The 233,367-nt window shown below is 41.3% G+C and overlaps 4 protein-coding genes across 7 annotated transcripts; 2 read left to right on the top strand and 2 right to left on the bottom strand.

The window, feature by feature from the left end:
- Positions 1-6,525: 6,525 nt before the first annotated feature.
- SARAF (store-operated calcium entry associated regulatory factor) lies at positions 6,526-46,916 on the bottom strand. 2 transcript variants are annotated; one of them, XR_016311693.1, is made up of 8 exons: positions 46,687-46,916; positions 40,206-40,384; positions 37,560-37,971; positions 33,962-34,088; positions 32,016-32,128; positions 26,936-27,056; positions 26,471-26,546; positions 6,526-12,617 (listed from the first exon to the last, which is right to left on the bottom strand). XR_016311693.1 is itself a non-coding variant. In XM_089669974.1 (6 exons), the coding sequence occupies exons 1-6, from the start codon at positions 46,784-46,786 to the stop codon at positions 12,592-12,594; spliced, it is 957 nt and encodes a 318-aa protein (XP_089526100.1). In that variant the 5' UTR covers positions 46,787-46,914; the 3' UTR covers positions 6,526-12,591. The 2 variants fall into 2 exon arrangements, 1 of the variants encoding a protein (XP_089526100.1); XM_089669974.1 differs by lacking the exons at positions 26,471-26,546; positions 26,936-27,056 and having other exon boundaries at positions 46,687-46,914.
- Positions 46,917-46,995: 79 nt separating this feature from the next.
- Positions 46,996-68,341, top strand: LEPROTL1 (leptin receptor overlapping transcript like 1). Its single transcript, XM_089669973.1, has 4 exons — positions 46,996-47,161; positions 60,715-60,790; positions 61,209-61,395; positions 65,827-68,341. Exons 1-4 carry the CDS (start codon positions 47,146-47,148, stop codon positions 65,941-65,943), a joined length of 396 nt encoding a protein of 131 aa, XP_089526099.1. The 5' UTR covers positions 46,996-47,145; the 3' UTR covers positions 65,944-68,341.
- Positions 68,342-81,723: 13,382 nt separating this feature from the next.
- CHRNB3 (cholinergic receptor nicotinic beta 3 subunit) lies at positions 81,724-153,529 on the bottom strand. Of its 3 annotated transcripts, XM_089669970.1 has the most exons (7): positions 153,294-153,529; positions 126,601-126,681; positions 105,439-105,590; positions 96,452-96,496; positions 89,197-89,306; positions 85,070-85,952; positions 81,724-82,649 (listed from the first exon to the last, which is right to left on the bottom strand). In XM_089669970.1, the coding sequence occupies exons 1-7, from the start codon at positions 153,355-153,357 to the stop codon at positions 82,512-82,514; spliced, it is 1,473 nt and encodes a 490-aa protein (XP_089526096.1). In that variant the 5' UTR covers positions 153,358-153,529; the 3' UTR covers positions 81,724-82,511. The 3 variants fall into 3 exon arrangements, with proteins under 3 accessions (XP_089526096.1, XP_089526097.1, XP_089526098.1); XM_089669971.1 differs by lacking the exon at positions 126,601-126,681; XM_089669972.1 differs by lacking the exons at positions 105,439-105,590; positions 126,601-126,681.
- A 46,415-nt stretch (positions 153,530-199,944) lies between these two features.
- Positions 199,945-232,529, top strand: CHRNA6 (cholinergic receptor nicotinic alpha 6 subunit). Its single transcript, XM_089669969.1, has 6 exons — positions 199,945-200,216; positions 213,627-213,766; positions 225,422-225,466; positions 226,894-227,003; positions 227,084-228,062; positions 228,944-232,529. The coding sequence occupies exons 1-6, from the start codon at positions 200,141-200,143 to the stop codon at positions 229,070-229,072; spliced, it is 1,479 nt and encodes a 492-aa protein (XP_089526095.1). The 5' UTR covers positions 199,945-200,140; the 3' UTR covers positions 229,073-232,529.
- Positions 232,530-233,367: the final 838 nt, after the last annotated feature.

Genomic DNA, 233,367 nt, shown 5'->3' with positions numbered 1-233,367 from the left:
ATTAATTCCAGTTTATGTACAAACAACCCCCAGCATTGGTGCCAGTTTATACATTAACCCTCAGCATTGGTGCCAGTTTACACATTAATAACACCCAGCATTGGTTTCAATTTTAGCATTAATATCCCCCAGCATTGGTGCCAGTTTATACATTAACCCTCAGCATTGGTGCCAGTTTACACATTAATAACCCCCAGCATTGGTTTCAATTAGCATTAATAACCCCCAGCATTTGTTTCAATTAGCATTAATAACCCCCAGCATTGGTGTCTGGTTAAATGATAATAAGCCCCAGCAGTGGTGCCAGTTCACACATTAATAAGCCCTAGCATTGGTGCCAGTTTATGTACAAATAACCCCCAGCATTGGTGCCAATTTATGTACAAACAACCCCCAGCATTGGTGCCAGTTTATACATTAACCCCCAGTAGTGGTGCCAGTTCACACATTAATAAGCCCTAGCATTGGTGCCAGTTTATGTACAAATAACCCCCAGCATTGGTGCCAGTTTAAACATTAATAACCCCCAGCATTGGTTCTAATTTCAGCATTAATAACCCCCAGCTTTGGTGCCAGGTTAAATAATAAGCCCCAGCAGTAGGTCCAGTTTACACATTAATAAGCCCCAGCATTGGTGCCAGTGTATACATTAATAACCCCCCCCCCCCGTTGGTTCCAATGTCAGCATTATTAACCCCCAGCATTGGTGCCAGGTTCCATAATAATAACCCCTGTGGTGTCAGTTTATATACTATTCCCCAGCATCAGTGGCAGTTTATGCAATAATAACCCCCAGCAGTGGTGCCACGTCCGCGATAATAATCCCCAGCATCAGTGCCAGTTTACACTATAAATACCCTCAGCATTGCTTCCAGTTTATGTAAAAATAATCCCAGCTGTGTTTCAAGTTTACATAATATCCCCCTGCACTGGTGCCAGTTTGTGCAATAATAACCCCCAGCAGTGGTGCTAGGTCTGCGCTAATAATCCCCAGCATCAGTGCCAGTTTACACTATAAACACCCCCAGCATTGCTTCCAGTTTATGTAAAAATAATCCCAGCTGTGTTGCAAGTTTACATAATAATCCCCCTGCACGGGTGACATTTTATGCAATAACAACCCCCAGCGGTGGTGCCAGGTCTGCGATAATAACCCCTAACACTGGTGCTAGTCAATTACCCCAGCAGAGGTTCTGATTTACATAATAACCCCCAGAAGTGGTGCCAGTTCTGCAATAACAACCCCCATCCTTGGTACCAGTTTTTGTGATAACCCCCACCATCATTGCCAGTTTACACTATTATAACCCCCAGCATTGATTCCAGTTTATGGAAAAATAATCACAGCAGCAGTGCCAGGTTAATTATAATAACCCCCAACATTTGTTCAAGTTTATGTAAAAATAACCCCAACAGTGGTGCCGGTTTGTGTAATAACCCCACTCTTGGTGCCAGCTTCTATGGTACATTAGTACCAGTTTACACTATAATTACCTCCAGCACTGGTGCCAGTTCTGTGATAATAATCCCCAGCACCAATGCCAGTTTACACTATACGTATCCCTAGCATTGGTTCCAATTTATGTAAAAATAAATTTAGCAGTGGTGCCAGTTTACATGATAATCCCCAGCATTGTTGTTCAATTGTACACTATAACTACCCCAGCATTGGTTCCAGTTTATGTAAAAATAATCCCAGCAGTGGTGCAAGTTTACATAATAATAACCCCCAGTATTGGTGCCAGTTTACAGATTAATAACCCCCAGCAATGGTACCAGTTTATGTAAAAATAACCTTAGCAGTGGTGTTAGTTTCTGTGATAACCCCCAGCATCGCTGCCAGTTTACACTATAATTACACCCAGCATTGGTTCGAGTTTACATAAAAATAATCACAGCAGTTGTGCCAGTTTACATAATAACCCCCTGCATCAGTGCCAGTTTACACTATAAATTACCTCCAGGCCTGGTGCCAGTCTACATAAAAATAACCCCAGCAGTGGTGCTGCTTTACGTAATGACCCCCAGCATTGGTGCCAATTTACACATTAATAACTCCCAGCATCGGTGTCAGTTTACGTAATAATAACCCTCAGCATTGGTTCCAGGCTATGTAAAAATAACACCCAGCAGTGGTTATGATTTATGGAATAATAACCCCCAGTATTTGTACCATTTTACAAATTAATAACCCCCAGCATTGGTGCTAATTTCAGCATTCATACCCGATTAATTAATGACAAAATAATAGATGAGACAATGTCAAGTAAATGGATACCAATTAGGTCAAACCTCAAAATTGTGTGCACCCTTGAAGCAGTGCCCAAAATTATCAACCAGTGACACTGTAAATGGATTTAGAGCCCATCCATTTTAGAGCTACCCATAAATTAAGGACGTAAAATTATTTCTCTCACGCCAGCGTATGCAGCAAGACCCAATGGGGAAGATTTACTAAACCTGATGCAGCTGTGCATGGTAGACAATCAGCTTCTAACTTCAGTTTGTTCAATTAAGCTTTGACAATAAAACCTGGAAGCGGATTGGTTACTATGCACAGCTGCAGCAGATTCTGTGTACACCAGTTTAAAGTGGTAGTAAACCGCAGGAGAAAAAAGAAAAAGTCCCCTGCAAGATAATGTCATAATGTGCTAATATGCATCACATATAAGCACACTATGTAAAACGTATCTTAAAATGAAGCCCTCCAGCGGCGTGCTATCACCACTTACAGGGCTTCCATCTTCACCTGGTCTTCCTTCCTGGTTTGTGAGCTCCAACTGTCTTCCCAGGCCAGGCCACGATGAAGTCACTCCCACGCATGCACACCAGAGTGCCAGGTATGCCATTCCTTCAATGCGCATGTGCCAGCTTTATAAAAAAAAAAAAAATCTCCTAAACAGTGCATGTTTGGGAGATATTCATTTTATCTACAGGTAAGCTTTATTATATGCTTACCTGTAGTTAAAAAAAATGAATTTACTACTACTTTAAGTAAATCTCCTCCAATACGCGATTCACAATCTGTTTACATGGGAACTTTACTCTGTTTCCGTTTGTATGTGTGAGCCTGGGATGACAGGGGTGCTTTTAATTGTTTTTCCTATTTCTAGTTGTTTTTTTTGCAGTGCGATTTCCATTATATTCTATGTATGTGAAATCATGACAAAACTGCAGAAAATGTAATGCAAGAACTACTTTAGAAATCATGCTGCAGCAAATCGCACGTTAAGACACTGATATTGACATTCATCAGATGCAATTTCAATTCGCAAATCGCCCCAGTGTGACTGGGCACTTCATATGCAATTCTCTTATGTTCTATTAGCACTTGTTCTCTCTACAACTCACTTTTCACACTAATCCATCAGCTGTAGACGAGAAAATGTAAAGGGTTCCCTAAGACTTTAAAATGTTTTCAAAGTTTTATCCAAGATAAAATGGCTGTAAAGGCTGCCTTATACTAGGTTGACATCTACAGTATCTCACAGAAGTGAGTACACCCCTCACATTTTTGTAAATATTTTATTCTATCTTTTCATGTAACAACACTGAAGAAATGACACTTTGCTGCAATGTAAAGTAGTGAGTGTACAGCTTGTATAACCGTATAAATTTGCTGTCCCCTCAAAATAACTCAACACACAGCCATTAATGTCTAAACCGCTGGCAGCAAAAGTGAGTACACCGTTAAGTGAAAATGTCCAAGTTGGGCCCAATTAGCCATTTTCCCTCCCTGATGTCATGTGACTTGTTAGTGTTACAAAGTCTCAGGTGTGAATGGGGAGAAGGTGTCTTAAATTTGGTGTTATCGCTCTCTCTTATACTGGTCACTGGAAGTTCAACATGGCACCTCATGGCAGAGAATTCTCTGTGGATCTGAAAAAAAGAATTGTTGCTCTACATAACGATGGCCTAGGCTATAAGAAGATTGCCAAGACCCTGAAACTGAACTGCAGCACGGTGGCCAAGACCATGCAGCAGTTTAACAGGACAGGTTCCACTCAGAACAGGCCTTGCCATGGTCAACTAAAAAAGTTGAGTGCATGTGCTCAGCGTCATATCCAGAGGTTGTCTTTGGGAAATAGACGTATGAGTACTGCCAGCATTGCTGCAGAGGTTGAAGGGGTGGGGGGTCAGCCTGTCAGTGCTCAGACCATACGCCGCACACTGCATCAAATTGGTCTGCATGGCTGTCATCCTAGAAGGAAGCCTCTTCTAAAGATGATACACGAGAAAGCCCGCAAACAGTTTGCTGAAGACAAGCAGACTAAGGACATGAATTACTGGAACCATGTCCTGTGGTCTGATGAGACCAAGATAAACTTATTTGGTTCAGATGGTGTCAAGTGTGTGTGGCGGCAACCAGGTGAGGAATACAAAGACAAGTGTGTCTTGCCTACAATCAAGTATGGTGGTGGGAGTGTCATGGTCTGGGGCTGCATGAGTGCTGCCGGCACTGGGGAGCTACAGTTCATTGAGGGATCAATGAATGCCAACATGTACTGTGACATACTGAAGCACAGCATGATCTCCTCCCTTAGGAGATTCGGCAGCAGGGCAGTATTCCAACATGATAACGACCCCAAACACACCTCCAAGATGACCACTGCCTTGCTAAAGAAGCTGAGGGTAAAGGTGATGGACTGGCCAAGCATGTTTCCACACCTAAACCCTATTGAGCATCTGTGGGGCATCCTCAAATGGAAGGTGGAGGAGCGCAAGGTCTCTAACATCCACCAGCTCCGTGATGTTGTCATGGAGGAGTGGAAGAGGACTCCAGTGGCAACCTGTGAAGCTCTGGTGAACTCCATGCCCAAGAGGGTTAAGGCAGTGCTGGAAAATAATGGTGGCCACACAAAATATTGACACTTTGGGCCCAATTTGGACATTTTCATTTAGAGGTGTACTCACTTTTGTTGCCAGTGGTTTAGACATTAATGGCTGTGTGTTGAGTTATTTTGAGGGGACAGCAAATTTACACTGTTATACAAGCTGTACACTCACTACTTTACATTGTAGCAAAGTGTCATTTCTTCAGTGTTGTCACATGAAAAGATAGAATAAAATATTTACAAAAATGTGAGGGGTGGACTCACTTCTGTGAGATACTTTATGTGAGTGTGGGACTGCATGTAAATCATATGCATTACTGCACCTGTGGCAAAAATGCATTGCTGTTTAGCATATATTTCAGGGTGTTATTCATTTTTAACAACATGCCCATGCTTTGGAAACTGTGGTGCAGTTTCCCGTATGTGGAAATGAGCTATAAACATGCAGTTTCTGTGCAGCTGCAGTTTGAGAAAAGGTTTAGGAACCTGTTCCCAGTGTTTCCCATATGTACAGCAGTCTATTTGAATGAATGAGTTGCTGTGCCCATGTAAACGCAGCCACAGGGATACTGCATCTATGTGAATCTAGCCTTAGGGGATTGTCTATAGTTATCTGGCCTAATGTTCATTCTACCTGAAGGTGGTGCTATACACTCACTGGCCACTTTATTAGGTACACCTGTTCACTTGCTTGGTAATACAAACTGTTAATCAGCCAATCACATGGCAGCAACTCAGTGCATTTAGGCATGTAGACGTGGCTAAGACGACTTGCTGAAGTAAAAACCGAGCCTCAGAATGGGGAAGAAAGGGGATTTAAGTGGCTTTGAACGTGGAATAGTTGTTGGTGCCCGACAGGCAGGTCTGAGTATTTCAAAAACTGCTGATCTACTGGGATTTTCACACACTACTACCTCTAGGGTTTACAGAGAATGGTCCGAAAAAGAGAAGATATCTAGTGAGTGGCAGTTGTGTGGATGAAAATGCCTTGTTGATGTCAGAGGAGAATAGGCAGACGGTTCGAGATGATATAAAGGCAACAGTAACTCAAATAACCACTCGTAACAACCAAGATATGCAGAATACCAACTTTGAAAGCACAACACATCGAACATTGAAGCAGATGGGCTATAGCAGCCACAACACTGGATGCCACTCCTGTCAGCTAAGAACAGGAAATGGAGGCTACAATTCGCACAGGCTCACCAAAATTGGGCAATAGAAGAGTGGAAAAAACATTGTCTGGTATGATGAGTCTCGATTTCGTTTGAGATGGTTGTGCATGAAAATCCCAGATCAGCAGTTTTTGAAATACCCAGATCAGCCCATCTGGCACCAACAACCATGTTACGCTCAATGTCACTTAAATCTCCTTTCTGCCCCATTCTGATGCTCAGTTTCAACCAGTATGTGGTCTTCACTAAGTCTACATGCCAAAATGGATTGAGTTCCTGCCATGTGATTAGCCGATTTTTTATTTGTATTAACAAGCTATTGAACAGATGTACCTAATAAAGTGGCCAGTGAGTGTATAACCAATGGTAATATACGGTTACTGTGTATCTCAACGGATGTTACTAAAACAGCTTTGTGAATTAAACCCAAATGATTAGACAATTCTTTGTGGCAGGCACATTTCAATATGTCCAGTCAGCATAACACAACAGAGATCACACAGACTAGAGGCAAATCATTGCTCATCACTAACCTTTATTTCTTTAATGCCAATTTTTATGAGATGGTACAAACATGGAAGAAGCAATGCTCACTAAGGGTAGGGATATACAAGCGATATTTACAGTTGCATAATCTATTGCATAAAAATGTTCCACAATTGATTGCTTTACTTGTGGCAGACTCACTGTAAATACTCAAGTGACCAACAGCTTCGTAACTGAATGACTTATGGTCATGCAAGGCCACAATTCTGTTGTGTCACACATACTGTAAGCAGTTAAACGGTTCCAGAAAATGAATGGGATGTGCGGTTACTTTCATATATGTGATCTCCAAGCATTTGTCTTTTGATTTTCCAATTTGAAATGCTTGTTTCACCTCTGCAGAATCCCCCAAAGTGATTTAATCTAAAGATGTTTTCATTCTCCAAGTTCAAAAATTGCCAGTGTAGCCCTAGCCTAAGTCCTCTTGTATTTCACAGCATAAACAAATATTACAAAATGCTAAATAAAGACATTGTCAGCTTCTATGCTTTTGTCTAGATTAACAATAGTAAACTGTTCCTAATTGCCTACAAACCTCACTATTCCTGCAATGTTACAAAAGCTGGTGGGATAAAAGCTTTCAAAGCCCAAACTGCAGCGAAACTTTATTCCTTTTTTTTTGGATAGTAGGAAAGGGTTAGCATGTTTGTCAGATTTCAATAACATCTGTGACCCCATTGGGGTTTTGTAGCTTCACTTTGTGCCCATAGGTCAGCAGAAAAAGAGATAAGGGTAACTGCCACAGAAATGTATACATGGCACCTGAAAATCTGACGTTTCCTACCTTTCCAAACTCTATAAAAAAAATAATAATATAATGTTTTTCTTGCAGCCTCTATCCCCATTAAATCGGCTTTCCATGACTTTCTGTCCTACTAAAACCAGAAAATACCAACAAACCAGAACCATATCAACAATCAACAGAGGATCTAACCCATCCAAACTTTCTCCAAAACTACTGTAAACATTTTGGCTGGACATGGGCTTTAAAGCTGCATGAAAGCAACACAAATGGCCCACCACTGAAAGGTTTTCTACCCTCAAGTGGTTTTAAAAGTACCACAAAACAACATCTTAGGTATGGATAGACACCAGTATCTTGATGCACCCATACATCCTATAATTGGTAGGTACATTAGCATGGCCTCCTCCCAGCTACAGCTATGTATTTCTGTATTAGTCAAGGCCAGCTTGGCCAGCAACCTCTAATGCTGGCCATTATTATTATTATTATACAGGATTTATAGAGTGCCAACAGTTTGCGCAGCGCTTTAAAAAATGAAGGTAGACATTACAGTTACAATACAATTTGCTACAAGAGGAAACAGAGGGACCTGCTAGTTAGAGCTTACAATCTAGGAGGAAGGGTTGAGTGATACAAAAAGTAATAGTTGATGGAGGAAATAAATGGCGGTTTACTAGGTAGAAGCAGGATAGGCTTCTTTAAAGAGAAAGGTTTTCAGAGATTGTCTAAAGGTGGATAGATTAGGAGACAGCCGGACAGATTGGAGTAGGGAGTTCCATGGGATGGGAGAAGCTCGGGAGAAGTCCTGGAGGTGAGCATGGGAGGAGGTGACATGGAAACTAGAGAGCAGAAGGTCTTGGTGGTTTGGTTGATATTTTGAGACCAGGTTGGTGATGTAGCTGGGGCAGAGTTGTGGATGGTTTTGTAAGTTGTTAGTATTTTGAATTTTAGACGGGTAGCAGACACTGAATAGTTGGTAAAGTGGATGAACCTGGCAGCAGTATTCACGATGGACTGGAGGGGGGATAGCCTATGTAAAGGTAAGCCAATGAGGAGGGAGTTGCAGTAGTCAAGGCGAGAGATGACTAGGGAGTGAATTAGGAGCTTTGTGGTATCATTGGTTAAACAGGGGTGTATTCTGGAGATGTTGTGGAGGTTGAGGCGGCATGATTTGGACACTGATTGGATGTGGACCTGAAAGGATAGTTCAGAATCCAGGGTTACACCTAGCACCCTGGCATGCAGGGATGGGTTGATAGTGGTGCTATTGATCCTGATGGAGATATCAGGGGAAGAGGCACGTGGGGGAGGAAATATTATGAGCTCAGTTTTGGATAGATTGAGTTTTAGGAAGTGGTGTGACATCCAGTCTGATATGTTTGTTAGTAAATCGGTGATACGTGTGGAAACTGATGGGGTGAGCTGAGGAGTAGTGTAGGGTGAGGGAGATATCTGTAAAATGGAGATCTCGTCATGAATTGTATCAATCTTATATTTGAAGTGGTTAGCGATCTCGTGGGCAGCGAGTGAGTTAGCGGGTGGAGGTAAAGAAGGACGAAGTAGAGAGTTAAAGGGGTAGAAAAGAGTTGACGGGTATTGCGAGAGGGTATTAATGAAAGTGATAAAATAGGGCTGTTTGGCAGTGTGGAGACAAGAATTTTATTTTTGAAGGGCAGGTTTATATTGGTTGAAGTTTTGCTGGGTCTTAGTCTTACGCCATAAACACTCAAGAACATAGCTATGTTTTTGAGGCATCTGGTATTGTCTGTTTGCCAGGGCTGTAGCGGTCGGGGGCCTAATTCTGTGTGTAGTGAGGGGGGCCAATGTGTCCAGGGTGGATGACAGTGAACTATTGTAGACAGAAGTGGCCAAGTTGGAGCAGGACAGGGCTGAGATTTTGTCATAGAGACAATCTGTTGCCGAAAAAGAAGGGTTAAGGGTTAAGATAATGAAGGTTTCTATGAGTAACTGTTTGGTAGTTGGAAGACAAGGAGGTGGAAGCCAAGGAGAAAGTGAAGCTAATAAGGGAGTGATCAGAAAGAGGAAAGTTGATGAGGTTGCAAGGAGTGCACAGCTAGGAGAATACAAGGTCAAGGAAGTTATCATTCGAGTGAGTAGAAGCATGTGTCCATTGTTTTAGGTCAAAAGAAGTGGTTAGGCTCAGAAGTTTAGAGGGAGCAGGAGTGTTATGATTAACAGGGATGTTGAAGTCACCAAGAATGATAGTGGGAATTTCAGAAGAGTGAAAGTAAGACAGTCAGGCAGAGAAGTCATGAAGGAAGCTTGATACCGGTCCAGGAGGATGATAGATCACAGCAATTCTTAAAGAAACTGGAGAGAACAGACAAATACGGAGAACTTCAAATGAGGAGAGGGACAGAGAGGGAGGTGAATGGAGGACCTGAAAAGTGCTTTGAGGGGATAGGAGGATTCCTACTTCACCTCCTTTCCATCCACTAGGCCTGGGAGAGTGAGTCCAGAGGAGATCACCATAGGAGATGGCAGAAGGAGAGGGAAAGTCAGATTCATGAAGCCAGGTTTCTGTAATTACAAGCAAGTTAAAGGAGTTTGTGATAAAAAGGTCATGGACAGAGGTGAGTTTGTTACAGAGTGGACATTCCAGAGGGCACAGGAAAAGGGGAGGCTGCTACATCTATGTATTTCTGTATTAGTCAAGGCCAGCTTCCTCTAATGCTGGCCATACATGGCACCACTCAGCTTGACCAGCTTCAAACTGAAAATGGAAGGAGACGGGTAGAAAATTCTTGGCAGAACAATGATTGCAACCAATCAGATGTTTGAATATTCTGACAGTTACAGAAGCCAGCAGGGAAAATTTCTCCAACAATGTTTAGCAAGGATACCCACGGGGCTGAACAAAAGATGTCTTAAAGTGTACGGCTAGCCTTAGGGTCACTGTACAAATTAAAATATGACCATACAATCTATGTACTATCATCTTGAATTTACCACAACTATGAAAAATAGAGGCATTCCTAAACTATTTAGTGAATCCAATTGCGCAGGCAATGGTACTACATAGTGCTTGGTAGATTTAAAAAGATTGTACCATCAGCAAAAAGCGGGATGCAGATGAGCCAGGAATACCTGTAGGAAAATAGTTTCCTTCAAGAGATCTGGAAATGATAAGAACGCATACACAGCCATGAATATTGTCATCTTTTATTATCACATGCAATGCAATTACATTACGGTCCGGTTCACACTGATGCAGTGTAGGATTCACAGTGAATTGTGCGTTTCCCACACCGCGTCAAAATCACAATCCGTTCATGAGAACCGCTGCAGGTATCAATGTTAAGCTAATGTCACCCCCAAAATGGTTCTCAAAATGCAGTGAGATTGGCTGAATCGGATCGCATGAGTGTGAACACCCATGTAATCTGATTCCAGTGCAGAAAGAAAAAGGTGCGTTGTGCGATTTGAGCCATACAAAATGAATGGCTCAAGAAGCACTGCAAAAGAATCGCATTTGATTTGAACAGGAATGTGGTGTGCTTCCTGTCCAAATCATGGTTTCCTGCACCACATCAGTGTGAACCAAGTCTAAAGTAGCATTTTTAGTTCAACAACACGTTTTTTTTTAAAAAAAAAGCAATGCCAAAAACCTGAATAAAAAAATAATAACCCTTGAGGGTCACTGAAAGAATATATCTTCTTGCTCCTTGCACTAGTTACTTAAAAATGATACACACCAAAATAAACTAAAAAAACAAAACCCTTTGTGTTTTCAGTAAAATATTAGTACTTGTTGCCATCATGTACTGTACAATGAAGTATGAGCAACTACATGTGCAAAAAAAAAGTGTGAGCAACTAACAGTGTTATTCCTGAAAAATAAAGTAACAAAAATGCATGGATCAGACACAAAAATAATATATTTCTGTACAAAATTATTAAAAAAACCATTACGTAAAAGAACATGTTTGTGTATGAGACAGCTACTGATGTCTGTGTGCATGATTACCAGTGGCTGTTAAAGCCAAGTCCAAGCAAAAAAAAAAAAAAAAAATTTGCTTTGTTTTGGATAGCACGGAAAAGGATTAGATCTTTTTCAAAGCTTTTACTGCCGTCAGTATTTACATGTCTCCAGTAGAGTAAGTCAAGAGTAAATCTCTCCAAATGAGGCACAAACATCAAACATCTATTTTCAATTAGAGTTTCCCCATAGGATGATCTTTCCTCACCTCTTGTCCCATTGACACCCTGTATCAACAAAGAGGACCGAACAGCACTAAAACTTGTCAAAGGTTTAAACATTTCCCCTTTATCCAAAACAATACAAAAAAATCATAGGGAATCCAGATGTATTAAGAAATATATTCAAATTAGAATTGTCCTGAACAACTTTTTTTACCCCCTTTGTGTTACCACAAATATCATACAGGTAGCAGCAAAAAGTGCAGGGAAAATTCAGAATTTAAACTTTAACTGAAAGTTTGGAAACCGGTAAAACAGCACTACCTTCTCCACAATCCACAGCTCCAACCTGATGCTCAGACTGTGAGGCTTTTGATGGCTCTGAAATGCGTAATCCACACGAGGAAATGTTAGCACCCCAGGATTATTTTAACAAATTACAAATAAAATGTATTACAGCTGTAAAAAAAAAAAAAAAAAAGCCAACACGAGCCATAATGGCCGAAAAGCGTTGGCTATTCTTTTTTTTTTTAACAACTGTACACATGTAATTCAAAAAAGGAAGACCACTATTTGAATTTATCCCTTGTGCGGACTTTCCCTCCTATGGATTATCAATTGAAAGTTTGTGAACTCTGGTCTTAGGTACAGGAAGTAATGAAAATCTAAAATTTTCTGAGTTGCTACATTAATAGGAGGTGCGGGGAAATCAAATCTTCCCATGGTGACACCCGAGACAGGAAATGAAGGGAAATCTCCCTGACCACATGCACACAGTGATAATAAAAACCTGGCAGGTGTCTTAGGCACTCCTGTTCTGCTCACAACTAAAAGCTTTGCCTTTACACACACTTTAAGCAACAGCTTTCTGACAGTTAATCCAAAAATTCCAGTACTTTCTAGCTATAACTATTACAGTCTCTGCATGTAGAAGGATTTCACAGTACAAAATCACATTAAGAAAAGTTAAAGTAGAAATGAGAAACTTAAATTATCCAACCAGATCAATACACCTAAAATCTATATAAGTATTTTAACTGTCCACACATTTCTTTTAGATATATTTATTCTCCACTGGGGAGTGGGACATAAAAAGATTCCTTCCATTGACTTTCTCCATACACATCTTTCATCTTCTTTTTGTTCCCCCGAAGCCTGAAAAAGAAAAAAAAAAGAAAAGAAAAAAATTAGAACAGTTCAGGGAAGGGAATTTATAGTAGTATTTTGTGTATTTTGTTATATTCCAGAAATAAAAATAATATTTTTTAACAACTTCAAATCTGGAAACTTTTACTCCCTTCCTGTCCAGGCCAATTTTCAGCTCTCAGTGCCATCACACTTTAAATGACAATTGCGCGGTCATGCAACACTGTACCCATATGAATTTTTTAGCATTTTTTTGAGACAGATAAAGCTTTATTTTGGTGGTATTTATTCACCACTGGCATTTTTATTTTTTTTGCTATGTAAATGAAAAAGTCCAAAAATTTGGACTTTCTTATAAAATTTTGCAAATAAATAATAATATTTCATCATAAATCTTGGCCAAAATTTATTCCATTATCTTTTTAGTAAAAAAAAAAAAAAAAAAAAAAGAACCCAAAATTATAATTTTTAACAATTTGTTTACATTTTTATATTATTATTATTATTATTTTTTTTACACAGATTGCTTTTACACCCATAAAGGCTGTAAAAGCAATCATTTCTCCTTCTCTCTGGCTGCATTCTTGCAGCCATTAGGAACTACTGCGTGAGCTGTGATTGGTCACGGCTTGTCACATGGTACAAGGGTATTGTGAATGGCCTTGTACCATGTGATCTCTGTGATCATTCACAGATTTCACACGTACTAAGCAAGAATGTCAGAAGTGACATCCTTGCTTACTACTCTGCATTTGATCACTGATTGGCCAAACATGATCGGGACCTCACACAGAGGTCCCATACAACGATCGGGTTTCCACTGTGTCCGGAGGAGCTCCCGGGGAGCGCGCACAAGCAGGGGGCGGGAAGGCCGTTTATAAACGGCCACCCGACCCTGCACTGCTACCGTCTGGCCATTTATATACAACGGCTGGACAGGAGGTGGTTAAAGTAAAAAAATATATATTTTAGTTAAATGTTTCCTGTTTACAAAACAGGGAAAATGGGCTTCCACAGAAAAAAAACAAAAAACAAAAAAAAAAACACACAGCAAATGATTCCAACTGTACTTTTAAGAGATTTGCAAACCAGGTTCTATTGTATTAACAAGCTGAAGAAAAGCAAAGCAACACGGATAGCTCATCTCCTCCAGGAAAGTATACTCACAGATTCATGCTCCCTCAGCACCATCCCACAGGAGAAGTCCATTGGTAAGCTTTGGTGCCATATCCTACCCAGGTGTGTGATGTCACGGTATTCCATATGACTGTGTTTGAGCCTGGCGATTGGCTGCGTATTCTACAGAGCTGTTACCAGTACACTCTCCCACACTTGGAAGCCCTGTTTAGTTAGTGCAACAAACCATTAGCTCCTGTCAGAGCAGGTAGGCAGTGAAGAACTGCAGTATACTGATGAATATACCTTACTGGGGTGGACTGTCAGCAGGCAATGCCACTTTACTCTGAATAGGTAAAACGGAAGTGTCTCCTTAAAGCTGAACTTCAGGCACAAGAAATTATTTAAATGTATTCCCCAATAACTACACAGGATATAAATCCTTTACAAATTCAGATATTACCTTGATAAAATGACATTATCACTTGCTGTACATAACCTGTGCAGAAAGTAGAGCTGTGGGAGGGCCTACGAGGCTCCACCCTTTACAGGTTGCCTGCAAAAAACTAAAGATGGGGGCGGAGACAAGACCAGTTACCCTGCATAAGGAGAGAGAGCAGCAGTGACCAGTCTAGAGAACAGGAAGTTCCTGCACAGAAATAAAATTTCACACTGAATCACTGCACAGATCTGGAAGAAATCAACGAAGCACACCAAGTTTCAAGTAAGAATACAGATGACGAATGTATTTAGACAAAAATTGTTAGCTTTAAAATGGACTCTTTTTTTAAAAATATAAAAAAAAAAAAAACTGTAAACAAGGAAGTGTCTGTAAAAAAAAGAAGAAAACCGCAAACAGCTAAAAAGCAGTTGCATCGCCTCTGGTCTGGCTGTTGGTTATTTCACAGGGCTCTGAGGAAGAGGGAAACCCCCTCGAAACGCGTAAGTAATTGGATCCAGGCAGCATCATGGAGGAGCATGTGCACTGGATCAGGCTTCAACGTTTTTGGTTGTTCTTTGATGAGCTTATGACACTCAGTCGTTTGAGTATACACCTATTTTGTTTTTATTAATAGAGAGTTTATAAACGGTAAAGCATTAGGCTGGTGCACCCTCTTATTTACATTTTTAGTGCTATGTCATCGGGGCATCCCCAGTCCTGAGAGGGCAGCAAAGTGTGGAAACCGTACTGATTTGGAGAAGCGGATGAATGAGAAACTTGAAGTCTGATCATCCTGTGTGCAGGAGTTGGTTAATTTGGGCAGTTATGCCACACTTCCGAATGTGTAGAATACCTGCTCTCCTGCTGTGAACTGCCTAGTACGTCACAGCCTAGCACCTCACTGTCTAGTACCTCACTGCCTAGTATGTCACAGCCTAGTACGTCATTGCCTAGTACTCCCACTGCCTAGTACTCCCACTGCCTAGTACTCCCACTGCCTAGTACTCCCACTGCCTAGTACTCCCACTGCCTAGTACGTCATTGCCTAGTACTCCCACTGCTTAGTACGTCATTGCCTAGTACTCCCACTGCTTAGTACGACATTGCCTAGTACTCCCACTGCTTAGTACGACATTGCCTAGTACTCCCACTGCTTAGTACGACATTGCCTAGTACTCCCACTGCTTAGTACGACATTGCCTAGTACGTCACTGCCTAGTACGTCACTGCCTAGTACTCCCACTGCTTAGTACGTCACTGCCTAGTAGTCCCACTGCTTAGTACGTCACTGCCTAGTAGTCCCACTGCTTAGTACGTCACTGCCTAGTACTCCCACTGCTTAGTACGTCATTGACTAGTACTCCCACTGCTTAGTACGTCATTGCCTAGTACTCCCACTGCTTAGTACTCCCACTGCTTAGTACGTCATTGCCTAGTACTCCCACTGCTTAGTATGTCATTGCCTAGTACTCCCACTGCTTAGTACGTCATTGCCTAGTACTCCCACTGCTTAGTACGACATTGCCTAGTACTCCCACTGCTTAGTACGACATTGCCTAGTACTCCCACTGCTTAGTACGTCACAGCCTAGTACCTCACTGCCTAGTACGTCACTGCCTAGTACGTCACTGCCTAGTACTCCCACTGCTTAGTACGTCACAGCCTAGTACCTCACTGCCTAGTACGTCACTGCCTAGTACGTCACTGCCTAGTACGTCACTGCCTAGTACTCCCACTGCTTAGTACTCCCACTGCTTAGTACTCCCACTGCTTAGTACGTCATTGCCTAGTACTCCCACTGCTTAGTACGTCATTGCCTAGTACTCCCACTGCTTAGTACGTCATTGCCTAGTACTCCCACTGCTTAGTACGTCATTGCCTAGTACTCCCACTGCTTAGTACGTCATAGCCTAGTACTCCCACTGCTTAGTACGTCATTGCCTAGTACTCCCACTGCTTAGTACGTCATTGCCTAGTACTCCCACTGCTTAGTACGTCATTGCCTAGTACTCCCACTGCTTAGTACGACATTGCCTAGTACTCCCACTGCTTAGTACGTCACAGCCTAGTACCTCACTGCCTAGTATGTCACTGCCTAGTACGTCACTGCCTAGTACTCCCACTGCTTAGTACGTCACTGCCTAGTACTCCCACTGCTTAGTACGTCACTGCCTAGTACTCCCACTGCTTAGTACGTCACTGCCTAGTACTCCCACTGCTTAGTACGTCACTGCCTAGTACTCCCACTGCTTAGTTCGTCATTGCCTAGTACTCCCACTGCTTAGTACGACATTGCCTAGTACTCCCACTGCTTAGTACGTCACTGCCTAGTACTCCCACTGCTTAGTACGTCACTGCCTAGTACTCCCACTGCTTAGTACGTCATTGCCTAGTACTCCCACTGCTTAGTACGTCATTGCCTAGTACTCCCACTGCTTAGTACGTCATTGCCTAGTACTCCCACTGCTTAGTACGTCATTGCCTAGTACTCCCACTGCTTAGTACGTCATTGCCTAGTACTCCCACTGCTTAGTAGGTCATTGCCTAGTACTCCCACTGCTTAGTACGACATTGCCTAGTACTCCCACTGCTTAGTACGTCACAGCCTAGTACCTCACTGCCTAGTACGTCACTGCCTAGTACGTCACTGCCTAGTACTCCCACTGCTTAGTACGTCACTGCCTAGTACTCCCACTGCTTAGTACGTCACTGCCTAGTACTCCCACTGCTTAGTACGTCACTGCCTAGTACTCCCACTGCTTAGTACGTCACTGCCTAGTACTCCCACTGCTTAGTACGTCACTGCCTAGTACTCCCACTGCTTAGTTCGTCATTGCCTAGTACTCCCACTGCTTAGTACGACATTGCCTAGTACTCCCACTGCTTAGTACGTCACTGCCTAGTACTCCCACTGCTTAGTACGTCACTGCCTAGTACTCCCACTGCTTAGTACGTCACTGCCTAGTACTCCCACTGCTTAGTACGTCATTGCCTAGTACTCCCACTGCTTAGTACGTCATTGCCTAGTACTCCCACTGCTTAGTACGTCATTGCCTAGTACTCCCACTGCTTAGTACGTCATTGCCTAGTACTCCCACTGCTTAGTACGTCATTGCCTAGTACTCCCACTGCTTAGTACGTCATTGCCTAGTACTCCCACTGCTTAGTACGTCATTGCCTAGTACTCCCACTGCTTAGTAGGTCATTGCCTAGTACTCCCACTGCTTAGTACGTCATTGCCTAGTACTCCCACTGCTTAGTACGTCACAGCCTAGTACCTCACTGCCTAGTACGTCACTGCCTAGTACGTCACTGCCTAGTACGTCACTGCCTAGTACTCCCACTGCTTAGTACGTCACTGCCTAGTACTCCCACTGCTTAGTACGTCACTGCCTAGTACTCCCACTGCTTAGTACGTCACTGCCTAGTACTCCCACTGCTTAGTACGTCACTGCCTAGTACTCCCACTGCTTAGTACGTCACTGCCTAGTACTCCCACTGCTTAGTACGTCACTGCCTAGTACTCCCACTGCTTAGTACGTCATTGCCTAGTACTCCCACTGCTTAGTTCGTCACTGCCTAGTACTCCCACTGCTTAGTACGTCACTGCCTAGTACTCCCACTGCTTAGTACGTCACTGCCTAGTACTCCCACTGCTTAGTACGTCACTGCCTAGTACTCCCACTGCTTAGTACGTCACTGCCTAGTACTCCCACTGCTTAGTACGTCACTGCCTAGTACTCCCACTGCTTAGTACGTCATTGCCTAGTACTCCCACTGCTTAGTTCGTCATTGCCTAGTACTCCCACTGCTTAGTACGTCACTGCCTAGTACTCCCACTGCTTAGTACGTCACTGCCTAGTACTCCCACTGCTTAGTACGTCACTGCCTAGTACTCCCACTGCTTAGTTCGTCATTGCCTAGTACTCCCACTGCTTAGTACGTCATTGCCTAGTACTCCCACTGCTTAGTACGTCATTGCCTAGTACTCCCACTGCTTAGTACGTCATTGCCTAGTACTCCCACTGCTTAGTACGTCATTGCCTAGTACTCCCACTGCTTAGTACGTCATTGCCTAGTACTCCCACTGCTTAGTACGTCATTGCCTAGTACTCCCACTGCTTAGTACGTCATTGCCTAGTACGTCATTGCCTAGTACATCATTACAAGATGTATGAGCTGGAGGGAAGAATCACAGTGGGTGCAGGGGGAGCAGGCATTCTACCACCCCAAAGGCTTGAATAGCTGCAACAACTGAGGAGCAACATTGGGTTTGTACTTTAACACAGGGACCGCTGGAAAGGACAGTATAAAGAGCCTTTTCTTTTACAGAGAATTTTTTTTTGCATTCACCCTTTAGATGCAAAGTAACTCTAATATTCTGTATTGGTTTCCAAAAGCACAGAAAACTGAGTAAATTAGTATATATCAGCTGGCACATCAACACCTGATATACAGATATAAAGAGACACTATTTGTGACTTTAAATGATATGTTTTACTTGTAGATGCCCTTTAAACAGCACTGGGCTTAAACACATGGATCTTGTGCCTCTTTGGTCTTCATAAACATGTTCATGCTAGAATGCCAGCTCTGTCCGGTTTTTAAAAGAGGCAATATGTAACAGGAGCATGGCAGCAGGCACTTGACATGAAAATGCCTCCCCCCCAAAGTGCTTCTGCATTGCATGGATCTGTAAATGAAACATTGTTTTCCAAGCAAACTGATTGTTAAAACAGCAAAGCCAGTTGTGGGTTCTGGTTGGTGGCCAGCTGAAAGGTGCAGTGACCTGTGATGACATACAATGTATAGCAGCTTCTCTGGAAATGCTCATGCAGCTGAAACACTCACCGACTGACCATTATCTTCACTTTAGAGAAACATCACTGAGCTGTGGAAACCACTATAGAAGGTACACAAAACCTCTACCTGGACACAATAATACGAAAGCTGGTTGCAAACCTGTTGACAGGCTGGAAAAACAAAACAAAACAAAAAAAAAAAAAACACTGGACCATGGAACGAGTTCAAGATTAAAAGCACCGGTATAAGAATTCCCTAAAGCAGGCATGTCCAAAGTCCGGCCCGCGGGCCATTTACGGCCCGGGGGTCAGTTTAATACGGCCCTCCAACAGCCCTCCCTGCTCTGTGTAATGTGGCCCTCCCATGGCCCTCCCTTCTATGGCAGACAGTCTTCTGCTTGAGAGCAGAGGGCAGTGCGCATGCCTGACTGCGGCGCGTTCTTCCTGGTCTGTGTAAATGCGGCTGTCGCATGGCCCTCCCTTCTGTGGCAGACAGTCTTCTGCTTGAGAGCAGTGCGCATGCGTGACTGCGCCGCGCTGGAAGCGACAGAGGGCGGTGACGTCAGGGCCGGGCTTCCAGCGTGAAGTGTGTTTCTCTTCCCCTCCTGGCTGCCGAGCAGAGACTTCAGCTCCAGCTACCTTTTTCACCCTTCACATTAGTGCAGGTAATTTTTTTTTTAATTTATTTTCAATACATTGTGAAAACTCAGCTGTCAGTTTATCTTAATGTTATGAAATGAAAAGTATGTTGTTTGCAATTAACTTGGCATAAAATAATTTATTTGCATTTAATTGTAATGGTTCAAAGAATGTTCGTAAAAATGTTCGGCCCTCCACCATGTTCACTTCATCCAATCTGGCCCTCTTTGAAAAAAGTTTGGACACCCCTGCCCTAAAGGAATGTCCAGAATGAACTTCCTGGTGGTACAGCCATTGCATCAGAGGGATGCCCTTACTACCTTTACACTGATGGAAGAGCTTGCTTTACCACCACAAAAATGTCTTCCAAACTGATATGGGCAGCAAGCATTTGTTTTACAGTATTGTGTGATAAACTAATCAGTATAGTTAGACATAACACAAAAAAGCAATTTGTAGAGGACGGCATTCAATACTCAACTGATATTAAAATGTATTGGGCAACAGCTGCCATGACATCTATATCACAGCTTGGGAACCATCAGGGGAATGCCCTAAACACCAGCAACTATCTCCCCCCCCCCCCCCACTTTAGTTTTTTTTTTATTTTATGATCCGCATTTAATTGCACCACTATGTTGCTCCTACTTAACCACTTCAAGTCCGAACACTTTCACCCCCCTTTCGGTCCAGGCCAATTTTCAGCTTTCAGAGCTATCACACTTTGAATGACAATTGCGCGGTCATGCAACACTGCACCCATATGAATTTTTTAGCTTTTTTTTAAAGACAGATAAAATTTTATTTTGGTGGTATTTACTCACCACTGGGATTTTCTCAGACTCCGCTCTCTTTTGGCTCTCTTCCTATCTATCACAACGCTCCTTCAGTGTTACCTAGAACGCTGCCACCTCCCCCTCACTCCCCCTCTCTGTTGGGGTCCCCCAAGGTTCTGTCCTCGGGCCCCTTCTCTTCTCCATCTACACCTCCTCCCTTGGTCAACTGATACACTCCCAAGGCTTCAACTATCATCTCTATGCTGATGACACTCAAATCTATCTCTCTACCCCTTGCCTCACCTCTTCAGTCTCCACCCGAATCACTAGCCTTCTGAACGACATATCAGACTGGATGTCACTCCACTTCCTCAAATTAAACCTTGCCAAAACCGAGCTCCTAGTTTTCCCTCCAGCCTGTGCAACTTCATCACGACCAACAACGCCACCATCAGCCCCACCCCGCAAGCCAGAGTACTAGGTGTCATTCTAGACTCCAATCTGTCTTTCCAGACGCAATCGCTGACAAATTCATGCAGACTCCACCTCCGCAACATCTCCAAGATACGACCGTTCCTCCAGAAACTACAAAGCAACTTATTCACTCCCTTATCATATCACAAATTGACAACTGTAACTCCCTCCTCGCCGGCTTACCCCAACACAGGCTATCCCTGCTTCAGTCTATCCTGAATTCTGTGGCCAAACTCATCCACCTTACCAACCGCTCCATATCCGCCACCCCCCTCTGCAATCCCTCCACTGGCTTCTGATTGCCCAACGCATAAAATTCAAAATACTAACACTGACATACAAAACTGTTCATAACACTGCCCCAAACTACATCACTGACCCGATATCCATCTACCACCCAAAACGCACTCTCCGCTCCTCACAAGACCTCCTACTCTCTAGTTCCCTGGTCTCCTCCTCCCATGCCCGTCTCCAGGTTTTCTCCAGGGCTTCCCCCATCCTCTGGAACTCACTACCCCAATCCATCAGACTGTCACCTACCCTCTTCACCTTTAGGCGCACCCTGAAAACCCATCTCTTCAGAGAAGCCAACCCCGCCCTCACCTAAATGCTGATCTCTTCTGCTCTTCCCACCACAGCTATCTCCTCCTGTACCACTCTCCCCTCCCTCCTAGATTGTAAGCTCCAAGGAGCAGGGCCCTCGAACCCCTCGTGTATTGTACTGTCTCGTGTACTGTCTCCCATTATAATGTACAGCGCTGAGCAAACTATTGGCGCTATATAAATACTGTATAATAATAATAATAATTTTTATTTGTTTGCTATATAAATGAAAAAGTCCAAAAATTTTGAAAAAGTAAATAATCTTTTTCCATAAATCTTGGCCAAAATGTATTCAGCTATCTTTTTAGTAAAAAAAAAAAAACCCAAATTAGTTTATAACCAAAAATTATAATTTTTCAAAAAAGGTTTTTACATTTTTATTTTAGATTATTATTTATGTTTGTTTTTTTTTTAACATACCGTCACCCTAGCAATACAGTGTCACCATGAAGATTTTTTTTTATTTTATTTTTACACAGATTGCTTTTACATCCATAAAGGCTGTAAAAGAAATAATTTCTCCTTCTCTCTGGCTGCATTCCTGCAGCCATTGAGAAATACTGTGAGAGCTGTGATTGGTCACAGCTTGTCACATGGTAAAAGGTTGTTGTGAATAGCCTTGTACCATGTGACCTCTGTGATCATTTACAGATTTCACAAGTAGTAAGCAATGATGTCAGGAAGTGACATCTTGTTTACTACTGTTCATGTGATCATTGATTGGCTAATCAGTGTTCACATGAAATCAGGACCTCACACAGAGGTCCCAGGGAGCGCGCACAGGCAGTGAATGTGGAGGCCATTTATAAAGGGCCACCAGCTCCTGCACTGCTCCCGTCCAGCCATTTATGCACATGAGCTGGACGGGAAGTGGTTTAAATCCCCCATTATGATCACTGTCCCAGCCCTTGCAATCTGTGCAAGGAGCTGAGTCTCCACCTCCTCATTAACACTGGAAGACCTATAACAAACTCCAATGATTACCTTTGTAGTACACACCCCAATGTGCAGTTCCACCTATAAGGCGTCAGCCTCATCACACTCTCCATCAACTAAGTTCTTTCACACTCGCTCTGAGATCACTTCTCACATAGAGACAGACACCACCACCTTTCCTTTTTACCCTATCTCTCTGAAAGAGAACATAGCTATGAATATTAATGGCCCAGTCATGTGAAGAATGAAGCCAAGATTAAGCAATACCAATCAAATCACAGTTCTCTTCATGCACCAAAGCTTCAAAACTCGCCTATTTTGCTTGGCAGACTTCTGGCATTGGTGAAGAAACACTTTAAATTCATTGACACCTTGTGCACACGTATTTTGCATGTTTTGCAGACACAGACCCCTATAAAAAGTTGCAGTACTTCGTTACCTTCACTCACAGAACCGGGTATTGCAGTCTAGGGGGAGGGAGAGAGCACAGCACACACTCCTTCCTTTGCTTTCCCTTTTCTCAACTACTGAGCAGTCAGACAGCTCTCAGTGTGACAGTGACAAAGCCAGCCCTGAGATTCGAGCCTGATCAGCAAGATGACTCGCCCCCACCTTATTTCCACTCGCCAATGCGAGCAGGAGAGTGGAAATTTTGAGGCCTGGTATTAGTGTATGCCTATCAGATATATAGCTTGTGCTTGTTGTAGGCATATTTTGCTATGATTTGTGTATCCTGAAGTTGTATGTGCAGACTTTTTCCTGTTTATTAAAGCAAATATTTATACACTACAGAGGTCTAAGTTTCCTTGGCTTTTACTGCAAGGTAACTTTAAAGGCGCAAGCAAAACAAACCCACTCCCACAATTCTCAGGTAGGCAAGGATGACCATTCACAGAGCACTGCACATGCGCAGTAGAGAGGCAGCTGTGGTTCCTCAGAAAGCCATAGCCGGCTCCCATATCTAAGATGGTGGTGCTGAGGACCCGCAGCGATAATAACTGGTGGTGAGAAGACAGCACTGGTAAGTACTTGATTTTTAAGAGTTAGCAGCTACAGTATTTGTATCCTAAGCATTTGTATCTTGTCAGTATCCAAGAGTTCTGAACAAACTATAGTATTGCAATGCAGATATCAACCAGTTCCTCTACATGACATTTCTTGCTTCCACATCCTGGCATGCTATGGTCTACAATATACAACTCCTCCTGGTCGTGACAATCACGGTTCCAAACCCTTCCAACAAGTTCCTACTGGGCCAATATCATGACAGACAGGCTTACATTGGGATGCATTGCATTGGGATCATGCATGAGGTCGGAAGGGGTGGGGCAGGAGACTGACACTAATGGGAAGTGTAAAGCATTACTGACTATAGCAGCTTGTGATTTTAGGCTCACAAAGTATAGAAGAGAGTAGTTAAAGGTAAGCGCAAGCAACAGTTGGTACCATTACAGCGCTTGAGTCTATTTAGTTCTGTTAGACATGTACACATTCAGGATAAATATAAAAACAAACCCCAGCACACAGGACCACCCCTTAAAAAACAATAATAAACCAAGGTTGTGAATTGCTGCTACACACAGGTCAAACAACAAAAAACAGAAAAAAAACAATAATCAGCGCAGATCACCACCTCAATAAAATTATAAAGTAATTGTGACAAAAAAAATATTAAATCAATATGTGAATATTCCAAAACAATTAAATAATTAATGTGCTGCCCTTAATAAAGTGTCCAAAAATATGTAAAGTCCAAATGAAAAAATATAAAATCTTTTCTCCCCAGTGCCAGAAATAATACTTCCACCATCCACCAGTGAAAAAACCAACATCTACCGAACTCACCAGATGTTGGTGAGTGTTGCGCCTTTTAGGATTATTATGGGCTCCTAGACCCCCTTTAAGACCTCCAGGATTCCTTTACAACACAAAGTAGAAGACATTCCTCCACTCGCTCCTGCCTTTTCCTCTCTCCAGCTTCACAGCAGTGCAGGGAAAAGAAATACCAATAGTGTAATACTGCTAATAAACTTTGTTATACCAAAAACCGTTTACCAGACCACTCACATTTCTCATGATCATAAACAGTGTTTATTGCTTTTAGAGCTGCCACAGAATCACAGGTTCCACATTGTTTAAAGCCGAGACCTCACAGCCTGATCCAACAGCAGGATGACAGGATACACCATTCAACAATGAACCAAGATGGCCGCTTGGAACGCACCGCTCAGCGTGCGTTCCACTCACTGGAAATGTACGGACAGCCAACCAGAAGTGCGTCGACGCGTTTCACCCCACCCACAGGGCATTCTCAAGACGCACACTTCCTGTCATAGGCCGCTTAAATAACAATGAGAAGTCCCTCCCCTTCATCCCCATGGAAATTAACCTCATTAGGCAAAATACATACCTGTCATCCTTTGTTACCACCCAGTGAGTTCCCTTCACATAAGATACATGTAAATTACTCAACTCTCCATAGAAATGATGGTAAATACCCTCAGCTCACCATAAAAACCGGTATATACCCCAAAAAAGGGGGCTTACAATCCATTTTCCCCTTAATCATGTCAATAATCATGAACTAACTACCAATAATTACACATAATAAAATAATTATTTAATAAAAATTAGTTAAAACCTTTATAACATATAAGTATATCTCTCATGTATATCCATAAAGAAAAACAAACAGAAAAAACAATTAAATAAAAATAAAAATATGTTATTACAAAAATATGTATATAACCATATATATAATATAAGTGGGTATACATACTCCCTCAACAAATAAAAAAATATAAAATAAATATTATAAATAAAAAAATATAAATAAAAAATGTGTAAATGTATACACCCACATCCAAAAATCTGCACTCACAGTAGTTTCATAGTACGTGTGGGAAATGAATGGCTAAAAATGCAGTAGGCAACTGAGTCACCATTAATGCATAATGTTGGGTGCAGCCAAACATCATTTAGGTATGAACTAAACGCTTGGCTCAGTATGATGATCCCAATTTCTACACCCTGTGCTGGGAGGTGCTTGGATGGGCTTCAGTAGTCTGAACAAGCCTTAGAGATTAATATTATATAGGATTTATATAGAACCAACACTTTGTGCAGTGCTTTACAAAATAATACAAGACAAGAGGGTAAAGGGGGCCCTGCTTGTGAGAGCTTACAACCTAAAAATAGGGTTTCCTTTCACATCATAATTTCTTGTTTGAGACAAACTCATACATTGACCTTTTTTATGTTGTCTGTGTCTGACTCTCCAGCTTATAGGACAACTGCCCCTTTGGTAAAGGTGTTCAATTACACTGGTACAAATACCTCCCTCCACACTGAGCGAAGCCCACCAGCTCAAATACTTTCCATCCTCCAAAAACCATTGATATCCATTGTACAGCCCTACCTGGCACCACACAGTCTTTCCAATGGAAATATTACTGCTGGGTCTTCCTCCTTCCTATAGGTGACGTCCAGTAGTCCAGAAGAGTATGGCTTATGCACAAGAATGAATAAGATCTTGGCACACATGTACACAAAGAATCAGCATTAGCCCTTACTGTACAGTGAAGCTGGCTAGATTGAGGAGGAAGGTAAATATATATGCTGGTGGGCAGCCTTCAAGGGAGTCAGGGGAACTGATTAAGGGCTCATTCACACAAGTGGGCATGGGGTTCCAAAAAACTAAGCATTTGAGCCACAGTTTACTACCCCGACTGCCTGCCTGAACCCTGACATGCAGCTGTATCAAAAAATAAAATGGACATATCTCATTTGGCAGGCATTACCACTGCCAAACGCAAACCATGCAAGTCTGTGCTGCAACCAAATGCAATGCCCACGAGTATGGCATGGTATAGCAGCATTTACAGAGTTAAATCAGGTGGTGAACAGGTGACTCAATGCCCACTCAGACTGTCAAATGCCCTCTGAAGGGTGATCCAGATCATACTTCAGCTGGCATTGCACATGTAAACGAGCCGTTAAAGTGGAAATAAACTCATATCTAACTAAAATAAAACTACTGGTGTTTCCTAATTTACTACAGCGGAATAAACATACCCACGCTTCCACGTTTTTCTCACATATGTGTATGTTTCAGATATTGGAAAATTCATCTGTGAATGTCTATGCAGCTCTGAAAGAAAGGGTAGGCAAAGACATGATGTCACTTGCTGTGCCAGAAGTGAACACACACACACACACTGTTCACAACAGACATGAACAGGAGCATGCTGTTCACACCAGACATGAAGAGGAGCATGCTGTTCACACCAGACATGAACAGGAGCATGCTGTTCACAACAGACATGAACAGGAGCATGCTGTTCACACCAGACATGAACAGGAGCATGCTGTTCACACCAGACATGAACAGGAGCATGCTGTTCACAACAGACATGAACAGGAGCATGCTGTTCACAACAGACATGAACAGGAGCATGCTGTTCACAACAGACATGAACAGGAGCATGCACATCAACTTTTTCTCAGCAATTTTTCAGTTGATGTTCAGGAAATACAAACCTCAGCTCTCCAGTCCTGATCCCAGCCACTACAACATCAATTCACTCTTGTTTACTATCCCCTGCACACGGATCTCCCAGCCAATGACACAATTCGGTCTGATGCAGATACCTTTCTCAAGCTGTAGAGTCAGACAGAGACTAAATAAGTCAAGTAAGCAGCAACATTTAAAATAAATTCATAAGAAATCCTAGAGGATAGTAATGATGTCTGAATATTCAAAATTAGTGTGTGAGCTCAGCAAATTCTGGTTCTCTTTGGTAGTGTAAAACCCTGTTTCACAATCATGAGTAGCCAGTAGATGCGCTAAATAGAGATCCAGAGTTGCAACTCCCATTTACAGTACAATCTATATTAGTTGCATCAAACTAATTGAGTATATTAATTGGTTATTTCACCTCGACAGGGAAAAATGTAATAGGTGAATTAACACCAGACAGCTTGACTACCACCTCCCCAGTCCCCGCTGTCAGGGCCGTCTTTAATATTGATTGGACCCTGGGCAAACATTTTCTTGGGGCCCCCCTCGGGCCCCCTGTTCACTGATTAGTTGCTAGAGGTTACTGCACATAATTACCGCTCACTAAGCAGTGGAGCAATTCCAGATAATGAGTAAACAAAGCAAAGCAGCATACTAATCAAGCTATTATTCCACATGTATTGCATATTTTAACCAGAAAGCAGGCAAGTAATGGAGGAGCAGATAGAGAGTGCAGCAATGCTTAATGCAGTTTAGTTTGCTGAATGATTACTCCAGAATAAAGTAACATGCTGCTGCTCTTGTTGTGTATAAGTCCGCTCACCACCTCCAAGTATTCGGGCCCAGCACTCACAGCACACGGCTCTTCACTACAGGGTACAACAGTCATGATGAAACTGTTACAGATCGAGTTGTCTGGTCTTACCACCTATTGAGCGCTCCATGATTTCCCCAGGTGCCTGCTAGCACACCACTGCACACTGCTGCTGTCACTGGATACCAGGGTTGTCAATTCCCCCACTACTTTTTTATACTGACAAAACCTGGAAAATTTACTGATAATCGATATTTAAAACAGTATAAAACAGTGTAAACATGGACAATACGCAGAACAAGCAATTTGCCTGATTTACACTTAAAAAGTGAACACAGTGTGGCAAAATAACAGAACCCCCAGGGATACAGTTGAAAAGTAAGTTCTGCTAAGCATGCCTCAGAGAGTAGTGAACTTGACCAGATTGATTACAAGAGTGGCTTAAAAGAGGACAATTAAACAGAACCACCCCTTGACCACCTACCTCTAAATGTACATAGCAGCCGCTTCATTGACTACATATTGCAGTGACGTCGAAGCTTACCTCATGGTGTGGCAATTTTACTCAACATGTCAAGATCCACAGGCAGCATCGCCTATCAAACTTTCCCACTGAACTCAGTCACTGCAGCCACAAGCCAAATACAGTTTATCCTCCTGAATGCCTGCAAAGTGCCTCTGCAAAGCAATCCACCATGGAGCACTTTACAGAGGGGCAGAAGGGACTGCAGCACATATGAAAGCGGCCTTTATGGTGAAACAGACACTTAAACGACAAAAGGTCTTGATCTGACTCTCATATACCCCATTTATTTTGTGGACATACAGTATAGTTTGTTTTGAGATTGCATCCCAGTATAGTCAACTGATGAGATTTTGGGGGCTTCAACTAAATTGCAGGCCCTGACACACCAAAGGGTTGTGCATATTATTTAGTGCTAGACATACTACAGGAGATGATCAGAGACTGCAGAAGTACTACAGGAGATGATCAGAGACTGCAGATGTACTACAGGAGAATGCAGATGTACTACAGGAGATGATCAAAGACTGCAGACGTACTACAGAAGATGATCAGAGACTGCAGACGTACTACAGGAGATGATCAGAGACTGCAGACGTACTACAGGAGATGATCAGAGACTGCAGACGTACTACAGAAGATGATCAGAGACTGCAGACGTACTACAGGAGATGATCAGAGACTGCAGACGTACTACAGGAGATGACCAGAGACTGCAGACGTACTACAGGAGATGACCAGAGACTGCAGACGTACTACAGGAGATGACCAGAGACTGCAGACGTACTACAGGAGATGACCAGAGACTGCAGACGTACTACAGGAGATGACCAGAGACTGCAGACGTACTACAGGAGATGATCAGAGACTGCAGACGTACTACAGGAGATGATCAGAGACTGCAGACGTACTACAGGAGATGATCAGAGACTGCAGACGTACTACAGGAGATGACCAGAGACTGCAGACGTACTACAGGAGATGACCAGAGACTGCAGACGTACTACAGGAGATGATCAGAGACTGCAGACGTACTACAGGAGATGATCAGAGACTGCAGATGTACTACAGGAGAATGCAGATGTACTACAGGAGATGATCAAAGACTGCAGATGTACTACAGAAGATGATCAGAGACTGCAGACGTACTACAGGAGATGATCAGAGACTGCAGACGTACTACAGGAGATGATCAGAGACTGCAGACGTACTACAGGAGATGACCAGAGACTGCAGACGTACTACAGGAGATGACCAGAGACTGCAGACGTACTACAGGAGATGACCAGAGACTGTAGACGTACTACAGGAGATGACCAGAGACTGCAGACGTACTACAGGAGATGACCAGAGACTGCAGACGTACTACAGGAGATGATCAGAGACTGCAGACGTACTACAGGAGATGATCAGAGACTGCAGATGTACTACAGGAGAATGCAGATGTACTACAGGAGATGATCAAAGACTGCAGATGTACTACAGAAGATGATCAGAGACTGCAGACGTACTACAGGAGATGATCAGAGACTGCAGACGTACTACAGGAGATGATCAGAGACTGCAGACGTACTACAGGAGATGATCAGAGACTGCAGACGTACTACAGGAGATGACCAGAGACTGCAGACGTACTACAGGAGATGACCAGAGACTGCAGACGTACTACAGGAGATGACCAGAGACTGCAGACGTACTACAGGAGATGACCAGAGACTGCAGACGTACTACAGGAGATGACCAGAGACTGCAGACTTACTACAGGAGATGATCAGAGACTGCAGACGTACTACAGGAGATGATCAGAGACTGCAGACGTACTACAGGAGATGATCAGAGACTGCAGACGTACTACAGGAGATGATCAGAGACTGCAGACGTACTACAGGAGATGATCAGAGACTGCAGACGTACTACAGGAGATGATCAGAGACTGCAGACGTACTACAGGAGATGACCAGAGACTGCAGACGTACTACAGGAGATGACCAGAGACTGTAGACGTACTACAGGAGATGACCAGAGACTGCAGACGTACTACAGGAGATGATCAGAGACTGCAGACGTACTACAGGAGATGATCAGAGACTGCAGAGACTATAGGAGAATGCAGATGTACTACAGGAGATGATCAAAGACTGCAGACGTACTACAGGAGATGATCAGACTGCAGATGTACTACAGGAGATGATCAGAGACTGCAGATGTACTACAGGAGATGATCAGAGACTGCAGATGTACTACAGGAGATGATCAGAGACTGCAGATGTACTACAGGAGATGACCAGAGACTGCAGACGTATTACAATGATCGAATATATACTAGATCAGCAATCTTAAGGAACTTTCATCTCCATATAGTAAAACTGTCCCTTTTTATGTAAACTATTTGGGCATATACAATTGGCTCTGCAAAAACTCTCAGGAGCAACTAAATAGCCATTTTTCAAATTCTACCTTTCATCAATGCACAGCTTTACAGTTAGTAAAAACAGATCAGGATTTGGGATAACAGTCCACAAGCAGTCTATAGGGAGAAGGACCTACCAACACAGCTGGGCTCACCACCCATTCTCAGAGGAGGTCCGGGGGCAGGGCTCTCAGCATTTCCACTCTAATCTCAGCTCTGAGACTCCAAGCATTCAGGCTGCATGGGGTTGGGTCAGAATGTCAGCGGAGCTCGCGGCCTCACCCCCTCTCTGCTGGCTGGGGAATACAGTGCCACTGCTGCCTCCCGTGTACCCGTTGCTCTCTGTAGTATTGTCATGGGACCCCAATTTGCAGGCTCAAGGGGCAGTTGCTTTTGGGCTCCACAACAATGACTGGGCCCAGGGCAGCTGCCCCTTTTGCTCTGCGTTAAAGATGGCCCTGCCCGCTGTACTCTGTACTTACCTCCAGGGATGCTTACTGTAAAGGTAAACTAATACCTTAAAGCGGAAATCCGTAAAAAATTTTTGGCCTGTGCCGGCACTGCATGGGTCAAATGCTTGTTTGTTCTAGGCAAGAGGACACCGAAGATATACTCACCTGACCCACCAATCCTCCCCGCACAAGGCAGGTTCTTTTGGCTCCTGTTAACCCCTCCGCGGTCCAGTGGTCTTGTAAATTGACTGTTCCTAATGTGAGCTCCACAGACAGGAATAATCCACCGCAGACTGCGGGGGAGTGCAGTTTTCCGAAGAACTGGTGGGTCAGGTGAGTATGAGCTTAGTCTTCACCAAAAAAAAAAAAAAATGAGCAGCCGATCCATGCATTGAAATTCCCATATTTGCTCCCTTTTAGTCTTTACATACACCATTGAAATAATTTTGGTAAATTTGTTTGATAAGTGTAAAAAGAAAAGTACCTGTTACTCCTTTCAGCAATCCAGTGCTGTCCTGTGTCTTCTGCACTCTGAAGTATCCTCCCAAACAGAATTATCAAACCTGCACAAGCTACCTGTGAACTACAGAACACCTAACCTTTATCTAATGAAGAAAAGGTGAGGAAGAGGTGTTTTGTAGTCCTGACACACTTCCTGTCATAGGTTGTCAACTCTACTCCTTCATAGATACAGGACAGTGAGTGTTGTCACTCTAGGACAGGATCACCAAGGTGAAAATAAAGGGGAAAAGCCCCCCAAAATTATGCAGCCACCAGATCAAAGGATTGGTAAACTGCAATATACTACACTTTTTTTTATTTTTCAGTTAGATACATCAAAACCGGAAAGTTGTTTAAGTGGCTTATAAATGTTCATGGCATATTGGAATACTAATCCTACCTGATGCTGTTCTCACACCAGAGCTGGGTGCAGAACTGTATGAGGATCCAGAGAAAGAGGGTCCACTCCATGTGTTGTGATAAGATGGATGAGCTGCATAGTGAGGCTGTGACCTGAAAAGAAGAAAGAATACTACTAGAAATTGCCAATATGCCAAAGAAAACAGCTGAATTGATATCACCATGCACCTTTATTGATTTAAAAGTTACACTAAACTATCCAAAAACCCCACATGTACAATCTCTTAATTACCTACTTGCAGGCCAAGTAAATACCAAGTATGCTCTATACAACTTCAGGTTTGTCTTACAATGCTCACCCTTCTTGGCATGGTGTAGCCATACTGCAGATCTGTTTGGGATTTGCTGACACTTTCCTGATTCAATGATTAGTGTAGTACTCAGGTTAATTTACTAAAGGAGATGAGCATCTTTACTCAGTAAAGTGCAGCTGTGTTCACTTTGAATATCCAATAATGCGCAAAAGAAATAAAAAGAAAAATTTGCTTTTCACGTGACTGCAAGATTGAAGTGAAGCTTTATTCTATATAACAAGTACCACCTTTAAGTCCTTTTCACACTGGGTGGACTATGTTCTGATCATCAGGGGAGCAGCACACAGATCCCCTGCTGATCAGAACAGAGCAGGCAGATGACAGGTTCATGTCTGCTCAGTTTATGCAGCGTAGACACATACAGAGCATGCTTTGCTCTACAGGTAGTCGGGTGTATATGGACTCCACTGTCTGTTTACACCTGACTGCCCTCTGATCCGATCTGCCTAAAACAGAAGAGGATGGATCCCCTTCAGTTCTTAAGAGGACTGGATCATATGTGGAGGTTGGTGGGTGTAAATGGACACAAGTGCATTTACACCTGCCTGTACGTTGGGGTGAATGCACCGTCTGGATAAGGTCCGCCTGAAAAACTGACAGGTGGACCAGATCGAAACCGTCTCTTGAAAAGAGCCTTAGTAAATCAATCAGTATTATGATCAGATTATTATTATTATTATCATCATCAGAGTATTATGTTACACTAAGCATGTACAAAAAAAATTTAAAAAGTCCTTATTTGATTTCTAAATCCTTTTATTATCATGATAAAGGAAACAAGTTTTGGGCTAAAATGTGCTTGTTGTACCTACAGTGTGTAGTTGTTATTAAGCAAACACAGGTAAGGCCTACTATGTAGATCCAGAATAAAAACGGTTGTAATTTATAATAGAAAAAAAACAAACAAACACACACGTTATACTTACCTGCTCTGTGCAATGGTTTTGCTCGGAGCAGCCCCGATACGCTTATTTTTCGGTCCCCTACTGGCGATCCTGGCTCCTCCCCCCTGCCGAGTGCTCCTAATAGCAATCCCCTTGCTATGGGAGCACTCAAGCAGGCTCGCTCCCAAGCTACGCTCCTGTGAATGGACATTGTCCATTCACACACAGAGCGTGTCTCGTTCCCACCTCCCCACTCTGTCCTCATTGGCTCACTGGCTGTGATTGACAGCAGGAGGAGCCAATGGCTCCCACTGCGGTGTGAGCCAACGAGGAGATAGAGAGACTTGGGAGAGCCACAGCTCGCATGTACATCACTGGATCAAAATGGGGCTGAGGTCAGTATAAGGGGGGTTGAGGGGGGAGCTGCACCCAGAACGTTTTTTTACCCGAATGCATAAAATGCAATTCATGGGGGTCAACAGGAAGAATCCCCCCTACATTGGCGATCAGTAGGAAGAATGCAACCTGTACAGTGGTGGCCAAAATGCCACCCTTGCATGGTGTCATGCTGCTGGCCTTGCCTTGGGGTAGTGGTTCTTGAATTAACAGGCATCATTAGATAGGTCAATCAGTCACAGCCCCAGCAACCTCTAAGGAACTCTGGTTGAGAATGACTTCTCTAGTTAATTATACTGTATATGACAACTATCTTCTAATAAACCACTTACCTCCGACTGCCAAACAGATATCCCAGTATACCACCAGTTCCCATACCAGTCCAAAAACCAGGTCCTTGATTTGCCTGTCTCCCATAGGAAGCAGTATTGCCAAAATCATAAAATCCTGTACTCCCTCCTGGAAAGAGAAAAAAAAAAAAGAAAGATTTATTAGAAATTACATTCAACTACATAAATATTCTCAAAACAATCTTTCTTTTATTGAAAAAAACAAAAAATATTAAGGTAAAGCTATTGTGGCAACCATCAACTTTTAAAAGGACACTAGTCAATGGACAATTACAATATTCTAAAGCTCAGTTCAGTATAGCAATACCAACTTAACACTCCAGAGATTGCTTGATTTTTTTTTTTAATCATTTGTAGTCTTTCAAGGTTAAACTGTAGCATCTTCCCATTTCCTGCTTGATCTGTTTTGTCAGTGTGTCTCGGTGCGGTGCGATTTGAATAGACTGAAATCACACAAAAAGTAGTGCATGCACTTATCAAAAACAAGCTGAACCAAATTGCAAGCAAACGCACTGCATTTGCAATCTGCGTTTGGGGTATCGTTAGGAATACACTAACACCTGCAGCAGATCACACAACCTGTGCGTTTTGAATGTGGTATGGGAAACCTGCACGGAACACGGTTTTCCTCTGACTTGACAAATGAACAAAGCACCTCCTTCTACAGTGTGTACTTGGCTCAATTCAAAGTACTGAGTGTGATTTCTGTCCACATTCACGTTCCTCTGCTATCTGCACGAGTCATTTCTGACAGGCTGTGCCAGCTCCAAATGAAAGAGGGGGATGTGGGCTCTAGCACACAGTCTGTGATTGACAGCCTCAGCTGTGCATGTTTACCTATGATATTGTGTACAGGGCGTTTGTCCTTTTCCTCCACTTGGGTCTCAGACTGCACTCAACTCCCAGCTCTATGCTGTGCAGTGCATGACATCAGATCCCCACCTCTAGCCTCTGCAAGTTCAGAAAGGCTGTGGAAATTTTGGACATGAAAAGGGATGTAGAAAAGAGATGGCTGCAGATAAACAGGTCCAGTTTATGTAGAAGGATTTGTTTCATCTCACCTATTTCACTGGGGGTATATATAGATATATATATATATCTATATATATATATATATATATCTACAGTTGTGACCAAAATTATTCAACCCCCAATGCTGTAAAGGGGTTTAGGGACTATAGTGTACATTTGGAATTGTATTCAGAATCAAATCCTACAAGGACGTTGTAACTACCCAAATGCAACTAAAATGACATCAATTGTTTATGTAATACAGTAGTAAATGGTTCTTATGTGGTTTCTTCATTGCCACAATTATTCAACCCCTTAAAGACTACCACTCTGAAGAACAGAGGTTCATACAGGTGCTTTCCATCAGGTATTGAAAACACCTGTGGATGTCACCGAGCAGCAATCAAGCATAATAAGCACCAATTAGGCAGCTTTAAAATGACTGTGATACTCAGCTCCTTCTAGACATTTACTGGTGTGGTTACAAACATGGTGAAGGCAAGAGAATGGTCCAGGAAGACAAGAGAAGAGGTGATTTCTCTTCACAGGAAGGGCAATGGCTATAAGAAGATTGCAAAGATGTTAAACATACCAAGAGACACCTTAGGAAGCATCATTCGCAAATTCAAGGCAAAGGGCACTGTTGAAACGCTACCTGGTCGTGGCAGAAAGAAGATGCTGACTTCGACTGCTGTGCGCTACCTGAAGCGTAGAGTGGAGAGAAGTCCCCGTGTGACTGCTGAGGAACTGAGAAAAGATTTGTCAGATGTGGGTACAGAAGTTTCAGCCCAGACAATAAGACGCACACTGCGTAATGAAGGCCTCCGTGCCAGAACTCCCAGGCGTACCCCCTTGCTGTCTCCAAAGAATAAGAAGAGTCGACTGCAGTATGCCAAAAGCCATGTGGACAAACCACAAAAGTTGTGGGATAGTGTTCTGTGGACTGATGAAACAAAATTAGAACTGTTTGGGCCCATGGATCAACGCTATGTTTGGAGGAGGAAGAACAAGGCCTATGATGAAAAGAACACCTTGCCTACTGTGAAGCATGGTGGAGGGTCAATCATGCTTTGGGGCTGTTTTGCTTCTGCAGGTACAGGGAAGCTTCAGCGTGTGCAAGGTACCATGAATTCTCTTCAGTACCAGGAGATATTGGATGGAAACGTGATGCAGTCCGTCACACACCTGAGGCTTGGGAGACGTTGGACCTTTCAACAGGACAATGATCCCAAGCATACCTCCAAGTCCACTAGAGCATGGTTGCAGAGGAAAGGCTGGAACATTTTGGAGTGGCCATCGCAGTCACCAGACTTAAATCCGATTGAGAACCTCTGGTGGGACTTAAAGAAAGCAGTTGCAGTGCGCAAGCCTAAGAATGTGACTGAACTGGAGGCCTTTGCCCATGAAGAATGGGCGAAGATACCCGTAGATCGCTGCAAGACACTTGTGTCAAGCTATGCTTCACGTTTAAAAGCTGTTATAACTGTAAAAGGATGCTGTACTAAGTACTAAGATTGAATGTCACTTGGGGGTTGAATAAAACTGATAATGCTGTGAGCACAGAAAAGACATTTGTGGTTATTTCATTATAACTGTTATGTTATATTTGTCTGACCTACAAGTGCCTCTTTAATGTAAATGTAAGCAAGATGACTGAATGATCAAAAGCAATGTCAAACTGGCCAAAACACTCAATTTCAGTGGGGGTTGAATAATTTTGGTCACAACTGTATATATACACACACACACAATGTAAAACCTTTATCCCAAAAGGAAAAACACTCCCCTCCCTCCAGACTGACTGTCCAGAGCAACCCCCTGTGCTCGTTCATCCACAGTGAGGGCACTCTAATATAGGAGGTATTATACTGCCCAGATCACCAGGTGAAAACAGAGGGAAAAAAGCCACAAAAAAAAAAAAAAAAGAAAACCAATACAGCAGCGACATCTAAAGACTGGTAAGCTGCAATATATGACATTTTTGGAGGTTTAATACTGCTTTAAGAATATATACATAAGAGATTTTGTTCTCCCTGACCCACAGTTCTTCCTTTTTTTATCGTTTTCCTTTTTAGGTTTTGTAAAGTCCTATGTATATTGTGTATTCTGATTTTTCAGTTATACAAAATAAAAACCACATAATGTGGAGTGATATCTTATGAAATATTCCTCTGTGCTTTACATTTTAATTGCATCACATAATAATGGTATGAAATAGAGTATACAATGCAAAAATGGTGTTGATCTGAATAATCAATGAAAGTGACATCATCACAGCCCAGCCACTTAAGTGGCTGAAGAGACGAAACTCAGAAGGATAACCGGGCGAAGATGGAAGCAACCGGAAAAAGCTAAAGCAGTGGCAGTGCAGTGCATGAGCGCTCCATTTGACAGGCAAGTCTGTCATAATGTGTTACTATGCAGTGCATACTAGCACATTAGGGTATAAACCTGCAAGGGCATCTTTTTAAAATTTACCACTTTAATTCTTGATAAAACCATACTGAACCAAACGAGTACTGTAAATCTACCTTAAGAGTAATGTATAAATGAAATATTTTGCACTTACCTGTATAGTCTGACTTAAAACCAGGCGGTGGAGGAGGTGCACTAGCATGGCTGTAGTGCTGGTTATCATGTCCATCATAATTAGGTGGATATTGCTGTTCCTGCATTGAAGGTCCACTCAAGAATAACTTGTATATTCCATAGGCCAGACCCAGTAGTACCAAAAATACAACTACTGCGCTCCCATCGTAGGGTGACTGTCCATTCCAGCTTTTTGAGTACCCTGAGCCAAAGCCACCAAAACTGTTGCCATGCTGAGATTTCTTTCGTCCTTCTTCTGTAAGTTCCAGTGTGTATTCCAAACCACATGAGCCGCGCAGGACATGTGGATCATCAGGATAATCAAAGCCCTCACAGCTCACTTCAACTTTTCCAAATCGATAAGAGTTGTCCATGTCCACCTTACACTCCCACTAGAAGTTTAAGAAGTCTCAGTTAGCAAATGCAAAGCTACGAATGTGCTCTTTGATCAAATTACATTTGTATAATGCATTAACATGTGTTATGTTGCATGGTAATGTGTGTTGCAATAGGGCAGATCCAGAAATGATAAGGCTGCCAACACACCCTGAAGTGTCAAAAATTGGACTGCACCATATTTGGCAATGCAATATCATGTTGTGGTGCACTACAACACATATCTGTGGGTTTGCTATTCAAAATGAGTGACATCAATACACCTGTAATGTGTGTTGGTTTGCACTGCAGTATTACCGCAATGTGGAAGTATATGTGGTCCCTAAAAGTTATCTTCAGATTACTGAAAGAATCTGGACATGAACCAGATATACACAGATACACATGCTGGTAGGTTAATTGGATCCTGTCCAAACTGGCCCTACTATGTGTATGTATGTATGAATGTAAGTTAGGGACTTTAGATTGCATGGCCCTTGAGGTTTGGGGCTGATGTGAATGTACAATATATATGTAAAGTGCTGTGTAAAATTGACGGTGCTATATAAGTACCTATAAAAATTAAATAAATACACAGAAAGTAGCAAGGAATTGGGATGAGCTTGGGCATCCTCTGAACTCATCTTTAGCCATATTCCGAAATCTTGCTCTTTTTTTTTTACACCAATGAGCTGCAGGTTGGATCATTTCTTCTTCAAAGTCCACTCTTTTGCTTACATGAGCTGCAGGGTAGGAATGACCCGGGCTGCAAATTACTGGACTACAAAAAAAAAAAAGAGCACAGGTTCGGAGTTCAACTAGGGAGGAGTTAGTCAGCTAGAGATGAGGACGCCTTCATGTTGAGATTGTGATTTACCCTTGCTTTCTGCTTGAGGATTCCTTGGGATTGGGACATGACAAAGTGGTTGGAAATCTCAGACATAAAATCTGAACAAAGCCTGTATTTTTATAGTGTTTACTTGCCTCTCTCCAAAGTCCTGAGTGTCAGTTCTCTCTGCTGTCTAGTTCCTCTGCTATCAGCATGAGTCACTTCTGCAAAGTTCTTCTGGCATCAAGAGCTAAAAAGGTGTCAGGGGAGGGAGCTTCAGTTGATTGACAGCCTCAGCTCTTTTCCTGTGTTTTGTGTGAAGACGGGAGTTTCTCTTCCCTCCAATCATCTCTCAGAGCTCTTCTACAGTGTGTAACTGCGGCTCACCTGCTTTGTGAGTCTTGGAAAAATCCTTTTCATCTCTGAATTTTACAAGGATATGCAGGACAAATGGCTGCACATAAGCAGGTACAAATTACGTAGGAGGATTTGTTTCATCTCTGTGTATCACCTGAGGCCAGTCACTTCTCTGGTCATAGGCAAGGGCTTACAGCCACTTAAAGGGAAAATCTTTCCTGGACAGCAGTAAAAATCTAACAAGGGCTCTAATTCTTTCTCCCGCTATTCAAAACTACAAGAAAAAAAAAATGTTTGGCTTTACATACACTTTAATGCAGCAGATGTCACCATTATTACTATACAGTATTAAGTGCAATGAATAGCACAGCTGCTGTCCTGTTCCCCCTTACCTGCTCTGTATAACGGTTTTGCACAGAGCAGACCTGAACCTCCTCTTCTTGGTTCCCCCGCTGGTGCTCCTGGCTCTTCCTCTTTTTGATGGTACCCCATAGGAAGCCACGGTACCCCACAGACAGCGTGGCTCAACCTCACTCTCTGCTCCCTCGTCACAGGATTGAACGGCAGTAGCAGGAGCCAATGGCTCCCACTGCTTTAGCAGAGCCTGTGGGAGCATGTAGAGTCGTTACAGACAGGCATAGCACCGAATCAAGTGAGGACCCAGGTAAGTATAAAGGGGAGAGGGATATACGGTTACCTAAACATTTTTTTACCTTAATGCAGGGAATGCAAGTAAAAAATGTTTAGGTTTTAGAACCACTTTAACGCACTATGGGCTGTCCCTGTAAGTCCATTAGAAAGATATTTTGTGCAACAGATTTCCATTCTGGGACTAGACTTATTTGCTGGAATAAGAAAAGCATTAGAAAAACACGTTAGGCACTGAAAGATCTCTTGGTGGTACTGAGGGATGTTGCAGCCATAGTATTAGCTGTTATATGGTACAGTGGGACATCATATAGGAGCAAGTGTCATAGTTCCACTATACTATAAAGCAGTACGGTGCACCAAAGTAACGAAGCACAAAGTATGGCTGATCTTTAGGTTAAATAGAACACACCTTACCTGAACGTCCAAGCCATCCCATCCTCTGTTGTGGCACTGCACTACCTGTGGGGTCATAGCACTACAGCCAGCACTGCCCCCAACACACTTCAATTGTGGAATAGGGGATGAACGTCGTGCATTAGTGTATCTCTCTGCATGCAGTGTGATAGCCTGAATATCCTTTAGCAAAACTCTATCTGCAAGAAAAAAAATAAAACAAAACGTTTTTTAAGATTTTGTTGCTTTACAAAATACATCAAATACATGCCGATGGTGAAATAAGCTGATCTAGACCTGTAGCTGCTACCTAGCAACAATATTAAACAATCCATTCAATCTAGAACCAGTTCGGCTCCAGAATACTTTTTTTTATTTTTCACATACATGTAAAAATCCAATTTTTTGGCAATAAAATTACCGAAACCCCCAAAACATTATATATTTTCTGAAAGTAGAGGCCCTGTAAAATAAAAAGGTGATAGTTGCAAATTTTTATGTCACATGATATCTGCACAACTGTTTATTAAACACAAAGGTTCAGGAAAAAATATAGAATACCCAGTTTTCATTCAAATATAAAAGATGAAGTTGAATTGAGTAAATAAATACCAAACATTCAATGTCTTAAAATTGCACGGGCCTGTGATATCACCAAAAACTACGGTGCCCAAAAATCACTATAGGTGAGGCTTTAAAAGCATTTACAGGGCATCAGTGTAGAGTTAACTAGGAGCTCTTGTGCTAGAATCAATGTTCTGACACTGACATTCGCAGCAATATGTCACATGTGTGGTGACTGCAGTTTACATATGCGTGCACACCCTGGACTTGCATTTGCGCTGGTGTGTGGGCCAACAGGGGTTATAGCAATGTTTTTGTTTTAATATATTCTGGTATAATTTTAATTTTAAAACTCTTTTCTTGTAGTTTTTATTTATTTTTACTTGATTGCTATCACAAGGGGTAGTAAACCTCTATATGATAGCATTGGGCAGGTGAAAGGTACTCTTTATGGAGACATTAGGGCAGTCTAATAGACCCCAATGTCTCCCCTGCCCTTCACACCATCTAATTGACCAGTAACAGGCTAAACAAAAACCACACAAGCTGATGGCTGCAGCCATCAGCCTGTGATTAAAGACTCGTTCACACCATACGTGCACAAAACTGATGGAAACAGACGAGCAGATTTCGCTTTGCAGATACGTCAGCTTACATCAGTTTTCATGCACGCTTCAATTGCGTTTTATACATGCTGCAGATTCCTGCACAGAAAAAAAATATCTGCACACAATACTAGTGTTGTGGTGTAAACAGGGCACATGGAGAACAATTGATTTTGTTGTGTGCTTGCAGAACGCGTGCAGAAAACAGACGTCTCTGCACCATGGTGCGAATGACCCCTAAAGGTTCACTATCTGGACGTACGTAGTATGTCCAAAGAGCTGAACTGGGTACTAAATCTGGCAGGATCTTAAACTATATAGTTGATGGCAGATCAAAGGGCTTGTTTACAGTATTTGCTGCTGAGATAAGCGGAGCTTCCACTTTTGGGTGGAACACCACTTTAACAGTTTCCTGCAGTTTCTGGCTGAGTTGGGTTCCGCCTCAACCTTAGCTCAGCACTAGAAATTCTAGATGAACCCTCTGCATACTGCTATACACCCTTTCTAGCAAACTGCAATAAAAAAAACATGGATTTTTAGTTCACACATATTGCAATACATGTTTAAGCTGGCCAACTACATCAAAGTAATCCCTTATGGCCAGTCCTACTCTACACTCCAAATGATACTGTGGACACAATGCCAACATGAAGCAAACAGACACAAAGAGGGGGAGAGCTACTAGGTTTAGGTCTGGCCACTGACCTGTAATGCAATAGAAACAAGATATACCTGTGCTCAAATCCCAATACATTGTACATGTATACAGTTTATCAGGTGCACATTTGCTGAGTGCAGGACACTGGAGCATTGATTTTGACTACAGAAAACTGCTTTTGCAGCTTTCTTTGGATTTTGGTGTTTCCAGGTTGGGCTCCATACTTTAGAGATTTCAAAGTGCCTTGGAAGGGAGTAAATCTCCAACCCAGTGTATGGGTTTTGTGGACAATCAGCAGGGTGTGTGCCCAGGTGCATACAACCCTTAAGCTGTAACTTATGCAGGCCATAGATGGGTCGAAAATCGGCCGATTTTTCGGCCGAAAATAAAATCGGCCGATTTTCGGATCGTTAGTGGGCTATTTGTTCGGCCGTTTTTCGGTATTTTGGCCGTTTTTTTTTTCCGGTAAAGTTGGAAAAAAATCGGCCAATTTTACCGATCGGCCAATTTTCGCGGCAATAATGGGCAAATCGGCCGATTTTTTACCGATAAAAAATCTGCGCATGAGCAGTGACCTGCAAGAGGAAGACAAAAAGAAGAAAAAGAAGAAGAGGATGAGGATGATGAAAAGGAAGAAGAAGATGATGATGATGATGAAGAGGAAGAAGAAGTAGTAGAAGAAGAAGTAGAAGAAGAGGATGATGATGATGAAGAGGAAGAAGAAGTAGAAGAAGAAGAAGAGGATGATGATGAAGAGGAAGAAGAAGTAGAAGAAGAAGAGGATGATGATGAAGAAGAGGAAGAAGAAGTAGAAGAAGAAGAAGAAGAAGAAGAGGATGATGATGATGAAGAGGAAGAAGAAGAAGAAGAAGAAGAAGAAGACGACGAAGAGGATGATGATGATGATGAAGAGGAAGAAGAAGTAGAAGAAGAAGAAGATGATGAAGAGGAAGAAGTAGAAGAAGAAGAGGATGATGATGATGAAGAGGAAGAAGACGTAGAAGAAGAAGAAGAGGATGATGATGATGAAGAGGAAGAAGTAGAAGAAGAAGAAGTAGAAGAAGAGGATGATGATGATGAAGAGGAAGAAGAAGAGGATGATGATGATGAAGAGGAAGAAGAAGAGGATGATGAAGAAGAAGAAGAAGAAGAAGAGGATGATGATGATGAAGAGGAAGAAGTAGAAGAAGAAGAAGAGGATGAAGAGGAAGAAGAGGAGGAAGTAGAAGAAGAAGAAGAAGAGGATGATGATGAAGAGGAAGAAGAAGTAGAAGAAGAGGATGATGATGAATAGGAAGAAGAAGTAGAAGAAGAAGAAGAAGAGGATGATGATGATGATGATGATGAATAGGAAGAAGAAGTAGAAGAAGAAGAAGAGGAGGATGATGATGAAGAGGAAGAAGAAGTAGAAGAAGAAGAAGTAGTAGAAGAAGAGGATGATGATGAGGAGGAGGAAGAAGAAGAAGTAGAAGAAGAAGAAGAGGATGATGATGATGATGAAGAGGAAGAAGAAGTAGTAGAAGAAGAGGATGATGATGAAGAAGAGGAAGAAGAAGAGGATGATGATGAAGAGGAAGAAGAAGTAGAAGAAGAAGAAGAGGATGATGAAGAGGAAGAAGAGGATGAAGATGATGAAGAGGAAGAAGAAGAAGAGGATGATGATGATGATGATGATGATGAAGAGAAAGAAGAAGAAGAAGAGGATGATGAAGAGGAAGAAGAAGTAGAAGAAGAGGATGATGATGAAGAGGAAGAAGAAAAAGAGGATGATGATGATGAAGAGGAAGAAGAAGTAGTAGAAGAAGAAGAGGATGAAGATGATGAAGAGGAAGAAGAAGAAGAGGATGATGATGAAGAGGAAGAAGAAGTAGAAGAAGAAGAGGATGATGATGATGAAGAAGAGGAAGAAGAAGTAGAAGAAGAAGAAGAAGAAGAAGAAGAGGATGATGATGATGATGATGAAGTAGAAGAAGAAGAAGAGGATGATGATGAAGAAGTAGAAGAAGAAGAGGATAATGATGAAGAAGAAGAGGATGATGATGATGATGATGATGATGATGAAGAAAAAGAAGAAGAGGATGATGATGATGAAGAAGAAGAGGATGATGATGAAGCAGGAGAAGAAGAAGAAGAAGGATGAAAAATTAGAGGAATTCCAGTCCTGCAAAAAGTGTCCCTGCAGAGAGCTCCGCTATTTCTGACAGTTCCTTGACAGTTAGAGAGGTTGCAACATTGTATCTATTTGTTTCCAAATAAAAACATCTGTATCCTAAATGGATACAAATAGATACATTGTTGCAACCTCTGTAAATGTCAAAGAACTGTCAAAGAAATAGCGGAGCTCTCTGCAGGGACAAATTTGCCGGCTGTAGACAGGATGAAAATCGGCCGATTTTTTTTACCATTGATGGTAACGTCGGCCTCTTGAACGACCGATTTTTCGTTTTTTAAAAGAAAAATCTGCCGTTTTTCTCCCCGTCTATGGCCTGCATTACATTAAAAAAAAAGAAGATTTTACTTAACTGTTCTTTTTTTTAATCATCACATAGGGGACAAAAAGTTCCCTATGTGATGATTTTTGATGTCAGGTTCTTTTTTAGACATCCAAGGTCTAAAACAGAGGTCTCCAAACTTTTCAAACAAAGGGCCAGTATACTGTCCTTCAGAATTTAGGAGGGCCGGATTAGGGCCAGTGAGGATAGAAAATATCCTGGCCCCAGCATCAGTGAGAGTAAACATGGCCTCAGGGTTGTTGGTCAGTAGGAGGAGTAGTGCCCCACTATTGGTACTAGTGGGAAGAATAGTACCCCATTATTGATTTCATGGGAAGAAGTACTGCCCCATTGTTGGTCTCAGTGGGAGGAATAGTGCCCCAAGGGCCAGATAAAGGGTAGCAAAGGGCTACATCCGGCCCTCGGGCTGCAGTTTTGAGACCCCTGGTCTAAAAGACCCTGCATGTCTCCCCTGTGCTCCACTGAATATAATGCAGTGCACATCACACTGCATTACATTCTTTCCCGGCCTCGATGGCAGAGAATCTGTCAACGGGGACCGGGAAGTGATGTCCACTATCCTCTCTACCACCATCTCGACATTCTGCTAGCAGCCACTGAACCAGACCCAGGCCCACGGCTGGGCAAGTGGAGCCCGAGACATACAGCAGGCAGGGGGGCGGCGGCTGGCACTGTGGGCTGTGTGGAAGCAATAGGGCGGCAGCGCTGCTGCCCAAATGCTTCCACCTGACAGATGAGCCCTGCTCCTTGCCCGCAGCAGGGCTAAAGTCAAAAAAAAAAAAATATTACCTGCCTGGAGCCTGGAACTGCATGCCCCAGGCGTCGTGCGATATGAATTGCACATACTTTCAACAAAAAATGTGGTAAAAAAATATGTGCATTTATTATTTTTTGTGTTAGGAGTCTGGAGTTCTGATGCCATCCAGATCTGTCAGAGTATCTACTTCCTTGTATGGGAAAGCCGATACTTACTGATAGGAAGAATCAATAAACCACCACAGCGCTGTGGTAGTTCATTGAGAACTAAAAAGCCGACCCCTTATTTTTTTTTTAAATTGTGACAGCTAGCGGAAGGAGAAGATCGGGGGGTGCGGGGGTGGTCCGTTCATAACATGTAACACCCGGAATAGAACATGTCAAAAATGGTGAACTTATCCTTCAGAGTCCATTCACACTTGTGCGACTTAGGAGTCCAAAGTCGCATGACCAGCCGCACTCCATTTTTCCCAATGAGTACCATTCAAATCTGTGCAACTTCAAAGTAGTTCCTACACTACCTTGGTACAACTTTTTGATGCAAATGTAAAGTCGGATCAAATTCACACCACAAATCGTGCAAATTTAGAGATGCGCTAATATGAATGGAGCCTTAAGGAGATTCCCCTTTTCTCTTTGATCTGTCTACCATTATCATTGAAAGTAAAATTACAAATTTTGGGTTGTCACCAGAACAGGAGTAGATATTAAATCCACCAATGAGATTCCCTCACTTTAAAGGAATTTTTTCTCACTTCCTGTTTGGCTATTGGACAGAAAGTGAAGGGAAATCTCCCCAACAAGGTACAGATGGCAAAAATAAACCTTACAGAGGTCATAACCCTTTCTTACTCTATCCACGCCACAGCTGGTTTTACCGGCCATCTTCTCTCCCCGGCATCTTCAGTGTGGGTACCTGGCTGTGACAGCTTGCAGCTTCACAGCTGGGTGCCCACTGCGCATGCACAAGTAGTGCTGCGCTTTGTGAATGGCCCCGTAATCTTCTGGGACCTGTCACATGTCCCAGAAGACTACGGGAAAGGAGGGGGGTTGAAACTTCTGCTTCTGATCGCCTTTGGAGATCACAACAGAAGTAGGAGTGGCTACCTGTCAAATTTGGGTACGCCTCCCCAAAGGTGCCAATCCTTAATGGGGAGCGGGGGACAAAGGCTTAAAACAGAACTTCCCCTTTTGGGTGGAGTTCCACTTTAAGAGCCCTGCTCTTTATCTAGCTATATCTTGTGTCAGGTAGGTGTAACAGGTTCTCTTTACAGGTAATAATACAGAATCTAAGCAATCAAAGTATATGAGGTACACAGATGAGTGTATTACATGAACAGACTAATGTAATGGCACAGCAATGATCCCTCCACAGATCCCATAGTAATGAGCCCCATTCATCTCACCTTGTTGGCTCCAGCCCTGGACCCCGGACATCTGCAGCACGGCCAGGAGACCTAGGAAGGATCCTACAAACATACGTGACATCTTCATCCTCCTCCTCATACACGCTGACAGTCCGTGTTATTATTGATGTCGTATTACACAAAGTTTCATCACTCGTTTTCTTGACTTCCGCTTCCTTGTACATGTAATACAGCGATTGGCAGAGCGGAGAGCGGAGGGCGGAGACTCGTGACATCGTCTTTCAGGACACGTTGCTAATAAAGTTAGGTGAGGACCGGAAGCTTCGGTTCAAGGGGCTGATCTGCAGGCTTTCTGGCGGAAGTTGTGTGTGTCTTGTCAACAGAGGCGCCGATAATAGCTTGTGGAAGTGAGCGGGTGTAGGGGAGACCTATGTGTGATAGCTGAGCGACTACACACGGTGCACTGCAAGACTCCGCGACACCCATCCACTCTGCTCAATGGCTGGAATCAAAGGTAACACACTGCTTACACACAATCTCTCTCCCTCTCACTTTACTGCATTCACCTTATTAGATTAATGAACATTGATTTACTAAACCTGGAGCACTCAGAATCTGGTGCAGCTGTGCATGGCAGCCAATCAACTTCCAACTTCAGCTTGTTCAGTTAAGCTTCGACAATAAAACCTGGAAGCTGATTGGTTTCTATGCAGAGCTGCATGCAGATTTTGTGCCATGGCGTTTTAGTAAACCTGTGCATTCCCCCATTCAGGACAATGCAACATGTTCTTGTTATTTCATTTATACACCGTTCAACAATACCTTTATGACCACTGACAAATCAAGTGAATGATTATCCCATTACAATGGCATCTGAAAATTGGTGGGATGTATTAGACCAGGGATCTCCAAGTAATGGGGAAGACCCTACTGTCTTACAGATTTTAGGGAGACAGACTGTGGCCAGTGAGGGTAAATGATGCCCTGTGGTTTGTCATTGGGAGGAATAGTGCCCTGTTGTTGGTGTCAGTGGGGGGAGCAGCGCCCCGTCAGTGGGGGGAGCAGCGCCCCGTCGTAGGTGTCACTGGGGGGCCGAGCGCCCTGTCGTCAGTGGCAGGAAAAGGGCTTCAAGGGACAGATAAAGGCAAGCAAAGGTCAGCAGATCTCTGTATTGGACAACAATAAAACATGTTGTCCCTAAAGTTGATGTGTTGAAAGCAGAAAAAAATGGTCATCTCAGGTTCTTGTGTATGGGGCTGCATAGCGGCAGACCGGTCAGGGTGCCCATGCTGACCACAGCTGTCCACAGCCAAAAGCACCTACAATGTGCACATGAACATTTGACTATGGAGCAAAGGAAGAAGGTGGCCTGGTCTGAAAGATCATGTTGGCAGAGGTAAAAGGGTTTGATAAACACAATGAGTTTGAGGTGTTGACTTGGCCTCCAAATTCTCCAGATCTCAATCCAATCGAGCATCTGTGGGATGTGCTGGAAAAACAAGTCATGAAGCCCCACCTTGCAACTTCCAGGACTGTTTTGGCTGTAAATAAAGAGGACCTACTCGGTATTAGTTGGACGGCTTATCGGTGCATGCCACTGCTGTACTAGTATACAGGCTGCCCTGGGCTAACTGTTGCTGTTATGGAAAGTTTCTTTGTGACAATTTACTGCTTTGGCTTCATTAGATGCTTAGAGCACAGTGTGAGAGCAAACGTGTGCTTTCCCCATTCAGGACAAAACAGCAATTTGTGAATCCTATCACGGGAGACCGTATGGTTACAATATAGTTTAGGCCAGGAGGGGTTAGGCGGCCCTACTAGTCGAAGCTTACAATCTAAAAGGAATGTCTCTGTGTGCGGATGCATTGATGGAGAAAAAAGATTGGTTTATTAGGTGGAGGTGGGATGAGTTTTCTTGAGGAGATGAGTTTTTAGGGGTCACGTAAAGCCAGACGGCTCTGTTTTTGTTGGGGAAGGTCAGTCTGTGCTGAGGGGTCTGCACTGGGGAAAAGGGATCTGTGCTGGGGGGGGGTAGGTCATTGCTGTGCGGGTCAGTCTTTGTTGAAGGTGCTTAAGGGGCTGGGTCGGTCTGTGGTGGTGGTCGTTTGGGGTGTGTGGTCTGTGCTAAGGGCAAAATGGGTCAGTCTGTACTGGGTGGGGGGTGTGCTGAGGGGTCTATGCTGGGGTGAGGGGTTGGTCTGCACTAAGGTGTCAATCTGTGCTGGGGGAAGGCACATGGGGAGGTTGCTGAGGGGGGTCTGTGCTAGAGGGGGTTGGTGCTGGGAAGGGGGGGTTTGTTTGAGGGTGGTTGGTCTGTGCTGAGGGGGATCAGTTTGTGCCATAGATGGGGGAGTCTGTACTGAAGGGTCCTTGATGGGGGGGAGGGGGTCTGTCTATACTGTGGGGTTTGTGCTGTAGAGGGATTGAACTGTCCTGAGGGACTGTGTTGGGGGAAATCTGTTGGGAGGGGGGATTTAGGAATGTTGGATTAGATCTGTACTGTGGGGGGTGTGTTCTTGGAATAAGGGGAAGAGGGTGATTTGGACTGGTAAGAGGCAGTAACTTTAGTTGTACCCTGTAAAGTGACCTGTGCATTATACACTCCTGACCTCTGCACTATAATCAAAGCTGGAGTAGCTGTGCATGGCAACCGCTGCTATCTTTCACTCTCAACACTTAACCACTTGAGCTCCAGAGGATTTACCCCCCTTAATGACCAGGCCTCTTTTTGCTACTTGGCGCTGCACTAATTCAACTGATAATTGCGTGGTCATGCAATGCTGCACCCAAACGAAATTTATGTCCTTTTTTTCACACAAAAAACACAAAAAAAAACAATATTTTGGACTTTTTGCTATAAAACATGTCCAGTAAAAAAAAAATGTAAAAATCAAATTTAGTCATAATTTTCTGCCAAAATGCATTCTGCAACATGTCTTTGCTAAAAAAAAAAAAAACCCAATACGTGTAAATTAATTGGTTTACGTGAAAGTTATAGTGTTTACAAATTGCGGGAAAGATACTGGGATTTTTAGTTTTTTTTTTTTATACTAATAATGGCGGCGATCAGCGAATTATGGCGGCAATCAGGGACTTATGGCAGCGACCAGCGACTTATGGCGGGACTGCGGCGGACATTCTGACATTGGGGGGTACTGACTTGGGGTCACTGACATCCCCAAAAACACTAATACAGTGATCAGTGCAAAAAAAAACCACTGACGCTGTACTAATGGCAATGGGGAGGAAGGGGTTAACTTTATTTTGCATGGAAGGGTTATAGGAGTGAGGGGAGTGTTTTACTAGGGGGCGGGGGGCTGTACTGGGTGGGACAAGGCTGATCGAGAAAGAGAAACTGTTCTTTCTCGATCAGCTCATCCTCGAGGGAAGTGACAGACAGCACAGCTACTGCAGCTGTGCTGTCTGTCAGTGTTTACCGCCGATCGCCGGGACATAGCCGCTAAGGACCGGCTGTGACCCGGCGACTCACATCTGCGGCAGTGATCGGCGGGACAGATGGGCGGCGGCGCGCCTCGCACACGCCCCCTATTTGTTTACAAAACATACGTTTTAAAACGTGATTTTGCCTGCGAGTGCCGCCCTGCCGCCGTATATGTACAGTGGCTGGGCGGCAAGTGGTTAACTGACTGAATTAGCAGAATAAGCAGAAGATAGAAACTGGTTGCCATGCACAGCTGCTCGACTTTTGATAAATTCCCATCACTTGTTTCATACTCCTGACTATTGTACTCTAAGAAATTCTTCTTTAACCCCTTCATGCCTACAGGTAAAACAAATTTAACGTCTAAGCACAATTTTGCAGTAAAACCGTACATATCATGACAACTTTGTATATCCAGGTGGATTATACCTAGTTTTTTTCAGGATAAAATAAATGGTAATGGATATCTCCTGATTTTTTTTTTTAATTATTATTATCAAAGGAAAACTGGCCCAAAATAGAGAAAAAAAATATTTTTTTTAATTTAGCTGTGTGTGTTTCTTGTTACTACCATAACCTACCACCAAAGAACAACCCAAAATAAATTTTCCAGCTCTTGACGTTCGCAGCGATACCGTATATGTGTATGTTATTTTTTGTACAGTACAACCCAGAAACAATAGTCCACATTTTTGTTTTTTGTTTTTTTTTTTTCCTAAAACACATTGACACTGATACCAATTTAAAAAAAAAAATGAATCCTGACCTTGACCCAAACACTAACCCTGGCACTGAACTAGATCAAACCTTGTTCTAGGTATTTTTTCTTTTATTTTTTAATATTTTCTTTTTTTCTTCTTTTTTTTTTTTTTTTTAACAGGTCCCCCCCCCCCCCTTCTATGCAAGGAGAGCGATGCAATGTATCTCTCTCCTCCATTCATAGACAGAAAAAAAAAAAGGGGTAGACTGTACAGTGATTGATCACTGTGATAGCCAATCAAAGGCTTTCATAGCGATTATGTGACTTGGAATTGGCAGTCCCGGGTCCCAATCATTAGAACGGGACCTGGGGCTCTCAGTGACACCCCGGGCTTTGTGCTGGGAGCGTGTTGTGTGGTGCGCTCCCAGCACAGACAGATACGCAAATATGCTACCCCATGAAAAAAAGCCCAGTTCTGTGATGTCATACCTCCTCGCTTGTTGCACAGTCAGTAAAGGGTGTTTTGTGGCATGTGTGCACTAACTATAGGGCGAGTAGTTTTTTTTGTTTTGTTTTTTTTCACTTGTAGCACTTGGGTTTTATTTACCTATGCCCCTTTAAGCCCATCCTACTGTTAATGCTTAATTTCTTAATACTTTTTTGGGAGGGGTATTGTTTGTATCCATACATGGGCACACAAGTACGAATCTCAAATCCCCTCATCCACCTCTTAATTTTACTTAATATAACCAATAGATATCCACTAAGGCTTTGTCGACCTTTAAACCCCATGCTGGAGGAGTGAATTTTGGGAACAGCAGGCTCCCAGTCCTTTCTCTCTGGCCAGAATTTAACAGTAGTAGGAATGCTATGCATGCAGGCATTGTATAAGTCAGGGGTCTCCATACTTACTGAACAAAGTGCCAGTTTACTGGCCTTCAGACTTTAGGGGGGCCAGACTGTGGACATTGGGAGATAAAATGATTCTGGTGTTAGTGGGCATAAACAATGCATCTTTGGTATTAGGGGGAGGAATAGCACCCCATCGTTGGTGTCACTGTGCGAAATAGTGCCCTATCATTGGTGTCAGTAGGAGAAAAAGTGCCCTGCTGTTGGTATCAGTAAGAAGAATAGTGCCCCGTTGCTGTCAGTGAGCGAAACAGTGTTCCATGGTTGGTGTCATTGGGAGAAATAGTGCCCCATGGTTGGTGTCAGTGGGAGGAATAGTGTCCCATGGTTGGTGTTAGTGGGAGGAATAGTGTCTTGTATTAGGGGAAGGAAATGTGCCCCAAGGGCTGGTTGAGGCAAGCAAGGGGCCGCAGTTTGGAGACCATTGGTATAAGTCAGAGAGAATCATACAAGATACCCTTTCTATCATTCTGTAATTAAAGTGTACAATGTATAATAATTAAAGTCGATTAGGGGATTCAAGTTCCGACCAGACAAATAATTAAGACATTGGGTTAAATCATGATGGGAGGTGCATATTGCTGCTGTGGAAGCAAAATAAATGTAATACTGAATTTTTGTCTTTGATCAGGGTGTATTTCAAGAGTTAGAAACATGCTTGGGGGCTTAGTGCAGTCAGATGACTGGCTGCTGACTACTTTCCAGAGGTAGTCTTCGTTTCTCCAGTCAGTGACTGCCTGCCTGCATTTGGGACAATCTTTAGTTTTGGATGTATTCAACTAAATTCATATATCTGATAGACAAATTCTTTTGCTGTGGTTACTGCATGCCCCATCATTTACATTTCAAACAACATTAAGAGATGGAAACTACACAGGATAATTGCAGTGAGTATTTGTTTTGGTAGCTTTCTGCTTTCCCTTTGTATTTATGATTGTATATAACAGGACACCCAGCACTTTCCATAGTTTTTTATGTTGAATGCATAGCAGTTATAAATAGTGTTCTTTCCCACTTTTTTTGCGTTGCAAATGTTTTTATTTTGAGTTTCGCATATGACAATATGTTTGATGTTAAGTCTTCTTGTGTTACAAAAAGAAAAACATATATGTATAAAATATCTCTCTCTGTCTATTATATACAGTATCTCACAGAAGTGAGTAGACCCCTCACATTTTTGTAAATATTTTATTCTATCTTTTCATGTGACAACACTGAAGAAATGACACTTTGCTACAATGTAAAGTAGTGAGTGTACAGCTTGTATAACAGTGTAAATTTGCTGTCCCCTCAAAATAACTCAACACACAGCCATTAATGTCTAAACCACTGGCAACAAACGTGAGTACACCCCTAAGTGAAAATGTCCAAATTGGGCCCAAAGTGTCAATATTTTGTGTGGCCACCATTATTTTCCAGCACTGCTTTAACCCTCTTGGGCATGGAATTCACCAGAGCTTCACAGGTTGCCACTGGAGTCCTCTTCCACTCCTCTGTGACGACATCATGGAGCTGGTGGATGTTGGAGACCTTTCGCTCCTCCATCTTCCGTTTGATCAATCTGGAGACATGCTTGGCCAGTCCATCACCTTTACCCTCAGCTTCTTTAGCAAGGCAGTGGTCATCTTGAAGGTGTGTTTGGGGTCGTTATCATGTTGGAATACTGCCCTGTGGCCCAGTCTCCGAGGGGATGGGATCATGCTCTGCTTCAGTATGTCACAGTACATGTTGGCATTCATGGTTCCCTCAATGAACTATAGCTCCCCAGTGCCGACAGCAATCATGTAGCCCCAGACCATGACACTCCCACCACCATGCTTGACTGTAGGCAAGACACACTTGTCTTTGTACTCCTTGTAGCAATCGTGCATCCAGAGGTGAATATGAACCTCCATTTTGTTAAGTTTTCCATGTTGTACCATTTCTCTCTCCCAAAGCAGGCTGCCTCCTCCAATCATTCTCCCACCTCCCTCGCTGTGGAGTGACATGTGGGCTGAGTGATGACAGAGGTCACAGGCAGCCAAAGCACAGCAGGAAAGCTCCAGAGCTATAGAACCCCCAATGGAGCTGGGGCCTAGCTGTCTGTTAGTTGGGCAATCTTGGATATCGTAAAAGCGTAAACCAAGCCCTTCACTGAGTTAAAAGACATTCCAGAGAAGTAATAAACTAGACACCACATTCAACATCCATTTTCCCCTATGATTTCATATCTTGGAATATGAGAAACTTACATAAAAACCAGGCATATCGTCAGATTGTTTAAGTTAATACAAACCATTTGGTATATTACATTCCCTAGCTGCAATATATAAAAAAGCAGAAAATTATATCTCCTGAACCATTCACGCAAATATTTCATATCTAACCGTTCCGCAGATGCGTCTGCATATTAATCTACCCATGGGTGGAATGTTACATGTACCGAGACTAAGTTATGAATCATAATAGCAGCTACGAGAGTTTCTAGTCATAACTTAGGGCTCCACTTACACCTCCCTCCCCAAAAGGAGACAATTGGTTACTGCTCCAGAGAGGCACCTGGTGGAGATACTAGAAAAGCTAAGCTGAGTTAAGGGTGAGAGAAAGAAGAGTCTCTTGTCTTAACATCGAAACTGACAGAGACAAGAAATCCCTTTGATTTATGAAACTTGAAGCTGCTTACACCAAGGCTGACTGGAAAGTACTTTAACTCTCTAAATTCCTTTCTGTTATCTCTTTGCTGTGCTATTGTTCTTTGTATATTTATATATATATATATATTGGCTACATCTTTTCCTGTAAATATTTTTATTGCATCCTTTTGACCTTTTAGTAATCTTACTTTCTGAAAGTGTTGAACTGTTTCTAAAGCTTGTTAATGCAAATTACGAATTCCTGCCGCTGAAGAGCGCTACTGTGTGTTTAACCCTCTGTATAGCCTGCTTGCGGTGACAGTGGTATACAGACGATTATCCAACCATCATAGTGTTATGGCTAATATTGCAGAGTTTCCTCTTTCTCTGTACAAAAAGGAGGTGGTGGCAGTGTGAAGGGTTAATTGCGCATTTAACCTGACCCAGTAACAATCGCGTTCAGGCTGCAGGTACACAGATTGTAGTCCATTAGCTGGAAAATCTTTGTGCAGGGTGCAGCTCGGCATGGCATTGTTGCGCACGTGACATCATGGTTTTAGATTGGCTAGTCCTTCGGTCACGGGTTTGGTGAGAAGGGCTGGAATCTGACGTTGCGATCGTCACACTCCTCACCTGGTTGCCGCCACACACGCGTGATACCATCTGAACCAAATCAGTTTATCTTGGTCTCATCAGACCACAGGACATGGTTCCAGTAATCCATGTCCTTAGTCTGCTTGTCTTCAGCAAACTGTTTGGGGGCTTTCTTGTGCATCATCATTAGAAGAGGCTTCCTTCTGGGACGACACCCATGCAGACCAATCTGATGCAGTGTGCGACGTATGGTCTGAGCACTGACAGGCTGACCCCCCACCCGTTCAACCTCTGCAGCAATGCTGGCAGCACTCGTATGTCTATTTTCCAAAGACAACCTCTGGATATGACGCTGTGCACTCAAATCCTTTGGTCAACCATGGCGCAGCCTGTTCTGAGTGGAACCCGTCCTGTTACACCGTTGTATGGTCTTGCCACTGTGCTGCAGATCAGTTTCAGGGTCTTGGCAATCTTCTTATTGCCTAGGCCAGCAATGGGCAAACTACGGCCCGCGGGCCGTATACTCATACACATCATTCATCTATTCTTGGTCCGGCCCCCGGGTCCAATATATGAACCCATTGCAGCCCTCAAGTCAAAAAGTTTGCCCACCCCTGGCCTAGGCCATCTTTATGTAGAGCAACAATTCTTTTTTTCAGATCCTCAGAGTTCTTTGCCATGAGGTGCCATGTTGAACTTCCAGTGACCAGTATGAGAGAGTGAGAGCAATAACACCAAATGTAACACACCTTCTCCCCATTCACACCTGAGACCTTGTAACACTAAGAAGTCACATGACATCGGGGAGGGAAAATGGCTAATTGGGCCCAATTTGGACATTTTCACTTAGGGGTGTACTCACTTTAGTTGCCAGCAGTTTAGACATTAATGGCTGTGTGTTGAGTTATTTTGAGGGGACAGCAAATTTACACTGTTATACAAGCTGTACACTCACTACTTTACATTGTAGAAAAGTGTCATTTCTTCAGTGTTGTCACATGAAAAGATAGAATAAAATATTTACAAAAATGTGAGGGGTGTACTCACTTCTGTGAGCTACTGTATATCAGATCTCAATGGGGAAAAATATCATGCTGGATATCTACACTGCTCAAAAAAATTAAAGGAACATTTTTTAATCAGAGTATACAGGGTGGATTTGATTTAAATCACTAGTGAAAAGGCTCGATATAAATCATAATTTTTAAAGAGCAACTGTCACCTCTGTCCTGCAGCGGCTCCTCCTTTGACATGCAGTTGACTTACCGGCTGGTGATGTGGCAGTAACACAACAAGGTGAGGGATGTGGCCGCAGAAGGTGAGCAGGCGCTTCCACGATGGATCTAAAATGACAGGTGCTCTTTAAATGTACCGAATCCTACTCATTTTTGCTGGTAGCGCGGCGATTGGAGGTGCGCCGTGTCCCCCGAACACAGCAGATCACCGATCAACAACAAGAGCCGAAGATGTCGGCTCAGTCATGTGATCAGCTGTGTCCAATCACAGCTGATCGCATGTAAATAGGGAAATGCATTTATCAGCATTTCTCTCCTCACAAGCTGTCACGCTGACAGCTCGTGAGGAGTGGAGAGCCGGTAATTAGCATCCCTCAGAAGGGACATGTACACTGATCATCAGAGCACTGATAATCAGTGTAGCCCCAGCAGTGCCACCTGTCAGTGTCCATCAATGCCACCTGCCAGTGCAACATCAATGCCACCTGCCAGTGCCTACCATATACAGCCTCATGCTACATAACTAAGCTCCATTTCATGCTAAATAAACTACATTATTAACTAGTTGCCGACTGCAGATAGCCGAATGATGGCTTCACTGCGGCCGGCCAGTTCTGGGTGGACGTCATATGACTCTCTCCGGCGCGCACCCGGCGATCTCCGTGATCGCTGTGTCCTACGGACACAGCTGATCACGTGATGTGGTAAAAGGCCAATCACAGCGGCCTTTTACCACGTGATCAGCGGTGTCCAATGACACGCTGATCAGAGGGAAATGCAAGTGCCGGTTCTCGGCTGCACTTTCCTCACGCTGTCAGATCGTGAGGAAAGTACTGCCGAGAACCGGCAGTTGTCACAGCGGGGATCGGCACCGATCATCAGAACACTGATGATCAGTGCCCTGATGATCGGTGCCCAGCAGTGCCACCCGCAAGTTCCGCCCACCTGTGCCCAGCAGTGCGCCCACTAGCTCCGCCCACCTGTGCCCAGCAGATCACCCTCCTGTGCCCAGCAGATCACCCACCTGTGCCACTCTGCAGTGCCACCTACCTGTGCCCAGAAGTGCCACCCACCTGTGCCCACCCACCTGTGCCCACCCACCTGTGCCCGCCCACCTGTGCAGCCCACCAGTGCTGCCAGTCAGTGCCACCAGTCAGTGCCCAGGGGTTGTGCCAGTCAGTGCCCATTAGTGATGCCAGTCAGTGCCGTCTATCAGTACCCATCATCAGTGCCGCCTATCAGTGCTGCATATTAATGCCGCCTATCCGTGACACCTCATTAGTGCTGTCTATCAGTGCCGCCTATCCGTGCCACCTCATTAGTACTGCCTATCAGTTCCCTTTTAGTGCTGCCTATCAGTGCTTATCAGTGCCGCCTATCAGTGCCCATCAGTGCTGCCTCATCAACGCACATCAGTGAAGGAGAAAAAAATACCTGTTTGAAAAATTTTATAATAGAAACAAAGAAAAATTTTTTTTTTCAAATTTTTTGCACTTTTTTTATTTATAGCGCAAAAAGTAAAGCGCCCAGTGGCCATTAAATACCACCAAAAGAAAGCTCTATTTGTGAGAAAAAATGATCAAAATTTCATATGGGTACAATGTTGCATGACCGCGCAATTGTCAATCAAAGTGCGGCAGCGCTGAAAGCTGAAAATTGGCCTGGTAAGGAAGGGGGTATAAGTGGCTGGTAGGCAAGTGGTTAATGTATCTTAAATAGAAAACTATCTTTAGATAGATTTTTACTCCAAAAGCATTTTATGAAAATACATTTGATAAAAATCTGATTTTAAATTAAAAAAAAATCCAGGTTTTTTTTTTTTTTTTTTTTTTTAAATCAGTTTTTATGCACCCTGAGAGTATAGCATCAAGTCAATTAAACTCCTGGGATATAGATCTAGTCCGTTAAGTATCATAAGGGGTTGTTAATCAGTTTCAGCTGCTTTGGTGTTAATGAAATTAACAGGTTACACTAGATGGACAACAATGAGATGACCCCCAGAACAGGAATGGTTTTACAGGTTGAGGCCACTGACATTTTTTTCCCTACTCCTCTTTTCTGACTGTTTTTCACTAGTTTTGCATTTGGCTAGGGTCAGTGTCACTACTGGAAGCAGGAAGTGATACTTGGACCCTACAGAGGTCACACAGGTAGTCCAACTCCTCCAGGATGGCACATGAATACATGCCATTGCCAGAAGGTTTGCTATGTCTCCCAGCAGTCTGAAGAGCATGGAGGAGATTCCAGGATACAGACAGTTACTCTAGGAGAGCTGGACAGGGCCGTAGAAGGTCCGGTCCTTAACCGATCAGCAGGACCGGTATCTGCTCCATTGTACAAGGAGGAACAGGATGAGCACTGCCAGAGCCCTACAAAATAACCTGCAGCAGGCCACTGGTGTGAATGTCTCTGACCAAACAACCAGAAACAGACTTGAGGGCCCGATTTTCCTCTAGTGGGCCCTGTGCTCATTGCCCGGCACCATAGAGCTCGATTGGTATTTGCCATTGAACACCAGAATTGGCAGGTCCGCCACTGGTGCCCTGTGCTTTTCACAGATGAGAGCAGGATCACCCTGTGCACATGTGACAGATATGAAAGGGTCTGGAAAAGCTGTGGAGAATGTTATGCTGCCTGTAACATCGTTCAGCATGACCGTTTTGGTGGTGGGTCAGTGATGGTCTGGGGAGGCATATCCATGGAGGGACGCACAGACCTCTACAGGCTAGACAATGGCACCCTTACTGAAACCTTGAACCCATTATCAGACCCTACACTGGTGCAGTTCCTCTTGGTGCACGACAATGCCCAGCCTCATGTGCTGAGAGCATGCAGGCAGTTCCTGGAGGATGAAGGAATTGATACCATTGAATGGCCCCCATGCTCGCCTGACCTATATCCAATAGAACACCTCTGGGATATCATGTTTCGGTCCATCCATGCTGCCAGGTTGCACCTCAGACTGTCCAGGAGCTCAATTATGCCCTGGTCCAGATCTGGGAGGAAATACCCCAGGACACCATCCATTGTTATGAGCATGCCCCGATGTCAGGCATGCATACAGGCACGTGGGGGCCATACAAACTACTGAGTACTATTTTGAGTTGATGCAATGAAATTTCAGCAAAATGGACTAGCCTGTTGCATCATTTTTTCACTTTGATTTTCTGGGTGTCTGGATGGGGCATCCTTACGTTCCTAACACATTACCCAGTCCATATCAGTATAGATATCCAGCATGATATTTTTCATCATTGAAGTCTGATGTGTTTTCAAAATGTTCCTTTAATTGTTTTGAGCTGTGTACTCTCCTTTGAGCCCCGGATGCCGTCTCGGAGACCGCCTCGTCTTTGCACCCTTGATGCCGTCTCGGAAACCGTCTCGTCTTTGCGCCCCAGATGCCGTCTCAGAGACCATCTTGTCTTTGCGCCCTTAATGCCTTTTTGTCTTTGCACCCTGGATGTGACTCCTTTTTTGCCCCCTGCAGAAAAACTCGACTTGTTCCAGGGCATAAAGAGACTAAGTTGATAACATCAATGAAACAATACAGTTTTGGATACAGTCTCGAATTTGCGCCGTGGGTACTTTCTTGGATGCCGTCTCGTCTTTGCACCCCAGATGCTGTCTTGGAGACCGTCTCGTGTTCACATCCGTGATACTGTCATGTGTTTGCGCCCTGGTTGCCATTTTGTTTTTACACTCTCTTGTTTTTTGACTTTACACTCTTGATGCCGTCTTGTCTTTTTTGCCCTGGATGCCATCACATTTTAGGGTCTGGATACCCCCCCCCCCCATCTTTACTCCCAAAATACGGTCTCGCCTTTGTACTCTGGGGACCATCTCGTATGTGTTCACAGAGGAACAGCTTATTGAGTCCTACAGAAAATCGTCAGCATAAAGACACCCTTGATATGCCTTATGTTCACCCTGAATACTGCCTCTTATTTGCGCCTTGGTCACTGTTTAGTTCTTGTGCCCTGGAAACTATCTCACTTGTGCGCCCTTGATATCTCCTTGTCTTTACATTTTAGATACGGTCCCATCCTTGTGCCCGTAATATCTTCTCGTCTTTGCGCCCTTGGTATGAAGGGCTAAAGATAATACAATATTAAGGGTTCAAAGATAAGATTGTATTAAGGATGCAAAGACAGAACCAGATCATCTCATCTGCACATCCTGGATATGATCCCGTGTGCCCATCCTTGTTACAATCTCGTCTTTGTGCCCTATTTACCATCTCCTCTGTGGGTATTCACATGTATGAGATTCACTTGTTTGTGTCATTTTGTGTGCAGCCTTCACATCCAAGCCAAAGATATATATATTATAGGGTGGTTCTGGTACCAGCATTTGTTTTGAGAAAAGAAGTCCTCGCTACAAAATTTTGGATTTATTGTCAGGTTAAATTATCTTTATTAAGTTTAAAACATTATTGTATGGTTGTGTTTAACTATCAAATGCCTTACACAATGCTGCCTCTGATTTAATCTTTCATAAATACGACAATTATTTATATGAATTTGGTTAACGTTTTTGACTCAAAATACTTGTTTGTCCTTTTCTGCTTTGTTCTAGCCCTGATCAGTCTCTCTTTTGGAGGAGCAATCGGTCTGATGTTTTTGATGCTCGGCTGTGCATTGCCACAATATAGGTAGGTTTATCATTCTCGTTAATTCTCTGTTGCAATAATCCATATCAACTAATCAGGTTTTGTCTCTCAGTTGTTAAAGGATAATGGCAGTTTAAGAAAAAATGCACTTTATCATGTTTGCCCCTTTGCCCTAAACTAACTTTATTCACCTTCAGCTCCACAGATACATGCTTGCTCAATCCAGCCAAGGGATTTTTCAGATTGACAATTTTTATTTATTGGATATGCATATTTTTCTTTTCTTCCCAGTATGAGGAGCTTTGATACAATGTTATCTATCAAATACTTATTTTAGAAAATATCTCTATAGAATTCTTATGGGAAAATGAGATGAATCTTTTCATCATAAAAGAAACAGAATGAACTGATGTAAATTGAAATTATTTTCCAGACTAATTTGTTTTTCTCTCCTATCTAGTGCATATTGGCCATTATTTGTGTTGTTTTTCTACATATTGGCCCCTATTCCATACTGCATTGCAAAGAGAGCAGTAGATGATACAGATGCTGCCAGTAATGCCTGCAAGGAGCTGGCCATATTTCTCACAACAGGAATAGTCGTTTCTGCATTTGGACTGCCTATTGTATTTGCTCGCGCAACAGTGGTGAGTTAAAATCTTAGCAGAATATGGATGTTTTAGAAACTTTATCACATTTTTGTCAGTTTGTGTCCTCATTTCCCATCACTTCTGGTCCAACTGTCAGAGAGAACAGATAAACGTTTTCTCACAGGCGACATAGCATTCGAAACCTAAAGCAGTCCTATCACTAAAATATCAAGGGCTGCTTACTTTCTCAGTGCCCCTCCATTTTTCATAAAAGGCTACATTAAAATGAAAAAAAAAAAAACTTTGGGGGTTCGGTAGTTTATCTACTTGGTATACGCCAGCCTTTACCAGCTGTACCTAGACAAGTGCTATGTCCTCATTCTACTGGTGAGATCCTGGGGAATGTTGAGTAACACAGATCTCGCCAGTACATGCTAATGCATTATGCTGGAGCATGTTTTCAGTAGACCTGGGCTACTTGGCATTCTGAATGAACCTTGCTGGCAGGGAAAGGTATAAAAATGCTGGTTGAAGCTGGACTTAGAAGAATATAGCAAATAAAGTTAGTCCTGTTTAGACACTGAAAAGCCCTAGCACAGCAGTGTTCCAAGGGAGAGACTGTTGAAATGTTTCCAAATCTGACATTTTCACTCAGCTCAAAATTTATCCCAAAGTATAGCAAAGATTGCGTCAAAGTCAAACCTCTCACACATCAGCACTGATATGAGTAGCCTTTTCACAACTACCCCACTGTCTCACAAAACCTTTCTTTAAATTTAAAGGCAGTTCACTCATCACAGCTTCTCTTCAAATCACACACTGCTAAAGCAGGTCATTAGATTAATAGCAACCCTTTCTTTCATTGTCGAAACAGCACTCCATCACTTACAACATAGAAGTACAGCAAGGAAAGGAGTGCAGAGCTTATGTTATTATAGAGAAGTATGGACGACCTACAGAATGTGCAGATGGGGTGGGATAGAACATGGGGTAGAGAAAGAGAATAGAATATGTGAGAAGATAGGTTTAAACACCTAGAATACCCTGGTGGTGTTTAGTAGAGAGATAAAGTTGTACATCTGGCTGTTTCTAGTGTAGGCTGTGTTTATCGACATAGCCACCTTTTTATTCTGTAGAATAGATTGGGTGTTTTTTTACGTTTTAGTAGTGTACATAGTTACATACAGTTAGGTCCATATATACAGTGGGGCAAAAAAGTATTTAGTCAGCCACCAATTGTGCAAGTTCTCCCACTTAAAAAGATGAGAGAGGCCTGTATTTGGCATCATAGGTAGACCTCAACTATGAGAGAGAAAATGAGAAAATAAATCCACACAATCACATTGGCTGATTTGGAAAGAATTTATTTGCAAATTATGGTGGAAAATAAGTATTTGGTCAATATCAAAAGTTCATCTCAATACGTAACAAAGGCTACCATCGGTAACACTACGCCACCAGGGACTCAGATCCTGAAGTGCCAGACGTGTCCCCCTGCTTAAGCCAGTACATGTCCGGGCCCATCTGAAGTTTGCTAGAGAGCATTTGGATGATCCAGAAGAGGATTGGGAGAATGTCATATGGTCAGATGAAACCAAAATAGAACTGTTTGGTAGAAACACAACTCGTCATGTTTGGAGGAGAGAGAATGCTGAGTTGCATCCAAAGAACACCATACCTACTGTGAAGCATGGGGGTGGCAACATCATGCTTTGGGGCTGTTTCTCCGCAAAGGGACCAGGGCGACTGATCCATGTACAGGACAGAATGAATGGGGCCATGTATCGTGAGATTTTGAGTGCAAACCTCCTTCCATCAGCAAGGGCATTGAAGATGAAACATGGCTGGGTCTTCCAACATGACAATGATCCCAAACATACCGCCCGGGCAACGAAGGAGTGGCTTTGTAAGAAGCATTTCAAGGTCCTGGAGTGGCCTAGCCAGTCTCCAGATCTCAACCCCATAGAAAACCTTTGGAGGGAGTTGAAAGTCCGTGTTGCCCAGCGACAGCCCCAAAACATCACTGCTCTAGAGGAGATCTGCATCCTTGTGAAGACTTACCTTGTGAAGACTAACAGGAAACGTTTGACCTCTGTCATTGCCAACAAAGGAAACGTTTGACCTCTGTCATTGCCAACAAAGGATATATAACAAAGTATTGAGGTGAACTTTTGATATTGACCAAATTTTTTCACCATAATTTGCAAATAAATTCTTTCCAAATCAGCCAATGTGATTGTCTGGATTTTTTTTCTCATTTTCTCTCTCATAGTTGAGGTCTACCTATGATACCAATTACAGGCCTCTCTCATCTTTTTAAGTGGGAGAACTTGCACAATTGGTGGCTGACTAAATACTTTTTTGCCCCACTGTATTTGGACACAGACACAATTTTGTTTTTTTTTCAGGTATTTATCAAAACATATTCATGCTATAGTTATATAATGGATATGGGCTGAAAGTGCACACTCTCAGGTTTAATTTGAGGGTATGTACATCCAAATTGGAGGAAGGGTTTAGGAATTACAACTCTTAAGGGTAGCCACCCCCCCCCCCCTTTTTCAAGGGACCAAAAGTAATTGGACAATTGAATCAAAGCTGTTTCATGGCCAGGTAGGAGCTATTATTTCATTATTTCTTCATCAGTTAAACAGATAAAAGGTCTGGAGTTGATTCTAAGTGTGGTATTTGCATTTGGAATCTATTGCTGTGAATCTACATCAAGAGTTCAAAGGCGCTGTCCATGCAAGTGAAACAGGCCATTGTAAGGCTTTAAAACAAAACAAAACAAATCCATCAGAGAGATAGCAGCAACATTAGGAGTGGCCAAATCAACAGCTTGGTACATTCTAAGGAAAGAAGACCGCACTGGTGAGCTCAGCAACATAAAAAGGCATGGACGTCCATGGAACACAACAGTGGAGGATGATCGCAGGATCCTCTCCTATGGTAAAGAAAAACCCCTTCACAACACTCAGACAAATGAAGGACACTCTCCAGGAGGTGGGCGTATCATTGTCAAAGTCTACAATCGAGAGAAAATACAGCGGGTTCACCACAAGGTGCAAACCATTCATAAGCCTGAAGAATAGAAAAGCTAGATTAGACTTTGCCAAAAAATTTTTTTAAAAAAGCCAGACAAGTTCTGGAAAAGCATTCTTTGGACAGATGAAACTAAGATTAATCTGTACCTGACTGACGGGAAGGAGAGTGTGGACAAGGCTTGGAACAGCTCATGATCCAAGGCACACAACATCATCTGTAAAACATGGTGGAGGCAGTGTGATGGCATGGGCATGCATGGCTTCCAGTGGCACTGGGTCATTGGTGTTTATTGATGATGTGACAGAAGCAGCCGGATGAATTCTGCAGTGTTTAGAGATATACTGTCAGCCTTGATTCAGCCAAATGCAGCAAAGTTGATTGTACGGTGCTTCACAGTACAGATGGACAATGATCCAAAACACACTGCAAAAGCAACCCAGGAGCTTCTGAAGGAAAAGTGGAATATTCTGCAATGGCCAAGTCAATCACCTGCTCTTAACCCAATTGAGCATGCGTTTCACTTGCTGAAGGCAAAACTAAAGGCAGTTAGAGCCTGGCAAAGCATCAAAAAGGAGGAAGCCCAGTCTTTGGTAATGTCCATGGGTTCCAGACTTCAGGCAGTCATTGCCAGTAAAGGATCCTCAAAAAGTATTACAAATGAACATTTTAGTTATTATATTTATTTGTCCAATTACATTTTGAGCCCCTGAAAATGGAGGGACTGTGTATAAAAATGGTTGCAGTTCCTAAAATTTGTACTTGATATTTATGTTCAACCTCTTGAATTAAAGCTGAAAGTCTGCACTTCAAATTCATTTGGATTGTTTCTTGTTCAATTCATTCTGGTGGCATACAGAGCTAAAAGTTTGAAAATTGTGCCTGTATCCATATATATATGGACCTAACTGTAGTTATAGTCTGGCTGAAAAAAAGACAAAAGTCCATGCAGTTCAACCATTTAAAAAAAAAAGTGTAGCTTGAGGACTTTCAGTTAAACAAAAAAACTGCTGCTTGTGGCAATGAAAAGTGCCTACGTGTATCTGCAGCAGACTCCAAAACTCTGACGCTATATTGCCACTAGCTTCTGCCCTTAGGTCTATGCTGGCTCATTATTATGGTGGGCATTCTCACTGGCCAGTAGTAAGGTGGAGGATGCAGGAAGAGGTGAGCATGCTTTGGCAGTATGAGGGAGTATTGGGGCTTTGCTTGTCTAGATGAGCTGGCATTCTGCCTTAACTGTAGCCTTTTGGAGGCTGCTGCAGGCATATAAGTACTTTTGCAGGCGTAAACTAAGATTCTTGTTTAACAGCATGTTCAAAGATTATTTTCAAGGTGCAAAAAAGCAGAAAGTTTTGAAGTGCCATATGTGATTTGTATCCACCTTGATATTTCTAGGTGTGCAAGTGTTGAAGCTAATGCAGAATCCATTTCTTTCCTTCACAGATTCATTGGGGAGCATGTGCACTGGTTCTCACAGGAAACGCAGTCATCTTTTCCACCATATTAGGCTTTTTCTTAGTGTTTGGAAACAATGATGACTTCAGCTGGCAACAGTGGTGAGGCGTAGTTAAATGTCTCTCTGCAATGAGCCTGACTCCCATGAACACCCATTCAGCCAGTAGAAGGACAGTGTGCAGTAACTGTAGCTCCACCCTGGCACTAGCGTGTGGAGTCCTGTCACATTGTTTAATCATGCTTTTTGCCATGGACATGCTGTATGGCTTACCAGAAAAGCGCTTTAATGAAGAAGAATCTTTCTTCCATGATGTTATTTTTGCCTGACTCAATCATCAGACCTTTTTATTTGTCATCGAGGTAGTCCATTTCATGATAAGATATAAACATACCTGTAGTTTTCATTGCTGCTTTTCTTTTTTGATGGTAGAAAACTTTGTCCATTCCCTACATGAGGTTAAGGCCTCACTTTACCAAATGAGTCTAAGTGAAAATCTGCCATGTATAATGCACTTTTTTTCAGGTGTTAAAACATACATTTTTATCTTATGTTAAACTGACAATGTTTTATACATTTTGGCAACCATCTATATAATTGAAATGGCTGATGTAGCTGTGTTTTTTATTTATTATTTTGTTAATTAGCAATGGAGTTTTGTAAAAATAATTTTTGTCTGTAGTTTATGAAAAATTTTGATTCGGCTTCACACCAGACAGTGAGAGGTCAGACACTAGTGCTGCAGTACCTGTGGCTTCCTGAGACGTAAAAATACACTAAGAAAATCATACCTGTACTACAGTTTGGAAAAATCCTTTTATATTGTATCAAAATTGATAAAATGTAAGTTGGTGTGAGGAAATATGTGCATTAGCTTGGTCCAATAACTTTATAGTGTATCTAAACTCTAAAACCAAAATGTAATGTATTGTAGCATTCCAGTCTTTAGGTGAGGAGCCTGCAGTAGGTTTTTTTTTTTCCCCTTTTACTAATCCTGAGAATTACACCCTTCCTATATCTGGTTGGTCACGTTCACTCTTTCCACTGTATCCATGGAAGGAGCCATGGTTGGCCAATGGGCTAAACATCAAACATGGTGACATCAGCGTGTCTGGCTCTGCCCCAACATGGTTTGTCAAATGTGATGTCACATTTGTTGAAATGCATTGGGTCGGAGCCAGACACACTAACGTCACCACGCATGTCACATACTGCTGATTAGGACCTGGACTATTTGATCGAATAGCGCTATCCTTATCTAACAAATGTGAGTGTTTTTTAATTGTTTTAATTAAGTGGACTTAAAATATAAGGTTATTTTTGCTTCCAGTTCATCATGCAGGAACTGAAGATGCCACTTAATTTCTGTCAAGATCAAAAGGTGTTTTCTGTACTTGCTGAAAATGTTCTTGGCTTAAACAAATAAAAATAATACAGCCACTGCATCTAAGGACTGGTTAACTGCAATACGTTACATTTTTGTTGTTTGTTTTTATTATTTGTTTTAAGAATGTATGAGTCCCTGGTTCTTTAATGACCAAACTGCTTTTTTTTTTTTTTCCCTGTTAGCACAGCTTAGAACATACTACTAAGATATTGATTGGGTTTTATGAGAGAGAGAAAGTAATTCAGTAAGACAGATCAATATGAGACCTTTCTTGGTGCTCAAGGCCTCACTCACACTGGGTGTTTAGCCCCAGTGCATGTCGAAGACACAGGTTCACCATCCAGGTACCTTGCTGACAACCTGTCAAACTCAGAGACTGACAACTGCTGTGGCTGGATGGTGCACCTAGCAGTACTTGCATTTAGTGCATTATGTGCCCATGGACAAATGCTTGGAACACAGGCCTAAATGCTGGAGCCTCATGCTCTGGATTAAACACTCAGTATGCATTGGGCATAAAGGTTCTCTGTCACTGTCCAAAAAAAAGAAAAGTTTTATGTTTGGCCATTCCAATGCCCGTTGGTAGAATCTTTTTCCTCCTCTAGAGCTAGGGCCGCTGAAGAATCTTCAGCATCCAGCCTATTTCTGGGTGTTTCCGATCCCTGGTCCCCCTGCTGTGCTCTGTGGTTCTGTCCACCAGTCCCTACATTGCTACTCTGTACTGTAGCAATGCAGGGGACCAGCAGACTGAACTGTAGCATGTGGCGGGGGGAAACACACGCATCCCATACTACCAGAAGTGTCAGACACGGAAGATTCTGCCAAAAGCCATTGCTCTTGAGGAGAGCAAAGATTCCATGATCAGGTGGTGAGATAGGCCAGGGTGATTTTTTTTTTTTTTTTTATTGTTTTTATTTACTTTTTTTTTGGATAGCAACATTGTGTGTGTGTGTGTGTGTGTGTCTTTTTTGTTTTAAGAGCTGTCCATTTAAATGGCATCTGAAATTAAAATGTTGTTAAAATTAATTATATCTGGTAAAATACTAAATGTCTAGATGCTATTTGCCTTCTGTGGAACATGTATATTGAAACTGTTATTAAATTTTTATGTTACAATAGCCCCAGAGACTGAATAAATTCCTGTTCACACTGGACAATTTTCCTGCAGTAAAATGCATGTATTGAAGTAGAAATCCCAAACAGCGCCATGTGACTCATTTTTTTATCTAGGACTGCAGCTTGTAGTGTTTTTGAAAAAAAGTCACATTTTGTGCATTTGTACTTGCATTAAGCAGGCTTATTATGATTAATGGGAAATGCACAAAACCACATGTATCATGCAGTTTCCTATATTTTTAATTTGTCAACACCATTAAAAACACCTGTGTTGATTTATTTATTTTTCCCCTCATGTGCATGGTGAATCAAGATGGAACAAGCATGTAAATGATAAAAAATGCACCTGAACACATGCAGTAATGTATAGAAACTTACAGTCAGGTCCATAAATATTGGGACATCGACACAATTCTAACATTTTTGGCTCTATACACCACCACAATGGATTTGAAATGAAACAAACAAGATGTGCTTTAACTGCAGACTGTCAGCTTTAATTTGAGGATATTTACATCCAAATCAGGTGAACGGTGTAGGAATTACAACAGTTTGCATATGTGCCTCCCACTTGTTAAAGGACCAAAAGTAATGGGACAGAATAATAATCATAAATCAAACGTTCACTTTTTAATACTTGGTTGCAAATCCTTTGCAGTCAATTACAGCCTGAAGTCTGAAACGCATAGACATCACCAGACGCTGGGTTTCATCCCTGCTGATGCTCTGCCAGGCCTCTACTGCAACTGTCTTCAGTTCCTGCTTGTTCTTGGGGCATTTTCCCTTCAGTTTTGTCTTCAGCAAGTGAAATGCATGCTCAATCGGATTCAGGTCAGGTGATTGACTTGGCCATTGCATAACATTCCACTTCTTTCCCTTAAAAAACTCTTTGGTTGCTTTTGCAGTATGCTTTGGGTCATTGTCCATCTGCACTGTGAAGTGGCGTCCAATGAGTTCTGAAGCATTTGGCTGAATATGAGCAGATAATATTGCCTGAAACACTTCAGAATTCATCCTGCTGCTTTTGTCAGCAGTCACATCATCAATAAATACAAAAGAACCAGTTCCATTGGCAGCCATACATGCCCACGCCATGACACTACCACCACCATGCTTCACTGATGAGGTGGTATGCTTAGGATCATGAGCAGTTCCTTTCCTTCTCCATACTCTTCTCTTCCCATCACACTGGTACAAGTTGATCTTGGTCTCATCTGCCCATAGGATGTTGTTCCAGAACGGTGAAGGCTTTTTTAGATGTCGTTTGGCAAACTCTAATCTGGCCTTCCTGTTTTTGAGGCTCACCAATGGTTTACATCTTGTGGTGAACCCTCTATATTCACTCTGGTGAAGTCTTCTCTTGATTGTTGACTTTGACACACATACACCTACCTCCTGGAGAGTGTTCTTGATCTGGCCAACTGTTGTGAAGGGTGTTTTCTTCACCAGGGAAAGAATTCTTCGGTCATCCACCACAGTTGTTTTCCGTGGTCTTCCGGGTCTTTTGGTGTTGCTGAGCTCACCGGTGCGTTCCTTCTTTTTAAGAATGTTCCAAACAGTTGTTTTGGCCACGCCTAATATTTTTGCAATCTCTCTGATGGGTTTGTTTTGTTTTTTTAGCCTAATGATGGCTTGCTTCACTGATAGTGATAGCTCTTTGGATCTCATCTTGAGGGTTGACAGCAACAGATTCCAAATGCAAATAGCACACTTGAAATGAACTCTGGACCTTTTATCTGCTCATTGTAATTGGGATAATAAGGGAATAACACACACCTGGCCATGGAACAGCTGAGAAGCCAATTGTCCCATTACTTTTGGTCCCTCACCGTTCACCTGATTTGGATGTAAATACCCTCAAATTAAAGCTGACAGTCTGCAGTTAAAGCACATCTTGTTCTTTTCATTTCAAATCCATTGTGGTGGTGTATAGAGCCAACAATGTTAGAATTGTGTCGATGTCCCAATATTTATGGACCTGACTGTATATGGCTTACTCATGTGACGGGACCTTACTGCAGTGTAATGTGTTGTGATATTCCCCTCAAACAACCAATCTAGTGCAGAGGTTTTAATAAACAGACCTTCTCCTTCACTTTCCTTTCACACTTTAGTTAGTCTGGTCTTTTGGGGTTAGAAGCACCTTCACAAAAGGTCAACATCAAATTAAAGTGATCTACTGTTTATTGTTCAGTCCTGCACTGGAAAAAGAAGTTTCAATCTGACTGCTATTAGTAACATAGGCACGATAATAAAAATAAAGCTCATCTTGAACTACTGAATACACAGGCAAGTTTTAACTGACAGTTTGTTGCTTTTACAACTTGATAATGTACTTGAAACATTGCTTTACCTTCCATGGGACACGTAGATACAAAAACTAGAAATGGTAAATAGCTAATGTATACAGTATGTATTTGTGAAATTTCAGCTTGGAGTTCTCTTTGCAGTTTTTGTAATTTGAAAAAACATTTGCTGCATGATTTTGGAGAACTTTTAACCCTTAAAACTGCATCTGCTTAGTTTATCTGTCATTCCAGTTAACAATCCATGCTTACCTCAATTTTAGCAATGCTGTCATGGATACTGCATAAAATATATGCTATGTATTATATATACATCTATAACATAGATGCAGACATCATATTTTTTTTGTATGTTCGTTTGTAATTAGAAAACTATGGGTCTTTTACAGTGGAACCATTGGCCTCCATAAACTGGAATGATGAAGTACTGTGATAATACACTGCTTAGATTCTTCCATACTCAGGGCAAGCAATCTCCACATGTGTGTGCAAACACTGCAGCATCATATGTGTCTGTTTTTTTTTTTGTTTTGTTTTTGTTTTTTTTCTTACTCCACCATCTCCTCCTGCAATGTTAAAATGTTATCAGTAGCAGAAGGGGTATTGTTTGTTTGAATCTATAGAAGGTGCATAGTGCTAGCTCAAAGTACAGAAACAGGGTGATGGTGTGGTCTTGCATTATAATTTAATGTATTGCAGAACATCCACTTTAACTAAATGCAATAAAATGACCCTCCTCTCCAAGATATTAGACTCCTATATGATATGTATACACACTATATTTATAGGACTATTACACATGTATATGTATTGCATTTTTTGACTTTGGTTAGCAGTATGTACACATATAAATTTGTTTTAATTTCTGTGTGTGTTTTAAATGTCACCCACTTTTTAACTAACTTGAAATTGATGCTTGAACATTGCTGAAATGCCTCATGCATTGTAATATTACGCTGCTGCTTTTTACCCCCCCTCACCAATCTATATTAGCTGTGTATTGTATGTTATTCCAGACCTGCACTGCATTTTTTTTAAATCCGTGTTGGCATCCTAGTAATATTGTCCATTGAGAAAGCTGGACAATTCTGTTACAGGGTAAACAAATTTATTTTTTTTTGTTAAAGCCGTAGAGCACATTCGCTGGTGCTCTACACCAGTAAATCTCTCTGCTAAATGGTGCACATTTAGGAGTTATTTGCAGTACCTACAGGTAACCAATATAGGCTTACCTGTAGGTGAAAGTAAAAAATAAAAAAATCAGACTTTACTACTTTAAGAAAAGAGAACATTAAAGAGATCCCTTTTTACTTCTGTCTAAATTTTTATTTTTTTATTTTTTGTCCATTCCTATAAAGGTGTGTTTTTTTTTGTTTTTTGTTTTTTTGTTCCCTGGAGCTTCACTGTACTCACACTGTACTATATATATAATCAGTTATTTTCTCCTTGAATTCCTACACTGCTATTGCAACATGTACAGTAGCAGAAGCCTCCCTGGCATGTCCCCCACTAGACTCCCTCTCTCTCCCCCTTTTATATAGTTCATATGTTTTTCTATTCAGATCACTAGATAAAGGTCAAGGGAACCTGTAATGGGAGAAATGCGAAAGTTGTCATTTCTGGAATTTCCTATTTAAAGTGCTGGTTGTCTTACTGTCATACCCGCTCTTTCCTATTATGCATACTACTTTTATGTCAGTGGCTCAGATTGAAGGAAGATGGTCAGCATAACATTCAGGAATCTAGCTTTTTTTTTTTTTTTTTTTTAGTCCAGTAATGACCACCCTCATTTCTTATTCGTTTTTTTACCTAATTCTTCTGTCATCAGTATAAAGAAGCTCTGGGTGTAGGGACAAGCAGAGGGGAATTGCATTAAAGATATATAATTTACTACCTGAGAGTACTGAATAATCTTGTAATATTTTCCTAAAAAGTAAAAGATATGATTTTTGTGCTTCTTCTGTCAGTTATATGCATGTAGACTTGCAGATTCTCTTTCTAGAGACTGCCTGTATATAATAGAATTGGGCAGCATACTTGCTTAAAATATATCTAAAATCAAACCTTGTTTTTTATTTTAGACAGCGTAAATGGGATTCTGTTTTTTTCCCCTTCTGTGTCTCATTAAGGAGATTTTCATGCACATTCTGTCCTGGAGACTCAGTGGAAAGTGAGAGGACATTTTTCTGAGAGGGAAATCCCCTCTTAGACAGAGGAACCAGTTTTCCCATTGGAAGAATCCCCTCTTTTCCTGTTCTGGTGCCAACTCAAAATTTTGTATTTACCCTTTTACCCTGGTGAAATTGGTGATCAGGACAATCGGAGGGGAGTGGCTCTCCCTAATGTAGACTCAGACAGCAATACGAACCTGACAGTGGCTCAAACCCCTTACCACTCTATCCAAATCTAAAAAACATTTTGTCTTTATTTATACTTTTTAACAAGCGCTGTTAAAACCCAAATCAAGACTTGCATTTGTAATAAATCTGAGCAAACTGGTAAGTTTGCATAAAGGAAAAGAACAGTTAAGCATTATTGTGCAGCATTTCTGTGACAGAAGCCATGTATTTGTTCTAGGTATGTAAAAAGTCAGAAGTTCTAGCTCTAAAGCATGTTTTTCATATTTGTGAATAGTATTCCTGGCAATGCTGAAACCCTAGCTGTTGGGAAACATACATTTTTATTTGCTCTCACAAACCTCTGCAACAGAGATGGCAGACTACATTTAGATATTTACACAACATCATAAAAGATTTTTCAACCTTGCATGGACTGCAGAAGAGAAGCAGCAGCCTCACTGGCATGGTACCCATTTTGCTGCTGCTTCTCATCTGGTGCAATATGTATGCCAACACTGTTTTTTTTTTTTTTGGTGTGCTGCCATAGACTGTCTACTTGGTCATCCTTAGTGGTGCTGCTGCTTCTCTTCCTCAATGTCTAGATTTTGAGTGGAGTCCTGGTTGCTGCATAAATAGTAATGAACATGCTCTTTATCTTGCAAGCCTCCATCTTAATTGCAACAATACAATTATCCATTTCTTATAGGGTGGTTTAAGTAGTTAGCAGGGGAGGACTGACCATTTGGAAACTCTGGCACTGCCCGAGGGCCTGGGGTCAGTAGGGGGCCCCATGAGATGCCCCTGGTAACTTTTTCATAGGCTTTTTTGAGTTTGGGCAAGGACACAGGGGCCCCATGAGTTGTCAGTCCGCCCCTGGTAGTTAGTGAAGATGTAATTTCTATTTTCACAGATGTGCAAAAATATAATAACTGTCTAAAGTATGTATATTTTAGTGATAACATGGAGACTTCTAGTGGAATATATTTTCACAGCATACTTGTATCCAAAGTTGTTCAGCCTTTCATGCTGAAACGCATATTCTTCAAGACATTCTCAGGGCTATGCTAAATGACTTGGCATTCATGAAATGTAGCTGCAGTTGATTTGTTTAACACTAAGCAATAGAGCCAAGGATTAGAAGCACATTAGTGTTTTACAGGTTGGCAGGACAAAGGAACACATTAAATGTAGTTTAAAAGTAATTTTCTTTTAGCAAAGTCAGGATATATTAGTTATAATTAGTCACATTTAAAGAGAAGTATAGGAATAAAAAAAAACACATGAATACTCACCTAGGTGGATGCAGCATTGGTCTGATGCTGCATCTGTGCCTCGCCATCTCTAAGACCGAGAACTGAGTGATCAAAGACCGCTGGTTGCTCGGTTTTCAGTCTTCTGTGAGCAGAGAGTGGTTGACGGTCAGTCACTAGCTTTCTGCTCTGCCCTTTTTTAAACCCTTAGTGGAGAGCGTGGGAGCAGCTGGCTCAGGCTCTAAAGGGCTCGCTGAGAGCCTGAGCCAGCTGCTGGTCAGGAATCTGGATGGATTCCGACTTTATAGTTGGGATCTCTCCAGAGCCTGGACTGGCTGGTTGACGTCAGTTGACAGCAGGATTTTGCCTGCTGGCAGCTGCATATGGGTCACAGGAGTGCTTAACAAAGTACACTCCTTTTGACCCACAGGAGAAGTAGGACTTAAAGAGCTTTGACCCTACTTCTCCTTTTAAACTAAATCTGCTTTAAAATGTTGAAAACATTTAATCACTACTGTGAACTCTGTTTCGATGGGTGCTGGCAACATACCATTGGTAACACAGCCACCATAATCTAATCACTATGGTGTCCTGAAAAGTGTGAAGGCAGATGTTGAATATCTAAAGTAGATGGAGTCTTTCGTACCTCTTGTGAACCAACTGATCTCTCTATCCAAAATGAACGCCTTGCTGCCCTCAAAAGAATGTCTATTCTCTTTAAAAGTAGAAAGTCCTGACTTGCAGAAGACTTGCAGAATTTGCTCTCTTATTTTGGACCCTGTATTTGCAGAGTGGTTACTTTGACACCTCGGTGTAAAGGTCCTTGTTCCCCAACTACACTGTGATGCATAAAGACACTAGGGGTCTCTTCACACAACCATGATTCTGTCTGTAGAAGCTATCCTCTGTACTTGAAATAGGTGTTAAGGCAAGGGTATAACAAAAACATACATAGTCTGACTTGAGTCCCATTTGTGTCTGCCTTGAGTTGGCTATAAGGGTATAAATGCCAGGGTATGTTCCCAACCACTCATATGAACCAATGATACCAATTGGATTAGTTCAATCCAATCAACGTTTGAAAAAAAAATCCAACTGGATGGCAACTAATCAGTACTAATTTTAAAACTGGCATTCTTGTTTTATTCAAAACAGTCAGTATGTTAGTTGGAACTTAAACATGTTTTATTTGTATTTTTTATTTTGTTTGACTACTATCTGTTTTTTATAAATGTTCTCTTGTGTAGATGTTTGTTGCAGAAAATGTTAGTGATTTCATAACATTTCTGTTGTGATGGAAGATTAGGTGGTGTAAATTCCCTATGATTGTTTGTGAAGATAATGGTAAGATTATTGACCCAAGTGAGGATAGGTTTTGTTGAAATTATATCTGGAAGTTGGCCATAGCAACCCTGTGTATTTCCTGTAATCTGATTACTGCAAAGTTTTCCTGTAATGTGCACTGAGATATTCTCTACAAAGAGAACCTTTGAGGAAAAATAAAGATTTTAATTATCATTTGCTGCTGTTGTGCTTTATTTCACTCATGATTGATGACTATAACCTTTTGTAATATCATCCATTATTATCTTGCCAGGAATTGGCTTGTAATGGACCCTACAGAATAAGGGTACTTTGTGGTAAATTTCAAATTTGTATGTTCTGCTCCACACACCAGTTATTGAAGTGATTCAGACCTGATATACTAAAAAAAAAAGCGGTATGTTTTTGGAATTGCATGCATGCCAATATATGTCATGGATGGAGAGAAAACAACAAGCAATACATATGGTAATGTGATGTTAAAGTGGTTGTAAAGGCTCAAGGTTTTTTTTTTGTTTTTTTTTCATTCTATGCATGAAGGTGAAAAACCTGCTGTGTGCGGCAGTCCCCCAAGCCCCCCCCCCCCCAATACTTACCTGAGCCCCATCTTGATCAAGCGATGTTTATGAGAGCTTTTGCTCTCTGGGGAGTCTCCCTCCTCATTGTCTGAGACAATGGGAGCCATTGGCTGCTGCTGCTGTCAATCACAGCCATTGAGCTGCAGCTCTGTGTGTGAATGGACATGCAGAGCATTGGCTTGAGAGTGAGACTGCTTGGGTGTCACCATAGCAAGCTGCTTGCTCTGGGGGCACTCGGCAGGAGGGAGGAGCCAGGAGCATCTGCGGGGGACCTGAAAAGAGGAGGATATGAACTGCTGTGTGTAAAACCACTGCACAGAGCAGGTAAGTATGATGTTTGTTGTATTTGTTTTATTAATATTATATTGCCTTTTAATATCACTTTACAGTAATTTACGGCGTGCTCTTACATTTAAAGTAAATATTGTATTAGAAAATCACATGACAAAATAAATACAAATAAAGCAGTGCATCTATCTGTGTCTGAGTGCTATAGGGAGCGCTGCTGCTGGTTCACCATCCAGGGCATAGAAACACCTAGTGGAACAATCGGGACTTAAATTATCAAACAGCGTGCACTGTTCTATCGTTGTGAGTTGTATACTTTTTCACCATTAAAGTGATTTTTATCTGCTACGCTTAGATGCGCCATTCCCCTGTGTTCTTGTGCCTACAGCGTTCTTTCTAGCTCCTCTAGAACCGGCTGCTCTAAAGTGTTGATTGGATTGAACCCCTCAATTTAGAGACTTTCTATATTTTGACATATATTAACCTCCCTAGCGGTCTGATTATGTCCATATTTCTGTGCTCAAAGCAGTACACTTTTTTGCATGGAAATTTAGGTTTTTTATTGTAGGCCTGTAATTTTTAGGAATAACTCACTGAAATCTGTCCGAACAAGAGTCTAGTAAACATCCCGGGTATGTTAAAATTTGAAACACTAAATCATAAATGATAGTTTAATAAATCATAAAAAATAATAAATATTTTTCAATAATATAATCAAACCAAAACCACTGAAATTTGAAATATAGCGCCAAGTCTCGCACATCACTGAGCAAAGTCGCAAAATCGGTTTCAGTGTCTGATGAATTTCCCCACAAATCATTATCACTCAATTCTGCAAGTGGTTCTAATTTACTATCGCTGTTCTCTAGCTGGTCTAAAACCGCTTTTGACCTAAAGGGATGGTTTTTGGACGCCATGGACTTTTCTCAGTTTCCAGGCAGAAAGAACGGTAAAAATGCAGGCAGAGTGCAGGACAAAGCACTCGGGATAAAATGTATGTGAAATGGTTTGATACAGTAATGTTTTACTATGTGATTTTAGTGAATGTCTCTTTTCAACTTTCCCACCAATTCTGTCCCCGTACGTCCTGACGTTGCAGGGAGCGGAACCCGGAAGACAGATGCCGGCATCGGCCGGAGGTCGTTGCCGGGGACACTGCAGGAGGGACATCGCGGGAGCGAAGGACAAGGTGAGTAAAGAAGAGATCCCGGAGCAACGCTGCATGGTATTCCTGAGTGTAGCTCGGGGTTACCGCTTGTGGTGCTGAAACTTTACCCTGAGCTACACTCGGGAATACCTCCAGGGAGGATAATATACGGTAATATGCTATGAATCAGATCCCCATATTTGAGTGCCAAACACTCCATCCTCTGGTTACTACCCCCCCCCCCCCCCGCAAGGCTTTATGACCAAAATCATCCAAAGATGCAACAACATTAATTTTGTAAAGTGTGAACTGATGACCAGGTGATACCCTTGAAAACCTGGAAAACAGATGCCTGATTATTATCCCCGCTTCAGTCGATCCTGAACACGGCTGCCAGACTCATTCACCTTTCCAACCGCTCCGTCTCCGCCACCCCCCTCTGCCAATCCCTGCACTGACTTCCGCTTGTGCAACGAATTATATTCAAAATCCTAACACTGACGTACAAAGCTGTCCACCATACTGCCCCGAACTACATCACTGACCTAATATCCAAGTACCGCCCAGCACGCATACTCCGCTCCTCTCAAGACCTCCTTCTCTCTAGTTCCCTGGTCTCCTCCTCTCATGCCCGCCTCCAGGACTTCTCCAGGGTGTCACCCATCCTCTGGAACTCCCTGCCCCAACCCATCAGATTATCACCTACTCTCCTCTCCTTTAGGCGCACCCTGAAAACCCATCTCTTCAGGGAAGCCTACCCCACCCCCTGCTAACTTGCCGACCTCCTCCACTCTTCCTACCACTCCATCCCCCACAGCTATCTCCTCCTGTGCCACCATCCCCTCCCTCCTAGATTGTAAGCTCGAAAGAGCAGGACCTTTGAACCCCTCATGTTTTGCATTGTATTGGTATTGTTCTGTCACATGTTCTGTCCCCCTTTGTAATGTACAGTGCTGAGCGAACTATTGGCGCTTTATAAATACTGTATAATAATTATGAAAATCCTAAAAAGGAATAACTGCTTTGGTGAAGTGGGCCATGACTAGAAAGGTGACAACTGATGCTTGACTGCATAAGCCTGAACAATAGTTTAATTGTATATCAGCGAAGGCGATTGCCTGATGTGACCATGGGAAAAGAATCTGTTTTATGACATGAGTTTGCAGCAGAAAGTTAATTCTTTTGATTGTACCAGATGAGGATAGCAAAAGGGGAGGATAATATCTTCATTAGGATGAAAGGCTGGCACCACCTTTTAGCAAGGTAGAAAGTCTCAGACAAAAAAAAAAACATAGCAACGGGATATCCTGAATATTTTCAGAAGGTGATTTCTATAAAATAGAAAGCACTAAGTTCAGGTGCCACAGAAACATGGGAGGTCTAACCAGAGGAGCTGTATAAAATATGCAATACTGCATATACTACTGCTGCCGCCTTGCATATTATAGCATTAGAACTTGCTAACAGCTGTTTTCCATAATAAAGTTTTTCTAGCACAGATACTGTACTTCTATATTTTTATTTTCATGGAGGAGTCACATGCATAACCCTCTAGATGAACATTGTAACTGGAGTACGAGCTAACAGTTGAAAGAAGACAATTTTGAAGCAGGACCGTTGATAGTACTCAAAGCTAGTTTTTGGTCTACTCCCTGTTGAAGAAAAAACAAAATTCTCATGGCTGAGGGCTCATGTACATTGCAGCTCCTAAGCTGACGTTCAGGAGTTGCTCAGTAGTAGATTTTACCGGCGTTTCAAACACCAAACGCTTGTAAACGCAGTTAACCACGTTTATAAGCTTTTGCGTTTAGAAGAATTTTTTAACTGTTCCATGTCCAGATGTTGTCCAGAGCCTTTTTTCATCATCAGAAATGTATGAAAAGCGTTTTCCATGTATTCAAATAGACCTAGTACACTAGAGCAGTCACAGTGGGCAGCACAGTGGCTAAATGGTTAGCACATCCGCTTGGCAGTAATAGGGTCGTTGGTTCGAATCCCAACCATGGCATCACCTGCCTGGAGTTTGCATGTTCTCCCTGTGCCTGTGTGGGTTTACTCCGGTTTCCTCCTACACTCCAAAGACATGCTGGTAGGTTAATTGGCTCCTGTCTAAATTGTCCCTAGTATGTGTATTGTACGCCCCTTGAGGCGCTGTGTAAATGGACGGTGCTATAGAAGTACCTGAAATAAATAATACATTTCCAGGTTTCACGTGAAGGAAAAAATTGTAGAATGTCCTGCATTATGCTCATGATGGGATCCATAGTGAATACAACCAGAAAAGACAGGTCATCTCAACACATACTTCTGCTTCTGTTCTCTCTATCACTATCAAAATGTCTGAAATAGTTAATTTTTTACTATTTTTCAGTGCATTCTTGGCATTTGGGAGGGTCTCCTGAGGTTATCTTTTAAAAATGCTTCTAAACGTGCATAAATGAAGTATGCAAACACGGCTAAACTGACATTTTTTAACCTATGTTTTCCAGCAGTCAGTTTCCATCGTTCAGAAGAGTTTTCCAAACGCCCCGTGTACATGAGCCCTGAGGAGTGAGGATGAACCCATAGGGATTCACAGCATGAGCTGTAGGCTTTTCATGTCATGTATGATGATAAATATTTTGGAAAGTAGACATTACAGCTTCAAAGTAGTACTAAACCCTCGGCTTTTTCCTTTGTTAAATCACTGCTGCAAAGCAGGGTACTATACCCCAAATAGATGTAGATGTCCCAGTGTGGCCAAATACTTTCACTCCCCTGTCCCTGCCATTCGCTCCTGCTGCAGAGCACCAGTTCCCTGAACATCAAAGTAGGGAAGAGTGCACACTGATTACACAGTGAGGACAGGAGAGGCATGAGCACTGGAGGAAATAGGAGTGGCGAGGAGTGGCTTGCAGCTCTAGGCAATATGAGGGAAGGGATGCATGCCAGGAGCACACACACAAGGATGGTACCATGGGAAACTTGAAGAATGAGACAATGAAGCAGTGGACAACAGCACAAGGGTTGAGGGGACTACATCAATCAAGTTGAAGAAAGAAGATGAGGCATCACATAAAGCAAATCTCACCAGCATTAGAGTAAAAAGGAAAAAGCAAGTTTTAGTGGCACTTCAAACATGGAGTGGTTTACCGAGGCTGACAGTAAATAACTTTCAATATGCAAATGTTAATGTGGTTAAATGGTAAAAGAGGATGGAATACCGGGCCCTGGGACAGTAGGTCTAACCAAAAAGAAAGTTGCCAAAGAGAGTTTGAACCCAGAAGAACCACATACCAAGGACAACCAGGCCAATCCAGACCCACAAGGATGAACAAGAATCCCTTTGGCTTCTGACTCAAAATCTATAGATGAGGGGTGGAAAGACATAGATAAGATTGTACTTCTCCCACAGTGCCACCAGAACATCTGTCCCCACATCCACCCATGGATCCTTCATCCTGCACACAAATCTTTGCAGTTGAGACAAGATGCTAGGAGATCCACACCCAGTGCTCCCCATCTGCACAAAATCTGAAGGAATACCTCCAGGTGTAAGACCACTCACCTGGATTAAGAATGTGTCTACTTCGGTAGTCTGCTTGCCAGTTGTCTACCCCCAGAATGTAGACGGTGGGCAACATAGGATGTGGCAGACCTCCACTGTTATCTGTTATCCATAAATTATGTATTTAATTTTATGCAACCTGAAAAAGGTCCTTTCCTTAACAAATACTATACATATGAAAATGAGACCAGCAGATGCATGTGTACAGAGATGCATCACTCCAATCCAATCACAGTGCCAAGAATATGCCTGTCTGCTGCTTTATTCATAATTATTGACAATATTGTGCTGGATTGTGCATGCATTTCATCAGTGCAAAACAGCTGGAAAAGCAGAGTTTTATGAAAGACCGTTTCCTGTGGAAATAGGGAAGAGTTCTGTACAGATTAGGGGACAAAACAACATAACATTAGAGCGGTATTAAACCCAAAAGCAAACGTTTATTATATTGCAGCTTACCGTTTCTTAGAAGTGATGGCTGCATTAGTTTTCTTTTTTTAGGCTTTCTTTCTTCTAGTTTCATCTGGTGATCCAGCCAGCAAGTTTGTTGTGTAAACATAATGTATCAGTTTTCATGGATAAGAAAGACCATCTAACACTGGCAAGGGTGATTAATATGATCAGCTTTTATTTATTCATGTAAAACATTTATCGCAAAAGGAACAAAACTGTGACTGATTATAAAGTGTGAGCTGCAGTTTGGCTTTCATTTGTTAGTGTAAATAAATCTGCTAATACATTTAACACTACCATCCCCCCAAGACTGATAATGCTGCTTTCTGCTGTGCCTCCTGTGCTCATTCATTCAGAGTCGTGTCTCACTTAGGTGCCTTTTCACGTGGGTGATCCGATTAGGTTCACCTTTCAGTTTTTCAGGCGGACCTGATTGGATGGTCCATGGATTCCTATAGGCCAGCGGGTTTAAACTGACTTGTGTCCGTTTACAGCCGCCTACCTCCAGGTTCGAACAGGCTCTCTAAAAAAGTGGAGGAGGACTGTGTCCTCTTCCATTTGGGCAGACCAGATAGGAGGCACCCAGGTGTAAACAGACAGTGGTGTCCATTTACTCCCAGCCACCCATAAAGCACAGCAGAGTTTGTCCATGTCCACTCCGCATAGACTGAGTTGAAATGGACCTGTCAAGGGTGGAACAATAAATTGTTTATTTCTAGACTTTGGGTCCACCTAAAGTTTCATTTGTGGTGGCAAAATGTTCCATAACCAAAGTGTTGCACTGAGACACTTATTTAATAACCGGTCTACAATAAATAATATAGGACTGACTGCAACAGAACATATACCCAAATGTATATGAATACAAAATGACGGTGTTATTGGTGATCTGATTGAGAATGATTGAAGAATAATTCTCTCCAATATTGTGTGCTGGATAATTAGACATTGGTGCTGTTTAACCACATCCTTAGTGCAGGGGTGAAGATAAGAACTGAGCCAGTAATGGAGACGGAAAGGAAGAGCCAGAGGAAGATACGATCGAGAACCTGAGCTACGAATTTCCAATCTTGTACAACCTAGAGTTAAAAAATGTAATATTAGTGATAGTTTCCTATAGGTGTGTCTCACATATTTTGTTTTTTTGTGTGGATTTTTCTGTTTAACATTTTTTACCCATTTCTGCTAATAGCTTGTCCTGTATTTCATCTACACATAAGGAGATCAAACCACTAAACCAGAGTGTTAGCACCATAAATACCAATGATATGTTACAGCTTTTAGAGGACAACTTTCGCAATCATATTACTTTTCTTTTCCTCATATGTGTAGCATACATACAGTATATAATCAATATATAAGCCTTGTTATATTTTTTCAAATGTTTTTAATTTTGATCATTTCATAGCTTGGTCTCAGCATGCCCTAGTGTAGAAAAAGTGGTAGGTTAAGAAGGTTAAAAAGAAACATTTTGGAAGATAAGAGGAAATGTCTGAATAAATGCTTCATATGTATAAGACTTAAAGTATATCTAAGTACAAAACTAATTTTGTACTTTAAGATGAATCGGGGGAAGCATTAAAGTAGATCTATAGTTGCACTGAAAACAATATGGGCTGCAGCACGTAGTTGTAAGTTTATCTACACTTACCATTTTCCATTAACTCCCTGCAAAGTCCCACAAATACCTGTTGATCCTGCCAGTGAAGTATATCTCATTCAGCTTTCTGTGATGGGGACAACATTGCTGCACTGCTACTGAACTCAAAGTAGCATTGTCCCTTATGTAATCTGTGGCTGCTTGCACTACAGTGGGATGAGAAATGTTGTGGTGTCATGGATATCAGTAATGTTAATGCTGATTCACAAGTCTGTAGCTTGTCAAGCAGCAGCTGACCGCACCTATCCTGCAGGATTGGCAGAATTGGCTTTGCTACTGAAACCCTCCCATTGCAAGCTGGTATGGAACCTGCTAGCAAATCAGATTTTTTCAAGAGCCCTTTCCATAGCCTCCTCCCTACTTGCATGGCATAGCCTTTTTTTGGAAGTGTTCAATTACTCTCTGTGCTTTCCGCCTCCCCTTCATGCATAAGGTTAGAGTGAAGGGGAATACTTTTACCTCCCTAGCAGTCTGATTATGTCAGTATTTCTGTGCTGAAAGCGGTACATTTTTTTGCATGGATTTTATTGTAGCACTGTAATTCTTAGAAATAACTCACTGAAATCTGTTCGAACAAGAATCTAGTAAACATCCCGGGTATGATAAAATTTGAAACACGAAATCATAAATTATAATATAATAAATAATCATAAAAAATAATATAATAATAAATTTAATTCAATAATGTAATCAAACCAAAACCACTGAAATTTGAAATATAGCGCCAAGTCTCGCACATCACTGAGCAAAGTCGCAAAATCGGTTTCAGTGTCTGATGAATTTCCCCACAAATCATTATCACTCAATTCTGCAAGTGGTTCTAATTTACTATCGCTGTTCTCTAGCTGGTCTAAAACCGCTTTTGACCTAAAGGGACACTTTTTGGACGCCATGGACTTTTCTCAGTTTCCAGGCAGAAAGAACAGTAAAAATGCAGGCAGGGCACAGGGCAAAGCACTCGGGACAAAATGTATGTGAAATGGTTTGATACAGTAATGTTATACTGTGTGATTTTAGTGTATTGAGTGAATATCACTTTTAAAATGTTTTACTTTCCCGCCGATTCCATCCCCCGTACGTCTCGACGCTTGCAGGGAATGGAACCCGGAAGAAGGATGCTGGCATCGGCCAGAGGAGATGGCCGGGGATGCTGCAGGGGGGACATCGTGGGAGCGCAGGACAAGGTACTTGCAAGAGGGAATACCTAAGCAGCGCTGTAGGGTAATCCCGAGTGTAGCTCGGGGTTACCGCTTCTGGTACTGAAAGTTAACCACGAGCTACACTCGGGAATACCACCAGGGGGGTTAAAGTGTCACTTGAGTGGCAACTCTGAGTCTTCTGGGGCTGCTGCCATTATATTCAAGATGGTGGTACTGTACACAGCAGCAGTCCCAGAGCTTTTGTATGTCTAAACAAAGTAGGTTTTTACAGGTAAAGAATATGCCTAAAATACATTCAATGCAAATATAACCTAATGGGAAATGTGTTTTTAAATGAACAGTCTGGCAGCAGGGACTCCTTAAAAGAGGCTAAGAATATTCCTGGTAACCAATCCATCACAAGACCAAAAACCATTTGATTTTCCTATATCGCTCAGAAGACCATGAACTGTATTCCCACTCACATACAGGTTCACTTCTTGTGTGGATAGAGGCAACACTGCACAGAACATCTTGACAGCCCATGCACAACCAACGGGAGCTGCTCTTTATTACCTAATGTACTGGTAATAACCACCTCATGTTGTTAACTGTTGCTCAGCTATACCACTAAAATCAAACACCAGCACCATGTGGTTCTATGTATAGCTCAAAGGAAGCAAAGTATAATCATACTTACTTGTCTAATGAAGTGTTCTTTTTTGACATGTGTCGAAATATATTTTATAGAGTCTGATGCCTTTTCCAGAAAAGCAATTAGAACCCTTTCTCCATCATTAGCTTGTATATGTTTTCTTTTTCCAGATGGCTTTGATTTTGTTGGCTGTCCAGTATTTTCAGAGTCTAGGAAGGAAAATCGATCAACATGTCCCTTCATACACAACAACTTTGGAAGTTTCTGTAAGAAAAGGCCCTTCACCCAGGGAGCCATTGGATGATATGTTGCTGAGGAACGGTGGTGGACATTAATGACAAATACAGTCACTATTATTGACAATGTAACAAATATCATAATGAATAAAAGATATTCTCCAATCAAGGGAATTACCTTTGAAGAGGAGGGAATGATTTCTTCGATGACAAGAAGGAACACTGTAAGAGAGACTAGTACAGAAGTTGACAATGACAATTTCTCCCCTTCATCAGAAGGCAGATAGAAAACAAGAACGGTTAAGAAGGATAGTCCCAGACAAGGGACTATAAGAAAAAGAGTGTAAAATAGGGGAAGTCGTCTCAAAACAAAAGAATATGTAATGAATGGATATGAATACAGCCCATCTTTCCTCATTCCTTTCAGACCTGTGGCATTTAAAATGTCCCATTCTCCATTATCAAAGAAGTCCTTCCTATCTACATTTGCATCAAGAAGAATGAGGTCAACCATATTGCCATCATAAGTCCATGATCCAAATTTCATTGAACAGTTTTGGCGATCAAAAGGAAAAAATGTGACATCCATAGTGCAGGAACTTTTATAACTGGCTGGAGGAGTCCATATCACTGTTCCATCATGTTTTATTATTGCTTTTGTCATCAAAGAGCCTTCAAAACGTCCATCTGCACTGTAAGAAAGATTTAAAAACATCAGCCGATTCTAAACGACTTTATATGTGACCATGTTTAGATTCATTTTAAAGATAGTAAACGAACAGACTCCAGTTGTATGCTATATTTTGGGCGCCTTAATCAAGTGAAATGTTTTGTTAATTTTCTAAATGGGTAGACTTTAAAATAGATTCTGCAGAGAACTAACTTGAGAATGATGTAGCTCTGCAACAATAACACATATTACTATTTTCTGAATTCAGGAAGGTGAAAAAGGGCTAAATTTACTACTCTGTGATACCTACCTACAAATGTTTAGTAAGTGACTGGAAAATCGCTTTTTCAAGTGACATGCATATCTAACTGACTGTACATGTTCGGTGATATTCCCACATCTTTTACATACTTTTTAAGGCTTAAAGCGATTGTAAAGGTATTTTTTTAAATAACAAACATATCATACTTACCTGGTCTGTGCAATGATTTTGCACAGAGCAGCTCTAATCCTCCTCTTCTGGGGTCCTCTGCCAGAGCTCCTGGCTCCTTTGAGAGCCCCCATAGAAAGCCGCTTACAATGGGGGCACTTGTGCGGGCTCCATCTTGGCACACGCAGTTTAGGTAGATCCTGCTGCCCTCTGTCTCCTCACAAGCTATGATTGACAGCATTAGTAGCCAATGAGCTAATCACAGAAGGTTTTTTTTCTCGTAAAGTAGAACTATAGCTAAAACATTTTTTTTTATTTTGGATAGAGCCCCTGTCAGATTTTTTTCTCGCCATCCTAGAGATTTCCCTTCACTTCTTGAGAGAAAATCTCTGCAAATGAAGGGAATTCTTTGGGGACCGCCAGATCTCCAGAAACAATGTCCCCATTGGAAGATTTCCCCTCTCTTACTTTTCTGAGGACAACCCAAAATTTGGGATTTTTTTTTACTTTTGCTTTCAATAATAATTGTAAACAGGACAAATAGAGAGAGTAAATCTCCCTAACAGGCACGCAGACAGCAACAAATACTTGACAGGTGTTCTAATCCATCTCAACTCAACAAAAAAAGTTTTGCCTTTAGTTATATTAGGTAAAAAAACCTTCTGCCTTTACAACCACTTTAATTCACAAAGCTTTAACACAAGGATAAGGATTTTTTTTTAGCGTTGTGATTGTATTTTTAAATCTCTTTGGACTGTCACTTTTTCCAATATACTGTAATACAGTAAGTATACTCACTTACTAGTGTGTCAGCTTTATATATAATGAGCGTAATTTCAATTTATTTCAATTTAACAGCTTTCACAATAGAAAAAGTCCTCATGGATCAGAGCATTTTTTTACTTTTGCAGTATGGGTCTATTCAGCAATTACTTTGTAATTTCATAAGATAAAAAAGTAACACATATATTGTTTTTTTGGTACAAACAAGGAATTCTCTTGACAATATTGACTTGCAAAATAAGTATATTTTCTATGCAATCTATAGACAAAAGATTTAACAAAGCAAAAAAATGCTCTTTTACCTGGTTTGTATTTGTTTTAAAACAACTCAGAGCATACAGTATTTATAAGGTCATAAATGTGATATTCATCAAACTTTTATTGCAGGCAAATCAGTCACTGTAATTTGAAACACACACCAGGAAGATTAGCCTGCAAGTAAATGTTTAGGGAATGTCACATTCACTGCTTTAGAAATATAACCTGTAGTGTTTCTATAGATAAAAGTATACATTTTATCAGTTGTTCAGTTAATAATAACACTATGATTACCTTTCTATTTGTGAATTATTTACTTATGAATCTTTTATTTCCAACTTTGCAGAAAAAAATAGAATAAAAGAGAAGTATGGATTTCCTTTTTATAGCTTCATTCTATTCCCTGTGAGCTGCTAATGCATATAAATATTTTCAGCCCTCTGAGAAGTGCACCCTTTCTGTTAAAAGCAAGGTAAATACTTGTGGGAGGGGCTACAGTCTTCTCTGGATTCATATACCGATTCATCTGAATCCACCTCCTTTCCTTCTCCTGTGTTTGACTGATGTTGGCTCTGGCCTCTCCCCTCTGACATGTAAAGTTCCCAAATAACAACTGCTATGCAGCATAGAATCCAGCTACACAGTGTGCAGATAGAGAGTGTCTGTAAGAGAATTGACCTAAGCTGTGTGTTGTATGAGAGGAGGAAGCAGGTGGAGGAGGAAGAGGGAGAGAGGAGCTGTGTTGACTATACTGAGGTTGTGAGCAGTTCAGCGATGTTAAGAGCCCAACAGGCATAGCTTCCAAAAAGGATGGGGGGCATAGCCCTCCCCAACACCTCCCCCTAGATCCAACCATGTCTACAACACTTTTGTTTTTTCCACTGTGCACAGGAATAGCACAGTGCCTGAATTCTTCTGCTGTTCAGGTGTCTGCCTGTTCAGTAGGTGTGGCCACATCTCCCAGTGGAGACGGGACAGAAAGAGGGGGAGGACTGCTGAAGTTGTAACCGCCCTTTCTAAACTTTCAAACAACAAACGGAGCATTATTGAGACCTACATGACAGATGAATTGCCCCTGTTGAAAAAACAAAAGGACAGAGGAAGGGAATAACAGCTGATTCCTGATTATGGTAATATTTGTGAATTATTTAGCCTATCACATACTTCTCCTTTAAGGTACAAAATGAATAATAAAGAAAATTGCATGCAGTTCCGGTTAATTAGTCTAGGTTAAAGAAACAAATCCTAACCCTACTGATTACTAGCCTAGTCAGTCCGGTGCCACTGTTTGCATACATGCAAGCTTGATATACCATTGTGTCCAAGCTGATTGAAGCATTTAACTCCCTTTTCCCTCTCCCAAAAGAAAAAATACTCTTTGTTGTAACTGCTGATAAAGTATGAGCTGGAGCTTGGCTTAAATGTTTTAGTGTATCTAAATCTGCTAGTACATTTAGCTTTCCCCTCCCCAAAACTGACAATGCTGATGTCTTCTGTGCCCCCTATGCTCATGCATCCAGAGTGGAGGCACTTAAATTCAGGAGGTGTGTTACTGGGCAGATCAGCAGCTGAAAACAAAGAAAAAAAGCCTAAAAAACAAATGCAGCCACCACATTGGTAAGCTGGTAAGCTGCAATATAATATATTTTGGTTTTGGGCTTAATACTGCTCGAAAAATCAGTCCAGGTTCTCTATGAACAGTGCCTTAGACATTAGACAAAGAGATCACACACCACATACAAGTTAGAATAATCGTTTTTGTATTGCACTTGGTAAGAGAACAAAACATTCTTACTTTTCAAACAAGACAATGTCAGGAAGCCACAATGACTCAGAAGGCACTCTAATGTATGTAATACCACCATAATCCTTAGGATTCCATCTTAACTTTAGGTCCACCCATTCCTAAGGAAGGAAATTACAGAAATGAAATAAATATTAATGAGTTCACCATTGTGTGTGTGTGTAGAAAGCATTAACTTACTTATTTTCACTTAGCTGCTCATTATCAATTCCAAAACAGATCCCACACAGAAAAAAAAAAAGAATGCACTGTTTGAAAACAGAATGATATGTATGATATTGGTTTAACAAACTGTGGGATTTCATAGGACAGCTAGATGTGTAACCATCTTCTAACCATTGAGAGTGATCTTATATAGCATGTCTGGGTCACCAAAGCATGCATATACATTGCCTATGGTCCAGGAGGTATGAGTGAAGCTAGACATTTTTGTGAGTTCACAATATTGCTTGATATGTTTTGTTGTAATTAGCTTATACAGTACATTATCTGAGAGGTGCAAGATGCATTATGCTTATTTCTCAAGGAAATTAAGGGAAAAGAAATCGAGGAATTTTATAGAAAAAATGTAAGATGAAAAAGGAGAAATGGTACATTCAACCACTGATATCGCTAATGTTTTTCAAAAATATTATAGTAGTTTATATAGAGCAAATTCTAGGAACCAGAAAGAAACAGAGGGAGAAAAAAATGAAATGAAAAAAGGCAGCTATATCTACAGGAAGACAGGCCTACAAAGATTAGAAGAAAAAAGATTAATAGCCTTAGAAAAACTGATCTCAAATGAGGAAATTAGTATAGCTTTGAAGAGTACAGCTACAGAAAGGAACCCCGGACCAGATGGATATACAGTGGGTTATTATAAAAAATTTAAAGAACAACTTGTCCCTAAAATGTGTATATATATATGAATGCGCTAGGAGAACGAATGGAATTGAGGGAGGAATCATTACAGGCACTTACCTAAAGAGGGGAAAAACGGGTCTCAATGTGCTAGCTTCAGAACTATTTAACTATTAAATATAGATACAAAATTATATGCAAAAGTATTAGCAACGAGGATGAAAAAGCTGATACCAGACTGGATACACTTAGACCAAGTGGGATTCATTCTCAACAGAGAAGGAAGGGATAATGGATTAAGAACATTGCTGCAAAACATTAAGAGCATTTCCTGCAAAAAAGAACATTTCCTGCAAAAAAGAAGGAAAAATAATTTTTTGATTGTGATCTTATCAATTGATGCTGAAAAAGCTTTCGATAGGGTAGATTGGGGTTTTATGAGAGATACAGTAGAGGCATTAGGGATTGAGCCTAAAATGTTATGTTCGATAAAAAAGTTATATAGTAGCCCATCAGCAGCGGTGAAGGTCAATGGGTCCTTGTCACAGTTTTTTAGAATGTATAATGGAACAAGGCAGGGATGTCCACTTTCTCCCCTGCTGTTTGTAATATCTTTAGAATTGTTATTAGCGATATTACGAAATAGTGTAGATATAAAGGGAATTTGGATGGGTGACATGGAACACAAAGTTGTGGCATATGCAGATGATATGCTGTTTTATATCACAAATCCCAGATTAACATTACCCAACCTAATGAGAAGATTAAAACACTATGGAAAATTATCAAATATGAAAATTAATCTCTCTAAGTCAGAGATATTAAATATTAATATACCAAAGACAGAGAAACAGAACCTACAAACAGATTTCCCTTTCACATGGAGGGAAAAATAATTAAAGTACCTGGGAATTAAGTTAACCCTGTCTATAAAGAATTTATATCAGGTAAATTATATTCCACTAATAAATGAGATAAAGGAACAATTGAGTAGAATGTCTAAAGCAGGGGTGGCTAACCTGTGGCTCTCCAGCTGTTGTGGAACTACATTTCCCATGAGGCATTGCAAAGATGGGAAGTTACTGACTTGCAGAGGCATGATGGAACTTGTAGTCCTGCAGCAGCTGGAGAGCCGCAGGTTGGCCACCCCTGGTCTAATGGATTGCTGTCCTGGATAGGTCGTATAAATATGGTAAAGATGGTAATAATACAGAAAATACTATATATGTTCCACATGCTCCCAATATATTTCCCAGGGTCTTTTTTTAAAAAATGATACTTAGGTATATATGGGCTAATAAAAAAACAAGAGTTAAATATGAAGTTTTGGGTAACAATAAAAGGAAAGGGGGGTTAAATTTGCCCGACTTTAAGAGATATTATTTTTCCGTGTTAGCGTCACGAATAGCAGATTGGGCAAATAATTCACTGAGGAAAAGTTGGGTAAAAATGGAAAGTACACTGAGTAAGTCACAACTAGATAGGATTATTTGGATTCCACACAAGTTTCGTACACTAGATGAAAATACAAGCCCTTTGACATGATATGTATTGAGGGTATGGGATATATTGTATAAGCAAATGGGTTGGAAGTATAACTCATTGTTAATACCGCTGGTGGGAACAGAGTTTTTCCCCCCGGGGAGTGATGTATCTCAAGGAAATGGATAAAAGACAGAAATGCATGGTTGAAAGATATTGTAGACAAGGGAAAATTATGTTCTTATCAAGAATTAAAAGGTAAAGAAGATTTAATTTTCACATTAGATGACTGGCGTTATTATTAATTAGGACATTTTGTTGCTACGCTCCCGCAGCCTCTAAGGACAGTGGAAGACATTTATCCATTGGAATGAATGTTAAGTTTAAATACAATCCAAAAACATGTCACCTCTGGAATTTATAAGATTCTTATGGAAATAGCAGGGTCCAATTTCCCTTTTTCTTGGAAAAATGGGAAAAGGAGCTAGGAACAAAATTGAATGAGCAACAAAAAAAGTTTTTGAAATATATGGGGTGGTAAATATGAATATAGTAGAGATTATTTATAAATGTTTAGTTAAATGGTATATTACACCTAGTGTGGCACATAATCAACAACCAGAAGTTTCACCTTTGTGTTGGACAGGGTGTGGAACTAAGGGAACAATGGCACATATATGGTGGTATTGCCCTAAAATACAGAAGTTTTGGCAAGAAATAATTCAATACATACAGAAGATATTGGGGGTTAGCATACCGAAGGACCCATGTTTATTTCATAAATTAGAGATTTCAGTGAAACAATATAAGTATATGATGTTATTTAATTTAATAAATGTGGCTAAAGGACATATCCCTAAGTATTGGCAAGCACAAGAATTGCCAAAAATAAAAGATTGGATAAATATAATTGAGTATATTTAGAGTATGGAGGAATTATACCACATAGACGAGGATACATTTTTTTTAAAAATATGGGGTGGATGGGATGATTTTAAAGCGTCAAAGAGTTTTCTAGAAGCGGTAGGAGTCTAAACAGTTGGGAGAGTTTAATTGAAAAGAAGTAAGATCCTGTAAGAGGGTAAAAAGAGAGGTAGATAGAGAGAAGGAACTACAGAGTAACGAGTATTAGAGGAACCAGAAGTAAAAGAAGATAGTAAGAAAAAGTAGGGGAGAACTATAGGGGGAGGGGGTAAAGGGAATAGGTAATGGGTGTAAAAATTTGTGTTGTTTTGTTTTTGTAATGCTTATTACAAATTTTGTAATGAAAAAAAAACTTAATAAAAGATATATATAAAAAAGGCATTGTGCTGAGATTCTCCTCTTACATATGGGAATGGAGTGGCTGGGAGGGGGGGGCCTTAGCTGTGAAAGAAACTTTGTTTTCTGAATTATATCATACAGCAAGTAAGGCACGAAGGTTACTTAAAATGTTACACAACCCATGAACATTAAAACTAAATGCTTGCTTGCTGGATTGCTGTGCCATTTCTTCCTGAAATCCTTACTGACCAGGATGATCACCCTCCCTGCCCAAATATAATTTACCCAGCTGCCTAGGCCCCCCTGCAGGCCTGGGCCCTGTACAGGAGGACTGAGGGTACCCCCTTATCCACGGCCCTGCCATAGACCACCTTACATCAGAGTTCCCCTTTACACCAGAGTCCACAGCATTACCCCTTACATCATTGTCCGCAGAATTCCCCTTTACATCACAGTCCATCTTTACATCACGGTCTGCAATGTTCCCCTTTATATCAGGGTCCTCTCTCTTGCACTGTAAGAGGAAATCCTGCAGAATTAGGCAGAACTGTGTGGACTCCTGTATAAGGAGGGGAGGCTCTGGTGACCAGAAACCCCCTTTAATTAGAATCCCTCTTTACATCACAGTCTACAGCATTCCCCTTTACATTAGGGTCCACAGTGTTCCACTTTACATCAGGATCTGCAGAGTTCCCCCTTGCACCCCCTTGCACTGTAAGGGGAGACCCTGCAGACTGTGATATAAATGGGAATGTAATGGTTGTGTACAATATGCAATACACTAACTGTTAAGTGATGCAATCCATTGATCAGACACCCAGACCTCTCCATTACCCAATCCACAATTTCAACCTGGAAACTCTAATAAAACTGTTACCCTCCAAGCAATCCAGAGAATGATATCCGGTCATAAACAGCTCAGCTGATGGGAATAGCCAATCCACATTTTCGCTAGAATGGTTAACAGCCAAGACCCTAAAACGTCAGCATATTTCATAACTCTTGAAAGAATGACAGCACAACCAGAATATAGACATTTTGAACTCAAACACCCCTATGCTAGGAAGTACCAGAGTGGATTAGGCCTCCACACCCCTCTTATGAGAAATAGATACCCAAGACCTGTCATACTGTATATCCATTTTGAAGCTAATTTCATGCTGGACAATAATATGCATGGTAACAGACTGTAAATGGTAGATATTCAAAAATATGATTACTTATAAGTAACTGTATTTGGGATTTGGTCATAAATGTTGTGACCTCCCAGCACCCACCCCTTAACCATTTCAATACCGGGCAATTTTACCCCTTCCTGCCCAGGCCATTTTTCACATTTCAGCGCTCTCACACTTTGAATGACAATTGCGCGGTCATACAACATTGTACCCAAACTAAAATTTTATAATTTTCTTCACACAACTAGAGCTTTCTTTTGGTGGTATTTAATCACCGCCGGGGTTTTTATTTTTTGCTAAATTAACAAAAAAAAAATTTTGAAAAAAAAACACGTTTTTCTTTGTTTCTGTTATAAAAGTTTGTAAATAAATAATTGTTCTTCATAAATTTAGGCCAAGATGTATTCTGCTAACTGTCTTTGGTGAAAATAACCCAAATTAGGATTTATTTTTTAGTTTGTAGGAAAGTTATAGAGTTCACAAACTATGGTATAGATCTGAATATTGATCAATCCTGAAGTACTGACAGCCAATATAATTTCTTGAGGTCCAAGAATGTCAGAACAGTACAGATATCCCCCAAATGACCCCTTTTTGCAAAGTAGACAGTCCGACGTATTTCATAAGAGGCATGGCGCGTTTTTTGAAGTTGTATTTTTTATGTCATAATTTTTTGGAAAATTAAAAAATTATTTTCACTATTTTTTTTTACATACTGTCACCAGTGCAGTACAGCGTCATCATATAACTGGCATGGTGGTGAACAGGGACACTGACTGGTGACAGTATGAAAATATATATATATATATATATTTTTTTATTATTTTTAATTTTTTATTACATTTTGTTTTATTTTTTTTAAGATTTTTTTTTTCATATTTTGCTATGACCAAAGTAGTACAATGTTACCATAGTAACATTGTACTACTTTGGAGAAGTGATCAGTATTTTTTTTATTTTTTTTTTACACAATTTTCTTATAGCAAAGAATTACTTAACTATAAGCAAGCATTTACCAGAATGAAATCGATTCATTCAGGTTTTTTTTTTTTTTTTTTTTGTGCTTAGCTGTGATTTGGCCACAGCTAATCACATGACATGTGCATGTGACCTGCTGTGACCATTCACAGCTAGGCACTAGTATACAATGGATGGCATGAATGAAGCCATCCATTGTATACAACTGTCATGTGACCTGCTGTGATTGGTCACAGCAGGTCACATGGTACCAGCAACAGGGCCGGTACTCAGGTCTGTCATCGGCCGTGTCCGAGGTACACGGCCGGTGACAGACCGTGCCGCTGCGCGGCTCTGCAACTGCAGGAGCATGCCAAATGGCGTGCACCCGGAAAGGTGAAGCATTTTTGCCGCCGCCAAACGGCTATAGGCCGGGCAGCTAATGGTTAAACTGGATGATTGGTCAGATGGTCTCTGTCAAAATCCCTTTGATTCCACAGGAAAAGGGAATGTCAGGACCTTTTGACTAGCTCTCGTGTACCAATAACGAAGGAACATCTGTCAAGTTATGAGAGCTGATAACACCTTGCTTGCTGACTGAATTCTACTAAAACCAGGACTTTGCAAGTATTTTCTTTTTCAACTCCTTTTTAATTCTCTGTTGCTTTGTCTCTTTATTTCCTTGTAACATCTTTTTTTCTGTAAATATTATATTTGGACACAGGCACAATTTTCATACTTTTACTCTGTATGCCACCAGAATAAATTTAAACAAAACAATCCAAATGAATTTGAAGTGCAGACTTTCAGCTTTAATTCAAGGGGTTGAACATAAATATCAAGTACAAATTTTAGGAACTGTGACCATTTTCATACACAGTCCCTCCATTTTCAGGGGCTCAAATGTAATTGGACAAATGAATATAATCATAAATAAAATGTTAATTTTTAATATTTTGTTGAGAATCCTTTACTGGCAATGACTGCTTGAAGTCTGGAACCCATAGACATTACCAAAGACTGGGATTCCTCCTTTCTGATGCTGTGCCAGGCTCTAACTGCAGCTGTCTTCATTTGCTCTTTGTTTGTGGGTCTTTCTGCTTTTAGTTTTGCCTTCAGCAAGTGAAATGCATACTCAATTGGGTTCAGATCTACAACTCAATTTATAACATTTGTATTATGTATTTTTTCTGGATTCTTGGTTGATACTCTGTCTCTATCATTTAAAATACACCTATGAAAGTGGGCAAACTTACAAAATCTGCAGGGGATTAAATAATTATCTTCCCCATTGTGTGTATATATATATATATATATATATATATATATATATATATATAATTTCGTAGGTGAATATAGATCATTAATCAAGTGCTATTTTTTTTCCCCAAAATAACAGACAGCTAAGATTTTAAATAATTCCTATGTAGATCTTATAATACCAGTCCAAATCTGCCAACTGTAGCGGAACAGTAGTATATACAGTATGTGCTTTAAAGGTCAAGAAGCATAAATTATATTACCTGTCTCAGCCAAACATTTGTGGTCATCAACTGTTTCTTTTCATCCTGTCAGGAATATAAAAGGAAACGAGATATATATTTTCAGAAAGAGAAAATAATAGGAGAATACAGAAGTAATTGTAGAACTGACATTTTCCTTGAGTCAGTTATTTTAAATAATTTCCAACCAGGTTTTATTTGTCAAAACTATGGTCTTAAATAGATCATAAATCTTGTATACAGTCTGTAATATGGACTCTTCTTGTGGATTATAGGGGGTTCTTCTTTCCAGATTTCCAATGCAAAATCAAAGGAAAAAAAATACATCTGATTGGTTGCTTTTGGTAACACATCACACTTAAGAAACATTACACAAGGAGTGTGTGTGTGTTAAAAACAGTGAATTATAAACCGCAAGGGGCTTTCTTTAAACTTGGGGAACAAGACTGTAACAACAAGTGTGTAAAATTATATAAACATTGGACACATCATCATAATCATCATCATTACCCACTATGCAATTATTCCGCCTTGCAAACCGAAGATACTAACCACTAGAACAAGTATTTTTATGGTTATCTAATAACATCTATGGGGTAGAAGATAAGCCATAGTGTCAATATGTAGCTATATATTTTTTGTCTATCTACTCGTGTCATTCATCTTGCTACTTTGGTGTCTCCTTCCACTTAATTTGCCTTCATCTTTTCTTTCCCAAGAAACAATAGTTTCAGCCAGTCAGAAACAGATGGATGTTGTCATTGTATACAAGAAGACTGAAGACAAACACTGCACATCAGGCCTTTGAAGGTAAAATTCATTTTTACACAGAGTTTTCACAGCTGCTATCCAGAGATTGCTAGAGTGCTGTGACATTGAAAGGATACGATGAACAGCTCACAAGAGTTGTTTAAGCAGCAGAGTGGCTAAATGGTTAGCACTTCTGCCTGGCAGTACTAGGGTTGTTGGTTCGAATCCCAACCACAGCACCACCTGCCTGGGGTTTACATGTTCTCCCTGTGCCTGTGTGGGTTTCCTCTGGCTACTCTGGTTTCCTCCCACACTTCAAAGACATGCTGGTAGGCTAATTGGAGCCTGTCTAAATTGGCCCTAGTATGTATGAATGTGAATTAGAGACCTTAGATTGTACACCCCTTGAGGGTTAGGGACTGATGTGAATTTACAATATATGTGTAAAGCGCTGAATAAATTGATGGTGCTATATAAGTACCTGAAATAAATAAATGCACAGATACTGTTAGATGGGATAGCAAGAGACATACCAAGGGTCACCTTGCCAAAAATCAGTTCTTACCATCTAGAACCATATATTGATAAATAAAGCAACACACTGCTGAAAATGGTTATTGATAAGTATGTGCAGGAAAACAAACATAAACCACTTTATACATATCTTATCTAATGAGCAATTGGAGAAATAGAACATTTCAGGGGCAGTTTATTGTCAATTAATGAATGCAGACCCTAGTGTTCTTACAAAAAGTAATATTAGTGGTAATACTGCATTATTTTTGTAGAATTAATTGTCCACTGTTCTACTTAGGATGGGGCGTCTACTTTAAAACCGTTTTATGAATGAGAAACCTGCAATTACCCTAAGACAGGGGTTTCCAAACTTTCTAAACAAAGGGCCAGTTTACTGTCCTTCAGACTTTTTGAGGGCTGGCCTGTGGCCATTGGTGTCAGTGGCAGTAAACAATGCATCTTTGGTATCTGGGGTAGGAATAGTGCCCCATTGCTGGTGTCAGTGGGAGCAATAGTGCCCTATAGTTGGTTTCAGTTTGAGTGCCTTATCATTGGTGTCAGTGGGAGGAATAGTGCCCTGTTGTTGGTGGCAGTTGGAGAAATAGGACCCCATTGTTGGTGTCAATGGGCCCCATTGCTGATGTCAGTAGCAGGAATTATGCCCCATTGTTGGTGTCAGTGGGAGGAAAAATGTCTTGTATCAGTGGGAGGAAAAGTGCCTCAAGGGACGGATATAGGCAAGCAAAGGGTCGCAGCCTGCAGTTTTGAGACCACTGCCCCAAGAGCTTGTCTAGAAAAAGAATTACATATTTAATGTTTCTATAGATATCTATTAACAAACATGTAAAAAATATATATATACATATATATATATATATATATATATATATTGTTTTTATTTTTTTTTACTCATATATACACTATATTTTTTTTTTACTTCAGGCAGCATGTTAATAATCCAAACATCCAAAGAATTAAGTGATGTTTCTTCCCCTCCACCTTCCACGCTGCTTTAGTAAAATAGGTCTGTAGTTTTGAACACTCAGCTGTTTTTTTGACCTATTTAATATCATCTGCTCATTCATTTTCTTGCCAGCTCTTTACCAGTCTCATGCATGACCAGAAATACTCTAACACAAGCATCTGTTCTATTGCTAGAAAAAAGTAAATGCAAAGTTAAACAGTACTGTATATATTTTTGGCAGTTTATCAAGCTCAAAGATATCTGACATACATCTTTTATTATGGGGATGAGATTATGCTGTCTGCAGCAGGTTTCCTGTTATGTAAACTAATTTTGTGACACTGCAATTGGCAGCTCCTCAAACATTTATAAGCCTAAAATGGGTATATGCATCACACAGTAGGTTGCAGCTAATATGGCTGTGATGATAGACCCTTAAAGTATACATCTAGAAAAAAACATATGAAGTGGTATCAAAAGGTTTGGAGAGTAGTTCTGTAACACGCCAACAGATGACAGCACAAGGCTACATGCAAAGTCACAGGGAGCACCAACCTTCATAAGTCAGTGTGCCAAAAGATAATGTCCTGTGTATATTGGGAGCTGTGCAACTGGTGCTATTCTGACCATGTGCATTACCATGTGTACTATTTCATCATAGACAGAAAGTTAGAACAAAAGGGCAAACGTGAAATTCTGCGTGAAACTGGGAGAATCTGCTACAGAGATGTTTGACATGATTTGGCAAGTTTACGGTGATGCTGCAATGACCCGTTCCAAGTGCTTAGAGTGGCACGTGTGCTTCCAGAGCTTACGAACATCACTGGAAGACGATGGGAGATCAGGAAGACCTTTAACAAGCTCAACCCCAAAAAATGTCAAAACCATTCAGCAACTTTGGATGACCCTTCAATTCATATCAAGGATCATTACCAGTAACGCAATTTGGGTATACGGGTTTCATGCAGAATTTCACATATGCTCCTTGTTCTAACTTTCTGTCCATGATGAAATAGTAGACGTGGTAGTGCACGTGGCCAGAATAGCACCATTTGTACAGCTCTCGAAGTACACAGGATGATGTCTTTTGGTACACTGACTTACAGTGAAGGAAATAAGTATTTGATCCCCTGCTTATTTTGAATGTTTGCCCACTCACAAAGAAATGATCAGTCTAAAAATCGAATGGTAGGTGTATTGTAACACTGAGAGACAGAATAGCAACAAAAAATTCAAAAGAAATGTCTCATGTCCAACAAATTATGCACTGATTTGCATGTTCATGAGGGAAATAAGTATTTGATCCTCTTCACAAAACATGGCTTAGTACTTGGTGGCAAATCCCTTGTTGGCAGTTACAGAGGTCAGACATTTCTTGTAGTTGGCCACCAGGTTTGCACACATCTAAGGAGGGATTTTGGCCCACTCCTCTTGGCAGATCCTCTCCAAGTCATTAAGGTTTGGTGGCTGACATTTGGCAACTCAAACTTTCAGCTCCCTCCACAGATTATCAATCGGATTAAGGTCTGGAGACTGGCTAGGCCACTGGTTCTCCCTGTGACGGTGCATGCAGTCTTGAAACTTTTTAATACCACCTCGTACATGATGAGGTGGGTGGTTTGGGACACTGTCATTAATCTCCTCCCTCCCTTCCTGTCTACACGATGTGTTGGTTTGTTTCCTGGGAAGGCACCTGCTGTATGTGCCTGGATAATAAAGCTATTTACCCTTAGCCCGGATGAACTTCTGCCTATTGCTGCTCATGCAGTCTGGTCAGACCCAATGGGAAATACAGAGCCTTTTTCCATAGCCACCATTGGATGAATGGGTTGTTACAGGCAAAGGCTATAGTACAGTAGTTACATTAAAGTTTTTCTTTAAGATTTTACAATGATACAATAGATTATATTTCATTTACTTGTTCATTCTCTTTTTGCTCTTTGCACATTCAGATTTGTTCATTACAAATTGTGTGATAAAACACATTTCCTTGTCATTTATTTTAAATTGCATCCCAACCCACATGCACTACAGCACACCACAGTGTACCTACTTTACTTTGTGGTGCATTACAAAAAGGCTACAATTTTTCTAAATAAATGGGCTATTTAATGCAAGGAATAGTATTGCCTAAAAGCCCAACTCCAACCATTGCAATGGTTGCTATATTTAGGGGTACAGAAATAAGATGTAATACCTTATTCCGTGCTCCAGCAGTGTTCCTTCAGCAATGCAACTGGTCCTCTTCAGGACCTCTCTAAGCTGCTCCAGGCTGTGGTCGCATGTTTGTCCCCACCACATAAAATGCAGTGTTATTGGCCTGCATTGTACTTGATGGCGACAAGGGAATGCCCACAGACCTTAGCTTCAGGGAGAAGAGGGCATCTAAAAGTTGATACACAAATTGTCCTCTGTCGCAGTATGAAATATGGTATTTGTATGAAATACCCTTTATGTAGAGATTTTGTTTCTTTACAGGCATCTATCCAAAGGGACAGCAATCCTTCTAATTGCACATTGTAGCTGATTAAAATATTCATCTTTTATTATGCGCCGCTACTTTATTGTTTCTATAAAGAGGTTGGGCCTTTGTTTTGGGTCAGCACAGGACACAATTCATTATCTAGAATAAAAGGGTTAAAATGCCCTGGTGTAGTGGCTAGATACGTGATGAGCCTGAGAATGAGGTGGCTTATTGCAGAGCTGCTGACACAGGTAACAGGATTTTCAGACAGGACAATTTTGGATCGCTCAGAGTGTCAAGTGAATCACACACAAGGATTACTGTGCTCTATAGTCTAGTACTGCAAGCAATATGCTCTCTGTACGCTTAGGAATGTCTTCTGTTCCATGTCAATTCTTTCTTTATGAAATAAAGTGAATTGAATGTATTGTTTTTTTTTAAATAATTCCATTTCTTGATATGTTCTTTATCGAGTTGCTTCAAAACATGCAGGCTTCGATGACATTTCTGTATTGCTTGCATCTCCCAAACAGCCCTTGCTTTCCCTATTATTGCACTACGTATGACAGCTGGAATCTGGCTGCGTAGAAAAACAATTTGGTTTTCCTTTTTACTCGCTTATATACTACTTCGTAGTTTTGCACATCTGGTATGCTTTCTTTTCCTGCAGCGATTACATGTGTTCAGTTGGAATGGACTGGAAAGTACAAGATGACTAAATGCTGACCATTTACGATATGCCTGAAATTAAATTTGGCAACGCGCTCTCCTCTATCACTAGTGTTCGGGTCAATGAACTCAAATATGCAGTGGATGAATTGGTAAACAGTCATTGCCTTTGAGCCTACCAGCTGCACTCAAAAATCTGTTCCAATAATGTATATTTGACTGTAATATGACACAAGAATAACTGCAAATTTTACACGTGAAATGGCACCATGTCACATGGGTGATCTTGGCACAGGCAACAAATCACCAGCGTCAGGATCACTAAACATCTGCCTGTCATTCTCTATGGAATCTTGCCCTTACTAGCTGGGCCAGCAAGATGTTACTCCTATTATACTCAGTTGCTTGCAAGACTGTGCAGTGTGTCACCAACTTTAAAAATTGCAGATATAAGCACAAAAATAATCAAATACTTTAATGCTTACTTGCAGTATTTTTCCCGTTAATAAATTATTTTTTATTCACTTGCAATGTGCCTTTGAACTTGCTGGAATGTCTAATTAATGTCCATACTGGCCTAAATCTTCCGCAGCAAAATGGAATACTATAGAGCACATGTGTCAAGCACAAGGCCTGCGGGACGAATCCAACCCTCCAGACCATATCACAAGGCCCTCCCACCTCTCCTCAGCTGCGGCACCCCCCTATCTTCTCCCAACCCCCCCTACCAGTCAGCAGCAAGGAGGAGGACAGAGCTCTCCTTACAGACCCTGCACCTCCCTGTGCAACTGCAACATCCCCTTGTCTCCGCCTTTCTGGTCTCAGAATTCAGCAGACTCCATAAGCTGACTCCAGCCCTCCTCCGGTCCTCCTCCAGACCTTGCACTTTCTACTTCCCAGCTCCGCCCCAGCACAAGGTAAGGGGATGCACTGTGATGTAACTGAAGATGGGGAGCTCTCTTTTGACTGCTGATCATTGGAGGCTCTTGACATCTAATGTAAGGGGAGTGGGATGCTCTGGACATCTAGACTTAGAGATAAAACTGTCCCTTTAAGGGCAACCATAATGCTGATGCGGCCCACAATGAAACTGAGTTTGACAACCCTGCTTTAATGTGATCTTTGCTGATCACAATCCTTTTGTGAATATTAGTATCCAACCACTTAATAAAAAGTTGATTTCAAGTTTGCATCTTGTGAACATGCCAGCGCACGCCTGGCATATGCACATGTGTGTGTGTGTGTGTGTGTATATGTATATATACAGGTGAAACTCAAAAAATTAGAATATCGTGCAAAAGTTCAGTTATTTCAGTAATGCAACTTAAAAGGTGAAACTAATATATGAGATAGACTCATTACATGCAAAGCAACATAGTTCAAGCTGTGATTTGTCATAATTGTGATGATTATGGCTTACAGCTCATGAAAACCCCAAATCCACAATCTCAGAAAATTAGAATATTACATGCAATCAATAAAACAAGGATTGTACATAGAACAATATTGGACCTCTGAAAAGTATAAGCATGCATATGTACTCAGTACTTGGTTTGGGCCACTTTTGCAGCAATTACTACCTCAATATGGCGTGGCATGGAAGCCTGTGGCACTGCTGAGGTGTTATGGAAGACCAGGATGCTTCAATAGCGGCCTTCAGCTCTTCTGCATTGTTCGGTCTCATGTCTCTCATCTTTCTCTTGGCAATGCCCCATAGATTCTCTATGGGGTTAAGGTCAGGCGAGTTTGCTGGCCAATCAAGCACAGAAATCCCACGGTCATTGAACCATGTGTTGGTGCTTTTCTAATTCAAATTTTTCAAGTTTCACCTGTGTGTGTATATATATATATATATATATATGTGTGTGTGTATCCAATAATTTTGTTGGTAAATATGTATCATTAATCAAGTGCTATTTTCCCAAAAAAACAGCTAAGATTTTAAATAATTCCTATGTAAATCTTATAATACCAGTCCAGATCTGCCAACTGTAGCAGAACAGTAGTATATACAGTATGTGCTTTAACCACTTCCCGACCGGCCGTTGTATATAAACGGCTGGACGGTGGCACTGCAGGGTCGGGTGGCCATTTATAAACGGCCTCCCCGCAACCTGCTTGTGCGCGTTCCCCTGGAGCCTGCTGTGTCCTCCGGACACACTGAAACACTGATCATCGGACGGGACCTCTGTACGAGGCCCCAATCATGTGATCACTGATTGGCCAATCAGTGATCACATGCAAAGTAGTAAGCAAGATGTCACTTCTGACATCATTGCTTACTACGTGTGAAATCTGTGAATGATCACAGAGGTCACGTGGTACAAGGCTATTCACAACAGCCTTGTACCATGTGACAAGCTGTGACCAATCACAGCTCACTCAGTAGTTCTCATTGGCTGCAAGAATGCAGACGGAGAGAAAGAGAAATGATTGCTTTTACATCCTATATGGGTGTAAAAGCAATCAGTGTAAAAAAAAAAAAAATCTTCATCACCCCCCAAAAGTAGTACAGTGTCACCATGGTGACACTGTACTGCTAGGGTGACAGTATGTAAAAAAAAAAAAAAATAATAAAATAAATAATATAAAAAAAAATAAAAATGTAAAAAAAAATGTTTGAAAATTATAATTTTTGGTTATAAACTAATTTGGCTTATTTGTTTTTTTACTAAAAAGATAACGGAATAAATTTTGGCCAAGATTTATGATGAAATATTATTTATTTGCAAAATTTTATAAGAAAATTTTCATTTACATAGCAAAAAAAATAAAAATCTCAGCAGTGAATAAACACCACCAAAATAAAGTTTTATCTGTCTCAAAAAAATGGTAAAAAATTCATATGGGCACAGTGTTGCATGACCGCGCAATTGTCATTCAAAGTGTGATAGCGCTGAAAGCTGAAAATTGCCCTGGTCAGGAAGGGGGTAAAAGTGTCTGGACTGGAAGTGGTTAAATATCACGAAGCATAAATTATATTACCTGCTATAGAGGGATTTATTTACTAAAGCTGGAGAGTGCAAAACCAGGTTCACTTCTGCATAGAAACCAATCAGCTTCTAACCTCAGCTTGTTCAATTAGGTTTTAGCAATAAAACCTGGAAGCTGATTGGTTTCTATGCAGATGTGAGCCTGATTTTGCACTCTCCAACTTTAGTAAATAAACCCCGGAGTGTCACTTGAGTGATTCTGCTGGGGCTGCTAACATCACATTCAAGATGGCAGTGCCCAAAAGCTGTCTTAGGGCTTTTGGATTTCTACACATGGGAGGCTTTTACAGGTAAATAACATGCGTAATACATAAATGCATATATAATCTTACATGAAGTTTTTTCTTGAAATGTATTGTCTGGCAACTCTTTAAAGGTATGGAATAATAAGATTCCAACATCAAGCAAACTTATTCATAAAACCAAAGTAAAGGTACAATACTATGTAAATTACCAGAAACCAACCAGATTTCAGTTCACTGAAGTCAGAAAACCAAAGGACAAATTCAGTTAGTTGCCATACCCCTGCTTAAAAAAAGAACAACAACAACAACAAAAAAACACAGCCATGTGCTCTACTAATATGAATTGCTCTCCCCTGGCTTCAGGTGTCATGCATAAGTTGTAATGTGGTTGTTAAAAGCCTTCTTACCACATCAACGAGCTGTGATATCTTCAAGCCAAAATTCACTTTTATTGTTTTATTGGGGTTTACAACAGGTCTAACCCATTTCTGATAACCTGTAAAAAGGTTCCGCAGGAGTGCATCTTCTATTTCTGCCAAAGGATGGATACTGCAAAAGACTTAAACAAAAAAGACCTGATAAGTTTTAGCATGCTTCCATTCCATTAATGATGTAGTGGAGAACATTTATCAATACGCATAAGCACCTAAATGCATACCTATTTAATGGCTTGATATTGGTGCAATTATATGTCTCCTAAGATGGTAGTAAACTCCAAATTTGTATTCTTACCTACAGGTAAGTTTATAAGAAAGCTTACCTGTAGGCAAAGTGAATATCTCCTAAACATGCATTGTTTAGGAAATATAGCCAGCCCATACGCTCTAAAGGAGCGTCATAGCCATGGCCCAGGACCTCATCGCAGTTCGGCAAGTCAGACGGTCGGAGCTCGTGAACCTGGAAGGAAGACCGGGTGAAGATGCAAGCCTCTGCAGCGTTGACGGCGCACCGCTGGAGAGCTTCATTTTTTGTGATGCATACTAGCACATTATGACATTACCTTGCAGGGGAAAACTTTTTTTTTTACGTTCATTTACTACCGCTTTAAAGTGTATCTAAAGTCAAATTGTAAAATCATATATTCATTTCCATGAATTTCAATTATTTCTAGCCTACTCTTGTTAATCTGCATGATCTTGAATTTTGAAAACTTACTTTGTGAAGATCCCCACACATTTAGTTCCTTGAATTCTGCGACACATATTCGTGTCCTGTGAGTAGGCGCTGCTATGTCACACATTTCACAGAGCCTGCCTTCTGAACTACAGGAGGCACAGTCAGTGTATGAAACATACCTAATCATATCTACTTGCAAGCAGCAAGGTTCCATGGGATATAAAGTCCTAAGAGATCAAAAGTAAACAGCAGAGGAGAAGTTGTGGAAGGAGATGGCCAGCACACAGGCAGAACTTACAACACAGAAGGAGATTTTTCAAATAAGTTTATATTTGATTTTCAAAAATAACTATTTTTGTATTGTTATTATAATGCTGATGTTATAACATGAAAGTGCATGCTGTAATTTTTTAGTTTGAATAACATAATGAACATTTTCCTCCTGCAGCTGCTGAATGCCAGCAGGAGTGAAAAGAGGAGAAACTGGCTTTCAGTGGTTGCAGGAGCAAAATGGAGAGGATCAGTTCCTGTATGTGCTGCCCCTGCCACCCCTCCTGTCCAAGTGTAAAATGTGACAGGGAGACTGCACTAGCCCCATGGAGCATGGAGCAGGGTCATCATTGCAACCCCTGACTTAAAACCAGTGCTTGGGGGGTTGTGGCAAAAACATGTCTCAATTATGGGCCCCCCCCCCAAACAATTATAAATAAGCACCTACTGTCCTGAGCCCCTATAAGGCTGCTTTCACACTGACACACTGCGGTTTATCCACAACGCGGGTGCAGCACAGTGCATCTATGGCTTTCCTGTGGGTTAGCGGCGCTTTACCATGGACTTCTATTATATCTTGCAGGTGTGGTGCACTTTCAGAAGTTTTGGTGTGCATTCAGAAAGCATCCCAAACCCACAGGATATAATAGAAGTGTACTTTCACAGGTTGAGCTCCCCTGCTTTACAAAAAAAAAGAGACAGTGTAAAAATAAAAAAATTCAAATAAAATAAATAATAATTTATAAAAAAGTTTTTAAGTGCTAACGTTCCACTGTGCTCATGTGCAAAGGCAAACACATGCATTAGTATGTAAACGGCGATCACACCACACATGTGAGGTATTGCCATGAATATCAGATCAAGAGCAATAATTCTGGCCCCAGACCTCCTGTTTAAATGTAAAGTGGTAACCTGTAAAGGCTTTTAAAGTGTTGGCTATGGATAATAAAATATACATAGAGTGTTGACATTCTACGGGCGTGTACAATTTTAAATTGTGACATGTTTGGTATCTACATACTCAGTGTAACATCATTTTCTATACTTTACCAAACAATTGGGTATTATATTGTGTTTCTGTGCATTAAAATTCATTAAACTGTATTTTTCCAAAAAAATTGTGTTTGAAAAACCAATGCGCAAATACCATGTGACATTAAAAAAAACTGCAATACCCACCATTTTATTTTCTACAGCCTGTGCTTAAAAATATATAATGTTTGGAGGTTCTAAGTAATTTTCTAGCAAAAAAAACCCCTAATTTTTACATGTAAACAAAAAGTGTCAGAATAGTCTGGGTCTTCAGGTGGTTAAAGAGGTAAGAAAATGGTCACACTTGGGAGCAAAGTTGATGTAGATCAACATGGTTATATTGGAGACTGGACCTTATATGTGTCAATGTTTCATTTCAAACTGCTGGATTCCTTAAAGTTGAACTCCAGGTAAATACAGTAGCTAAATATACAATTGAAAAACATATATGGGAATAATCCTACCTGTCAAAGGATTTGTGTTTCTGTCCAACCAATCGTGATATTTACACAGACCCATCACACAACAGAGCTAGCCCGATGACCTGACTACTCTGCTGCAGTTAGGCAACACAGATGAATCACCTTCTGTTCCCTGCCTGTTAATAGTCACTTTCTTGCTTCCAGCAAAAGACTGATGCAGTAATCTCTCATGCTCTCATTTTTTCAGCATGTCCCTTGTTATAATATGCAGGATATCTGATTATACCCAAGCAATATCCCTCCTCCCATTATGAGTACTGCTGTACAAGGAGTTACAAGAAACTGAAATCAGGTCTACTGTATTTAATTATGCTAGTTTCTTGGCAATATAGCTTCAAGCCAGTCTTTGCCAACCTTTGTACCCCATAGGACCCCTTAAAATAACTTTTAGGTCCTTAGGCATAACGTCTAAAACCAATTCATAAGATTTCAGTGGGAAAAATGTCATAATTGGTGGTCAGTGGGAAAAAAAGCTCCCCTTGCAATGGTTGTCAGAATGTCATTTCTACAGATAGCTAAAAACATACCACTGATAGGTGGTCAATCAGCCATAGCACAAGGAACCCCCTAGTAACCTCTGGGGAAACCCTAGGGGTCCCTGCAACTATGGATGAGAATGGATACTTTAAGCTGTCCATACACGGGATAATTATCTGCCAAATAACATTGTTTTTTCCTAGTCTTCAGACAACTGTCAAGTGTGTGGGCCACTGTTAGCAACCATATCTTTGAATATTTAACATGCATGAAAAAGCTTTTTTTTGGCCAACTCTTTCCATGGGTATGATCTTTGTACAGCCCATTTTTTGTCCTGCATGTGAATGATCCAGAAACTGGATGTAGAAAATCCAAGTTACCAATATCCTCATATTGCTCCCAAAAAATAAGTCAGAAAACCAGTAAACAAAGCACATCTGTAGGTAACAACTTTTGCTCCACAAAGTGTACTAGGAATATTATGAGGGTTGGTAGAAGATTGATAATTGTGCAGTATGTTCAAGAAGGATTACATCATGCCTCTGAAGATTAGAGATGAGCGAATCGAACATGATGAAGTGGAATTCGTTCCGAAGATTTGGAAAAATTCTATTCGCGACGAATCCGAAGATTAGCAAACTTCGGATGCACGAATTGAATTTTCCCAAAAATGGCGGCGACATGTGTGGCCACGGAGAAAATGGACAGAGAAGATGGGGCGGGGATCTCTGGGAAGGCGCGCAGACAAGGCGCGCTGACCCATAATGCATTCATGACATGTGATCGCATTAGCCAATCAGCAGCCAGCCAGCACTGTGTAATGGTGGAGCTATAAATCGCGGCCATCTTAGAATTCTCCATTAGCCTCCGGTCATTCAAGAGAGACAGACCTGTGTGTATTAAGGGACAGAGTTAGGGCCACAGAGACTTTAGGGCCACAGAATCGTTACTCAGGGACACAGAATCGTTACTCAGGGACACATAATCGTTACTCAGGGACACAGAATCAATACTCAGGGACACAGAATCGTTACTTAGGGCCACAGCTATCAAAGAATCGAAAATTTAAAGTGACATACACCCTTTTTTTTTTTGGTGGCTGTCGTGCACAGTTGGTGCTGCAGTTTGCCGATTGTGCAAAATAAACTGACTTTCTGCTTCACAACCACTATTGTACGTTCAAAGAGTTAAATCCATTTACACGCCGGCTGGCGGTAATATTTTTTGGGTGATTAGTGCATTCCAGTGACACAAACGTACAGTTTCCAGCCAACGGCAAGCTGCAATTGACCGATTGTGTACAATAAACTGACTTTCTGCTTCACAACCACTATTGTACATTCAAAGAGTTAGATCCATTTACACGCCGGGTGGCGGTAATATTTTTTGGGTGATTAGTGCATTCCAGTGACATAAACGTACAGTTTCCAGCCAACGGCAAGCTGCAATTGACCGATTGTGCTAAATAAACTGACTTTCTGCTTCACAACCACTATTGTACGTTCAAAGAGTTAAATCCATTTACATGCCGGCTGGCGGTAATATTTTTTGGGTGATTAGTGCATTCCAGTGACAGAAACGTACAGTTTCCAGCCAACGGCAAGCTGCAATTGACCGATTGTGCTAAATAAACTGACTTTCTGCTTCACAACCACTATTGTACGTTCAAAGAGTTAGATCCATTTACACGCCGGGTGGCGGTAATATTTTTTGGGTGATTAGTGCATTCCAGTGACATAAACGTACAGTTTCCAGCCAACGGCAAGCTGCAATTGACCGATTGTGCTAAATAAACTGACTTTCTGCTTCACAACCACTATTGTACGTTCAAAGAGTTAAATCCATTTACACGCCGGCTGGCGGTAATATTTTTGGGTGATTAGTGCATTCCAGTGACATAAACGTACAGTTTCCAGCCAACGGCAAGCTGCAATTGACCGATTGTGCTAAATAAACTGACTTTCTGCTTCACAACCACTATTGTACATTCAAAGAGTTAAATCCATATACACGCCGGGTGGCGGTAATATTTTTTGGGTGATTAGTGCATTCCAGTGACATAAACGTACAGTTTCCAGCCAACGGCAAGCTGCAATTGACCGATTGTGTACAATAAACTGACTTTCTGCTTCACAACCACTATTGTACGTTCAAAGAGTTAAATCCATTTACACGCCGGCTGGCGGTAATATTTTTTGGGTGATTAGTGCATTCCAGTGACATAAACGTACAGTTTCCAGCCAACGGCAAGCTGCAATTGACCGATTGTGCTAAATAAACTGACTTTCTGCTTCACAACCACTATTGTACGTTCAAAGAGTTAAATCCATTTACACGCCGGCTGGCGGTAATATTTTTTGGGTGATTAGTGCATTCCAGTGACCTAAACGTACAGTTTCCAGCCAACGGCAAGCTGCAATTGACCGATTGTGTACAATAAACTGACTTTCTGCTTCACAACCACTATTGTACGTTCAAAGAGTTAAATCCATATACACGCCGGGTGGCGGTAATATTTTTTGGGTGATTAGTGCATTCCAGTGACATAAACGTACAGTTTCCAGCCAACGGCAAGCTGCAATTGACCGATTGTGTACAATAAACTGACTTTCTGCTTCACAACCACTATTGTACGTTCAAAGAGTTAAATCCATTTACACGCCGGCTGGCGGTAATATTTTTTGGGTGATTAGTGCATTCCAGTGACATAAACGTACAGTTTCCAGCCAACGGCAAGCTGCAATTGACCGATTGTGCTAAATAAACTGACTTTCTGCTTCACAACCACTATTGTACATTCAAAGAGTTAAATCCATATACACGCCGGGTGGCGGTAATATTTTTTGGGTGATTAGTGCATTCCAGTGACATAAACGTACAGTTTCCAGCCAACGGCAAGCTGCAATTGACCGATTGTGCTAAATAAACTGACTTTTGCTTCACAACCACTATTGTACGTTCAAAGAGTTAGATCCATTTACACGCTGGGTGGCGGTAATATTTTTTGGGTGATTAGTGCATTCCAGTGACATAAACGTACAGTTTCCAGCCAACGGCAAGCTGCAATTGACCGATTGTGCTAAATAAACTGACTTTCTGCTTCACAACCACTATTGTACGTTCAAAGAGTTAAATCCATTTACACGCCGGCTGGCGGTAATATTTTTTGGGTGATTAGTGCATTCCAGTGACATAAACGTACAGTTTCCAGCCAACGGCAAGCTGCAATTGACCGATTGTGCTAAATAAACTGACTTTCTGCTTCACAACCACTATTGTACATTCAAAGAGTTAAATCCATATACACGCCGGGTGGCGGTAATATTTTTTGGGTGATTAGTGCATTCCAGTGACATAAACGTACAGTTTCCAGCCAACGGCAAGCTGCAATTGACCGATTGTGCTAAATAAACTGACTTTTGCTTCACAACCACTATTGTACGTTCAAAGAGTTAGATCCATTTACACGCTGGGTGGCGGTAATATTTTTTGGGTGATTAGTGCATTCCAGTGACATAAACGTACAGTTTCCAGCCAACGGCAAGCTGCAATTGACCGATTGTGCTAAATAAACTGACTTTCTGCTTCACAACCACTATTGTACGTTCAAAGAGTTAAATCCATTTACACGCCGGCTGGCGGTAATATTTTTTGGGTGATTAGTGCATTCCAGTGACATAAACGTACAGTTTCCAGCCAACGGCAAGCTGCAATTGACCGATTGTGCTAAATAAACTGACTTTCTGCTTCACAACCACTATTGTACGTTCAAAGAGTTAAATCCATTTACACGCCGGCTGGCGGTAATATTTTTTGGGTGATTAGTGCATTCCAGTGACAGAAACGTACAGTTTCCAGCCAACGGCAAGCTGCAATTGACCGATTGTGTACAATAAACTGACTTTCTGCTTCACAACCACTATTGTACGTTCAAAGCGTTAAATCCATTTACACGCCGGCTGGCGGTAATATTTTTTGGGTGATTAGTGCATTCCAGTGACATAAACGTACAGTTTCCAGCCAACGGCAAGCTGCAATTGACCGATTGTGCTAAATAAACTGACTTTCTGCTTCACAACCACTATTGTACGTTCAAAGAGTTAAATCCATTTACACGCCGGCTGGCGGTAATATTTTTTGGGTGATTAGTGCATTCCAGTGACCTAAACGTACAGTTTCCAGCCAACGGCAAGCTGCAATTGACCGATTGTGTACAATAAACTGACTTTCTGCTTCACAACCACTATTGTACGTTCAAAGAGTTAAATCCATATACACGCCGGGTGGCGGTAATATTTTTTGGGTGATTAGTGCATTCCAGTGACATAAACGTACAGTTTCCAGCCAACGGCAAGCTGCAATTGACCGATTGTGCTAAATAAACTGACTTTCTGCTTCACAACCACTATTGTACGTTCAAAGAGTTAAATCCATATACACGCCGGCTGGCGGTAATATTTTTTGGGTGATTAGTGCATTCCAGTGACATAAACGTACAGTTTCCAGCCAACGGCAAGCTGCAATTGACCGATTGTGCTAAATAAACTGACTTTCTGCTTCACAACCACTATTGTACGTTCAAAGAGTTAGATCCATTTACACGCCGGGTGGCGGTAATATTTTTTGGGTGATTAGTGCATTCCAGTGACATAAACGTACAGTTTCCAGCCAACGGCAAGCTGCAATTGACCGATTGTGCTAAATAAACTGACTTTCTGCTTCACAACCACTATTGTACGTTCAAAGAGTTAAATCCATATACACGCCGGGTGGCGGTAATATTTTTTGGGTGATTAGTGCATTCCAGTGACATAAACGTACAGTTTCCAGCCAACGGCAAGCTGCAATTGACCGATTGTGCTAAATAAACTGACTTTCTGCTTCACATCCACTATTGTACGTTCAAAGAGTTAAATCCGGTTTTATTTTTGGGGTGCTTATTGAATTAAAGAGTATGTCAGACAACACGCAGCGTGGCAGAGGAGGCAATGTTTCAGGAGCGAGCAGACGTGGCAGCAGAGGAAGGGGTCGAGGCAGCACTAGTCGCAGCCAGAGGCCAGTGCTCCCGGTGTCATCCAGCGGTCGTGTCTCCACCGACAACCCTGCCATCATCGATTGGTTGACTCGGTCGTCTTCCTCTTCCCAGGTCACCTCTGACACCTACAGCCAACGGTCGGTGGGTACGTCAGACACAACCGTTAGCTGGCATGGCCCGGGAGCAAGCCCACTGAAATCACGTGTCCTCGACCTGCCCCTGTCCTTTGGTGTTCCCTCACCAAGCGAAGTATCGCATGCTGTGGGCTCAGCCCCACTGTACAGTGAGGAAGAGCTAACAGAGGGCGGTCAGGAACGGGGGGAGACATCCGCCTCTTCAGCAGCCAGGCGAAGAAGTACTGGCGAGGAGAGTGGCTCGGTAGCCGGTCTAGAGACAGGTCTGTCTCCTGACCCACACGCAGCCGAGGGGGCTAGTAGTGACGCGGAGACCCTAATTGATGATGATGAGGCTGATCGCACTTGGCAGCCTCGTCGTCATCAGGCTATTGCTTCCGCATCATCAGGAGAAGAGGGTGCCAGCTTGGCAGCGAGCAAAACAGTCGGTGGGTTGCCCAGGAGGCAGCAGGGTCGCAGCAGTGTCAGTGGAGCCAAACGGCCACGGAGTAGAGCACCAGCTCCACTGCAGCCTACCACCACGGCCAGTAGTGGTGCCGGTGTGCACGGAGGAAGTAGCAGTCAGCCAGTGAGGAGTAGCGGGGGCAAAGTTTCCTACTCGGCGGTGTGGCAATTTTTCGTCAAGCCGCCCGAGGAAGTAAACGTAGCCGTATGTCGACTATGTGGCCAGAAAGTCAAGCGTGGCCAGGGGGCCAATGTTGGGACTACAGCGTTGCGTCAGCATATGCAGCGTCGCCATTCGGTGGCCTGGGAAAACCGTGATAAAGATACGGCGGTTCTGCCTGCCCCAGCCCCCGCTCCATCACCCGCTCCGTTACTTGCTCCGTCACCCGACGTCAATCGCCCTCTATCAGCCAGTCAAGGCTCCAACACCTCTGCTGAGGGGAGTTGTCGCTCGTTGGCATCTTCCGCTCGTTCAGATGCTCCTTCTCCTGCTACTCCTCTTCACGGATTCCGTCAGCAGTCTTTCTTGGAATCCGTTTCCAAGAAACAACAGTTTGCGAGCACGCACCCGACGGTGCAGAAGCTGAACGTCCTCCTGTCCAAGTTGCTGGTGCTGCAGTCCCTCCCTTTCCAAGTGGTGGACTCAGCACCTTTCCGAGAAATGATGGCTTGTGCCGAGCCGCGGTGGAGAGTGCCAAGCCGGCATTTCTTCGCCAAAAAGGTAGTGCCAGCCCTGCATTCACATGTAGAAGAGATGGTGGGCCAGTCTTTGAGCATGTCGGTCTCTGCCAAAGTGCACGGCAGCGCCGACGTGTGGAGCTGTAACTACGGTCAGGGACAGTACATGTCATTTACGGCCCACTGGGTGAACGTGGTGCTGGCACAGCCGCACCAGCAACTTGGACAGGTCACGCCGCTTTTGCCTCCACGTTTGCACGTCCTTGGTCCAGCAAAGATGTCCGCCTCTACCACCTCAGAAGCTGCTCAGCGGGTCAGGGCAATAAAGCTCCCGGTTCGCAGGTTGTTCCGTCTTATGGATGGAAGTACGACGGTATATGATCTTCTTCGCACCCACGGCATCACCTCATAGAATCTCTGCATTGCATCTGCAATCACAACGCTGACTTCCCGGATCGCCACTCAGCCATTGGACTCTTGATAGTCGTCTCCCCACACTGCTGCTGGGGGGACTTTTTAACCTAGGCCTGTGTATGGCCTTCAATTGAAGCTGCTTCCGCTCCGCCACTCTGCCATTGGACTCTTGATAGTCGTCTCCCCACGCTGCTGCTGGGGGGACTTTTTAACCTAGGCCTGTGTATGGCCTTCAATTGAAGCTGCTTCTGCTCCGCCACTCTGCCATTGGACTCTTGATAGTCGTCTCCCCACACTGCTGCTGGGGGGACTTTTTAACATAGGCCTCTGTATGGCCTTCAATTTAGGCTGCTTACGCTTCACCACTCTGCCATGGGCCCCTGTACCGGCTCCTCATGAACGTGGTTCAGCGGGTTTGCATCACTTAACGGCAAATCGTTGACAAACGCTGGGACGTTCAGTGTTGTGCGCATTAAGCCAGACACCAAAGGGCAGCACAGACCTGTTATTACTCGCTCAAGCATGGCTGAACAAAACCAGTCTCTACCACAAATTGGACCCAGACCTGCCCAGGGTCTCGTAAGTAGATTGCACGGAGGAGTAGAGTTCGTTATTGGAATTAACTGTGAGGGACTTTTAAACCTAGGCCTGTGTATGGCCTTCAATTGAAGCTGCTTCCGCTCCGCCACTCTGCCATTGGACTCTTGATAGTCGTCTCCCCACGCTGCTGCTGGGGGGACTTTTTAACCTAGGCCTGTGTATGGCCTTCAATTGAAGCTGCTTCTGCTCCGCCACTCTGCCATTGGACTCTTGATAGTCGTCTCCCCACGCTGCTGCTGGGGGGACTTTTTAACATAGGCCTCTGTATGGCCTTCAATTTTAGCTGCTTACGCTCCGCCACTCTGCCATGGGCCCCTGTACCGCCTCCTCATGCTGCTGCCAGGCCCGTAATCTGCCATGGGCCCCCGTACCGACTCCTCATGCTGCTGCCAGGCCCGTAATCTGTCATGGGCCCCTGTACCGCCTCCTCATGCTGCTGCCAGGTCCAGAGTGTGTCATGGGTCCCTGTACGGCCTCCCATTGCTGCTGTCTCCATCGCCACACTCTGCCATGTGCCATTTTCAGGTCTCCTCACACTGCTGGTGGGTTCCATTTTGTCATAGGGTGCTGTATGGCCTCCCATTGCTGCTGCCTCCACCGCCACACTGTGGCTCCACACTCTGGTTTTGGCCCCGTGACTGCCCAAATGAGTGAAGTGTGCGGTGATTCTAAGATCGACGGCACTCATCTGCATGTCATACTGACTGACAGTATTATTTCTCTTCCCCAGCAGACTCCAAGGGCATTTAAATTAAAGGTACAGTGTTCTGCACTAATTTAAAGGCTCTCTGAAGCCTAGAAACACCCTTTTTATAAGTTAAATTCGCAGCGATTATATTCGGCTCGAAGCGAATTTATTCGGCGAATTCGGCGAATCAGCAGAACCGAATTTTTGAATAATTCGCTCATCTCTACTGAAGATGTCCTCATTCTAACTGGTTCTGCATATACAGTACCTTGCATTAGGGTCCATGGTGCATAAACTATGCCTATAATGACCTTTTTTTGTAGATTGTCTTCAGATGAACAGGGTGTGTTTGCAAAGTAAGCTGATACAAGGTTGGCCTTTTTTTTTTTTAGCTAAATACTAAAATTCTCAACCATTTAAAATCTTCTGTAAGATGATTTTGTTAAGATAATTTCTGCCAATTTTGTATTTTTTCCAGAATCTAAACCAAAAGTATAATTCGATTGGTAAAAGTTTAAATATCAGTTTTGAAACTACAGTATAAAGTTATAAAATATAAAAAAAGGTATTTTATCTTACTTAGCAAAACACTAGATTGCTTACCAAATGAGCATATAAGTTTTAAAAACAATTTGTATATCAATCATACTGTACATGGATATAAACATATGAAACCTACTGTTGTATAGCTAAAATACTAATTTCTACCCATTTTTCAAAGCCCAAATCTCACTTTAAACAAATCAAAAGATTGTTTTCTTGTAGCTGTTACGTAGCCAAGAAAGGTGTCAAGGATTCAAGCTCTAAGATGAGAGGAGCCTTTTACAATTGTTTTTTTGTACCAGGCAGGGGTGCTACACCCAGTGCAATAATTCCTTTTGAAGGTTACATCTTCCTTTCACCCAAATCAAGAATAGGTGCTACCAGATTTTTTGAAGGGGCCTGAGAGCCCTCAGCTTTGCAGTCTAGATGTGTCTAGGTCTCTGTCAGCATACCTGGTGACACCAAGATCACTAAGGTCCTCCAAGAGGCTACTCCCAATCCCAGAGGGTACTAGGAAGGGAAAAGAAGCTTCACCTTGAACCATTTCATCTTGGCTTGCAAAGATCATACACAGAGTGTATAGGGCTAGCGAAGCCTCCAGATCCTTCAGAAGCCATAAGGGTACACTTGACTAGGTGCATCTCTGCTTCCCAGCCAGCGGTAACCTGGGATGACCACTACTAGGTCATTTATCCTCTTTTTCTAAGGCTGATTACCCAACCAACGTCAGAAATTCGAAATCGTATGTGAACTGCAATATGGCATCAGGAAACTGGAAAATTGTTATCTACCTATAATTGAAGCAATTTTCCTTTCTTAGTGCCCACCCATGGCATTAAACATCCCTCCCTAGTCTCTTCTTCAGCTATTTTACAAGAATGTCATGGTACTGGGAGTCTTTTACTTTTATAATTACTGGTCCTGTGAGTTGGAGAGGCAGAACTAGCAGCCAAAATGATGTCATGGAGGGGGAGCTGATAGACTAGCATTTCAAGGTCTATGGTGGTTTTTGTCAGTTTTGGGAGGTAATGTGAATCCACATGAGAATTGCGTGTATATGCTTAGAAGGTTTACTAATTATAGAACAGAATAAAAAGAAAGAACTTTAGCTGGTTAGTATGACGCAAATGCTTTGTAATGTGTCTTGGAAGATAACATTACCCCCAGTGTCTGCTTTTGAATTCAGAATAAGGAGAAAAATGTTTTTTTTATTTATCAGAGTGATGACTTCTCTATGGGTTTACGGGATTAAAGATCTCCTGCAGTGTAGTTTTCAGAAATAAATTTAAGCTAGGAAGAAAAAGAAAGAAATGGAACTCCTGCAAATAGATAACATCAGGAGGGGGTTGTAGCAATCAATGAAAGCTTCTCTTCTAATTCTCCTTTGCTATGTGATATCATTCTGCACATGGTCAGTCCTAAAATGTAAACTCTCACAATGAACTTCTTTTTCTTTTTTGAAATGATAACTAAACTTAAGAAAAAAGATATTATATCGCAGCTTACCAGTCCTTGGCAGGGCAGGATCTAGTCTATCTGATCTGGGGGTGCAGTAAAAAAAGTCAGGAGGCATAATGTCAATAGTGTGACTGGGATAAATGGAACCAGTATTCCCTGTTAACTCCGCACACTGTACCACGGAGTCATAACCTGGAAGTAATGTCTGACCGTTAGTGCAGAGGTGGTGCAAGAGTGAACTGGTAAGCCTAGTATGAATTAGGCTGTCAATCGTTTAGGGTGATTAACCACTTCAAATCCGGACACTTTTACCCCCTTCCTGTCCAGGCCAATTTTCAGCTTTCAGTGCTATCACTTTGAATGACAATTGCGCGGTCATGCAACACTGTACCCATATGATTTTTTAGCATTTTGTTGAGACAGATAAAACCTTATTTTGGTGGTATTTATTCACCACTGGGATTTTTATTTTTTTTGCTATATAAATGAAAAAGTCCAAACATTTTGAAAAAAAAAAAGTGTTTTTCTTATAAAATTTTGCAAATAAATAATCTTTCTTCATAAATCTTGGCCAATATGTGTTCATCTATCTTTTTAGTAAAGAAAAACCCAAATTAGTTTATAACCAAAAATTATAATTTTTCAAACTTTGTTTTACATTTGTATTTTTTTTTATATTATTATTTGTTTTTTTTTTAACATACCATCACCCTAGCAGTACAGTGTCACCATAGTGACACTGTACTACTTGTGGGGGGTGATGAAGATTTGTTTTTCTTTTTTTACACTTATTGCTTTTACACCCATAAATAATAAATAAATAATTTCTCTTTCTCTCTGGCTGCATTCTTGCAACCATTGAGAAATACTGTGATAGCTGTGATTGGTCACAGCTTGTCACATGGTACAAGGCTATTGTGAATAGCCTTGTACCATGTGATCATTCACAGATTTCACAAGTAGTAAGCAATGATGTCAGAAGTGACATCTTGCTTACTACTATGCATGTGATCACTGATTGGCCAATCAGTGATCACATGAATCGGGACCTCACACAGAAGTCCCGTGAGCGATCGGTGTACACTCCCAGGGAGCGCGCACAGGCAGTGAATGCGGAGGCCGTTTATACACGGCCACCCGCTCCTGTACTACTCCCATCCGGCAGTTTATGTACATGGGCCAGATGAGAAGTGGTTAAACAGAACCTGTGCCCCCTTATATCAGGTGTCCCTAACAAAGTCCTTCCTTATATCAGGAGTTCTCCTCATAGTTCCTCCTTACATCAGGGCTCCTATAAGAGTCCCTCTTTACATCAATTGTCTCATCAGAGTGCCCCTTACATCAACTGCCTCATCAGAGTGCCCCTTACATCAAATGCTCCCCTCAGAGTGCCCCCTTTGCATCAACTGCCTCTATCAGAGTGCCCCCTTACATCAATTGTATGCAACACAGTGCCCCCTTACATCAACTGTCCCCATCAGGTCTCATGGATTTGTGGATGCACTCTCAGAAGTCTGGGAGGGTACAGCTAAAATTTGGGGGGGGGGGTATAGCTCTCCCCAGAACCCTCCTTGATCAAGGCCTGGTCCTTAGATATGGTAGTGGCATTAAATTTTCATTTTTAATGGCTACAAATGCTTTCAACTAGTACAGAAAATCCTGTACCTGTAGATTTTGCTAGAAATGCATGGTCCTTGCAACTTCCCGTGAAGACAAAATAAATCTTACCTTTGTTATCTAAACTCACAACACCTTCAGTCACCATGCAATTAAGATAAATAAAGGCTGACTTGTTTGAAGTCCAGCCTGGGTGACAACCATGGCTACCTCCATAGATACAATGGAGGAGAGAGCATAGTTACCCAGTGACAGTAAAGTTGGGTACACACTGTTCGTTTTCTCAGATTTTTTTTTTTTTACAGATTCCTGCATCCACATAAGTGATATGGATGAAGGAAACTCCTCCACCAGGACAATGTATTCTGACAGCAGAGACTCCACTGTCTGAGTACACTGATCAGTGCTACAGCCGTTTGGCTGCAAGTCGCTGATTGAAGGGGTTTTTTTTAGCAGTCCCATTCAACACAAGCTAATGATCTGCTTGTCTAACAGGGAGGGCTACACAGAGATCAAAATTTGGGCGGTTCCTGCTGAAACAGAGGAATTTTAGTTTAGTGTGTACTCATCTTTAGTGTGTTATTCACAGGAAATCCAGGTTAGGATAATGCAGGAAAAAAGCCTGACCAAAAAAAAAAACAGCCGGGTGCCCACACTAAAGGGAGGACAACTCCGCGGAAATTCAGGTACCCGTTCCCCCTCCCTCCCCAAAGGTCCGCAGTATCTTGGTGATCCCCTGTACTGTCTGCAGTCTCTGGTCATCCCCTGTACTGTGTGCAGTCTCTTGGTCATCCCCTGTACTGTCTGCAGTCTCTGGTCATCCCCTATACTGTCTGCAGTCTCTGGTCATCCCCTGTATTGTCTGCAGTCTCTGGTCGCCTCCTGTACTGTCTGCAGTCTCTGGTCATCCCCTGTATTGTCTGCAGTCTCTGGTCATCCCCTGTACTGTCTGCAGTCTCTGGTCATCCCCTGTACTGTCTGCAGTCTCTGGTCATCCCCTGTACTGTCTGCAGTCTCTGGTCATCCCCTGTACTGTCTGCAGTCTCTGGTCATCCCCTGTACTGTCTGCAGTCTCTGGTCATCCCCTGTACTGTCTGCAGTCTCTGGTCATCCCCTGTACTGTCTGCAGTCTCTGGTCATCTCCTGTACTGTGTCCTCAGTCAGTGGTATATTTTGGTTTTGTGCTGCCCTAGGCAAGACTAAAATCACACCCCCCCATCTAAATTTGTCCCACCCCTTCCTGTTTAGGATCCACCTCTTCATCTGTAAACCCTACCCCTTCTGCTTTAGGCTCCACCTTTTCCTATTAGAGCTCCACCTCCAGGAGATTGTCAGAGACTGCAGACAAGATACAGGAGACGGTCAGAGACTGGACAGGATACAGGAGACGGTCAGAGACTGTGGACAGGATACAGGAGACAGCCAGAGACTGCGGACAGGATACAGGAGACGGTCAGAGATTGTAGACAGCATACAGGAGGCGGTCAGAGACTGAGGACAGGATACAGGAGATTATCAGAGTCTGCTGACATACTATATGAGATGGTCAGAGACTGTGGACAGGATACAGGAGACGGTCAGAGACGGTGGACAGGATACAGGAGACGGTCAGAGACAGCGGACAGGATACAGGAGATGGTCAGAGATGGCGGACGGGATACAGGAGATGGTCAGAGACTTAGGACAGGATACAGAAGAAGGTCAGAGACTGAGGGCAGGATACAGGAGATGATCAAGGTCTGCTGACATACTAAAGGAGATGGTCAGAGACTGTGGACAGGATACAGGGGATGGTCAGAGACTGTGGACAGGATACAGGGGATGGTCAGAGACTATGGACAGCATACAGGGGATGGTCAGAGACTGCAGACATGATACAGGAGATAATCGGAGTCTGCTGATATACTACAGGAGATGGTCAGAGACTGCAGACAGGATATAGGAGAGATCAGAGACTGCGGACATAGTACAGGAGACAGTCAGAGACTACAGACATAGTACAGGAGATGACCGCAGACTGCGGACAGGATACAGGAGACAGTCAGAGACTGCGGACAGGATTGAGGAGACAGTCAGAGACTACAGACAGGATACAGGAGATGGTCAGAGACTGTGAACCAGCTGGATAGGCCTGGTCTACACCAAGCACTATAGATATCTGATTTGCTACACGCATTAGATGGGTGCTGCACAACCTGTTAGACCCTGAAGCCACTCAAAGAGTCTAGTCTACATCAAGCTTTCACAAATATAGTTAAACATCCAGCACCTCAGAGAATACTCACATACTGCACCTCCTAGTAAAACAAGTAGAACCTCGAGATCTTCATAGACATTGTGCCCTTTATTGGTCATGGCCAGGCCTGGACTGGGACAAAAAATGGGCCTGGGCACTTTGGACTGAGCAGCCCAAAGCCCAGGGACCCTTTCCTCAGAGCCTGGTGGCGGAACGCAAGGGTCTGGTCGCATGAGCAGCCTTTGCGTCCCTGTTAGTTTTGCCACTAGTGCCACTAGGTTCTTATTTATATTTACAATTTTATAATTTAATTTTTTTTTGTATTAGGGAAGGAAAAGAGAGGAGAGAGAAGAGGGGGGGGGGAAGAGAGGAGAGAGAAGAGAGAGCGAGAGGAGAAAGAAGAGAGGGGGGGAGAGAGAGGTAGAGAAAGAGAGGGGGGAGAGAGGGGGGAGAAAGAGAGGGGGAGAGGAGAGAGGAGAGAAGAGAGAGAGGTTGGAGAGGGGAGATAGAGGGGGAGAGAAGAGAGAGGGAGGGGAGAGGGGGAGAGGGGGGGAGGGAGGGAGCGAGAGGGGTGAGAGAAGAGAGAGGGAGAGAAAGAGAGAGGGGGGTGGGTAGAGAGAGAGAGAGGGAAAGAGAGAAGAGGGGTGGAGAAGAGAGAGTCGGGAAGAGAAGGGAGATGGAGAGAGAGATAGGAGAGAGAGGGAGAGAGAGGGAGAGAGGGAGGGAGGGGGAGAGGGGGGGGAGAGAGGGAGGGAGGGGGAGAGGGGGGGGGAGAGAGGGAGAGGGAGGAGAGAGAGGGAGGAGAGAAGAGAGAGGGGGAGAGAGAGGGGGAGAGGGAGAGAGGGGGGGGAGAGAGGGAGAGGGGGGGTGAGAGAGAGAGAGGGAGGAGAGAGAGAGGAGAGAAGGGGGGAAAGAAGATACAAGGCGGGCTGGAAGTGTGGGCGGGACAGACACAGGAGGAGAGGGCGGGAGGAGGAGGGGCAGCTTTCTCTCTGCTCTCCAGTTTGTGTGAGGGGGGGATTGTCAGCACTATGGACTGCAAATGCTGACAGATCCCCTGCAGTGCTGGATGGGGGGGGGGGGCCGTGGGGGAGCATACAGGAGCTGACCTCATGCAGGAGATGGATAGGGGAGGAGACCGGGCGGCACATAGAGCAACCAAGAAATGCACGGTCCTCTATGTGCCACCCGGCTCCCTGTTCAGGCGGCCCCATGGCTGACAGGTTCTCTGTCTCCTCACCCATCCTCGCCGCCGAGCACACACGAACCCGCCCGAACACGTCCAGTTCTAGCACCCACAAGCACAGCCCTTAGCAGCGACGGCATTGGTCCCTTCTGCCTGGGGACGATGCTGCCCCTCTGAAAAATGCTGCCCAAGGCAGATGCCTTGTTTGCCTCGCGGTAGATATGCCCCTGTCTGCAGTCTCTGATCATCTGTACTGTGTCCGCAGTCTCTGGTCATTCCCTGTACTGTGTCTGCAGTCTCTGCTCATCTCCTGTACTGTGTCCACAGTCACTTGGTCATGTCCTGTACTGTGTCCGCAGTCTCCGGTCATCTCTTGTACTATGTCCGCAGTCTCTGGTCATCTCCTATACTATGTCCGCAGTCTCTGGTCATCTCCTGTACTGTGTCCGCAGTCACTTTTTCATCTCCTGTACTGTGTCCGCAGTCTCTGGTCATCTCCTGTACTGTGTCCGCAGTCTCTGGTCATCTCCTGTACTATGTCTGCAGTCTCTTGGTCATCTCCTGTAGTGTGTCCGCAGTCTCTGGTCATCTCCTGTACTATGTCCGCAGTCTCTGGTCATCTCCTGTACTATGTCTGCAGTCTCTTGGTCATCTCCTGTACTGTGTCCGCAGTCTCTGGTCATCTCCTGTACTATGTCTGCAGTCTCTGGTCATCTCCTGTACTGTGTCCGCAGTCTCTGGTCATCTCCTGTACTATGTCTGCAGTCTCTGGTCATCTCCTGTACTGTGTCCGCAGTCACTTGGTCATCTCCTGTACTGTGTCCGCAGTCACTTGGTCATCTCCTGTACTGTGTCCGCAGTCACTTGGTCATCTCCTGTACTGTGTCCGCAGTCTGTTGGTCATCTCCTGTACTGTGTCCGCAGTCTCTGGTCATCTCCTGTACTGTGTCTACAGTCTCTGGTCATCTCCTGTACTATGTCCGCAGTCTCTGGTCATCTCCTGTACTGTGTCCGCAGTCTCCGGTCATCTCTTGTACTGTGTCCGCAGTCTCTGGTCATCTCCTATACTATGTCCGCAGTCTCTGGTCATCTCCTGTACTGTGTCCGCAGTCACTTTTTCATCTCCTGTGGTATGTCTGCAGTCTCTTGGTCATCTCCTGTAGTGTGTCCGCAGTCTCTGGTCATCTCCTGTACTATGTCTGCAGTCTCTGGTCATCTCCTGTACTGTGTCCGCAGTCACTTGGTCATCTCCTGTACTGTGTCCGCAGTCACTTGGTCATCTCCTGTACTGTGTCCGCAGTCACTTGGTCATCTTCTGTACTGTGTCCGCAGTCTCTGGTCATCTCCTGTACTGTGTCTACAGTCTCTGGTCATCTCCTGTACTATGTCCGCAGTCTCTGGTCATCTCCTGTACTGTGTCCGCAGGCTCTGCTCATCTCCTGTACTGTGTCCGCAGTCTCTGGTCATCTCCTGTACTGTGTCCGCAGTCACTTGGTCATCTCCTGTACTGTGTCCGCAGTCTCTTGGTCATCTCCTGTACTGTGTCCGCAGTCTCTGGTCATCTCCTGTACTGTGTCTACAGTCTCTGGTCATCTCCTGTACTATGTCTGCAGTCTCTGGTCATCTCCTGTACTTTGTCCGCAGGCTCTGCTCATCTCCTGTGCTGTGTCCGCAGTCTCTGGTCATCTCCTGTACGGTGTCCGCAGTCTCTGGTCATTTCCTGTACTATGTCTGCAGTCCATTGGTTCAGAATATTTTTTTTTATTTTTCTCTAAAATCTAGGCGCGTCTTATGGTCAGGTGCATCTTATGGAGCGAAAAATCCAGTATTTGCTTCAGAAATGAAAAATTGAAAAGGAAAGATCTTCATTAGTGTAATAACTCCTCTATGTTTTTTACAGCACTGTTGAGATTAAAGGAAAAATACGACTTCTGCACACAGAAAACAACATCAGGAGGGTGTTTGCAGTAAATAGTAGTAGCACCCTCCTAGGAAAGCTAGGAGGAGCTACTTAATTATTTTTAGACAGGAGGCTAAAGAGCAGCCAGGGGAAATAGTCAGAGGGGCCACATCTGGGTCAGGGCTAAAAGACTCTGCAGATCAGCTCTCTAATCCCTCCCTCTGATCTAGAGACTTGGAGAAGTCTCTAGAACTCAGTGGGTGGGATGAGGAGTGGCTGGTCTGTATGCCTAAAGAATCTCAATAAATCCCCAAGCAGAAGGCTTGGCAAGGGGTTGGAACAGTGTGTAAGCATAGCTAAATCTGCTGAGAGGCGGGAGAGATCGAGTGGAAGATGGAGTGAGCAGAATGGAGGACAGAGCCTAGAAGGGGGTCTAGGAAAGGGGCCTACCTACAGGCAGAGGAACTGGAAGGGAGGATCTCTCAGTCTCAACTGTCCCCTGAAAGAGGACAGCCTGGGAAGCAGGAAGGAGCCAGCCCAGCCAAAGGCCTGAAAACAGCCACCAACCCATACGCTTGCAGGAGAGGACTGAATGATTAATCCCACACCCCCTGGGCTAGATAAGGGGAGAAGGCATTCTGGTAGGAAACCTGACTAGCCCTCATCTGGGACTGCTGTCCCTAAAGTGGCAGATTCTGGGTTCCCTTGCCCAGCAATTTCCTCAGGCAGCTGGGTGAAGAAGAGATTTCCTCTGGGGTCTGAGGTGATACGTTTGGAGAGGCTGGATAGCTCTCCAAAGAAGAAAACCCTTTCTGATAATTTGTACATAGTTTCAGAAAGTTGTCATCAGTTTAACAGTTCCTTAGGCATCCCATGTGTCCCTCATCCCCATCCAAGTTCAAATCCCCTAATGAAAAAAAACAAGTTCAAAGATTGTTTACTGTCTCCGGAGTGCAAGACTGGAAGGAAATGCGTATTGCCTGGATGTGCAGGACTATAGGGGGACCCAAATCTCTGGTGACTCCTAAGGGGGTAGTGCTACATAGTGATACTGTAGCTTCTCTGCCTACCTTCAGTGAAAATGTCTCTGCTTAGGAGAGCATGATACCCTTTATACAAGTTGTGCAAATAAGATTGTGTTATAACATAATAGAGACATGGCATTTAGAATCTTCATAACGATACAATACAGAACATAACATAACAAAATGTTGTCAACGTGGAAAGTATAATGTATTTTAGTGAGTATATATTCATACCTCCCAACTCATTTGGAACCAAATCCCTCTGTCCCTCTTTCTTCCTCAGATGTCCCTCTTTTTGGCCTGATATAAGGATCTCTATAAAACAAAGTGGTATTTAAATATCAAAATTGTTTACTGCGCTAAATGTTTTATATAACCTTTAAATTACTCAATTTGTTGCTTTGAGAAGCCAAAATAAAGGGAAAGTAGTGTTATAAAAGTAAATCAATCATTTTTTGCACATGAAGCCTCATAGTCTGTGTTACTGGAGGCATGGCAGGGGTTTATAATTTGATTATATTCTCTGTGTCCCTCTTTCCCATCTCAAAAAGTTGGGAGGTATGTATATTTTCCTTTGGAAAGAGGCCTGACTGGGAACTGAAGGCTGTGCCCCTAAACCCACAACAGTAAAATCAGTCTGTATATCCAGTAAAGTGTGCTTGTTATACTCACTGTGGAACCTAAGGGGTTAATCCTCTGCATTGTGTAAAAAGGCTGTTTGATCCTTTCTTCTCTGCCCCTCCTCTTGTTGAAATGACCACCTGATACAGACTGAATCCGTAGTCACATGCACATGCTCAGTTTGGTGTGTATTGCTAGAGAGGTTTTTTTTTCCTTGGGAGAGCGCATGTGATCAGCACAAGGCCAATCAGCACTGTCCAAACAGAGGGTCAGGGGTTTCACATACTCCTAGAGCAGAAAGAAATCTACTCTTACTAGCTTTAACCAGTGCTGTGCTGAAGTCACAAGACTGCTTTAACTGCTGATGAGAAAAGGTTTTTAGCAGTTTATAGTTACTAAAATAATTGCATTTCCATGTTGTGTGTACTGTGGGAGACCAGATAGAGTGAATACAGAGACCTGGTTTAATATCACTTTAAATGAAGGCTAAGTGAGAATATGTTACAGAATCATGAGTACTGCAATTCTCACTCCTTCCATCTTGATGGATATTGTTGAAGGTTTACCTTGTTATGGGACTGTTTACCATCCACATGGACCACATGTAAAATCATTTACCAAATTATTATTATATTATACAGTATTTATATAGAGAAAGGTTTGCTCAGTGCTGTACATTATAGTGGGGGACAGAATATGAGACAATACAGTAACAAAACAATACACAAGGGGTTCAAGGGCCCTGCTCTTTCGAGCTTACAATCTAGGAGGGAGGGGAAAGTGGTACAGGAGGAAGTGGCTGTGGGGGATGAAGTGGTAGGAGGAGTGGAAGAGATCGGTTGTTAGGTGAGGGTGGGGTAGGCTTCCCTGAAGAAATGGGTTTTCAGGGTGCGCCTAAAAGGTGAGGAGGGTAGGTGACAGTCTAATGGATTGGGGTAGTGAGTTCCAGAGGATGGGAGACGTCCTGGAGAAGTCCTGCAGTCGGGCGTGGGAGGTGGAGACCAGGGAGCTAGAGAGTAGGAGGTCTTGTGAGGAGCGAAGATTACGGGTTGGGTGGTATTTGGGTATCTGGTCAGTGAGGTAGTTTGGGGCAGCGTTATGAATGGCTTTGTATGTCAATGTTAGTAGTTTGAATTTAATGCGTCGGGCAATTGGAAGCCAGTGGAGGGAATGACAGAGGTGGGTGGCAGAAGAGAAGTGGTTGGTAAGGTGGATGAGTCTGGCTGCTGAGTTCAGGATAGACTGAAGCGGGGATAGCCTGTGTTGGGGTTGGCCTGTGAGAAGGGACTTGCAGTAGTCAAGTCGTGAAATAATGAGGGAGTGAACGAGTTGTTTAGTAGTGTCTGGGGTTAGGAATGTATGTATTTTGGGGATGTTGCGGAGGTGGAGCCTGCATGAGTTTGTCAACGATTGGACATGGGGTTGGAAGGACAGGTTTGAGTCTAGAGTGACACCTAGAACTTTGGCTTGCGGGGTGGGACTGATGGTGGCGTTGGTCGTGATGGAGAGGGTGGGGGGGCATGGGCTGGGGGGAAGATTAGCAGCTCGGTTTTGGAAAGGTTCAATTTGAGGAAATGGAGTAAATGTATGAAGTTCCTACTATTGTGTACAGTTTACATTTATTTGCAGTAAGAAGCCTCAAGTGCAACAAGCAGCCTCCGTGTGGTATGATGAAAGATGTCGGAAGTATGAATCAGTGTAAATAGCAAAAACCTAGGCAATAGAGTAACCATGAGCACTAGTGCACATCTGATCAGCCTAGGAGCTGGTAGTGATTAGGGGAAGGAGTCGCTTGGTAGTGTGAGAGAACCCACTCAAGGAACACGCACCAGATGACCCAGGCCCTCATATGCCATGCCGGGCCCCAAATATTCCGATATCCTAATCTGAATCACAGAAAAGTGCAGAGCCCTGTGTGAGAGGTGCTCCGGGCATATGGGAGTTGTTATGGACTAGAATCAGGAAACTCTAATGAGTCAATCTTACACCAGCATCTGTGCACATATTGGCAGACAAGTTGGTCTGTGTGGGCTTGATCGGCTACAAAGTAAAGAATATGCCTTGGAAGCCATGTATAATGGTAGGGCCCCATCTGCAGGGTATGGCTATGTAAAGCAATGATGGGGTACCACCTACACATTTAAGCGTAATGCTTAAAAACAAAACAGCTGCTGTACCTACTTAAAAAAGTTCTGTATAAAAGCTGACAGTTGTAACATACTTGTCAGTGTTTTATAGTTTGCCATAACTTTAACTGCCACTTCTGCTGCAAAGCTTGGCCTGCTAAAAAAAGAGGAACAATAATAGATCTATCATCAGGATCAGCAGGTAATAAAACTACATTACAGTGCAAATGTAAGCATTGTAAGCAGGTTGAAGTGCTGGATAGTGAGACAGCTGTTGCCCCAGCCGGGAGAGAAAGAGTTAACCCAAGTTCCTGTTCTCTTTGCTGAGCTCTGCTTCTCTCATTGTGCTGTTAATAAAAGGGGGGAGGGCTCTGCCCAGACACACAGTCTGCTGTGTGTGAAGGAAAGACACACACAAGCCACAACATGTTGTAGCAGATAGTCTTGCTCTTAGTTCTTGGCTAGTTTCTGCCTGTCATGCCGAGTCCAGAATTTCTGCTAATGATCGCTTGGCTTCAGAAATCTTCTCCAATGTAGGGGACTGCTGGGACCCGTAGTCTGAACTGAAGATACCAGCCCTGGATACCGCCAACATGGACTCAACCAAACATGTACTCTTACCTGTGCAGGTACGCTGGGGCAGCTCAAACCTGAATTAGTGACTAGGGACAATAGGGAAAGACTGTGCACTTTGTTTTGAAACTGTTATGTCTTCAGTAAAGCTTTTTAACATTGTCCTTGCCAATTCTGAAGTTAATAAAGGGGGGTATGCAAGTAACCGGCACATTCTGCACTTAGTCTACAACGTGGGTCTAGTAAAGCACACTGGGGTATGAAGACAGAAAGTGGTTGCCAAGGGTAATGGATGTCTAACAGTCAGTACAAGCAGTCTGCCGTGAAGCGTGTACCTGTGATAGGTGGGACATCCTCTTACAGTGAGGGAGTTACTGTTGGTATTACCTTCCCTTGTTGTCCAGCTTCAACAGCAACGGGAGCCCAGCTTGCGCACAGGTATGGAACAGCAAGAAATAAGTGAGTGCAAACATAATCCCCATGGCGGGGCCCATTCCATTATTAGAGTGAGGTAGCAGAGATACACTGGACAGGTGGAGCGTGCATAGGCTCAGTGTGTCCCTCCTAAATGCAAAAGTGACAGTAAGGTTTACATTGACACAGGAATGAGGACAGTTTATTGTTCAAGTGTACATGGTGTAAGTCCACCCCAGAGTTTGACATCAACCTTAAGGTTGAGTTATCTTTGAAAGCAACCTCTGCCCTGTCCCAAGGCATTGATGGGCATGACACAAGCAAAGGTACCCCATGTGCAGGATGAGTGACCCTGTCTAAGCGTAGCCCAGAAGAACCCATCCTGGGTAGGCCTCCTATGTGCCCACTCTGGGCGCCCAATGAGGAGGGGAACATGGAGGACCACCCACCTACTAACCCTAGCTTACACATAGACTTAGAAAAACAAAGACTTCTGTGTTATTGCTATTGACAGACTGCATCGTATATGTAATTTCCTATTTTGACCATAGTTCTACTTTGTGTGTTTTTTTTTAATGTGCCTAGAAAATAAATTCTGTTTAATAAAATGTGTATTTCTTCAAAAAAGTTTTTTTTTTCATTATCAAAACATTTACTAAGATTTATTGTAAATCTTTTGATTCTTAACATTTTTGCTGCTTTGCATTTCAAATAGTCTTTTGTCTTGCAAAACCAGGCTGGTAAGTAGCTTGCTTCACATTACTTATTTATGCTGTTTAGCAACAGATGAAAAGTGAATGAACATCAAGTGCTGTCAAGCTAGGGCTTTCTGCTATCAGATGTAAGTGGATTTCTAGGGCGAGCTAAGTCGAGCAGCAACTATTTTATCTTGAGGGGCATAAAGAACGGTTGTGTTCATGGACTTTTCTGAGTCAAGAAGTCTCCATTTACCCAAAAAAAAAAGAAGAAAAAAAGGTATAGCCTCACAAAAGGATTCAGGTGGAGGAAATATTACCTGCGTACTGTTTCAGCTTTTTAAATTGTCCTGGTTTTCAGGAAAGAAAAAGGAATGAAGTATTAGCCATCATAAATGTACCCTGAAAGGATTGAGGATATAATTTCTTATGTGAAACATTGTGAGGTTTATTTACTAAAGCTGGAGAGTGCAAAATCAGGCTCACTTCTGCTTAGAAACCAATCAGCTTCCAGGTTTTATTGTCAATGCTTAATTGAACAAGTTGAGGTTAGAAGCTGATTGGTTACCATGTACAGTCACATCAAATTCCGAGTGCTCCAGTTTTAGTAAATCTATGGTGATGGCAGAAAATAGACCAATGGTCTATCGAGTATGCCACATTTTTTTTATTTATATGTGGTTTTTTAACTTTTTTTTTGTCTGAGTATAGCTGTTTGTCCCAAGCATGATTGAATCCATTTAGTATTTACTGACTCACTACTTCTACCAGGAATCTATTCAACTACTCTTTCAGTAAAATAATACTTTTTAAGATTAGTTTTGAATTTTCCTCCTGTTATTTTGAGGTCATGTCCCATGTTCTTGATCTTAGCGTCAGAATTCATTAGGATTGTTATTAGTGTGAAGCTATCAGTTCAGAAACAGCCAAACGTATATGAACAGTTTAGTACTAGTGCATAATTAGTAGACAAAACCCAGTCCCCAGAGACCCAGTTGGTCCCCTAAGGAGTGCCGTCATTTTGCCTTTCAAACAGTACAGTTGTCAAACACAGTCTGTGCTTTAAAGACACCTTTGCTTTTCCTATGACAGTCAGATGCTACAACTCTCTCCATGGGGTTGATTTACCAAAGGCAAATAGATTGTTCACTTTGCAAGGGAATTTAAAACATTCTGCTGACTTCCAACATTCAGTCATGTGCAAGCAAAACTGCATTTTTTTTTTAACCTCTTCCATACAGGGCACTTTTACCCTTTCCTGCCCAGGCCATTTTTCAGGATTCAGCGCTCTCACACTTTGAATGACAATTGCGCGGTCATACAACACTGTACCCAAACTAAAATTTTATCATTTTTTTCAGAGCTTTCTTTTTGTGGTATTTAATCACCACTGGGGTTTTTATTTTTTGCTAAATTAACAAAAAAAGACCGAAAATTTTGAAGAAAAACCACTTTTTTCTCTGTTTCAGTTATAACAGTTTGCAAATAAATAATTGTTCTTCATAAATTTAGGCCAAAATGTATTCTACTACGTCTTTGCTGAAAATAACCCAAATCAGTATTTATTATTTACTCTGTAGGAAAGTTATAGAGTTCACAAACTATCGGATATATCTAAAAATTGATCAATCCTGAAATATTGACACCAATCTAATTTCTTGAGGTTCAAGAATGTCAGAACAGTACAGATATCCCCCAAATGACCACTTTTTGCAAAGTAGACAGTCCCACGTACTTCATAAGAGGCATGGCGAGTTTTTTTAAGTTGATATTTTTTCGTCATAATTTTTCGGAAAATTAAAAAATTAAAAAAATTATTTTCACTATTTTTTTTTATATACTGTGACCAGTGCAGTACAGCGTCATCATATAACTGGCATGGCGGTGATCAGGGACACTGATTGGTGACAGTATGAAAAAAAAAATTATATATTTTTTCATTTTTTTAAATTTTTTTATTAGTTTTAATTTTTTATTACATTTTTTTCTTTTTTAAGATTTTTTTTCATATTTCACTATGACCAAAGTAGTATAATGTTACTATAGTAACATTGTACTACTTTGGGGAAGTGATCAGTATTTTTTTTTTTTTTTTTACACAATTTGCTTATAGCAAAGAATTACTTTGCTATAAGCAAGCATTTACCTGAATGACATAGATTCATTCAGGGTTTTTTCTTTTTGTGCTTAGCTGTGATTTGGCCACGGCTAATCACATGACACAGATGGGCTGTGATTGGCCCAGCTTGTGCATGTGATCGCTGTGACCATTCACAGCTAGACACACTTGTATACAATGGATGGCATGAAAGGAAGCCATCCATTGTATACAACTGTCATGTGACCTGCTGTGATTGGTGATGGAAATGGGGTCGGTACACAGATCTGTCATCGGCCGTGTCCGAGGTACATGGCCGGTGACAGATCGCACCGCAGAGCGGCCCTGTGGGCAGTGGGGGAGGCATTGGCTTCCTCTACTGTCAAACACAGCCAGTGAGGATGGAGCGGGGTGCTGGGCTGAGCCACACTGTTTTTCTTGTGGACACACAGGGCAGGCTCAGGAGTGAGCACGCACGAGTGCCTCCAGAGCAAGCGGCTTGCTCTGTGGGCACTCGGCAAGGTGGAGGGGCAAGGAGCGCAAGCAGGCGACCCGAGAAGAGGAGGATCAGGGCTGCGCTGTGGAAAACCTGTACACAGAACTGGTATGATATGTTTGTTATTATTCTTTTTAAATTAATGTTATACCTTTAGAATCACTTTAAGCTCTGGGATATAATCCCTATTTGCCTTTAGAAAATGAACCCCCAAATACCAATAGCTAGGAGGAGTGGTTAGAAGTGGGGATGAAGGCTTGGGTACTAGTTTTTTTTCTTTTTTTAGCAAAATCTGTACATACATGTCAGTAATGTGATGTTTAGTCTGCTTCAACTGCATACTTTAGGGAATGATTCAATGCTTTTGAAACATGTATGGTGAAGTTAAAGCAATTCTAAAGGTTAATTTTTTTTTTTGGGGGGGGATAACAAACATGCCTATACTTACCTGCTCTGTGCAGTGGTTTTGCACAGAGCAGCCTGGATCCTGCTCTTCTCTGGTCCCCCACAGGCTCTCCTGGCCCCTCCCTCCTGTTGGGTGCCCCCACAGCAAGCAGCTTGCTATGGGGGCACCCACTGCTCCGTGTGTCAATTCACACACAGTGCCACGACATTGCCCTGCCCCCCCCATTTCCTCTTTGGCTGACTGGCTGTGATTGTCAATGGCTCCGGCTTGCTGTCTCAGCCAATGAGGAGGCAGAGACCGGGGACAGCCAAGGCTGTCATTCACATCGCTGAATCAGGATGAGGCTCAGGTAAGTATTGAGGGGGCTAGGGGCACTGCTGCACACAGAAGGTTTTTTACCTTCATGCATAGAATGCATGAAAGTAAAAAACATTGAGCCTTTACAACCACTTTAATGAAGATACCACATACCATAATAGGAGCACTTTAAAGTATTATTTTGATATCTGGACTGAATTCAAAGACACCTCGAAAACAAAAAAATAAAAAAATGATGCAGCAGGCTAGTCTATTTTGCTGAAATTTAATTGCAGCAACTCAAAATGGTATTCAGTAGTTTGTATGGCCCCCACATGCTTGCATGCATGCCTGACAATGTCGGGGCATGCTCCTAATGAGATGACGGATGGTGTCCTGGGGTATTTCCTTCAAGATCTGGACCAGGGCATCACTGAGCTCCTGGACAGTCTGAGGTGCAACCTGGCGGCGACCGAAACATGATATCCCAGAGGTGCTCTATTTGGGATTTAAGTCAGGTGAGCGTGGGGGCCATTCAATGGTATCAATTCTTTCATCCTCCAGGAACTGCCTGCATACTCTCACCACATGAGGCCGGGCATTGTCGTGCACCAGGAGGAACCCAGGACCCACTGCACCAGCCAGTCAGGGTGCCATTGTCTAGCCTGTAGAGGTCTGTGCGTCCCTCCATGGATATGCCTCCCCAGACCATCACTGACCCACCACCAAAACAGTCATGCTGAACGATATTACAGGCACCATAACGTTCTCCACGGCTTCTCCAGACCCTTTCACATCTCTCACATGTGCTCAGGGTGATCCTGCTCTCATCTGTGAAAAGCACAGAGGGCCAGAGGCGGACTTGCCAATTCTGGTGTTCAATGGCAAATACCAATCGAGCTCTATGGTCCCGAGCAGTGAGCACAGGGCCCACTAGAGAATGTCGGGTCCTCAGACCACCCCCATGAAGTCTGTTTCTTATTTTTTGGTCAGAGATATTCACACCAGTGGCCTGCTGGAGGTCATTTTGTAGGGCTCTGGTAGTGCTCATCCTGTTTCTCCTTGCACAAAGGAGCAGATACCGGTCCTGCTGATGGGTTAAAGACCTTCTACGGCCCTGTACAGCTCTCCTAGAGTAGCTGCCTGTTTCCTGGAATCTACTCCATGCTCTTGAGACTGTGCTGGGAGAAACAGCAAACCTTCTGGCAATGGCACTTATTGATGTGCCATCATGGAGGAGATGGACTGCCTGTGCAACCTCTATAGAGTCCAGGTATTGCCTCATGCTACCAATAGTGACACTGACCTTATCCAAATGCAAAACTAGTGAAAAACAGTCAGAAAAGATGAGTAGGGAAAAAAATGTCAGTGGCCTCCACCTGTAAAACCGTTCCTGTTTTGGGGATCATCTCATTGTTGCCCATCTAGTGTGCCTGTTGTTAAATTCATTAATACCGAAGCAGCTCAAACTGATTAACAACCCCCTCTGCTACTTAACTGACCAGATCAATATCCCGGGCGTTTCATTGCTTGATGCTATACTCTGATTAAAAAGTGTTCCTTTCATTTTTTGGAGCAGTGTATATTGATGGAGAGTGTCTGACACTAGCATACTGCCTCTGCTCCTGAAAATACATCCTCTCTATATGAGTAGATAAAATCTATATCATGTGAAAGGTGTTAGGCACCTTGACGAGGACACAGTTAAAGGGAATCATTGATTTTCATTAAACCCTCTGTTGTATGTACACTACACGTCTCTGTATAGCATATATCCTGGCACTGTCTGTTGTCCCCCCCACCAAGATTTAGCAGGCTACAAATTACATTCATTGTTCACAGACCTTTTTTGTGTCTCAGAAACATTTTTACTAGTTCTCTATACATTTGTGGATTAGAAAAATTTGTGGCAAATAACAATATGAATAATGTATTTATTGAATCTGTTCTGTCTTTGATATATCGGCTACATAAATAGAGCAATTTAGGGTGCATCTGATTTTGTGTGCACCTTTTAGCGTTTTCATATTGGCTTAAAGTGACTGAATAAAAACAAAAAGCTGCACAAAAGTATAAAATGCAGGCAGCTAAGATATGTCCTTGTAATGTTGAAGCTGCATGTTCTGCCCAACTACTGTATATCATATCGGTAATGATTTTCTTTATATGTACAATATCAGACTAGACCAGGGGTCAGAAAACTTGGAGAGGTGGAGGTGTACCTGAGCAACATGGAAGAGATCAAAGATCATTCGGATGCAGTGCATTTTTTTTTAAAGATATCCTATCAAAGTTTTTTAAGTAGTAGGGAAGGTTTAACCTCTTCTTGCCTTAGGTACGCATATACAGTCATGGCCAAAACTATTGGCACCCTACATTTCTGTCAGATAATGCACCACTTCGCCCAAAAAATTATTTCAATTACAAATGTTTAGGCATTCTAATGTTTATTTCTTTTGTTTGTATTGGTATTGGACAAATAAGTGGTAAAACAAAACGCCAAATCTGACACATTCCGTTCAAAATGCCAAAAATGGACTGGACAACATTATTCGCACCCTCAATTTAATATTTGGTAGCACACCCTTTGGAAAAAATAACTGAAATCAATGGCTTCCTGTAACCGTCAATGAGTTTCTTACACTTCTCTATTGGAATTTTGGACCATTCTTCTTTCACCAACTGCTTCAGGTCTCTCAGATTGGAAGGGTTCCTTTTCCCAACTGCTGTTTTGAGATCTCTCCACAGGTGCTCTATGGGATTGAGTTCTGGACTCATTGCTGACCAGTTCAGTACTCTCCAGCGCTTTGTCTTAAACCATTTCTGGGTGCTTTTTGATGTGTGCTTTGGGTCATTGTCCTGCTGTAAGACCCATGACCTCTGAGGGAGACCCAGCTTTCTGACACTGGGCCCTACATTGAACCCCAGAATTCTTTGGTAGCCTTCAGATATCATAATGCCATGAACATGGTTAAATATCCAGTGCCTAAAGCAGCAAAGCAACCCCTAAACATCAGTGATCCTCCACCATGTTTGACTGTAGGGACTTTCCTTAAAAGGCCTCATTGCTTTTTCTGAAAACAGTAGAATGATGGACTTTTCCAAAAAGCTGTAATTTTGTTTCATCTGTCCACAACACATTCTTCCAAAAGGATTTTGGCTTCCTCAGGTAAGTTTTGGCAAACTCCAATCTGGCTTTTATATGTTTCTGTGTCAGCAGTGGGGTCCTTTAAGGTCTCCTACCATAGTGTCCCTTTTCCTTCAGATGGCGGCTTATAGTGTGAGCTGACACAGCTGTACCCTGTGCCTGAAGGTCAGCTTGAAATTGTGTTGAAGTTGATCAAGGTTTTTTATCCTCCATTCAAACAATCCTATGTTGCAATCCTTGATCAATTTTTCCCTTTCGACCATGTCCAGGGAGATTAGCTACAGTGCCATGGGATGTAAACTTCTTGACAATGTTGCGCACTGTGGACACAGGATTGTCCATGCTTTTCCACAATTTTTGTTCTCAAATCCTCAGACAATTCTTTGCCGCTTTTTCTCTTCTCCATGCTCCATGTGGCACACAGATACACACACCAAAAAGGTTGAATCAGTTTTTTACCATTTTAACTAGTTGTGATTTCTATATTATCAGCACCTGTTAAATGATACAGGTGAATTTAATTACAAATTACAGGAGCATCACAAACTTGGAATGCAATTATTTCTTACAATTTTGAGAAGGTGCCAATAATTTTGTCCAGTCCATTTCTGGAGTTTTGGGTGGAATGTGTAACATTTGGCTTTTTTTTTCTTCACTTTTTTATCTCATACCAATACAAACAAAATAAATAAACATGAGAATGCCTAAACATTTGTAATTGCAACTATTTTCTGGGTGGAGTGGTGCATTATCTGACAGAAATGCAGGGGTGCCAATATTTTTGACCATGACTGTATGCAGCCTCTTGGCGGGTGGGCTTTAACGTCGAGAAGCCGGCCCTGTGTAAACACTTTTCTGTGGTGAGAATGCACAGCGACCAATGCATATTTGCGAATGGGAGCTGGCCGATCTTGTGGCTGCTGTGACAGTCAATCACAGTGGTCACTTAACCAGAATGCCCACCTCCGCCTCTCAGCATTTAGATGCTCTTAAGAGCCTTGAGGCATGGCGGGAAGAGATTAAAGAATTTGGGGTCAATAGCAAATAACCGAATATAGTGGTTAGTAAATAATGCAGAGTTTATAAGTATGATGTAAAGCAGAGTTCAGAGGTCAGTGGTAAGTAATGCACAGTGCAGGGGTCAGGAATAAGTAACACAGAGTGCAGGGGTCAGGATAAAGAATTGCAAAGTTCATAGGACAGTAATATTTAACATAGAGTTCAGAGATCAGGGGTAAGTAATGCAAAGTGCAAAGGTCAGTAGCATATAAAGTACAGTGCCAAGGTCAGAAGTAAATAACACAGTTTGCAGAGGTTAGTAGTATTTAATGCAGATTTTAGAGGTCAGGAGTAACACAAATTGCAAAGGTCAGTAGTATATAAGGCTCAAGGGTCCAGATTAAGTAACACAGATTAAGTATCACTAAGTTCAGGGGTCAGTAGTAAGTAATGCAAAGTTCAAAGGTCAGTGGTAAGTAACACAGAGTGCAGGTGTGAGGAGTAAATGACTCAGATGTCAGCAGTATGCAGCACACAGTGCAAGTGTTAAGAGTATGTAACGCACAGTTCAGGAGTAAGTAACGGAGAGCACAGGGGTCTTCAGAAAGTAAGGCAGAATTCAGAAGTCAGTAGTATGTAAAACACAGTGCAGGGGTCAGAAGTAGGCAGTGCAGAGTTCAGGGGGCACTAGTGTGTAGCACAAAATTCAGAGGTCAGGAGTAAGGAAAGGATACAGGGATTGATAGTATGTATCAGAGCTCAGAAGTCAGTAGCACACAATGCAGAGTGCAGAAGCCAGTCGTATGTAATGCACAGTACAACATTCAGAAGCAAGTAACACAAAGTTCAGAGATCAGCAATTAATGCAAAGTTTGGGTCAGTAGTAACACAGGGTTCAGAGGTCAGGAATATGTAACACAGAGGCTAGGGGCCAGGAGTAAATATCACAAATTGCAGAGGTTAGTAGTATAGAATGCATAGTGCAGGCGTTGGGAGTAAGTAATGCAAAGTGCAGGAAATCGAGAGTACGTAATGCAGTGTGAAGGGATCCGTGGTATGTAATGCAGAGTTCAGAGGTCAGTAGTATGTAACACAGCATGTAGGGGTCAGTGGTATGTATTGCACACCAACCAAAATCTAAAATAGTATTGAGCAGTGTGGAGATTAGTAGTCTGAAGCAAAGTGATCAGCATTACAGAGCAAACATCCACCTCCCCCCAAACTAAAACTGCTCACAGAAAAAATACCTCCCCTCTTTCATATAAATCTGCTCACTATACATCAGATGCAGCATCACTCAGCAGAATGAGGGAAGTTCTCCCAGGTCTCCCCTCAGATGTATTATATAACAAGTTAGAACCGAAGAGGATATACAACCCCCCCAGAGGCGTAGCTAGGATATTTTGCACCCGGGGACAAACTATAAAATTGGCGCCCCAGCCCCCCTTCCCGTTTAATTACATCAGTGACACCAATGATGGGGCATTATTCCTCCCACTGACACCAATGACACTTACCTTGCTGACCCCTGCTCCAGCCTAGGCTCCTTCTCTCTCCCATCCACAGCCAGCATAGCTGATTGCAGCAGCACCCTCTGCACGGCACACTTACCAGTCAGCTGTCTTTTTCACTTGCTCCGGCCGCTCCCTCACTCGATCTTCGTGCGGTCGCTCAGCTCCTCCTCTTCAAGCTCCACCTCCTCGCAGGTGATTGGCCGCCTGTGTGCCTTTCCTGAGCTACAGTTCTGGCACCCAATCACCGGTGAGGAGACGGAGCTTGCAGAGGGAGGTACAAGCTGCCATAGGCTGTGCAGTGATCCCGAGGGTGTGGCTAGATGACAGGGGCGGCATGTCATCCAGCCCACACATTGCGTCCAGGGAAAAGAAGACACCGGACCTGCGGACCTCTCTACCCCTCCTCCAGCAGCGCCTACTGGACTGGATCGTCGTGGGACTGGGACACAGAGCCAGGTAAGACACAGCAGCCCGCTGCCCGCCCCTGTACTAAGTGTCCCTTCCTAAAACGTGCCGCCCTAGGCAAACGCCCCTGGTTGTAAGTCTCATTTTGGCGCCCCTGTACCTTGGCGCCTGGGTACATATGTACCCCCCTGCCCCCCCGCTACACCCCTGAACTCCCCACCACATACACACACACTCACACACGGACACACACAATGCACCTTCCTGATGACAAATGGAAAGGGTGTCACTTCCTACTGGTGGAATGCACGCTGGTTCTGGGTAACAGGACAGCAGCAGCCAGTCCCTGCAATATTGCTGGACAATCTGGGTGCAGGTGTATGGCACATGAATATGTGAGTGTTCTTTTAAAGTTTCTACTCTTTATAGTTGCTGCATTTATACAATAAATACAGGTTATGCTATGATTATGTTTGTGGATCTTCTATTCCCATATATGAGTTTATTGGAGTAAGGAGGTTGTGTTGGAGACTCCTGAATCTTGTGGGGTCCCCAGATACTACAAGTGCTTACTGACCCTTAGTAATATTAAGGGTCATAAGTAGGGATGCACCAAACGTTTCGGCCGAAAACACTCCTTTCGTCCGTTGGCCGAAATGAAAAAAAAAGCATCCATACAGATGCCGAAAAAACCCTGCCGCCTGCCATCGCAGCTGCCCACCCACCGCTGCCGCCATTGGCCGCCTCTCGGTAGTTCTCAGCCTTATCTGAGAAACCATTGAGCGATTCCGGCACTGGACATAGAGATGAGTGAAGGAAAGATGGCCTCCACTCATCTCTATGCCCTTGGAGGAAAAAAGCGATGTCACTTCCGGTTTCAGCGATTTTTTTTAATTTTTTTTAAGCACTAGATCAATGCTTTTGTTTAATCTAATGCTTTACATTGCAGAGGAGAGATGTGGGGTCTTATTGACCCCCTATCTCTCCATAAAGAGGACTTGTCACTAATTATTTCTATCACAAGGGATGCATGCATTTCTTGTGATAAAAATAAGTCTTTTATATTTTTTAAAGGGACAGTGCAACCCCCCCCAAAATAAATTAAAAAAAAAAAAAAAAAAGTTTAAAGTGCTCCCGCCCCCCCGTGCTCGCACGTAGTGGGGACACATACATAGGCCATGCCCACATATGTAAATGGTGTTCAAACCACACACGTGAGGTATCGTCACGAATGTCAGAGCAAGAGCAATAATTCTTGCACTAGACCTTCTCTGTAACTTTACACTACTAACCTGTAGACATTTTTAAAGCATCACCCATGGAGATTTTTAAGTACCGCAGTTTCACGCCATTCCACGAGCGTGCTCAATTTTAAAGTGTGACATGTTGGGTATCCATTTACTCGCCGTAACATCCTCTTTCACATTTTACAAAAAATTCGGGTATATATTGTTTTTTTTTTTTTTTTTTTAATCAAAGTGTGTTTTTTTCCCAAAAATCTATATTCATTTTGAAAAACTGCGCGTTTTGGTCTCGGTTTTCAGCCAAGTGCATTTTGAATTTTAATTTTCGGTTTCAGCAGCAGAATTTTCATTTCGGTGCACCACTAGTCATAAGATTCTGGTGAGTTCTAGTCTACATGGGGCATGTGGTGACACAAGCACTTGAAAGTCAAGTTTGCCATGGACCTCACAGCGTCCATGGCTGTTTAGCAGCATTTTTTCACAGTTTTTGTTATATGTGTATGGACACTTTGGTAACTATGGTTTACATTTATAAAATATGTGTATATTGTATATGATTTTTAACACTACTTTAGCACCATTATATGTATATTATTTTTGTAATAGTGTCACTCATAATTGTTGTTTTGAGAGCCTAGGAGGAGCCTAGAACTTCCCCTGGCTTTGCAATTTCCTATTGCCACTCTGATCTCAGGTCTAAGAGGTAGTGACCACTTCTGATGGAGGGGTATGACAGTAGGGTCACGATCTACCCATCAGATGGTCACGATCGATATGTAGGTTGTGATTGAATTGCTGCTGACTCCCAGGCTATACAATGCTATCAAAACTGCCTCCCCTCACAAAAAGTATAAAACAAAGGTTGACTACCATATCTGTGTATAGGATGACACTGAGAAATGTATCTGTTATAACACTGATCAGTTATAGGAACCTTGCTTGTGCAGTTTATGAAATTGAATGAGGAAACCCTCCTCCTTTATCTTTCCCCTAGTTATAGCATGTTCTCCTGCAGTGTCTCACTGTCACATGCAATTCCATTGCAGGCTATAAATGACTGTGCCAATGCACTTTGCACAGGCATATGCAGCTGTTGGCATCATCAGGAATCCTAAATAATCATATGAAACCCATGATGAATCAAGTGCATGTACATAGGTAGTGACTATTAAATGGCTCCAGGTGCACAGTAGCACTAGTAGAGATAAAAAAAAATATATATATATATATATATATATATATATATATATATATATATATATATGAAAACTGCATAAAAAAAGCCATAAAAATGTTATTCTGTTACAGTTTATAGCACCGTTAACACCAATGCTCAGCATCAAACCCAACAGTGCATGTTATAACTGACAATAAGAAACAAAGTCATCATGACCATTTTGGGTAGGTATTTTCTTACTAATGCTGGATAATCTAACATTTTAATAGCAAACTGCATAATTTAATAACAAAATGTAATTGTTAGATTTGGGTTGACAATTTCAAACCCGATTCTTTACTGATATTAAGTCCATGTAAAATGATTTCTCTTCACAACAAAGCATATGAACTGCTGGAAGTATACATTGCATAATGCTCTCTAAAGACTTCCTCTCTGCAGCAGAATTTACTAACAGGATAAAAAATGTGCGTGAAGAAGACACAAATGTAATCCTAGGGCATAATTCAACGTCAGGAAGGACATTTCCAAAAGAAGCCACTGAAATACTAATCATAATGAAATTATATGTTATTCATATTTCAGTTTACATAGTTCCCAAGGGTTAGGACATACATTGTAAATGGTGTATTCCTTTTTGTAAATGAAAAGGTTAGTTATTATATAGGACTTATCTTGTGCCAACACTTTCACAGTGCTTTACAATCTAAAGGAAGACAGTACAGTTACAATACAATAAAATACAAGAGGAATAAGAGGGCCCTGTTAATAAGAGCTTACAATCTAATAGGGTGGAGCAAGTGGTACAAAAGGTAATAACTGTGGGGGGTGAGCTGATGGAGTTAAAAGTTGTTAGTTGGAGGCGTGCTAGGCTTCCCTGAAGAGATGACTTTTCAGGGATTGGCTTAAAGGTGGCTAGATTAAATGATAGCTAGACAGACTGAGGTAGAGAGTTCCAGAGCATGGGAGAGGATCTGGAGAAGTCTTGGAGATGAGCATGGGAGTAGAAGACAAGAGAGCTAGAGGACAGGAGGTCTTAAGAGGAGCAGAGAGGATGGTTTGGGTGATATTTGGAGACGAGATTGGTGATGTAGCTTGGACAGTTGAAAACCTAAAGTGGAGTTCCACCAATTTTTACATGTTGCTGATATCAGAAAGCCCACCCATAGTACAGTTATAAATGGATATCCTTTTTTTAAAATACCTTTTATTCCTGTATACATGCGGCACTTCCGGTCCCGGTCGCCTAGGCGATTTTGTCATTAGGCGATTCCCGAGATCATCTGGGATATCAGCATCATCTATCCCAGCAGTACTCAGGAAGTCTAATAATGAATTCTCACTGTATTTCGAGACCAGAAATGACGTGACCGGGAGGAGTTATGCGCCATTTTTGAGAAATAGGATCTGCGGGGAAAAAGTACAGATGCTGTGTCTAGGACACACAAGGATTAATTGATTGACAGGTTGCCATAACAATGGGGAGGGAACTTCCACCAACGTTGCCATTGCTATGGCAACCTGTAATCAACACAGTGCGCCGCACAGTGTCATTATTGCGCAGGCACAAGATCTGGAGGTGAATGCTGGGTAGCCAGCTGTGCCAAATTCGGGAAATAAATAGGAGAGGGTGTCAAATGCCCACATCATAAATGGCTGCGGCCAGCCTGCCGGGATCCTGTGAGTAATGACAGATTTAGAAGTAAAAAGAGTGATTACACTTGTAACAGTATCCTACTTTGATTGTACAAGTAAAGAGAATAATGGGGGGTGCTTTTTTTTATAAAACTGCCAAAGAGACTGGAGCTCTGCTTTAAAGGAAACTTGTGCTGAAAGAAATGAGGAGGTCTTTGTCTAAGCTCCTTTTAGGTTGTTGTATGGATCTAATGACATTAGTATTTTCTAACTCAGAACTCTCAATCTGCATGCAAGTATGAAAGCCATGATGGACAGACAAATAGTATTTTCAAAAAGACAGGTCATCACTGGTGGCCTCCACATTTTTCTTAACCTGGATTTCCTGACGGCAACATGGCAGCATATATATGATAGAGCTCCATCCCTATCTCCACCCAAATGACCAGTTTACATCTCTAAAAAGAAGTAAAGAGACCTGCCCTATTCTTTTTGTCCTCAAAATCTACACCCACAAAACCGTGATGTTGCAAAAGTTCTCTACCTGCTGATTGAGTTGGAGTCCACCCAGGTTCAACCACTCCCAGGAACAGTCCCCCATCTTAAGTTGCTAAATGCACAAGAAAAGGTGGGGAGCCCCTTCTGGTGGTCGTTCAGGGCTGAGAAGTTCTCTAGCTAGAGATGTCAAAGCTTCATGTGATAAACCTGAGCTGGTGTTTGGCCTTGGGTCAGCTTTTCACTTTCCTCTCTCATTATTACTGGGGCTAACATTATGTGTTTCTTTTCGTGCTTAGGTGCTTAGGATGTTCATGTTTCTATCAGGCAAATTTGAAGGGAGGAAGTGACAGACAGAACCTTCTTGGAGTGTCAAGATCATCCAGAAAACATACAGTAGGGCCAGGCAAGAGCCTCTGGGAGTGTTAGAAGCCCTTTCAGCTAACTCCATCTCTATGTCTCTATGCTTGGTGCAGCACATGCAAAAGGTCGATGGAGACCATCTACAAAGCAGCAGGCTAGTTATCACAGCACACCTTCCTCAGGCACTACAGGAAAGATCCAGAGACTTAGTACATCAGTGGACTTTGGCAGAATGACAGTTTAGGCTTCCTTGTCCATTCTAATAAAGTTTTATTGTGCATTATAGCCCTCCCTCTTTAGTTCATTAGGTACCATATGTATGCTGCCATGTTGGCATCAAGAAAACGGAAAATTGTATCAAATACTGTAATTTTCATTTCATTTTCATTTTATCATATGTATGCTGCCATTGTCAGGAATGGACTGGCCAGCAATGGTGGGACTCACCTGCCTTTTGATCTGCAGTACCAGGGCTGGCCAGCGGATGCTCCCAGCAATCAGAGACTCAACTTTGCAGCCAGCTAACACCTGGAACTGATTATGCTGGGGTATTTAAGGGATGGCCAGACCCACAGACTCTGCCTTGGTGTTGTGTTTGTCCTGGGCCCTGTATCCTGTTTCTGTCCTGCATCCTGTTTCTGAACCGCTGCTGACTTCTCCTGCTCTGATCCCGGCTCGCTCCTGACCATCCTTCTGCCTGACCCTCTGTACCACGCTGCTTGCTACCTGTTCTGATCCCTGGCTTGTGACCCTGACCATCCCTCTGCCTGACCCTCTGTACTACGCTGCTTGCTACCTGCTGAACCTGGCCTGTGACCCCGACCAATCTCCGCTTGCTCCCCCTGTACCTACCTGCCCTATTGATATTGACCCGGCCTGCCTGACGACGCTTGCTTGTATGTACTGTTATCTGTGGGTGGTTGGTTTGGTTTGGTTGCACTGTATTATGTTTTAGTATTGCACTGCGTTTATGTTTGTATTGTTAGTGTTAATAAATTATATTGTTTAGAACATATCTGAGGTCTGCGTTTCCCTGCGTCAGCCACACACCTCTGGTCACACCTGGGAGCCCTGACAGCCATGTTGGTGTCAGGCAAACATAGATTGTATCAAATACTTACCAAAATTTTCCTTTCCTGATGCCTATCCATGACAACATATGGACTCTTTCCTTTTGATCTTGTAATTTTTATGGAGAATGGGGTGGGTCTCTCTTTTACTTCTTTTTATAGATTTAAAGGGGTCCTGTAGGGGCAGAACTATATCATATGTATGTTGCCATGGATTTGCATCAGGATAGGAAAATTACAGTAAGTATTTGATACAATTTTATTTAAGACCAAACTAATTTTAAATATCTAATGGTGATCTCTGTGATTGACTAGCCATGTTCACATACTAGTCAAGACATTTACAGGCTTGACCCACTCCGTCTGTTAGAAATTGTACTGTGTGGGAACAAAGTCAAGAATGGATGTAAACCCTCATATACACAATGAAGTGACTGGCTTTACGTGATACACAGAGATGAAACAAATTCTTCTACATAAGTTATACCTGTTTATCTGCTGTATTCTCTTCTCTACATCTATTCAAAGTGCATTCATTTATACAGCGTGTCTGAGAGTTCAGAAAAAAGGGAGTGGGGAGCTGAAGTTAAACTCTACAGAGCTCAGAAAGGAGAGCTCTGAAAGTTGATTGGAGGAAAGGGACACCCCTCCACACAGCTCACAGGAACAGAGCAGAGGCTGTCAATCTGCTGGAGGTCCCTCCTTGTCACCATTTATCTCTTTGTGTCAGGAAAACTTGTCAGAAGTGAGTCATGCTGATAGCAGAGGAACAAAGCAGCAGACAGAAATGACACTTAGTACTCTTAACAAGTACAGTGGAGAGATATGCTTTTTTTTTATATCATGTCTGAGGTTTAGAAACACTTTAAATCTGTAATAAATGTAAAAAGCCAGTAAGCAACTCAACCAACTAAATATTTGGGTAGACTGTCATTTCAAGAAACAGAGGCATCAATGATGTGTTTTGTCATTGCATTTACTATAAAATAGGCCAGTGGGAATTGAGCTGGCGTGTCTTTCTTCAAACTTGTAAATGATGCACCACATTTAATATAATTTCAACACAGACACACACACTCGTATTTGCTGCAGAAAATGTTGATGCTATATAATTATACACTGCTCAAAACAATTAATGGAACACTTTGAAAACACATCAGATCTCAATGGGGAAAAATCTCATGCTGGATATCTATACTGATATGGACTGAGTAATGTGTTAGGAACGTAAAGATGCCCCATCGTTTGATGGAAATAAAAATTATCAATCTACAGAGGACTGAATTCAAAGACACTTCGAGAATCAAAGTGAGAAAATGACGCAGCAGGCTAGTCCATTTTTCTGAAATTTCATTGCAGCAACTCAAAATGGTACGCAGTAGTTTGTATGGCACCCACGTGCCTGTATGCATGCCTGACACCATTGAGGCATGATCCTAATGAGACGACGGATGGTGTCCTGGGGTATTTCCTCCCAGATATGGACCAGAACATCACTGAGCTCCTGGACAGGCTGAGGTGCAACCTGGCATCGTCGGATGGACTGAAACATGATATCCCAGAGGTGTTCTATTACAGCCTTTCTCAACTGGGGTGCCATCAGAGGTCTTCAGGGGTGCCGTGGGGAGAATGGCTGTCACTTGAGCCCAAGTTCCCGATCCCTAGCCGCACTGTACATCGGAACTGGGAGCCATCACACCACCCAGCAAAGGGAATGGGAGTGTCTTCTGTGCTCTCTGCTTCCCCCTAGAGTGCAGTACCCAGCTGTGTGATGGAAGCTAAGATACTGTAACTTTTCATAATGCTGTATACATGTGTCTGTGTGTGTGTGTAGGAGTGTGTGTGTATGTGTACATGTATGTGTGTACATGTGTGTGTGTGTGTACGTGTGTATGTGTACGTGTATGTGTACATGTATGTGTGTGTACATGTATGTGTGTGTATGTATGTGTACGTGTGTGTGTGTGCACATACCTGTGTGTGTGTGTACATGTGTTTGTATGTGTGTGTTTGTTTTTATATGTGTGTATATGTATTTTACTTTTATTCTTGACCCCCTATTCCTGTCCTTTCAGAACTGCTTATTTAGGACTTGTTTGTAATAGCAGCAAGGAATGCTTCTCTTCTGAAAAGCAATCCATGCTCCGATCGCTTTTCAGAGGCATTTGACAGGTGGTAAAGAGGCAATATGTTGCCTCCTCACCACCTAGTTTAACCCCGTAAAAAGCAGCATCAATCACCACACCAATGGGGTGGTTGTAGTTCAACCCCATTCACCTTGAGGTATACTTCCAGCTGCGGAAACGGCATGTGCATACCCCCAGCTGCTGTTTCTGCAGCTAAAGAGGGAGTAGTTGGGGGTGGTAAAAGCAGCTCAATTGCGTGGTTTTACCACCCTCCAACCTCACAGGTGAACAGGCCCTTGGTTCACATCTGTGTGGCTGTGTGTAGGGCAGCCCATTCATATCATCGGGCTGCCTTACCCGCAGAAATGCAGGGAAAGTTGTCCCTGACCCTTGTTTTAAGATTGCACCACACCAAAAACACCCCGAGTTTGCCAATGTATGGGGGTCCCCCTAAAGAGCAGAGCAATTGTCTGCGTGTCAGGAATGAGCGTGATGTTATATCCGCTCAGTGACAGACGGTAATGTGAACCAAGCCTTGGGCAGGGGTGCCTCGTGACTGAAAATACTTTTCAAGGGCACCCCAACTGGAAAAAGGTTGAGAAACACTGATTTATGCTATAATGGTATCAATTCCTTCATCCTCCAGGAACTGCCTGCATATTCTTGCCACATGAGGCCGGACATTGTCATGCACCAGGGGAAACCCTCCTGCACCAGCGTAGGATCTGACAATGGGTCCAAGGATTTCATCCCGATACCTAATGGCAGTCAGGGTGCCATTCTCTAGCCTGTAGAGGTCTGTGCTTCCCTCCATGGATATTCCTCCCCAGACTATTACTGACCCACCACCAAAACTGTCATGCTGAACAACATTACAGGCAGCATAACATTCTCCATGGCTTCTTCAGACCCTTTCACATCTCTCACATGTGCTCAGGGTGAACCTGCTCTCATCTGTGAAAAGCACAGGGCGCCAGTGGCGGACCTGACAATTCTGGTGTTCAATGGCAAATGCCAGTCCAGCTCTATGGTGCCGGGCAGTGAGTACAGGGCCCACTAGAGGACATAGGGCCCTCAGGCCACCCTCATGAAGTCTGTTTCTGATTGGTCAGAGACCTTCACACCAGTGGCCTGCTGGAGGTCATTTTGTAGGGCTCTGGCAGTGCTCATCCTGTTCCTCCTTGCACAAAGGAGCAGATACCGGTCCTGCTGATGGGTTAAGGACCTTCTACAGCCCTGTGCAGCTCTCCTAGAGTAACTGCCGTCTCCTGGAATCTCCTCCATGCTCTTGAGACTGTGCTGGGAGACACAGCAAACCTTCTGGCAATGGCAGGGATTGATGTGCCATCCTGGAGGAGTTGGACTGCCTGTGAAACCTCTGTAGGATCCAGGTAACACCTCATGCTACCAGTAGTGACACTGACCCTAGCCAAATGCAAAACTAGTGAAAAACAGTCAGAAAAGATGAGTAGGGAAAAAAATGTCAGCGGCCTCCACCTGTAAAACCATTCCCGTTTTGGGGGTCATCTCATTGTTGCCCATCTAGTGCACCTGTTGCTAATTTCATTAACACCAAAGTAGCTGAAACTGATTACCAACCCCCTCTGCTACTTAACTGACCAGATCAATATCCCAGGAATTTAATTGACTTGATGCTATACTCTGATTAAAAAGAGTTCCTTTAATTTTTTTGAGCAGTGTACTATAATAATAACAATATATAAAGGTTTCCAGAGCTTTTTACAAAAATAAGATGCCTGGGATTTAGAGATTTCCCATACACAGACAAACTAGAGTGACCATACAACATTTAACAGCTGCAGGGAAAGCAAGAGATCTGAGTGTACTGAGATCTGAAACTACTATTGGGCGTTGTAGGTTCTAAGGCTACTTTACACTGCTCTGTATGAAAAACGCATCAAAAATGCATTATGCGTTTTTGTTGCATTTGCATTGCAGTTTCCCCATATCACAGGGTTAAAAAACTTTAATTAGTCACATAGGAATGCTTCTTATCTATGCTGATGCGACTTCTGTGAGATAACATAGAAGTCTATGGGGCTGAAACTGCACTGAAGTCCACCAGGAACCTTTTTCAAAATCGCATTGTGCTGAGTTAATTAGAAGGGCAGCATTGAATCTAATGTGATTTCTCATTGAATTGGATATAATGTGTGAACCTGGGCTTGAGAACTTCCCATGGGTGTGTTGGGTTTTTGATGTGGTTTCCATTTATTTCAACGGAGTGATGCATTTTCGGCGTGTTTTTTTTTTTACCGAACCAAACATGAACCAAAAATGCAACAAGAAGGATTTTTTTTTAAGCGTAATGGACCAGTGTGAAGAGATACATAGGATTTAAAGGGATGCAGTTTCCTTCCGCTTTTCATCTGTTTTTTTTTAACCAAACAATGAACAAAAATGGATCAGCGTGGAAGCAGCCTAAGGGCTCGTTCACACTTTATTTCTAACTCTTGCCAAATGCCCCTATAGCGTTTGACAGGCATTAGACAGGCATTTGGGAAGCGTTTTTAACGCTCCTCAAACACCCTATGCGCGGTTTTGAGGCGGTTCATAGGCATTTGCTAAGCATTAAAACCGCACCACAAATGCCTATAATGAAGTTAAATGGTATCAACGCTCCACAACCGCCTCGCAACCGCACTGCAAACGCCTGCCAGGTGTTTGAGGAGCTGCACCATAGACTTGAATAGGAGGCAACAACTGCTCCTGACTTGACACGAGGCGTCAGTTTTGCCACAACGCAATGCTAATGCTTCAGTGTGAACAGCACTGTGTGCTGCCATGTGCAGAATTTTCATAGGCGTTTGAGAAGCGTTAAAAACGCCTGTCTGACGCCTGCTGACAAAGCTAGTGTGAACGTAGCCTAAAGATAACCTACTTGGTGAGAAATATGGGGCTTCCAATGTTGATCTTTCTCTGATAATGCTAATTGCCTTGCTTTTATACTGAGCTTTTGGGTTCAATTATGCAAATCAGAAAATCATGGCAATATCAACTTGCTCCAGGTTAGAGGTTCAAGCAGTTGTGTATTTAGGTTTTGTGCTGCCTGAGGCAACACAAAATTGCCCTCCCTGGAGTGAGCCTGACATTGACCAACAACACCCCTGCCATTCCACCTGAGACAGCCTTCCACTACCATTGCCCCCATACACCAGCCACTGCCCTCCCAGTGAGAGAGAGAAAGACACTCACATTCACAGCTCTGGACATCCCCTGGGTCAAGTAGCCCACAGCCTCTCTCAGATCCCACCTGCTCCACAAGCTGCCCCCTTAAAAAATGCCGCCCTAGGCAAATGCCTGTTTGCCTTGTGGTAAATACTCCTCTGGGTTCAAGGTGCCAAGGCCAAAAAGTGGTATGACAGCCCAACAACTAGCATTTTCAGTATGTGACATTAGCAAAGGCAGCCTCCATGTTTATCTCAGGAAGGTTTACGTTATAATATAATCACTTCTGAATACACATTGAGATTTGAAGATCTCTGTGCCATGGTACAATACTTGTTCCCTTTTGTATTTAGAAAATGAAACAAACCACTGACATAGCATTCATTATAATTATATTTTGGCTGAGTTGGATTGAGCACCATTGTAGATCCTGTCCCTTCACTGATGTAAGTGTGAGACTAGGCAGATGTCTTCATTTCCATCAGACCTCTGCCTTTCTGTAACTAGTAATCTCATAGCCTCCTTAGCCTAACATGGGCGAAAACAAAAGTCTATTCTTAGATTTGTCACATAAAAATACATGTTTATAAATATAATACCTATAAGAAGAAGTTTATGATAGTGGCATTGATAGTTATTGTTCATATTATTACCCTGAGGTTTATTGGACCTTTACTATATATATATATATAATATATATATATATATATATGTGTATGTGTATATATATATATATATATTAATAAAAAGAAAAAAAATCAACATGACCTGATTTTTTTTTTTTTGGAATGGGATAAAACCTCTCCTTTTTCTTAATAAAAAGAAAAAAATCAACATGATCTGATTTTTTTTTTTGGGAGGGGGGGAATGGGATAAAGCCTCCTCTTTTAAAAAAAAAACAAAAACAAAATCAACATGACCTGATTTTTTTTTGGGGGGTGGGGTTGATGGGATAAAGCCTCCTCTTTTTTTTTTTTTTTTATAAAAGGAAAAAAAATCAACATGACCTGAATTTTTTTGGTTTTGCATGGGATAAAGCCAGTCTTTTTTATATTTTTATGTGTTTGCAGCATACAATAAACATGCAGGTGGCCATGCACAAGGAACGCAGGACAATATTTAAGACTGAAGCAAGTCCATCCTTCTAACAGCACAAGGTCTACAACTGATATCTGATCTATATTTTACTACAAGCAATTATTATATTTTACAGTCACTTTTTAATATTATTGCATATATACCTCCAGAATCAACTTAGTAATATACTTTTTTTTTAATAATGTAGTGATAATAGTAATAAGAGTTATTTACTGTAGTCATTGAGGACAATTGTATTAAGAGGGCTATAAAACACTAACCATGTAGTATAACTTTAAGGCAAAGTTAGAGATGTAGACCCAAACTGAATAACATTTGACATCTTCACATCAAGATTATTATAATGAAAGCTGTAGATTTAAAATACTGAAAAAGATTTTTAAAATCGCATTAACGTATTAGTGCTTATATGACATTTTAACAATTGGATTTAAGTGTATTTAAAGACGACTGTTTGGTTGTTCTTTGTCTATGTCCAAGCAGGATCATTTACAATATTATAGTACTGTACAATATATACTAGCTATGCATTGTGTACTTTGCCCATACCTGTGGTATACTAACAATATCTCACAATTACACTCCTTCCATGCTACACACTACTTTCAGGCAGGGGATCAATATACAGCTTGAGCTGTGAAAAGTTAAAGTTATAGCTAAACAGACATAGATTCAGAAGAAAAGCCATATTAACTTGAAAACATTGTAAACACATGTATAATGAAATAATGCACTCACCAGCATTGATGGAACAAGCAATAATGAGTACAAAGGGGAGATGAGTCCACTGGATCATGTTCATCTAGAGTACCTTCTGTGTCAGTTTTAGTGATGTACTGTCATAGAGCAGATTTATATGGCACTGCAAATTAATCCTTGAAAAGACAGAGGAAGGATTTATCGCAATTCCATCAGCATGAGAAATCATCGAAGCGTACTTTACTGTTTCAGCTGCCTGCTTCTAGTGCTCTGGATCCTAAGCTCTGCCCTTTTTAACCCTCCTCATGCCCACTGTCTTCTAAGGAGATATGATGATGACAAATACTAACACAGGAAACCTACTAACACCAGCTTTTGGGGACATCCTAATTGTTATTATACCTCTGTTTTCACATTGTTGTGTTGGTATTTTTTTTGTTATAACATAGTATGTTTCTGAGTTTTTTTAAATGCTATGTTTTGCTTAGAATTTAGTTTTTTTTTTTCTGCCCCAATAGGAAAGAATAAATTAAAGATAAAAAAATGTAATTAATATTTAATAAATATTTTTGCATTTAGTGGAAACCTTCACCCTATCAGATTAGGAAGAATTTATCACCCTTAAAATACACCCACTAACCTGACTGGGTGTTTGCAGCAGCAACTCAGATTATCTGGACTTGGAAATTCTTTTGTACATTTCCCCACTGTAAAGCTGACAAAACAAGAGGAATCCATTCATCTATTTTATAGAAACCGTATTTAGATAACTGCTATCCATAGGGTTCTATAAAACGTATAGACGACAAGCATATAAGCCAATCAATGGATCATACATGGACTCCAGAAAGGTTTAAAAACAACTTCTAATTTAGTTATGAATTATATAAATGAAACTTGTCATAGATACAGTGGAAGAATGAATGTAGCCACCCTACGACAGGAGGTGTGCTACTGGCTGATCACTAGATGAAAATAAAGGAATAAAAGCTTGAAAATAAGAGAACAAATGCAGCCACAACAATGATTTGTAAGCTACAATATATTAAAAGTGAAATGCTGAATTTAAAAAAAAACCCTGACCAGCGTGGCTGTACTGTAAAACCGAGAACTGAGCAATCACATGACCACTGATTACTCAGTTATCAGTCTTCAGTGAGCAGAGAGCAATGATTGTCAGTCTCCGGCTCTCTGCTCTGTCCTTCCAACATTCACTGAAGCAGCAGGCTGTGGAGGCGGGTGGGAGTAGCTGGCTCAGGCTCTAAGCGGTGCACTGAAAGGCCAAGCCAGCTGCTTATCAGGCAACTGAGAGGATGCCGACATTATTGTCGGGATTCCTGCAGAATTAAAAATTAAAAAAACGCGCAGTTGTGTGAATTTATAAATTAAAGCAACAAACACAAAAAGAGGATATCCTCGCTAATCCGCAAATCAATAAATACCCAGTGTTGCACTATGTAAATTAAATACTAAACTACGTGAACAGGGATATCACTGTATTAGTGTCACTGGTTCCCACAAAGTGTCAGTTAGTGTGCGCTGCAATATCACAGTCCCACTGTAAGTCACTGATCACTGCCATTAGTATAAAAAAAAAAAAAATTCCAGTTTATATGCCATAGTTTGTAGATGCTATAACTTTTGTGCAAACCAATCAATATATGCTTATTTGGATTCTTTTTTATTAAAAATATGTAGCAGAATACATATTGGTCTAAATTTATGAAGACATGATTTTTGTAATATTGTGAGTTAGGGACCTTAGATTGTATGCCCCTTGAGGGTTAGGGATTGGTGTGAATGTACAATATATACAGTTGTGTTCAAAATAACAGCAGTGTGTTGAAAAAAGTGAATAAAGCTCAAAATCCTTCTAATAGCTTTTATTTCCATACACACAAATGCATTGGGAACACTACACATTCTATTCCAAATCAAAAAAATGAAGAAAAATATATCAAATTTGTGTTGTTCCTCTAAAAGTGTTGAAGAAAAGTGAATATTAGACTGTTCAAAAAAATAGCAGTGTTTGTATTCTTCTTTACAAACTCAAACATTCACTATATAAACTGAAAAATGTTTGAAGATTTTGCTTTCCTTTGAATCACTTAATGAATATTTAGTTGTATAAGCACTGTTTCTGAGAACTGCTGTACATCTGTGTTGCATGGAGTCAACCAACGTCTGCCACCTGTGAACAGGTATTCCAGCCCAGGATGATTGGACTACATTCCACAGTTCTTCTCTATTTCTTGGTTTTGCCTCAGAAACTGCATTTTTGATGTCACCCCACAAGTTTTCTATTGGATTAAGATCCGGAGATTGGGCTGGCCACTCCATAACGTCAATCTTGTTGGTCTGGAACCAAGATGTTGCACGTTTACTGGTGTGTTTGGGGTCGTTGTCTTGTTGGAACACCCATTTCAAGGGCATTTCCTCTTCAGCATTAGGCAGCATGACCTCTTCAAGTATTCTGATGTATTCAAACTGATCCCTGATCCCTGGTATGCGATAAATAGGCCCAACACCGTAGTATGAGAAACATCCCCATATCATGATGCTTGTGCAACCATGCTTCACTGTCTTCACAGTGTACTGTGGCTTGAATTTAGTGTTTGGGGGTCGTCTGACAAACTGTCTCCAGCCACTAGACCCAAAAAGAACAATCTTACTTTCATCAGTCCACAAAATGTTGCGCCATTTCTCTTTAGGCCAGTCAATGTGCTCTTTGGCAAATTGTAACCTCTTCAGCACGTCTTTTTTTCAACAGTGGGACTTTGCGGGGGCTTCTTGCAGATAGCTTGGCTTCACATAGGCGTCTTCTAATTGTAACAGTACTCACAGGTAACTTTAGACCTTCTTTGATCTTCCTGGAGCTGATTGTTGGCTGAGTCCTTGCCATTTTGGCTATTCTTCTATCCTTTCGAATGGTAGTTTTTCGCTTTCTTCCACGTCTTTCAGGTTTTGGTTGCCATTTTAAAGCATTTGCGATCATTTTAGCTGAGCAGACTATCATTTTCTGCACTTCTTTATATGTTTTCCCCTCTCCAATCAACTTTTTAATCAAGGTACGCTGTTCTTCTGAACAATGTCTGGAACGACCCATTTTCCTCAGAATTTCAGAGAGAAATGCACTGTAACCAGCATGTACAACATTTGCTGCCTTCCTTCCTTAAATAAGGGCAATAATTGCCACCTGTTTTTCAAAGAATGAATGACCTCACTAATAGAACTCCACACTGCTATTATTTTGAACATGCCCCTTTCAATTAGTGATTCAATTACACAGAAGCAGCAGCATGCATGTCATGACTGTTGGGTCTGTTGGATTTCTATTACTCTACTACACCTGCTAGTAAATTATTTGCCATGTAGAAATATCATTTCTAGCAAAAACAGTGATTGATCAGGTTAGTGATGTCTGACTGCTATTATTTTGAACACAACTGTATGTAAAGCACTGTGTAAATTGCGTGCGTTATATAAGTACCTGAAATAAATAAATAAATGATAAAGTAATCAAATCAATATATCACTAAAATCAAGTCATGCAAGGCCCTCCTAACCCTCTTGTATTGAACTGTATTGTTGCTGTATTGTCTCCCTTTATATTGTAAAGCGCTGAGCAAACTGTTAGCACTATATAAATCCTGTATAGTAATAATATTAATAATAATGTAAAGTGAATTACATAAAAGTGCACAATATGTGAACCAAACACCAGGTCAAGGTGCACATATCATTTAAAAAATATATAACAGTCCTCATCAAATCATATAACAATCCTGTTCAGGTGAATGACGCAAATTCTTCATCTTAATATTCGTGGACACCAACATGATTAAACACCATGTGAAAGCAAGATGGGTGCTTACCAGATGTTCCAACCCTTTAATTACAGGAGGTCAGCAAACACTTTAGTGTCAAACCAAGCTCTAGACACTTAGGCATCAATTCAGACCACACATATCCTAATCGCTCCACAGACCATCAAGATCACTTAAGGTATGTGCACACTCAAACAAAGAGAAGCGTCACAGCATTAGACAAATCATCCAACTGCTAAGGATAGTAATTCCAACTGACCTTTACACCATGACGTCACAAGGGAGGCTCCAACCGATGAGTTTCATCATACCAGACATCTTCCTGGGCTAGGACTCCTAGGGAAGCACTTTCCTTAGTAAAAACAGCTAAAAGTAAACACAAAAACACTGGTTAGGCACACGGTTAACCCTTTGGTCACCCTAGATGTTTAACCCCTTCCCAGCCAATGTCATTAGTACAGTGACAGTGCATATTTTTAGCACTGATCACTGTATTAGTGCCACTAGTTCCCACAAAGTGTCAGTTCGTGTCAGATTGCCCAAAGCAATATCACAGTCCCGTTGTAAGTCACTGATCACTGCCATTACTAGTATTAAAAAAAAAAAAAATCCACTTCATATGCCATAGTTTATAGATGCTATAACTTTTGCGCATACCAATCAATATATGCTTATTTGGATTCTTTTTTACTAAAAATATGTAGCAGAATACAAATTGGCCTAAATTTATGAAGACGTGATTTTTTAAAATGTTTTATTGGTTTTTTTTATAGCAGAACGTACAAATATTGTTTTTTTTTTCAAAATTGTCAGTATTTTTTTGTTTATAGCACAAAAAATAAAAAAACCAGTGGTGATCAAATACAATTAAAAGAAAGCTGTATTTGTGTGGGAAAAATTTTATTTATTTATAATAAAATTTTATGTGGCATAAATTTTATTTATGTAGTGTTGCATGACCGTACAATTGTCAGTTAAAGTAACACAGCAACGTATCGCAAAAAATGGCCTGATCAGGAAGGGCGGTAAATCTTCCTGAGGTCAAGTGGTTAAGTATATGAATGTAAGGAGCAGTATTGGGAAGTAGCTCAAAGGAAACCTGTCATCAGATAATTACAAGGACTGACATTGCTTACCTGTTTCTAAAAATGCTAACTGCTTGGCTTTAATACTTTCTAATTCGCTGACCCAGAGCACATAAAGAAACTAGGATAGTAAGAGGAAACACAGAAGTCCTTCTATGCAAGCATGTCCTAGGTCATCGAGTCAAAGAATTGCGGCAAGAGGATCAGTATTATAAGCAAGCAACTAGCATTTTCAGAAGCTCGCCAAAGGCAGTCTTTATATCTCTTTCCCTGACATGATCCCATTTATTTAGAAATGAGTTTTTATTAAAGTGGAACTGTGCTGCTGGTCTCAGAGCCCTCACTATGATGTGCAAGTATATACTGCATTGGCAAGTAAGGGATTTCAGCCAAAGGCAACTAAATTGTGGCATTTGAAAATACAGTATCTGCACACAATTAACTACTCATAATAATAATAATGACATACATATCTGTGAATATATTTAACTTCCACTAGATGTCACTATTCCTTGTCTGCTTTTTAGGAAATACAGTAAGAACAGCTGGAAGTGAATAATCCCTGGCTATATATCAAATAGCATCTATGTATCAAATGTATTCCCACTGGAGTGCTATTTGTTCTACACTTGGTACGTAATAATGAATAAAGGCACCCTACAGGGTAAAGGAAAGGGAAAGAGAAAGGCCACAAAGTAGTATATAAACCAATAAACAGTAATTACTAAAAGTTTTGCTTTAATAAAATATTTTATGATTGTATCAATTAAATACACATATTTTATATAAATAGTAGGGAATATGACATGTATGACATTTACTACTAAATCTGCCATTAAGAGATGTCATGCTTTAACTCCATAAGCACCGAAGAGCATTATTGGCCTATCCTGCTATGTCTTCTGAGATGGTTAAACTCCTCCAAGACCCTTATCATATGGTGTTCTTTACATATAGAAAACTGTTTTAATTCCCCCCAGAGGTGTAGCTGAAAGTAACATTCCCATCTAAAATAGTCCCACTTTAAGCTGGAAAAATTAATGGATTAGGTGTCAAATTCTCATTTATACTTTGATAAATAAAAATACCAATCACAATAAATAGTCTGTTTACTTTGCAAGGTAATTTTTTCCAGAGCTTAGTGAATGTGATGACATTTCACTTTGCAAAGAATACTTATAGTATATGGAAAGCCTCACCTTGTAAAAAAAAGCCCATTCAGTTTAAAATTGAAATGAAAGGCAGAGCATTTTTGTATAGATATTTAAAAAATTATAAACACTTTTACAGTATTTCCCTTTTTTTTTATAAGTGATCACATTCCCTCTGTTCTCAGCCGCATAAGAGCTTGGGGAGGAGAAACAGCAGCACACTGAGCTTCCCAGTGAATGGCTGTGCAGAGGGAGGGTATCAGAATAAGTCTGATCATATGAGGTAGAGAAATGACCACACTTGTAGTATATTGTGTGTGTGTATATATATATATACAGGGCTCAGCATAAATGAATACAGCCCTTTAGAAAAGTAAGATTTTAATCAATATCTCAATGAACACAAGAACAATTTCCAACATTTTTACAAAACTGAGTTTTATAGAACATTTGTTTAACTCATTACATGAAGGTTAGGTTAAATTGTTACAAACCCAGGACCCTGAATTCACTATTTCTGATCTCCCATAGTACACAGAACATGTGTGCAATTATGTTAGTAAATATAAACTGCTAAATACCTTTTCTCATCAGCAGTTAGAGCAGTCTTGTGACTTCTTTCAGTGTCCAGCTGAGCACTGGTTAAAGCTTGTAGGAGGAGTTTTCTCTAGGAGGATGCAGAACCCCTGATTTCTCTCTAGACAGTGCTGATTGGCCCTGTGCTGATCACATGCACTCTCCCAAGAAAAATAAACATCTTTAGCAATATACACTAAACTGAGCATGTGCAGAAGAGCTACGGGTTTAGTCTGTCTTATAAGCAGATAAGGCGTGGACATTTGAACAAGAGGAGCAGCAGAGAAGACAGGATCAAACGGCCCTTTTACACAATGCAGTGGATTAGCCCCTTAGGTTAAAAAAAAAAAACCTCTCTAGAAATACAAACCAAACTGAGCATGTGAAGAGTGACTCCACACGATATGTCTTATCAGGAGATAAGAGGGAGACACTGGAAGAAGGGGAGGATCAGAGATAGTCAGGATCAAACAGCCCTTTTACAACATGCGAAGGATTAACCCCTTAGGTTCCACAGTGAGTATAACATGCATGCTTTACTGCATATACAGACTGATTTTACTGTTGTGGGTTTAGTAACATTTTAATATTATAACTTAGATTACAAAATCTTCAGTTTTACTCAAATTAGTTGATGTAAGAATGAATACACCCCACAACAAATACTACTACAGCTAGTATTTTGTATGACCTCCATGATTTGTAAGGACAACACCAAGTCTTCTAGGCATGGAATGAACCGATTGTGATATATTGCAACATCAATCTTTTTCCATTCTTCAAGAACTACCTCTTTTAGAGCCTGGATGCTGGATGGAGAGTGATGTCTCTTTTTGATTGGGTTCAGATCAGGAGACATACTTGGCCATTGAATCACTTTCACCCTGTTCTTCTTCAGAAATGCAACAGTGGCCTTAGATGTGTTTTGGATCATTGTCATGTTGGAAAAGTGCACAACGACCAAGGGCATGGAGTGATAGTAGCATCTTCTCTTTCAATATAGAGCAGAACATCTGTGAATTTATAATACCATCAATGAAATGCAGCTCCCAGACACCAGCAGCACTCATGCAGCCTCACAGAAGGACACTGTCACCATGTTTCACTGCAGGCATCATGCATTTTTCTTTCTACTCCTCACCTTGCGACAGCATACAGTTTTGAAGCCATCCATTCCAAAAACATTTATCTTGGTCTCATCGCTCCAGAGTACAGAGTCCCAGTAGTTGTCTTCTTTTTCAGCATAGGCCCTGGAAAATTCTAGGCAGGCTTTTTTGTGCTTGGGCTTCAGGAGAGGCTTCTTTCATGGATGACACCAATGCATTCCAATCCTCTGCAGTGTACGCCGTATTGCGTCAGGGAAACAATCACCCCAGTTTGGTTTTCTACTTGGTTTTCAGGCATTACCAGCAAGGCTCCCACTTTCCATTCATTACACATCTGCATCAGAGGCTGGTCATTAGCTCTGAGGAAAGGGATATGTCCCCGAAACGCATCAGTCATTTGACCGCACTGACAGTGAGAACACCTTGCCTGCCGTTGTGGCCATCGTCATTTTTCTATGCTTTTTAGATACATTCTTCGTCTGTGAGTATGTTTTTATTTTTTCATTCTTACAATAAACCTTGGATAATGCACTAGGTGTGTGCTCCACCTGTTTTCGCTTTATCCTTTAGCTAACTGCAGTGAACTTGCATGGCGATTTTCTTCAACCTTTCTCAGCAGAAGATGCTCCTGTTGAGGTGTTAACTTCAGTGGATGGCCTGGATATCTCTGTCTGATGGTTGCAGTTCCATCTTTGTTAAATTTTTGTATCACTTTTGCTACAGAATTCTGACTGATAAGTAAAGCTTTGCTGATCTTGTAGACTTCACCTTTCTTGTGTAAATCCAAAGTTATTTTCTTTTTCAGGCCTTGTGACATTTCCCTTCCATGTGGTGCCAGCATGAAATGGGAAGGGGTTTTCTTTGTTAAGTAACACCATTTTATATTCAACTGTCTGCTGGACACCTGTTTAAAAAATAATTAGAGTGAGATGTAGTTGAATTCTTGTTAATTAGGATTTTGTTGTCTAAAATTTCTCTTTGCTCCTAAGACTTTCATTGGGGTGTATTTATTTTTACAACATGGTCTTGAATGAATTTGTTAGGAAAAATACTTTTTTTTGTGTGCAAATTAACAAATCCTGTTTGCAATCAACGCCCCAGAGTATTTTGCAGTATAGTGTCCCATAGAAAATGTTGATTCTGAAAGGAAAGTAAAGGTTTTCTGACAAATCTGTTGGGGTGTACTTATTTATGCGGAGCACTGTATATATATATATATATATATATATATATATATATATATATATATCTACAGTATCTCACAGAAGTGAGTACACCCCTCACATTTTTGTAAATATTTTATTCTATCTTTTCATGTGACAACACTGAAGAAATGACACTTTACTACAACGTAAAATAGTGAGTGTACAGCTTGTATAACAGTGTAAATTTGCTGTTCCCTCAAAATTGCTCAACACACAGCCATTAATATCTAAATCGCTGGCAACAAAAGTAAGTACATCCCTAAGTGAAAATGTCCAAATTGGGCCCAATTAGCCATTTTCCCTCCCTGGTGTCATGTGACTCTTTAATGTTACAAGGTCTCAGGTGTGAATGGGGAGCAGGTGTGTTAAATTTGGTGTTATCGCTCTCACTCTCTCATACTGGTCACTGGAAGTTCAACATGGCACCTCATGGCAAAGAACTCTCTGAGGATCTGAAAAAAAGAATTGTTGCTCTAAAAAAAGATGGCCTAGGCTATAAGAAGATTGCCAAGACCCTGAAACTGAGCTGCAGCACGGTGGCCAAGACCATGCAGCAGTTTAACAGGACAGGTTCCACTCAGAACAGGCCTCGCCATGGTCGACCAAAGACGTTGAGTGCACGTGCTCAGCATCATATCCAGAGGTTGTCTTTGGGAAAAAGACATATGAGTGCTGCCAGCATTGCTGCAGAGGTTGAAAGGGTGGGGGGGTCAGTCTGTCAGTCAGACCATATGCCGCACACTGCATCAAATTGGTCTGCATGGCTGTCGTCCCTGAAGGAAGCCTCTTCTAATGATGATGCACAAGAAAGCCCGCAAACAGTTTGCTGAAGACAAGCAGACTAAGGACATTGATTACTGGAACCATGTCCTGTGGTCTGATGAGACCAAGATAAACTTATTTGGTTTAGATGGTGTCAAGCTTGTGTGGTGGCAACCAGGTGAGGAGTACAAAGACAACTGTGTCTTGCCTACAGTCAAGCATGGTGGTGGGAGTGTCATGGTCTGGGGCTGCATGAGTGCTGCCGGCACTGGGGAGCTACAGATCATTGAGGGAACTATGAATGCCAACATGTACTGTGACTGTCGGAGATCGCCGCGCCGCTGGGCTCGGCGCAGGCGCAGTACACCTCCCTGTACGCGGGCGCCGGGACTTGGCCGACCGCGGCAACCAGGTTCGCGCATGCGCAGTAGAGACCACGGGCGCGCACCTGGCACCAATGACAGCGCAGGGTGGGATATTTAAACGGCCCTGAGCTGTCATTCAGTGCCTTTTGGTCTTTTGTATCCTGTGAACCTGTGAACCTGTTTAAAGTAAGTTGCTGACCCGGATTGTGCCCTGACCTTGCTGTTTTCTCCTGTTCTTGACCCTTGCTTGCCTGACCTCTCTCCTGAATGCCCCCTATTGGATCTGACCTGCTGTTGCTGACCTGGCGTGTGACCCGACTATTCTTTGCCCGCTGCTCTGTACCGCACCATCCCCATAGTTACCGACCCGGCTTGTATGACCTTGCACTTGCTCAGCCATCCATCCATCCATCCGTCCCTCTCAACGGGGTCTCCAGACCTCCTGATACCTGGCTCTCTCCCGTGGGAGCCCCTGGCGAATACCCCTACCACTGACGGGTGTCCTCAGTAGTCACGACCTGGTCCTGGGGTACTCCAAGTCCATCCCCACCATCAGGGGCCCTGGTGAACAAGTACTCTGGGGCTTAGACTCCGTGCGCTGGGAACATCCGATCAGTGGAGTGCTAGTGGTACCGCCGGGCGGTCCCTTACAGTGACATACTGAAGCAGAGCATGATCTCCTCCTTTCAGAGACTGGGCCACAGGGCAGTATTCCAACATGATAGCGACCCCAAACACACCTCCAAGATGACCACTGCCTTGCTGAAGAAGCTGAGGGTAAAGGTGATGGACTGGACAAGCATGTCTCCAGACCTAAACCCTATTGAGCATCTGTGGTGCATCCTCAAATGGAAGGTGGAGGAGCGCAAGGTCTGTAACATGCACCAGCTCTGTGATGTCATCATGGAGGAGTGGAAGAGGACTCCAGTTGCAACCTGTGAAGCTCTAGTGAACTCCATGCCCAAGAGGGTTAAGGCAGTGCTGGAAAATAATGGTGGCCACACAAAATATTGACACTTGGGGCCCAATTTGGACATTTTCACTTAGGGTTGTACTCACCGTTGATGCCAGCAGTTTAGACATTAATGGCTGTGTGTTGAGTTATTTTGAGGGGACAACAAATTTACACTGTTATGCAAGCTGTACACTCACTACTTTACATTGTAGCCAAGTGTCATTTCTTCAGTGTTGTCACATGAAGAGATAGAATAAAATATTTACAAAAAATGTGAGGGGTGGACTCACTTCTGTGAGATACTATATATATATATATATATATATATATATATATATATACAGTATACTTATAGATAGATAGATAGATAGATAGATAGATATTGAATGAACACACATAGGCCAGTGACAAGTCCATTTACACATTAAAAGGGAGGTCATTAAGATTGATAGAGCTGGCAGACTACTTCTATGCTAATTCTTCTTAATAGGCAAACTGTACCTGTATGACTGTAACAAGGAAAGATTAATTGGTCAGATGTCCAGTTGTTTACTGTCCTGTTGTAGACAATGTAGCTTAATTGTAAGTCTTAATTGTTGCTTTTGGTAAAATGCAAGTAGGGTCTTTTCATGTTAAGATGAAAAGTGCTTGACCAACCAATCAGCTGTTTTTAGAAACTATATATCAAGAAAAGATTTTTTGAGTGCTTAAACAACATCATCATGGATGCACAGGTATAGATCATAACTTGCATTATTGCATGCATGGAAGCTACCTAGGTGCATATTATAGATCAGACATAGATCAGACATATGCTGGATGGTGTAGTATCTCTATGCTTGATATAAAGTATCTTAAATGGGACTCTGAAGGCTGTTTGTTGTAATATTTAAAAATATTCAGCTGGGTTTTTGTCATCTGTTGCAAGTATCTTTTGGACTGTTCTGCAACCGAAGAAAATGTATTTGTCTGGATGAATCAAGTTGCTGCAGGAAAATTCATTTTTGGGTAGAAGAGTTTGATATTCCATATCGGCTAACTCTTACCTCAACAACAATATTTATAATTATCACTCCTCATCCATGTAATATGACAACAACACTGTGTTCTCATGCCTAGCGTGGCCAGTTTTTAAAAGGGGAGCAGATGGATTGGCAGGAACACCAGAGATTTCACAGTAATGAAGCAATACAAAGAGAAAAGGATACTTTTTCATATAAGCACAGTGCAGCAGGTACATATCAGAAATATAAAATAACGGGTTTAAATATTCTTTAATTACATGCAAGGGAAAAAAACAGCATTTTGCTTGCACATGTTTGGATGATGGAAGTCACAACATCCACTAAGCTTTAGGCTAAATTGTAAACTCCTTTAATGAAACATGAACAAAGCATATCCTTCTATAGTGTATACTTGCTTCAACCCAAAGCACCTAGTGTGACTTCAGTCTACTCTGTTATTCCTCTGCTATTTGCATGAGTCACTTTTGACAATATATTCCTGCACCAAGCAATACCAGGAGACAGCCCTGCACCCCCAGCACACAGCCCTAGCTGTGCATGTTTCCTGAGACTGTGTGTATGTGTGCGTGTGTGCGTGTGTGCGTGTGTGTGTGTGTGAGGGGGGCATTCCTTCCACTTGGGTCTCAGATTACATTAAGCTCCATTCTCTAGACTGTGCAGTGTGTGAGATCAGATCCCTGGCCCACCACCTTCTGGAAGCTCAGAAATGCTGGGTAAATTCTGTAATTTAAATTGCTGTAGAGGAAAGATTGCTGTATATAAATAGGTACAACTTATGTAAGATGATTCTTTTTTCATCTCTGTGTATTATCTGAAGCTAGTCACTTCATTGGGTATATCTATGAGCTTACAGCCACTTTAATGTCCTGAAGTCACAGATATAGATATGCAGTCAAATAGCCATTTGTACCAACAACCTTGATTGTTATAGCCTTACTTTTATGTTCCTTTTGCAGCAGCTGTGCAGGGTATATTTCATATGATTGTGTAGTCTAATAGACACCAGCAATTGACCTACTACACTCAGCAATCAGCACTTAGTAACAGAATGCCCCCCTCCCCCTTTTCTGTGCAATAGAAATGATTTCAAAGGCATTATATTTAATATTGTGCACTGTCCTACTGCTCAGTTCACATTACAAGATTTCTCAATAGGCAGTGAACTACAGAAGCAGCCTTTTTTCTGTTATCAGCAAAGGACAATAGGGAATCTAGTTTCCATTATACCCACCGCACAGTTAATTTTTGTAATTCTGCATAAGTTGTCATGTTATCATATGAATAAATTAACATGGTTATGTGATCATATGACTCCAAATATAAATAACTTTACAGCTTGAGTTTGCGTGAATTTTACTGGTATTATTTCTTTCATAAAAATGAAATCATTTTTAACAGTGACCTCCCACTATAGAATGTAATTTGGTCTGGAAAATTGCAGTTTATAAATTGTTTCAAATAGAAGACTGGTAGGGTAAGTTATCTCTTTATGTGCAGTTCTTGTTAAATTGCCAAGTTATCTTTTAAACCATTCCAGTTTGTGATGAACTAGACTGGATATCAATCAAAAGAACAAAATTAAGTTTGCAATCATCACTACAACGTCTGGCTGGGGATCTGTGTGAAATAAAAAGATCACAATTCATACATCATATGTTAATGCCAATGTCATTTTCAAGAGACACAATTGCCTTCAGCCTTGGTATTATGCATCAGTCTCAAAAGATAAGATGAACGCTTTTCACTGCTGCTTGTCTTAGTTTCGAAAACAATTATTGATGCGGTGAAAGCAGGAAAAAGATAAAAACAATATGTATATAATAATGCAATACATAATATTAACATTGTTCTTTTATCAGAATTTCACACATGTACCAAAATAACAAATCTATGTATATGTAAAATAATGGAATTTGTATACTTACTGTAAAATCCTTTTTTTCTTGAGTTCATTGAGGAACATAGGAATTCAGAAACTGTCAGGTTAGTTTTGAAAACAATTATTGATGGGGAGAATGCAGTAAAAAGATACAAATGACATGTATATAATATTGTAATAATAATATTACCATTGTTCCTTTATCAGAATTTCACACATATACTAAGATAACAAACCTATGCATATGTAAAATAATGACATTTGTATACCATAAAATCTAATTTTTAGAGTTCATTGATAGACATAGAAATTTAGAAACTGTTGGGGTTATACTGCTGCCTTCAGGAAAATTTGAAACTGGCAATCAAAAAAAATTAAATACATAAATGGGCATACATTTTAAGAAGCAGGGACTTTCCAAGCACCAAAATTTTAAAACAACTATTTTAAAATTACATTTTATTACATTGTTTTAAATTATACCTTTATTGAAAAATATGGCTCTATCACAGCAATAAAATCACTTAACATCCATTGCCCAATTTACATCTTATTCACTAGGCATTAGATATAATAACCTATATACTTGTCCTATAGTTCCTAGTAGGCACATGTTTTTACAATTGTTCAATGATGGAATGTTTACTAACAAGGCCTTCCTTTTCCACAATTAACATAATCCATAAAGAGTAAACCAAACAAAACAAAACTAAACTAAACTATTAAAAAAAAAGAAAGGAAGAGGAAAAAAAGAAAGAAGGGCTTCCAAGAAGTGATGTCAACCCACTATCACCTCTTTGGTGACATGGGTATTCTCTACTGTGTCTTTAATTCCAACAAACTAAACTAGGCAAGCATGACTTCTTCAAACAAGAGTATAGTAGGGCTTATTATCTCATAAAAAGCAGTAGTCTAGGACATCTTTCCCCAAACTTAGCATAATTATCATTTGTTGTAGTTATTAACTTCTCCATATGCATGATGTAGTTTACTTCCTCCACCCATTCCCTTATTGTAGGTATTGTTGTAGATTTCCAATACCCAGGGATCAGAGCTAGAGATGAGCGAATCGAACCAGGCGAAGTGGAATTCGTTTCGAATTTCAGGAAAAATTCGATTCGCGGCGAATCCGAATATTAGCATACTTCGGGTGCGCGAATCGGATTTTTCCCGATCAGCCGGCAAAAGTGTCCCTGCAGAGAGCTCCGCTATTTCTGACAGTTCTCTGACAGTTCCTTCACATGTACAGTGGTTGAAACATTGTATCTATTTGTTTCCATTTAGGATACAGATGTTTTTATTCGGAAATAGATACAATGTTTCAACCGCTGTAAATGTGAAGGAACTGTCAGAGAACTGTCAGAAATAACGGAGCTCTCTGCAGATACACTTTTTGCTGTACTGGAATACTTCTTCTTTTCATTCTTCTTTTCATTCTTCTCATTCTTCTTTTCATTCTTCTTTTCATTCTTCTTCTCATTCTTCTTTTCATTCTTCTTCTTCTTTTCATTCTTCTTTTCATTCTTCTCATTCTTCTTTTCTTCTTCATGAAAAGAAGAATGAGAAGAAGAATGAAAAGAAGAATGAAAAGAAGAATGAGAAGAATGAAAAGAAGAATGAAAAGAAGAAGAAGAATGAAAAGAAGAATGAGAAGAAGAATGAAAAGAAGAATGAGAAGAAGAATGAGAAGAATGAGAAGAAGAATGAGAAGAATGAAAAGAAGAATGAGAAGAATGAAAAGAAGAATGAAAAGAAGAAGAAGAAGAATGAAAAGAAGAATGAAAAGAAGAAGAAGAATGAAAAGAAGAATGAAAAGAAGAATGAAAAGAAGAAGAAGAATGAAAACAAGAATGAGAAGAAGAATGAAAAGAAGAATGAGAAGAAGAATGAGAAGAATGAAAAGAAGAATGAGAAGAATGAAAAGAAGAATGAAAAGAAGAAGAAAAAGAAGAATGAAAAGAAGAAGAATGAAAAGAAGAATGAAAAGAAGAAGAAGAAGAAGAATCTTTTCATTCTTCTCATTCTTCTTTTCATTCTTCTTTTCATTCTTCTTCTTCTTCTTTTCATTCTTCTTCTTCTTTTCATTCTTCTTTTCATTCTTCTTCTTTTCATTCTTCTTCTTCTTCTTTTCATTCTTCTCATTCTTCTTTTCATTCTTCTCATTCTTCTTTTCATTCTTCTTCTTCTTCTTTTCATTCTTCTTCTTCTTCTTTTCATTCTTCTCATTCTTCTTTTCATTCTTCTTTTCATTCTTCTTCTTCTTCTTTTCATTCTTCTTCTTCTTTTCATTCTTCTTCTTCTTCTTTTCATTCTTCTTCTTCTTCTCATTCTTCTTTTCATTCTTCTCATTCTTCTTTTCATTCTTCTTTTCATTCTTCTTCTCATTCTTCTTTTCATTCTTCTTCTTTTCATTCTTCTTTTCATTCTTCTCATTCTTCTTTTCTTCTTCATGAAAAGAAGAATGAGAAGAAGAATGAAAAGAAGAAGAAGAATGAAAAGAAGAATGAGGAGAAGAATGAAAAGAAGAATGAAAAGAAGAAGAAGAATGAAAAGAAGAATGAGAAGAAGAATGAAAAGAAGAATGAGAAGAAGAATGAGAAGAATGAAAAGAAGAATGAGAAGAATGAAAAGAAGAATGAAAAGAAGAAGAAGAAGAATGAAAAGAAGAATAAGAATGAAAAGAAGAATGAAAAGAAGAAGAAGAATCTTTTCATTCTTCTCATTCTTCTTTTCATTCTTCTTTTCATTCTTCTTCTTCTTCTTTTCATTCTTCTTCTTCTTTTCATTCTTCTTTTCATTCTTCTTCTTTTCATTCTTCTTCTTCTTTTAATTCTTCTTTTCATTCTTCTTCTTCTTCTTTTCATTCTTCTCATTCTTCTTTTCATTCTTCTTCTTCTTTTCATTCTTCTTCTTCTTCTTTTCATTCTTCTTCTTCCTTTCATTCTTCTTTTCATTCTTCTTCTTTTTCTTTTCATTCTTCTTCTTCTTCTTTTCATTCTTCTTCTTCTTCTTCTTTTCATTCTTATTCTTCTTCTTTTCATTCTTCTTTTCCTTCTTCTTTTCATTCTTCTCATTCTTCTTTTCATTCTTCTTTTCATTCTTCTTCTCATTCTTCTTTTCATTCTTCTTCTTCTTCTTTCATTCTTCTTTTCATTCTTCTCATTCTTCTTTTCTTCTTCATGAAAAGAAGAATGAGAAGAAGAATGAAAAGAAGAATGAAAAGAAGAATGAGAAAAATGAAAAGAAGAATGAAAAGAAGAAGAAAAATGAAAAGAAGAATGAGAAGAAGAATGAAAAGAAGAATGAAAAGAAGAAGAAGAAGAATGAAAAGAAGAAGAAGAATGAAAAGAAGAATGAAAAGAAGAAGAAGAAGAATCTTTTCATTCTTCTTCTTCTTCTTTTCATTCTTCTTCTTCTTTTCATTCTTCTTTTCATTCTTCTTCTTCTTCTTTTCATTCTTCTTCTTCTTCTGAGGATGAGGATGAAGAAGAAGAAGAAGAAGTAGGATGAAAATAAGAAGAATTCCAAGCCGGCAAAAAGTGTATCTGCAGAGCTCCTCTATTTCTGACAGTTCTCTGACATTCACATTTACAGCGGTTGAAACATTGTATCTATTTGTTTCCATAAATGGAAACAAATAGATACAATGTTTCAACCGCTGTAAATGTGAATGTCAGAGAACTGTCAGAAATAGAGGAGCTCTGCAGATACACTTTTTGCCGGCTTGGAATTCTTCTTATTTTCATCCTACTTCTTCTTCTTCTTCATCCTCATCCTCAGAAGAAGAAGAAGAGGATGAGGATGAGGATGAAGAAGAAGAAGAAGAAGAAGAAGAAGAAGTAGGATGAAAATAAGAAGAATTCCAAGCCGGCAAAAAGTGTATCTGCAGAGCTCCGCTAAGTGTATCTGCAGAGCTCCGCTATTTCTGACAGTTCTCTGACATTCACTCCATACAGCGGTTGAAACATTGTATCTATTTGTTTCCATTTATGGAAACAAATATATACAATGTTTCAACCGCTGTATGGAGTGAATGTCAGAGAACTGTCAGAAATAGCCTATTTCTGACAGTTCTCTGACATTCACTCCATACAGCGGTTGAAACATTGTATCTATTTGTTTCCATTTATGGAAACAAATAGATACAATGTTTCAACCGCTGTATGGAGTGAATGTCAGAGAACTGTCAGAAATAGCGGAGCTCTGCAGATACACTTAGCGGAGCTCTGCAGATACACTTTTTGCCGGCTTGGAATTCTTCTTATTTTCATCCTACTTCTTCTTCTTCTTCTTCTTCTTCATCCTCATCCTCATCCTCTTCTTCTTCTTCTGAGGATGAGGATGAGGATGAAGAAGAAGAAGAAGAAGTAGGATAAAAATAAGAAGAATTCCAAGCCGGCAAAAAGTGTATCTGCAGAGCTCCGCTAAGTGTATCTGCAGAGCTCCGCTAAGAAATAGCGGAGCTCTGCAGATACACTTTTTGCCGGCTTGGAATTCTCCTTCTTCTCATCCTTCTTCTTCTTCTCATCCTTCTTCTTCTTCTCATCCTTCTCCTTCTTCTCATCCTTCTTCTTCTTCTTCTCATCCTTCTTCTTCTTCTCATCCTTCTTCTTCTTCTTCTCATCCTTCTTCTTCTTCTCATCCTTCTCCTTCTTCTCATCCTTCTTCTTCTTCTCATCCTTCTTCTTCTTCTCATCCTTCTTCTTCTTCTCATCCTTCTTCTTCTTCTCACCCTTCTCCTTCTTCTCATCCTTCTTCTTCTTCTCATCCTTCTTCTTCTTCTCATCCTTCTCCTTCTTCTCATCCTTCTTCTTCTTCTCATCCTTCTTCTTCTTCTCATCCTTCTTCTTCTCATCCTTCTCCTTCTTCTCATCCTTCTTCTCATCCTTCTCCTTCTTCTCATCCTTCTTCTCATCCTTCTCCTTCTTCTCATTCTTCTCATCCTTCTCCTTCTCCTTCTTCTCATCCTTCTCCTTCTTCTCATCCTTCTCCTTCTTCTCATCCTTCTCTTTCTTCTCATCCTTCTCCTTCTCCTTCTTCTCATCCTTCTCCTTCTCCTTCTTCTCATCCTTCTCCTTCTCCTTCTTCTCATCCTTCTCCTTCTTCTCATCCTTCTCCTTCTCCTTCTCCTTCTTCTCATCCTTCTCCTTCTTCTCATCCTTCTCCTTCTTCTCATCCTTCTCCTTCTCCTTCTTCTCATCCTTCTCCTTCTCCTTCTTCTTCTTCTCATCCTTCTTCTTCTTCTCATCCTTCTCCTTCTTCTCATCCTTCTTCTTCTTCTCATCCTTCTTCTTCTCATCCTTCTCCTTCTTCTCATCCTTCCTCTCATCCTTTTCCTTCTTCTCATCCTTCTTCTCATCCTTCTCCTTCTTCTCATCCTTCTCCTTCTTCTCATCCTTCTCCTTCTCCTTCTTCTCATCCTTCTCCTTCTCCTTCTTCTCATCCTTCTTCTTCTTCTCATCCTTCTCCTTCTTCTCATCCTTCTCCTTCTCCTTCTTCTCATCCTTCTCCTTCTCCTTCTTCTCATCCTTCTCCTTCTTCTCATCCTTCTCCTTCTTCTCATCCTTCTCCTTCTCCTTCTTCTCATCCTTCTCCTTCTCCTTCTTCTCATCCTTCTCCTTCTCCTTCCTCATCTCCAAGGGCATTTAAATTAAAGGTACAGTGTTCTGCACTAATATAAAGGCTCTCTGAAGCCTAGAAAGCCTTTTTATAAGTTGAATTCGTAGCGAATAAATTCGCATCGAATCGAATTTCTTCCTCAAATTCGGCGAATCAGCCGAATCGAATTTTTGAATAATTCGCTCATCTCTAATCAGAGCCCTTACTGCTAATAGCAGAAATCTAAATACTCCATTTTTAATAGATTTAATTGACCTGGGAATTATTGAGAGAAGAGCTACATCTGGAGTCTCCGGTCAGATCCTACCTGTAACCAGGTGGCTTAACTGAAATATGGCTTACCAAAATGGTTTTATAGCTGGATAAGACCACCACATTTGCAAAAAGGTGTCGCCAGGCTCACCTTATCTCCAACATTGATCTAAAATCACCAGATTATTCAGTTTAGAAAAGCCAAGCAGTGATACCACCTGGTTATAATTTTATAATTTCTCCCCTGCGATTGGGAGGCCAAGGTTATTTTAAATGTGAGTAGCAAGGCTTTGTCTCAGTCTTCAGGCGTAATATTATTTCCTAGTTCTCGTTCCCAGTCTCATATGTAGAACAGCCAATCCGGAAATGCAGAGGATAGTAGAATACCATATGTTAGAAAGCGAGCTTGGACATTGTGGGGTTTATTTACTAAAGCTGGAGAGTCCAAAATCAGACTCCCTTCTGCATAGAAACCAATCAGCTTCTAACCTCAGCTTGTTCAATGAAGCTTTGGCAATGAAACCTGGAAGCTGATTGGTTTCTATGCAGAAGGGAGTCTGATTTTGGACTCTCCAGCTTTAGTAAATAAACCCCCGTGAGTCTGAAAGATACAGCTCCTAAAACCATATCAAGTCGCTTCTAGCCCATTCCTTTATTACCTTGTCATAAAAATGATGTAGTTAATATTGAAACCACTGTCCTTCGTGGGAGGTCAGAGAAGAAATAAGCTCTCCCAAGGGTTTCAGACCTTTTGGGGTAAGCACTTGCCAGATCGGGGATAGGCTTGGATGTTGCCAACATAGAAAGCCCTTTTCTGCCAGTCCCGATGGCAACTCAGGGTTACCCAGAATCAGTGTTAAAGGCCCAGGCCTCGAAGAAAGGCCATACAGTATGTGAGAATACAGTTATCCCAAACATGCAAAAAAGAGGAAAGCAAAGGTGTTAGCTGCGTTGTATGTCGACGATCTTCGGGATGTAACAATGGAAGAGAAGTCAATGGGACAATGACAAATCCAATTCAAGGGTAACCCACTGTTTACAAGGGCTGCTATGAAACCAATCCAGTACCCTACTAAATAGAACTAATACATGATATAATTCCAGGTGGGAAAAACTTGCACCACCGTCCTCACATCTTCATCAAGATACCGTAACAGAGTCTAGCCGAGAACCTATGTCATATATCTTTGAGTAATAAACACCAAGCCGATCAAATAAATTAATGAGGGATATAAATTGGAATTGTTTGAAAAATATATAAGAATCTAGGAAGGACATCCATCTTAAAGAGGGGCATCTGTCCCATCCAGGAGTGTTGCATTAAAGACCAACTCCTAAAACGCTGCATAGAAGACAACAACGAACAATAATTTTACTCATATAGTTTATGAGGTTGCAAGGGTATCTGCACTCCAAGATATTTAATGGGGTCTTGTGCCCATTGAAAAGCAAATTTGTTGCCAATAGTATCTTGAGTGCCTGCAGGGCGTGACAGAAAATTCACAAAAAACTGATGGGTCTTCTACCCATTTTAGATCTCAATAGGCTTTTTAAAGCCACCTAGGCTGGCAGCCCCATCCAGGTGGCACCATGGAGTCAATAGGTATATATAACAAAGCAAGTTATGTCTATGGTATGATAATCCCATATATCTATTGATAAATTATTTAGTTTACCCCCCTACATGGGTGCTGTACACCTCACAGCCCGTGGCCGCCAGCCCCAGTGGTGTAACAGACATTAGCATGGAGGGGAACAGTCCACATTGAACAGTATAACTCCACCACCTGGAAATAGGGCTGCTATCTCAAGGAAATAGTTGAAGAAGAGGATCTCGATTAAGGAGTACAACAAGGTGCACTTCGTAATTTAGATCTATCTAGTGCCTAATGGCGCTCAAGAGGAAAAAAAAACACTCACTGTCTGGCTATTTCATGGGATTGTTGATTTCACACAATAATGAATACCACATGTAATATACCTAGAACCTATTTCCCAGAAAGATTAATTATGCAAAACAACATACTTCTTATCGCAGGCAAATTTGATACATACACAATTCTTCTTAAATTAGTAAATTCATCCAAAATAGCAGTACAAAAGCCAAAATAAAACCAAACCCCTTATATCAGGTACTGAGATACTGTATATGAAATATTTCCAGCCTCTAAACTGGATAGAAAATTTCCAGCTAGTATTGCTCCACCCATATACCCTTATTAATAAGAAAAAAATCCACCAATGACTAAGCCCTGGATAAAAAAAAAAATCACAGTTATTGTAATATTGTGTACAATACAAAAATGTACAGTAATACTGCCCATTAATGCACATTTATAACGTCCATGCTCCTATCACCTAGAATGTCTATTTTCGGGAGGTCTAGGTGACCTTCCAGTGAAAAAGAGTACAGGTTGCCAGGGCTCCCATGTAGGTAGGTCTGGAAATGACAGCTCCGGGGGATCCAGCCAAGGATCCAACTCTACTGTAGGCAGTCCAAGATTTCTAGTAAAAGCTACTAGATCCGCAGCGGTGTGAAGGACAAAGGAGTGACCATTCTTCTTCGTCTGCAGATGAAATGGATAACCCAATCAAAATGTGAGCCCTTATTCAAGAAGAGTTCTCGTTAATGGTCGTAGAGCTCTCCGCTTAGCCAAAGTCCGCTTTGATAGATCCGGGTAAGGAGTAATTTGAGCTCCCTCAAAGTCTATAGTGCCCTTCTCCCAGGCTTTATTCAATGCATCTGCGTTTTTAACGCGTTTATGCTGCATTTATGTTTTTTTTCTTATTGCTAGGCAGATTTAAAACTCAAAAATGCATCAAAAACACGGCAAAAATGCATAAAAAATGCAGCAAAAACTCACTACATTCTTTTCTACCTGAGGACAACTTTACAGGCTGTCAATCCCTGATACCTCAGGAGGCACACTGCAGGTGGCCTCCAGAACTACTAGTGGAATGTGAGCTGAAAGAACACCAAACAGCAGGACTGGTTCCCCTGTGTCTAGGGTCAGACATGTTGCAGAATGGAAAGCAACATAGTTCAGGGTACAAGGATAGGCCTTAAATACTCACAAACCCATCTGCTGCTTGGCAGGAGAAAGTTCAGGATCCCAGGTCACTGATGTCAGGCAGTAGAAAGAACCAAGAAGAATTCAATGTGTCGCTTGCACTCTGGCAACACAGCGGAATGGTGAGAAAGAGAGCACAGTGAGCACGCAAACAACACTCAACTGATTGGGAAACATTAGTATCTAATCTCTCTGCGTTAAACTCTTTTGAATTATAATGGTGTCCAAATGGTTAAATGGTGGTGGTCTAGTAATGAGGTAGCTTCTGGTGCTTGGCCTGTAAAAACCTTCTCACAAAATTAGTTTTCAAAGACAGAGTCAGGTGGCTGTGCCACAGTTCTGGACCTGGAAAGCTTCCTGTAGCTAACACAGAACCAGGGGCGGACTGATAACTCATGGGGCCCCCGAGCAATAGGGGATCAGGGGGCCCCTGTGTCCTTGCCCAAACAAAAAAAGTCTATGAAAAAGGTACCAGGGGCATCTCATGGGGCCCCCTACTGACCCCGGGCCTTCGGGCAGTGCCCGAGTTTCCAAATGGTCAGTCCGCCCCTGCACAGAACACTTTGGTTTGAAAAGCACTGAATGCAGACACCGGTACTCAAATATGCACTCCAGGCTAGCCCTTCATGTCCTGACCAGCACTCAAGAATCAGGCTTAAGAAAGGCTCATCTGAATTGATGAGTAATGAGACCAGCTTGGCAGCAATGTAGCAGGAATTTCAATTGAAGAAAAATGTATAAAAAAAACTATTAATCAATAAAAAGGCTGGCTTTTTATTCACAGAGCAGATAAAAGACATCCGTTCTAGGACACTAGCAAAAAAACAAGACATGATGGGAGTAGGAGGGGTGAACTGGGCTGGCCACCAGTTGTCATTTTGTTTTGTGTGTCCATTTCTTCTGAACATGGCAGCATAACCTGACAGTCTCTAAATTCCTGTTTCCCTCAATGGATAAGAAAATATGATTTAATACACCTAGTCATGTGAGGAATGACTATAGAGAAGTCACTAGGTATACTGCAGCTAATAAGTCTGTTAATCTTTTTTATGTTGTATTTACAGATAAATGCCTATATCATCTTGCAGCCTCCTCGTTACATGAAGATCAAATGATCTAGATGGCATACTAGCTTCCCTGTTGTGTATATAAATTATATGTAACTATTCCAATCAGCAGCAATTCATATTACATTTTGTGTGACTCATGATCCAGCTGCAATATAGTATATGCCTTTTTATGACTGTGTGACCGTAAAGATCCTTTAACCTGTTTTTAATGTTTTTTTATACAAATCAAACAGATCAGCTAGATTTAAAAACATTTGATGAAAGTGCCTTAAAGTTTAAAAACCTTTTTATCATGTAGATTTTGTAATTATACTCTATTTGTATAACCATATTAATTAATTATTGCATATTCCTGCCAGGTAGTCAATGGTTTTACTTTACTGCTACTGATCAAAGTGCACATTTTTGAGTCTTTGGCTCTATGCACACTGGGCTTAAAAAACGCCAGTTCCCTTGGCAGAAAAAAAAGCTGATATAGAGTGTTTTTGTACACAGTTTAGGTGAGTTTGAGAGAGTTTAGCATTTTTTTCTGCCACAAAGCAATCATAAATGCAAACCAAAAGGGTTTTTTTCCTGCCTCTAAAAGTTGAGCTTAAAATATGCCTCTAATCATACTAATGTACATGGACACATAGGATGAAACTGAACTGATTTTACAATCACAACACAAAACTCCTTTAGAAGCAGCAATTTTTAAACCAGCTGCATGGAGCCCTTATGTGAACATGGGAGCATAAGCAGGCTGTTTTTCCTCCTAATACTCCTATCTTTTTTATAGGTTTTGTCTAACTACTCTTCCTACAGTTTCTAATTATGTCAAACACACACCCAACATGAAGATAAGCAAGTGACAAGTGACACAGAAATAGAAATTAATGCAAACATTCCAGGCCACAAGAGGCTTTAATCAGGAAAACCACAAGAAGCAATATTCTTTTCTTTTCTATTCTATTCTATTTTATTCTATTCTTGTCCAAATTCGCATTTGGGAAGATGGTTATATTCTAACACTAATACACATAGTCTTTGAAGGAAATCAGCAATAGTCAGCATAATGTTTATATTTCGAATTTGTTTTTCGAATTTTGGACGAAATTTCTTTTCATTATTTCAGATTCGTTAAAGTCGTTACTATTGTAATCTAGATATTCAGATACATCTGAATCTCCGAACAACAATAATTTTGTCAGAATTTCGATTCGGAACAAAATGAACTGCACATGTCTAGAAAGAACAGTTTGATCACCATAGTCCCATAAGGCTAGGTTCACATTGAAGCGTTTTTACTGTGTTTGCCGATCCACAGAAACACATTATAATCCATTTAACCTTATTTCCTGTTCAAATCTGTGCAGTTTCCTGTAATACATTTGTTTGAAGAAGTGCAGGAACCTTTTTAGATGCAGAACAGAGCGTTTTTGGCTCCATAGAGGTCAATGGAATTGCATTGGTATGTTTACTTACATGACAACAGATACCTCCTCCTAACAACATCAACACTTCCCAAAAAAACACAAAACGCATTAAAAAATGCAAAATCCTCCACTCTTCCTACCACTCCATCCCCCACAGCTATCTCCTCCTGTACCACTATCCCCTCCCTGCTAGATTGTAAGCTCGAAAGAGCAGGGCCCTCGATCCCCTCATGTTTTGCATTGTATTGTATTGTTATTGTTCTGTCCCCCTTTGTAATGTACAGCACTGAGCGAACTATTGGCGCTTTATAAATACTGTATAATAATAATAATAAAGCCACTTTTACCAGTAAGCTCTGTATGCTGTAGGTCTTCTTGGGAGTGTCTCAGGAATTCATTTTTTTTTCATCTTGGAGTAAATAACATCTACTGTCATCCCAGTGTTCCTTTCTCTATACTGGTAAAAGTTGGTAGTGACCTGAGCATACCATAATGCTTACAAAAATCAAGAACTGTCAGGAGAAATGAATATTGAAAGATGTCTATTCGGTGGAGGTGGTCCTTCCTACCTTTGTTACAATTTTGCCAGTAAGTGAATTTTTCCATTAAACAATAATTATTTTAAATTATGTACTAAAAAGTACTGTATATCTTGACATTTTATTCACATCCTTTACTTTACAAGTTGACATTTAATACAGAGTGCAACCATTTCACTGGTGTCACCAACAATTATGAGTTTTCAGTAGCTGTTTGCTTTCAGACTGCTTCTCTTTTATTAAAACACTTAATGCCGAAACAAAGCAAACGAAGGGGATTAGGGAAGGGAGCCACTAATTTAGTTGAATGTGTAGTCTACTTTTGTTAAGCAAATGGCTAAACTAAAAATAAAAAAGGTTATTTTCAGTGAGCACATATTTTGAGTCATTTTTTCAGTGTTTACATTAAAGCCATTTTTGATAAAAATTTCAATTTTAACATGGTTAACGTCTTATATTTTTGATGTTCTTAAATATAAATATTTGTAGCCACTAGAAGGAGCTTTGTGGTTCAGTGTTTAATAGCCACATAGGGAGTGCATTGTTTTTAATAAATTTAATTAAGATTGAGTAGTAAAGCATAAATATTGGGGTTTATTTACTAAAACTGGTTCACTCAGAATCTGGTGCAGCTGTGCATGGTAGCCAATGAGCTTCTAACCTCAGCTTGTTCAATTAAGCTTTACCGATAAAACCTGGAACCTGATTGGTCTCTTTGCAGAAATGCATGAGATTCTGAGTGAACCAGCTTTAGTAAATACTGTGTGTTCTGCAAAACAGGAAGCAGAGCCTGCCTATTTAATGAACATTATGGCTACCCCCATTAATACACAGGGACAAAGATTATTTAGGGCCCAGTCACACCTATCTATTGAGGTGCATGTGCTAATAGATCACCCAGCTCTGAATGGGCTCTTAGGGTCCATGCACACTGGGCGTCAAAAAATGCCAGTTCTCCTGGCAGAAAAAAAAATGCTCACATAGAGCTTTTTTTGTACAAGCATTTAGGAGCATTTAGGATCATATAGCATCTTTTTCTGCCAGAAAACTCCTCTCAAAAGTACAGTCCAGAACGGTTTTGTTTGCTTCTAAATGCTGAACTTAAAATATGCCTCTAAATGTCCTAATGTGCAAGGGCACATAGGGGTTGATTTACAAAAACTGCAGAGTTTAAGATCTGGTGCAGCACTGCATGGTAGCCAATCAGATTCTAACTTGATCTCAGTAAGTTAACCTTTGCCAATAAAACCTGGAAGCTGGTTTGGTTTCTGTTTCTATGTGATGTACCAGATTGTGCACTCTCCAGTTTTAGTAAATCAACCCGATTGGATAACATTGAGCTGCCTCTATAGGCAAAATAGAAAACTCCTGTAGAATTAGCGTTTTTTAAGCCCAGTGTGCATGGACCCCCGTACATTAACATATATACTGTATATATATACACTATATTGACAAAAATATTGGGACACCTCTCCAAATCATTGGATTCAGGTGTTCCAATCACCTCCATGGCCACAGGTGTATAAAATCAAGCACCTGGGCATGCAGACTACTTCTACAAACATTTGTGAAAGAATGGGTCGCTCTCAGAAGCTCAGTGAATCCAAGCGTGGTACCGTGATAGGTTATCACCTGTGCAATAAATCCATTCATGAAATTTCCTTACTACTAAATATTCCAATGTCAACTGTTAGTGGTATTATAACAAAGTGGAAGCAACTGGGAACAAGAGCAACTCAGCCATGAAGTGGTAGGCCATGTAAAATGACAGAGCGGGGTCAGTGCATGCTAAAGCGCACAGTGCGCAGAAGTCACCAACTGTCTGCAGAGTCAATAGCTAAAGACCTCCAAACTTCATGTGGCCTTCAGATCAGCACAACAACAGTGCATAGAGAGCTTCATGGAATCGTTTTCCATGGCCATGCAGCTGCATCCAAGCCTTACAAGTGCAATGCAAAGCGTCAGATGCAGTGGTGTAAAGCACGCCGCTACTGGACTCTAGAGCAGTGGAGACGTGTTCTCAGGGTGGGCCAACTCAATATTGAACCCTACGGACTAAGACTGGGATGCCATTAAAGTTCATGTGGTTGTAAAGGCAGGCGTCCCAATACTTTTGGTAATATAGTGTATATATATATATATATATATATATATATATATATATACACACACATACACATATATAACTAAAAGCTTGAAACCTAAACTAAGCCTAAAACTCCATCTTCTGACTAGGAAAAATATATATTAAATATTTATCTGCAAAATTTTATGATTACCTGACTCTGAAAGGAATATTTAAAAAAAATTAAAATTAAATTTTTAGTCCTTAACATAGGAAATAGAATTGGAGAAAACACTAAACAAACACATTTGTTGACTTTATTCATCCACCTATAAAACCTGTTATTACAGTAATTATGCCATTTTGCTCAGAACGCTAGACAAGAAAACAATGGAAGCAAATTTAGCTCTATAATGGGATGCTTCTTTCCCTGCAGTAAGTGCATCAATGTATCAGGCCAGAAGTGCGCAAATGGAAATCCTTATTGCCGGTTATCCCAACTGATGATTGATCTGGTTTTTGGCTCTCAAGCATCCGTCTATAATGAAAAGGTTCAGTGTCAGGTTCACTGGAAGGGGCTGTTGAGAGAAGGCTTCAATTATTCATTGTTATTCACTTTGACCTTAGCAACCTTTTTATGAGTTCTGTCTCTGCAGACAGCCAGAACTTCCCTCTACATATAATATAGGCTGTCTAGAAAAAATAGCATTTCATGGTGATTTCTCTAAACGTCTTTTAGCTTACTACAGAAAGGAACCGTATAGTCTGTCACTTGAATGATGCTTGATGATGAGGTTGAAGCCATTTCCTCTATCATCTTTGATCATTTTATTACTTGGTAACAATTTTATAGCTCAGCTATTATGTGACAGTTGATACCAGAATTACTTATATTCACCACACATATACACATTTAGTTTTCGACCAGTAATTAAAGGTAACGGATAACATAAACCATATTAAATTATTTAAAGTTGTTAAGTTTAAAATTCCAACCCGGATAAATAATGTAGATAATATGAGCCTATCCAAGCTAGCTAATTTTAGATTTATTGTGACCTGCAGCAAGGCCTTCATTCCCCACTTGAGTAACAACCTATAATATCCCTTCATTGCCAGGCCATTTTTCAGTTTTCAGCACTGTGATAATTTTACTGACAATTACTCAGTCATGCAAATTTTATGTCATTTTTTTCAGGAGTCAGGTATAGCTTTCTTTATCAAATTAAAAAAGAAAAAAGCGCCACTTACAAAAAACACCAAAATGTCAGCAGCATATCCCACCCAAAATAAATTTTGGCAACAATAATCCTAATTAAAAGGTATGCGCTAATAACAAATTTATACAAAGGTGTATGTCATCATCCAAAAAACATTAGTGTTTTAAATAAATAATTATAGTGTCTAAACATAAATTAGTGTCCAAAAAAAAAATATATATCTTCAGTGACTTGAACCAATTGTGAAAAATCCACCACCAAAGGAGATTAAATGAACTCACCAGAGCTAATGGCTGGTCAGATTATAAACCAGCAACAGCGCTTGTGCTCTGGGAGCAATGAACCCGATGTCCAAATAGATATGGTGATGTTTCAGATACTTCCAGATAATAATAATCACAGACAAACAACTTTGCAGCCCAAGCTCTTATGATGAACTTCTCCACTCTTTCTCATACCTCCATGAGAGCATGCAGTACACTCAGGGACAAAAAAGAGAACATAATGGTGCAATACGTTTTTTTCATTTATCTCTTTAATAAAAAAGGTATAAGGAAACTCACAAACAAGGTGTCCAACAGACACCAGCTTCAATCGCAAAAAAGGGTTGAGATACAGTTAACGCTCACCGCAGATCTCTCCCATACAGCACAGACCAGCAAGGCTCTCTAACGTCCACATCAAATAGGCTACACCCAACCGGTTTCGTCACACTGACGTCATCAAGGGGTATACAAATTAATGGAACTCTGCAATCATCAATACATCATAAAGGTTTTTTTAATGAAATCAGGGTAAATATACAAATATGACCTGGTATCTGCCTTGCAGTCCCTGTACTGTAGAGCTAAAGTATGAAAGGAAGTAGCAGCACTAGAGGCCAGTCAGTTTATGAGCCGCTGATAAAAGAAGAAAGCAGAGTAACAGAAAGATCATCACTGTGCTGCTTCTCCTTCCACTGTCTAGTCACAGGCTGGTGCAAGTCCAGGATGACCTGGGCTCAAAGGAAGTGTGTTTAATGATACTGACCATCAGATTGAGGACATTTAGCCACAGAAAAAAGTACTGTGGATGAATCTCTTGATTGAAAATGAATATCACAGCAAAAGAACACAAACAAAAAACACAAGAAGCTTTCTCTGTGGAGCACAATTCAAGTTTTAGCTAGATCCAAAACTCCGTGGAGGATTCAAGGCCCCTCTGCCATCTACAGCCAGCTTTAGTCCCAGTCATATTTCCACACACTGTATCCTTATAACCGCCTTCATGAGTCTATCATATAAATACAATCTAAAAAACTGATGGCTCCTTTAGTTAGTGTTCAAATTTCTTCAACATTTTTTTCTTTTTTAGAAAAAAAAGAATCAGTCAATGAACATACTGTGTAATTTGAAAGTGCTGCATTTTCTATGTCAGTCTCTCCTGAGTAGCAGGAATGTTGGATCTGCAGTCCTCTTTTCATGTACAGATTCAAACACACCTGAGCCTCCATCTCTAAACTCAAAGCCAAATGGACTTTCAAGAAATTCCCAGGATTCTACCTGATATAACAAAGATTCATCCATTATCTGTCTGATAGCTGTCCATTTGTAAAAAGGGACAGAATACAATGCTATACAATAATAAGTGCCCACACTCCAGTTCATCATGGGATTATTTTCTATCAGCTGCTTCCAAATGCTATGGCACAGCCCAGTTGCCAATTTTTTCAATTAATTTCCAGGGACACTTTGATGTTAATCTGCTCCGAGATAGACAGAACAAGGAGTGTTTTTAAAAAGAAACTATAATGGTTTCAGTTCAAACATATGTTAGTTGATTTTTTAAAGGTTATACATTTTTATTCTGTTACAAATCTGCTTTTTTATGAGAAAGGATTTCCAAACCACTATCAGTTAGCTAAAGAGACAACACAACAGATGGTGCTTACCAGGGGCGGACTGACAGCTCATGGGGCCCCCGGGCAATAGGGGATCATGGGGCCCCTGTGTCCTTGCCCAAACTCAAAACAGCCTATGAAAATGGTACCAGGGGCATCTCATGGGGCCCCCTACTGACCCCAGGCCCTTGGGCAGTGCCTGAGTTTCCAAATGGTCAGTCCGCCCCTGGTGCTTACATTGCAGCTCCTTTTGTCTGACTGATACCTCCTGCTGAGCCATCTGATAAGATAGGACTCTTAGGCTCCATGTACACTGCAGCTGATAAACTCACTTTTAGGAGCTTTTCTGCATTTTTTTCAGCAGCCCCTGAACTCACCCTAATGTTTTGCAAGGTGTCCATGTACACATAGTCGTTTACAGTCGTTTATAGGCAGTTGAGTTTACAGTCGTTATTTTTAATGCACCAAACTTGCGTTCAGGAGTAGATTTTATCAGGGGTTCAAATGCCAAACACTTGTAAACTCGTGTAAACGTGGCTAACCGCGTTTATAAGCATTTGTGTTTTGGACATTTTTTTTACCTTTTCCATTTCCAGATGCTGTCCAGAGCCTTTTTTCATCATGAAAAATGCATGCAAAGTGTTTTCTCGGTACTCAAATGGACCTGGTACACCATACTTTGAGGTTTCGCATGAAAGAAAATATTGTAGACATTGCTGCAATAATTTCTGCACAGAAATGAGCTGTAACACATCCAAACACCACAAAAAAAAAACTCAACAAATACTACTCTCTCTGCTTCTGCTCTCTCTATTTCTCTCAAAATTTCTGAAATAGTTAATTGTTTACTGTTTTTCAGTGCATTCTGGGCATTTTGAAAGGTCTCCTGAGGTTATCTTTAAAAAACACTTCTAAACGCAAACACTCATAAACGCAATATGCAAACGCGGCTAAACAGACATTTTTTAACCTACGGTTTCCAGCAGTCAGTTTCCATCGTTCAGAATTGTTTTCCAACGTCTCGTGTACATGGAGCCTTTCTGTAAGAACTGTTAACTACAGACTTCCATCACTTTACAGCAGGGGTCCTCAAACTTTTTAAACAGGGGGCCAGTTCACTGTCCCTCAGACCGTTGGAGGGTCGGACTATAGTTTAAAAAAAAAAAAAAATCTATGAACAAATGCGGACACAGTACAGGAGATGACCAGAGACTGCGGACATGCAACGGCGGCAGGAATACTGTCGCACAGACATTTCCCCCAAGTGTGTCTTATGGAGCAAAATAGTGCCCCATCATTAGTGTCAGTGGGAGGAATAGTGCCCCATCATTGGTGTCAGTAGGAAGAAACGTGCCCCATCATTGGTGTCAGTGGGAAGAAACATGCCCCATCATTGGTGTCAGTGGGAGGAATAGTGCCCCATCATTGGTGTCAGTGGGAAGAATCGTGCCCCATCATTGGTGTCAGTGGGAGGAACAGTGCCCCATCATTGGTGTCAGTGGGAGGAATAGTGCCCCATCATTGGTGTCAGTGGGAGGAATAGTGCCCCATCATTGGTGTCAGTGGGAAGAATCGTTCACCATCATTGGTGTCAGTGGGAGGAATAGTGCCCCATCATTGGTGTCAGTGGGAGGAATAGTGCCCCATCATTGGTGTCAGTGGGAGGAATAGTGCCCCATTGTTGGTGTCAGTGGGGGGAGGAATAGTGCCCCATCGTTGGTGTCAGTGTGGGGGAGGGGGAATAGTGCCCCATCATTTGTGTCAGTGGGAGGAATAGTGTCCCATCATTGGTGTCAGTGGGAAGAATAGTGCCCCATCTTTGGTGTCAGTGGGAGGAATAGTACGTCATTGGTGTCAGTGGGGGGGAATAGTGCCCGTCATTGGTGTCAGTGGGGGGGATAATGTCCCAACATTGGTGTCAGTGGGAGGAATAGTACCCCATCATTGGTGTCAGTGGGGGAAGGAATAGTGTTCTATCGTTGGTGTCAGTGGGGGGTGGAATAGTGCCCCATCGTTGGTGTCAGTGGGGGGGAGGAATAGTGCCCCATCGTTGGTGTCAGTGGGGGGAGGAATAGTGTCCCATCATTGGTGTCAGTGGGAGGAATAATGCCCCATCATTAGTATCAGTGACACCAATGATGGGGCACTATTCCTCCCACTGACACCAATGACACTTAACTTGCTGACCCCTGTTCCAGCATGGTGCTGCTGCAGCCAGCATATCTGGTTGCAGCAGCACCATCTGCATGGCACACTTACTTGTCAGCTGTCCTTCACTCCGGCCTCTCCCTCACTCGATGTTCGCGGGGCCGCTCGGCTCTGCCTCCTTGCAGGTGATTGGCCGCCTGTGTGCCTTTCCTGAGCTACAGTTCTGGCGCCCAATCACCGATGAGGAGGCGGAGCCGAGCAGCAACATCGAGTGAGGGAGTGGCCGGAGTGAATGAAGGAGCAGCGCTTCCTGGACTGGATCGTCGTGGGACTGGGACCGGAGCCAGGTAAGATATAGCAGCCCCCTGCCCGCCCCTGTACTTAGTTTAGTGTCCCTTCCTCGCGGCAAATATGCCCCTGCCGGCGGGCCGGATAAATGGCCTCGGCGGGCCACTTGTGGCCTGCGGGCCATAGTTTGAGGACCCCTGCTTTACAGCAAAGTGATGCAATGCTTCCCATGTGAAAAGTAGACTAGAGCTTCATCTGCTGGCTAGATAGAACACTGCATGCAGAGTAGTGGCCATTGGTTTTAGCATTTAGTAAGGTTTTAGTAAGGTTTAGAAGGGGTAAGTTTCTATGGAGTGTTGCGGGAGAAAGCCGTTAAAGTGTCGAGAAGGTTGTTATAAGTGGGGTAGCAGCTCACACAGTTATAGGCTAGGTGAGAAAAACAAAACAGAGAGCGCACCGGCCTTGTGCATTACCTTTAAAAATATGTCTAATAAATATAAAAGAAGGTATCCTACTCACAAAAGTACATGAATATAAGCACATCATATGAGACCGCTCTGTCCAATTTGCACTGCGTTTCTGAATGGTGATGAGAATGATGGACATCCAAAACTGACGCGTTTCGAGGACTAGCCTCTTCCTCAGAGGCCCTCTATTTTGTTTTTCTCTGTTAGCACTTTTAGACTCCCCGGTTCTTTGAGGACAGCAAGGTGCGTATATTCCAAGACTTTCGTTGTGTAATCCCTAGGACATAGAGTCCATCCCTAAACGCAGAAGTATTTGGGTTTTTCACGGTTATAGGCTAGGTGTTTTAGAAGTCTGGAGGTAAACAGGAACCAGGACGTGCTAGCTCGTAGGTTGTTCAGACTGGTGGTATCCAGTGAAGGCTTTTTAAATATGCTGATGACCTTTGCCCATTTTAGAGGAGAGGGGGGACCTACCAGTTGAGAGAGAGATTGAAGATATGTTAGAGAGCTGAGAATAGAGTAAAAGGATGACCAAAGTAGTTGTGAGGAAACAGGGTCACAGAGCAGGTTAGGTAAGGTTAGGTGGGCGTCAGAGAAAAGTTTGGTATCCTCCTCTGTAGCAACTGGGTCACAAGAGGAAAGTATTGAATGTGGTGATACTTGGTGTGTTAGGTGGGAGATATGTCTTTGTAGACTTCTGTTGCTGCCTGTGTGCCAAGGTTGGGTCAAAATTCTGTTTGTCATAAGGGAAGCAAGTGTGTCCAGGGAGGATGTTGTAGATAGAATTGGCCAGGTTAGGGGCAAGGCAGAAGTGAGATTTTATCATAGAGGTAGTCTGTTGCAGAATAGAGAAGGGTCAAACTGACCAACAATTCTACGGGTAACTGTTTCCTGTTTCCTTGGTCATCTCCCTACTGTAATTGGTCCTAAAGTAGTTGTGAACATACTATGTTACAGACACTTTCTAATACAGATATAACTATGAAGGCGCCATAACTGCAGTTTCATAAATTATCTTTCTTACTTTTTTACAAGATTAAGAGGCTGTGTTCATGGGACCATGCATCTCTTCTCCTTGATAGTTGGGGGGGGGGGGGGGGGGTGAGGTTACAGGACATTGTACAAACACACAATGTGCCTGTATTCTATAGCTTGTTCAGCCTGAAGCTGTGATAGAGCAGTGGGTGTGTTCAAAAGGCAGGCCGTGATTGGGAGGGTGTATGTACCAGCGGCAGGATATAATTGGTCAGGGGGTGTGTTGGCTAAACAATCTACCCAATACAGGTATGCTGTGTGTCTGCACAGCGTCCTGTACCTCTGAATGGCCAGTCAAAGGATGTGAGCTGACCATGTTAATGGAACACCAGTGCATCCCTCTGCGGGAAATCACAGCCCTCACACAGGTGTAAGCTGTGATTCGCCCATGTGAACGAGGCCATAGGGAAGCCATCTTTCTTACTATCCACCTAGCTATACTGGATTACAGGTTTTGACAGGTAAAACAATAAGGTATATTTCATTATTTATTTTGCTGAAAGTACAATCAAGGAATACATAATATAGCTCCCAACTCTCCCTCATTTGGATCCAAATCCCCCTGTCCCTCTTTCCTCCTCAGTTGCCCATCTTTATTGTCTGATGTATAGACCTAATATTTAACCACTTGCCAACCGCAGATAGCTGATTGATGGCTTCACTGTGGCCGGCCAGTTCTGGGTGGATGTCATATGACATCCTCCTGGAACGCACTCTTCTGCACGGCCCTGGGGGTGCGCACCCGGTGATCTCCGTGATTGCTGTGTCCTATGGACACAGCTGATCACGTGATATGGTAAAAGGCCAATCACAGCGGTCTTTCCAATGACACACTGATCACCGGGAAATGCAATTGCCGGTTATCGGCTGCACTTTCCTCATGCTGTCACAGCACGAGGAAAGTACTGCCGAGAACCGGCAGTTGTCAGAGGAGGGATCGGCACTGATCATCAGGGCACTGATGATCAGTTTCCTGATGATCAGTGCCCAGCAGTGCCACCCAGCAGTGCCACCCACAAGTGCCCAGCAGTGCCGCCCACAAGTGCCCACTAGTGCCACCCACCTGTGCCCACCAGTGCCACCCACCTGTGCCCATCAGTGCCCACCAGTGCCACCCACCTGTGCCCATCAGTGCCCACCAGTGCCACCCACCAGTGCCCATCAGTGCAGCCCAGCAGTGCCATCCATCAGTGCCACCCAGCAGTGCCACCCATCCATGCCCAGCAGTGCCGCCAGTCAGTGTCCAGCAGTGCCGCCAGTCAGTGCCCATCATCAGTGCCAGCTCATCAGTGCCGCCCATCAGTGCCACCTATCAGTGCCACCTATCAGTGCTGCCCATCAGTGCTGCCTATCCGTGCCACCTTATCAGTGCCGCCTATCAGTGGCCATCAGTGCTGCCTATCAGTGCCCATCAGTGCTGCCTATCAGTGCAGCCTCATCAACGCACATCAGTGAAGGAGAAAAATTACCGTTTTGCAAAATTTTATAATAGAAACAAAGAAAAACTTTTTTTTCCAAACTTTTTGCTCTTTTTTTGTTTATAGCGCAAAAAATAAAAAACCCAGCGACGAGTAATTACCACCAAAAGAAAGCTCATTTTGCGTGAAAAAAAGATAAAAATTTTTATAAGGCTACAGTGTTGCATGACTGTGCAATTGTCATTCGAAGCACAACAATGCTGAAAGCTGAAAAATGGCCTGTTAAGGAAGGGGGTACAAGTGCCTGGTAGGCAAGTGCTTAAAGCTGAGCTTTAATCTGCTTATAGCTTGACTTCCTTGGTTTCTCCTTTCTCTCTCATTAACATGCTAATTCAATTTTGAAATTATAGATCTCTGTCTTTATCATATACCTTATTTTAGACTCGGTGACATCATCACTGGATGTCTCTGCTTCTCTCCGCAATGCAGGCAGATCGTGGCTGGTGTGAGGTTGTGCATAGTATCCTGAAAACATCACAGCACCTTGGATCTGTACTCCTCTTAAAGTAGTTGTGAGCATATAATGTAGCAGACACTTTCTAACACAGTTATAACTATGCATGTGTCATATTTGCTTTTGCTTAGTTTCAGAAATGAACTTTCTTACCATTTTTACAACATTCAAAAGTTCTGTCATGTGTCAGAGCAAGGGTTGTGTTCAGGAGACAGGCTTTGATTGGTCAGGGGGTGTGGTGACTGAACAGTCTACCCAATATAGGCATGCTGTGTGTCTGCACTGTGTCCTGTACCTCTGAATGGCCAGTCAATGGATGAAAACTGACTATGCTAACACAGATCAGCTTCTGTGCTTTGTGTGATCAGTTTAGAACAAGGAACAAAGGTGACTAGCAGCATCAACCAGGTATTTCAGATGGAAGAAGTTCATGAAAATTATATAAACTATGATTTATAAATTATACATATGTGAATAAACACAGAAAAAAAATTAATTATTTAGGGCCACATACATTTTAACAAAAAGTGAGAGTGAGAGGGTGATTCTGTTCCTACATACAGGTGGAGAATGAACATTGCCACCCTGCAACAACAAAAAAAAAATGGAATTAAGAGACGGAGTTGGAGGAGGCTGAGCAATAGAAAGGACATTTCTGAGTTAGGAATACATACTTACAAATATGGATTTCTCACATGTGTGTGTTAATGATGGGGGAAAGGAAAATGTGTTCAATGGACTCCATCCACAAGCACCACTCAGGCATAATCTCAGAGGGGAAGGTAAGGGGGGGGGGGCTTCACAGCTCTAGATCTGTATCCCCCCAACCAGAAATGGCGGAGGAGGTGTTGAGGGACCTTAAGAAGCAACTAGGTGAGTATATCTGGCTTCACAAGGTAAGGAGAAAAAAAATGCATGGAGGGATAGTGAAAAATTAGTTTTACCCTGAAGTGGGGCTTTATGTTTTCTATTAGGGCCCATTCACACCAGAATGCAGAGCTAGAAATCTGTGTTCCATGCACGTTTCCTGCACAAGGTTCAAAATACACAGGGTGTGCAATCTGCTGCAGGTGTCAATGTAATCCTAATCAGAGATGTCCCTAAGGCTGGTGTCACCCGGTGCTGAAACACTTGGTGACACCCCCTCCGATGATCCCCGCAGGATGGATCCGATCTGCGGCTTGAGCACAATGGAGTCCGATCCATTATCCTCCCTAATCCGCAGAACCGATCCATCCTGTGGGGAATCTATACGGGGTTAATTGATCTCTCCATGAGCTCCACGAAAAGGTAAGTTTTAAAGCAAGCTGACAATCCGCACAAGATGGATCGGATCTGTGGATTGGGGAGCATAATGGATCGGACTCTGATCCATTTTGCTCAATCTGCAGATCCGATACATCCTGCGGGGATCGTCGGCTTGCTTTAAAACTTACCTTTTCGTGGCGCGTGTCCGGTGTCACCCCATGCAATAGGTGTCACCTGGTGCGGCGTCACCCCCCGCACCTGCCTAGGGACACCCCTGATCCTAATAACACCCCAAACTCAGATTGCAAATGCAGTACATTTGCCAGCACCGGATTGCATGGCACAGCAATACCATGCCATTCAGTCACAGTGTGATTTTAAAAGTAGCGTGATCCGGTGTAATTTTAGCCCATTCAAATGAATGGCCTGAAAATCACATCTGTGTTTATATGACTATTTTAATGATGTTTATAGCAAAAATATAATGATTATTGTCTTTTATTAACCATGGAAGGGAACTTTACCTGGGGATGATACTAAATCTACAACCCAAGTTAAGTAGCTGTTCAGTGCATCCTTAATGTCATGCCTACATTGTCATGCTTTGCTGCAAAGTGACATTAAGCCTGGGTTCACATATATGCGGTGTGATATATCGCATGTGAACTGCGATTTGTGTGTGGTGCAATTGGAGCCATACATTTTGTATGGCTCTATTCGCACCGCACCCGCACCAAAAAGGTGCAGGACCCTTTTTTTGGTCTGCACTAGTCAGGTCACTTGGGTATACCCACCTATGCGATCCGATTCTGCACATCGCACCACGTTTTGCGGACCGATTTGGGGGTGTTGTTAACTTAACATACACATCTGCAGTGGTTCACATGAACTGGGTGCGATTCTGATGCGGTGCGGAATTTGCACAGAAAATGCTGCGAATTCCAGACCTCATCAGTGTGAACCAGGGCTAAAAGACAAAGCAAAACAGCATTGCACTGAATCGCACAGGAACTAAGAGCGCACTCTGTGCAATTACAGTGTGAACCAGCACGTAATGAGATTTGTTGTTGTAATAAATGAAACAGGATATAAAATAAGCACAATACAAAATAAATGACAAGTGTACTCCTAAAAAAGTCCAAAAAATACTGTATAAAAGGAAGGAATATCTGTAATTAAAGGCAATACAAAATTTTATTTTTAAAAATTAAAAGTTGAAAAATACATACAAAATTATGATGTTGTGGTACAAAGCTCCTGAAGTACTCCATGCCTGTAACCCTTCTTCTGCCTGCAGGTGCTGTGGGAAGGACTTTGGCTCTCTCTACCATATTTTTTGGGCATGTGGATCCAATGATTCTTTTTTTGGGAATAGGTTTTGTCTTATTACAATTGCTATTGCATACCTCTCTCCCTTTTGAGCCTCTATACTTTTTATTGAGCCTGCCATTTCCGGAACTACCCAAATTGTCCAGGAAACTCTCCGTGCATGTTCTGACCACGGCCAGAAGAAGCATTCCTATGTGCTGGCTATCCTCCATATCTCCTTTGATGCCGACTTTGTTTAAAATTATTGCTGATGTGAGACAGATGGAATATTTGACTGCTTTACATGCTTGTTCGATTGCTGTGTTTGAGGCAGTATGGAACCCATGGGCAGGGGCGGACTGACAACTCATGGGGCCCCCGGGCAATAGGGGATCATGGGGCCCCTGTGTCCTTGCCCAAACTCAAAAAAGCCTATGAAAAAGGTTCCAGGGGCATCTCATGGGGCCCCATACTGACCTCCGGCCCTCGGGCAGTGCCCGAGTTTCCAAATGGTCAGTCCGCCCCTGCCCATGGGATGTCTTTATTTCTTCTCAACCTGCCCAAAATGTATGGATTTAACTTCTCCACTGTTATTTTGTGACATTATATGTTCTGTACCCTTGCAGATTTCTACCATCGATTAGCTTCTTTCTCTTGTTTCTCTTTCAAATGTGATGTATGTATATACATGTGAAAATCAATAAAACTGTTAATTACAAAAAAAAAAAAATTAAAAGCTGAAAAAAGCTTTTTTCATTTAGCGTAGATATGACAACCATCCTTTTCCCTAGCCCTATAAAGTGTAAGTTTGCCCTACTTTGGGATCTGAGGTACCCGTAAATTATCTTCTGATGCTTGTGTTGGTCATTGCTGCTGCTCTGATTGTGTTGATGTTAAAACTGACATAACTGTGATGTGATATGATATTGATTAACATTCAGGAGATTGGAAGCCACATTTTTTTAGGACTCACAAAAGCCTATGTCTGAGATGGACCTTTTTCTATTCTTTAAAGATTATCGTTTTGCAGTGCACACATCTCTGTGTCGTTGCATATGACTTTAGGAGGTTCTCATGAAAGGTAGTCAGAAAGCTATATCAGCATGCTTTGTAAAGGAGCCTTACACAACCACATGAAATTTGGCTTTATATTAGTTTTCCATATGCCCTGCTCTCTAAGCACCCAGAGTGATAAAATAAAGAGAGACAGAGCAATGAGGAAATAAGGCACAGTACTTTCAATCAAAAGGCACACTAACATAAGAAGACTTTTATCCACTGAAATAGTTTTACATCGTTTCCAACATTTAAAAAAAAAATTGCCAGGTCACCTTTTTTTTTTTTTTTGCTTTATGTCCAGCAAGTGAGAGAGAATGCACTTTAATTAGGGGCAGATCATTAATTTAAAATAGGCATGGTTCCAAATTTATCATAATAAGGAGAGAAACACAGGCAAGGAGGTACTGTTCATTAGCAAAATGATTTATGTATTTGCTAATCTAGTTTACACTTTTGGTAGCCCTTTGGCCTACCCCTCTGAAAAATCATCTATGGTAGATCGCTTTCAGAGGGTGGTTGACAGGTGGCTGGGGTGATATGTTGCCTCCTCATCACGTGTTTTAATGCTGGAAAGAATGCACCACTGTGCAAAGAGGGGTGAAAAGTGGGACAGACACTGTACTCAAAACTCTGGTCACTGGACACAGGACACTGGTCACTGGATTCAGGAAACAGGTCACTGGTTTCAGGACATAGGTCAGTGGACTCATGACACAGGTCACTGGACCCAGGACACTGGTCACTGGATTCAGGACACAGGTTACTGGATTCAGGACATAGAACACTGCATTCAGGACACATGTTACTGGACCCAGGACACTGGTCACTGGATTCAGGACACAGGTCACTTGATTTAGAACATACTGTAGGTCACTGGACCCAGGACACTGGATTCAGGACACAGATCACTGGACCCTGGACACTGGATTCAGGATACAGGTCACTGGATTCAGGACACATGTCAATGAACCCAGGACACAGGTCACTGGACCCCGGACACTGGTCTCTGGATTTAGGACACAGGTCACTGGACCCAGGACACTGAATTCAGGACACAGGTCACTGGACCCCGGACACTGAATTCAGGACACAGGACACTTGATTCAGGACACAGGTCACTGGACCCCGGACACTGGTCACAGGATTCAGGACACAGGTCACTGGACCCAGGACACTGGATTCAGGAAACTGGTCACTGGATTCAGGACACAGGTCACTGGTCCCCCTTATCCCTGCTCAGCCAGGCAACACACATTTTCCAATTTCCATTCAGAGTGGGTAACCAGTCCATGGGCTTGTTTTTTGTTGTTTGATTGGGGGTAAACAACCTCGATATGGTCTAGGGCAGGGGTAGGCAACCTGTGGCTCTCTAGCTGTTGTGGAACTACATTTCCCATGAGGCATTGAAACATTACAAAAACTGACAGTTACAGCTATGACTTGCAGAGAAGTGATGGAACTTGTAGTCCTGCAACAGCTGGAGAGCCGCAGGTTGCCTAATCCTGGTCTAGGGTTATATGGGATGACAAACTTGACTTGAAACTATAACTCTGAGGACGACATCCTAAATTCTGTAAAAAAAAGAATGGATCCTGGACTTTCTATTCTCTCCAGAGTGGCATTATTCTCTTGATGGATCAGTAACACAGTCTCTGTGAGGAGCACTTGGTTCCCTCTAAGTGAATCTCTTCAGACCCCAGCTAAAAACTGCCAATCCACCTGGCTGTCTTTGAAGAGTAACCCAGAGCAAGAGATTCTAGAACAGACTTGTAGCAATGTCCCAGGGAGAACTGGATGGGTATAGCACCTAGCAGTTCTCTCTCCTGTAGGCACTGGGGGTGTAGAGGTACTCACACTGTCCTTGTGTCCTGTAGCTTTGGATAAACTGCTTTCAGGCTTTTTCCTTCCAGGCTAGCAGGCTGTCCTTCCTCAGTGAACTGCAGGACAGTGGAGCTCCCTCTGTCAACTTCCTTCTCCCATTCTTCCAGGCTACAGCCAGGAAGCCAGGAGGCAGAACCCCCTTCTCTGGGATCCCCTCCCAGGCTACACAGCAGCACACCTTAGCACTCCATCTTCCACCCATGTTCCTGCTGGTCAGGGTCTTTCATAGCTATGGGCTGATTAGGCCACCTTGCCAGGAGTCCAGCATGGGGATTGGCCAGATTCCTATAATTATGCAGATCAGCGCCTTCTGGCCTGCACCCACTATCTTCTAGAAAGTTATCCAAGCTTCTAGAACCACGGGTAGGTATCAGAGGCCTGATCTGTAGAGCCCTCTAGCCTAACCTAAAGTAAACTTACTGACTCACATCCAGGCTTCTAAAAAGCCTCTAACTATACTAATAACTATGTACACCACAGGGTGCTACAATGAGTTTTAGATTTATTGATAGACTTCAATACCCAAGATTCCCTGCACATAGTGGAGGAGAGGACAGAAATTTTCCCGGGCATATTAAGCAGAGAGTAAGGACATGCTGTCTGGGGGGTCTGCGTCCATCCACCAGAGAGTGAGAGAATCAGAGCTGAGGACTGTGGCACTGATAGCTCTCCTGCTGTGCTCAGACCCAAAGCTGCAGGGACATGTCATGAGATCCTACAGTCAGGGAGAGTCTGAATGTTTGGACTGAGCCTTGTGAGAGACCTGATCATGAGGACTGAGACATCTGGGACAACTGACTGCCAAGCGTACTGGATCTGTTGCATTCCGGGAGTGGTGAGTAGAACAGAGTTTAATCTGTTACTGCCCATAATTAATGCCAATAGAAACTGCCCCTTACTTAACAACTCAACAGCCATCCTTTGTGTACAATCTTAAAGGGACAGCTTCACATGCACCACCTTACAGGCGATAACCACCTATTTACTGGTAAATAGGCACCAGGTAGTTTGCAGCCATTGTAGAGGTACCCCTCTCAGGAACATATATACCCACTCTCTCCTAGGGTTGTATGTGCAGTGCCCTTGGGGACAATTTTTGAATAGTCATTGCCAAGAGTTATAGTGAGACTTATTCTTTGTGCCATTCATGCTTTCATGGTTGAGGCAGTTCTTACTAATGCTGTGTATACCTGTCTAATGGGGTTTAGTCTCATTCTGGTGCAGGGCAATGGCTGTAAGTGAGGCTAATATTTCTGTCAGTTAACCTAACTTCATTGACCTGTTTATGGGTGTATGTATTGTGTTTATTCTATTTTTGCTATAAAATGCTTACTTTATATATTATCAATTGCCTATGGCCTATTTTTTTAACTATCATAGAGTGGTAGCATACTAACACTTGAGTTACACAATTGTAAGCAGACTTCAACTTATAACCAGGTGTGTCAGTGGGGATGAGCAGCTTAAGGAGTCATGGCAGAGAACAAAGGCACCATCATTCCAAATGGCTCCTGTGGAGGTAGCGTTATGAAAGAACAAAGTTTTTTTTAAGATAAAGAACCTATTCACCAACTCTAATTTACATGCATAGTTTATTTTCCATTAGGTAGAGTAGGTTTATGCATATAGGCAGCATAGGTTGCTTTATAATGTATAGGTTAGTGAAAATATCTTCTCATATACTTTCAGAATATAGATCAGCGCTTATTCACAAACCTGTAACATAAATCCACGCACAACAAAAAATACAATAAAGTACAAAAAAATGGTGGCATTTCAAGTGTTCAATGTGATCTTTAATGCATAAAGTGCAAAAAATAAATCTGACAAAAACTTGATTGATTCATGTGTCCAATGTGCTGTTTTTCTTGTGCATCCACCCAGTGCAAAAAACAAAGGTCCACCACCTGATGGTGGGAACAACTGAGTGAAGTTGATTCACCATGGGCAAAGTTTAAATGCACTGAGGTAGGTAACCAAGTTTCATCACTCAAATGTTCCCAGTGTTATATAACATATACAACACAGTACAAAAAGGAAAGGAATAAGTACCATAACAATATTTAAAAATGTGATTCTTGTGAGCTACTATGGTGTATTTAAATTAACTGATACATTTAATTAAGTGAGTAACAAAATTTAAATTAAAAAAAAATATATATTATTATGTGACTAAATTAATAAATATATAAAGTTATAAATTAAATCAGTGGGTCGCCTACACTATACACATACCCATACCAATGTGTCTTTATCGAATTAAAAAACCACTTTGTGTCATGCTCCACTAACAATATACACAAATCAATAAGTGCAAAACAATAGAGTGAGTCCTTAATATATTTCCATAACGTGATATTAACAATCACGCTAGCGCTGCATGCATATTTTCACATATCAAGTCCTCAGAAGGTATCCGCAAAACAATCCGTGATCTTATAGTGAAAAATAAATAGATAAAATATAGTCCTCCAAATTTATATATGTGCTCCTTCACCAGTTATGCTTTCAACTGATGTATATGACCAAACCGTTAAGTGAGGTCATACAAGTTTTTGTCCCTTTAATTGGGCTCAGATTTGGACATATGGATAAATCCCTGTATCCCAGATGGATGGATGAATGGAGTTTTTTTCCTTTTTTCCAGCAAGGGGTCTTGCCATTATTAAGAGATCCTTTTCCTCAGTATGGATGGATGGATAGAGTTATCCCTCTTCCCACTAGGGGGTCTCTTGGCTCTTTTCAGACATTTTTCTCCATATATGTGTGTTCCATGTAATTGAAAAGAAAATATAGTGCCTTAACCTCTTTTTTAAAAGATTTATTAGATAAATATAGTGCACTCACATGTAAAACAATACAAAATCGCCTTTGATAACATTTTTGCTTGGTTTAGTAAGTTTTTCATACTCACAACTACTTGCTGTGTGTTTTGCCTTTAAGCGTCGTGACATCAGAGCCCCTCCTCTACGCGTTACGCCACTGGGTCACGTGGCTTCATCAGGGGGATTGTTAATATCACAATATGGAAATATATTAAGGACACAGTCTATTGTTTTGCACTTATTGATTTGTGTATATTGTTAGTGGAGTGTGACACAAAGTGTTTTTTTAATAAGTACCATAACAATAGTTTAATATACAAAAAAGAGAAATATGTGAAAGTGTCTGGTTTTGCTGACCTTCGGTTAACCTTAACCTTAATACCATAACCTTCCTTCCACACCTAGGCAGGCAGTGACAGCACTCATGTACACTGTATATATGTGGGCAGGAGATTTCATTAATATATGCCTGAATACTTTCCTTTTATTCATAGGTTTCTCGTCAGCATAGTGCTCACAGTTTTACCTTCTTTTCTTCTACACCCTGCAACATATGATTCTATGATAGCATATTGTATCAAAGGATGCAAAGTATTAGTTACCATTTCCCTGGAGCAAACAGTGGACACAAATAGGTCTAAATATAAGATATGGGACATTTGAGTGGCAAATGGAGGCATTCTCAGCCCCCAGGAGCAGGGTCCAGAGTCAAAATTACCCCTTTTGAGACCCAGATCCCAAGTTACTGGTTCCTGCACAGTATAAACCTGACCAAAAACAAATTCAGGACACTGTTGGGCATTGATATCTTTTCGCTGTTCAGCTAGGACAGCCAAGGTCTACTGTTGTGCAGCTACAGGTCTAGTAGAACCTTCTTCTTCAAAATGTATGTAAGGCACAATGGGCAACTGGTGTTCTTACCAAATGAAAGTGATAACACATATTATACAGATGGCCCGTTATTGTGTGATGTTAATTCGCTTCAGCAGTGCATCAATCTGACAATGTTTGAGGAACAAATGATTGCAAATTATAGTTATTTGAGGCCACCATTAAAAATTAAAGTAGGGCATTTTTATAGCATTTGCCACTGTTCTCCGTAAATAGAAAAAGGTCAGTATTGCTCACAGAAGTCTATTTGAAATCATGTATATGTTAATGTAACAGCAACTCATTCAGGGTCTGATTATAGTCTCAAAAATGACCTGAAGCCCTTGTACATGGCCAATTTTCAGTAGCATCAAGGTGTGTATGTAAAATTGAGTAGCAAACATCTGCTAACCCCTGCACAGAACAGGTTGCCTTCTATTGCTGTCCATCACTCTATTTTCAGCTCCTCTCTCACTGTTGCTCTTGTTTATCCCTTGGGGCTGTGTTCTCTATCAGATGAATGGGTACTTTTCCCTATGAATCTTTTCCTCATGAAAGAAACACACATGCAGTGTCTGTGGCAGGAGAGCAGTGTGAGCCTTTCTCTGCTCTACCTGCCACAACACTAAACAGTCATTGTACCTGTGCCTAGACACTAGACGGATACCTTGATTTCTATCCATGCTTCTAGCTGGATTCTAAATCATACATCTCATTTGTTTGTTCACCTTCAGTTTGTTATTTTCTGCTGGAGAAGAAATGATTCTTTGCCATGTTAAGAAAACTGAAATGTATTTCTGCTGTGTTATACTTGTGATGTTGGTATTCTTGCAAGGTAAGTCATTAAGAAATGAATTAGATGGCTTTTGGATGATCATATTTCTAGGATGTCTTCTTGATATAGTCATTTAAGGTCAAGTATTCATTGTATGATTTAGGGCATTTGGATTCAATGTGGATTCAGATTGTTTTTTTTTTGATGGTATCATTTATGTTTAGTATACTTATCATATAATAAGAGTGTTAATAAATATGTTTGACCGCAGCATATTTAATATACAATAAGGAGCATAAGTATATAGCAAAACATGTGGATTTCACCAGACATTCACTGGTGATGAATCAATCACTGTCATTGAAAATGCATGCACCTGGAATATTCACCGAAACTAAATGTTTGGTGCACATTATATTCGCTGCCTTATTATTATACCCCTTTTATTAAATACATTTTTTATATTGTAAGGGGCATATTTATATAGCAGGGAATGTGAATTTCACCGGACATTCACCGGTGGTAATTTAATCAATGTCATTTAAAACACAGGCATCTGGAAGATTTACAAAGATTGAACATCTGGTGCACATTAGATTCTCTGCGTTATTATTATACTCCGTTTTTTAATAAATATTTTTATATTATAGGGAGAATACTTACATGGCAGGGAATGTGAATTTCACCAGACATTCACCGGTGGTAATTCAATCACTGTCATTTAAAACACAGGTATCTGGAAGATTCACAAACATTGAACATCTGGTGCACATTAGATTCACTGTGTTATTATTATACTCCATTTTTTAATAAATATTTTTATATTATAGGGGGAATATTTACAGAGCAGGGAATGTGAATTTCACCAGACATTCACCGGTGGTAATTCAATCACTGTCATTTAAAACACAGGCATCTGGAAGATCCAAAACATTGAACATCTGGTGCACATTAGATTCACTGCGTTATTATTATACTCCATTTTTTTAATAAATATTTTTATACTAGAGTGAGAATATTTATATAGAAGGGAATGTGAATTTCACCAGACATTCACCGGTGGTGAATCAATCACTGTTGGTAAATACACATTCACCCACAGTGAATGTTTGGTGCACCTTGGATTCACTGCCTTAGTAATATACCCCATTTTTTTAAATACATATTTTTAGATTAGAAATATAAAAGAATGAGTGAATGTCTGGTGCACCTTGGATTCACTGCCTTAGTAATATACCCCATATTTTTTTAATACATATTTTTATATTATAAAGGGCATATTTATATAGCAGGGACTGTGAATTTCACTAGACACTCACTGATGGTGACTCAATCACTGTCGTGATACCAAATATATACCATTAAATAAGAGTGTAAATAAATATGACCGCAGCATATTTAATATACAATAAGGAGCATATGTATATAGCGAAAAATGTGAATTTCACCAGACATTCACTGGTGATGAATCAATCACTGTCGTTTAAAACGCAGGCACCTGGAATATTCACCGAAATTAAATGTTTGGTGCACATTAGATTCACTTCCTTGTTAATATACCCCTTATTTTTTTTTATTTCTTTTTTTTATAATATAAGTGGCATATTTATATAGCAGGGAATGTGAATTTCACCAGCCATTCACTGGTGGTGACTCAATCACGGTTGTTTAAAACACAGGCATCTGGAAGATTCACACATTGAACGTCCTGTGCGCATTAGATTCACTGCATTATTATTATACCCCATTTTTAAATAAATATTTTTATATTATAGGGGGAATATTTATATAGCAGGGGATGTGAATTTCACCAGACATTCAACGATGGTGAATTAATCATTGTTGATAAATACACATGCACCTCAAAGATTCGCCCTAAGTGAATGTTTGGTGCATGTTGGATTCAATGCCTTAGTAATATACACTATGTTTTTAATACATATTTTTATATTATAAGGGGCATATATTTATATATCAGGGAATGTGAATTTCACCAGACACTCACTGGTGGTGACTCAAGCACTGTCATTTAAAATGCATGCACCTGAATGATTTGCCCACAGTGAATGTTTGATGAATATTGGATTCAATGACCTATTAATATAGCCCATATTTTTTCTAATAAATATTTGTATATTATAAAGGGCATATTTATATAGCAGGAACTGTGATCTTCACCAGACACTCACTGATGGTGACTCAATCACTGTGGTTTAAAATGCATGCACCTGGAAGATTCACCCACAGTGAATGTCTGGTGCATATTAGATTCACTGTCTTATTATTATTATTTTTATTAAACAATATTTTTATAATATAACAGGCATATTTATTTAGCAGGAAATGTGAATTTCACCAGATATTCACCAATGGTGAATAAATCACTGTTGTTTAATATGCATGCACCTTAAAGATTCACCCACAGTGAATGTTTGGTGCACATCCAATTCACTTCCCCATATTTTTTATACATATTTTCATATTATTGACTACAATGCAGATAATGAGATAAGGTTGTAGCTTGCTGATAGCTAACAATGTATTAATCTCAGTAATATTTTAAATATTGTGTTTTATATAATATATATTTGGGATTAATGACATAAAGCAATGCTGTGTAGTATCCCATAGCAAGCAATCAAAAGAAAGCTTTTATTGGTCACAGCACAGTGGCTAAATGGTTAGCACGTCCACCTGGCAGTACTAGGGTTGTTGGTTCAAATTCCAGACACGGCATCACCTGCCTGGGGTTTTCATTTTCTCCCTGTGTCTGCGTGGGTTTCCTCCAGATATTCCATTTTCCTCCTGCTCTCCAAAAACATGTTGGTAGCTTAATTGCCTCCTGTCTAAATTGACCCTAAAATGTATATGTATCAGGGATGGACTGACAACTCATGGGGCCCCTGGGCAATAGGGGATCATGGGGCCCCTGTGTCCTTGCCCAAACTCAAAAAATCCTATGAAAAAGGTACCAGGGGCATCTCATGGGACCCCCTACTGACCCCCTGGGCCCTTGGGCAGTGCCTGAGTTTCCAAATGGTCAGTCCGCCCCTGATATGTATGAATGTACGGCAGGGACCTTAGATTGTACACCCCTTGAGGGTTAGGGACTAATGTGAATGTACAATATATATGTAAAGCACTGTGTAAATTGATGGCGCTATATAAGTACCTGAAATAATAATAATTAGTTAGCCCATTTTATGCTGATATCTGATTGGTTGCTTTGGGCTGATGTGTACATTTTCAAAATGAAATGTAAAATTTGACAAATTTGAATTTAACTTCAGTGTTAACATTTACAAAAAGGCTTTGGGCTGATGTGTGCATTTTCAAAATGTAAAATTTTACGAATTTGAATTTAACTTCAATTTTAAAATTTACAAAAAAGCATGAGAAAATGTACGCATCAACCCAAGTTACCTACTACCTAACTATTTAATATTTAGAATTGTTTTGCTTTGTTGGGTGAATTGAACATTAGTTTAGTATAGAAAATGTTGTATGAGTTTTTCATGTTATTATTCTGCAGCATTTATAAAACTGTGGATTAGAAACAAGACACAATTTCAGCACTGAAAACGTTACAGCCAGGATACACAGCCTTGCATTATGAAGAAATGTTAGCCCTCTGGCACTAAAAGGGTTGAAAGACTAAGACAATTTAGTCAATGAAATTTTAATCTAGAGCAGCCAAGCGTTAAACAAGGACTTAAGGGAGAGCTGGAGTCACAAGTGCCTTGCGTAACATCATCTTCACTTGTCAGACCAAATTTAGAAGAAATTTGCAGAAGTGCTTTCTAAAACCATTCAGTGTGTCTGCTCAATAAAATTTTAATAGAGAAATGTTCGATTCATACTATGTAGCATAAAAAATGTTTGCTTGTTCCCAAAATACCTGTGGCTGTTTGTATTGCCTAGCAGTGTACTTTTTGGATGATGGGTCAGTTGCGTATGCACAAAAATGTCAGAATGAGATGGTGGGGGTTTCACATATGCCAAGATGCATCAAATGTACTTAGAGGCCACATATGCAATGTGTCTGTGACAAGTGTAAGATTACAGGAGACTTCCGCAAAAGAGAATGCTGGGATATTTTCATAATATGGATAATGTTTTGCCATTTTGTCTAAATCTGAACTCCAGGCAAATAAATAATGAGATGAAATACGTATTTCAGTCCATCCAGTTCTGAGATTTATACAGCTCTGCTACACAGCCCTGTCTAGAAGGCCAAGATGCCTGATTTTTTTTCTCTCTCCTGTAGGTAGTACTTATATGCCTTTTCCCTCCCACAGCCTTCTCTCTCCTATCAGCATGCTCCTTAGCAGTGCAGCACAATTGATTGACTCCTAGTGCTGCTTCTCCATCCCCCAATATAAACTCTGCTGTGCAGACACTGCAAGAGGGTGATACAAAAGTTAAATTTGGGTATTTACTTTTCTTGCTCTAAAATAAATAAATAAATACATGTGTAAATGAATGCACAGCTGTATTTAATTGTGAATTTTATTTCTACCTTGAGATTAGCTATAGGAGAATTATATAGGATGCCATTGCTGATCTCTTTCTCAAACTGCTAGTTGCCTGGTTATCTCTCACTGTTTCTGACCCCAAACAAGGAAAAAGCCACCCAATTCAGGACATTTAATGTGTGTATTTGTCCTGGTTTAGTTACTTAGTTACTGTTGACACCATTAGATTAACATGATAGCCAAGAAACTAGCAAAAAAAAGAGGTCAGCCGTGGCACTCTACATTTTTATCTGAGCACAAGTTTCCTTTAATATATGCTTGAGGCGAGTACTGCCTAGACCTTGAAGATGGGGACATACCCCGAAAGCTTGTCCTGAAAAATTGTATGTTAGTGCAAATCAAAAAGGTATCACGGACACTACTCAATTGTTCCCATTACACATTACAATTTGAGCATACATCTATGGTGCCTTTAGTTCAGGGGCATAATTGGTGTCAGTTGATGTAAAATAAACCATAGTTAATATTTTTTGAAAAGAGTTAGAATCAGCACCTTAAACGGATTGAGAAGAAAAATATGGTGCACTGCATGGTCTGTCTGCCTGCAGGGACTGGGAAGAAAAATGTGGAATGACCAATATAGTGAGTGTTATTTCACAGTGAATGACTTGTAGTGTGTCATCTTTCCTCTTTGCTGTGCAATGGTTTTGATAAAATAAGATCTGGAGGTACAGTGGGAGGCCCCATTGTTGGTATCAGTGGAAGCAATAATAGCCCTCAAGCATTGATAATCCCCTACCATGTGTCAGGGACAGCAATATCCCCCAGCAAGTGTCAGAGCAGCAATGACAACTCCCAGGAAGTGTCAGGGCCAGCAATGATAACCTTCAGCAACAACCCCAGTGTCAGGACAAGCAACAACCCCCAGTAAATTATCAGGGCCATACAAAAACTTACCAGAGCCATCAATGATAACCCACAGTAATAACCTCCAGCATGTGCCAGGTCCAGCAATGATAACTCCCAGTAATAAACCCCAGCAATAACCTGTAGCAATAATCCCAGCAATAACCCCTAACAACAAACCCCAGCAATAACCCCTAGTAGCAAACCCCAACAATAATCTATAGCAAAGCACCCCAACAATAACCCCCTAACAATAGCCACTAACAGAGAACCCCAGCAGTCACCCCCAGCAATAAACTCTGAGTCAAAGAGCCTAATATGTGGATGATGGTGGAGGTGGTATAAAGGTGCTTAATGGAATTTTGGAGCTGATATAGCACATCTAAGCCTGCCCCTGCTGCGCCACCATTGCTTCAGTTATAGACTCCAAAATAAAGATTTTGACACTACAGTTTGTAAAGTGGCCACATGACTGGAAAACAAACCAATCTGCAACCAAAGTCTAATGACTGGATCACAATAGGGGCAATTAGAGTAGTTGTACCATGACAAAATACACAGAGTGATTTTCATCACATAAATGAGTTAATAATTCATATACTAGGCCTGATGGACTTGTGTATAAAGACTGGTGTGAATGGATGCCAAAAGGAAAATGGTTTTGCACTTCTAATAAATGCCAAGCACTTCCTGGCCCTTTTTGTGTATAAGATACTCGAAAGAATAAAGAAAGGACTGGATTTTTGAGCATAGAGAAGTGTGCAGACAAGAGTTCACTTTGCATCCTATTAAATGTAAAGACGATGTTAGACTTCAATCCAGTAGATCAATGTTGATAGTGCACTGTTATGTGACTACTAACTGTACCAGTTTTTGGCCAAATGTTGTACACTTGCTTCAAATAATTTTTTTTAAAAAGTAAAGTGGGCCATAGCTATATGCTGAACCTACACTATATTGCCAAAAGTATTGGGACGCCTGCCTTTACACGCACATGAACTTTAATGGCATCCCAGTCTTAGTCTGTAGGGTTCAATATTGAGTTGGCCCACCCTTTGCAGCTATAAGAGCTTCAACTCTTCTGGGAAGGCTGTCCACAAGGTTTAGGAGTATGTCTATGGGAGTGTTGGACCATTCTTCCAGAAGTGCATTTGTGAGGTCAGGCACTGATGTTGGACGAGAAGGCCTGGCTCGCAGTCTGCACTCTAATTCATCCCAAAGGTGTTCTAACGGGTTGAGGTCGGGACTCTGTGCAGAGCAGTCAAGTTCTTCCCCCCAAACTTGTTCATCCTTCTCTTTATGGACCTTGCTTTGTGCACTGGTGTGCAGTCATGTTGGAATAGGAAGGGGCCATCCCCAAACTGTTCCTGCAATGTTGGGAGCATGAAATTGTCCAAAATGTCTTGGTATGCTGACACTCACCCAGCTTCTGAACACAAGCATTCCCAGAAAAGATCCCAGACTGAAACTACTACACAGGCACAGCGTCAGCCCCAATATGGCACTGAAGGACTCTGTAGCCAATTGCACATCTGCAGCAATACTTGAACATCGGGCCATCCTTTCCTTTCCAGCTTTTCAATTCCAAAATCCAGAAAAGTAAATCCAATTTTATGATTATCGCACATGTATAATTGGCTACAGAGTCCAGTCACGCCATATTGAGATGACCAAAGTGCCTTCTCAGTGCAGGACACACCTTCAGACTTCCCCAATGAGGATTTTACCGGTCATTTGCTGAGGCTAGACCCTTCAAAACGGTGACCAGTCTCTGCTGGCAGTGCACAATGGATACTAGGCCGCACATTACAGCAAATCAATGGTACAGCAACACACCGGAAACCGGTTTGAATCAGACACAGGCTAAATCATCTGACCTTAGATGAAACACTATCTATCAGGCTAGATGCAGAACTGCAGCCTGAGTGCTCTACAGCACTAGTGTCCAGCAGAAAGCAGAGGTGAGTATGAAGTTCCAGCAAGTTTAAGGCTGGGTTCACACTGGTACAATGTATTAATGCATGTGTCTTTAGGCTGGTTATACTGTGTGTTTGTGTGTTGCTTTAAAGCAGCCCATTCATTTGCAGTTCAGTGGGCTGCCTAACCGATCAAAATGCACCAAAAAAGTGCATGCACTATTTTTTTTGCAAAGCAGTACACTGCAATGCACAGTAGATCATGACTACGTTGTTGTGCGCTGCAATGCATGTTTGTTGCCAAGGTAGATTGAGGTGGCATTCAGAATGAATGGTACTACACCGCACCAATGTACGAAATGTGTACCACAACACAACAAGGTGAACGGAGGTCTATCTATCCATTCAAATACAGCCACACGTAGATTGATATAATTTTCAAAAATTTTTGTGAGCAGTAATGAGCATTTTCAGTGTTTAATATTCTTCATTTTCAGTCCCCAAAGTGGTCTTCCTAATGTCCAGTTGTTATCTGAGCATCATCAAAGGTTGAATAAGGGTTGGGATTAACCCATTTATGGCCAACCTTTGCATAAGGGAATCTACATAGGCCTTATTTACATATATAGAGGTCATGTACATGAATAGTATCTGCTCATAGGAAAGACATTTCAAAACCACACAGAAAACCATTTAGGATTGCCCATAGCGGGTGCTAGAGCTTCATGATGGATGAAATTATTTTTCATCATAAAACTGTATGAAGGTTCACCAATCAGCACACCATATATTAGTGTCTACACCTCTTTTATCAGATTTGCTTGTTTGTCCTGACCCATTTTGTGACAAGGTGAAGACTAGTGTCTTATGACAAGGCCACAACCATTATAATAAATTAGGAATATTAGAATTTATGGGTCCAAAAATTAATTGCAAACTGTTATTTGAAGTCTTGCCATGAAGCGGTATCACACCACTGAACCTATTGTTTTAATCAAGCTTATAGCTGAGCCTAGAGTCCCAAGGATATAATTCATTTCAAACGGGATACATTTAGGCAAAAAGATGGTGTTATCTAAAGATTTGTTAACCCAATAAGGCTACAACTAGTAAATTGCATTCAGACCGTAAATTTCATTTTTTCCGATAGCTTCCAGAACAGCTAGCTAGTCTTGTCTAAAAGTATCTCTGATCCAGCCTGAGCTCCTGTGGTGAACTCATTCTCAGTAAGCCTCTTTTAATGAAATAACAAAATTCACGGCAGCTTTTATATATCTCATGGTTGACCCAAAAGAGTGATGCCAGTAATAAACTACACTGCCCTGCTACATTTAGAAAAGACTATTCAAAGATGCAGTTGTGTGCCATGAATACAAAAGCAGACTTGTTGTCCTGCTTCAGCTCTGTCTGTGATCTCCAGAGTCTCTCTTTATGGTTCATTGTGATTAATGCAAAGTTTTTCAGCAAAGCATTTTTTTAAATTCTATGTAAAACCACATTTTTGTCATTTCGTAGAGTATGGAAGGGTTAGGTTTTTATTGTTGTCAATGTCCTAACTAGGGAGATTCACCCTCTCTATTTGTTATGGGATTGTGCTATGTCTCCAAAAAAAGAACTGAACATAGATCTCCCAATGGTAGAAAGAACAACCATCCCCTACTTTATCAATGTTGCTGCTGTTATAGGAGCTAAAGATATTTACATAGTTACATAGTTAGTCTGGCTGAAAAAAGACAAAAGTCCAGTTCAACCAAAAAAAAAAAGTTATAATCCTATACCCACCATTGATCCAGAGGAAGGCAAACAAATCCCCAGCAAAAGCATGCTCCTGCAGGGGAAAAAATTCTTCCTGATCCTATTTAATATAGTTATAAACATGTCTGGAAATGTTATAGCTAGTAGTGGTTAGTCACATTCAATTGGACTTGATCTATATGTTGCAGATGTTTCGCAGCACATCCAAGATGCGTTTTTCAGTTCCAATGAGTGTCAGGAACATACCTCAGCATATATACCTGTAGCGCTACCCCCTAAGGAGCCACTGGAGTTTGGGTCCCCCTATTTACTGCACAGCCAGGAAACATGCATTTTCAGCAAACACACATAGTCAAGAATCCAGTCAATGGGCTTGTTTTTGTTGTTTTATTTAGTGGAAAACAACTTGGATAGGGAGTAGGGGTTATGGGATGCCCAACTTCAAAAAAAAAAGAACAGTTTGAGGAGAAACTTCCTGCGCTTTTGTGCATGAAAAATGGATCCTGGATGTTACTCCAGCTAGCGTGGTATCAGTCCCTTTAAGGACCAGTAGCAATGTTACTTTAAGGATCACTAGGTCCCCTTGTGTGAACTTTCACAAAGTCCCAATACTTGGCGAGCAAATACCAGTCCACCTGGCAGTGTCCCAGAGTAAGGAATTAGGTTAGCTGTGACCCTATCCCCATGAAATCATGCTGGATATTGCATCTGGCAGCCTTCTCCTTTATAGGCCCTGGGGGTGTAGAGGTACTCAATCTGTCCCTTGTATCCTGCTGTTTTGGACAATACTGCTTGTTCAGGTCTTTTAGCTGTGCTAGTCTTCCCATGCTGGGCAGGGTGCCTCCTGGATAGGGCTTGTAGTGAAGTTCCCTCTTTCTAGCTTCTTCTCTTTCCTTCCTTCCTCGTCAGCTCCAGCCTGGATGCAGAGCCCCCCTTCCCTGGTGTCTCCTCCAAGGCCTCGTGGTCTTCAGCACTCCATCTACCACCTGATCACCAGACTCCCCTGGCTATGCTCTTTCATATTTATAGGCCCATCTCACCACACTGCCAGGCTTCCTGCTTGTGATTGGTCATACAGGTACATAAGTATGCAGATTACAGCCTATTGGCCTCCACCCACTAGCTTCTAGAATCTTCTGGAAGACTACTCTAGAACCAGGGGGAGGTACCAGAGGCCTAACCTGTAGAGCCCTCCAGCATGACCTAAAGTAAAACTAAAACAATTCCCCAAGCTCACCACACTACTATGAGCCATTCATTTTCCTCATTCTAATTGCACACTAGAGGATGCTACATGTCCACATGGCTTGTTTAACCACCTTAATCCAATCACCATAAAATTTGACAATGCAGATGTTGATTGTCCAAGTACAGGATGTGAGGTGTGAAAGTTATGGAATCATTCCTGTTCTAACTGCATATTCCCAACCCTTGGTGTGAAAAGGCAGCAGTAGGGGTTTTGCATGGCTGAAGGTAATATATTGTCAAATTTCCAGGACAGAGATGTTAAAATAGCATTAAATGCTGTTGTCAGATAGGGGTTGATTTATTTAAAACTGGAAAGTTCAAAATCTCGTGCAGCTGTGCATAGAAACCAATCAGCTTCTAACTTCTGCTTGTTCAGTTAAGCTTTGACAAAAAAAAACCTGGAAACTGATTGGTTTCTATGCAGAACTGCACCATATTTTGCACTCTCCAGTTTTAGTAAATTAGCCCCATAATCAAAGGTCATCACCCCCTTTATTAGGAACGGTTGCTCCAGTTTTACATAGTTGACCTCTTTCACTCCTATTGTGAATCAGTGATCCTATGTGGACAAAATGTACACTTAACTCCCCACAAAAGAATGTCCCTTTATCTTAAGGTGTAGAAAAATTGCTGGGAGAGAATTAGAGGCAAAAGAGACAGTTCTATGATGTCATCATCCCTTTTCACTTGTATACTAACAGCAGAAGACATTGAGGCGGTAAGGAAATATCTGAAATGACAGCAAAACAGAACCCAAGACAGACCATGTTCCTTCCTGGACTTCAATAATATCTACTTCAATCATAAGGATAACTTTAACAGAAAGAAACATGTCTCTGCATATCACCAATATTATTATTACTATTATACAGTATTTATATAGCGCCAACAGTTTACTTATATAGCGCTGTACATTACAATGGGGGACAATACATGAGACAGTACAATAACAATACAGTGCGATACACGAGGGGTTCGAGGGTCCTGCTCCTTGGAGCTTAAAATCTAGGAGGGAGGGGATAGTGGTACGGGAGGAAAAGCTGTGGGGGATGGATATTACAGAACAAGCCAAGTTAAATGTGATTAACCACTACTGCTTATAAATGCGATAATAATTTTTTGTCCAATTAATGATCTGTTAATACAGTATATTTCAGAAAAGCTTTATTTGCAGAATAAAGAGACAATTTTGTTTTGCTTCTTTGATTAAACACAATATACAGTTATGCTATGTGAATGAGAACATGTAATATATTTAAAGTAGGTGTTATCCCAATTTGGCCATAAAAGTGGGAATACACTTTAAGGCTGGATTTATACTTCCTGCTCATTAGGCTAACTGACTTTTGCTGTCCTCCTCCAGTTGACGCTCCAACCTCAGAATCACAAGGTGAAATAACATGGCCACACAAGGCACACCAAGGTTGGAGTGTGGAGATGGTTAGGCCATTTAGTCAGCATACCTTGAACCGACATGTACAACATAAAAGGGAAGCACAGTGGCTAAATGGTCAGCACTTCTGCCTGGCAGTACTAGGGTCATTGGTTCAAATCCCAACCACAGCACCACCTGCCTTCAGTTTGCATGTTCTGCCTGTATGGGTTTCCTCCAACATTCCAAAGACATGCTGGTAGATAAATAAATGAAAAAATGCAACACAACAATATATATACAAATATGGTGCTAACAATATAATATGTGCAAAGGAAAAAAACAAAAACTGTGCTATACCAGATGTCTTACCAATACATACGTATAGGACCCCATAAACTGCACATAACTAGTGCTATAAACAAATAGTGCACACAAATAAATGTCCTTAATATTGAACTGTCCCTTTAAACCTTGAATATCAGCACGTGGACTTGTGTGGTATATATCTTATAAATCGTGATCCAAATACACCGACTATGTGGGGGTTATTTACTAAAACTGGAGAGTGCAAAATCTGGTGCATCTCTGCACAGAAACCAATCAGCTTCCAGGTTTTATTGCCAAAGCTTAATTGAGCAAACTGAAGTTAGAAGCTGATTGGCTACCATGTACAACTGCATCAGATTCTGAATGCACCAGTTTTAGTAAATCTTCACCTAAGTGTCATCTGAATATGGTCTAAAAAAAATGGCGAACCATCCCTTTAAATCCGCTGTACTTCAAATAGACGAGTGTAACACACTACTGTATGAACGTGTATGGTGCTCCCGTGTCACCCCTTAGTGCTCTTCCAACACTCTATTACGCTCACCTCCAAGTTTGACCCGTAATGACAGATCAAACTGTGCTTTCCCCATTAACCCGTGAAGGTATACTGGTACACAGATCTTCACCACCATTAGCCAGCACTTTTATACATCTCCAGATCGCTCCACATCCATGTGAAAAGAATGCTCAATATAGTGCAGCATTGCCAGTCAAAACATCCCTTATTTAAAACAATCTAGTAAAATGTGTCCTGGTAAACACCAGGGATAAAAATTCACTATACAGTGTTTGCTGTAAGAGTGTGCAGAAATCCTTTTTCCAAAATGGTGCCACGTGCACTTCCGGTTTGCGGCCTGATGTCGTTACGTCACATCACGTGATTTCATCAGGAGTAAATTTCTCTAACAAAAAACCCAACAGACAGAAATTCTGTGGAAAGCACTATTAGATATGCATTTATTTAGAAATAAATTACTGGAAACTAGCAAGTATGACAACCAAATTTATCAGAAACCATTTACCAGTAGTTTCTTTTTGAAGAAACTGGAGTATACCTATGGAAACATGGAAAGAAAATGCAAAACGAGGAACAGCAGGACCAAAACACTGTAAGACAGTACTATTTACTTATGGTGTTTTTATGCTGATGCATATGCAGAAATGCTTGTTTTTGACACTGAATACAATTATGCGCATTTTATATGTGCTTTTATGTGCTTCTTTATTCATGCACCATACTCTATATTTTAAAGATACACTTAGTTGCAGTGCATAGATGTAAACTAGCCACATAAAAATAATTGGAATTTGTATCTGAAATGCAGAAAAGTATGCATTTTAATGCACGTAAATGGGCAAGGGTGAAGGGGACCTTCACCATTATGCTAGTCATTGAATTTCTAAGATCTACTAACTTGGAATTTTTTGCCATTTTGAACTATAACGATATTATTATTATTATTTTCAGATACATTACAAAGTCAGATCGAAGAGAGACTTTTCCGTAAGCTTTTCTCGCATTACAATCAGCACATAAGACCAGTAGAAAATGTGTCTGATCCTGTCATGGTACATTTTGAGGTCGCAATAACTCAACTTGTTAATGTGGTAAGTTGAACCTTTTTGTACAATATTTTCAAATATCACGTCAAGATAATGGTCACAGTTACACACTTAAAGCAGGTAGTAAACCCCAAAGCAAATATTGAATAGATCGCTGCTTATCAGTTTTTTTATGTGGTGCCTGCATTTGTTAACTTTTTTAGGTCTTTTTTTCCCTTTATTTTCTTATTTTATTTTTAGAGAATAGTGAATTAGTGTCATTCCGCTCTGGGCTTGCTTGCTACTTACTTCTGGTGAGTGCATTATGGTGGAGGTGCAGAGCGGAAGACACAGAAGTCACTACATTTTGTTGATTTGGTCGCATCACTGTTATGGGACTATTATGATATTTAGAGGACTTATATATTTAAGTGTTCTTTCATGGCAAGACCACTTACTGTTATCTCACATATATATTCTTATTATTATAGCCAAATTTACCACCCTAACTCCTCCCACAGTTTTTACACTACATAGACAGTAATATACCGAAACGTGCAGATTGTCGCCGAATGGTTCACGAAATATCGGCGTTTTTGTGGTGAAATTGGTCCCATAGGAATGAATGGCGGAATGTTTAAAACTAGTGTGGGAGCTGACAAAAGCTAGAGTGTGAGCTGAAAAATCAGGAATATGATTTCTAAACTGCCATCACTCCCTTATTTTCAAGCCCACCTACACAAATCTTATATCAAAACGTTCAGCTATCCCTGCTGCCACTAAAAATGTCCACGGCTAAGCCATAGTCCTGATATTTTTCACAATATGACCATTTGTTTGCAACTCACGCCGCCCATTGACATTCATTGAAACTCCACTCTAGTCACCTCAAATTTGAAGGGCAATTTCTAAACTGCGACTGTGCCTTCATTTTTTCAGAGACATACTATGCATCAAAATGTAGGTCTGGGTCTTGTGATTCTCACAATATAAAGCTCTTCAGTGTTTTTAAACTACAACCATTTGAAAATGGCAACCGCCAGTGAAATGAGCAAGTTGGAGCAGTTTGTTTTTAACCGCTCTTCTCTGCCCTTGCTGTAGAGTGAGTTGCCATAGGAACCCAGGTGTGTGAGCAGGCAGCAGAGTGACAAAAGCTAGAATGTGAGTTGTAGACTACTGGTGGAGGCAAGAACACTTCACACAATTTCCCCAGAAATTGTAGCTTTTCTAGTTTCATTTGTTATTTGTTATACTGTCCATTTTGTTTCTTCATTGGAGTATTCACTATTCTCTATTTCTTTTTTATGATGTTTCCTTTCTCTTTTACTATTACACTGGTCATCATTGATTATAACACACATTTTGTATTAGCGCTGCACATTGATATTGTAGGATTAAAGATCACTGAACACTCAGTTCTCAGTCTTTAGTGAGTAGAGAGCCTTTGACTGTCAGTCGCCGCTCTCTGCTATGTCCCTACAGCGCTCACTGGTGTGCTGAGCCATGGAGGGTGCAGGAGCAGCTGACTCAGGCTCTCCGTGGCGTACTGGGAGGCTGAGCCAGACACTGGTCCAGTTATCTGGGTGGATCTCGACTGTAAAGGATCGATCCAGAGTCTGGATTGGCTGAGTGGTGTCAGCTGACAGTTGGCTTTAGCCCTTTGTTGACTGAAATCGGTCACAGGAGTGCAGAAAGAAGTGCTCTCCCATGATCCATAGGAGAAATATAACCAAAATAGCTTTGGCCATACTTCTCCTATAAGTTGGATTGGATTCACTCTGAAAGGAGGAGCAAAAGAGGTACCTTTGGACAGCAGTGTCAGTCTCAGGAGATGGGAGTATTAGATGCACTAGCAGATGTAGGTGGACTTGACAAACAAACTAAAGCCAAACTCCAGCTCACACTTTTTAAGCAGTTACAGCAACAGTTGTCATCCTTTTGGGATAAAGTTTTACATAAAAGCTGACCATTGTAAGCACTTATGTCAATGGTAAATGGTTTGTCTCAGCCTTCTAGCTGCCACTTTTCCTGAACAGCTTTGTAATAGTGCTGCAACATGAAAATTTGTATTTCTTCTCCTGTACCTGCCAGGTGTTCAACCATTTCCAAGATGTGGCTTATGTAATCTTGCGTATCCTGGCCTTTCATCAGCTTTGGTTTGGTATAGCTTTCTAATCAAATACAGTTTATTGCTGAGATTAGTTATTTTATGCACCTTTTGTAATCCTTCCCACATTTCTTTAGCAGTTTTAAACTTACATATACAGTATGAATGATTTGATCATCTTCTAGGCTAAAAGAGATTGTACTCTGAGCTTTCTGATCTTTCTCTAGCCACTCATCTTAAGGGTGTTCTGGTCTGACAACATTTATACATTTTCACGTACCTTCTCTTATTAGCAGCATTTCCAATTTTCCATTTCTTGAATTTCCAAGGCTGGTAGTTCTGGTTTGTCAGGTTTACAAATGAAAGCTCTGTTGAGACTGTATTACTGGCAATTTTCTTTTATTTTGTTGCAGTCTTCTTTCTGTTACTGTATCTTGCACTTATTTGCTGTATCAGGCTTTGCCTGGGAAACTGGGCCCATAACCTATTAGAAATGTTGTATCCCAAGGGATACAGAATTTCTAATAAAAACACCTACAAAATGCTTGTGACCTGGGAAAAAGGTTTTGAAAAAAAGTGTCAATCCCTTGTTAAAGCTTTTTTAAAAAAAAATTAGTTCCTGCTTAGGTTATTATTTATTTATTATTTTGCAGATTGTTTTTTTTAACTGCTAGTATGCACTTTTTTTTACCTTTTGTCCTATTTTCTTTTTTGTAGCAATGCATTAAGAAATGCTATGTACAAGAAACATAATTCTAGTGCCGTTATAACAGCCTTATAATAAAATATTCTCTTTTGATGAATTATATACTACTTTAGCGCCCAGAAGGAAGAACACATTTGGTCACAATAATAATCAGTTTTAACATTCTGCTTATTACTAAGTCACACTTGGTTAATCACAATAAAACACTTCCCCTCCTTCCATTCAGTTGTCCTTAAACCAAAAAGCAGTAAGCCTAGGTTTAATGGACAGCGGCTGTCATTTCTGTAATGAACTGGCTCGACCGTTAAATGTGAGGACATGCAAGCTTCATCCATATTTACCTGAGAAGGGCACTTTTGCATTTTCACCTTTGGTGCCAGAAGACCATGTCCCCACACTACATATACAGTATGTACAGTATCTCCTCATGCTAAAGAGAACTGTCCTTTCTCATCTATTCACATATGTAGTCTTTGCACTTCAAAGCTGTATTAAACCCCAAACCAAAAATGTATTATAATGCAGCTTCCCAATCATTTGATAAGATGGCTGCATTAGTTTTCTTTTTCTTGTTTCCCCTCTGTTTGCACCTGGTGATCTGGCCAGTAATACACCTCCCGTATTAGTGAGACACCACTCTGGAGGAATGAGCACAGGAGGAAAAGCAGACAGCAGCATTGTCAATCCGGGGGGATGGGAGTGTTAAATGTGTTAGCAGATTTGAATACAATAACAAATTGAAGCCACATTCTAGCTCACACTTTATAATCAGTTACAGCAAACATTTTTTTTCCTTTAAGGATAAAGGTTTTACAGGAATAAATAATAGTTGATCATTTTAATCACCCCTGTCAGTGGTAAATGGGTTATCTCATCCAGTGGCGTCCCGAGGCAGGTGCGGGGGGTGCGGTCTGCACCGGGTGACACCGACCGCACGGGGTGACACTTGATATGCTCCACAAAAAGGTAAGTTTTAAAGCAAGCCGACGATCCCTGCAGGATGGATCCGATCCATCCTGCGGGATCGTCGGCATGCAACCTATACGGGGTGACACCGGACCCGCTCCAAGAAAAGGTAAGTTGTAAAGAAAGCTGACAATTCGCGCAGGATGGATCGGATCTGCGGACTGAGCATAATGGATTGAAGTCCAACCCATTATGCTCAATCCGCAGATCTGATCCATTCTGCAGGGCTCGTCAGAGGGGGTGTCACCAAGTGTTACCGCACCGGGTGACACCAACCCTAGGATCGCCTTTGATCTCATCCATGTAAACTGATACATGCTGCTGTAGAGCTTGTATTTTTGAAAAACAACAGACTTGCTGGCTGAATCACCAGATGAAAATAAAAGAAAGAAAGCATAAAAATTAAAACAAATACAGCCATCTCATCTAAGAATTAGCAACTATAATAATAATATATAATAAATGCTTGCTTTTGGGTTTAATACTGCTTTAGGTGGCCCCAGCCAGATGACCAGATCTGCACAAAAGCTAAGACCAAATGGTAACTTCATTTCATGCACCATAGTGTAACTACTTGCTGAGACAACTCTTCTGAGCAATCACGGTCACATTATAACATGCATATTCCTGTCACAAACCATGGCCCTATCTCTAATATGCTGCTATACCCAATGTGAATAAATAACTCAGAACATACTTGTATGATTCACTTTTCAGTTATTTTTATACTTTTTTTCAGCAAACAAATAAATCTAGGCAAATCTATTTGGCAACACAATACTTATAGACCAAAATTGTGTATATAGTGTGTCCAGTTTTAATCACTTGCCCTCCTGAGGATTTACTTCCCTTCCTGACCAGGCCATTTTTTACGTTACTTTAATATACAATTGCGCAGTCATGCAACGTTGCACCCAAATTAAATTTACATCCTTTTTTCCCCACAAATTGAGCTTTCTTTTGGTGGTATTTGATCACCTGTGCTTTTTTTATTCTACATGAAAGTTATAGCGTTTACAAATGGCGGTATATATACTGTAATTTTTTCTCAACTAGTAATGGCCGCGATCAGTGACTTATAGCGGAACTGCTGCGGGCATTCTAACACTGTGGGGGAACTGACTTGGTGTCACTGACATCCCCAGTGACACCAATACAGTGATCAGTGCTAAAAAAAAAAGAAATTACACTAATGACACTGGGCAGGAAGGGGTGAACATCTGGGACGATCAAAGGGTTAACTGTGTGCTGGGAGTGTTTTACTGGGGGCTGGTGTGTTGGTGCTTCACTGTAAGCACACTGCTCTGGATGGCTGTGCTGTGCAGTATAACTGCTATAGGGCGGCGGGGATGTGGTTAATCTCTACGGTATTAAAGGTAGAACTTTATGGCAGTTTACATCTAGCTACAGAATGTCCCAGCACAGCATCCTTTTGAGTCTGTTACAGATTACTCATCATCAGTGGTTTGTTGCTAGACATTACAGAATATAGGAAGCAGCAATCGCCAATGACGACATAAGAATGAAACACTGCAGGAACTCATCAGCTAAGCCATTTAGCAATATATGTCTAATGAATGAGCAACTTAGTGGCACCATTAAAATAACTGACCATTCTTTAGCCATTTTCTAGCAATTTATCACTATTAAAAAAAAAGTTAAGTCACCATGGTATACTCATTTGTGCGACAACCAACTCTAATCCAACTCCGACAAAAACTTTTCTTTTTATTTATAGTTGGAAAGGGTAAGAATCCTCTGAACAAATTTCTAACACAAACACATTTTCTAGTACACTGGAAAAATGAAGGAACAGATGTAAGTTTTTGCTATGTGCATTACTGTCCTGCTGATCCCTGATTCTTATTTCGAGTCCTGGTGTGGGTTGGGCCAGGAGATGGGTACTCAAGTTTAGGAAACAGAGTCCAGCCAAGGTTTGACAGTTATTATGTTTAGAGGAATGCAGGTTAAAGGACAATAAGGATGCTTTCAGAACACAGACACTAGCACTAGTGTATCACTGATAGGAACAGGTGCAGTATCACTTGCAATAACCGGTATGATTGTCACTCCACACAGGCACAGTACAGATCTCATCAAGGTGCTTCACAATCACAATCCTTTATGGCACAAGAATGAGAAGGCAATCTGGCTAGGGCGGCTAATACTGGGGGGTTGTAGCCCTTTGTCACAGGTATGCAGTTTTATGTCTTCACCACATGTAGTAGCAACACAGACATGGCCTATATAACTAGGGCAGCATCTGCAGGAGGGGTGGCTGAATGGCAGGGTGGTGGCACAATCTGCGCTTGAGAAGTAGAGCAGGTCTTAGTGGAAAGTCCAGAGATGGGTAAAAAATGGAAACACATCAGTATCCCTATCCTTTCCCTACTCATGCTGAACTTTTTCTTATCTCTAGATCTCTGTCCCTGCCAAGCATGGCACCTCTCCTTACACTGGCCACTCACACATGCCCACCAGAACTCAGCAGGGCACTGCTATTTAATAGCAATGCCCCAACCAAAATGGCCACAGAAAGTCACTGGGGGTTGCAGCGTCCAATCGGATGACTGCTCACCTGGGTGACACCTGCAGCTGCAGGGGAACATCATTCCCCTGAGACTCCACTCCATCCCCAAAGCGGCAAGGCACCACCTACCAGGTGAAGTAGGAACTACCCTGCCAACACTGATGTATAATGGTGTCACTGGGACACAAAATAGGGGGAAATTTTCCCAACAGGATAACAGACAGCAACAAAATCCTGCCAGAAATCCTAACCTTACCCTATCCTATTAAAAAATGTGTTTAGACTGGAGTTAATACCTTAGAATGTTATTGTGAGCCAGTGACTTAAAATTATTTTACATTTAAATTATTAAAGCTAGAAAAGCAAGTACCAGAATGCATCTAGGGTCTCCTAATTAAAGTGTAACTAGCATTTTTAGTTTTAGAGTGAGGAGGGATTATTATTATTATTATACAGTATTTATAAAGTGCCAACAGTTCGCTCAGCGCTGTATATTACAATGGGAGACAATACACCCGACAGTACAATAACAATACAATGCGATACATGAGGGGTTCGAGGGCCCTGCTCCTTGGAGCTTACAATCTAGGAGGGAGGGGATAGTGGTACAGGAGGAAAAGCTGTGGGGAATGGAGTGGTAGGAAGAGTGGAGGAGGTCGGCAATTAGCAGGGGGTGGAATAGGCTTCCCTGAAGAGGTGAGTTTTCAGGGTGCGCCTAAAGGAGAGGAGAGTAGGTGATAGCCTGATGGATTGGGGTAGGGAGTTCCAGAGGATGGGTGATGCCCTGGAGAAGTTCTGGAGGCGGGCATGGGAGGAGGAGACCAGGGAACTAGAGAGAAGGAGGTCTTGTGAGGAGCGGAGAATGCGTTTTGGGTTGTATTTGGATATTAGGTCTGTGATGTAGTTTGGGGAAGTATGATGGACAGCTTTGTACGTCAGTGTTAGGAATTTAAATTTGATCCATTGGGCAATCGGAAGCCAGTGGAGGGATTGACAGAGGGGGGGGGGTGGAAACGGAGCGGTTGGTGAGGTGGATGAGTCTGGCTGCCGTATTCAGGATCGACTGAAGCGGGGATAGCCTGTGGCGAGGCAGGCCAGTGAGGAGGGAGTTGCAGTAGTCGAGTCGTGATATCATGAGGGAGTGGATGAGCTGCTTGGTGGTTTCTGGGGTTAGGAATGGGCGTATTTTGGCAATGTTGCGGAGGTGGAGCCTGCATGAGTTTGTTAGTGATTGGACTTGGGGCTGGAAGGATAGATTGGAGTCAAGAATGACACCAAGTACTCTCCTGCGTGGCGGGCCTGATGGTGGCATTGTTGGACGTGATGGATAAGTCAGTAGGGGGTGGTGTGGGGGCTGGGGGGAAGACTAGGAGCTCGGTTTTGGAGATGTTCAGTTTAAGGAAGTGGAGCGACATCCAATCTGATATGTCGTTCAGTGAGGCGAGGGGTCGAGAGATAGATTTGCATGTCGTCGGCATAGAGGTGGTAGTTGAAGCCATTAGAGTGCATGAGTTGCCCAAGGGAGGAGGTGTAGATGGAGAAGAGAAGGGACCCGAGGACAGAACCTTGGGGGACCCCTACAGAGAGGGGGAGTGAGGGGGAGGAGGTAGCGTTATAGGTAATGCTGAAGGAGCGTTGTGATAGGTAGGACGAGAGCCAGGAGAGAGCGGAGTCTCTGAGGCCAAGGGAGTGTCGTTTTTTGAGTATCAGGGGGTGGTCAACTGTGCCGAAAGCCATGGAGAGGTCGAGCAGAAGGAGCACTAAATAGTGGCCGTTAGCTTTGGTGGTTAGCAGGTCGTTGTAGAGTTTGATTAGAACCCCTGACAGTCTTTACTGATGTCTGTGCCCCCCGGTAGGGAGATTCATCTTCTCTATTTGTCCTGTTTACCATTATAATGAAAGTGAAAGTAAAAGAAAATCCCAAATTTTGGTTTGACATCAGAACACTAATTGATGGGAAATCTTCCAATGTGGGCACTAATTCTGGTGACCCTGGTGACACACTTGGATTTTCTCACTTTAGGGGGATTTCCTCTCACTTCCTGTTTTGGCTATGGGACAGGAACTGAAAGGAAATCTCCCTTATGGGATACAGACGACATAAAAAAATGATGGGGGTTATAACCTGCCCTCATTCTACCAAAAAAAACCAAAAACTTTTGCCTTTAGTTAAACATTAACCTTAAAATTATGTTCTGTATGGACTAAGGGAGTTCTGAACACATTTTCACTTGATTTATAAACTTGCCCCCCCCCCCCAAAAAAAAAGTTCCACCCCCTGCATCCTATAAAATAATCTTAATTTCCAAAAGAGATGCTGTCATTACATAGTGAAAAAAAGGGTAAGTGGGACTTTGCTCCAGAACAAGACTTATCTCAGATGTTAGAGGAGTCAAGCCCCTAGTGACAAAGGGTGACTCCATAAAGAAGGGTTTCACCCTAATAACATTATTAGCAAGAACCTTCTCATTCCTGCTCCTAGCCAGGGTTTTTGGGTTTACATAATTTAAAAAATATCGACTTGTTCGCTTTAAAACAAACCTGTCATGAGAGAAATATAGGGGCTGCCTTTGCTGACGTCCTCTAAAAATGGTAGTTGCCTTGCTGGTATTCTGACTGTTATTGTGACTCTTTAGGACTTTCTAAGTTACCAACAATGAATATGTATGCGGACCAATCAAGTCAGAGGAAAGTCAAAAGTCCTTATTTGCCTACTTGTTCTGGGTCTGTAACCCCATGTGCTAAAGCAAGAGGGTCATTTCCTCTTTCCATGAGCAATTTTCTTTAAAGTTTACAGACTTTAGTTATGGGCTGTGTTATGATACAGTATGGTACAATATGATACAATGTCAAAAAAACAAAGTTGATGTCTAGTTAGTTAACATACGTTAATGCACATCTCTCTAGTAACTGAATAATATTACACTGCAAATATAATCACACATAATGGTGCATTTTGAAGAGTGCTAAATGCAAATATTGAATGTTGGCAATGGACAAGTAAAAGTCCAATACTGAATAAGAAAAGAATTTGCATGGTAAAGCAACATTTTGTAGGAAGGTAGGTCAATAAACATTTGAATCTAATTTGAATCTAATTGAACCGCTTTCTTGGAGAATGAACTAGTGCTGATATTTGGAGTGTTAATTTTAGTGATGATTTAATATTTGTGAGCGCTGGTTTAGTACTGAGATTTTCATCAGAAGCTCATGTTAATCCATCTGTGTGCATGAATATATTTCTGGGATAAATGGGCTTATGTTGATGAAGACTAAAATTTAAATCTGGACATGGAGATTTTCATTTAGCCACTTTCTGGAAAGGGAAGATGTATAACTTATGAACAAATTAATACTTAAATTAAAACTCATCTGATATAAATCAACTGAGCAATTCCCAGTGCAAACAATCTATTTAACTGCATTCCACACGGACAACATCTTGAAAATGAGAAATGGCATGGCTCAGTGTTTTTTTTTTTTTTCTCGATTTGCTTAGCATATACATAGACATACATAGATAGGACATAGACCTTGTGGTTACCATAAGAAAAATGTTTATAATACATATACCATTTCTCATGGTAACATGTCTTGATAACAAGGAAGTTGCCCAAAAAGATTGGTATGTTGGCCTTTTTGATGGAAGAGTCATTGCCTTTTTTTGGTAGATGAGTTTCTTCTAAGAGCAGGGATCAGCTGTGGAATGTCAACACAGCTGCACGCTTGTTTGCTCCTGTGCTAGACAACTAAAGTGGTAATGACGGTGATTTTTAGGCAGGAGAGCTATTTCCCAAGGATTCAGATGGCTGAGAAAATGAAGCAATGTGGAATTATTGCTCATTGTTACAAGACCAAGTGACTTAGAACTGTGGGTGAATAATCTGCTGTTGTACTAGTCAGGTCCTTGCCTGCTCAGTGACTTCTACAGCAAGCTAAGAGATAAGGTATTATCTTTACCTGGCAGTTGTTGTGGAGTCTGTATGAGCCACTGCAAGAACAGTCTCAAGCTATTATTATTTCTGAGTTTCCCACACCACTATTGTTTAGTTTTTTCGGTGAGCAGGGGCTTTAGCAACCTTGTGGGGTGCACTGTAAGGTGCTTCTCAGTTCATCTAGTTAATTTTCATGGATTTACATACCTCTACTTTCTTAGAGATGGGTATGCTGGTGTCATAATTCTGCTCTTGAACCTAAACTTTATACAAGCACTGGGTGCAAAAATGTTATTGTAAATCAAGTGTTTCAAGCTGCACCTTCAAATTATGTTCTACTGCTGAAAAGTGTTCTTTAGTAAGACTGCTTATATTTGTAATTGTGCCATTGCCCATGTGTTCCACACCCTTTAATACAGTTATCTCCATATTACAGGTGTTGAATGCAGCTTAAGGTAGAACTAAAGGCAAAATTTTTTATTCATTTTGGATAGAGTAAGGGGATCTGTAATCCCAGTAAGGTTTACTTTTACCATCTGTGTCCTATTGGAGAGATTTTCCTTCACTAGCTGTCCCAACACCAGAACAGAAATTGAGAGAAAATCGCTCTAAAGAGAGGAAATCACTGAATGTCACCAGAACTAGGGTCCCCATTGGAAGATACCCCCACTATTCCTGTTCTGAGGACAACCCAAAATTTGGGATTTACTTTTATTTTCACTTTTGATGATAATGGTAAATAGGATTAATAGAGAAGGTGAATCTCCCAAACAGGGACAAGACAACAATAAAACCTGACAGGTTTTATTTCCTCTCCACTCTATCCAAAACTATAAAAAAAAGTTTTGACTTTAGTTATACTTCAGGAGAATAAGCATGGATGAACACTCGTGATGGTTGTTTATTCAGTTCTTTACAAAGTAGTTTTCCACGTCAGAAATTCTTTTTGGAAGGGTAATTTACCCAGTGTCGTTCAGGCTATCATAGTTATTGTTTTTCACCCCTAATAAATAAATGACACCTCTTCTTCTTCTATAGGTACTTCTATAGCACCATCAATTTATGCAGCACTTTACATATATTGTACATTCACATCAGTCCCTAACCCTCAAGGGGAGTACAATCTAAAGTTCCTAAATCACTTTCATACATACACATACTAGAGCCAATTTAGACAAGATCCAATTAACCTACCAGCATGTCTCTGCTTGCACACAACTAACCAAGACATTTACCAAAAGTTACACAGTTAAAAATTAAATTTGGTGTACCAGTCCAATGGAGGTACACATTGGTAAAAAAAAAAAAAAAGATTCAGTTTTTGTATAGACTTTTTCTTCCCTTGTTTTTACTAAACTTTGAGGCTTTATATTAGTAAATAGCATATAATTGCAACATTTGCTAGAAAAAAAATTAGAATGGTCTTACCTAGGATTTTACCAATTACACTGAAGGCATCTGTATGTGTTTTTTTGAGGATGAAGTTAATCAAATCTTGGAGACCAACTTGTGGCTTCGCCATGTAAGTAGTTTGCTATATGTATTCTGTCATTTAACACCTGAATTGTTGTTATGCACTTAATGATTACATTTGATTTTACCTACAATTATGGATCCTTCCTGAAAATAACAGTCATATGAGGTATAGTTTATTACATAGAATGGCAATGTAAAGTTACAGTTAGGGAGTTCAAGAATCAATAACTAATATGAATATGAATCTTGACCCAGTTTGTCTGTTCCCTGGTGGAAATTTAGCCTAGAACTCCAGTACTAATAAAAAAAACAAGCTTTGATGTTAAAGTGCATTTTTAAAATATATCTCTAGGCAAAACATATTATTAAGTGGATACAGTGGGGACAGGTTAGACCCTTGATGAAGAACAATAATAGTGACAGTGTGGTGTTTAATAGATATAAAAATATATATTTTTTTATTGCTATCCTTGTCCTCATTGGGGAGATTCACCCCTCTATTTAGCCTGATGATTGTTCTCCATGAGAAAGGAAGTGAAGGGAAATCCAAAATTTTAGAGTTGCCCCAGAGCAAATGGTAACAGACATTTTTACAGTAGGGACACCTAATTTGGAGACAGAGGAAGTCCCCTCACTTTGGGAGCTTTCCTTTAACTTCCTTTTGTATCTCTGGAACAGGAAGTGAAGGGAATGTCCCCAATTGCACATAAACAGAAAAAAATAAATTGGCAGGGGGTTTTGCCCTTCTCTACTCTCCTCAAAACGATATAAAGTTTTGGCCATAAATACAATTGAAATATATTGAATGATTTGTTTAGGCTAGACAATGCTTTTAATGTAGGGATCCTCCCCAAAAACTTTGAAAAAAGTCCTGTAATTTTACTGAAGCTCATTGAAAAGCTTAGAATGCAATGCAAATGTGGTCAAGTCCAATCAAAATAAAAATTCCTGGAAGAGGTACGGAATCAAATTACAGACTGTGACCAGAGCTGGACAAGATCTTTCTTTGCTTCAGGTGGCAAGCAGACTTACCTGACTAGAGTTTGGTTAGAATTGATGTGGTGATGCAGTGCCCAGAGGGATAGATACTTTTTTTTAACATTTTATGTTGGTTAAACCTCTTGCATCAAGCTAAATGTAAGCCTAATTTAATTATTCTTGTATTAAACTTATATTCTACATCTTACTGCTGTGGCACTAACTTAAAGAAGCCTACCTCTAATGTAAAACTCTAATAGTACTAAAAATCAAAAGAAAAGTTAAGATTTGATGATTATAGATTACCATAGATGCCATATTTATCTAATAATTGTTAATCATACTGTATGAAAATCTAACTAGTATTGTGCTGTGAAACGGATTGGACAAAAAAACAAACAAAAAGTCGCAGTTTAGTTAAATAATGTAATGTGTGTGGATAGGATTAAAATGAAAATCTAGTAAATTAATGATTTAATTTGCTTTGTCTAACAGATCTGGAATGATTACAAGCTGCAATGGAATCCTATGGATTATGATGGAATTGAATTTATGCGTGTTCCTGCAGACAAGATTTGGAAACCTGACATTGTCTTATATAATAAGTATGCAATCTATTTTAATTGCATTATGACTTAGTTTCACAGTAAAACAGATTAATTACACAATATTATCTTTTTTGCAGCGCCGTTGGAGACTTTCAAGTAGAAGGGAAGACTAAAGCTTTACTGAAATACAATGGCTTAATAACCTGGTCTCCTCCAGCAATCTTCAAGAGCTCATGTCCTATGGATATAACTTTTTTTCCATTTGATCATCAGAACTGTTCGCTGAAGTTTGGCTCATGGTCATATGACAAAGCTAAAATAGACCTTTCTATCATTGGATCAAAAGTTGACATGAAAGATTTTTGGGAGAACAGTGAATGGGAAATAGTTGATGCTTCTGGATATAAACACGATATTAAATATAATTGTTGTGAAGAGATCTATACCGATATAACATATTCTTTTTATATCAGAAGACTCCCTATGTTCTACACCATTAATCTGATCATGCCATGCCTCTTCCTTTCATTTTTAACTGTACTGGTGTTCTACCTTCCATCTGACTGTGGGGAGAAAGTCACTCTCTGCATCTCTGTGTTGTTGTCCTTGACTGTGTTTTTGTTGGTAATCACCGAAACCATTCCCTCAACCTCTCTGGTAATTCCACTTGTTGGAGAATACCTTCTATTCACCATGATATTTGTAACGCTGTCCATAGTAGTAACAGTATTTGTGCTTAACATCCATTACCGGACACCAACAACACACAAAATGCCTGCATGGGTCAGGGATGTCTTTTTGAAACGCCTTCCTAAATTACTTATGATGAGAAAGACTATGGAGAAAAAAGACCGACCTTGTTCTAAAAGAAACAGGAAGAGGAATTTTGGCAAGACAGGAAAACTCATGAATTCACAGTGTAGAGATGTGGAAGTTTTTGAAGATGAGACTTGTTATCACTGTATGAAAACAAAGGAACAGAGCACAAGAAACCGCAGGCGACATCACCAAGAAGCTTGTAACGCAGTTCAACAGTCACCAGGAGAAATGAAAGATGTTGTTGACAGCATTCAGTTCATGTCAGAAAATATCAAAGATCATAACGAAAGGAAAGAGGTAAGAATTATCACACACCAACCAATCATAGTTGAGTAATACTATTTTATTAATTCCAAACAGAATTCTTTTAAAAGCAGATCTATTTTGAATGTTTGGCAATAGGTATCTACTAATTCTATTTTATATTAAATCTGCTTTTAAAATGGCAATATATAGGAGCCTGATACCACTCCGTCTTGGGTATATGTGCTCCTAGTTGCTACAGATTGTTCTTTCTGTGCTGATATTTGGCTTGTATACGGGCACCTTTAGGCAGTGTACACTGCAGTTACTAATCTTTGAAGGACAAGGGATAAACTTTATTATCACAGAGCTTTTCCAGCATGTAGAACCTGTGTATAGAATCATCAAGTGCTTAAATGACTCAGATGTGCCTTAAATCTCAGATGTGCCATAACCAATGATGGGGCGCTATTCCTCCCACTGACACTAATGATGGGACACTATTCCTCACACACTGACACTAATGATGGGGCACCATCATTGGTGTCAATGGGAGGAATAGTGCCTCATCATTGGTGTCAGTGGAAGGAATAGTGCCCCATCATTGGTGTCAGTGGGAGGAATAGTGCCCCATCATTGGTGTCAGAGCGAGGAATCGTGCCCCATCATTGGTGTCAGAGCGAGGAATCGTGCCCCATCATTGGAATACCATACCATATTGAAATCAAATCTGATGTTTTTTCATTTTTATTTGGTGTGCGTTGGAAGAGGGGTTGTCTTATACGCCCAGTCATCTTATACGCCGGAAAATACGGTACTGTTTTGTGTAGGTGATCAATCTACTATACATACCATTAGTAAACTTATTAAAATTATGCTATAGGTGACATATTCTTCACATTGTTGCTCTGAATTGTCTGTGTCTTTTATTTTAGGAAGAAGATGATTGGAAGTATGTTGCAATGGTTATTGACCGAGTCTTTCTTTGGGTCTTCATAATCCTATGTGTTCTAGGTACCACTGGCTTATTTTTACAGCCAATGATAGATGGGAACAAAACATAAAGATTTTCTACAAGAACTTTTTTACGCGCCTTTTGTATCATTGATAAAGACACTTTTTGTTTTAGTTTCCAAGTGTTTTCATATGTATTTACACAACTGATAGAAGATGGTGCACACAATTATATAGGTTGAAGCAGGAAATAAATGCAATAATGAATATTACATTCACATTCAGTTATGATAATGAAGGATTTCTTGTCACTTACAGTACCTATATCTTGCTCCTCTTTAGTAGCCCCACCCCCCCGTTAAATTTGAACCATTCACAGTGCAGTCTAGTCTAATGGTTAGGAACACTTACAATTTTATGAATACCTGTTAGGATGCAAGTGGAGACCAAGGATTAAGCTAGAATTGCAAATCTAAGACTGGTAAAATAGTTTTGAACAGTAAAGTAAAGTTTACAGACATAAGTGTTACAAAGAGTGCAATATTATAAATGCAAAATGTAGTGTTCATTGATAGGCAAAGGGGTTGATTTAGTAAATGAAAATAGGCTGTGCACTGCAAGTGCACTGAAACTGCATTTGCTCTAGATCTGAAGGGAATATGCAAGGAAAATAAAAAAACAGCATTTTTGCTTGCACATGATTGGATGAAAGAAATAAGCAGAGCTTCGCCTCATTTCAGAGATTCCCCATGGATATAAAGCAACTGTACTTGCAGTGCACAGCCTATTTGCATTTAGTAAATCAACCCCATAGTGTTGTATTATCTGACATTGAAAAACCACCTTGCAATTTTGATATAGTAAAGGCGACTCGTGGGTTAGAATTTAATTTACAGTCCATAGTTTTGAATATTTATAGATATCATGTAATATTATACTGGAGAAATCTACCAGAAATAGTAGCCATTGGTTGTTTTAAAAATTCATAGATATTATATATAGTGCTGTGAAAAAGTATTTGCTCCATTCCTTTTTTGCATATTTGACACATTTAAATGCTTTAGATCATTAAACAAATTTTAATATTACACAAAGAGAACCCGAATAAATACAAAATGCAGTTTTTAAATTATGATTTCATTTATTAAGGGAAAAAAGCTGTCAAAATCTGCCTGGCCCTATGTGAAAAAGTAATTGCCCCCCATCTTTGCTAAATCATGAATGAACTGTGATTAACCACATTTTGGGAAAGCTGAGCTAAAGAGTTAAATTTCACTTGCCAAACCCAGACCTGATTGCTGCCAGACCTGTTGAATCAAGAAATCACTTAAGTAGAAGCTGTCTGAAAAAGTGAAGCATGCTAAAAGATCTAAAAACACAACACATCATGCCACAATCTAAAAAAATTCAAGAACAGATGAGAAACCAAATAATGGACATGTTGCAGCCTGGAATGGTTATAAAGCCATGTCCAAGGCTTTGGGACTCCAGCGAACTACGGTGAGAGCCATTATTCACAAGTGGGAAAAACTTGGCACAGTGGTGAATTTTCCCAGAAGTAGCCAATCTACCAAAATTACTCCAAGAGCACAACAATGACTCATCCAGAAGGTCATAAAAGGACCCAGAACAAAATCTAAGGAAATGCAGGCCTCAGTTGCCTCAGTTAAGTTCAGTGTTCATGATTCAACAATAAGAAAGAGATTGGGAAAAAATGGCATCTATGGGAAATTTCCAAGTCGAAAGTCACTGTTGACCAAAAAAGAACACAAAGGCTCATTTCACATTTGCCTAAACACATGTTGATTATCCCCAAGACTTTTGGGTAAATATTCTGTGGACTGATGAGACAAAGCTGAAATTTTTGAAAAGTGTGTTTGTTACATCTGGCATAAAACTAACACATCATTTCATAAAAAGAACATCATACCAACAATCAAACATGGTGGTGGTAGTGTAATGGTCTGGAGCTGTTTTGCAGCTTCAGGACCTGGATGACTTGCCATAATTGATGGAACCATGAATTCTGCATTCGTTATGCAGCAGGACAATGATCCAAAACACACCAGCAAGTCCACCTCTGGATGGCCCAAAAAAGACAAAATTAGGTTTTGGAGTGGCCTAGTCAAAGTCTGGACTTAAATCCAATTGAGACATGCCAATTGTGGCATGACCTTAAACAGGCCATTCATGCTTGAAAACCCTCCAATGTGTCTAAATTAAAACAATTCTGCAAAGAAGAGTGGACCAAAATTCCTCCACAGTGATGTGAAAGACTCATTGCCAGTTGATGTCGCAGTTGTTGTAGCCAAGGGTGGCACAACCAGTTGTTAGGTTTAGGGGGCAATTACTTTTCACATAGGGTCAGGCAGGTTTGGACAGCTTTTTCCCCTTAATCAATGATTACAATGATACATTTTGTATTTACTCAGGTTATCTTTGTGTAAAATTTAAATTTGTTTAATGATTTGAATCATTTAAGTATGACAAATATGCCAAAAAAAAAATTAGGAAAGGAGCAAATACGTTTTAACAGTACTGTAATGTTACCAGATCAGTAAAAGGATTCTTGGCTAGATGACACTGGTACATGTATATTTTTATTACTCTGTGGTCTAGAACAGAAGGACGTTCTGGCTATTCTGTTAGAAAAGTTTTATGCATATTAAAATTACAATGTATGCAATGATGTTTTGCTTACAAATAAAAGTGTATGGCTGCTAAAAGCATACCTACAGTATATAGGTCTTGCACAACATTTCTTTATTGAAGGTCTGGCCTGTCCAATTCCAGGTTAGTCAACACCAGATGCAGTTTTATGCATTGTTATGTACTGAACAATTTGTGTCAATGTCGGAAGATATAATATGCTAGAAGAATGCTGGTTAGATATAATATAATGTCCAGGGTATCATACATTTCTGGAGGAAAGCTGAGGAGGATACAGTTTAGTGCTTGGGCATATGGTGGATTGCTATTGGAGTACTGACATGATATTATATCATGTTTCAGAGTATAATGTTATGTAATGTTAAAAGATATACTTTTGTTGATATATAAATATATTTTATAATGCTGCAGGATACAAAATAATATGGCTAAACTGTGATAATATAATACTTGACCACTGGAGTATTATAGTATATTAAAAATGACAGAGAAGTCATAATTCTGCTGGAGAGCGGGTGTGCTATGATGCTGCCTGCGGTGGAGGATATTGCAGTTATATTGATGGTATGTATATAACTGACATGCGCCAACCTTGGGCCATGGACATGATTAACCTGCATTGCCCAGTTTAAACTTTAATGAGGCGGTGGCTGGCTGTACTGCTATGAGAATACATTGAATGATATGTTCTTCAGTATTCCACCTGATCTATACACATCACATAAAAAGATGTGTATTGAGGAATGCAAGCTCCTGATTGACAGATTCACTTGGTATGTCATCTGACGACTCTAGTGACCTGAGATGTACAGCTGCACACTAGAAAACTTATCTTTGGAAATGTGTGGAATTTCTACCTTGCCCAGCTGCAAAAATAAATATTTCTTCAATGTTGTATTCTATTCTCACCATGTTCTCCATTCAGAAAATTTAAACTTAAAAGTGTATGTATGGTCAAAATGTAAAAGCATACAGTCATGGCCGAAATTGTTGGCACCCTTGATATTTTTCCTGAAAATCAAGTATTTCACACAAAAAAGGTATTGCATTAACACATGTTTTGCTATACACATGTTTATTCCCTTTGTATGTATTGGAACAAATATAAAACAGAGGCAGAAAAGCAAATATGACATAATGTCACACAAAACCCCAAAAATGGGCTGGACAAAAGTATTGGCACCCTTAACTTAATATTTGGTTGCACACCCTTTGGAAAACATAACTGAAATCAGTCGCTTCCTATAACCATCAATAAGCTTCTGACACCTCTCACCCGGAATTTTGGACCACTCTTCCTTTGCAAACAGCTCCAGGTCTCTCTTATTGGAAGGACACCTTTTCCCAACAGCAATTTTAAGATCTCTCCACAGGTGTTCAATGGGATTTAGATCTGGGCTCATTGCTGGCCACTTCAGAACTCTCCAGCGCTTCTTTGCCATCCATTTCTGAGTGCTTTTTGACGTATGTTTGGGGTCATTGTCCTGCTGGAAGACCCAGGATCTTGGACGCAAACCCAGCTTTCTGACACTGGGCCCTACAGTGCGACCCAAAATCCTTTGGTAATCCTCAGATTTCATGATGCCTTGCACACAGTCAAGGCACCCAGTGCCAGAGGCAGCAAAACAACCCCAAAACATCATTGAACCTCCACCATATTTTACCGTAGGTACTGTGTTTTGTTCTTTGTAGGCCTCATTCCGTTTTCGGTAAACAGTAGAATGATGTGCTTTAC

The sequence above is a fragment of the Staurois parvus genome, unplaced genomic scaffold (genome assembly GCF_062004578.1).
Source record: "Staurois parvus isolate SC_StPar_1 unplaced genomic scaffold, SC_StPar_1.0 ptg000086l, whole genome shotgun sequence".
Classification (NCBI taxonomy): domain Eukaryota; kingdom Metazoa; phylum Chordata; class Amphibia; order Anura; family Ranidae; genus Staurois; species Staurois parvus.
This window is presented reverse-complemented; position numbering and strand designations above follow the sequence as displayed.

Coding starts and splice junctions, on each gene's coding strand:
- CHRNA6 (XM_089669969.1), top strand. CDS start 200,141: ATGATTCTTTGCCATGTTAAGAAAACTGAAATGTATTTCTGCTGTGTT. Junction 213,767..225,421: donor TAACTCAACTTGTTAATGTG/GTAAGTTGAACC, acceptor TGTTTTTTTGAG/GATGAAGTTAATCAAATCTT. Junction 225,467..226,893: donor CCAACTTGTGGCTTCGCCAT/GTAAGTAGTTTG, acceptor TTTGTCTAACAG/ATCTGGAATGATTACAAGCT.
- CHRNB3 (XM_089669970.1), bottom strand. CDS start 153,357: ATGAACATGATCCAGTGGACTCATCTCCCCTTTGTACTCATTATTGCT. Junction 96,497..105,438: donor TATCACAGCTCGTTGATGTG/GTAAGAAGGCTT, acceptor TATTCCTGACAG/GATGAAAAGAAACAGTTGAT. Junction 82,650..85,069: donor AAGAACACTTCATTAGACAA/GTAAGTATGATT, acceptor TTTTAACTCTAG/GTTGTACAAGATTGGAAATT.
- LEPROTL1 (XM_089669973.1), top strand. Junction 60,791..61,208: donor TGTGCATTGCCACAATATAG/GTAGGTTTATCA, acceptor TCTCCTATCTAG/TGCATATTGGCCATTATTTG. Junction 61,396..65,826: donor TATTTGCTCGCGCAACAGTG/GTGAGTTAAAAT, acceptor TTTCCTTCACAG/ATTCATTGGGGAGCATGTGC.
- SARAF (XM_089669974.1), bottom strand. CDS start 46,786: ATGAGGAGGAGGATGAAGATGTCACGTATGTTTGTAGGATCCTTCCTA. Junction 37,972..40,205: donor GGGATGGCTTGGACGTTCAG/GTAAGGTGTGTT, acceptor TTAAACTTCTAG/TGGGAGTGTAAGGTGGACAT. Junction 12,618..32,015: donor TGGTGTGAGAACAGCATCAG/GTAGGATTAGTA, acceptor TTTCTTTTTCAG/GCTTCGGGGGAACAAAAAGA.